Here is a 245046-nt window from a genome sequence, read left to right as displayed (position 1 = left end):
GTTAAGATGATACAGGTCAATGAATTTTAACAATTTTAAATTTGCAAATAAAGGCCCAGAGTGTTCACAATAGCCAGTTTTAAAAATTACTCGAACTGCACGTTTCTGTAGAGTAAGCAGTTTGTTGCATTTAGGAGTTAGACTACCCCAGGTCAAAATTGAGCAATTTAAATACGGTAAAACAAATGAGTTGTACAAGGTTAGTAATATGCTACTAGGTAAAAAATATTTTAGACGGTTCATTATACCAATATTTTTTGATATCTTAGCTGTTATAACGTCTATATGATACTTCCAAGTTAAGTTCTCATCAATATGTATTCCCAAAAATTTGGTACCCTTAACCTGATCAAGATGAGTATCATTTAAAATTATAGAAACAGACTGAGTGTTCTTGTACTGGCTAGCACAAAATATTATATAATTTGATTTGAGAACATTTATACATAATTTATTGGCTAAAAGCCAAGTGGTAATTTTCCGGAGCTCAAGATTAAGATTCTGTACCGCTAAGTCTACATTTTTGTCAGTATATAATAAACTTGTGTCATCTGCAAATAAGCAAAATGTAATAATATCTGAAGTGTTGCAGATGTCATTAATGTACAAGATAAACAATAAGGGACCCAATACAGAGCCCTGTGGTACACCGCAAGTTATAGGCTGTTCTGTAGATTTTACAGAATTATACAAGACATACTGGGATCTGTCACATAAATAACTTTTAAACAAGTCTAAGGCTATTCCTCGGATACCATAAATGTTCTAATTTACGAATCAAGATATCATGGTTAACTGTATCAAATGCTTTCGATAAATCCAAAAAGATGCCAATAGAAAAATGTTTGTCATCGATATCATAACACAATTTGTTAACTACATAAGATGTCGCTAAATCAGTAGAGCGATTACGTCTAAAACCAAACTGTGATTCCGAGAGAATGTCATGTTTATATATAAAAGATATTAATCGTGTATATATTAACTTTTCAAATAGTTTCGAAATGTTGATAAAACAGAAATGGGTCTATAGTTTCCAATATCATGTTTCGAGCCTTTTTTATATATCGGTATAACCTGAGCTATTTTTAACCCATCAGGAAAAACTCCAGCTGTAAGGGATTTGTTGAAGACATAAGCCAGCGGTTTAGCCAATGAATACTTGGCCTGTTTAATAAAAAAAAAAGTTTAATTCATCAAATCCAGGGGCCTTTCCTGGAGGAATTTTGTTCAGAGTGTCCACAATCTCTTCTTGCGTAATGGGAGTCAAAAAGAGTGAATTCGAACACCTTTCACTCAGGAATGCCTCAATGGGAGTATTACACAATGGTAGCTCACTGGCAAGTTTGCTTCCTATGTCAACAAAAAACGTGTTAAAGGCATCAGCAATTTCTTTGCTATCAGTGATTTTGTTACTATCAGTACAGAAATACGTAGGGTTCATTTTTTGTTTACGCCTTTTGAGTAGTGAATCTATAAGTTTCCAAGTACCTTTAATGTTATTTTTTTGTTGATTAAATTTTTTGCTTAAATAATTTTTCTTTGATGATTTTATAACAGAGTTAAGTTTATTTTTATACAAAGTATAATTAGATTTGTTCTGTGAAGTACGGTTTTTAAGAAACTTCTTGTACAAGTGGTTTTTCCTCCTAATAGAGTTGTAGATACCCTCAGACATCCACGGTGACTTTGATTTATCATAACGATACTTAACTTCAACCACAGGAAAATGTCTGTCATAGAGTTGTTTAACGTGAGCCAAGAAGTTATTATACATACAATGGATATCATTCGATGACATTATACAATCCCAATCAGTCTCATTCAGATCATGAGTAAAATTTTCAATATTATCGTTACCAAAAACTCGCCTTTTATAATTTGTATTAGCCTGAGCACTTTCTCTAAAGTTATCAATAATTAAAAATACCGGAAGATGGTCACTGATGTCAGTTATAAGAACACCTGAAGTATGGTTCAAATAATCATTTGTTAGGATATTATCAATTAAAGTTGCACTATCAATAGTTATTCTAGTCGGTTTGTTTATGGTGGGATAGAATGGCTGAGAATCAAGAATATTCATAACATTTTGCACAGTATTATCGATATCACACTGCATTAAATTTATGTTGTAATCACCCATAATATAACATTTTTTGTTTTCAGTATTTAATCGACTTAATATTTCATCAAACTGATCTATAAAATTATTACATGATAAACACGGGGGTTTATAGACAACTCCAATGATAACATTTGGTTTATGGGAATTAACAAGCTCAATAAAACAGGATTCTGTTTCAGAGTAGTTTATACATTATTTAATATGCATTTCGAATCATTTCGAATTTTATACACAAGATCTTGTTTTATATAAAGTACAACTCCACCACCTCGTTTATTTTGTCTGCAGGAACCTTCCAATGTATAATTTGGAATCTGGACTAAGGGATCATTTATGTCCTTTAACCATGATTCTGAAACCCCTATGACTGAAAAGCTTGTTTGCAATAAGTTTACATATTGAACAATACTTGTTATATTTTTGGGCAAACTACGAGCATTAATATGCAGTAATTTAGTATTGGTGTTGAACTTAAAAACATTTAGGAACTCATCTTAGTCATAATATTGACACGGAATTTCCGGTACTTGAAGATTTAAATCTGGATCTATATTGTTATTCATACTAGAGTCATGAATTGCTTGACTCATTCAAATAATTAAGCATACAACAAACTACTGAATATCACAAAGGTATAGAATAGGAGTAAACATTTGGGATATGCCGTCTTACACCAGGACACATAGAACAACACAGAAACAACATACATGTATAACAGAGAACAACATTGCATTAAATACATTTGTATACAGAAAATCATGAAAACTGTGGTCGATCATGCAGCTCCCCCAAGACGATATGATTTGAACGGGCCATCTCGGACCTTATACCGGATCAAAGCTGGTACCGACCACGGTATATACGCGAAGTGGACCCGTTCGTCCTTCTGGATACGTCGCAGGTGATTTTCTCGCAACTCCTTACGCTCAGCTCTCTGATGACGTAAATGACGCTGATTGGCTATTCACAGCGTATTGCGCGTGCATTTCGAAGATTGCACGCCGCGGGCGCGCCCGTAATAGCTCTATGGTACGGTACGGTACGACCATTGATCACCATATATACACAGACATGGAGATCAATGGGTACGACTACAGTACACAACGCAGTCCAACCAGCTTCTTCTTGCGTGTGAAACCAAAACAAAGAAGTAGTTAAATCTCTGGGCAACCTCGTCCCCAGGGTGTCGAACAGTACGCGCCCATCACTACCTGCTCTCTCACCCTGGTATTGGATCATTTGCATGTGCAAGATTTTTGCACACGTATGCAAATGAGGAATAGTGTGGTGCATTGGATATGCTTTACATTAGCGTTTGTTTTTGTATGCGGTGTCTGGGGTAAAAACAGAGTCGATTCGTCGCAGCACGAGCACGGCGTGAGTTACGAAAACACGATTTTTTTTTTAAATTAAACTGTTACGATCTTATCGAGACAACATGCAGTATCACATTTCATATTAATATGAACAAACTGGAAAGGAAATTAGTATTTTCGAGAAGGCGTGGACGAATGATCGCGAAAACACGTACTGCACGTTGTGAATAATAACACCAAGTACACGATAAAAATCCATTACTGGCCAATTGCGGTATCCAATCAGGATACAGGAAGAAAGTTTCCTATCCAGGGTTTACTATTGGAAACGAGGTTGGAAATAAAGTAAGCACTGGGGACGAGGTTGATCTCTGGGTGCTTGCTGAGAAGCCACTCTCGAGTTGCTGCATCTGCATCAACATCGATCAGGCCATGGTACTCATTTGGGGGGCGATAGAGGGGGCACTCGGAGATGATGTGGTCAGCAGTCTGCTGCTCCGCTCCACATTCGCAAGCTGGGCTCTGGGATAGGCCCCATCTCCACATGTCAGTATTGAAACGCCCGACTCCGGTGCGGAGCCTGTTTAGTTTAACCCATGCCTGTCGTGGGAGATCAGATCCTGGGCAACTTCTGGATGGTACAGGAATGTATCTATGCAGATGGTTAGGGGATGACTGCCACTTCTGTGTCCACATCTTGGCCATCCAGTGGGCCTTTGACTCAGTGGGTTGGATAGTTGACAATAGATCCTTCCACTTGAGGCAAAGGGGCGCCGGGATTTGAGTCTGGGTTGTGTTTGTTCCCTGCTGATAGCTTAAGATACATCATACGATCATAATATATATACGAAGTCCAATTGTTTTTGTAAGATTTACAGGATTAGAATGTCCACTGACTCTTTAACTTTAAGCTTGATATCCAACCAGCTGAGCTAGCTACAAACAACTCAACCTCGTGCCCCGTGGGTACGATCTTGCAGCGCCATGTTGTTTCCCATCATGCCTTGCGCGATCGTAACCCCTGGAATTGTGTAATTTAAATGTGCCAAAATCACTGATCTCTTTATAAAGACTGGATAGCTAATAAAGAGCCGCACAATGAATGAATTTGACGTCATATTGGTGAGACCTGCTGGTGATCTACAAAGGACAAGTTGCTGTTTTTATAGACAACATGATTTCTTTTGTAACGTCGCGGTTCACTTGACTTATTTTGACCACCACCACTGACCAAGGTTTACTACAATTTTTGTAACGTCGTGGTTACTTTAAAATGCTGCAAATCACTTTTCGGCGTTTTTTGAAATAATAATCACTACGGAAATGTGTCCCTTTAAGAACATCATAATATGTGTACGTGACCAAAATGCGCGTCAACTGTTGATACAACGCGCGTGTATATACGCGTACAACGTTCGTATTATACGCGGCCATCTTCGTGAGACCGGGGGCGAATTGGTCAATATGCAAAGTCTACTGTGTGAATGTTGTATGCATATTCGCTATCCAGTCTTTATATAGAGATCAGTGACCAAAATACGGTACATTATAATTAGGGCTGCAGTTTATCCGTTTTACGTGCCGACGCCATCTTTAAAATGTTAAAAGTTGTGATTTTGAAGAATCAATCCTTTCAAACACAACGTTTGGACGTTGTGTTAATTAGCAAAGATTTGTATTAAATGTACGTACCCCTTTCGTGCCTTTACAACCACAGATACAGGGTGTTTTTTAGCGAAAAACGCTGCTGACATAATCCATATCGAACAGGCATCGCGACTTTTGAATCCTTTTTCGTACGTGACGTTACGTGCAAAAGCTAAGCACGCGAGCGCGAGCTCGAGTAGCGTGAGTACGATACTATTGTGGCGGTCTTGTGTCGACGATGCCTTGGATATTGCTCTCTGCCGACCCGACGAGCGGCTGTGGGGAAGGCCAGGGGAACAGGTCCGTTTTGGGGCAGTCTACCGCCAGACGCTCAGGGAACACACTCACTCGCGCTCTCACGCAAACCTCACGAACACACTCGGGGAAGGGTTAACGTCCAATGAATAGATCAGACACTCGGGTATTTAGGGCTTCACTGCTTTATTATAACCACTTGGAGACCCAATAAGATGCGTCCTACTTAGGTGCGTCCTACTTAGGTGCGTCCTACTTAGGTGTGTCCTACTTAGGTGTAAGAATTGGACCCTTTCCAATAATCGTCAAGAACTGGAATGCTTCCCGTACCAACCAGATTTCCTAATCCCTGCACTCACCGGAACTAAACCAGTGCTCTTCCTGAGTGAAAGACTGACCACAGCTGTACTACACACGCTTCAGCAACTCCAAGTCTCTGAGCGGGAACTGTGCTACGCTTCGCGCCACAATTAACAGCTAAAGCACACAACGTGAGCAGTGCAATGGGAGAGTGCAATCCATGGACGAGTGAAATTGAAGAGAGTGAGTGCGCGCGCGACACGCGCTTATATACCCGCGCTGGGTACCAACCAGCCACGCTACTCGCGCGCTGTACAACGGACAGAAGTCCGCGTACCAACCAACTAAACTACGGTGAACCTAGCGCGCCAATATTAACTGTTCCGCTACACAGCCGCGCCCCAGGTTTGGTCAGTCCCTTGACCTTAAAAACTGATAACAATAAGGAACAGTTATAAAAACTATAACTCCTAACAAGGTGCTCTGCCACCTTTGGCTAACTTAAATAAAGCTTAACTTAATAACAGTCAAAAAATGTCTCATCTGTAATCCTTGTACAAAATAATTTGCTGACCTACTCAGGTCCTAATACAAAATAATGGTTTGACCTACCTAGGTCCTTATACAAAACTCTCCTTTAGTTTACAAGAAAACAAAACTTTATCGAAACGAAACTTTATATAAAACAGTTCAAAATGCCTCTTCTATTACAAACTTGAACAAGTGCTTAACAAATGTTACCAAAAAAGATCCTCAACAGTTCAACAAACAGTTCAACAAAGCCTCTTTAGGTAGACGTTATCCTTATAGCTTCTAAGGATCCTGTGCAACTCCAGCCAGGAAATCCACGTCGTAGGTGCGCTGTAGTTTGTCCTTGGTCACTTTGTTGCCTTCATGGTACACCTGTCGTGTAGTAGTCTCCATCACGCGGTTGACTCTACCCATCATGGCACTGATGAGATCCTCATCCGAATAAGGTGTGCCGACTGAATCACCATCGGTCTTCATCAACCTGCATAGGCGACCTTCTCCCTGTGATGTTGGACTTGGTGACGTTTGTTGCTCTGTCGACTTCTTTGCCTTTAGGTGTCTCAAGTAAACGACATCATACTCACGTGTCGTCGAGCCTTGGAGTGTCTTGTCTCCATCTCTGTACAGGTAGGATTCCTTAACCTCCTTGATCCGGACTGCCTGTCCCGGTAGCAGCCTGTCTAGGTGCAGTGGTGTTGACATGACTGGGATGTTCTCTCCCCCCATAGCGGTGGTTTCCTGACCATCGCGTCGTTTGGCCTCATCCCTCATCAACTCTATCATCGCTCGCGGCTTCCCTCTCGGCGGCATGCCTGGCTCCTCATGGCTGTGGGGCTCCTCTAAATCCATCATCAGCGGAGGGGTAGGCGACAGTGTGATCTCTGGGAGCTCTCCACTCCCGCTGTCACCTAAGATTGCTGCTATTTCCAACTCCACAGCAACATCTGGTACTTCAACTACTTCCGGCCCCTTCGCTTCTCCTTTCGCCCCCATCTCTGGTGCTACGTTTAAAGCCGACGGCGTCTGAAGAGTAGAGCTCGGCCTTGGCTCATCGCGAACACTGGTACTGCTTCGTACCTCCTCCTCCTCAGGTGCACTTGAAACTGTCGATGGCGCCTTCTTCTCCTTTGGACGCTTCCTAGTCACTTCTTCCTCATCTTTCTTGTCCCGGCTACGCTTCTTTGTAGCGGCAGTAGGTCCACTCTCGCTCCGTCCAGCAGAACGCGACTTGACCTCTGGTTGGGAACCTGGTTCACCCCATTTACCTTTAGGTGACTTTTTGCCTCCTTGGCGATGTCTTTCTGCCTCGCTCCTGGTACGCGCCTCACGCTCCCTGTCCTCATAGGACTCAGCCTTGATCCCATTTACCTCAGCCAGGCAGGACGGATGACAATCTTTATAATGATTCAGCAAATTATCCCGCCGATTGTTCTTGTGTGAACACTGCTGGCACCAATAAAACACTCGTGGCCCATGCTCCACTGTCAGATGTCGGTCCAGACTCCTCCGATGTAGAAACACACTGTGGCATTTCGGACAGTCTATTGTCTTCGCCTCGTCTAGGTCCAGTGGAGTCCTCTTTGCTGGCGAGTCTCGACCCATGTTTATCTCCTGACAAATGATGAAAAGAAATGAATCTCGTTAGTGTCTCATGACTAGTTAAAGAAATGGCTCGGGCATTCTGTAGCACGCTCACACACGCATTCAGTTAAACGCATGGGTTCCCCTCACGGCCTGGCCTGTATAGGTTCATGCCCCCGGCTGTTCCCGCACAACCTTACAAATAGCGTTGTGGCCTTCGCCTGTGTCTAGGTGGGTTTCTTCTCCCCGCAGGCGTAGGTGTCCTGTCCTGGTCTCTATGTGTCGTTACTGTAACATCGTTAGTTTCCCTAGGTGTATCTTGCGTCTCTCCATCCATGTCTTGTGATTCTCCGACTAACTCCGCAGGTACATCAAATCGGATGTCTTCTTGATCTCGAGCTTCTGCAACGGTCTCTTCATCTTGTCTCGGCGGTTGACAGGGCGACTCTGCCGTCCATGGTTTTAGCGGCTGACCTTGGTAAGGTTTAAGTCGGTCAAAGTGGACGACCTTTTTCCTACCTCTTGGCTTTTGCTGAATTCTGTACGTGACATCTGATAGCTTTTGCAGTATCAGGTAGGGCCCTTCCCATCGTCGTTGTAACTTTGGCGATAGGCCCTTTGTCTTGCTTGGGTTGTGTAGCCACACGAATTCTCCTGTCTTCAGTTTGGCTCCTATCGTTTTCTGATCGTAGCACTTCTTCTGTCTCCTTGCACTACATTTGAGTACTTCCCTTGCCCGCTCGTGGGCTAACTGCATATCTTCTCTCAATTGAAGCGCATAGTCTGTTTCTTCGCTAACTTCACCATCCTTTGCAGTAACTCGAGTAGTCAAATCGAGCGGCAGGTACAATTCTCTGCCTAACATGAGCATGTTAGGTGTCTCACCGGTTGACTCATGAGGCGTTGAACGGTAGGCGAATGTAGCTAGCATCACCTTCTGGTCCCAATCACGTTGCCGTTTGTGAGGATCAATCATAAGGGAGACCATACTCAACAAAGTCCTGTTAAAACGTTCAATCATCCCGTCGGATTTCGGGTTATATGGGGTTGTTCTCGTCTTCCTAATACCTAGGATGCTACACATCTCGGTGAAGACATTCGATTCGAAATTCCGTCCCTGGTCCGAGTGTAACTCTATCGGAACGCCAAATCTGCTCACAAATTCCGATACAAACTTCTGGGCCACAGTCTCTGCTTTCTGATCCGGGATCGGGTATGCTTCGACCCATTTACTGAGGTAGTCTCCTACTACCAGCACGTATCGATTACCTCGCTCTGTCTCAGGGAGCGGTCCAAGTATGTCGAGTGCCACTCGCTGCATCGGGGCGCCTACAGCATACTGCTGCAACGGTGCTCTTCTTGTTCTTGCAGGTGACTTCTTTGTTGCGCACAGGTTGCATTGTCTCACGGAAGACCTTACATCAGCGCTCAACCCGACCCAATAAAACCTATGGCGCACCTTCGCCAATGTTTTCCTCTGTCCCAAGTGACCTCCAGTCTCACCACCATGGAGTTCCTGTACAATCTCTTCACGGTGTGGCTTGGGTATGATGACTTGATACTTGATTACGTGGCCTTCATCGGATTCCCATCTCCTACATAGGAGTCCGTCTCTAACTTCAAGTTGGTCCCAAAGCAACCAGTACGTCTTCACTGCAGGCGATGCTGGCGTCATTTCTGCCCATTCTGGCCTCTCACCAGAACCAAGTTTCGCCTTCAGAATCCAACCTAGTGTCTGATCCTCCTGCTGGGCCTTTCCCAATAACTCCTGTGTCACTGTAGGTTCCATAGCCACGATTCGCACCGTAGGTGAATTTCCTTCTTTTGAAGTCTTCATTGTCTCTTTCTCCTCATGCCCCTCGGCACCTGCTGCCAACTCTTTGCCCTCTCGGCCACATTGAGTACATGGTCGCCTCGAAAGCCCATCTGCGTTCCCGTGGGACCTTCCAGCACGATGAACTATGGTGAAATCATATTCGCTCACCACCTGCAACCAACGGGCGATCTGTCCCTGTGGGTCACGAAAGTTTAACAGCCATCGGAGTGCTCCATGGTCCGTCCGGATGGTGATTTTTCTCCCGTACACGTAGGAACGAAATTGTTTCAGGAATACAACTACGGCGAGAAGCTCCCTACGTGTTACACAATAATTTCTTTCTGGCTTGCTAAGGACTCTGCTACCGTATGCAATAACCCTTTCCTGACCATCGACGACCTGTGAAAGGACAGCGCCTATACCGACGTTGCTCGCGTCTGTGTCGAGTACATAATGTTCCTCTGGACTGGGATACGCTAAGATAGGTGCTTCCTGTAGAAGTTTCTTCAGCATTTGAAACGCATTCTCGGTCTGGTCATCCCATTCGAACTGTCTCCCCTTTTCTGTCAGGCGGTGCAGTGGCCGAGCTATGTCGGCGAACCCTTTCACAAAACGCCTGTAGTATGACGCTAGACCTAAAAAGCTCTGCACCTCAGTAACTGTTGTAGGTGTAGGCCACTCACGCACTGCCCTGATCTTCTCTGGATCTGTTGCTATGCCTTGACTAGACACAATGTGTCCAAGGTACAAGACCTGCCTCCGAAACAGTTCACACTTCTTCGGCTTTAACTTCAAACCAGCATCGCGTAGGCGTTGGAACACCACCTTCAAGCGTCTCAGTTCATCCTCCACTGTCTTGGCAAATATGATAATGTCGTCGAGGTACACCAGTAGAATGTCCCACTGTAGGCCTGCAAGCACTCGCTCCATCAGCCTCTCAAAGGTCGAGGGCGCATTGCAGAGGCCAAATGGCATAACTCGCCAACAGTAGAGACCTCCCCGTACGACAAATGCCGACTTCTGCCGCGCCTCGTCGTCCAACTCCACCTGCCAATATCCTGCAGCTAGGTCCAAAGTGGAGAACCACTTCGCGCCTTCCAAGGTATCCAATGAGTCGTCGATGCGCGGTATCGGATACGCATCCTTTATCGTCAGGGAATTTAGGCGGCGGTAATCTATACAAAACCTCCTCGTCCCGTCCTTTTTCTTTACAAGTACAACATTTGCGGCCCAAGGACTGTCACATGGCTCGATTCTTCCATCTTCAAGAAGACTTTTCACCTGTCGGGTTATTTCTTCTTGCTCCACGGTCGGATATCTTCTGGGCCTTTGCTTTACAGGCACTGCATCACCGGTATTGATGTGGTGCTTGACCCAGTCTGTACGGCCTATGTCCCGATCTCCCTTAGAGAAGACGTCTTGGTAGTCCCTCAATAACTTCGCGATATCACTATGGTGCTCCTGATCAACCTCCGTCTTACACCGATTAAACAGATCAACAAGGTGCTCGGGCACATCTAGTCGGGCCGCTTTTTGTGACTCCACATCTCGTGTGCTTTCAATCTCCTTCTCACCTACAGGTGTGAGGTAACCCGCCATAGTTCCCCTATGAACTACACATTCTCTCTTGCCTGGATTGAAAACTCTAACCGGTAACACCTCTTGATCAGCATCAACTACTGCTCGGGCAACGATCATCCCCTTGTTCGCAATCTCGCTGCGGTCGACTGGCTCTAGAATTCCAAGACCGTTATGCTTCGCTTTTCCACTAACATGTCCCTGCAAGATTGCCTCATGTCCAGGTGGCACTCTGGTCGTCCGTCCAACGACTATCCTCGCACAGAATGCTGCTCCATAATCATCGCTGCATTTCACCCTTTCTCCATTTACTGTGAGCTCAAGTGTCCTAAAGTTGAGTGACCCGCATGTTGGGTACAAAAAATCCATACCCAGGATTCCATCCATAGAGTGTAAATTTCCGAAGGTCGCGTACACTGGATGTGTCGTTCTTCCAACCTGTAACTCCACCCAGGCGCTACCTAACGTCACTATCCGCGAACCATCAGCATTTTTAATGCACGAACCCTCATTAGAAAGATGAGGCCTATTCTCAGGTGAGATCTTGTGGTAGAGAGTAGATGACAGAAACGTGTCTGTTGCCCCGGTGTCCACCAGAAGCTTCGCCTGCTGTCCCCTCACCACTGCTGGTACAAACATGCCCCTTTTCACTCTTTCTGCTGTTGCAATTGAATTGGTAATTACATGACCCTTGTCTATTGGTTTGTCTCGTGGACGACGGTCTTGTGGCCCTCTTCTCCTCCCAGCTTTCCCTCGGGCCCTGGGGTCAGCTGCGATCCGTTTCCCGACCCGTGTCTCTTTGCTGGCGGCCATTTACAGTCACGAGCGAAATGTCCTTTCCTCTCGCACCTGAAGCACACAATGTCCTCTCTAGGTCGTCTCCTGTAGGAGGTACTCGGAACGCCTTCTGTCATGTTTGGCTTGTCGTTCCCTGCACCTGTAGGTCTCCCTTGCACCAGGTTAGCCACCCACGCTTTTGTCTCTTCTTGAGCTCTTTGTATGGCCTCTGCCATCCGTTTCTGGCTATTTCTTACGAAATCTTCCAGCTTTTCCACCGAAGAGTCATTTTGTCCCTCTAGTACTCGTGCTTGCTTTGGGTTGCGACTGGGCCTCTGTTGTTCCACCTTGAGGAAACTCTCTGTCGCCATTGCTGCCCTTATAGCCTCATCGAGTGTCTTTGGCTGTGTCCTGAAGATTCCTTCACGGATGGCCTGGTCCTCTATCGCGTCCGAAAAGTGACCTCTCGCTAGGCGATCCTTCCCTTCGTCTGCTATCTCAGGATATGCCAGCGTGGCCAACTCCCTGATTGACTGACCTAGCTCCCTCAGTGTTTCCTTTGGTCCCTGTCGTCTGCAACGCAGCTCCATCAAGTGGTTTTCCGACAATTGGCCCGGTCCGAATCTCCTCTCCAGCCTGTCTTTTAATTCTTTATACGTCATCGTTTGACTACCATCCGGACTGTTTGATAGCACCTTCACCGCTATCCCCTGCAAGCTCGCAGCCAAGAAGACTTTAGCTTGTTCCTCCGTCCACCCGTTAGCGAGTTTGCACGCTTCAAAATGCTGCCAAAAATCCCTCCATACAGTCTTGCCGTTGTACCGATCTGGTACGATATTAGGTCGCTTCAACTCTGCAGGCGAACGGCCGTCTCTCTTCACTTCAACCACCGGCTCTCGCCTATCTAGGCTAGACCTGTCCTCGCCTGAAACTTGCTTTTCTGGCTCTGATGCTCTTCCGGCTGCACCTGCTGAGAAATTCCTCTCCATTGACCACCCTTTTTCTGTATCAGCATTACTCTTGATTTCTTGTTGGGACGCTTCTACCGAGGTCGAAGATGTGACTGGTGTATTTGTAGGTACCAGTAATGAAGACGATAGTGTAGGATACCTGGTTCTGGGTTTTGGCATAGGTCTGCACCTTGGCATAGGTGTTGACGATGATATCAGGCTACTTGATGCATCTCTAACAGTGTCAAGGTATCTGAAACTCGTTGTTGGTAACTCCACTTGGGCACCTGCCTCTGCATCCACCTGCCGACTTTCAAGTTGCACCCTTCTCGTCTCCAGTTTGTCTAGCTGTTCATGGAGTTGACCCAATTTTGCCCAGAGCTTCTCAGTCTCAACTTCTAGGCGTTGTTGCTCCTCCGCGTACTGGGAAGTTTCAGCCGCGTCCTCGGTCAGTTCCTCTATTAGTACCGGTCTAGGTTGGTTTGCTTGTTTCTTTTCCATGACGTACGCCTATCTGGGTGACTCTGTCCTAGGTAGGTGATTGTTTGCTCGTAGTTCGTGATGGGTTCTGTGTTGTGTAATCCTGGCGCCTATCCCACTTCTGACACCATTTGTGGCGGTCTTGTGTCGACGATGCCTTGGATATTGCTCTCTGCCGACCCGACGAGCGGCTGTGGGGAAGGCCAGGGGAACAGGTCCGTTTTGGGGCAGTCTACCGCCAGACGCTCAGGGAACACACTCACTCGCGCTCTCACGCAAACCTCACGAACACACTCGGGGAAGGGTTAACGTCCAATGAATAGATCAGACACTCGGGTATTTAGGGCTTCACTGCTTTATTATAACCACTTGGAGACCCAATAAGATGCGTCCTACTTAGGTGCGTCCTACTTAGGTGCGTCCTACTTAGGTGTGTCCTACTTAGGTGTAAGAATTGGACCCTTTCCAATAATCGTCAAGAACTGGAATGCTTCCCGTACCAACCAGATTTCCTAATCCCTGCACTCACCGGAACTAAACCAGTGCTCTTCCTGAGTGAAAGACTGACCACAGCTGTACTACACACGCTTCAGCAACTCCAAGTCTCTGAGCGGGAACTGTGCTACGCTTCGCGCCACAATTAACAGCTAAAGCACACAACGTGAGCAGTGCAATGGGAGAGTGCAATCCATGGACGAGTGAAATGGAAGAGAGTGAGTGCGCGCGCGACACGCGCTTATATACCCGCGCTGGGTACCAACCAGCCACGCTACTCGCGCGCTGTACAACGGACAGAAGTCCGCGTACCAACCAACTAAACTACGGTGAACCTAGCGCGCCAATATTAACTGTTCCGCTACACTATGCTATTTTTAGGATCATTTCGGGAGAGTGACCTGTCACGTGCGAGGGATTAACCAATAATAGGGAAAAAGGGGACCGATTTTCATAGAAGTCGGATTTTCATGTGACACCGGATCGATCGGCAGCAGGCTAGGCCCAACCTCGTCCCCAGGGTGTCGAGCAGTACGCGCCCACCACTACCTGCTCTCTCACCCTAGTATAGACCGCTTGCAGACGCGTTCGATAATTGACGCGCTAAGGTGAGCGACACCATGTTATGGGACAAAATGTGCGTGAATTGATATACGCCTGTCCCACAACATGGCGTCCGGCGCCTTCGCGCGTCGATTATCGAACGCGTCTGCAAGCGGTCTATTGGATCATTTGTATGTGCAAGATTTTTGCACACGTATGCAAATGAGGAACAGTCTGGTGCCTGGATATGCGTTACACATTAGCGTTTGTTTTTGTATGCGGTGTCTGGGGTAAAAACGGAGTCAATTCGAAGCAGCGCGAGCACGGCGTGAGTTACGAAAACACGATTTTTGAAATCAAACTGTTACGATCTTATCGAGACAAAATGCAGTATCATATTTCATATTAATATGAGCAAATTGGAAAGGAAATTAGTATTTTCGAGAAGGCGTGGACGAATGATCGCGAAAACACGTACTGCACGTTTTGAATAATAGCACCAAGAACGCGATAAAAATCCATTACTAGCCAATTGCGGTATCCAATCAGGATACAGGAAGAAAGTTTCCTATCCAGGGTTTACTATTGGAAACGCGGTTGGAAATAAAGTAAGCACTGGGGACGAGGTTGGGCTAAGCCGTACCGTGCACGTGCCGGTGTAGCATGAATTTAGGTTTTATGAAATACGGACTCTTTGATGGTATTGCGCATGCTCATGCATAGATAATTAGGAGAGGGACCGGTCACGTGTGAGGGTTTAACCAATAAAAGGGAAAAAGAGTCCGATTTTGATACGAGTCCAATTTTCATATGACACCGGGACGACAAATCGCATTATTTTTCGTCTGCATCCGGTCGGACATCCATATGGTATTAAACGTTTACATGTACAGAAAATGAGCCTCCTTCAGCAATATCAAGGTATCATTTGGCCTAATTTCATTCATTTCAATGTGATTTTAGACCACTCCTACACCAAACGCGTAGAGACTTCAGGGGCGGATTGCAATAACCGGTCTTAAAGCTGTCTATGCGCATTAGACGCTCTAAAACTAAGCTCTGGCTGTCAGTCAGTCTATAAGTAAGACCATTGCAATGACACGGTCTAAGTATTAAGTCTTAAAATAGTTAGCCTGGGTTGGGCTGGCTTAAAACGGTCTATTGTTTGGATTTTTGGAATTGACTGGTGTAATGAATTATTCTTTCCCAAAATATTTTTTCGCAGTTGATGAGTGTTTGATGATTAAATCTTAAAAAAGCAGAACACTGCTTGGAGAGAAAATTCTCTGGGATAGAAGGGATCTTCTGGAAAAATGTAATGACACTGAGTTGTACTGCAAATACAATTTTCTCAACATAAAATTTCGGAATTGACATTTGATTTCCCATGATATGAATCACACAAACCTAACAAAAAAAAATGTGCAGTCTCTCCAGTATTCGCCCGTAAACATGGAATGTTTGTTTGTGAATCATTACTCTAAGCGGGCTTAGTAAAGACCAGCTTATTGCAATGGGCTAAGTTTGGTGTCTTAACCAAGACCGTCTAAGAGCAATAGCAGGCTAAAATCGGACTGGTTTAGCCAGCCGACTTAGACCGCGTTATTGCAATCCGCCCCAGGTTCAAGGCTAAGACTAGACCCGTCATTGCCCGTGGACGTGGAGGACTTAAACTATTCTACTTAGCCCAGGCGGACTCCCTTTCCTCCCTACGTACAGTCGATCGTAATGCAATGAAGACTTCGTCCAACCTGGGCTAAGCCTAAGAGTCTACTCTTAGTGCAAACAGTGACTTGTCTTAATAGTAAGACAACTCACTGTTTACACCGAGCCAAGCGACGTTAGCACTGGTTATAGGCCTAACGTTAGGTTTAAAACAAAAAGCTAAGGCTTTGACTGAGCCTAGGCTAGGCCTATACGGTTGAAAGGCCATCATAACAAAGTTTATTACAAATGTAACCTTTCAAAGCTATGGCTGTGTTATGTGGCATGGTGGGCTAGGTCCTGACCTAGGCCGAACCTGTTTTATTTAGCCCGGTCTACTCTCAGTTCAATTATTTATACTTTAAATATATGCTTTCCTCCCCATTTGAGGCAAATATACTGGAGCAGGAAGGATACAGATGTTGCCCTAAAGCTATTTGCACAGCACAGCTTCATATCATGGTTACCTTAATTAAAGATGTTGTTTATTGCTGGAAGATACGCCAGGCTGTTGAACCTTTGTGAACAATGTCAGTTTCATGAAATTAAGGCCGAAATTCAAAAACGGCGGCCTCCGGATTTAGGGCACTAAATCGGCCGAGTGTTCCCTAACGTGGCACGCTTGAACTATCCATGCTTGAAAAAAATCTTGGAAAATCCCAAGTTAACGTAAAGAATTTCTTTACAGTTGACAAATTCTGATGAACCGTTATTATCTCAACTCATATATACCCAACTACAACTTCGTCAGAAAATATTTAAACAAAATGTTTTTGGGTGCATTTTAAAAGGATTTCATTATTTTAAAAGGATTCATATCGCACCAAAATAAAATGTCTCTGTTACCTTTGTAACAGCTAGGTAAATTCAGGATTTATGAACGGGAATTTTTAGAGCTTGATAAAATTTCACTTACTGTGAAATTTGACATAAAACTTTTGCTCTAGCGGCCATGTTGGGCATCATTGGACGCATAAAGGCACTGTTCAGTGCAGACTGGACTGGACACCATCCGACAATACATGGCACTTATTGTTGTTTCACCTACAACAAACAATATTCCTTACAAAAAAAAAACACCCAGTATCCTCCACTAGTGACACATGGAATTGCTTGGTATGGCATGGCATTTTTTTCAAAAGGGTAATACTGAATCAAACGTTTCTCCGTACCAAAACTTTTTTCCGCATTGTGCCCTTTTTGGACTCTAAAATGTATTTCTCACAAAATTATATTATTTAGAAAGATGGTCAAAACATACACTGTACTAATGATGTTTCTATTCTTTGTTTTCAATTCATGTTCTGCAAACCTTGCTACACTTTTTACATGGATATTCTACATGTAAATGTCCTCATTCAAAGAAGCAGCAACATGGTGAGCAGCCTAGTCGGCATTAGAAATAAATAAGAATTAATCACTCAGTACTTAAGATAGAATGCAACAATCTATGTTTGCTATTCAGGAAATTGTTTTCCTTTTATACTTAATCCAAAGGACAACATTCGAATCTCCCACCCCACAGAATGGACCGATCCAGTAAGCACCGCCCCATGGTATTCTGACCAATCACAGTCGTGATTTATGTCCGACATGCGTGCACAAAAGTCCGACATGCGTGCACGCGCGTATGATGCGCGCGGCAGGAAAATGCAGTGTGGCATTGGAGAGGAGCACGTGTTAATTTGTCACGTGCGCAGTGGGAGGGGCTTACTGGAATCGGTCCATTGTCAATGAGAGTTTTCATCCATAATGGTCATTATGTTCTTTGAAAGGCCTTGAACAAGGCAGAGCCCAAAATCCATGGTTCTGCTTGCCATCAGCAAATAGTCCTGATTACTTGGAAAATTCCACACTTACAGTTACTGCTATTGAATAGTGTTTTTAGATTTTGTGCTTACATTACAGGGTTAACACAGCAGAAAGATTGGATGTCATTGATATTAGCGAAGGATTTTGTGGTTAGCAGAGCTAAGACATTAGGCCCAGGTCAAATGATACCCTTTCAACCAAGAACCGTTTTCCATTCACGTTCACAACCATTTATAAATTACACCCTTTTACCATCTTAAATCTATCTCTGGGCCCCTCTGGCCCTGGCACATTAATTTGACTGTACTGATGATGGTAGTGCAAGAAATCTTAGAAAAAATATGCCATTTCTTCTGATTTGGTAAATCTTACTGCAAGGGTAAGTCTGTTTTGTCTCTTTGCCTGACTGAATTTCTGATGCATTTCTTACAAGGTTGGCATCTGCAGCCGAGGAGTGCCAGAAGACCAGTAATGTGGACTTGCAGCATCTTATCAGCAGCTGTGAGAACTGTAGACTGTTGGTAGGAAGAGCCAAGGAGATGGACACAAACACAGTTAGACAGGTCTGGATGCTGCGCTGATTTCTGTTGGTGTGCTACACAGAATTGTGTTTCAATGTGCTGTGTTGTTCTGTGTTGTGCTATATGCTGCACAATGATGTGTTATTTTTTTTGTTCTGCTTTTGTCCCCCCCCCCCCCCCCCCCATTTATATCTCAGTTTTAAAGTTTCCAATTTAAAAAAAGAAAGAATTGTTTTCAAAGATGCACAAAGAAATTGACTGGAGCAAGGTTTGAACCTACGACCTCCGATTACCATTCTGGATCTCAAGCTATCCATACATCCCTATGTTGGCAGTTCCCTAACACTAGCACCCTTTGAACAAAGACATTGACAATTTGGGGACTCACCAACATATATAGGGCTGGATAGCTCAGTTGGTAGAGCACCGAGGTCTCAGGTTCCAACAACAACCCAGTCAATTTCTTTGTTCAACTCAAATTTGACAACAGTATTGTAATACACCTAGTGAGTTTCCTCAGTGGTTTATTTGAAGAAAAAAAATTGATAAAGAAAATGCATTGTTCCCGTCAACTGTTGAACAGGCTGCCTTGCAGCAACTAGACATCACCTTGACTGACCATCTTGAGATACTGAGGGCTAAGAAGGCTCAAATAGATGCTGGAGGAGGAGCAACCAGCAACAAGAGGAAACAGCAGGCAAATGAAAAAGGTGACGACATCAAAAGCTGAGAATTTCTTGTAAATTATGTACAGAAGTATATGAACTAAGTGTACGTTTCAGTAATTCTCACAAAATTTGAGAGCCATGATTCTCTCTTACCTCCTACCATCAACACAGTCCATTTATCAATTATAGACTGAGCCAAAAAGTTGATTCAGTTTTAGAGGACAAAATCACCAAATGGACAAAAGCACTGTGTACAAAAACTCATCTGCAGGGCTGGGTAAGCTATGTGTTATTTTGCCATTTATGTCACAATCAGAATCGGGTTTGGGGGTTTTTTTTGGGGGGGGGACTCAAGGGAATCCTTTTTCTGTTGCAAGTCTTGATAAATTGGTGAAACACAAGTCTCCAAATTACCAAGACGTATAAATGCATAAATCTTAAATGTTTCAGAACCATTCGTAGCATTTATTTCTATTATTGTATCTGTAACCTATTAACCCATCCCATCAGTCCCTATACATCTCCAAACTGCCCAGCACTATAGGTTTTATGGATTAATAAGGGAATAAATACGAGTTCATACAATGTCAGTGCCCACTTCTGGGTCACTAGTGCAAAGGGGCTAAACAAAGGACTTTTTTTAAGAACTTTTTATGATTGCAAGTTCCATCTGGGATTTTGTTTTTCATTTGCTACAGATGCTAGAACCACCAGTTCAGACACCCATTCCCAGAGCCGGACACTTGCCATAGAGGATACCATCGTTAGGAAGGGAACAGTGAGCTTCAGTGATGTGGCTGGTCTAACACAAGCTAAACAGATCTTAAGAGAGGCTATTGTCATGCCTGTACAGTTCCCTCATTTGTTTACAGGTGAGATTAATGATCTACAGATTCAAAAACAGTATCTTTAATGTCATACATGTAAGCAGGCTGATGGGGGCAATGGGCATCAGTGATTTGGTTGATGGTAGGCCTACTGGCAAAAAAATCCTTAGGGAGGCTTTTGAAATTTTGTCATTAGTTTACCAGGTGTACTTAATTATATAACACCTCATCACCCACAGATTCTGTATCTTGATTGGCTTAGAGCGAGTCACATGGCATTCGTGTTTTTACTACCTTTTTGTGCACAGCCAAAAACGTATACAACAGCTGCCTTGGTTTGAAAAAGTACTATACGCATGATGACCAACTTAACAATAGGTCTGTGTGCACGGCATGCAGACATACATGTACATGTATATGAGTTGCGCATATTGTTCCTATACGCCATACAAAGTTGGGTTTTATGAATGGGTAGTTTGAAAAAGTACAAGTCAACTAATTTCATCATGAAATAGAAGTACATTTTAATTGGATTTTGGTTAAATTAATCAGTTATCTCTTACAATCATGCAGAATCTGTAAGTGAGGTGTTATAAAACAATTATTGACTGCTTTAACTCATTGTGTACTAAAATTAGCCTCCCTAGGTGATTCATTTCCCTCGGCTATGCCTTGGGAAGCAACGCTCCATGGATCACCTCGGTAGGCTAGTTTTACCACACCACTCAAAGCAGTCAATATTTGTATACTACGGAGGGGTGGGACCTATAGTGGATTATATATAGACCATGTCAACCATTGAGTTAACCAACAGGCAAAGCAAACACTAAAGCATATTTCTCATGTGTATATCATCAGAAATTCACAGTAAATGTCAAGTCTTGAAACCACCCATTTTTCAAGAGAAAATCATGCAGTGCAGAATAGTCTGATTAAAGTTCAAACTTTCCTGCAAACTTTCTTTAATTAAAGATTTTATCAAGCCATTTGGATAATAAGTAATCTTCCTTTATTTTTAAAGTTTGTGTGTGTGTGTGTGTACTTTTTAAGGTGCCAGGAAACCATGGAAACGCATTCTTCTCTACGGCCCACCCGGTACCGGCAAGTCACGTCTTGCTCAGGCTGTGTCAGCAGAAATCAACTCCACGTTTTATTGTGTGTCCAGCTCTGATCTTGTCTCAAGCTGGGTCGGGGAAAGTGAAAAGTATGCATGGGTTCCCTCATATTTGCAGCACATGAGATTGGAAGTTGAAGTTATCTTTGAAACAATTCTAGCTTGTTTAAACAATTGTGGGTTACAGATTCAAGCAATTACTTAGTAATATCATTCACCATCACCAATACTAAATTGGGAAGTATTTGGATATTCCTAATTTTTTGTCATTCAACCATAACTGTAACCTACTGTTTCAATATTTCAAGCTAACTCTTGATATTAGGCATGCAAGATTAATTTTTTCAAAGATCTTTCATGAAGGAATTGTACAATCAAAAGTTCAACTCATATCCAAACCAAAGAGACACATTTTCAAAGTTGATTATATTGTATTGCCAGTCATTTCAGGAGTTTGCATCTGTTTATGTGCTTTTAAAATTAGTTAGTTCCTTTTCTCTTTCAGATTGATCAAAGAGCTTTTTGTGCATGCTACTCAACAAGAGGGAAGATCTGTGAGTAACAGTTTCATTAATAAGGGAATAAATGTGTGCTTAGCCGGTTTTAACCACTATGTTTAAGACCGCTTGGAGTCTGGATGCTGATAATTACCCTCGCCTTTGGCTCGGGTCATTATCAGCATCCGGACTCCAACTGGTCTTAAATATAGTGTTTAATACCAGCCAAGCACAATTTTACTTCATGTTTTTCAAAACACCCCTCTAGCTATATTATGGTATGTCCCTCTCCTTATATGGAGATTGGCGCGCGTGTCGCGCATATTGCGCGATGTGGGGCATAATGCAAATGTGCCGGTGTAGTGTAAATTTAGGACTATGAAATACATGTACTGACTCACTGGTAGTATTGCGCATGCCTACATGAGGATTGTGAACGTTCAACCAATACAACGGTAAAAGGCTCCGGATTTCATATAGGCCCCCCTATTGGGGTCCAAATTTCATGTGACACTGGAAAGTGTTTAAGACCAGCCATGCCACTGCCGCCGGTCTTTATCAACCGTTTAAAACCAGCCAAGTGACGGGCTCACAAGTTTTAGAACACATTCAACCGGCAATGGATTCAGACATAGAATTTAGGTTGGTGCCGTATGCATTTGGAATAGTAGTTTTAAATTGTGTAAAAAAAAATTCCTAATGCTTTACAAACCTAGCTAACTTGAAATGGGATCTTGCAAGTGTTTTAAACTTAGGATGATCTTTGATCACTGATCTTTCAAAGGTGGTGCTTTTATTGCCCTGCAGGTCATTTTCATTGATGAGATTGACAGCATTTGTCGCATCCGTAGTTCCCGTGAGGAGGAGCACACGAGACGCATTAAGACGGAGCTTCTACGGCAGATGGAGAGTGCTGATAACGGCCAGGAATCAGAGCAGCTCTTCCTACTGTGTGCAACCAATAGACCATGGGAGCTGGATACAGCATTCCTACGACGCTTCCAGAAACGAGTCTATGTACCCCTACCAGACAGGTAGGTCAGATAACTGGATCACTGCTTTGCACAGTGCAACCTTCTGATGGATTGTCGCGTAAGATGACCTAAAAAGGGCAAGATTTTATATGGGAATATGTGACTTCAGGACACAATGCTTAGGAGCTTCAATGTGTGCGACATCCTATTTTTTCGATTTCGGCAGTTACAAGTTCTTTGAAAAACCAAAGAATTACACAATAGATACAGTTTGAAAATACAACATGTATTGCACATTGATGACTATAATAAAATGAAAACTTTCACCACAATTTCCAGGTAAATTGAATGTGCACATTACTATTACTACTGTAGACAAACATAGGAGGCTGTGACTAGACTAGTCCGCTTTGGTGCTAAAGTAGTTCACATAGTGAATGTGAATTGGAAAGAATTGAATGCTTCATATATTGCAATTATGGTCAGGGTTTGATTGACTGCAATATTTTGGGATTGTGAGGAATTAGGAATCCTTACAGGAGGGGACAAATGCTAAGTGGTCACCAATTTTCTCAATACATTGTACATGGTTGTCTACGCTAAAAAGACAAACTTTGTTTTTGTATTGATGAGTATTCCATAGTGAATATTATATAGAAGGCTATATTTAAACCAAAACAGATATTATAGTGGCTTTTACCATTATTGATTCATATTTTTGTTTCAGGGAGGCCCGTATTGCAATCCTGAAGATCCACACGTCTTGTAACCTGACTCTTACTGACTCGGACATACAGGCATTTGCTGATCATACTGAGGGATACTCTGGGAGTGACCTATCTAATGTCATCTTGACTGCCCTCTTTGAGCCTATCAGGGACATCCAGACTGCAACCCATTGGGATAAGGGAACTGGTAGGTCAACTGCAATGACATCACTTAAAACAATGGATGGCAGCTTACACACTTATGTAAACTAGTGCTGCAACTGATCCTCAAAGTTCAGTTCGGTTCGGTTGCGGTTCGATTTTTTTCTCTGAACTTCAGTTCGGTTCGGCTTTGGAAGTGCATACATTATATACATGTCCATACAATGTATTAGGTTAATGAAAAGCATACATAGGCCATTCCCCTGTTCGAACAAAAACGTGTGTACTACGCACGTCTGACAGAAATAGGCACCGCAATTTCCACATGCTATTCAACACAAGTTGAAGGATGAATCTTATTTTTGTTGTGTAAACAAAAGTCTGTTATAATTTGACTTGATGACGTTGAAAAATGAACATCGTAATCGCAACCTGAAAATAAAGATGGCGATCACCGCACGATGTACCGTGAGCACGCACAGCACGCTGAATCGCAAGGTACAAACTGCGCAGGAAAATCATGATTTCTACCTCAAGAAGCTTGTAGCCTTGCAAACGTCATTTGCTACACAAGTGTTTTTATTCGAAGTATTCGGTCCCTTTCTGAACGCACCCCGAGGCAGTAGTACTTTATTGCTGCTGTATTTGGTTCTTATGGTGGTGGTGGTGGTGGTTCACTGTAATTACACAAATTACAATACTTAACTTTAGTATTAACAATTACAGAAAAACATAATAAACCATTAGATTAATTAGTCAAATATATATGCGATTGAGCTTGAGCCTTCACTTGACATAGTGCGTACATTATCCCTGTACGTGTAAGTAAACACCCCCAAAACATATAAATCTTCACTTTGAAAAGCTACAAATAATCTTACTAAATCACTCAGAATACGATAAATTATAACCATGAATAAATCAACAAGGCTTACCGATTGTGTTGGATCCGAAACTACAACATTTGGGACTTAGAAAACCTGATAATTTTACATTTATTTGGGGAGATAAATTTGGTACACGTTCATTGTTTACGAATCATCGGAATCATGAAGAATTTACACTTTGACCTTACAAAATGCACCATATCACAAGAGGGCGCTATTACGAAAGTACGGGAACAATTAACGTACGCACAGTTTTACCGCAACAAACTTATTTCCAATCAAAGGTATGCGTGATCATAAATTAAAGTTTAGAAAACACTTTGAAATACCAACTATGATTAAACCCAAATTAAATTTCACAACTTGCCGCTACATCCCCAGCCCCATGAACTGACTCGATCTGTTCATTTTTCTACACCTTTAAGCGGCACACTTCAAAGCATCAGGGATTAATTAAATGCACTACAATTTCCAAATGATTGTGATTTCGAAAAACATGAATCACATTCAGAGTCAACTTCTTTGATCATTAACAAATCACGAATGTTCACTTGGCCAGAGTTCAATCACAAATGTTCATTGACTGATGAAACTTCACATGCTGTTAGCTCTTTCCAAGAAGCAAAGCTTGGCAATGGGGCGCCTGAGGTACTTAGTGCCTACTCTCACCTCGACCTGGCGAACTCGTCCCTCCCTATCTGGGTAGACTTGCATCACTCTGCCGAGAGGCCACTGTCCACGGGGCTCGTTGTCAGCAGCAACCAACACAAGGTCATTCACCTCCAGGTCTCGTCTTGGCTGGGTCCATTTCTGACGCTGCTGCAAAAGTGGTAGGTATTCCCTCTTCCATCGCCTCCAAAACTGGTCTGCCAAGAATTGCGCTTGACGCCATCTGCGCCGCCCATACCCATCTTCCTTCACAAATACCCCTGGTGGAGCATTGGAGCTTGGTCTCATCAGAAGTAGATGGTTTGGAGTCAATGGCTCATCGTCACGGGGGTCCAAGCTGAGCTGTGTGAGCGGTCTCGCGTTTAAGATAGCCTCCACTTCAGCCATCACGGTAAGTAGCACCTCATCACATACCACCTGTTCTTGAAGGAGATTCTTGAGGATTTTTCGAATAGAGCGTATCATCCGCTCCCAGACTCCTCCCATATGACTTGCCGTTGGTGGGTTGAATTGCCACTCAATTCCTCGTTGATGAAGATAGTCTCTAATCTTCTGCTCGTTCAGTGATGCAATACTCTCCCGCAACTCGCGCTCTCCACCCGTGAAGTTGGTACCATTGTCGCTCCTGATCTTTTCTGGTGTACCTCTCCTGCTGATGAACCGCCGCAAAGCGTTTATGAAGGCGTCTGTGTCGAGTGAGTGAGCAATTTCTATATGTATGGCCCTCATTGTAAGACACGTGAAGACACATCCGTATCTCTTGACATGGCTGCGTCCTTGTTTTACGTAAAGTGGACCGAAGTAATCCACGCCCACGTACGTAAAGGGGGGCTTCTCTGGAGTGACTCTATCTGCTGGCAGCTCACCCATCAGCTGTTGACAAAGGGGTGCATTTCTTTTCTTGCAACGGAAACACTTTCCAATCACTCGCCTCACTGTAGATCCTCCCTTCAGTATCCAAAATCTCTCTCTTAGTGACGTCCATGTCATACCTGCCCCTGAATGACCAACCTTGAGATGATGATGTTCGATCAGCAGCCTCGTCACCTGGTGATCGCTCGGCAGGATAATCGGATGCTTGATGTCATGTTGGATTGGTGCATTCTCAAGGCGTCCACCTACACGGAGAATTCCATCCACCAAAATGGGGCTCAATTTGTGGAGCGCATTTGGAACTTTCTTACTCTTCTTGGTGGTTATTCTGTCGTCATCTGCATGAGCCTCAAGTACAGCAATCTCCTTACGGAACGACTGACGCTGGGTGTATTTGACGACTTCTCTCTCTGCTCTCTGCAGCTCTGACAAAGACAGTCTCCTACAACAGAATTCGCTGGCATCCCGTCTTCCCTTGGCACGAGCATAGAGGTAGTCTCTATATCTCAGCAACCAGGCAACTCCACGCTTCATTTGACTCCAGGATGAGTATCTACTCAGGAACTCCTGTACACAATCCTTCTCAACTATGGAGTAAGACTGGACAACTTTCTTCACCTCGGGATCACTCGGCAGAGTATCGGGTAGTACATCTGGGTAGGGCCCCTTGATTACAACAGGTGGGAGTGGCCAGTGTTGTTCTTCCTTCAACAGGAAATCAGGTCCGTTCAGCCATCGTTGGTTCTTGATCATGGCGTCTGCAGTCAATCCTCGTGAGCCATCATCAGCCGGGTTACTGGCTGTGTCCACGTACCGCCATTGGGATGGGTCAGATCCACTCTGTATCCTTGAAACGCGATTCGCAACAAATGTGTGAAATCTGCGACTCTCATTCTGGATGTACTGAAGAACTGACGTGGAGTCTGTCCAATACACTGTCTCCATGATAGGCAGTCTAATCTCTCTTTGGATCAGCTGATTCAACCTCACCGCCAAAAATGCAGCTGACAACTCTAGTCGAGGAATGGTGACCTGTTTCACTGGACACAATCGGGCCTTTCCCATGACAAATGCGCAGTGGATCTTTCCATGCACATCAACAACACGCAAGTACGACACAGCGGCATAACCTCGCTCTGACGCGTCAGAAAAATGGTGAAGCTGAAAGGCAACTATGTCGCTGAATTCCCTTGGTTGGAGACATCTATCAATGGTAACGCACGTCAGCCTTGGTAGGTCATCCAGCCATCGCTTCCACCTCATCATCTCGCATTCCTCGACCTTTTCATCCCAGCCACGCCCCTGACGACAGAGATCCTGAAGAAGAATTTTAACTGGCAGGATAAATGGTGCGAGGAAACCCAAGGGGTCATACAATGAACTTACAGTTGACAAGATACCCCTCCTTGTTGCGGGCTTGCATTTCACAGCTGCTTCGAACCCAAACTTGTCAGCCTCAACATCCCATCTCACGCCTAAGGTACGCTCCACTGGCAGATGATCAAAATCCAACTTAACAACCGATGGAGCTCTCTCTTCAGCAGGAATGGTCACCAATACATCACGACTGTTACATACCCATTTGGTCAACCTGAATCCTCCTTTGGCTAATAACTGGATAAGCTGACTGGCTAATCTGATGGCTTCACTCTCTGTCTTCGTTGACACAAGACAATCATCTACATAGAAATTTTCCAGAACTGTGGTGACGGTTTCCTTGTCGAAGTTCTCTCGGTTGTCTTCAGCTGTCTTTCTGAGACAAAATCCGGCACAGCTGGGTGATGATGTCGCACCGAACAGGTGCACCAGCATCTTATGATCTGTCGGCTCCTTGGAATAATCTCCATTGGGCCACCAGAGAAATCTCAGGGCATCGCTGTCATTATCAGGCACCTTAACCTGGTGAAACATTGCTTCAACGTCAGCTACCAGTGCAACAGGCTCTTCTCTAAATCTCGTCAGTACTCCGACTAGATTATTTGCAAAATCAGGTCCCTGAAGCAGCTGGTCGTTCAACGATACACCCTTGTACTTGGCAGCACAGTCGTATACTACTCTAAGTTTGCCTGGCTTTTGTGGATGCAGCACTGGGTGGTGAGGTAAGTACCACACTGTCTGTCCTGTTATTGCGGTTTCTACACCTTTGGCAATCTGCTCATCAGTGGTAGTCTCAGGCCTGACACCCTGGGGGCTTGATGAAGATATCTCTCTGGCATAACCTTTCATGAAGTAGACATCAAGAGTCTTCTTATATTTCTCATACAAGCTGGGGTCTCTTTGAAATCGCCTCTTCAATGATTGTAATCTTGACTCTGCAAGAGGGCGATTGTCAGGCAAACATCGACTCTGGTAACGCCATGGCAAACCAACCTGGTAGTGACCGTCAACCTTTGTTACAGTTTCTGTCATGATGGTCCTAGCTCGTTTGTCTTCCACCGAGTCAGCAACTTCACCATCAGCCATCTTGCCGCCGAAGTCCGTTTCCCAGAATTTCTCAACTGTTCGTAGCAGCAAGTCATCTTCAAGCAAAACGTGATTTACGTTGAAACTGAACTGCTTCTCGGTAGTGGCTGTAGGTCCCAGCAAAGTCCATCCCAAGAGAGATCGTACAGCATATGGCTCCTTTCTCTTGCCACGTCGCTCTTCAAGGACCCAGAAGACTTCTGGAGTGTCTCCCCCGATCAGTAACATCACCTGACGCTCACTGATCATAGGAAAGTTTATTCCCTGTAAGTGTGGCCACTGGCTAACGTCTTCTTCTCTTGGGAAACTTCTGTCTGTGATCGGTAACTTGTCAACAGTCCACACCTTGGGAAGGTCAACACTCTGACGTCCCTCCAAGTCCTTTACTGTGAGGCTAACTTCAACTCCAGTTTTCTCACTGTGCTCGTCATTGACGGTAGCGAGGGTGATGTTCCTTTCTATGCCTTGAAGGCCTAGTTGATCTAGCAACCTTCTATCGCACAGTGACGTATCACTCCCTCCATCAAGCAGTGCCCATGTCTGAACTTCTTTGTCCTTTCCCTGCACTCTGACTGGGACAACTCTTAGGCACACTCTGTTCATGGAAGCTGCAGTTGCGTTTACACTTCCATGCTGTCTGCTCTCTGGCTTGCTTGTAGTGTGACTCTGATTCTTGTCCCCAGCCCCAGATGCAGAACTGGAACTTGGATAATTGGCACCTTCACCTTTTGAACCTCTATCATCTCTGTGCGGAGGATGTAACAGCGTATGATGCCTCCATGTACAGCTACTGACTTCACATGTTGATTTCAGCATACAACCTTTAGCCATGTGCCCAGGTCGGAAACAGTTGTCGCATAACTTGTTGCTTCGGACGAACTTCAGCCTATCGTCATAAGACCTTTGCTGGAATTCTCTGCATTCCTTCAACGTATGTGATTGGGAACAGCAGCGACATTTCGGCACATAGTTTCCTCGCTGAGGACGACCTCGTCCATTTGTTGTCTCTCCTACCGCATTAGAGCCTTGAGTAGCAAGCGTGGTAACCTTAGCTGGTTTACTCTTGAAGCTGGGATGTGATGTCTTGTCTGCTCGAATATTTGTCCCAATATTCTGGCCAAACATGTTACTTGCTATCTTCGCCTTTTGCTCGATGAAGTCAGTCAAGTGTGAGAAGTTAGGCTCCATGTTACCCTGGATCATGATCTGAGCTCGTTTAGCCCACTCGGATTGAAGATGTATCGGCAACAATCGTTGTACCTTGAGGAGACGGTCGGAGCTGTTCATGTCTGCTGAGTACCCAATCTGCGACAGAGTCACCTGGCATTTCCTCATCTGACGAGCAAGCTCCCACAGTCCAGCACCATCATTTGGACTGATCGGTTGTCTATCGGTGACTTTATTGATGAGAGATTGGGTGATGACGTGTGGCTGTCCAAACTGATCACGAAGAATTTCCTTCGCCAACTTATACCCGGCTTTCTCCTCCATCAGCACGCAATTCTCTATACTCTCTCGAGCCTTTCCTCTACAGAACTGAATAAGGTAAGTTAACTTTACCCTGTCTTCGGAAACCTTGCTGGCAATATTCACATCAAAATCGTGAACTTTTATGTAGCCTTGCAAACGTCATTTGCTACACAAGTGTTTTTATTCGAAGTATTCGGTCCCTTTCTGAACGCACCCCGAGGCAGTAGTACTTTATTGCTGCTGTATTTGGTTCTTATGGTGGTGGTGGTGGTGGTTCACTGTAATTACACAAATTACAATACTTAACTTTAGTATTAACAATTACAGAAAAACATAATAAACCATTAGATTAATTAGTCAAATATATATGCGATTGAGCTTGAGCCTTCACTTGACATAGTGCGTACATTATCCCTGTACGTGTAAGTAAACACCCCCAAAACATATAAATCTTCACTTTGAAAAGCTACAAATAATCTTACTAAATCACTCAGAATACGATAAATTATAACCATGAATAAATCAACAAGGCTTACCGATTGTGTTGGATCCGAAACTACAACATTTGGGACTTAGAAAACCTGATAATTTTACATTTATTTGGGGAGATAAATTTGGTACACGTTCATTGTTTACGAATCATCGGAATCATGAAGAATTTACACTTTGACCTTACAAAATGCACCATATCACAAGAGGGCGCTATTACGAAAGTACGGGAACAATTAACGTACGCACAGTTTTACCGCAACAAACTTATTTCCAATCAAAGGTATGCTTGATCATAAATTAAAGTTTAGAAAACACTTTGAAATACCAACTATGATTAAACCCAAATTAAATTTCACAACTTGCCGCTACAAAGCTGTTCAAAATTGCAAAACGGGTGTCATTAGAATGGAGAAGTCTGCTTTTGATTATAAAGGTGATTATTTTAGCAATAAAAAACATTTTTGACTCTAATTTGATCAAAACAAAACAGGGGCCCTACGCTACACGATCGCCATAAAATGTTCCCACATGTGCTGACGGCTTTTCCCAACGATATCCGTCCCGTCCGAGCATGCCCTGATGAGCACTAAAAACTTGTCTTGTGGCAATAATTGCTGAATAGTTTTGTTCCAAGAACAAACAGGTCCTTTTACTGTGCCAAACTTATGAAATTGTAATTATTTTAAGCAACAAGCTGACAAATGGCTACCGTAAAAATAATAACTTTTCGATTCGCGACTGCCATGAATATTCATATTGTGGACGGATCCATTAATTTTGGGAGTTTACATCGTTTTTCGTATTCATTCTTTACGAAAAAAAATATATTGCAAAAATTACGAACTTATTCCGAACATAAGAAATGTTTCAGACTCCATAAGAAGTATTTTTTTAAATTCTGATACGGTGAGAAAAACTGAAAATGCTGGTGAATTTTGCCGAGGAAAGCACACCCTTCACCGCCATTAGTTTGGTCCAAACATACTACGTCACGCTGGAACACGGCGCAGCAGGGCCAGAGATACTGACCACGCTGGATCAATGTAAAGAGCAGGCTTTTCATTGAGAAAATCGCAAGGCGCGTACGATTTTTTCAAAGCGTATTGGCCCGATATCCTTTTGTATGCCTTGCTAGAACACTGCAAATAATGAAGATGAATGCAATGACTTGTCAACACGGTAAATGCAATCATCCGTGCACTTTAATTTTGCCTTTTCATTGCAAGCATTAGCATTCCTAGCGCTATCAACAAATACTTGCCGAACTTTCTGAACCGACATTTGGGTAAAGTCCGAAGTTTGCCGTTTTCTAAAATCAAAATTCCGTTTTCTTAAAATTGGAAATTCCATTTTTTTCGGGTTTCTTAAAAACAAAAACCACGATCACACACAACACTCACTTGAAGTTTCGCTCTAGATGTCACTGCACGCAGCATGCACGAGGTAGCCCATTGGCCTCCTTTTCCATGTACCTCATGCTAAGGCAAGATCACATTGAAAGAGCGCCCTCAATGAAGTTGTGCCTAATATGCACTCTTAATCGCCTACTTTTGCCAGCTGTGCCACCCTGCGAAATTTATTTGCAAGCATGGTTTATCAGATTATCGAATGTTCAATTTGGTGAATTCAACATTCGCACACCATTCTTGAATGGCGTGACATACCTTACTTGTTAGAATTCCCATTGGCTTTGTATGTGTGATGTTACAAAGCCAGTGGGAACTCTTACAATATAATGTGCACGTCATTCTAGATAGCCTCCTTTTGCATCCACCAAGCATTGAGATGCTTCTTATGATACATGTGGCATCAAACAAGATCACCATTAGCCGGTCAAATAAGGATGCTTTCAATATAAACTCTGCTCAGGCTAGCCCCTATGTACCTCTCTCCAAGTAGGACTGTACTGGCATTCCATCTAAGGGCTTGTAAAAACATTCTCAACTATTTAATTGTAAAGAAGGCTGTGGGCAAACACACACTTGATGTGGTCCTACCAGCTTGAGGCAGACTTTTCTTATATATCACCTTTTTTTTAGATGGTTGACTCACAATCTCATAGTAGTTGTCCTCATTTGATACATAAAACAAATTCAATTGTGAAATTTTTGATAAAGCTTTGTTTGTAACGTATGGTATTTACTCCAAGCCACTTTGGAAAACCAGTATATTTCGATTAATCAAAGAGAACTATTTCCGAAACTCTCACAAAGAGTTGGAAGAACACAAAGATGGATGTACGCTGTGACATGAATGTCCAGACCAATAGTCTGGAAAAAAATTGAGTGAAGGCTTGCTTTTTGCCACTTCCATTGTCAAGACAAATGATATTAACCAGTCAACACAAAATTAAACCATCAGTTTGATTAGTCAATACTAGGGCCGTGTGTGCATTTATGGGTAGTATGGGAACCGGATACATGTACCTGATTGTAAAAAAAAATGGGTATCCGGGTACCTGTTAAGGAAACCCGACACCAAAATTCAAATCTTGGCATGTTCTGTTCATTTTGTTCATAAAGGTCTGCACAATAATACTTTCACGTCGATGTGTCAATGCAGCAATTCATGTGTGTACAGTCACTGTGAGCTTAATAGGGTGAAAACTGCAACTTTCGTGACATCTGTTTTGTTTTTCCACATAGCCTGGTTTTCAGTTTGAAAATTCCCCACAAATGACATTCAAAACCTTTCTTTGTCATTGTCTGAGAATTTACTGAGTAATTTAAGTTGGTTAATACGGGTACCCGATCCCCTACATCTGGAATCGGTTCCCGACATCAGCGGTCGGGTACCCGGGTCCCATGCACAGCTCTAGTCAATACTGTTATCAAAAAGGAATGATAAAGTGATACAAACAAATAATTGTATACTTCTGGGCCCACAAGGATTGTTCAGCTGGTTGATATATATCGCTTATTTACTGTATAATGAGAGATCTTACTGTAGTATCCCATGACAAAGAATATGACAATTCTTTTGATGAGATTGTAGTTGGATTGAAATGGGGTCGGCATAAGTACATCTCCCTTCATACACTGTGTGTGAAGTAATTGCAGAATGTTCTTTTTCAGATGGCAAGTACACACCATGTGACAAGGATACCCCAGGCTGCATCAAATCAACAATGAGTGAGCTGCCATCGGAGAGAGTCAAGCCCCGAGATGTCAGCCTAGGGGATTTCATCTTAGCATTACAGTCTTGTCACCGGACTGTCACAGCAGATGAACTCAAACACTTCAAAGACTTCACCAACAATTTTGGACAAACAGGCTGAGTCTACAGGGAGTTCCCAGACAGTGATTGTATGTATGCAGATAGGGGATTTCCCTATTTCTAATAGTGGAGCCTGTTTGTATGGATTTAAAAACTATAATTAGTAAAATGTTAAATATGTCCATGGACATGTTTCTTTTTTTATCATTTACAAATGTATATTTATCAAGGGCATCTTAAATAGATCTTTGTGCATAAAAATTATGACATTTTCAATATTTCAATATGTCCTATCATTTTCACTATTACAGTTAAATTTCAATTTATATCAATTTGCATTTGTGTTTTTTTATTTGTTCAATTATATGTTATGCCATGGATGTCTTGCAAGAGACTTGTAAAAACCATGTTGATGCAGAAACCTCAGCAAACTGTTAACAAGAGCGAAATTCAGGCTTCATTCAAGAGATTCAGGCTTCAGCAACACAAAGAAAGTTAAATAGTTTTACCTATTGTGTTCATGTGATTTCTGACTTACATGTTCTAAAAGAATTCACTTTTGAATAAAACATTGACCAAAAACATTGGCCCACGTTTAGTTGTGTAATAAGTACATTGTACTTTATTAATTTCAAATTATTTCCAGCCCAACAATAACTTGGTTTTCAAGTAGTTGATTGGTTTCATTAGTAATAGATTATGTGTTGACCAAGAACCGGTCTACTATCAGTGCAGATCTGTTCGCGTACAAAGACAACCCAGAATAAAAGCCCTTTTTCAGAGGGTTAGGGAACATCTCAAAAGTCGGAACGCTTGGAACGTTCCAACGGGGAACATCACCTGTTCCAATTGGAAACGTGTTGTTCCCACTGGAAACAGCCCGGGAACACCAGGTGATCCTGCGTGGGAACATTATACAATTGTTGGCTGTTGTGATGAGGTCCATGGTGTTTTGTACACCCGAGGGTGCAAATGGCCCCCGAGGCGAATCCGAGGGTGCCATTTGCACCCGAGGGTGTACAAAACCCATGGACCCCTATCACGGCAGGCAACTATTGTTTTGTTACACATGTACCACGGTAATAGCCTAGATTGCAACCATCTGAAATTGTGGGTTTCCTCCAGTTGCGGAAGTATTATTTTGAAAAGATACGCGATTATTGGACCATGAATATTCGCACATTTTTTTTTTTCATTGCACGGGAACGCAAATTAATTTACATTTTCCGAGAATAGACCAATCCTTTAATCCCTGCCCACCAATCACAGCTGCGACCATGGTCTGTGTGCGTCCATCTGACATAATGCGCGCGCGTTTATTCGACATGCGTGTGCGCGCTGTCTGAAGCCTCTTACCCGGGTTATTTCTATTATACAAGGCGGTGGAAACAACACGTTCAACAGTGGGGACAATCAAGGTAATGTACCCCGTGGGGTACAGCACTCATGTACCACGGGTATACGCCCCTGACACAGTACATGCGTGTTTGTGGCACATCACCTGCTCGGTTCTCAACCAATTAAAAATCACAAACTATTACCGTGGTATAACAATGGTCAATGAGCGTGCACGCTTACTTCGAGAAAGGCCTGTTCCAGTTGGGAACATGCTGGGAACACAGTGCATTCCTGATGGCTTATGGGAACGCACAGTGTTCCTAAAAGGAACGTTCCATTTGGAACGGGAACGTTCCGACTTTTGAGACGTTACATTACAAACACACAAATCAGACAAATGCAGTTTTTTCTTTAAAGTGAAACACTCAAAGATTAGAATTTGTTAGGAAAAAAAAATTAAACTTGATGAAGAGCACAAACGGTACATCTTTAACCCTAACTCCTGGGGCTCTTTTACTAGAAAGTATCCTGAATCCGCCGAAATCCACCAATTTTGTCACGCAAAAAATGCTGGTATCCTGAGTCCATCAGAATCCCCCAGTATTAAAAGATACTGGAGGTATCCTGAATCCGCCAAAGTCCACCAGCAAAACTCGCGCTGGATTCTGGCGGATTCAGGATACCATGGTGGCATAAAAAAAAAAACAGCATGTTTTTTGCATAGAGTCTTCAAAATCCATCACCTAAATTTCTGGTGGATTTTGACGGATTCAGGATACTATGCTTGCATGAAAACTGTGATGTGTGTTGTTGCATGGGATCCATCAAAATACACCAATGCATGGTTCAACTGCTGGTGGATATGATGTGGGTTGTTTTTCCTTTCAACTTGGGTTGTGGGTAATTGTGTATACTATGATGCTAAGACAAGATAAGTTTGCAGTAGCACCATGTGAATAAATCTCTCATTTTTTAGTATGTGTGGTTCTGAATATGTGTGGTTCTGAAAAGTATGTGTGGTTCTGAAAAGAACCGGATTTATTCACATGGTGCTACCGTAAACTTATCTTGTCTTAGTATCTTTCCACCATGCAAACTTTTAAATCCTATACTATGATGTTTGCATTGTCTGGAAGGGCTATTTCAATGAGCCATTGTCCGACCCCAGCATTGCTTTGTCTGGATGGGTTATGTACATAATCCATTGTTTACATGCTGAGGCCTAATAGTAATAAGCCGCAGTCACAAGCTCCCAACCGCCCGGTACATACATTTTTGTACAGCATGTGACAGACCTGGCAGGGCTACAAGCAGTATTTACTCGACCACAAACATAGCCAAAGAGTTATTCTGTGGAGATCCTGAATCCACCAAAGTCCCCCAACAGCTCAATATGGAGGTATCCTGAATCCATCAAAATCCTGCAGCTCCCCTAGGCTTACAATCCTGAATCCATCAAAATCCCCCAGTTTGTGCAATATGGAGGTATCCTGAATCCGCCGAAATCCCCCGAAACAGGGGGGTGGATTTTGATGGAATCAGGTACGTTAGGGTTAAACAGTAAATGATTTAGACATGCTACATCAATTCTCAGGTTATATCCCACATGTATTTTAATAAGATAAATCCCCTTTTTTTTGCAATGTTGGATTTAGGGTGGGTGTTTTTAAAGTATCCACGAAGCTATTAACTTGCTTTGTTTTGATACACCAATTTCACATTGTGGGCAATGCTACTCAACTGTGAAAGTCCATATAAGTACAATGTAACTTTAATTCTGATTACTAACCAACCTACAAGAGCACAAGTTTATTTCCGATCCTCTTTCAGACAAAAAAATTGTGCCTAAAATGATCCATCAGAGAACTGTGTTCTTGTTATAAAGTACATGTAGGCTTCCTAGTTGCAACATTTTCTATGATGGCAGCCTTTATGTCCTATCCCTATGAAAGTTATCCTAGGCAATGTGGATGTGTTCTCAGAGTTCATGGCTAAGTTAAAAACTGTGTGAAGTATGCCTGCAGAGGAAGGTATTAGACACAGACATGCTCAGACAAAATGCAACTACATGTATGTCATATTGTCCAAAATGTAAAATTCCTTGAATAATTTAGAATGTTCTCTAGTACACTGTACAAACTTTGAGAGAGCACTTTATTTTTCACTTGGACCAATCTAAATGGGTTTAAAATGTCCAATGTTGGACCATAGGGTTCACCTTCTGTACATGCAGGTGCTAATTGATACATCTCAGACTAGACATTTTATCAAATGTCATTTTCATGATGCAACAACAATTTGAAGCAACACTTTTATACATGTATGTGTACACATATTATAGCCCTCTGCTCATACAGTTGTGTGCTGAAGATCCCATGCATGATTACTTGATAGTTACTAGTTGAAATCCACTTACTTGAACCAACAATTTCATTTATCAGAAAAAAGTTTTAATAAAATAAAACCAGAAAAAAGAAAGAAACCTGATATATGAGTTGTAACAATGTCATCTCTTCTTGTTCTTCTTTTTCTTTCCTTTGTCTTGGCCAGCAGCTGCTGAGGATTCACCCCCGCCTCCTTGCTTCTGTTGTCTTGTCTTCAGTTTGGGGATCATCTCACTGACGTATAACAGCAGTGCTTTTCCTGAAAGATCAAATTGCAGATATCAAATATTCAAGAATTTCAGGCTTTACGAACATACAGCTGCCCAAAAAGGAAGCCAGTTATTCAGCTGAGCACAAGGAAAAAAATCTTACGGTGTAGTTCATTTGTGTAAATTTACTTCACTGAGAAACTTTTGTTTCTTTGTGAAGCTTTTTAAATTGCATTATGCAAATTACGTTTAGTTGTACCCATACTATTAAGAACATTTATGGCAATTTCAATGAAAATTTGTCAGAGCAGAAACTTTTGCTAAATATCTAGTTACAACTGGGCCCTCTTCTTTTTTTAGACACTTAAAAAAAAAAAAAACCATGCTTCTTATTGGCTCCATGCCCCAGCAAAGAGGGAACGTTTTTACCACTTTTGAGAGCCCCATGGACAGGACACACGAGCGTGTGCGTACTGTACTGTGCTGGTTCGCGCGCGAAGTACGCATGACTTCCTGAATGTGCCAAAGCTAGTATTAGCCACAGCGTCTTTGCATGAGCATCAGGCGTCGTTGGCGCACGAATACGTTCAAATTTAACTTGCGATGGTCTCAAAGACTAATCCCCACCCCCAATAACTTTGAATCATTCGAAATACGCACTGGATTGACCGGGAATCAGTCTAGCTCTCCCCCAACTCTCTTTTTCTGGGGGTACTTGTGCACGGAGCCCATATGGAGTATAGTCAGGCTGACGCAGCGGTACTTTCTTGACTTTTCACCGTTCCGATTGGAGTTTTATTACTTGAAAGAAAGAAACAATTGTGCTTGCAAAATGTCAAAGTTATGCATTAAACAGCATTATACATAGACTTGGTTCAATGTTTCTAAGTCTTTAATTCTTCACATTTAATAGGAAAGTTCATTTATCTGCAAAAATAAAAGAAAATGCGTCACTCAAAGGTTCTTTTTTTTTTTTGTACTTCACTAAAATGGGGACACTGGGCATAATGAGGAAAAAAACAACGCTGGGCATAATGAGGAAAAAAATAATGGCTTGGAAGTACTGCAGGGCGACACAACTGACCCCCTTCCTATTTGTGCTGGTCCTCGACTATGCACTGAGACAAGCGATTGACGGCAAGGAAGAGGAGGTGGGCTTCACACTCACACCTAGGAGAAGCCGACAGGTCGGCCCCAGTCGGGGGGGGGGGGGGGGGGGGGGGCTGAGGACCCTAATGCTGGATAGGGAAGGGTGGAGGGCGGCAACCAAGTCCTCAGATGGTGTAGCATAGGCTGCATCCTCGCATACCATCACATCCCATCACAATGCCTTGGCTCTGCAGTCCAAGCTCCATCAAAAGCTGGGTATGGCTTTTTATTGATTTTGATAGTAGGCGATAGTAGGCCCTTCAAAATATCTCTTCAATTTGCTGAAGTCGTGGGGCTGAATAGAACAGCGGGCAATTACTTCTTTTTTTCAACAGTGAACCACAGTATTAGGATGCAGCATTTTATTAAAGGTAAAGTCCATCATTTGTAATTTGTGCATTTTGTTCATTTGAAGCAACAAAAGTGCTCAAGATCTAAAGAAGGGTGCCGAACAACTAACCTGATGAAGTTTGAGCACAGCTGTAGCTGTATATTTCGAGAAAAACAACATTCTAGGATCTCGATTTCAAATCAAATGTTGCTGAATCATGTTTTGAATTGGGCCTGAATCCAGTGTCCGAGACACGTTCTCACTGAGCCGATTGCAGCTACGCGATGTCGCGTATAGCAACCGTATAGCAACCGAGTGCGCGTGTGCATCGTGCCAATGCTTGCGCGCGCTTCGCCAAATAACAAAACGAACTACTAATTTGAATTTCCTACAGTGCTTCTTAATCTTGAAGCACCATTGGAAAGGCCTTCTTTTGTGAATTTCTTCAAAATGACAGCTTGCCAGAAAGAATATTTTCACAGGGAGTTTAGTCCCCTTACTATCTTTCAACCAAGTATGTTTTTCAACAATAATTACACCAGTTACTTTTTGGATAGCTGCAAATGATGGACTCTGGCTTTAAACAGTGAACCACTGTAGTAGGCTTAACCCTAAATGAACCACAGACTGTAATTCAATAAACTGTTACTGCATGGACAAGATCTAAAGAGGGGAGAAAATCCATCCTCCTCCCCCCCTCCTCCCCCCCCCCCCCCCCCCCCCCCACTCTAACTGTGAGTGCGTTACAAAGGGTTCCTTCAGGAAAGGGATAATGAAATCATCATTGACTTACTGCTTGGAAATTCTTCTTTGAAGGGTGTGTTGTCTTCATTCTTGAGTTGAACTCTGACCCTTCCCCGGTATAGTGGATCTCTGTTAAGGTCTCGGGGGTAACATTTCCCTGCCTGTGAAGAAAATGTCAAAAACAACAAATAAACATTGCATTTAAGAGGTAGATTTCAATAAGTAATTCTAGGTTTTGCTGTAACCAGCCAATCAAATATCCCGTTCTCCCCAAATATCATCCCTTGGCTCTATCTTGGGTAGTTGACAGAGGGTACATTTTGGAGTCTGCACACCAAAATTAAGATCAGCCCAGTTTAAAACCCTGCAAGCTTCATTTTGGGCACAGATCTTGCAAAACCATGATGACCTGCAAATGAAACGCTGAAAACAATGACTTCACTGTGAAGCTTTTGAAGGAATACTAAAAAAGAATTGAGGATGCGACTTTGCATTTAATTTTGTAAACGTCCAGCAAATATTTTAAGAACCGTTCAAACAATTAATCGTTTAGCCATTTCACAAAGGCTGACACCTGCCCATTGTGTCTGCAGATCGGCGAAAATCAAGAGTGATTGACATAACAAATAGTGGGTAGTCCTTGAAAAGTAAAAACTCGACTATGTATATCACAAATGTAATCTAGTTCTGCGGTACTTCTAAATTATTGTAAATTAAATAAGTTACGAAATGTGCTATGAATGTTGAGCTCAAAGAAAGATATGTGACAATAGGTCCCTTTTTCATAATTCCAGTTTCGTTTAAACATTTTGGAAAATTTGTAAACAACGTAAGAAAACGCATTTTTTCTGTTTAAACGTTTAAAAACGCTTAAACTTTTAAAAACGTTTAAAGGGAATATACAACATTTGCAAACATCGAAAAATAAAACTACCAAGTTTTTGCGAAATACCTTAATAGGATGTTGGTAAATGACCGTCTAAAGCATCCTGTAAAATTATGGCACCTGGTATACTGTCATTTTCCAGAAAAGTGGTATTTTTGTATCAATTTCCAACGCTGATCGGCCGATCAGCGTTGGAAACAACTGGCTTTTTTTCAAATACTGGCCCCAATTGACCATTGCACTTGTTTGCAATCGATTACAAACCTATGAACGGGTTCGAGCCAGCTAGACTGGTTCCCTGACCTTACAATTCCCCAATTTATGTAAACTGCTCTGTTTCTTCTTATATGGAGTCAGGGAACCAGACTACAGGAAAATGATCGTTTTTCTTGGTTTTTATAGCATTTTCGAACCCAAAACCTCCAAAAAGTCAGTGTAACTATATTTGCTTTATATTTTCAACCCCCCAATTCCATCCATTTCTGAAAATTACAGCAAAAGCAAATGATGTATATTCCCTTTAAACATGTTAATGTCACATCCTTAAAAAGAATACAAAGCTTCAGGCATCGTCAGCCTGAGAGGGCTTTCTTCCACTTCCAATCTTCAAACAAATAAATACATGTACACTTGTAAGTCTACAGGCACTGAACATGTTACAATTACAAAGCAAAGAGTGCTAACAGTCAGAATGTCCATTCATGTTTCACTGGGTTGTTTAGCTGTTTATTACTACACAAAAATCTAGAAATCCTGATTATTATCATTAACTTTAACTCCCTAGCATGATTTACTAGGAACCATACCCATCCTGGCAAATTCCAACACCATATAGGAAACTGCACACACATAATTTCTAGGGCTGAGTCAATTCGAATAATTGAATATTCGAATATTCGACCTTCCAATCAATCGAATATTCGAATATTCGGTTATTTGGCCATTCCAAATTCCCTCAAAAGCAAAAATATGCCATACATGTACATGTAGTCAACGTACGTGCGCACGTCAGCATGCCATGCATGATTTCTTCACAGGTAAGTCAGGTATTTGTCAACATTCAGTTGTTCTTCAGTCGTCAGTAATTTAAAGATTAACAATAATCAGAGAAGCTAGAGTGAAGGATTCCTTGTTTGCATGGGGGACGTATTAAGCCGTGAACCCCAAACACGGCGGGTGGCGTCAGCTATTGTGACTCTCCGACCCTTAACTCGCAAACAGGAACCGAGCATATATATTACTGGAAGCTTCTTGAAGTCTACAAAACGGTGTACTTCCTAGTCACAGTATTGAGGATAAAAAAACACTTTTATAATAATAACTCGCACTTTTGTCACCAAGAATTGAGGAAATGATTTTATATCATTTTAAATAACTTATTCTCAACAACCAAAATCTCCAAGAAAAAAACCTATGATATTTAATGTCTTTATTCAATGAAATATGGGTCTTTGAATTGTAAATGCATATTTAAGTTTATGCAAATAATGGGCGTGGGCGCGGCATACACACGCCCCAGCTTGACACGTGCAAAGCAGTATTTCCTTGTTTGCCCACAGGGGATGTATTATAAGCTGTGTACCCAAAACACGAAGGGTGACATTTCAGCACAAAAAAAAAAAATCGCCGGCCGAGCTCCGGCGGGCGCATTGTTGGCGGGCTAATTAGGGCACAGGTGCGCTGACCCGGTTCTTTTGTCTGGCTAAGTGCGTGCTCTGGAGATAACTTTCTAACAAATAGGCCACTAAAAGGTTTGGATATTCCAACTTGCAACATTTTGATACATTTTGTCTAGCTGTGGTTTTCTATGCTGGGAATCAGGGGTACGGTGCGGTGAGTTGACCGCAAAGTCTGTCTGGCGAAATAAATGAGAGCTCTTTTGAGTTTGAAATCCTCTCTGTTGTCTGCCCTTTTTCTTGCGTTTTGCTCGACTTGGAGGACATAAGCCAGAGGTTCCCGCTATTATTACTGAAAGTATAATTGCTGAACTAGTTTTTGAAGTGTTTATGTATGTTTTATTTGTGCAAATATTGGGTGCAATTAGCAGACTAACCCAGCGAACAAAGCTGACGGACAGCGAACGAAAATGTGTTCGATAAAAGGGTGTTCTGATCAGTTGAGAGAACTAGATTATTTTGTACATGTACATGTATACGGAGGCATTGAGGCGAACATCGAACAGCCATAATAAATTTACCCCTAAAAGTAAACAAGAAATTCTTTTAGAAAAATCCCAGAGTCCGTAACGTAAATGAACCAAGGTTTTCAAAACGTTATAATGTAATGTTGGGGTTCATGACAAGTTTTCTACAACACCGCCACGTGCTGTGGGCAGCATACTGCATGCAAGGCAATTCCCTATAACCACGTGCATTCGATACGATTGAACAGGCGATGGAAAACTTTGGGGGGAATTGGCTTCGCTGTATCAGTGTAATGTACCGCTTCTTGTGCGACCCTGTGCGAGCAGTACGTCCTCAAAATAAGTACATGAAAACGGAAAATACAAAGGCCCACACAGAGAAAAGAAATCAAGTTCTTTGCATGAGATTGCAGAGGTCTTCTACATTGATGTTGGCATGCCATTTTCGCGATGTCAATAGCTGATCCAGTAAGCCCCTCCCACTGCGCACGTGGGCAAATTAACACGTGCTCCTCTCCAATGCCACGCTGCATTTTCCTATGCTGCACACATGTACATGTAACACCAACGCGCGGGGAAACTTGCCAGGATCGCATCGGGGAAAACAGCGGCGGTTTTCTTTTGAAAGTAGGGATTGTAAGTAGGACAACAACAAACAAAAATACGGACAACGGAAACGTTACTACTCATGCTAGAAGTTTGATATGAAAAGGTGTCAGGAAGTGTTTTGTGAAGACATGAAAGACAAAATGTCTTGTTTATCTTGTCGGAAGCATCAGCGATTGGTGTTGCAGTCCGGCGTTAAAAAAATGGGTTGCATGGCTTTACTGCAAGCACTCCCAAAGCAGAAGTAATATATGTATGGCATTATTGCTTGGCACATATACAAGCTACTTTTATGGGTTTTTTGGCAGCAACTTGAAACTTAACTTTGAGAATACACTTTTGTTGTTAAAAAAAAAAAAAATTCCACCTTTTTATTTCATTGCATATCACCACCGAATATTCTTATTCGAAAATAAATATTCGAATATTTGATTATCGATCGAATAACCGAATATTCGAATATTCGGCACAGCCCTAATAATTTCTGACTTTGATTCTGGAGGTGTACCAACCCAATGTGAAAGACTGTCAGTTTAGGGGTACTGTACCCATCCCTACAGATTCCAACAAAACATGCCGTTGGGTTTAATGGGTGGAGTTCTGTTAGGGTTAATAGTGTAATAAGTGTGTAGAAATCATGTTGATAACTCTCATACCTCCAAGGCAACTTGTAAGCCAGCAGCACTGCATATATCTTTGATTTCGTTGGCTGTGGGGTTGTCAATGGCTTTGCTCTTAGGAATTTTCCTTCCTTCTGGTAGAGTCTTTTTGCTGTTGATATACGCTGGGTAGATACAAATCCATCTGGTACATATGCAGAAATAAACAAATTAAAATCAATGTGCAACAAACTTCAGGATTGGATACAAAAAAGTCAAGTGACTGTCCACATCCAAATGGCTGTAAAGTTTTGTACGTCAATTTTGCAAAGTGGCAGAAAGCTTGGGGAAAAAATGGGTTAACAAACAAATTATCAACATTAGGGTATTTGGTCAAGTGATAATTATCGGGGACAAAACTCGCGCACAAAACAAAACTTGAACGCGAAGAGCAAAATTATTAATCTGTAGCTGATATACTAGCTAAGGAAAAAACACAAAACTAAGGTGTTGTTACAAGTAATATCTTACAATTATAATGTTAAAAAAATGAAATAAAAAGAGCATCTGGTTTTTCAGAAATAGTGAAAAATTCAACACCATCGCGGCGACCGCCCGTGCACTCACATTGGTTTTACGTGTACAAACGATGCGCCCTCCCACGCCCAAGTGGCGCAACCGTCAAATCGGAGCGCTTCGGCACTGCAACCGAAATTACTCGAGCATGCGTTAGCAACCATAGGATCACTTTCATTGGTGCAATCGAGACAGTTCTGACGTCATCGTAAATCGGAAACCTTCGGGGTACTCCCTTTGTTTGTCTGAGAAAAATCTATGTAGGTCTACGCATGCAGCTACACGAAAACGATTTTGGGCGATGAAATTCCCCTAGAAATAGCCGCCGTAATGAAACCCGGCAAAGTAGGTAAATGCCTACATTAATAAAGTATGTGTGAAGTTTTGGGGGAGTATAGAAAGTTATTGCTGACGATAGCGTGTACTATTGAATAGGGCTGCGCAAGTGGGTAACCGCACGTGGTATTCCCGCACGTACGCTGTGCACTGTTTAGCGCACGTAGCTGAATACCGGGGGCGTGATATTTAATTTTGTTATCCGTAACCCTTTCCCATATGGTATGTATAAAACTATGACCGTGAAGAAAATAAAGAAAAACACAAGAAAAACAGATTCTGAGGTGTCCCAAAAGTCTTGCCACTTGCGTTCACTAAATCTTCAATATCTCTAAAACCACAACAGCGATTTGAACAAAACCACATCATTCTCAACTAGATTATCTGCTCTGAATATTTAATGCATTTTTAGGGCTATGAGTCTATGGGGGAATTCTTAACTAAACACCCTATCAACATTTCCTCTTGAAATTACATAGACTTGCATCTATTCTGTGCACTTTTTGTTCATGTAGGCCTAGGCCTATTTATTTCACGCACTCAAACTCGGATTCGTAAAGTTTGAGCGGTGTGATTTTTCCAAATGCTACAAGTGGTCACTCACTCCTGTCATGCCAGTCAATGATCCACGATCCACAAACTACACGGCGCGACTCAGAACATGGATTGTGTTTCCGTTGTACGGGCACTTTGAGTTTGACTGAACTTACCCAATGTACATGTAGAGACAGGTGAGGTAGACCTATAAAGTATAACTATAATGTAGTCCGAGTAACTTGGACCCAACTTATCACCTTTTTTAACATTTGGACATGGTCTGGCGATAGTGGGGTCCAAGCTAATACCGCGACCTGGACAACATCAGCCTGTCACTGTCCCAAAAACCAACATTTTCCAACAAAAAACATCAGATTTCACCTTCAAAACGGCCTCCAAATTACTAGATATGCCACCTGAGGTACAAGTAGACCCATCGATAATTAAGATGGTTGTACTGAAGTTTACTTACGATCCGGAAAAAAAGTGAAATTTTCCGTTCATTTCGGAGAGCTCCCCTCGCGATCTTGAACACGTTAAATTTCTGATCGTGTTTAATGTTTGAACGACGCGATTTCTTCTACATGCCCAGCGTACATTCGATGGTCCCCGTATCCACATACATGTGCATTTCGAACTGTAAAAGGGAATCCGGAACCAGCTTGAACTGGTATCCGCCATAAAAGCTGCGCTAGTTCCCGACTCCCTACCCTATTATCGTTTGAAATGCACGTGTTTACAAACGTCTACTCATTATCATAATCGATGCATCGCGTACGCTCGGTAACGGAATCGCACTCGGGATACGGGGACCATCGAATGTACGCTGGGCATGTAGAAGAAATCGCGTCGTTCAAACATTAAACACGATCGGAAATTTAACGTGTTCAAGATTGCGAGGGGAGCTCTCCGAAATGAACGGAAAATTTCACTTTTTTTCCGGATCGTAAGTGAACTTCAGTACAACCATCTTAATTATCGATGGGTCTACTTGTACCTCAGGTGGCATATCTAGTAATTTGGAGGCCGTTTTGAAGGTGAAATGTTTTTTGTTGGAAAATGTTGGTTTTTGGGACAGTGACAGGATGATGTTGTCCGGGTCGCGGTATTAGCTTGGACCCCACTATCGCCAGACCATGTCCAAATGTTAAAAAAGGCGATAAGTTGGGTCCAAGTTACTCGGACTAAACTATAATGTACGTAAATTTCTTAGTCAGTAGTGAAAAAAGTTAAATTTGATATGTTGCAAGTTTTGCGTATACTATAGTATACAATATTTTGTTTTCACGAAATGGATGCAACATAAGTTAACATGGACGAAATGGATGCAACGTATTAAATGCTCATTCCATATGGATATTTCACGAGCATGACGAGCCTGCTTGATCATGTTGATCTTTGAACTCAAACTTGCAAACGGAAACTAGCAATACCTTCACTTTTTTTTATGAGTCAAGCCTATAAACAAGCAGCCTTTCAGAATAATAGTGTTCACTGTACGAAAAATATCACCTTTCTCTTTGAGCAGGATTCTGGTTTTCACTGAAGTGAGCCATGTTGCATGTTGTTGTCACTCGTCCTCATTTATTTACGTACTTACGCAAGTACGTACGGTATGGTACGGATACGGACTACGTACGGCACACGCTCTGAGCGCGGATCAGTAGTAGCGCCCTCTACAGGGCTAATAATGCTGTTTTTGTTTTCTTTCTTTTTTCGGAATTCAACGCCAAAGCATATAATTCAAGCGTTTCTTTTTTGAGCAACCAAAAAAGGAAGTGATGCCATGTTGACTCCTCAAGTTTACAAAAAAAATTGCAAATTTCCACCCAAATTCTTCCAGCGTCAAGCTAGCTATATGGCTCAAATCATGGATGTACCTTAGTATAGGCTACTGTTTGATCCAACTTTGAACGCACTTGTAAATCAAGTCATCAGACCCGTGCTTGGCCAAAAGAAGAAAACCGTTTGTGCGACTCAGTTGTACCATGGAGCTCGGAACAAGTGCTTTGCTAATAAGAGTAGGCCTACGCGTGGGCCCAGGCGCGGTTCTAGAGCAAATTTTTTTGGGGGGGGGGGGCTAGGAGGGTGGGCCATAATTTTTTTCAGGGCGTGCTGAAATGTAGGCTGGTTATTTTCTCCGGACACTTAGGCCTCCGAAAATGGGGGGGGGGGGGGGGGGGGGGGGCTCGTGCCATATTTTCTACGGGGAGCGCTGATAAAATCCTACAATCAGGCACACTATATTAACTAAAAGTGTACAAATTGACCCTTCTCACGACTATTTATTTAGGGGGAGACCGTTCGCATGTACGTCACATTCTTACATTTTGCTAGTGCAATTTTTTTTTGTGAAATTTTTCTTGGGGGGCTAGACATTTTTTTGGGGGGCGTGACCAATTATTACTTCCTCTCGCTTCGGATGCTCCGGACGGGAGAAGTTGGGCTGGGGCCGAAATCTAACGATGGCCTGGTGCTTAATTTTTCCCCGTTAACGTATAAGTGACTTCTCTAAAAATAGTTCTGTATATACTTACCGATGCATGACACTAAGTATCAGCATTAGGTTAGTGACTCTTAAGTGGTGATAGAGCTGCTGAAACGTTGATAATGTGTTAAATCTAAAGACCTTCGAGATGACTCAACCCCATGCTTCCCTTACCTCAAATCCTAAGAGACTTGTCACCGTCCCCAAGGAATATGCATGGTACGTTAGCACGCACCACACGTCTCAGGATCGGCAGTTTAGGCTGTGATGCAGATCGGATGCAGAGGGGGTTGTCGCTACACCGCTCACTGATTTAGCAACATGTCCACTCTATGGTCGACAAAATTGTGATGTCGCATAGACTACCATCAAATCTATGTTGGTGTTATTAATACCTTCGTATAGTCCAGGTGAGCTTTATTATTATTATTATTTTATATAAATGACATTTTGGAATATTAAAAAAAAAAAAATCAGCACAAGTTTTTAGCCGAAGGTATTGAGTTAGTCTTTGTGTCCTGGTCCTCGCTCATCTCCCATATCGAGAGATTAATGGGTTCCTCGAAGCATGTGGCACTAAACAAGAGTAATGGTCAGAGGATCATACAGCTGAAATCATGGTTGGATGAGCTTATCAAATAGAGTCAAGTACCTGTTGGTCTCTTGGAATTTATCCTGTTATATTTTGTTATCAATCTATTTTGCCGTTTATCCAGCACTGTTAAGATTCCAAAAGATCGTCCCAAGATGTTACCGAGCTACCTCACAATCTCAGCGGCATTGATAGCAATGGGCGTCGAGGTGGCGGCCTACTGGTCTCCCTTAAGAAAGGCTGTCCCACTGGCGCAACCTGGGGATCATGTTTGCCAACAAATCGCACCGTAAGTCCTCATGCGTGACGTGCTTGATATTGTACAGAAGTGTCCCCACGGAGGCGCCGGTCTCTTCCGAAAAGACCAAAACCCGTGTTTGAGGCTGATTTTTGTAAATTGAGGGCATTTCCCCCTAAATTTGAATGTTTAGACACGTCTGCTATATTTCATTATTAAGAGAAAGATTCGGATATTTGGTATTATATCATGTTGCAGCTGACGACCATTTCAGAGTGGCCTTCAAACACACTCTTGTATCTATTTTCCATTGACTAGTAAGACTCTGGAGGCGTTTCAAACAACTGTAAAAGTCGATCTTTCGACAAAGTCGCTTGTCATATTTGTTTCAAACTTCAAACATGATGTCATGCACACCATCATCTTCAGAACTGTATGCCCGCCCGGCGTGACTCTGGAAGGCAAGAGGATTAACACACGTCAATGGTGATTTCACTTCTAGTTTCAGGGAGCCAGTTATCATATCAACGACGGTTCTTGCTCATCACCGGATCTATTACGTAGCATGCGGCGACATCCTCAAATTGTTCACATGTACCGTTCGAAGGTAGGGGGGCATATACTTCTGCACTGCATGGTACCAATGCTTTAGTTTTGTTACAACTTTCAGGAACGTTTGGAGCAGTGGTTTGTTTCAACTTCATAATTTTTATCGCAGAAAATTTTCAGCTGGGAAAAAATATTCGGAAAGCAGGGGTACTTCGGGTTGGGGTACGGTAAGCGTGCTCGTTTCACTTCCACGCGAAGGGGCACATTAACGGAAATGCAACATTACCATCAAAAACCCAAATAAAACATTAACATTATATTTTTTTTAAAGAATGAGAAATTAAGAATATCTATCCAGGGTGACATTGAGCTCGCATGAAATTTTTCATTTTGACTCACACTAAATAAGCAAACATAGGCTACGAGGAAATGCATGTAGGGCGGGTAGATGATCAGTAGATCTCCATATAAGAAAGTAATCATCTTGTTTTTATTAATTGACATCAATGGAATAACATTTTGATAGCGGTGTTTGTAACTTATCCCCCGCTCCTCACAGACCCGTGTACCGAGCTGCGTATAAGACAGAAATCCGTTCCGGTTACAAAGTGCGTCGTGTATGCTGCCCAGGCCACACACTTAAAGGTACCATGTGCCATCGTAAGTTGACAATTTTCTTCTTTAACTTAAACAGTTCAACATGAAACTCACCATTAGCAATGATAAGAATAATTTCCAAACTGCTCAGTTATTTGGCAAACAAAGGAGAAAGTGTTCGGCTATGGTCTGAACCTCATAGTAGGCTTTATCGGGCGTGGTTCTACCGGGGGGGGGGGGTAGAACCGCTCCTGTAAGAGATGTGAAAAGGCTGCATCCTGTTAATACTAGTGTCACCTTTTGACAAGATCTATACTTTACAGTAAGAACTTATAGTTGATGTGTTTATTTGCCCATGCACTTGCAAACATCGACAATTTGTTCAGACAAAACGTTTAGCTCACTTGTTGAATGTCAACAGCTTGCTCAACGGGTTACTATGGTATCAACTGCGACTTCCGATGTCCACAGCTTTGCTTGCAAGGAGATCACGGCACCTGCAGACCTATGGATGGGCAATGCACCTGCATGCCTGGCTACCATGGCGTCACGTGTGATGAAGGTGAGTTGACATGTAGCCTGCGCGGTTGCAGTGAACGGTTTGTGTGAATGGCCTGGTTAATTCTTCACTTACGAACGTGACCAGAAGATTAGAACATTCAGTATTAGGCCTATTGTATATTCATTTAATAGATTTCCACTGAGTGGTGTGCAGACCAATTACCGAAACGCGCTTAATCGGCAGTTTACCCAAAACTAGATGTCGAGTGGCGCATAATCTCAAAGCATTACCCTGCGTTTATCTCTTTTTGGTTCTTCTTTTCCCCTCCAAACTTATCTTCAGAGTGTCCATCGGGACGATATGGACCTGGGTGTACCAGCTTCTGTCAGTGTCCGCAAGGGGCGACGTGCAACAGCATGACGGGGGCATGCCTCTGCAATCCCAGCTCACGAAATGTACATTGTCTACAGGCCACGCAGTTACCATGTAAGCCCTTGATCTATAGAAGGTCTCATAAGAGAAATGAGCGGATCCCTATAGGGAGGAGAGATGGGATGGATCCATACATCGGACGGGCCGGGGCTGACTTTTTCAATCATCCTATTTTTTTGCAATATTTGCACGTACATAGAGTTGAATGAAACAGCCGCATTTCTGGATTATCTGCAGACCAAGTCAGACTTTCTCAAATCATTACGATAGTGTTTGGGGTGCACTAAGGGGGAGGGGCTAATATGACCATAGGAGAAAATAACTTGTCCACCCTGGATCCATCGTTAAACAGGAGTATATCACTTGTAAAAGACACATAGGCCAAATTTCTTTTAATGGGAACGTTTAGGACGTCTTAAGTAAGACATTTTAGTGAAACTTACAGGAATTGCGCCCCCACGGTATTGCAAATATGATATTAAAATAATACTTTGGGGGGGGGGTAAAAAATCGCGAATATAGGTTGTGCCGTTACGCTTCGTAAGCCCATTTAAACTTAAACCTTTAATAACTTGAAGTTTGTGGTATCTTTCCCCTTACAGCTGGTGGCGCTGTCACCACATCTCACATGTCGGTGTTTTGTCTTCTGCTTCCATGCCTGCTGATCCGACTGCTCATCAATCTTGATGGCTGTTGTGGAGCTCTGTACGCGTTATGTCACTGGAATAAATAACGATAGAAGAACTGTGAATGTGTGGTGACCGATTTTTTTTGTTCCTTCAAAGGGCCATGTAATAATTAATTTCAATTAATCCTTGAACATCAATCAATCCTTGAGTAACCTATTTAACTTTCCGTTTTAAGGATATTTTGGTACCTCTTGGTTTTAATACTAATGCAAATTTTCTGATATTCTGAAACGAGAATCATGTCCCAAGTTTATGATATACAAAATGCAAAAGCGCTTTTTGGCTTCCATCGAAACTAAAATACGCAAGAAGCAAATTCATGTCGCGTATACCTACAGAAGAAAAATCCATTTTTTTTGCAGAGCACGTGGCATCATCTTACGTTTGATCTACTGCAGCAGTGCAGCGGCTAAACAAAACTAAATTCCTGTTCAGACAAGAAAACGAGCAGCAACTAAAAAGCCCAATTACTTTCAATAAAAGTCATTTTGATAACTTCATCAATACCAAATAAAGCCAAACCCATGAAAGAAACTATACAGTGTAGTTTCCAAGGATGCCCTTTTTCAAATGGCGTGAAAAGCGCCTGCTGGCTAAACCGCAAATTGGAGTCTGCAGGCCAAGTCGGTCGCCCTCTATTGTTGACTACTCGCGTGTGATCTACCGTAAAGCGGTGCGGCCAACCATCAAGGATATCAAAGAGGCCGCATGCACACCATGAAGGATATCACAGATGCCGCATGCACCTTTAATGTTGCCGCCAACGGTTTCTTCTTATTGTCTAAGTACCGACCTCATTCAAGATTTTCATGATAAAGTCTGGCCTGTTCGTCTGGTGGTCATCACTTTGGATTTCATCCATCAACCGGTAGCATCAGTTTCGTTCTCGAGTATACCTCAAGATGTCTACCAGCACTTTCAGTTCCCTGGTCTTTCAAGACAACGAGCCAGACTACGAGCTGCCTGTCCCAGAGCCTGGAGAGTTTGACCGCTTCCATGACTACCTGGGCCTAGCCCGTCTCATCACCAAGATCACCGTAACCTCTCCAAGGACCAGCTCTGTCTCGGAGTCATCGGAAGATCAGTTCCTCGGACTCCAGACGCCAGACATGGAGACGGACCAAGAGACCAGCAGTATCGACAGCGGGTCCAACACCGGTTTCCGTCCCTTCACCATGGACGAGCTGTCCCTTGAGACCGGGCCATCTCGACGTGGCAATCGGTGGTTGGTTCCCAAGCCAACCTGGTGTGTCTTTTGTAAGAACAACGGCGAGAGCGAAGCGGTCTACACCTCACACATCCTCAAGAACAGCCTTGACAAGGTGGTCTGTCCTAGGCTACGGGCTTACATCTGTCCGCTGTGTGGAACCAGCGGAGATGAGGCACATACCATCAAGTACTGTCCAACCAACCTGGGCAGCTTGCAGCCAGCTCCGTCCAAGTCAAGACCCAGCAATCTCGGCATGTTCATCAGCAGCAGACTTCTGCCGTCAGCAGAAAACAGAGTTTCCGTATGACCGTCGCAAGGAGAAACTCCAAACCAAAACGGCTCTTTTCAGAGCCAACACATTTTCCCAAGAGAGATTTGGTACAATGCTTGCCATATATTTTTTTATTATTATTTTTTTTAATGTACAGTCAATTTTGTTTTAACATTTACAATGGCTTTTTGGGGTACAATGTAGTTTATCTTTTATATTTGTCCCGAACGTTTTCCCCAAAATTGAAAGGTTTTAATAAATTAATTCTCCACCATTCAGTCTTATTATAAAAGTGTTGAAGATCAAAATAAAGTAGCTGGTGATCTACCATTATATTTATCCCGCCAATTGTTTCTAATTATCTCCATACAAACAATAATTGAAATAGTTAATTATGTTGATTATTTTGAATGAAATTATTTGTTCAGTGGGATAGCTTAAACTTCAAAAAGTTTGATACGTGATTGTGTTTTGCACAACTGTACAATTTTTTTTACCCTGGGTTGCATAACAGGATTTTATCGTCGCGAGGTTTTGAGAAGTGGTGTTTATTATAACATTCTCCCTTTTCTCTTCTTCCCTCGTCCTTCCTCTATTCTTCAGTTGCGAAAACCGACAGCACCATGATTTCGCCGACAAAACTGACTAATGGGGGTGTGGCGGAAGACGCCCGTTTCCCCCCCCCCTCTCTCTCTCCCCCCCCCCATATGTTAACGAGTTAACTCGTGCCCGAGTCGACTCACCCCGTACCCTATAAAATTGACACCCCAGTCACGGTCGTGCCCGAGTCAGGTCGTACTCGAGTCATCAACTCGTACTCGAGTCAACTCGTTCTCTAGTCAATTCGTTCCCTAGTCAATTCGTAACCGCAGCTCCAAATATTTGTCTATTTTCGAAAATAAAATCTGTAAAATGGAAGTCGAGGGATCTTGCCGGGCCTGCGCACGGTAACATCGTTTTTGCCGGGCCTGTCACACTCGACAGACTAGAAATAAACTCATATTTCTCGGCATCCCTGAACGGAATCGAGCCACATTTTTCCTTATCGTTTTACCTTGATGACATTGTGGATGCCTCAAAAGTGAACAAATAATTAAGAATCCTAAATTTGTGTGAGCATAATAATATTATTTTTAGTTGAAGTTATCGCAGAAACCTTATTGGAGCTGCAAAAGAATTATTATGTTACGACATAATATATATGTACACTGTACATGTATACCGAACTACATTTTTGTAATTGCATAGAAATTACATGTACATGATGTTTTGAGGGGGTAATACATGTAATAAAATATATTTGTTACCTACTATTTGTGGTACTGCGGCAAAATGAGGAAATAAAATATTTGTGTCTGTGTGACTCTTTTTCAGATTCGTGTAACTTATTTTCTCTTAAGATTTGATGTACATTAATTAGGTCTAAGCAAGTTTATGCTTCTGGTCAAGCAGTGTGCTTTGCAGGACGCCATTTTAAAAATGGCCTCCGCGCAGTACTCGCGAGGGAGCCCTCGCCGGAAAACGGCAAATTGCCCTTTTCATCCAGATTGTGAGGTAACATCAACCACCCACCTTAAAGGAAACATGCAGTGGAAATTCAGCTCATCTCGTGTTCATGCACATTGCTATGTGTTGCAACAATACACACAAGATCTTAGACCCCCTTTACACCATATAACTGGCCAAGCCGCCGTTGGGGGCTCAAACTAGGGGGCCGAATGGTTGCCTTGGTCGTTCAAAGGCGGTACACAGGATGTTCAGACATCGCCATGGACGCCATGGTCGCCATGGTCGCCGTAAATTTGTGAACATGTTCAAAACAGTAGCACAAAGGTCGCCGAGGAGGTTGGTTGCTCAGATCAGGCAGAAGGAAGGCACAAGCATTGCAGTGGTTGCAGAATGGATGCACAATGGTCGGCCAATGGTCGCCACGTGATAGATCCGTTCTGTTGCAAATTTTACCTTCAATCTGGGCGATGTTTCTGCCTCCCTTGTGCCTCAAGGGTCGCCTAGGAGGCAGAAGCATAGCCTTGGTCAAGGCGCTAGTTGTTATTCATCCGGCCGTAACGCGGTAAACGATATCTTCGCTAGCGCTATTCATAATGTCTATGCATGCAGTGCATTAAAAATACAGCGCGAACAGCGACCTCACTATTTTTATGCAAATCAGTTGGACCCAATCTAGCGCCTTGGTTCAATCGTCCATGTGAGGTTTTGGGGGTGGTGCTCATTATTGTTAATAGCCTTAGCTGACCTTAAAAGTCGTTTTCTTATTGGTCGATCGTTGCGTGGAAACTTGCAGAGTGAAACGTGGCACCGTACATAATCCACACACGTACACGTTGTGTGTCTCTGCACACGGCACCAATGCACAAAAACTGTGGTTCCTGTCACGTCCGCAAAAGGCGAATGGCTGCAAATAATTTGATGACGTCCGGATTTACCAAGGTGTGATTGGACACTCCACATATTAGCCCCGCCTACACTTATCTGTATTCGCATACGAGGTCGTGCGCTAGAACTCCAGCGCAAAATAAAGAAAAACATAAGCTTTGGCCGACGATTGAACCAAGGCGCTAGATTGGGTCCAACTGATTTGCATAGAAATGGTGGCCGCGTGAGGTCGCTGTTCGCGCTGTACTTAGCACCGCATGCATAGCGCTAGCGAGGATATCTTTTACCGCGCTACGGCCGGTGTGGCAGGTAATTCTGTCCCCCCTGGTAAATGTGTCCCCCCGGACAGATCTACCGGGTCGTGACCCGGTAAATCTGTCCGGGGGACACTTTTACCTAGGTAAACCTGCCCCCCTCTAGGTAAATCTGTCCCCCTGCACGACGTTAAATGTGTCCCCCCTGGTAAATGTGTCCCCGTGCAACGTCACAAGTCTAGCACCCAGACTGTATATAAGTGAAGTTATTAACTGTTTAAGCGCGGCGCCTTGCTGAATTCGGGAATGGTGCTTACGTCAAAGCACAACTCCCGTTTTGATGACGGCTTCGGGAGCGAACGATTTGCATGGTGGGCGTGCGCGCGATACCGCACCTACGGGCCGCGCCAGGGCCGCGGCCGGGGACGGGGACAACATTGCACCAGCAGCAGGCCTGCGGCGCGGTGACCCGTGTCGCGTATAATTTTGTCAATTCTCCTCATTGAAGTCCGCCATGACAGTCACACGCGTATCGGCGGCTGATGCGCGCTAGCGATAGGTTGAGTATTACTACGCGTGCCTTCTGATCTTGCAGAAACATAGATCGGTTGATTAACATCTAAACGTTAATTTCATTTTGATAATTATTGATGAAGGGTGGAAAAATCTAAAAATGTATACCTGTGCGCTGAATTTATCATAATAACATCAAACAACTTATGCGTGCAAAACCAGGGGGGACAGAATTAACTGGAGGGGACAGAATTACCTGGAGGGGGACACAATTAACGGGACAGGGGGGACACTTTTACCTAGGTAATTCTGTCCCCCCGGACACTTTTACCGGGGGACAGAATTACCGTCCACACCGGGATTAATAACAACTAGCGCCTTGACCAAGGCTAGCAGAAGCATGGCTGAATGGTCGACCAGTGATCGCCGTTAGTTGCCGTTGGTCGCCGATGATGGCACAGAGGTATACAGAGGAGGCCATTGCTCGGGGGTCGCCTATGTTGCCTATAATCGCGTTGGTTGCCGACGGTCGGCACAGGGGAAGCACGGGGGAGGCAGGCAAGTGGCTCAGTGGACGCACAGGTCTCTCGTAGCTTGACATGAAAATGCCCCAAAAGTGCAGTTTTGGTGGTCAATTAAGTTAGGCACAAGGATCGCTGGAGCAGTTACATAGAAACAGGATTTTCTGGGTTTAGGCGACCATGCATTGAGCGTCCTGGCCATTTTTTTTTGGGTCGCTTATAGGTGGTACAAAGGTCGCAGCCCTGTGTAAAGGGGGCCTTAATACTTGTTTTCATTGGAAGTGACAAGAAAGTGGTTATTTTCAATTATTAGCAAATCCTTTCATCAATACACGCAAGAGGGCGCTACTTTAATTGCTTTTGTCACACAAGGTCAAAATTGCATGAACGGTACAAAAATTAGTCCTTCAAAATTACCCATAAAAAAATTGAAGAAACATTGACCACTTACTATTTTCCAAACAAACTGTTTAACATGATAAACTAGTACAGAGTGGAACTTACTCCAAATAAAGAATAGTTTGATATTGTACACACAGGCTGTTCTGCCTTCAATGACATCACGTTTTGGCTCATGAATATGGTAGTTTTCATTAGCATAAAAACAGAAATGTTGAAATTTCTTCCTGTTACTGCTACAAGTGCAAAGGAGGTGGAAAGTCACAGTAACATGGCAAGAAAGATTTTACATGTGTAAAGTCATAACAATCCTATTACATGTACAATGTACATGAACAAGTTTCCCTTAAACCTCGAACTTAATTTGTAACTACCATTTCTGTCGTCGTTTTGAGGGTAAAATCGGAACTTTTTGTTGGAACCATCCATTTATACTCCCCAAAAAGAGGGGAGTACGAGTTGACCGAAAAAAAACCCAAAACGTATACAGGCCTACCGGTGATCCGGTAATCCTGAACCGGTAAAATCGGAAAGGTGTGCACCTGGCTTTAATTTAAGAATAGGTTTATGCCCAAACGACTTTTTTTCCGGCTAAACAAGGATTTTCTGAGCGTTTCTTAGCAATGAAAACGTACAGCATGCACAACTACACGGCAAAATCAGCAAAATATATACATGTAGTATTTTTTTCGCGTTGCAGTCTCGTTGTCCCCTTCCATCATAGGACTATACGTATAAAAAAAGGTCTTTTTTAAGTTTGAGGTGTATTGAGTGCATTCATGCGGAGTGCCGGAAAGCTGACAATAACTGTTGCACTTAATAGTAAGGGGGTTTTGGGTTGACATTTTTCCGGGAATGACACATTTTTGCATTATCAGTGGAGCTTCAACTATTTTGCATGCTTTTGGGTGATGCAACCTTACAGTTGGTGTATACGTGCTTTTTGGGTGTGGCATCTTGACAAATAGATTTTCAAAATTGTATTGATAATTTTCTAGCATTCCATTATGAGCTTTCCAATGAGACATCGCACGAAAAAAATCGGCCCATGACAAGTAATCTACTCTCACCTAATTCGTTCTAAATAGTGTGCGCATTTTCTAAACTGGAGCGCGCCATTTAAAACCATTTTTAAAATACTGTATAAAGGCCTGCAAAAAACAAGCAAATTTATTTGTTACAGGACATTATATTCCTTTAAATTTAATTCGGAAAAGTAAATCGAAATTTTGTAAATTGTATCAATAAACTTTCATTTTGAATCGATATTTTGTTGTTAGTTTGTTTGTTTGTTTGTAGTGTTATACAAGTCATGACCATTCCATTGAGAAAATGCACATAAGTACAAGTACATCATTTTTCATGCCAATCAGTGAAATAACGGGGGAGACGAAACATTGTTTGAAACGACTTGGAGCCCCCCCCCCCTTCCCGAGACTGCAAGTGTCCCCTGCTAATGATCACTTTGGACCCCAAGATGCGCCATCATCTAGGCGCTTGCGTCAAGTAGATCTGACATCGCGCACTCTTAAAGTGTCCTCCACTTCTCCCTGTCGGATGATGCCACATGCCAGTGTCGATCTTTGATGTTGACCCCCGTGGTTGTCAGGTCCCTGTTCACTCTGGTTCGTTGCCCACCTCTTGGCAGCTTGTTCTTGCGGATCGCCTCTAGAAGCGCTTGCTTGGCAGGTGTTTCCTCGGGCAGTCTCAGGAGATGGCCTGTCCATCTCAGACGTCATCTGGTAATGGCAGTACTCCAAGGGATCTCGTTAGTTTTCTTGTAGAGTTCTTTAAAAAGTGTGATCTTCTTTTGGCCATTTAATACCAAGAATTGAACCCAAGAGCCTCTGTGAAACGCATCCATGTTCTCTTCTAGTGACTAAGTTACTGTCCATAAGATGCGCCAACGAGAGAAGGGTTGAAATTGATTTTTTTTTCTCTCGCCCCTAACTATCATAAATTTATCGATCTAGTTTATTGTGAAAGAACAGCCAAGGGCCAAGAAAAAAACACATGAGGTTCATGTTGCCAAAAGTTATCTTATGCGCTCCAGTTCCCCCTTATCATTCACAAAAGTACAGTTTGCCCAAATTTCAGGATTCTATATTTTGAAGGACGTTGCGGGAAGGGGGGGAGTAGCATTTTTCCAATACAGTCAGTACGTGTAGACTATACATGCTGTATACAAAACCATAATCAGTACGTGTAGACTATGTACATGCTGTATACATACAAAACCATAATCTTGCAACTGAAGAAACGACTGGTACAACTTTAGTTACAGCGACAAGTCTGCACCGACCTTTGACCTTCAGCAGGTCCCTGGCCGGCCCTCGACAAAGCTATTCGGGACAGACGATCGATTTGGCGACGGTTGTCCGCCCATTTTATCCCGATGTTCATGACGCTTTAAGGCGTAAATCGGTAGAAAATGGTGTTCGAATCGCTGGTTGTAGACTTGTTGAATCGTTTTCTTGGCCAGTATGTTGAGAATCTGGATGCGTCGCAGCTGAAGCTTGGCATTTGGGGTGGTAAGTAGTTTCTTGCTCTATGCCATGGCATGGTTACTGGTAGAAATAACACGTACATGTACAGTACATGTACAATCAGTGCACGCCATGAACTAGACCCGTGAACGTGGCGTTGTATACAATACAAGCCACGTTCACGGGTCTAGCCATGATAACCAGTTCAGTTCACGTGTACTACGTGTTTATCACTGATCAAAACAAGTGCATTCACTCCCCCAGCCCGGTTTGAAAGCCAGCACGCAGCAGGCAGCACCCTTTTTCAGCATATAACGTCGGTAATGGTCAGTCATTGCAAATAGGCCTACATGTAGGGCCTAGGCCTAAGTTACATTGAAATAATGAACAAATAAATGAATGTAACTGAGAAGAGCTTAAGAATAAGATTAAGAGTGAGATAATGTCCCATTTTAGAAATATTTCATTTTCAAGTCAAGAGTCAGCATGGTCAGATAGTCATTCTTGAATCTTCAACTTCAATAAGTTCAAGTTCAACTTTTAAGTTAGTGCACGTGCATAAACTGAGAGAGACTTTCCATAGACTTTGTATACAGCCACAAAAAAATTAGATAGTGGATATTTTGCCGGAGGTAATGACGGCAAACTAACGATTACTAAAGGTTTGCCGGCGGCAATCCATATCAACAGAGGGCGCTGTACTCTTTCAAATAGGGCTGAATTATAAGATGTATTAAATTCCCATCAAAAGTTGTGTAGCACGTTTGGTGTAATGGTTAAGCAAAGGCTTTAGTAAGCGGGATGACTTTTTTTCCTCATCCCCAAATAAATAAGAATATTGTTCTTTTATTATTTTAACATGTCTCAAACATTTTTTGCAGAGTATTACATTTTCTTTTTCAGATTTGTGGCTCTGGAGGATTTTTTTAAAAAGGGAAATAAAGTCCGAAATTATAAAATGGTCGGAATCCCATCTTGTGAATACGAGGTAACAACGATAATTTTGGCATGGAGCCAGACTAAAACTTTTTCACCGGAGAATGTTTAAGTACAAAAAAACAGTAACTGCGCATGTTCAGTGCATATCCGGCAAACTAACGTTTACTAAAGGTTTGCCGTCTCCGGCAAAATATACACTGCCAAAAAATTAACATCAGGATTTCCTAGATTTTTTTTTCCAAAACATATTTTGTGCAAATTTTAGGAAAATAATAAGGCAATAAAAATGCGTGGTTGCTGATAACTTGTGTCTCGTTTTGCCAGAACACCTCACATATAATAATTTGTTAAAATGATTTTGATTGATCATAGTGCTGGAACTGTTTTTGATGTTGCAGGCATCCAGCGTGTCAATCATCGGAATGAGCCTCTAAAGATTCATACTTCATAAACTTTAAATTACAGTTTTCTAAAACGAATGCCAGTCAGTTCCACAGCTCCAGCCCCATCAGTTGGGATGGTCAGAGATTACATGCGGATCTGTCATAAACAAGAAACTCATTAATTACCCCCAGTACTCTGAGTGAACACATCACAAATTGCTGCATAATCGCAGGGTACCCACATGTCTTTGCATGTGAATGTCACCACATGTACCACTTTCTGAAGCCACATTTCATTTTCTGATGTGACAAATTATAAAAATTAACCCTATTTGTTACTAATGATAAGGCTTTGCAGGTCACTTACTGGACACCAGCAGACCTTGAGTTTAAGTTAAGGTTTTACACGATGCAAACATGATCTACATGTACATGTACATGTATGGAAAGTATTGTAAATTAAAGGCAGACACTAGTCTTCCCTGCATCCCCTGTACATGTTAGTACATGTACTGTACTCATGCACTCACATGCAGTGTGCATTCTTGGTCAGCGGGTTTCACAGCTCCCCACCAATTCAAGAATGTTGATCTTCTATATATTGCCAAATAGGCCTAATTCTAATGATTCTCATTTTCCTGTTAGAAGCTAACTTTTTGGGCAGTTTAATCACAAGTGAACATTGTTATAAATAAGGGAATAAATGTGTGCTCCGGAGGTTTTTATCACTCTGTTTAATACCACTTAGAGTCTGGGTGCTGATAATTACCCGAGCCGGAGGCGAGGGTAATTATCAGCACCCAGACTCTAAGTGGTATTAAACAGAGTGATAAATACCGACGGAGTACATATTTATTCCCATTCATAAATACCTTTTCGGTAAAAAAAAATCATATAATTCGTTCAAAACATCCCGATTTTGTTCAACAAATTCACTTTATGCTTTTTGAATCATCCCTCCTGCAAAATAATGGAGTGTTCAGCTGGCGAGTAAGATGAAAACAACCCTTTTATGGAGATTGACGCGCGCGTATCATGTTCTATGCGATGTCGCGCAGAACGCACCTGGCGCGTTGCGTTTTGAATTTAGAACTATAACATTCTAACTCCCTGGTAGTGTTGCGCATGCCTACGTGAGGATTGTGAACGTTTAACCAATGAAACGATAAGAGGCACTGGATTTTTAGGAGTCCACATTTTATTGTGACACTGGAAAAGTGTTTAAGACCAGCTAGCCATGTCTTTATCATCCGTTTAATACCGGCCACGTGACGGGCTCTCGACCAACAGGAATGGCTAAACTGTCTGAGGTATTTATGAATATATATTCATAAATACCTCAGACAGTTTAGCCATTCCTATTGGTCGAGAGCCCGTCACGTGGCCGGTATTAAACGGATGATAAAGACATGGCTAGCTGGTCTTAAACACTTTTCCAGTGTCACAATAAAATATGGACTCCTAAAAATCCAGTGCCTCTTATCGTTTCATTGGTTGAACGTCCACAATCCTCACGTAGGCATGCGCAACACTACCAGGGAGTTAGAATTTTATAGTTCTAAATTCAAAACGCAACGTGCCAGGTGCGTTCTGCGCGACATCGCGTAGAACATGATACGCGCGCGTCAATCTCCATAAAAGGGTTGTTTTCATCTTACTCGCCAGCTGAACACTCCATTATTTTGCAGGAGGGATGTTTCAAAAAGCATAAAGTGAATTTGTTGAACAAAATCGGGATGTTTTGAACGAATTATATGATTTTTTTTTACCGAAAAGGTATTTATGAATGGGAATAAATATGTACTCCGTCGGTATTTATCACTCTGTTTAATACCACTTAGAGTCTGGGTGCTGATAATTACCCTCGCCTCCGGCTCGGGTAATTATCAGCACCCAGACTCTAAGTGGTATTAAACAGAGTGATAAAAACCTCCGGAGCACACATTTATTCCCTTAATAATATGGTGATTTTAAATTCTGATAAAAGGTATCAGTTACATCATGTAGTTTCTACAATGATTTAAAAAGAAATTGTTCATCCAACTTCTTAGCTGCTGTGAAAATTGGCTTAAAACATCACAGTGTCGCACATACTCTGACAAATTGATTTTTTGTTATAAATATCAAAAACTCTGTAATGTGTTTGGACTTACAGCAATTTTTTTTCCTACTATGTGTTCATCACCTACTACTGATAAATACACTTTATGGCAAAACATATTTTTGTTTGATTGTGACTTGCAGTTAACAACATTTATTGTGGTTGCCGGATGTACATTTATTGGTGCCGGACATACATGTCTGAAATTACATTACAAAATAGAAAATAATCAGTTAAAAATTATGCTTTTCCTTTACAAGAAATCTTTTGGCATAATAAATTAACCTTTCTCTCTGCATTTAAACGAGAACTCACAATAACACAAGCTTGCATTTCACATGTGAAAACAACATGCCAACATGACTACCTAAAATCCACAATTTTAGCCCCAAAACAATTTTTTTTTTACCAAAACAAAAACACTTTATCTATCCCATCACACTCGCACACCATTCAAAATGTCTTGTTGCCCCCTTTAATTGTATACCAGATTTGAGGTTGTGATGCTTGAATTTCTGAAAATTTCATAAAACTTCCAATTTTCTGCTGGTTTACTTTTGCCAGGAATTGCCATTTTGTGATTAGACTTGACTGTAATAAACTGACTTTTGGGGAGACGTTTTTTACTTGAAACACATGGATGCAGTAAACACAAATGTATTGTTTATTGTTTGTATGTTTTCTCATTGCAGGAGATGCTGTTCTTGAAAATTTGGATGTGAAGGAAGGGGCCCTGGTAAGTTGTGCTTTGTATTTTGTGTAGCCTACGAGTTTAGAAGGAGCTTGTTCACAATGTATATTAATTTATTTGCCTTTGCCCGAAAATGAGAGGTCAAGGAGATAAGGTCTGATATATTCCCCTTTAATTTTTTGTTAGTATTGTTAGGTTTTTAATCTAATACTGCTCGCAAAGCGGGCATTCTATTTAAAATAAAATATATGTCTACAACAATTTCATATAAGGTATGATACAAATGTACACGTATGGATTAAGAAAAAGACTCTTCTTTCCTCCTCCATTGTATACTGTACATGTGAGCACTGAAGATGGTCTACAGCAAAAGGTCTTCGTCCAGTACCTCTAAAACACTTATTATTTCGAACTAGCTAGCAGAATTGTGTTGTTCATATTGGGCAGCCTTTGTATACATTGTCTGCAGAGCTATGACCTTGATAAAGAGGCTGGGCTGGTAGCTATACAGATCTCCGTGTCCCAAGGGAAATTGAAAATAATGGCGTGTGATCTGTGTGCAGAGCACTCCTGTAAATTACCCAGTTACTCTACCAGATTGCATTGTCCATGGATTGGTGAATTGATCTCATGAATATGCATGCTGGTTGTCTGGCCAGCTGCAGTGTGTACATGTACCATACAGGCATGTACAATGTACATTGATCAAATGTCAACGTCATGTAGTGTTGGCCATTGCCATAGATGGTTCTTCAGTGATTATGCATGAAGGTCGTCTGGCCTGCTATAGTGCTGTGACTGAAGAACCCAAATGACACTAGTCAACACGTAGTAGATTGGTTGATGGCTCTGTACATGTAGCATTGTTGGAGCGATCCTCATGATTAAATGCATTAAGCTTGACCGGCTTGTTTTTTTTTTAATTCTGAATCAGGCCAAATAAAAAGTAAAGTAAAACACCAGTCGATCGTCTGTTTTTTTTTTTAAAAGAGGAGGATGAGGGCCTTTAAACTTTTTTAAAATTAAAAAATAGGCTTAAATAGCCATATTTAGCTTACACGATATGTGCCTTAAAAGGGAGGAAGCCCTTTTTATTTGATAGTTCTGGGTAGTTGTCTACTAGTTGATAATCACAAAACCTTCTTAAAGTGCTTATTGAACATTATATTAGTTACAAGGATCTGAACGTCTGAATCATAACAAAAAACATTTATGCCTGAAATTAGAAAAACAAAAATATAAAAACTTGTTGCAGCCTCAAAAAAGGAAGTGGGCGGGGACGATCTACTGGTATTTTTTGTACTTGGCCTTATACACGTTGAGCATAGACCTTGTGCATTAAGGTGGAGTTAGAGGGCAGTGGTTTGGTATTGCTGGATAGAATGAGTAAACCTATAATCACTGTTGATAAATTAAATTTATATAGAATAGTCTCTGACAAAGCCGGGTGCAGGTCTTAAAGTCAGAAAGCCAGTTGCTGTTTCCAGGCATCTAGATAGTACTTTTTACAGCAATGACACATGTTGCTCTACAGGCAGCAGCTTTAGAACAACAAGAAAACATGTCAGATACCTGTATCTAAGTAATCGTTACTTGTGTGTAACTTTTAATTAAAAAGATTACGCTGAAAATAATTGCTTGTAACTGACTAACTGTATATATGTATTGCAATTTTGCATTGCAACATGCCATTGCATTTTTATTCTTCTGAAACCCCAATTTTATGTTCAATATACCGGTATAGTAAAAGTGCCAGTACATGTATATACCGGTATGTACAAATGTATACGTGAATTTCAAATTAAAATCATATGAATTCCCAGAAATAAAAATTCACTTGCATTGTAAGCCACTTTGTTGAAGAGGGAACAACCTAACAGCGAAATTAACTCCATTGTCTAACAGGCTGGAAATTGGATACATCTTGGCAATGGCCTACGCCTGTTGTTGTACATGTTCATGAACATGCTGAACATGCAAATATCCTTACCAACATGCATGGATGTACATGTATGACTCAATGCTGGCAACTGACTTTATCTACAAAATGGAGGGGGCGGGGGAAAGTTAGGGTCAAAGAAAATGTTTGGGGGACAAAAAGGGAAAAATTGGCAAAAAATTGGGGTTGGGGAGAAATGTCCCCCCCCCCCCTTCCCCATTTAGCACTGCCACAAGTACTGTAGGAAATGTAAGGAACTACAACTGGGTAAGAGGCCTCGGTCAAGGTTATATGAAACAGATTCATGAATACTGAAAGAACTTATTGTTGGAACTGTACAAGTGTAGTACTAAATGCACCAAATTTGGGTTCAGAATTTATCAGAGTTGTTGCATTCCATAGATGATTGAAATCTTGGTACCGGTACACCATGAATGGCTCTCAATTGGAGCTTTGTTACAAGCTTAGGGAGGGTACATGGAATTTGCTTTGTCAATAAAATGTTTAGAATGCTGGACTTATTTTTATGGAACTACCTTGTAGAGATATAATGTAGGATATGGTCTACAAATTTAAATGTACATGTAGAGGTTTACTAGATATGCCAGAGAACAGCCACTCGTGCAGAGGGAAAAATGTTTTTACATTGCACATATTCAGTTGGACATTAAATAAAGTGGTAGAAATTGTCTGCTTTTGGTTCCACAGAAACAATTCAAATTTAAAACTGAGACAGCAGTACAGTTCTCTTATTCAATAATAGGACTGTTTTTTTTTTAAGTTGGTATAACATGCTTTTTGGGTGTGGCACCTTGAAAAATAGATTTTCAAATTGAACTGATAATTTTCTGGCATTACATTGGTTAATTATGAGCGTTCCAATAGGATATCAAATGAAAAAAAAAAATATTCCCTCAACAAGTAACAAGTGGGGGGGGGGGGGGTACTAGGAGAGCAAAGTTGAGTCCTACATCACCCTAGCAGAATACTAAATGTCAGCTTGTTAGTTGTAGCAATGATTTCATTACTGTCCAAATGACCCCAGCAACCCTGTTTTGTTCACAGATTTTTGATGGTCCAAAATGTACCGGTACATGATTGTGTGTCAAGATGGCCAGACTGCAGACGAAGCTCATAAAACTTAATACATGTTGTACAATTATCTCAGTTGACTTGATCCCTGCTGCAGCTTCTATACCTTTGGCACATCAATCCTCACGAAGGATTATGAGAATATAAATGAACCATGAAATGATCAATCCTTAATTGTTGGGAACTGAACATGTCATGTACACTGTAATGTGCAGGAGTTTAATGTAAAAAAACTGTTTTGCTGACTTAATTTCATGATGCGACACAGTTACGTTTGTTGAAAATTCAGCCCAGTTATTTAATTACAGAAAGATTTTGCATGGGATGCGTTGTAATTCCATTGGACCCAGTGTATAGGACATGTACACGTATGCATACACTGTACATTTCAACATGTTTTTCAGGTAAAACTTCATACATTACATTTACATATTGAGAGTTTGAGACATTCACAATGTATAGGCCTACATGTCAAGTTGTTAAAGATTTGTCAAATCATGGGCATCTTGGGGGCTAGGGGATGGTGTGTTTACTTACGGTACATGTAAGGGAATGTTACAAAATGTTATGAGGAATTTTTAACAAGTGCCAAAGTAAAATATATCAATGTTTTAAAGATATAGTCCATCATTTGTAATTTGTGCATTTTGTTCGTTTGAAGCAACAAAAGTGTTCAAAATCTAATGAAGGATACTGAACAAACTAACCTGATGAAGTTTCAGTTCAGCTTCAGCTGTATATTCCGAGAAAAACAGCATTCTAGGATCTCAATTTCAAATCAAAAGTTGCTGAATCTGTTTTGAATTGGGCCTGAATTCAGCGTCCGAGATGCGTTCTCACTGATCCGACGAATTATAGCAACCGCGCGCGCGTGTGCCTCGTGCCAATGCTTGCGCGCGCTTCGCCGAATAACAAAACAAACTACTAATTTAAATTTTCCTACGGTACGTCTTAAGACTTTTTCAAAATGACAGCTTGCCAGAAAGAATAATTTCACAGGGAGTTTAGTCCCCTTACTATCTTTCAACCAAGTATGTTTTTCAACAATAATTACGCCAGTTACTTTTCGGATGGCTGCAAATGATGGACTATAGCTTTAAAGTGATTAGACAAGCGTTCAAGAGAATGTAAATGTGTATCATATATGTTGTGTATCCCTCCACCTGTGTAAAAGGCATGTCAGGGGAAGAGGATTGATTTTTTGACGGTCTGTGACTGTTCTTATAGCAGGAGGGTTAGATACATCATATGTTTACGTATACATTGTATGTGGCTTTACACAAACATTGTACATACATGTGGCATTCTTTTGGTGTGCAATTATTTTCATTGATTCGTTGCCCACTTTTCTTTGCAGTGATTTAAACATACAGTGTATACGGTACATGTATTGATGTTGAAGTAAGGATTATACTTCATCAACATGCGATCTAAATTTTGAGGGCAAAACAGAACGTAATTGAAAAGACTTTTAAAAACACATTCCACACTGTTTTATACGTGTGTGCTGGTTGTGTGCATCCATGACATGGTGTGCTCTCCCTTGATAACACGGAGACTGCCTTGGACAAGTAGGCCAGGTTTATAATTTGTGGTTCACAAATTCTCTTCATGACACCGCACAGCCTCATAGCAAGGCCTTCAACCAATTGCTCATGAGAAGATGCGGGAGCCTTATTTATTTATTCATAACATTTTGTGAGTGCCACTGGTTAGTGCATCTGTTTCAGCTGACTGACAAGAGACAGGAAAGTGTTGGAAAGCTGTACATGTGCATGTACATGTTGTACATGTACATGTATGTAGGTTGAATACCGAAGCACATTCAAAATTACAAGTGCCTGTATGTGTTGCATCATCATTGTACTATAACTCCATTGAAATTGTCTTATTTTTTTCTTTTGTTTGCCCTAAGTTGAACAGGAAAAGTATTGCAATAATAACTTTCAAATTAAACATACAGTTTACATTTACAATATGATGAAATTATTATGTAACATGTTGATGTGCAGCACATGATTGGTTTTTAAAAAGAGAAACCCATCAGTGCAGATAACTGAGTTGGGTTGTTTTTTGATCGGGTGTGTTCTAAAAATCTATTTGTCAGTATCAAACTCATGAATCTGTAGCTTACACTGATCGTTTGCCGTCTTCTAACTGTAATGTACTCCATGGTGTTTTGTATGCGACAGATGTAAATGGCACCCGAGGTGAAACAGATGGGTGCCATTTGCCCCCTGAGGGTGTACATTGTACAAAGCCCATCACAACAGGCAACATTTGTTTTGTTGTACCATGGTACATGCATAAATGTTTTTTTTTTTTAGAAGTACATGTACATGTAATATATGATAGGATTCGAAAGGTTTGATACAAACTTGCATTTGGGATATATTCTTTCACTCCCCCCTCCCAAAATAAAGGAAAAAATAAAAAATCAACTATAAAAGGAAGAAGAAAGAAAATCCAACTGCCGACCCTATATGCACAACAGAAAAATGCCAGAAACACAGCATTTTTGATTTTAGTAAAAAAACTAGGATCTGTTTTTCTTTTTCACACCCCATACGTTTCCAATTCTTTTATAGAGCAATGCTTTTGTCTTTCATATACAGTATGCCCCTCTGTGGTACAGGCACATCACAGACTGAAGCACGCCCTGGGGTACATTACCTGCCGTATGCCCAGGGTCTAGCTATTCTAGCTGTGTAGTAAAGGGCAGCAGGGACAAAATATTCACAAGTGTTTTGGAGTGATCAAGATGATGTGCTTGGCTACATTATTGTGATGCACTCTGCGGAGTCCATTAGGATGCCATATATGTACATGTACAGTACATGTACATTAGTAGTCATGCATGACATTCTGAAATACGTCCTCAACCAGTGAATTTCCCAATCTAATATCATGGTTCAACAATTTGCCCCAAAACATAATGCGCACATGCACTAGCCTCCATGTTTATAAAACCAAAATACTTAAAGATACATGTATAGTCCATCATTTGTAATTTGTGCATTTTGTTCGTTTGAAGCAACAAAAGTGTTCAAAATCTAATGAAGGATACTGAACAACTAACCTGATGAAGTTTCAGCTCAGCTTCAGCTGTATATTCCGAGAAAAACAGCATTCTAGGATCTCAATTTCAAATCAAAAGTTGCTGAATCATGTTTTGAATTGTTTTGAATTGCAGCTATACGCGATGTCGCACACTGATCCGACGAATTATAGCAACCTCGCGCGCCTGTGCGTCGTGCCAATGCTTGCGCGCGCTGCGCCGAATAACAAAACGAACTACTAATTTAAATTTTCCTACGGTGGAAAGGCCTTCTTTCGTTGATTACTTCAAAATGATAGCTTGTCAGAAAGATTAATTTCACACGGAGTTTAGTCCACTTACTATCTTTCAACCAAGTATGTTTTTCAACAATAATACGCCAGTTACTTTTTCGGATGGCTGCAAATGATGGACTATAGCTTTAAACCTTGGCATCAGAACTGTGTATAAAGTCTGTGGATTCTCATCATAAGATGACCCTAAATCATTCCTTGTATAAAGGGTTTGCAATTTGATTCAAAATACCTGACAAAACAGCTTGATTGAGCTGAAACCTTCTGTTTGAATTAGCTGAAAAATACACCTGTTCACATAAATATCGACCAGGGGAAACAGACCACGTTTTGAAATGACCAGGTATGTGATGTACATTGTATGACTTGAAGGTTCTAGCATGGAGAAATTTATCTTATTTCTCCATGTTGTATCTTATTTCTCCATGTTGTATCTTATTTCTCCATGTTGGAACCTTCAACATGAAAACTATCATACAAGTGGTGGCATAAACTACTATCAAGTCCACATGTACATGTATGTAAATGGGATACTTAGCATTTTCACTTGCCTCTATTAACACTGACATATCAAGTCAGGATGAAGGCCATTTTGGGATCGATACACAGTCACTAGTCACCTGAGTGTAATTATGTGCTTGCTAATTGATAGGAGGCTAAATTACAAAGAGATAGCATTTTGTTAAATCCAGTGGTGGCAACAATAGAACAGTAGGGGGTCTACAGGTATTGGGTACGAAAATGTATTAATGAAATGAATGGAGGTCGAGGCATAAAGCTCAACCTCTGTCATGTTGCTGTTGACATGATTGACAGTTATATTGAAGGAATGTAAAAATTTGTGGTTCTGATTAAGGCTTTTTGCTGTTCATTTGGTCATGAACTGCATTTGTACCAGCAAAAACGCAAGTTAATTTACGTGCTTGACAAATATCCATGCACATGTGTGCTTTCTAATTAAGGCAAGGGTTAGCTTCTCATTTGAATGAATGAATGAATGGTCTTGTCTTATCTGTCAACAGGATGAGCTAGACCTACCTGTCAAGATCAAGTCAGGCCATCTGGGCAAGCTTACCCTCAAGATCCCATGGAAGAACCTGTATTCTGCCCCTGTAGAGGCATCTATTGAGGGCCTGTATGTCCTGGTTGCACCCAACACAGGTAGGAAGATACAAATACTTGAGATACTGCATTTATGAATAATGGTTAACAAGAGTGAGACCATTGCATTTTCTCCTGTTAGTTTTGGACTAGTCCAGTTAACTTTCTGCAGTCAGTATATGAGCTTGTTTTAAAGAGCTGTTCATCCATATTGCAATATGCTGCAATTAAAAAGCTGTAACGTATTTATGGATAAGTGATTATACATGTCGATTGACTTATGTTCCAGTTTCCTGTTTTTTGTGTGTGTGCAAGGTACATGTATACATGTATGTATGTCATTACATGTATGTAATCGCAATAAACTTCTACTTTTTGATGAAATTGCTTCCTTCTGGGCCATATACATGTAAAATAACCAAGTGTTAAATGTATACATGTCAGAAAAGAAACTGAATATTACAGGTTTCTTCCTCTACAAGGACTATCTTTCTTGAAGAAGCTGAGGAATGATCAGCTGGAACTCAAGTGTTTTCATTTTTTAACTAATGAGAATATGACCTAAGTCACTGCATAAAAGCAGAGAAAATATGGCTCCCTTACATGTTTACCTTAGCTACAATTTTTAACAAGCAAACCATTAAAGTTCATTGTAGATCGAAGCCAAGTGAGAAACTTTTTTTTTTTATTAAGCCGCCCTCAGGTTGACCTTGCGACAACAGTCGGTGTCTGACTTCTAAGGATCAAGCTGCACCTGAGCTATGCCCGTCGTCGGGAACATATCAGTTGCTGATTTTTGCGACCTGAGTGTAACTGCAAATATATTAAGACAATCAATCGGCATCAATCGGCGCTAAAAAAAAAATCAACAGTCGCAAAAGAGTAGAAAAATACGGTGAAGTTATGACGTCGTGTACCCAATTTCATTGTGTAGCCAATCAGTATGTGGCAAAAAATGGCTGAATGAACAAGTGTGACCGTGAAAGATCGTTTATTATTAGCAACACGTGCACCGCCATTTTGAAACACTCACATGATCACAGTCCATGTCGAGGAAACGTCGCATCATGGGTGATGTGACCATGGTTGCGATTATTTTGTGTTGTGATGCCGCATGTTCACACGAGAATCACACAATTTCTCTGTTTTGTGACCTGAGCATTACTTTTTAGCTTGAGACGGTTCTGTCACGGCGTGAGGAAATTCCAGGTCCACCTGAGAGCGGCTTTTATGGTAAACTTTCATTTGATGACTTTATAATTATTTGTTAATTTTGACCCAATCTATCTCTACCCAGACATCAAGTATGATGCAGAAAAGGATGCTAAGCAGAAGTTTGAAGTTAAGCAGAGAACCCTGCAGCGTGTGGAAGACACTAAGCAGAAGGAGAAAGAAAGAGAGGAGGGCAAAGGTCAGAGTTCATAACCCAAAGTTTTCTTTCTTTTACATTAAGATTTGATTTCAATAAAAAGATATTTGTTTGTAAAGTGCAAGACATTGTTAAAAGATTTCCTGCTATGATCGAATTTTCTATGGTGTCACTGACAGGACATGTAATATCAAAAAAGTCTTGCAAATGTTTCTAATGATCAGCATTGTATCACTCATGTCTTTGCAAATATTTGTGTAGAACAGTTTAGTTAGTATCTGTTGATTTAATTTACAAGCTTAATTTTGCACCTACAGCCAGGTGGGCAACCTTTAAAGATTTCTTAAAAATGGAAATAAAATATACGAAATAATGAACTGATGAGTTGATTGAACCCTTATTTAACTGCAGAGAAAGACCCAAAAGCTGACTCCTTCGTGGAGAAGATGGCCACCCAGGTGATTAAGAATCTGCAAGTCAAGGTTGCAGACATCCATCTGCGCTATGAGGATAAGACAACCAATCCTGATGCTCCGTTCTCTATCGGTGCAACCCTACACAACATCTCACTCAAGGTCAGCGTTCAAGCCACAATTTTAATTCCACCCAATGTGTTAAGTTGAGAACCTCTTCAGGACAAGATCAAAACAGAATTTACATCTTCTTGTCATCTACCTTTTCAAATTTGAGTAATGCTGGAGGCAATGTGACAGGTATTGTACAAAACAATGCCCCATGGTAGTAGTTGGCACAGTGCTTTTGTCATTTCTTGAGACCACCGAGAGTGTGGTGACTCTGTCTTTAATAGCAAACCAGGCTTTTAACTCAACAGAAACTCACAAACATATCATTATATCAATTTCATTGAATTTTTTTTCAGACTACAGATACCAACTGGAAGGAATGCTTGGCTGATGCCTCTACAAAACTCATTTACAAGGTAGGTTTTAGAATAAAGCTGTAAATTCAGAGCAATGTACATGTAAGAGGAACAACTGAAATTTGAAAAGCATTGACTGAGGGCATTTCTTTCTTAGCTTAGACCACTGTATTTAAATTGAAATATAAGAACTGATTGTATAATGTGCTGCATCAATGCTCGATACAAATGTTTGTCTGATAAGAGGTGCATGTACATGTATGCCATTTCATTTTCCAGTTTTACCCCTCAGCCGAGAGGCATGAGGGGTATTGTCATCGCCTATGGCGTCCGTCCGTCCGTCCGGGCGTTTCCAGATGATAATTTAAGTTACAAATGTTGTTTGGGATTGAATCTCTGGTGTGGGGTTGCCCTTGGGAACAGGCAAGACATCTGCACTAGAAAGCAGGAGGTCGTGGGTTCAAGTCCCACCCGAGTGATTTTTCCAACTTTCTCTCGGGAGGTAACACACTGAGTATACAGTGTTTATATGTCGGTGAAGGGCAAAACCTAATTTGATTGAGTTAGAAATGAGATTTCGGTTTCTAACTTCGGTAGGAGGTTGCCCTTGGATACAGGCAAGTTGGGATTGGTTTGGGGTGAAATGGTCAAAGGTCAAGGTCACAGTGGTGAGTTAAAGGTTAATGGTTTCCGGATGATAACTTGACTCTGGCAGAGGGGTTTCAACAGCAACACTGTTATTTTTTATAAGCGTTAGTATTTTTTTCTGGTAATGAAAGCAAGGAATCCTCTACAAGTCTACATGTAACACGTTCACAGTGCCTATGTTTCCAAGCCTGAATAAACCTGTCAAGGGATGTCGGTGAAGAAATGCACAGTTTTAGAGGTAGAAGAAAAGCTTCAGATATATTTTGCATGGGAAAAATCCCTGGATTCTGGTACAGACGGATAAATGATAACCCCAATTCACATTTTGTCCTGGGAATGATTCAAACCAGGGTCAGTGAGGTAGAAGATGAAGATGCATACTCTTAATCAACCTCTTTGCCCTACTGTTTTGGTACACACTGTTTTTAGTATTTGCTTTACAATCAGTGGTTGGTTTGTTCACAGATGCTCCGTCTGGATTGCCTATCTGTGTACTGGAATTGTAACAGTGAGCTGTACTCTGGATTGGACAGACCTCAACAACAGGTGATATGTCATACCAAGCTCAGCAATGTGCTTGGCACTGATAAGTCTGTTTTGTTTTACGTATCAATAGGCATGTCAAGAGTGTCAAAATCATGAGATATTCTCATTGTAGTTTCCCTAACTTAATTATGCAACATTAAAACCACACGCTGCATTTGAAGGGTTACAATGATTCTTTGGGATTAAACCATTCCATTGATATCTACATGTATATGTACTTGAAATCAAAATATTTTCTGATTTCATTTATTAGTAAGATATGAAATTACTAAACGTGTGATGATGTACATTTTGGACATCTGTTGAATGTTTGTACATGGTTGGAGGAATACATAGCATGATTACAAGAATCCTGACATGCCCATCTGTTTGTAATAATGCATATGTTTTATGTCCAACCTTCAATGCCCTTTTCATGTAATGATTGAGTCCTATAAATATTAATTAAAGAAATCTTTAAATTCAGCATATTTTTAATCTAGTAGAAGTCACGAATCATGTCAAATGCAACTTCTTTGTAAAAAAAGTGTCAAGCACTTGAAATGAAAAATGCAATATTTCAACATACCTTTTGTGTGAAAACATTAACGTTAGCACGGAGCAAATATGTGAGAAGAAACATTTAATTATGTCATCCACAATCCCCAAATTAGTTTTACAGCTAGCTTTAAAATTAGTTTTACAGCTAACTTTAGCGACAGAAATGCTCCATAGCCTATGTGACTGCCACAATTAATGTAATGTTGTTTATCCCATTTATCTGAATCAAACGATTGTTGGGTTTAATTTAAACATGTCGATTGCCAGCATTTCATTATAGTGTCCCCAGTTACCAAAAAAAAAAAAAACCTTGTAGTTTGGAAGGGTGGAACTAAACTTGAGTATTATAATGCTTGTCTGCATTTTCAGTGTGACTTTACAATGGCATTGTATTAGCTATAGCTGTGAATGATCAGCTCACCTGTGAGTTTTAATTGAATTCAATGGTGAACAAGCTGTCAGTTATGTTTGGAAATCCATCGTAAACGCACAGGTGTTTACCAGTGTTTTCATATCATTCACTCAGGCCAAGATGAAGAGCACCATCACTGCTGACCCCAAGAACACCCCTGGTGACTTCCAATATTGTAAGTATCTCTCTCTCTATCTATGGTATTATGTTGACAATAGTAATATTCGTCTGACACATGCCAAATAGCAGTGCACCTTGTGTGGATCTTGTAGACAGTATAAGTGAATTCACTTGCCATGCTACTCTCAATATTGTTGAGGAATGATTTCATCCTACCAAAAAAAAAAATGCTGTCAGTTTTTTATTCATAGTTAACATCTTTCAAACACTGACGGCTTCCATCGTAAGAATCTCTTCAAACTCTTCCATCTCAAATAAGATGCGTCTACTTTCCATTAGCTTTGTACACAATAAACATACTTCAAGTTTTGTAAGGTTAGGTTATCTACACGTTATAATGTTGTAAAGTTTTTGCTTTGTGTGTGCGACATTGCAAGTAAGTACTGATTTCTAGAATGTGTGTGTACAGTTCCTTTAGACACCATCAAATGCCAGTTTAAGTGCATAGTAATGTGATTTAGTTTCAGTACTAATAGAATACATACAAGTACACATCAGAGTTTGGCAATGCAATTTTGAATGCTTTGCAATAATAAAATACTATTTGCTTTCCATGAAGTAATCCATACACTCCGAAGATAAGTTGGTTACCATTTTTTGGCCATCTGTTGTGATCTCAACAGTGGTAGAGCCCATCTCCCTGAAAGCTGAGCTGAAACTGAACACCAAACCAGAGAATGATCTATCCAACCCCAAAGCCTGGCTGAATCTAGTCATCGATAGCATTGGGCTGGCCATCCGTCAGAAACAGGTGATTGATTGATTAACGTCTTTCAGCTACTCAGTCTTAACTGACGATATAAAGTGAGCTTAACTGAGGATATAAAGGAAATCTAACTACAGCACAAACCCTAATTTAGATTAAAAAAAAAAAACAAGTTGAAGAAAGGATTGGCATGTTCATGTTCTCTAAACTTGATTTCATGGTGATACTCATTAACAAAATGGAGAAGAATTTTCCTTATTTTACTACTTACCCTTTATCTAATTTAGATAATATCAATTTGAAGTGTACAAGGCTATTTTCCAAACAAAGATTGATTATCACACCATTACCTGCCAAAATTTAACCCCATGTTCAATTAATGAAAGTGGTGGATAAAAAGCAGCCAGCAGTCATGATAATCTCTCCTTTAGGTTAGAACTGAAAATATTTCATTATTTCATTTGTATAATTATTTAATGTATTTGACTATTCTCAGTTCCGCGATGTCATGCAAATGCTGGACTCGTTTGAGCGTATGATCCGCAATGAGCCATTCAGGAAATATCGGCCAACCTGCCCCTTAAAAGGCAACGCCAAAGCCTGGTAGGTACACAGGCGCAGCAGACTAGTTTCCATGTAAAAAATACTTATCCAAACAAAAAATATGACACTTCTATAAAACATTGTTGGGTTCTTTATATTTAGTTGTAGTTTGTATCAGTAAACAAATACTTTACTTCTTCTGAAAATTTCACACCTTCAACTGGTATGTAATTTTGTATTCAAATTGAAAAGGATTATTAGGAAGTTGTGATTTTTTTTGGTGATGTGTATTCAAACCCACATCATATCACTCCAAAAATCTGAAGTGTACATTCTGTTGTCACTATTTGAACAAGATTTAGTTGTAACGTTGACACTTTCGATTTGACAGGGCGGCTCTGTTTGTGTGCAAAAGCAACCGCAAATAAAAATCTTTATACAGAGGGTTGCCGATGACAAAAAAAAGAACACTGTTTGGGATTAAAAAATAAAACACTCATTGGCCCATATTCATAAGGAGAACAACGTAGGATGGGTCCTGCTGTTAAAAAGTACATCAACCTGATTATTTGACCTTAAGTTTGCAATAATGTGAAACAAGAAATTGCTGGTGGTTTTCTGCACATTTGCATATTTAAATTTTATAAATAAACCATAACAGAATATGCAAATCTTCTTTTCTTACAATCAGGTGGCACTATGCCATGAACAGTGTTCTAGAGGAGACGGTACGAAGACGGCACAAGATGTGGTCATGGAAACACATCAAGGAACATCGCAACATGCTGAAGGAATACAAACAGCTCTATGTCAAGAAACTAGACACTAGTAAACCAGGAAAGGACTTGATTGCCAGTCTAGAGGTGGGTGACCTTTGAAAATGCTTAACAAATCCAAATTGAAATGAGCGCATGAGGGCAGTTTAACAATGTAATGGGGTATAAAATAGCAAGGTTATTGATGAGGTTTACATAAGGGAATCAATGTGTGCATGGCCGGTTTGAAACACTCTGTTTAAGACCGGTGGGAGTCTGGTGCACCATCTGTCAGCGCACGCATCCCTCAGCGCACTCATCCGTCAGCGCACGCATCCTTCAAAACAATACCAGCGCTATGAGGTGTCTTAAGGCCAATCTCTCTAATTACCGTACATTTACATAAATTTACATTAAGTTTGGCCCATGACTTGATCATCGTAATGGTACATCTTTCGACATCTTCCATGTGTAGTAACTCCCTAATTGTCTCAAATGCCAAGTTGCAGTTTACACCGAAAAGCTATAAAGCCCTTTAGACAACTTCTAGGATTTGAATTTTGGGGATAAGTTTCTTTTACGGATATCCGAGTACGGATATCCGAGGCTTTACTTCAATGGGGTACCTGGTTCCCATACTATCCGCAAATGCACACCACTACTGGAGACTTGTACATATACATGTATTTATTCTTTGTATTTTGACTCTGAGTGTCAGCAGCATATGATGCTGTGTGGACACTCACCAACAAAGCTCAAAAGAGGGTATGCACGACAAATTTTCCTAAGAAATAAAAAAACAGGTCACTCTTTTCACAAAATCATCTTAAAAATTTGCCTTGTCAGGTATAATTCTGAAGCTTTCAAACCACTTCTTACATGGCTTGAGCAGAAAAATGACACATAATTACCCCTAGCTGTGACAAGGCCTCACTTTTTGTTGCTTCATCTCTGATATCATGGATTTTTTTCCCTGCAGAATATTGAGAAGCGGTTGAGTGTAATGAACATCACCATGTGCCGTCAGCAGGCTGAGGTAGAGTTCCAACGACTGGGCAAGAAGCGGGCCAAGGAGAAGGCAGAGAAAGGGTGGTTTGGGGGATGGTTTGGAGGAGGCAAGAAGGCAGAAGCTAAGAAGGACGAAGGTGATTTGGGCGACGTTGCAGGTAAGATGATATCAACAATCAAGTGCTGGTTAGCCTACATTTACTCAGGAACTGCCTACAATCCCGGCCAAAATGGTCGGGACACTTCTTGAGCCTGCCACGGTCATCCACCCCCCTGCTCCCCCGGTCAATGTTGTTCTCTCCAGCCGATGGAGCACACACTGCGCAATGAGAGACAACATTGAGTGGAGCCACGGGGTTGGGGGCCCAGCGAGATTGTAGCTCATTTACCCTGAATCTTGCATTGCCAGTGATAGATGGTGTTCCAGTGGTACAGTTGTTGCTGGAATGTACTCTATGTTAAATCGTTATTGTGAAGTGCTGTGGCCTCATGGTCTAGAGCATCAAATTCTAGATGTGTAAATAGTTCTTCAGATTATTGGGGTGTGTATCCTTGGGCAAGACACTTTGCGACTGATTGCTTCTCCCAGATGGGTACCTGTTTGGACAGAGGTCGTAATTATGTTTAAAATGATATGTTTGCACTTGAAAAAAATGGCTGCATCGAGCTGTATAGGTCTCTCTCAAAGACGGCCATCTCTGTAGGAGAACTGCAACTGCGTATTTTACGCAATCAAGCAAGCATTGCGCAGTGTTGAAAATTTTTCTTAACACGCATGCTTGTTGCTCAAAATGTGTTCGAAATATGACGCAGCCGATGCGCGTTATGCAAGTTGACGCTAAAAATGCCGATGCACGTGGCTGGTCTGTAGGAAATGACGTCATTTGAGAGAGGCCTATTCTCCAAGGAGTTGAGATGGTCTTTGGAATGTGTTAGGGGCCCAGTGAGCAGGGGTAATGATAGTGTATAGCACTTTGATCTTTGTTAAAGTGCTGTATAAATACCATTTGATATTAAATATCCATGATTATATCCAGTAAACTACCAAACCATATATTGCCCTGTGCACACTGCTCTTAGTACAAGATTGTTGTTTGTTGTTGGCAGATGGTGGAAAGGTACTTTATTAAAATTAGTCATTGATCTGTTTGATTTGTATTATTCTATGTCTGCACAGGCCGCTTCCAAGAGGCCATGTCTGCTGAGGAGAAGGCCAAACTATACGATGCCATTGGCTATAGTGACAACAGTGTCGACCCCACCTTCCCCAAAGATGTAAGTATTTTTCTTCTGTCTGTTCTTGCATGGATGAAGTCAGTGATGAATGTGTTATGCTACATTCTTCATGATTGTTGAGGCTTTGTGTACATTTGTGTCTTTTTGTGGGGACAAAATATAAAGAACCTTAGACCATGCTGGCATTAAGAAGGGAGCTTGAATTTAGGCCTTTTTTTCTGGCCAGTAATAATGAGGTAGTGGCAATATCACATCTGACAATACAGTGTGTTTCACTAGGGGTCAATTTACGAAGCACTATGATCCACTCTACAAAAACTTATCATGGATGATGTATCGTAACCTAAGATGCCTGATATAAATGATTTCACAAAACTTACAATGGGTAATCATAACTTTCATGGCAACACGTCTTGAGGCTGGTTCACACATGGCTGAAAGAAAATGGAGCAGCAAATGTTTGCAGTCACAAGAAGTATTTGCACAGTGAATATATAATAAATGCACACATTTCAGCTTGGCAAATTTCATTGTGAAAGTTTTTTTATGATGTCAAGCTCACTTTGTGTACATTTTTCACATGAAATATGAACCACCCTTTAATTTAGATGAATCATTGGATTTTTGTAACATAAATGTGAAAAAAATTCGGAGCCAGTTTTATTATACTTGAAACCAGACCAAAGTTCAAGGGAGCATATGAATAAAATTATAAACTCCAAGCTACATAACCTAAAAAGAGAAGAAATATATCTTAAAACAATATCAAGTTCTTATTACAAACTCAATAAATGCCCGATGTAAACTGAGTTTCTTATAAAAGTACAATTCACTGGATTTTTCAGTTTTTTTTGTGATTTTGAAAATTTTGAGAGAAATAATTACCACCAAATACAGAGTATCTCTCAACTTTTTATTGCTCACAGGATAAAAACAAAGCAAAGAGAATGAAAAGGATAAAAAAAAATTGTGGGCGGCTATATTCTTACTGAAAATGTTTTTCAAGGTTGCAGCTATTTTGTATTAAAAAACTCTTTCAGCTCTTTTAAAGCATCAATTGTTTCTTTTGTTGTTGGTTACTTTCTCTCTCAGTATGTGGGCATCCAAGCTCATCTGAACCTGAAGAGCACCAGCGTCAAGATCCTGGATGAGGAACGCAAGATGCCTCAAATCCTGAACCTATCCGTGACTGAGCTGACAGCAAATTTCAGCCAGAGACCGGCTGCCGAAGCCATCAAGTAAGGGAACAATCCAATCTCTCAATAATCCCACAGTTATCATTACCTCTGATAACCCAGAATGAATGGCCAAGCTTGCATACAGGGTCTGGTAGGAGTGATCACATACTCTTGTGAATGAAAATCCAGATTTAAATTGCCTTTTGTCCACTTATTTCTCCATTCTTTTTGGAGTTACATCTAAATATTGTTGACTGCTGTGATGTGAGACATGCTGTTTTTGTTTACGCTTGAGGGACGCATTGCACCTAAGGTGAAGCCAAGGGCACTATGCGTCCTCCAGAAGTTAACACCTGTCACACATCACAGCAGTCAAGAATTGTTTTGTTACAATGTATATCGTGCCATTGCGTCAAACAGATAAAGGTTTTTACGCACTTTGCAAGAAATACATAAAATTACTGCAGTGTAACTGTTTGATTGCTGTGAGTTTTCTCAGGTCTGTTCCACAAATCCCTTTCTTGGGAAATTGAAAGCACTGTCGATAAAGTAGCTTGCTTAAGAACAAATATAAAATTCTGGGAACCTGTACCCCAACCATTGCTTTGTGCATGTAGGAGCTGCATTTCTACAACTTATGCGAGATTTGATGATGATTTGTTATTTCACAGACTAGAAGCCAAGCTTGATGATTTCAGTGTCTTTGGCACACCCCTGGATGATGGGACCACCCCTCAGATGGTAGAATCTCAAAAGTTGGAGGCAGATAAGAAGTACGCCCTACTCAGCTTGTTGGTAGAGACCAACCCTATGGATGGCAAGGCAGATCAGAGGGTTAAACTCTATACCAGGCCACTCAAGATCGCTTATGATGCGGTGAGTCTTTAAGAGTTTGGACATTTGTACTAAGAAGATTGAAATTGTACATTAAATAAGGCACTACACGAATCGGATACAAACTATTTCCCTGACTAGCTGTGAAAAAGAACTTGCTAAATTTGGTATAAATTTGCCACTCAAGGGATTAAGGCCCATCTCAGCTCAAGGGGGTTAGGGCCCATCTCAATTCATATCCAGGATGAGTTCCAGAAAAGTTGTGGGTAGAATCATTCACTTTGTCTGGAAGAAGCTCTGCACTTGTCCTTGAACTATTTCCGGATGTGAATGGAGACAGGCCCTTACACAGTCAGTAGTTTTTAAATTGTTTGCTTCTTTGAAAGTCAGGAATTTCAACATTCACTTTGAATAATTGCTGTGATTGAAATAATAGTCGTCATCAAGGTGAATGTTGCTTGATGCTGTTACTCTGCTTTGCTGTTTTTTTCTCCTAGAATACTATCAATCAGTTTGTGAAGTTCTTTGAGCCTCCAAAGGATGTCCATCTGGATGAGTGAGTAATTAATGACTCGCACTGAGTGTCTGAGTAACAAGTTGATTCTAAACATATAGATGTATGCCTACACAGCACTTGCAAATAGGCTGATACAAGAGCATACAATCTAGTAATCAACACCAGCGTATCACCCATTGTCCAACGAAGCCCTCTCCATATCCAACGTCTGATATATGTGAGCAATGCAAATTTTATGCGACCCCGTGCGCCAGCCAATTGGAGTGGACTTTAGAAATTGTGATATCGTTTCGATCAGAAATATGGACTTGAACAACAACGGGTTACGGAAGACCCAATAGAAGGCGCCCGCTGAATGGTCAGAATCTTGAGGTCAACAACGCAGTCTTGTTTTGCATAATTTAGCGCCAAATCTGCTCGCATATCATAGACCCTTGCTGTGCAAGAGGATATTCCATAGACTACGTTTTAGATAAAACTGCCAAAATTCTAAATTTATATAAATTAAAGGCCAATTGCATATTCACTAGGATGTTGCTTTCAATTCTTTTCAGTGTTTTTAATTCTGTGTAAATACAGATGCTGTTATTTATTTTTATCTTGTAAAGGGTACAAATTCACATTTTCCCCCTCATTTTTTCTGTGTTCTGTATTTGAAATCATCAATAACCAGTCAGCCATTTTCCAAATTAAATTTTCAACATGCAATTCCTGCATATGTCTTTAATAATGACAGCATGACAGATGGAAAGCTTCTTAAACCTACATGTATTCAGTTCAAATAACCTGTAGTTGAGAGAAGTGTGGCTTGTGAGTGACTTGCCCTACAGAAAGTATGGTACATGTATCTGAAATGAGTTGTACATGTGGATGACTCCACGCAAACTCTGCGGCACAGTAAAATAAATCTCTTCGTAAATTGGTCTTATTCCCTGTATGTGGCCATTCTGCATATTCCTCATTATCCTGTAGAATTGTCATGCATTGGTATTGTTTGCTTTCTTCTAGTTTGTCGGCAGCTGCTGTGTCTTCATTGGGTGATTTCACTGTACAGTCCTCCACCGGCCTGCAGTTCATGGTTGATAACAAGAACATTCTGGATGTCAACATAGACGTCAAGTCATCCTACATTATCATTCCAGAGAATGGAGTCAATGACGGGTAGGTCCTTATCAGGACAGACTGCAACATTTGGAAAATGAAAATTCGTCTTTAATCTACATTTGATCATGTTGTGCTGGAATAAAGTAATGATGAATACATTTTCAGAACAAGGATGGCATAATAAACAAAGTGGGTGCACAAATCCTGTAATGATCCACAGTTGATTGCATGTAGTCACAAAATTGAGTAACGATATGACACTTCTTGTGTGTTAAATGACTTTTAAAATACTTTTGCAATAACCATCAAGGATGCATGGTCTTTGTATGCATATGGTAACAGGATTTTTGGCTAACTTATTCTCAGGATTGTATTGCAAATTTGTTTGCGAAGTAACAAACAGTAACAAAACATTTAGTACCTTAAATGGATACAGTTATGAAAAATAGCGCAATTTTTATTAATTTTTGTTTATTTCATCTTGTAGCCGGGGCAGTTCACTGATTGTAGACCTAGGGAATTTCAAGATGTCAACAGTGAATGAGGAGAGGCCAAAGGGTCCCAGACTGGAGGTATGAATATTAATGTGGTAATTTGACCTTCAAGGTACCAGACCATATATTTTCTCCAATTACACATATCACTGTTATGATGGCGTCATAAACAGTGGGAAAAACCTTAATGTGGACATGGCTCAAACAGTTTGCCTGCATGGATACTTTTTGCACACAATTTGAATAAACTGGGTGTTGGGGCTATTTTCAGACTTCTGACTAAATTCATATTTATTGAAAAGTTGAACAAAGAAATTGACTGGAGCGGGGTTTGAACCTGCAACCTCTAGATTACCGTTCCAGTGCTCTACCAACTGAGCTATCCAGCCCTATGTTGGCGATTCCCCAATTCGTGAATATCTTTGTTCAAGGGGTGCTAGTCAGAAGCCATAAACCTGTAATTGCCATGCAGCCAGGGATCACGCCCAAAGTCATGATACAGAGATAGGAAATCACTCAGAGAGGATACGGCTTTTTAATTCAAATATTCATATGAACCACAAAGGGAAACTGACTAGGTGAATTATAACAATTTATTGAAAAGTTGAACAAAGAAATGACTGGAGGGGGGCTTGAACCTGCGACCTATTAATTATATATGTGTGATGTTAAAAATGTAAATCTCAAAAGTGGGCTCATTATCCATATGCAGTCTTCTTTGGTACTAATTTTTGAAAATGAATGATAATCTGAAAAATGGTGTAGCCTTGCTTGATATCGTTAAATTTGTAAATTTTGATATTTGAATTTTGAAAAAGGATCCAAAGTATTGATTTTTTTGTAAAGAGCATCTGCCGTTTAGACAGTGAGAGTTGTGGAATCCTTTCTCCCAATGTGATGCTATTTCACAAATCAGTGCTGATGACCCCAAAAAAAATTTGTGCCTCGAGACTCAAGCTCATAAGCCTTATGACAGATCACATCATGCATTTTGAGACTAAATTCAAGTTGGTCATATTACACTTTGTTTCTCAATCAGAATGAATCTCTAGAAGAGTTGATGAAGAAGGCCTATGATAGGTTCAACATTGAGCTGCAGACTGTACAGGTTATCCTGGCAGCTGAAGGTAGGTCAAACCACCCAACGGTCATGTAGTAACAGTAGGCCTGTCTTGCACACATCCAGATTTCACAAGTCTTCTCTTTGGGAAGAACAATCTGCCATAGGCAAGCAAAATTATAGTGGCTACCAGCAAAACTCAAGAAGAGTTCCTTGTTCTACATTACATAAAAGAAATTACAAAACTTTGTGTGGGTATTATTTCCATGTCCCTTTTGATTGCACGAAAAAAATCAGATGAAATTGTACCATTGCCCTATTAAGTTATTTATTTATCCCGAAGTCATATTAAAAACATGTTGATATGTGTGTGCAGTTGGAACCCTTAACTGGCTTATTGATTGTCATTGAATTATCAAAGTACAAAGAGGAAAAATGAGGATTTATAGTGACTTTATTATAAGGCTTCTGGTCATTAATATCAGCTGTATTTTCTAAACAAGAGGGAAAGAATGTAGCATCCATACGCCACTTCAGCCGTTGTGTACAAACTCTATGGAGAGTCAAGGACATGGGAAATGTTTCTCAGTCCCAGATTTATGTCTTTTCAAAATTGTTGCAATGACTGACCTTCATTGAGACGATATACGATGAAAAAAGTGGCGTCAGGATGCAACATTCTTTCCAACACGAGCATCAGATAGACTTGATATGTCTTGTTAACACTAATCTAAGGTAAATATTGTCACTACTTCAATGCAGCCAGGAATCGTTTAAGAAGACAACAGAGAAAAAGTCTGTTTTGTAGGTGTTGGAGGATAATCCCAGAGAGTTAGTTGTGAGGAAAACTCAGATGATGAAGTAGAGATGACTGCAAATAAATTTCATATTTTGAAAATTAGGAACCTTACAGAATCCTGCGTAATCAACCACTATACAGAAATCCAAGGGCACATCCTTCAACTTTCAAGGGGCATGCAGTTGATTTAGATTTCCTTCGTTGATTGTATTTGTTGTAGGTGATGATTGGCAGGCAGCCAGGGAACTCAAGGGATCCCCTCTACATCTCCTGCAGCCGTTGGACTTGAATGTGGGACTCAATAAATGTATGGTGGAAGACTCCAGGCTGGCCAAGTGAGTTAGATTGAGTCTTTCTTGTTTGTCGTCTGTCTCTGCGTGGCTTGTCATCTCTTTCTTTGTTTTGGCTTCTTGCTGTACTTTTATGTGGGGTGTTGCAAGTGTATGTATGTCAGTTTTCCTAGTGTCGTGTACGTACTTTCTTTATCTGGAACCACTTTCATGAAGTTATGAAGAGTACAAATTGGCTTACCACAATAAGGTTAAATTGTGTACCAACATCAGGTAACCAGTTGAAATGTCATGTGATGTATACAGCTTTTGACTGGTTCCCAGCTTTGGCTAAGCAAGAAAAAGTACTATGCACATTTTAGTCATATAGGCAGCATGGAATTGAAGCAAGGTCTTTTATGTTCCCTGTCTTTCCATTTGTGTTTCTTATTAATCTCTATGTGTCCATCCCTGTCTTCTTTAGTCTTGTCTTATCAATTGGGGGAGATATTTGTCGGGACTGTTCCTTTTTCAGGACTAAAGAAAAAAAAAATCTGGAATTCAGGAGGTCTTGCCATAGAGATGTCATTAGCTATAGGACAAGGGATGGAATGGAACAAAAGAAAATGGAGATTTTAAGGGATACCTTTTGACAGATACAAACATACACGTATATCATGGACTCTTCATTGCTCTTGGGCCCTCAGCGGCCCTCCAAACCCTCTGCAGATTATTTCATGGATTTTTCATGTTCCCTCAATCTCACCCCTAATCCATTCCTGTCTTTTTATTTGGCAGGGTCATTACTTGCATGCACAGCTCAAATTTGAAATGTTAGTGGCACATCAGTACATCAAAGGGCCTTTGGCAAATTGAAATGATTAGTTTATTCTTCATTTGTCGAAAACAATAAATTTGGGATCATCTTGTTTTGTTTTGAGGTTATCAGTTCCCCTTTTGGCTCACCCTTATAGAACTTGACAATGGAATCTCCCCAGAATGGGTAATGTTTGAATGGTAATGGTTTATACTCCCCGTGATGAGAACATATTTTTCAGTACATGCTTATCCTCAAATAACATCTTTAGATGTTGACCTCAATTCAGGATCAAGATAACAGGAGAACTCCCTGACGTCACAGTGGATGTGTCTGATTTCAAGCTCCAGGAACTGCTGAAACTTGCACTAAGCATTCCGGTTCCAGAGACGAGCAAAGAACCGGAACCCAAGTTTGCTCGGGTAAGTCGATCAACTTAGTCTTTGGCTCTTTTGAACTATCATGGGGATGGACATGTAATAAGCGGACTGTTAACACAGAGCAAGAGAACATCTTTTAAACTTGCCATGCTTGAAACATACCACTGGAAATATTATGCGTTTGCATTTGGAACAGCCTGAGAGCACCAGGTGTTTCTCTATGAAAATGTTTTGTGTTTGGGTGGATTCTAACACCGGAGCAGCTCTTTCTTGCAGGGGAGGTGCTGGAACATTGCTTTTTCTTCCTGGGACTTTGCCAGGAATAGAAATATTTTGCAGTGGTGAAATGATGGAAAGCTGTTGGTTTTCACATTTAAAATGGCCATTGAAAACAGAAGGTGAATCTTGAAGGCATTAAAATATCTATGAAACAATTTGTGGAAAATTTTTTGTTTTTTAAATATTTTTTATTGATGATACTGGCATAATGCATTCTATATTCAGGGGCAACACTTTGCAGTTTGAAGCTTTTCAAATTGTCAATATTGTGAAAGGCTTGCAAGTGCACCATGGTTACTGTACCGATCTACCATGCAATGCTTCAAAACACATTAACCACAATGTTGACCACGGGTTAGCGAGGAATTATGGCTTCTGCGCACATGTACATCCCGTAACTAAAGATTCTGTGCTTACAGGTTAGCGCAGAATTTTTCTGCTTGCACTGTTAGCGCAGAATGGTGATCGTAAGCGGGGAATTCTGTGGTTAGCAGAGCCGAGAAATTGGGCCCTGCACCTTAACAAGACTAATTATATAATTGACTTTCCTGGTATGTTAGCAGATCAATATCATGTATTAACAGGTTAGCTTTTTCCTTAATTTTGGTTGAGAATTTTGTAATCTTTAACGTTCAAGCCGTCCAAGCTTCAGTGACACTGACAACTGGCTCAATTATGACAAGTACTGATCATTGAGAGATAACAGCCTGTGTGTCTACAATGCTGCTTGCTTTTCATGCTGATGCGTATTTTTTTTTTTGTTCAGTCAAAATACTGTTTGCTGGGTGTAGATTGTGATGCATTCATGTGATCTTTATGTGATCTGTTAAGGTGCTGCTATGTGACCTCAATGCCCTACAGTGTGTTGCAGTGCAATGGAGCAACCTCTTTCTCATAGTCATACAAATTTGTGATTCACAGAGTAATGAGAAATATGGTGCATCACTTTCATAAATTGATGTTATTTCATTGCTGTACCATAAAGTGCAGAGGGTGTGTATGTGTGTGTTCATGAGTTGTTTGTTTACAAGTTCACACGAAGTGGGTGATGGCCCGCTTTGTGGGCGACTCGAGGCGAAGCCTTGCATGATATTTAGACAAGGTGAATTCATTGGAGCACGAAAAAAATTATAGTTCCATGCACTCACCGAATTGAATTATTGACAAGTTGAAGTGGAATAGAATATGTGAACGAAATTTAATGCACAAATCAAAAGATACTTGTACTTCCTTAGATAATTATTTAATAGCAACAGAAAGGTTACTGGAACCAGTTGCAAATAAATAAGGATATCAAAAGTGACTTTAAGAATATTCTATGTCAGATGTGACAGCAGGTACAAAACCTCGCATATTTGAAATAAACAATGTCTAAAGCTATACTCACATTGTGGAAGGAATCAATGCTATTCTTCTAAACAGTTAAAATCATATCTTAAGGAAATCTGGTTGTCAACTTGCTTTACCCCAAAACTTAGGTACCTCTCATTTGTTGTTACATATCTGTTGCCTGCTGTATCTAATGTGTGCTATAAGTGCCTTAGCTTGACCCCGTCTGATCCCCCACCCCTACTCTGTACAGGACCAGTTACCTGTCTCTCCTAGACTGTCCCCTCTCCTTGCTTCAGTGGCTGACTCACCCGATGGTCCTGTCCGTGTAAGTGTGGATGCTCATACTGATAGCTCCGACTCAGAGGAATATTACACAGCCAGCGACAGGTTTCTTGACCAGGCAAGAGTCAGAGCTCACCCGAGTGGACCATTTCTGTTTGATTGGCTTTGTTTGTCCACATCTTTTTTTTTAGCTTGTTTGTTTTTTCCCCCCACAGTTATTCCTTGTTGGCATTTTGGCACTGTGACATGCACGTCGCATTTAGATGCCTTGTTTGTAGTCGCCATCATCATCATCAGCAGGCTTCATTGCTTTCAGCATTGGGTTGTGTTGCTGTGTACCGCAATTGACTTGTAAAGGTTTTGCTCACATTCTTGCTTTCTTTTTCCAAACTGATGCTGTACTAACCATAAATCTTTGATTTAACAGACTAAAACCACTTGATATTTTAATCACGACAGCAAAACGACTGCAGCAATTCCAATGCAGGAATGCACAGAAAATCTGCAAGAAATAACATAATAGGGAATCATTGAAGTACATGCATGGCACATGTGTCTCTCTGTTACAAATACAACTGTTTTCATTCGGGTTTATAGTCTGAAATAAAGAGGACCTTATAGTGTTCTTACATGTAAATCAAAGTTTCTGTCATAGCCCTAACCCTGCTAAATGCAACAGAATGCACCGGTGGTAAAAAGTTGTTGCAAGTTGTTGCACCTCCTGATCTGATGCATTCCACCCCTGCATTCCGTTGCATTGAGCAGGGTAGGTACTTGGTACCAAGGCTGGCATGTATTAGTGCACTGCATGCTGTTGCATTTGGCAGGGTGCCTAGAAAATATCCTTTGGGGGTTAGGGTTAAGACAATTATAAGAATTCTAGTTTTAACAGGTTTACAATATAAGGATAGCTAATCGCTGAAAAACACTGTTTACAAATATACTAACCCTAAACAGCACTTTTTGACTCTTGCCTGGGAAGCCACAGTAAAATACTTTACGTCCTTTGTTGTCAATTATAATTTTAAACTAATCATTTACTTGATTGTTTATGAGGTTACTAACTACTAATCAATAGGCATCATTCGACTGCTATTTAAAGGGTCCATAAAAGGATTTTTTTTAGGAACACATTTTGTGCAACTTTCTACTCTTAAATGTATGAAAACTATTTAACATCCCTATTTTGTAAATTTATTGAAAAGTGCACTTCTTAACAACACTTTCACTTAAACATTAAAAAGTGTCCATGCTTTTCTGGACAACTGAGGGCGCTGTTGCTGTGATGTCATTTCAGGAAGACACTGTTCAGTTTTAGGGTTTTCTGTTCAAATTGTGAACCCAAAAATGTCCTCATTGAAAACATTTGTGAGAAATGTTTGCTCATTGGCTTACTGCCATCTACTGACACTACAACAAATCACCAAAGAAAAGAAATTTCACGACAGCAAAATGTTCCAAATTCTGGCAAGTTTTGATGCTGAAGTAGCTGTAGCACACAGGTTTCTGGCTGAAATGACATCACACTTTTGCTCATGAGCATGGAATTTTGCATTGGCATAAAAACAAAAAATGCACCAAAATACCCTTGAAAATGGCAAAACGAAAATTGAAAATAAGGATAAATGGGACACACAGGTGCATTTTCAAGGATTGCATTAAAAAATTACATTGCATGGGCCCTTTAAGTTTCAACAAAGTTGAAATTGTATCTGCTGATTATTATTCATAATTTGCTCAGTTTTCATTAGTTCTTGGGGATACCTTTAATTTGTGTCCCAATATCCCAGCAAGGATCCTTCTCAGTTGATATTGGACAGGCTTGTGATGAGATAGTCTGAGAGCACAATGCAAGGGTTTGCGATGTTATGTCAGCAAGCAGCAGGTTTATCTGACTTGAGATCAAGTCCTTTGTCCATATTGTGCTCATACATACATACATGACAGCAACAACAGACTGCAGTTAAATTTTAATTATATAATGTGATCAATCATGTTGCTATATCCAGCGTTAAAGTGAGTTAGCTACATGTACATGCTGTGTTGAATGGCAAAGAGAAGTATAGTTCAGCGTTCACAGAATAAGACCAACTGATGCATGGGGCCAGGGCACAATGTTGCAAAGCATGAAACCTGCCAGTGGACGAATTACTGAGCTAAGGATAGCAGTCTCAAAGATTTTCAGTCAGTGATTTGGGAAATTCAAAATAGAGCTTTTAGACGTAATAAAGGGTACGGTGGTGGCCCTTTCCTGTATGAAGTGGGGAAGATAGATGCACTATTTGCTGTGCAGTAAGCAGTGCTGTGCAGTATGCAGTGTTGCTTAGTTTAAGTGTAGCACTGCTCATTTGAATCATGATACATACTTTTCGTGTTTTCATATTTTTTGGGGGGGGCATTTTCTATTTTTGTCAGTGTGGTTGGGTCACAGGCCTTAGATAAGACGACTGGTAAAGGACTTGATCTCATGTCAACTGGTTCATTAGAGTACAGTCAACTGGTTGGGTTTGGTTCAGTGTTGATTGCATGGGTAGTGGTGGTTTCATACGCCCATGACATGATCATCAATTAGATGGCTGAAAAACAGGGTTCCATTGTTACTATTTACACCAGTTTTATACAACACGAACCCCGGAATTTCATGCAGTTTTTTTGTTTGTTGTGCCTTGAAATGAATATTAATGGAAAAAAACAAACAGTAACACATTTTGTTCAATGTCATCTTAGAGGTTTATGCGAACAAAACTATTTGCTAAAGAAGAGTGCCTAAGGAGTCATCTCAAGAATGAGTCCGGAAAAGATGCAGGGAAATGTTCTGATTTCATCCCAGTCGGCAAATAATGGGTGTTCTGTTGGGCAAACAGTTGTGCTCAGTTTTTTGATAAAGTTTTTTTCATAAGATTTCATTTAATTATTTCGACAAAAGGAACCCTATCAAGGATATATTCTCTGCAATACTTGCAAGATTCCTACTGAGATGACTCCTAAGAAAAGTGCACATCCTGTAGCTTAGAAACGGGCAAACTGTAGTTCTGCTCTCAAACATTCCCACAAAATAAAGCCAACAGATTAGTCTACATGAGCTCTGAACAACCAGCAGAATCTGCAATTGGGTTTTGAAGAACTCAAGGCTTGTAAGTTACAGTAAGCCTGTCTTGAAAATTTGTCCAATTCTCAATATTAACATGCTAATTTTTCTTGCCTTTTTTCCATGTTAAAGAGAGACCCCATTGTTCCATCGGACCGCCCAGTCAAAACCAGCCTTGGTGTTAATGCAGGGGCGGAGCCTGTGACAACCGGCAAAGGCGGGACAGCCAGGCCGGCCGTCCAGAAACATGACAGTATGGCTGACATGCAGAGAACCAATCTTGAGCTCAATTTTGAACTCAAGAAGGTAAGGTTTTGTCTGTAATACGGAGCAGTGGGGCACCAGCGAATGTAGTCCTGAGTCAAGACGTTAGTGTTGTATAATGGATACACTATCACCTGCAGAAAAAGGGTGCTATCCATTGAACCATTATCGCATCAACGTTTTAGGAAACTTGTAGCTGTTGTGTCGTGTGCCCACACCTGTTTTGCCTAACTATGCTGCACGCATTTAGCACCTTGCATTATTAGCTCTGATCCAAAGTCAGTGGCATACAAGATGCTACCAAACTGTTATGCAACTTCATGTTAGGTCTTTTGTCATGTGTGGTATGCGTGTAAATGAGAATTGGACCGTTTTAGCCTGCAGAAGTAGCCCATGGGGCCTAGTTTCCCCAAGACGCTATATAGCCATTCATGGGTGATAGCTGTTTGTTTTGATGACGCCCTCTTTCGTTTGGTGATCGCGTATCCAATATACAACATTGTCTTGACCCAAGACTACAAATAATGTGACCTCTGATTTCACTATTAAGGTCAGTCAAGAAGTTTGGTTTAACCATAGTGTGACAGACTTGCAGCAAACTCATACATGTACATGCCAGTTGACAATGGTTGAGCTTGTCTGGCTGACTATTCAAGTGAACTTCATTAACATTGTTACATACCAATTGAGAACTGTGATTCTGTGGGGTTCATTTTATTTTTGAAATCTTTAAATTTGCGTTTTCGTACATCAATGGCAACGGGGGAAAAATCTGAGACGTAACCAAAAGGTTCTGCCTATAGAAATGAGTCTCAGAATGTAAAGTATGTGCTCAGGCAATTAACAATAATAATAAAAGAAATGAAAACAAAATATAGCACTCATGACTCGTTGTTGTGAGTAACTATAGTTTTATTTTATATTTAGTAGTTTCCTGGTCTGTAACCAATCTTTTCTGTAAAACAATAGAATATGCAACTGATGGTTAAATAGAACATAAACAATAAAGAGAATAGACTTGTAAACAAGAATCATGTTTGTGTAATATAAGTACATGTATTACTGAATGGGAACAAGAAGCAAGTAGAGCATCTTCATGGAGAACGATAAGGCCTGCTTGACTGTTACAATTAAACTCTTTTTGTGTTTTTTGTGTAGTATCATAACTTTGATGCTGTACCTGCTAATTATAATGGCAATGAGCAAAGTAGCAATGAACACTAACCAAGCAAGTATTCATTATATTTAACCTCCACTACCATATTGTATATGTGGTTTTGTTTTACTGCAGGTTGGGTTGAACCTATACCAGCGTTTGTCTGGAGAAGACAAGCCTCTGATCTCAGTAGCCATTCATTCCCTGGGAGCCGAGGTCCGTATGAAGCCATGGGATATGAACGCTAGCGTCTCACTGGGTAGTGTGTCAGTACAGCATAGGCAGTTCCAAGGTAAGATGTAGAGAAATCCTGATGATTGCAAGTTTTTTGCAACAGAAGAAGTCCAGATGCTTCTTTGAATTCTGAGCTAAAAGTGTACTATGTTTTGATTATGGCCAGAAATCTGAGTATTTGGACCAAACGGTCCTAGTCAAAGTGCTTTTTGTCTGTTTTTTGTAAACGTGCATCAGACCATGCATATATTCGTATTGCTACGCCTTCAAAGTACTCGGATACCATAGTATTGGTATGCAGTTTTGGGACTGAAAAAGGACTGAAATACAACACTAGTGCACGCGGTTAGCGTTAAATTTTGAGGTTGTTGGGGATTGCATTGTCCTGTCATGTTCCCTCAGTAGAATTTCCTATATTGAGTATGGTCAAGCAGAGACTTAGGCTATGGAATATCCCCTTGCACAGCAAGGGTCTATGATATGCGAGCAGATTCGGGATTAGTTATGCAAAACAAGAATGCGTCTTGACCTCGAGATTTTGACCATTCAGCGGGCGCCTTCTATCGGGTCTTCGGTAACCCATTATTGTATTATCAAAATGTGGCATTCAGATTGACCAAATCACAGCTTAGTCTACATTTCTGATCGAAATTATGTCACTGTCTCTAAAGACCACTCGGATTGGCTGGCGCGTGGGGTCGCATAAAATTTACATTCTGCGATAAATCAGACGTTCAACCGTGGCTCTGCCCACGTGAATGTCTGATCCTCAAACTAGCAGAGAGTGACTTGTGGGGCATCATCGTGACTTTGGTTGTAAATACAATGTCATTTGTGATGGGAGGTTTGACACACATATGATGACTGCCTGTCATTCTTTTCCCTAATCATATTACTTATAACAACATTTGTAATTATTCTACAGCTTTGGATGGTGGGGACCTGTACCTAGTCAGGACACCAGCTTACGAGAAAGGCACTGACAGACTGCTGTCCATTAATTATCAAAAGGTAAGAAAAACCAGCCTGAGTATATATTGACAGGTTGATCTCCCTGACCACAAGCTTGACTTCGTGAACTTAAATTGCTTGTTAAAACTTTTAAGATTCCTTTATTTCATCTGAGCTTGTCCAAAAGAAAAAGAAAAGAAAGAACAAAGACAAAAAAGAACCAGTGAAAAAATTAAAGAAAAAATTCATTGAAAACTTGACTTGGTACATCATAAAATGTCACACAGTACTTTGTTATTTCTTCTTTCTCAAAGGCTGAGAAGAATAACCCCGAGTTCTCCACCACCTACCAATCGACCGAGCAGAATATCACCGTCAAGTTCACAACCTTGGAGGTTGTTGCCCACTCGGATGCTATCTTGAACATCACAGATTTTGCTGACACCCTGGTAGCAAGTCTAGACACGGGCAAGAAAGAAGAGACTGGTGAGACCAGCGAGACTGAGGACGAAGGCTATCTGAGTGAGGATGAAAAGAAGCCCAAAGGTGAGGGGTCAGAGGGCAAGGGTGCAAATTTAGTACAGAATCCTGATTGATTAGACTGTTTCCCAGCCCCCTAATGATATGGGGACTGGTAACTAGCTCCCATTTAATCCTTTGATGTGATCACCTCTGTGCGGGCAGATTGCTTATTTTTGAATCGCTGTTCAACTTTTGTGCGTGGGCGCCGGTGATTGAACTCACGATTATCAAGAAACTCGCACTTGTCTTACCACAAAAAGTACACACAATCACCAGTGTCTACATGACAGCAACTTTCAAACATTTCAACTGCATTGGTTATAAATATTGAACAGCAAAATTTCTCTCTTTATTGATATTTGCCAGAGATACTTTCAAATTCAGCAACAGGCTGGTTGCGCGCAAACATTACTATTGTGATTTAGAATGCACAAGGCGGGTTTCAGACCTACGCACATCACACAGTGGTTTAAGACCCAGACATTTAAAAAAAAAAATTCCCCTAATATTATGCCATAATTTAGTTTAGTTGTATCTAATAAGTTAATTTATAGCAGATAAAAAAAAAAATTTCCATCATCTTTACCGTTTATATCACTCAAGTACATAACTACACAAAACTAAGAGGGTTAGTCTTATTAAAGTAGGCACATTAGTGCAACAATAAAAAAACCCTGTTTTTCTATACCAAAATTATATCTTCAGATAGAAAACTGTGCATCATCTTGAAGCTTGTAATATAATCAACCGGAAAAGTCGCGCAATACATCGTTGTGCCGAAGAATATCAACTTTGTAAGCAGTCCTCAGCTTGGATTTAACGTAAAACGCTGTCGCTGGCGACAAAGTGAACAGCGCCCTCTATTGTTGAGATTTGTCTAGCGTGATCGCTGTGTTGGGCTCGGTGTCGTCGCTTGCACTTCGGAAATCTGTGTAAGGAGGTTCAAATCTCGGGGCTCGTGTGGGATTTACAGTAAACCATTATTGAAGAAATTGAGCTGTTAATGGTTTTCTTTTTTATGGAAAATGTAGATAGAATTAGAGATGAAAGATTTTATTTTTTGCACAACGTTTTGGTGTAGGCCCACACCGGGCGCGGTCAGCCTAACGACAACATCATGTTCCTGGTGTTTGTGATTGTAATAAAATGTCTTAGGCCTGGCAAGGCCAGGAAAACCATTAAACACCATTTCAGCCAACCAAACGTGTTTTCCCCACGGAAGCCAGATACTTTCAAAGACTGATTTGTTGATTATAATGTCCAGCCACAACTCCTGACCAGAGCTGTCATTGTGATATAAAGCATCGACAATGACTTAAATGTAAACACTGAGATCATAATATTTTCTGATAATTTTATTTTTATTTTTCTGTAAGACTTTTCTAAAACCAAGCCCTTACGTCCCCCAATTTCTTCTTATGACAAGGACTCCTCCACTCCATCTGTTCCATTAATTTGGCAACGGGCAAGAAGATCGGACGATCAAATACGCCACCCTCCAAATGAGATGTGGAATAGATATCTAAAGAGAGGGATCGGCCGGAACAAGAGGCCGGATTATATAACAACTAATAATAGACTACAACCGACACATGAGAAGGTTACATATTTAACTTACCATTTCTAAGCGATTAAGAAAATGTAGGGAGAATTAGATATGAGCCGAATTTAATAGATCACCGCCGCAGCTACTCTCTCAAAAACCAACCACATTTTCTTTTATGAACATTTTGTAAGTATTGAAAAAGAGCCGTCCGTCAAAAACAAATGCTCGACACTTAATCAATTACTGTTGCGGAGGCGATGGATTTCACAATTACATATATGTCAGAAGGGGATGAAGCTGATGTTCCCAAAGCTGAGCTTGATCGCCCGAGAATTAATCCTCTAGATGAAGTGGAACCACGCCAGCAGCAACAGAACGGGTGCGATATTAGATGAATTGAGGACAGCCATTTTTGTAAGAGCAGTGGCCCAATATATGATTTTATCTGTTTTCACAAATAAGTCTCAATAATTACAGGTTTTTCTCTTAGCTAGAAGGAACAAATACCGGCTGCACCACTTAAGAGCACCATTTTCGGATTTCCACGGTAAAATACAACAGGAAATAATAGTAAGATTAATGATAACATTTTGCATATAAATGGCCTTATCACAGGGAATACATTATTAAAAATAATAACAAAGTAATCACCTTGAAAACTTGCATCTACAAGCTGGTTTAATCTTTATTTAACATAGTAAATCCAAAATTAACAACAACAAAATGTGTGGCTTCCGTGCCGGTACGGTGATGAGAAGCGATATGGACGTGTAATAAACATTAATGCAAAAATCGTCACAGTAGGGCGCCATTGATAAATAGTGCCCTCTTTTGAAATTTAGCTCCAGTTTTTGACAATTTCGGTGAGTTACGTTTTTAGATAATAGCCAACCTAGTTTTCTATACCCAGAGATGGTACTTAAACATGCTTGATGTATTTTATAGGACATTTGACTGTTTAAAATCCTGGAATATACTGATGTCTGGGTCACATCTGGTTTTAAACCACTGTGCAACATGCATATAGTTAACATACATTACCTAGAATTCCGGGCAATGTATGCCAGATTCACCGCTAGTTACCGGACCCCATTTTTGAACTCCAAAGGACAGTGGGGTCAGGGAACCAGACTAATTGATTGATGTAACTAAGGCTGCATCAGGTTTGCGTCCCACTCATGGCAACCTAAGCGTTAGTGCTAGCTGGGCCCTGCAAATATGGAACAACAGTGCCATCGAAAACTGTTGTCAAAATGGTTGCGCCCAGTGCTACAAAGGGCACTGTGTAGATAGCAGCTTTTCAAAGCCTTGAAAATTAATTGCGACTAGATGTAAACTTTGGCCAGTGATAAACGAAGTTACTAGAGATTTTTGATGCAGAAATACAGCACATTTCAGCAGTGAAAGCTCAAGAGTGTGACACAGATAGCAAATGGCTCAGGAAGACTGTTCTCACACGGTCTGTCCTACTTGTGCTATTATTGCAAAAGTTGGCAGATGTTCAAATGAGATGCTTAAAGCTTAACTTACCTCACTTCTTTCTAACATTCAATGAGGTACTATTCTTGGAAACTTTGTATTGATAACCCCTTTATATGAGGTTTGTTACATCTGAGTTGTATATCCCAGTGACTATTTTACATGTCTTGCACCTGGGTATGCTATGGCTGGTAACTTGAGAGATGTTACAGTCTCTCCACACAACTCATGTCCTTGAGGCCGGGATTGCTCGTCTTTGGACGCTTCAATTTCCATGATGTGTTAATTGAAAGTATTTTGGTTTTCATATGTCAATTTGGGGTCTAACCAAAGCTTTCAAGTTTAGGAGGTTTTTGACTTTATCCAGGTACTCATTTGTCAATTGTATACGCCCATTCCTGAGTTAGCTTTCTCCTTGGCAACGTTGATTAAGGTTTGAAATCAGATACACACAGCATCTCTGAAATAAGTACTTATGTTTAGTATCTGCATTAACTCAAAATGATGCATTCTTCCCTTGGAATATAAGCACATTTTGTCTGTTTTTTTTCAGGCAAGAGGGTCAAGAAAGTGAAGCCTAGTGATGTGATTGATGTCAAAGTGACTGCTAATCTAGATGTCATCTCTCTGGTCCTGTGCACAAAAGATACCTGCCTCACAGAGGTATACATCAAAGGTAATTATATTTGTTTAAACATCACTTCATATTATCATGTGATAGTGACCAGTGTAATGTTGGATTTGCCCTTCTTGACCTAACTGTGTGCTCAGTGCTGTCGTAAGGTTACTTGGGTGGGACTCGAACCCATGACCTCTTCCTGTGATGACCACGTAACTACTGAGCTTGCTGAGTCTGCTGGCTGGTTTTAAACTGATATAGCAACAGGCAGCATTAAGAACAATTTTTGTTATGGGAAAAAATAGTATTAATAAATACCTTGGAGAGTTGATGGTTTCTGATTGGTCGAGACTCGATCACGTGGCCGGGCATTAACGGTGATAATGGACCGGCTTCAAAGATCAAGCGAATAAATGGCCCCTGAACCAGCATTGATCCAGCCCCGTTCAGCCCCATGCAAGCCAATGATTGGTCAAAATATAGTAACAGTCCTGCGGTAGCTTGTAACAATAGAGCACTGCACATGCGCTCAACCCCCATCGCGTGAGACTGACTCGCGTACGCAACACAGTTGCTAGGGATGCGTGCGTGCGCGCGCGTAAGGAAGTTTTGAAACGACATCGTACAGCAGTGCAGTATATACTGAGGATGTTTACGACGAAAGCGTAGATCTACGATTTATTTTCTTTTAACACTTCACCCACCGACATATTTACCTTTCCTAAACCATGCATCTTTGTAATTCCGGACACAAGGAATGTGTAAACGAGATTTCAGCTTCCTCCATCAGGTAAAGATATGAAAACATTGTTGTAATTTGTTTCGCTACGGCAGCAGTTTCTGTTGAGTTTACGTCGTTATAGCTGTTAGGCTAAAATATGGCCCATGAACATGAACACAAAAAAGTCTGGAAATATCGCCGAAAGAAAGTCACAAAATTGGAGCATTTTAACTGTTTATTTCGTTAAAAAGGTATTTATTAATGGGAATAACAGTGTGAGGATCCGGTCTTCACTGCGTGATAATGACCGGGTGTGGGGGTGACCGCTGTTAATGGACCTCGACTTCGTCTCGGTCCATTAACAGCGGTCACCCCCACACCCGGTCATTATCACGCAGTGAAGACCGGCTCCTCACACTGTTATTCCCTTATTAACACGCACACATCATTGAATTAAGTGGTTAAATCAACAATCCTCCTCTTAAGTCTGAAATATTCCCAGGGAGTTATACTATTGAAAGTATAGAGACCACATGTCATTGGACCCCTTGCCAACAAGACACCATTTTCAAAGTGTGCAAAACGGTTTGTTTTTTTCCTTTTATTCATTTGTCTTTCTCAGTTATTGACTATTTTATAAAATTACGAACATGTTCCAAACATGCAAAAAGGAACACCAACTATGAATTTGCAAGTAATGTGCTCTCTGTGAGCACATGTATTTATTTCACGATTGTCATGCCGTCTTAGGAAGTGGTTACCAGTGGACTAGGTGATACATCTACATAAAGCCAGCACACACACACTCAGGTTTTTAAAATGTTACTTTTGATTACCCTTCATCTAGGATTGGAAGCTGGTGTTCTGCTTCAGAAACACTTGACAACAGTGACTGCCTCCTTGCATGACATCACTGTCACTGACCCTACACCAGGAGCTCTACATCCCAAGGTCAGTTGCCAGACGCCAGGAGGTCACTTTATGTTGGTTTTGTTATTTCTAGGTACTTCTGGAGTCTTAGAAGGCATTGCTGTGATTAAGGGAACTCAATTTTGTTCCCAATGTATCATCCATATTTACACATGGAGCCTAACCAAGACTTAATGGCATTGGGACTGACCGGAAAAAAAATGCTTTTATCAAAAAGTGCACAACCACGAGGATGAAGCAGCAATCTTCTTTTGAGTCAAAGGCCCTCGAGCACATCTTGCACAATGGAAATCTAAGGAACAGTCAATGTTTTCACCCACACGTTGTGCTCATGAGAATTTGTAATTGAGTCATGAGCTGTGCATACTCATTGTAATACATATTCAAAAAGCACAGTGGAAAACGTCCTTAAGACTTGTTCTGTTGGATCTGGTCATTGGAATTTGAAACGAAAACCAAAACTGTACCCAATATCTGTGGGCTTGCAGTAAAATGTGACAAAGAAATGGCAACAGGAACACACAGGAATGTAACTCAACTTAAAATTTAATAATGCAATGCACTTCTACTTTGAAGTACTGATGATGAACTTGGTCCCTATTGGGCTGGTAGTTAGCAGAATGTAACTGACAAGTGACTACCTTCAGTAGAGTCTGACTGACTTAAAAATAGGTGAAACAATGAGGGGACAATTACAGATTTGGTACCCATGTTAAGCAACTATGGCGATGTGTTTGCTTTCATAGATTGTTTCCATCGTTGACGATGAAGTATTCAAAGTCAAGGCAGAGCTGTTTAACGGAGCTACTGCAGCCGATGGCTACTCTGATATGAGCTGTGTCGACATCCGTGTGGGGCTGAGCATGGGAAGAATGAGAGCTATATTCCTCAATAAGTTTGTCATGAGGCTGTTGGTGAGTCGCACGTCCACATGAACTCATATTATTATTATTATTATTATTATTATTATATTACAGCACTGTGTTAATGACCACAGTTAGCCCGAGGTGCATTTGAATATGTCTGCAATCCTCAACTTATATTGGTGCCTGCTATGTCAGTTTTATGTGAACAGTCTTATTAGATTGTTGCAAGGTTTCATGCAGAAGTGTAGGCAAGTTATTCACTAGTAAGATCACATGTAACAGGGGGTAATGTGAATGAAAGGATTACCTTTGTTTCAAGTTGCAATTTTAAATCAAGAAATAACCAGACATCTTGATGACTTGTAAAAAAATGAGTATGTGGAAAGGACCCAAAAAAGTGTACAAATTTCTGAATAAGCCATTTGAAATTGTTGCAGGATACTTTTATTCCCTTTAACCCTTCTGCTGTTTGAACAGTCACAGACAGTCAAAAAATCTATCCTCTTCCCCTGCCATACCTTTTACACAGGTTACTCCCCAGCAGTCAGATCATATTTTACTAGCACTGTGACTAGTAAACTTCAGTCAACAGACAAATGCAGGCAAGAAGTAGGCACAGCTGGCTTATCAATCACCTGCAGTCAAACGTAGCTGTATCAAGTTACATAAACAGTCACAGCCAGTCTATCCTGCTTTATGTAGGCTGTGAGCTCTTAGTTGTTGAAAACAGTCTCTTGATTGATTGTGACCGAAAGAACAAAAGGAGGGTTAAATTCGGAAATTCTCCCATTACATTTCTAGTGATATCAGTAAATCGAAGGTGACAAGGATGAACCCGAGAAGCTTGTGGAAGTTATATGATTTGGATGTCCAATTTTTATTTTATTGGAAATAGCAAAGGAAACTGAATTTGTTGTTGTTTTTTCCTCAGTCTTTTGTTGATCAGTTCTCTCGTGCCAAGGCAGCAGCAGCCGAAGCCAGCGCCAATGCTGCAGCCGCTGCTAAGAAGACCGCTGAGAATCTGCAGGAGCGCTGTGTGCGCATCGCCCTGGACATTGTCATCAAGGCCCCACTGATCATCATCCCTAAGGGGTATAACTCAGACAAGGCTCTAGTGGCTGACTTGGGCCAGTTACTGGTACAGAACTCCTTCAGTATTGCAGCAGGCACTGAGAGCAGAGAGCTGCCTGCTGTGCTGGATAAGATGGAGGTTGCCTTGCAGTCAATCCAACTCTCTAGGTTAGTTGCTCCCAGTATGAGGAATATTGCCACATGTGACAATGGTTAACTAGCGGTAGAATCATGATGTACATGTACACATCAGTGTACTTATAAAAGACCCTTTGTGAAGTACAGTGATGTAGGAAAAGAAGTACATTCATTACAAAATGTACACTTTAACCCTAACTCCCTGCTTAGTTTTACTAAGTAGAGGGCCAAGTCCGTCAAAATCCATCACTCCCTCTGCTTCACATAATGCTTCAGGACCAAATCCATGGAAATCCACCACTGGTGCTGGTGGATTTTAATGGACTTGGTACACATGGCTTATCTGCCAAAATCCCCCAAAATGGGGGATGGATTTTGATGGAGTTGGGAAGGTTAGGGTTAATACATGCAGCTGTGTAGGATAAGCAATACAACCAACCTTTGTCCAACCATTATAGGCTGTGTTTCTCAATTGTACATGTGCATATCCAAGCATATTGAACAGACAATTCACAACATTTTATGAGGATTTATGCACATTTGGTGTAAAGTATTTTGAGTGCACTGTACAGTATACCAGGCCTCACAGGGCCTGTGTTAAGTCAAGAATAGATGTTCGATTCTGCAGTAAATAGAAGTTACACTGCACAGTCACACTATTGCTGACGCGACACGGCTCTGATGTTGTACATTATTCACACAAAATGGCAGATGGTTTCCAGGATTTATTTAGGCGTTGGATAAAACGAATAATGAATGTTTCGCATCCGTGCAATGAAAAGAATACTTTTATTGAAAACATGAAATGTTCCATTCCACTCGGCTTTGCCTTGTGGAATGGAAAAGTCCATTTGTCACCTCATGAAATTATACTTACTATTGAACTCATGAACATTTATTTTTTGTTCATTAGAAGCTGGGTTTAAAAAAAATGAAATTCAGGCTTATTCCCCTAGTAAGTGTAGTTTTTTATGGGATTACACTATGATGAAATGGTTATGTTGCCTTTTTTGCAGAGCCATCATGGAGGGAGGTCGTATCAAGTCAGAAGTATTGATGCTAGAACCCATGGGCTTGAATGTTGACTTGACTCGTAATCTAGCAGCTAGCTGGTACCATAATGCCCCGGCAGTAGCCCTGTCTGGAAAACTACAGACTATCAAGGTTTGGAAACAGTTATCTCTATAAAAAAAAAGTTAAAATAAAACAAAATATGAATACAGATCTAACTAACACCCTTGAACAGGGGTATTGACAAATCGGGGAATCGCCAACACAGGGCTGGATAGCTCAGTTGGTAGAGCACCGGAACGGTAATCTAGAGGTCGCAGGCTCAGACCCTGCTCCAGTCAATTTCTTTGTTCAACTTGAGAAAAAATATAATTGAAATAGACTGTTCCTGTTCAAATCATTTGGACACATCAATCCAGGTAATGTCAATGAAGAAATGTTTGTGTGTAGCCTTAGAATTATTTTTGCAAAGAAATATTTTTGAAGGATCTGGGTTTTGAAAAAATATTGTCTGGAATCTTGGTGTATTATATAAAGCTTGTGGGAAAAGTTTTGCCTTACTTGAATGACTTCTCAAGAAAGAGTCTTTAGTATAAAGAAAGTTTGCCCCAGAAACGTTAAGTTCTCATTTGATCAAAAAGCTAAAGCGAGACACTTTTCATTTAGAAGTTAATAGCAGCAGTTTTCATTGCCAATTTTACGTTTTGGTCGATCAAAATAAAAACAAATATGTTCATTTGGCCTCTTGTCTCCATTGTAATTGCAAGAGTGGGGGAATTTGAGAATTAAGTGTAATATAGGCTGCATAGTTGTGTCTTTACTGTCAATGCACTTGTATTACATTGTACTTACGCTTTGATGAATTCATCAAAATCATACCGTGTTGGGATGGTTTGGGGCAGTTTAACTTTTGGAAAAATACTACAAGCTGCATGAGGTATTTTGTTAATTTCAGCAATGTCACTATTACTGTAGGTTTGCATAGGTCCTGATGACTTTGCCCTGATGATGGGCATACTGAATGAGAACATAGCTGAAGGGCAGCCCGACACACCTAGTGAGGACTCCCCTGCCGCATCGGGTGGGGAAACCAAGGCAGAAGGAGGGACTGCAACCACTGCGGCAAAAATGGGTAAGTAGAGTTTTAGAGTTTCAATATTTGCCTGATGGACCCAATTTGATGACTTGTAGTGACAAAAACATAAATTGGAAATCAAAGTCTTTAAAGACAAATTTCAGGGAAAAATGGAACTTTTTTGCCATGGACAGGTTTCTCAGACCTATATCATTTGTGACTGGCTTCCAACATTGCCCCCTTAGAATTCCTCACCTGACGATTAAGTATACAATATCTTAACCAGTTCGTGCCGGGATTATTTTGACATTGACTGGACCCAGGCGCGGGATTGTTTTCACGAACCTTGATGCCGGATGAATTCAGGCCGTAATCTGCGGGTAGCACACCCTGATATTTCCGGCTTGCTTGCTGCGAGCGGGTCGCTGACAGATATTTCCGGCCTCGCCCGTTGCATGTTTATCCGTCATCCGTTCCAAATACTGCAAAACTTTTGCGTGTATACATGTACACGTCATCCAACGTGAACTGCTTAAGTCTGTTTCCCACACTTGAAACATCCTTTTCTCTCCTACACTCATGTTATTTAAACTGATGCCTGTGAAGGTTTTAAAGATGAAATGCACTTAGTAAGTGCTGCTTCGCTGTTAATATTTTATTTTTGAAGGGAAGACCCACAAAAGTCTGGAAAATATGTATAAAGTCTTCTAAATATCAAGTAAAATAGGTAGGTTGTGAATTGGGTAATAAATGTGCTTGGCCGGATTTAAACTAGTACATTTAGAACTGCCTAGGGGCCTGGACGCAGATAAGGGCCAAAGCTTCTAGCCAGTTTTAAATGACTTGTTTAATACCGGTCAAGCACATAATTTATTCCCATTCATCAATACCTTTCAGTCAAAAAAGTCAAAAGAAGCCCAAAAGTCACAGATTTCCAACGATTTTGCTCAACAGTTTTACTTCAGGTTTTGTGAAACACCCCTCCAGCCATGTCTGTGGTATGTGCCTCGTGCACATTGCACTTAATATCTCCTTATTTGGAAATTGGCGGGCAAGCAGAGTGGCGCAGAATGCAGCAGTGTTTTTATTGGTGGTTTAAAACCACACACATGACAGGCTCTCGACCAACAGGAATGGGTAAACTGTCTCGGGTATTTCTGACTTGTTATTTTCCCCTGCGTGTGTGTTTGACTCACACAGAGAAGACAAAGGAGTCCCAGTCAGAACCCCCACCATCAGAGACAACTGAGGAGCCATGGGAACAGATCTGTGTTGACTTTGAACTGGAAGGGATCTGTGCCTCCCTGTATACCGGGAAACTAGACCTGGTAGGTTGAATCATAACCAGTTTCACCAGGCATATCTAAGGGTGGTGCTCTCACCATGCTGACTGAAGTAAAATTAAGAATCCCCCACAATGAAAAAATGACACACCACGTTGGAACTCACATGTGCGATACACAGTGAGTAAAATGAAAGTGCCATGCTTAAAATAAGCAGTTGCATGCTGCAGTGTAATGCATTTTGCCCAGCACGGTGCAAAACGAATCATTTTCACTTTTCCTCGGCCTTACGGGAAAGTTTGTCCAACCTTAACTTTGTCTTAAGCTGACATTGTTTTAAAGTTCCTCGTAATTCCCCAATGTGTGAATGAAAGTTCTGTAGTAACTCATTGATGGACAAAGTCGGTGAAGCTATTTAGAAGTGTGGGATGTAAAGCAAAATTTGGTTTTCATGTGCAGGGGGAAGAATAGAATTGTTTTTTCTGTTTCTAAGTGGTCAGTGTTCTTCAAGGGAACATTTGTGTGAAGAAAACCAACAAAAAACAGTGTCTGTAGTATTCAGTTCAGTGTTTTGAGTGATTGCATTTGCATTGCCAAACTTCTTTTTAATTTTACTTGTTTTCACATAATATACTTCTTTGAACGCTGAGTAATAAGCAACTGAAGAAAAACCATTGCACATGCACTCCTTCAAACCTTAAGTCATGTAAGTGTGACAAAATATCTCCATTTTTATGCCATTATAACATTGACCTATTGTAGCGTGCAAACGAGGGACGTCAGGAGCGGGTAGCCCATGAAGCATTGGGCTGTTTTGCCATCTGTCAGCTTGGAGTCAAGGCCAGCATTCAGTCCAACCAGGCTATCACGGCCGCTGCTAAACTGGCTAAGATACTCCTGGATGACATCAGGCCTGGTAGAGGCGATGGTATCACAAGGTGGGTGCAAGAAAATGTTACCAAGAGTTAAAAACAAAACTAGTACATGTATGTAATACTTGGACTTTTGATGATGGGTAGAAATCTCAATAGGTCTGCTGAAAAGATTTCTTGAAAATGTACAAGTATTTGATACAAAAAGACTCAGATACATTTTTGAGTTCTTTTGCAAATATTTGTACATTTCTTGTCTACCTGTGTCGGGTATATATCCAAACACTCATATGCCCAATCAACATGGTGTAAATACTTAGTAAGGATGTGACTTTGTGTTTTAATTTTGCAAACATAAAACAATTTTAATAACTGTTTAAACGTTGGCCGTTTCACAAAGGCTGACCCCTGCTCATTATGTCTGCAGTTGTAGACTGGAGTGATTGACACAATAAATCTGCAATGATTGACATAATAGGGGGCAGTCATTGAAAACGTAAAAACTTAACTACGTATACCCCGAATGTAATCAAGTGCTGCTGTGCTTCTAAGGTTTCGTAAATTAAAAAGGTTTGAAAAATCGATAAATATTTGTGCTATATATGTTGAGCTCAAACGAAGGTCGCATGAACGAAGCCTGTCCCTTTTGTGTAATTCAGGTTTCCTTTAAATGTTTTGGAAAATTTGTAATTAATCCACAATTTAGGACCAGATTGTGGAAATGATAAAACAATTGTTTGCTTGTTTGTTTCCCTTCCACAGGATGCTTGGTTCCCATGGCGATGATTCTGATGACATGGAAACAATCTCGGTCAAGTTTGAGCAGAAAGCCAACCAGGACAAAAACAGTGAGTAGATGAATGCTTATGTATGTTCCCTGTCATCCGGGCAGGTAGACTAGGACTAGATATATTATAAGAGGAAATTTGCAGGTGAACAGATATGCTTGGCGCACCGGAGAGGTCATCAGTTTGCGTGATCTTGTGAGTTATTCACAACTCGCTATCCACTACACTGCACAGATTGTCTTGCACAACGTGTCACTGTGAAACGCATAGTAAATTGTCGATTTTTATCCTCTCTTTTGATGTTATTTAATAATTTATGATTTGATTGAAAGAGGATGAATTGCTGAACATACATGCGCCATTTGTCTGTGTCTCAAAGCAAAATTAACCGCAGATACAAAACTTTCATTGGAGGCTGCCGTTTTGGATTACAGCTTTTATTTATATTGGTAACGATAACTAACCATATGTGTATGCATACATGATGTGAAAGGTATTGTGGGCCCCACAAAGTCGTGAGGCATTTGCTAAACGGAAAGTATGTATCAGCATATGGAGGGCTAGTTCAGGATGTGGGGACTTGGCCTTGTACGCACACTTCAACAGTGCCAACCATTCTTCAGAGAACGACAATGTCCTATTGGACAAAAAGAATTAGTTTGAAATGAGTTCAATGAGGCAGTCAAATCAAGCTCGTAGGAGAGAAGCTCTGGCATTCATCCAAACAGTCAACTCACCTTGCTTAAATGATATTCGAGACAACAGCCATTTGTTTATCATCCAATTATCCCAATTGTGCCTTACAAGTTTTGTATTTGTGTTGTTGGAATAGTTGAGGCATCAGTCAGGAACTTCCATGCCTGTGTCTGTGCCGAGTTCTTGATGACTGTAGCCGAGATCTTCACCAAAGGCTTGGAAGAGAGTGCAGTGGCCAAGACGGAGGAGAAAAAGAAACCCATCAAGACGGCGACACAAACCCCCACAAACACCCCGACAGGTACCCCAGAGGACCCGGATGCTCCCCAGCAAGGGGTGATCACCATCAAGGCCCTGCTGGATAACCCTGAGATTGTGCTAGTAGCAGACTCTTCCAAGAAGGACACTAATGCTTTGGTTCTGAAGGTAGGTCTGTTGCGGTCGTCAAGAAATCCTATGTCTTCCCTCCACAAGTACGTCCTCCCCTTTCACATTTGAAAAAGAAAGGGAGAGGAAGGACACGTGAGTGCCATGGTAGACCCACACTCAGGTGCATATTAAAATGAGAATGCTACAGGATTGTGTACATTGACGATAAGGTTTCATAGTGAGTTACGGTGAAGCCATTCATGTACATACATGTACGTGTAGATGACATGACTGTAGAAAAATTAAGAACTTTGCTTAACTCAAACTCAGGATACCTCCAATTTTTTATCAATTCCTTAAAGAGTTGACTTAATGAGAGTTTACTGTTCATCTCTTATTGCAGTGGTTCAAGTGGATTTGATTTCATGTCATTGTCATCGTTTTCATTTCAATCATCTTTATATAGAACTGCAATAATCATATCAGATATCTTAATTCAAATTTGCATGTGATATCTCTTTATTCCAATTTCAATCTCACCTGTTGAGTGAATCTATAACATTGCCATTCAGACTTCACCTCTGAATTTAGCTAGATTTAGCATCAGTTTCCCTCAGAAGAATCAACATCAAAGTAAAAATTGTGTCTTATACTTTACAGACTCTGGGAGAGGTGAACATGACAATATCAGGAAAGACCATGTCCATCAAAGGAGGATTGCAACAGTTGCGTATCAATGCTTGCCCTTACCTGGAAGACCAACGCAAAGGCAAAATGACCAAGGTAAAGTAACCAGTGCACAAATAGGCAATACAACACATGCAGAGAGACTGAGGTACAACTTAACAACCAAGCAAATTCATGAACATAGACAATTTAATATATCCCTTCTGTAAATACACACCATCAACAATATAATGTACACAAACTCTTAAAAGGAATTAAACATCCGGGTAATGCTTGGAAGTGACAAACTCATTTTTTTCAATTATTTTTTTATGGATTTGATTTTGTTAAGTTTTATTTATTCTGAAACTGGAAAAATCAGTGCCTCCAATGTTTGTTTTCACACTGACTTTGCCAACTGTCTTGGATCGTATCTTGATACATGAAGGTCTTATTTTTATTTGTCAGTGACTGCTGCCAGGATTCAAACCACAGGATGGGCAAAGCAGTCAGTTGTTGGGCCTTCTACACTGTATAATCTAATGACAGGTTTCGGATTTGGATGTTAAAGCCAACAGTCTAAATTAATTAGTAAATGTCCCATATGGCCTACTGAAAAAAACCTACATTTGAAGCAATCAGAGTGGAAAAGCGGAAAGTTTAAGAGTACCAAGTTCAAAGCTAATCTTCTATGTATAGTCTCCGTCAATTAATTCATTGATACTATTCCTGAGCAGGTGCTGGTTCCATGTAACGTTGACTTCAACCTGAACACCCCAGACGGCAAAGGTCAACATATCAGCCTGCTGATTGAACAGCTGGCTCTGAACATCAGTCCCGAGGTCATCAAAGTCTTGAGCTCCGTCAGTCAGACGCTCACTCCTCCAAAGGTACCGTTTTATCTAGGCCATTCCTGGAATAATTAAAAATAAGGGTGTTTTAAAAGGTATTTGTGAAACCGGTTACTTGTCGCCTGTGGCCGGGTACCTGCAGAAAACTAACAACAAATGCATTTGAGGTGATCTGTGGACTAATTTGGCAACCAGCCGTTACTTAGGTGGATCCACTGATCTTTATATTCTGACATGTTCGGGTGCAGGTGGTACACACGCACTTGACCAATAGGGTTACCAAGAGGTGCACACGTCTCGACTTAAAGAACTTGTGAAACATGCGTACATATGTGGTTCCACCTCAGTAATGCTTTCTAATTTCTTTCGCCGCATTAGTCTATAACAAAACACTTAGTAAATGATACATAGTCAAGTCCACATTGGGTGTCAGGGATTGTATATAATTAGGATCAAAGAAAAGGATGTAACTACTTTCAGCCATAATCTGAAATGGTTGCCAACTTGACTTGAAACAAAGAATCCTTTTGTGTGGAAGCATTTTATAAATGCAGCAAAGACGTTTTGGGTAACTGAAGAAATGGAACCAGGTGCCCACCATTTTTGGTTGTGTATCGGATATCTTGTTATCCGTCCCATCCCTAATTGGAAGAAACCATAAAATGCAAATGGCCCGCTTACAGCTAGGTTTTCCTTTTTGAAAATGTCTGTTTTAGAAAACACTAAATCAAATATTAGAATGCTGCTGTCAAAACAGTGACTTTTTCGTGTTTCATAATGTATTCATGTTTTCAGTTTGAAATGGCTGACTAATTTCATCAGAAAATACGTGACCAACCTCCATTAAATGTTCATTATGCTTCCATTAAAGTGGAAAATTTTAATTGTATGTCTCTATTGTACACACACTATATGATTCTCCTCCAAAGCTGAACTTCATTTATATAAGGGAATCCCATATCATCTGTTGCTTTTGCATACATATAATGTTTTAGAATTGAAAATTTAAAAAAATTCAAAAGAGAATATCACAGTGATTAATCACCAATTCTTAGTTTCTGAATTGTTGAATTCTTACACTCAGACGGAAACAGCTGAGGAGAAACGTAGTAAAGCCATTGTTCCGGCTGACTTGTGGGATGCCAAGAAGATCGCAGACTGTAATTTCTGGTTCCTGAAAGAAGAAAGTAAGAGTAACACTGATGGCTATCAGTTATCATGGTTTCGTCCGTGAAACAGGAGTCAGTATGAGTTGAACCGTAGTCGTCCTTTTAAAACTGTGCCTTACAAAACAGGCTGGACTTATGTCTTGGTCCATAAGTTTTGGCAGGACTTCCTACTATCTGTTGTAAATCACATTTTGTGTGAAAAATCCCACTTTCTTGGTGCTGATGCTTGTCTTCATATAATGCTCCAGAAAATGTTGCTAGTGCCATCAGTTTGAACGGTGGCATGAGTGGGATCATTGGCATTTGTAGCTTTGTGTTTATTGGCCTAGTTTTGCTACTTGTATTGACAGAAGTTTGTTCACATTCAATGTATCTTCTACAATTCCATATGAACTCCATGCACAATTACCCCTCTCAATGGTCACAAACAGAGATCAAGGTAGGCCTTTGGAATGCATTGCTGCCATACGCCCACACATTCACCTTTATCAATGCAGGCACGCAATGTTCCTGCACACGGAGCTTGCATGAGTGGTAACAAACACCATCATGTTTATGCAAGGGGTCCATACCACATAGCTAAAGTTATAGTTTTATGGTATGGATTGATTTTTGTGGCTAGTAATTTATAGCCGATGCCTTTCCTCTGACCTGTTTAATGGTTTGTACCCATAAGTGCCAGAAAACGAGACAAAATAAAACTGAAGTGCAGCTCTTAAATTTGTCTTGCATAAAACCCATATAGGTGACGGGTCGTACCTGAGTCCTGGATGTGTCATGCTGGAAAAGTCATTTGCATGTACAAATGTACCTTCATAATGTGCACCCATGAGGGTTTGGGCTCGATGTAGTATTTAAAAAGGTGTTTCCAACTATCACTGGGCTGGTTTATTGTTGCAAAATTCCTCCAGGATATCCTGAGTTCAAGACTGAAAGAGTTCTTACCATGAGTAAACTCAAAGGTTGACACTCCTACAGTGGTGGTAAAAATTGAAGATTTCAAAATCTGGTTATCCTAATTTTTTTCAAACTGAATGATGATTGTTTGATTTCGCCGGAAGATCCCATTCAGCTCACAGTCATGCCAACAAAAGGTTACGGTATAGTTTGCGGGATCCAATGACCACTGGGCCTTTACAAAAACAATAGGTTGGAATTCGCTGATCAGTCAAGGGGCAGGCTATTCATAAACAAAAAAGACTGCTAGCGAGTGGATTTGATTCCAGTCAGAGACCATGGAGGCAGTTAATGGATGTTCCGCAGTTGATTTCATTTTATCTTGTGTCACAAAAAGGGTAGTTTTGAATATACGGTTACCAAAATCCAAACCAAATAGTGGAAGTCAAACAGAATTTTAAAATGTCCTGATTTGAATGCCACCACTACTCCTATATTTGCTCATGAATCCACAGAGGGAGTAGATGTGACCACGTTGCTTGAGGAGGCAGTAGTGGGTGCAGTAGAGCAGCCTAAGGGAGAAGAACTGGTTGCAACTATCAATAGTATCATCATCAAGCTTGAAGCTAGCGTAGGCAGACGTACAGTACCCATGCTGACAGTGGATGCTAGCATGGAGGCAGTGGTGAAGGATTGGTCATCTAAGGTGGGTTTATTAACTTGCTTTGTCTAAACCACAGTTTCAGATATTTTGTTTGAAGAGTAGACCCTCAATCACGTCAGATTCCAAGGAAAAGTTCAATGTGAAAGATTTCTTCGGAAAGCATATGTGTTTTATTTGACATCATTCGTGTACCCTTTCTGTTCTTTTTGCAGTTACATGTTGAGACCCGTATGACTGCTGAGATAGCCTGCTACAATGAGAAGGCTTCAGCCTGGGAACCTCTCCTGGAACCCTTGGAAGCAGAGCCTGGCCAGCATAAAGCATGGGACATCAATCTGGATGTAGGTTGCCCCTTGTTTCTCTCTCTCGCCCCTTCCTCCGTTATGAAAGACTTTATGTATTGACCTTCCTTTTTTTTTTTTACACATTATGAGAGCATTTTTCAATGGCCGGCCAGTTCTTTACATAAATGTTAAATGTGGTTGATAACAGATTTTGCTAAAAATTGAAAAATATTCCCTTAGTATTTTGAACGATGGCAGTCCAAACTGTGAATGTGATGTGGCAAAAGCAAAGTTTGAATGAGGGGTAAGAACAACCTTGATCTCAATAATGAGCAGCACCCATCTCTGCACTTGCTTGCCATTATGATCTGAGGAATAACAAATCTAATTGAATAACAAATCCAACCGATACAGGAATAATGATGTCACATTAAAAAGTTGTTGACATAAAAATAGTTACTCACCCTCAACTGTAATAATGTCATCATGTTTAGTAAGAAATGTTACAGGTAAAACACATGTATGCAAGTAAAGAGCCCTTGAAACTTATACTGTTGTTTTTTTTTTTAAAAATATTACAAAGAGAAGAAATTCCTGATATCATAATGTTGCTACGTATGCACTTGGGGACCAAATAATGTGAGGGATTGATTTTCTGATTGGAAAAAAACATTGCGTTGGGTGAAAATGTGCAAATGTTATGGGAAAATTTTCAATAAGCATCACATTAAGGGATTGCTTTTTACGTTTGTTTACGTTTACATTAATTTAAATTATAGATAATCCTAACCCCTGTGAGTGATGTACTAGAATCCTTCCTCACTCTTGCAAAATCCAACACCCATATGGCATCTCTACACCCAAACTGTTGGACTCTGATTATTGGTGGTATGCCTGACCCCATGTAAAGCATGATCAGTTTACTAGTGCAGTCCTCACTCCAACCATGTTCCAACAGATTCCTACAAAACATGCAGTTGGATTTTGAAGGGTTGGAGAGGGTTAAGGTTGAATAATGAATGTATGATTTACAAAATTGACAAGGATTTTAATTCATTGTTGCCCCATTAGCAAGGTGTTGGAAAAGGTCCAAAACAGCCCCGTCGCCAGCTCCTGGCATTGGGGGGGGGGGGAGGCACAGTACAAACTAGGGGGGCACACTACAAGTAAAAAACACACTTATATATAATTTTGACGCTTATGGTTTTTGCCGATGGGGGGGGGGGGCAGTTGCTTGTCAGGGGGCCCCCGCCCCCCCCCCCCCCCCCCCCCCCCCCCCCCCCCCCCCCCCCCCCCCCCCCCCCCCCCCTTGGCGATGGGCCTGGTCCAAAGTCTGAGATTGTTCCTGTCCCTGTTACTTTGGTGCTTTGTTATTTGCCATTCAAGTATTAGAAACAACTTCAAACATATTTTCTTTAATTTTAAGATAGGTGATTTGCAATTCATAATCGCTCTTGGAGGATGACTGCATTAAAGAGTGCATCAGAATAAGAAAATGCCACATTTAACAGGGACAGAAATAAAGGTGGACTCCAAATTATAAAACGATCCAGTTTTAATTTTTGGAAAAGCTATTCGTAACTGATTATGGGTGTTACTGTAGTCTCACCCTAAAATTGACTTGCGAGGTGTCATATTGATGTACAAGTTTTGTAAAGATAATCTGTCATTGCTTCTTTCTTCAGGTTGTCAAGAATGATGATCTGTTAGACGTCTCATCTGTAGCAGCCTCCGGTGAGGCAGAAGAGGAAGAAGACAATATCCACCTTGCCCCTCCTGTCATGACTGTCACCTTATCCTCCAGCAGTATGCTTCAATTGACCCTGACCAAGACATGTCTGGAGATGCTGACCAACTTGGGCAAGGTGAACACTTAGTCTGCTATTTGAAAGGAAATAGAAATAAGTCTTAAAATAAGGCAAAATGTAAAAAAAAAAATGATTCAAAGCCAACTTGTCATCCAAGAATATTTTGAGTTTTGTGTCAGATAGATTTTCGTAAAATTATAAACATAATATAGATTACGAGAAATTGTCTCTTTGGGAGACATTCCCATAGACTTTTGCACAAACAAATCTGAACTTTAATGACACTTAACCCTTACCTAAACTAAACCTACTCTCACCAAGCTTTAGAACTTTGGGTTTTGCATAACGAGTAATTGATTTAGGCTATTCGCACTATTTGAGACGGTAAAATGATGCCTAGAAATAGGACTTGAAACACTAGGGAGACATTCATATGTTAGTACCTAATCTACCTTGTCTCCCTGAGTATAATTTTTTAGCAAAAAATGTCTCCCTTACAGGTCATTTGCGAGAATTTAATAATCTTTAAATGTCATTTCTTTGATTTGGACAGTAAATATGAGTTTTCAGGCACAAACGTATTTGGCGTCCAAAATCTTTTTTTAATTAATGTGGCATCAACTGACACTTATTTTACCAAAACTCGCTGAGCCCCCATCCCCCGGCCCCCGGCCAATGTTTCTCATTGCGGGAGCGGGGGACCGAGGGAGCGGGGGAGCGGGGGACCGGGAGACCGGGGAGGGTATGCTTATTGTGTGGACATGACCTAACCATTTTGGCCAGGATTGTAGATACCTATTTACCAAGTTGTGTAGTTGCACTAGAAGTTGTCATTCTGTTGTTCAATATATAAACCTTTTTGTTTGTGTTATTATGGTTTTATCATCAGGCATTTGGTGAGGCTATGTCAGATCCTAACACAACCATCAAAGATGATGTAGTCGTGCCTGCATGTACAGTGATCAACCGCACCGGCCTGCCGCTGGTTGTACAAGCTGGAAGTTACTACGCTGTAAGTACTTCAATTCAGCGTTTCAAAATGCAACATTTTCCTGGACAATGGTCTACTTTTCTTTCCTTCCTTCTCAGTTTGGCAGTGGGGAGCCTTTTGGGCTGACAGTAGTCCTTTTGGGATGCACAGAACAAGCTATGAAAAGAACCCATAATTGATGAAAGTGATCGTGTTATGAACTATCTATAATAACTGTCTTTGCAAACTTAAATATCTCAGCCAAATTTTGACATTCTCTGAAAAATCCTTTGAGAGTAGGTTTAATGAAGTGCTACTTTCCAGGCATCATTGCTGAAGATGTTGAGAAATGGAAATGGTCATAATGAATCATACATTTTTTATTGTATTTGAGAGAGTTTATAGTGTAAATGTGATATTTAGGATATTTGTATTATATCCAATGGTAGTTCATATTCAGAGAATGAGAAATGTAAGTGGTTACTTAGGCAGTGGTGATTCATGTGACATTTATCCCCTCTTAAAACCTTAAACTTTTGAAATCCTCTGAGCCAGGCAATGCCATACTAGTTCAGATCCTTAAACATCAACATGTGCATGTACATGTACCTGTGTACGCTAATAAATATTAGGCTGCCTTCAATAATTTCCTTTTCAGTAGTCCCCAATTTGACATGAGCTATGTTCAAGTCACACTTGATATTTAACAATTGTTGACTGCTGTGATATGGGATACGGTGTTTTTAGCAACCGAGGGGCGCATTGCACCATAGACGAAGCCAACGGTGCCGTTCAAACTCTTACACACACTTGCAATGCAGAGGTAATTTATATTCAACGCAGAGTGTATAAGGTAAATTGTATGCAACGCAGTGTATATGAGGTAATCTATATTCAACGCCGTGTATATGAAGTAAAGAGTTATATTTATGGACTGTACACGTGGCCGTTCTAGACCAATGAAATTACAGTATCAAAAATACGATCAAATAAATAATAAATGTATATCTTTTCGAGCCAAGCCTGTGATTATTGGAAGGAGATGGGGCAGGCCGATGCCAAAAACAAAAAGAGTAAAACATTGGGTAATGAGAACAAATGATTTGATTTCTCCCTTCAGATGCCGACTGGCGTCACACCTGAGGGCAAGTACAGCCTGAAGAACAACGCCCAAGTGGGTCTGTCCTTAGCAACTGCTGTCATGGCATCCACGAGGCAGAAATCTATCCTGAAATCAGGAGAAACAGATCTCCATAGAGAAATATCCATCCAGGTAAACAACTTGTTTGTTTACAGCTTTGTTTATAGTTGATTTCTTAACATAATTAGTTGCATCCTTATCCTCATCTATGACAAAAAATTCGTCCTGTCTGTAGCAAATATGTTATTCTGTGAAAATGGTTTTCCAGTATGTGATATCGGTGTTATGTTCATACTTCCATCCTTTGCGGGTCGCTTTAGGCAAGTCAACTATACTCATGCAAATGCTCTAAAATGACATTGTTCAAATCAAGTTCCCCAAAAAGTGGTCATTTTACTGCATCTGAGCTACAGTCTTAAGAGCTCAATTATGCTTGAAGCCTCGAGACGATTTTGTGGCAACAACTCCATTTCTTTGTAAAGTTTTGGAATCAGTCTTACTAATGCAAGACCTAATATGCCGTTGTTGAAGAGGCAGTTTCATGCTTCCTTATAAAATAGATCTCTCATTTACAAAACAAAATCAGAGTGTTTGGAATGGAATAGGCTTAATTTAACTTCTAAGCTTACAAGCCATTGGCATAAATTCCATATTGTAACTGTTTGTTGCTTTTCATCCCATAGATTGAAGGATATCAAGAAGTAGCACATATTGCTGTATACCGTGCTGGTAAGGTCTTGTATAACCTGACTCCATCTAAGAAGACCCCCTCGGCTACCGTCATCTCAGTGGTATTGGATATTGAGGCTCAGCTAGACTCCAGAACAGTCACTATCAGATCACCGCTTCAAGTAAGGCAGTCTGCTCATAATTTCATTTCATTCATTTATTATTTTGCAGGATTTGAAAATTACTTTCTACAGTGAAACAGTTAAAATCGCAAAACAAAAACAAAATAACGTAAATTATAATACACTCTAAAGCAGTATATATAAAAAATAAATAAACCATAATAAGACCCATTTGTAAGTATATTTTCATTTATAATTGCAAAAACATATAAAGTTCACTACAATTTTTTTCGATAATCCTGATGTCAAACATATATTACCTTCCCCAAAACGTATAACTCCATAATGTTTGGTTAAAACAATATCTATTGAAGAACTTTAATGATATTTTCCAGCGACTCATGACTGACATTTATACATTCGTTTACATAATTGGAGCTTTGCAATTGTTGTTGTAAAGATTAATCAGAGTGTTGTCCTTCATATTTTATGACACTTTAAAGTGTCGGTGCATGTTACAATGGTTGCACATTCACAGAAGGAGTCGGTTGGTGTGTCAGGAAATGTCATTAAACACCAAACCAGTACTTAACTATTTCCTTTGCATTTGTGAGTAATATTTCACCTCGGATCCAAATTTCTTTTCTTTTTCCTCAAGTTCTACAACCACTTTGAGTCAGATGTGGAAATCTACACCCGTGTGTCCAACTGGACTGAGAAACTTGGTACAATCAAAGGGTCAGAGAAGTTTGTAGTGCCACTCAATGTGGCCCACAATGACCAGCTGCTGGTCAAACCACTGGACAAAAGGTAAGATCACAAGCTTTGTCTGTTTCTTGTTATGTTTGTCTTCCAAAATTCAATAAGATGTGAGCTACTTCATCTTATAGACTAAATTTACCTCTGCTATGTTTAAGGTTTGTTTTTGTCATTCTTTTGTTATGAAGTAAAGGAAGATAAAAAAGTAACTCTATCGAGAATGATTATGAAAATATTTACATAAAAAAAACAATTTTTAAATTGTTTTTTAACAATCAGTTGCAAGAGTTATCAGAAATAAGAACAGTTTTCAGAATAGTTCACAAGATTTTTTCTTCAGTGTTTTCGTAATGTTTTTTTTATTCATGTTTATTTTGCACATAAATATGTTGAATTGCTTATCCTGGTAGTAACTTTGTGGAAGTGTGCAGTTTCATTGGACATTTAATAGTGATTTGGCTTATTATGTTATTTTCCCTTTTATGCAAACCTTAAGTTACTGTGGAAAAGACAACTAGAGTTTCTTATTGCAGAGCGTTATTGCAGCACTGCCATAGCCAATTGCACAGCAGATTACTGCATTGTTGCATAAATAGAGAGAGGGCTAGCTTTTTCTGTCATTTAGAGTATTTGACTGATTGTGTGTGCTGTTCTTTTTTTTGTATCCGGATGGACATCACCATTTCTCTAGCCTTGACGTTGAGTAAGTGAATACTGTGATGATTATAGCATGGTTCCCCCGTTGTATCTCACAATGACATCTTACGCTAACCCAATGCCTACATTGCTCACATTGCGTTAATATGAGTTCAACATGTGTACTAATACAGATTGCCATTTTGTCTGCTTTGATGTGGTCTGTGCTGTTTTGTATGCCCAAGGGCACAAATGGCACATGCAAAGCCAGGGGTGCAATTTGCCCTTAAGGGTGTATACAACCCATGGAACATATCGGAATAGACAAGTGTTTTGTTATACTATGGTATTAGTTTTATGAAATGTTGGGAATCCTAAAGAAGTAGATGGCTTGATTAAAAAAATCAGAAAAACAGGATTATTACATTTTTTTTTTTATCACATTGACATGCCTGCGTGTTTTGATTTTAATTGGATTTGAAAAAACTCACTGTGAAAATTCAATTCAAAATATTCCAATTTAAAGTACAATGCTTCAGGCATTGTCATATATTTTAATTGTGTTTTCTAAAGTAGAAGCGACATTAATATTCAAAACCCTTGAGGACAATCAAGATCATAGTACCATAGTATGACAATGTAAGTTTATGCACAATGCTATGCATGTTTATTACCAACATACATAACATGCATATATTAATGCTTTGCCAAATTTAGTGTTCCATACACCAGTTACAACATGTATATCATAAATGATGTCTTACAAATCATTCACGATCATATAACCCATTCCCATTTATCATGAGAAGAGACCATGTTCACCATACACAACTTCAGATGGATTTGTTCAATGTACATGTGAAAGTAGTGTGATGTCAACTTTTAATCTAGGAAAAAATGCAGAAAAACTTTCCAGTGGTAAAGTGTGGTAAGATCCAGCACAAGATGTATTCTCTGAATATAACCAATGTGAAAGTCCCAAGCAGATTGGCCTGAACAAACAAATTGCCAAAAAGTTAAAGTATGCTTAATTTGGTTGCAATTTTGTTTAACTTTGAAAGTACTGCCATTGTTTTACATGGCCCAATTTCTTAGCACTGCTTAACAGTAAGCAGAAAAGTTGTGCTTACTATAGCAGAAAATCATGCTGCTGCTTAAGCACTATTTCATGCTAACGGTTGCGCGCGCATGGAGAGTTCTATTGTTACGTCACTGATTTAAGCAAAGTTTTCTTCTGGGGTTAAGCTTGCTTTTGCTATGCTTACTGCTTAATGGTCCCTATGAAATAGATTGGAGGCTTGGTAAGCACAAAGTCGGCTGTTAAGCAGTACTATGAAATTGGGCCCAGACCTGACCCTCTTCAAACCTGATAAACTAAATGATGAAGTTAAAGAGTATTTTGCTTTAAAATCACTACAATTAATGGTTTGCAGCAGTTGGTTCTGTTAAAAGTTATTTGCATATCTCCATTCGTTACTCTTCATTCTCTAAGAAAAGAAATTGTTTTCATGCCAGTTGGTCTACTTATATTTTCTGTATCTTCCTCCTGTGGCTGCCATCATGCAGTGTTAATTAAGGGGCAAAAGAGGATGTAAAACCAACTTTATCATTCATGCAAACATGCTTTATTACTACTTAACTTACAATTAATTTGTACATTTTGTTCCAATTGTTTTGCGTAATTTGCCATGGTGAAAAAAACAAGCTGAAATAATTTGCATTTAATATGAGATGCCCCGTGGTGAAACCAGGCTGTTTCTAGAATCAATATCATAGCATCCAACTAACCTCCCTGAATTCAAAGAACTCGGTCTTGTAATGAAATGTCTGATTTTGCTCCATTATCCTTTCTCCATTATCCTTTTTTTTCCTCAAAATTTTAATACTGAAAGCTGAAGTTAGACCTGTTTTTCTCAGCTGGGAGGCACCTGCTTTGGCCTGGGGTGTTACATTTTAAATGCTTGAGTTTTAACAAGTGCATACTAAGAATGTGAAATATGATCCCCAAAAGGTGCATGAAAAAAATGTTCATGTTATGAAATGTGTTTGAAATGTGCAAAATCTTGCTGTTAGCAGCAAACCCCTAACTTTTTAGCTTAACATCAACAGCTTAACCATCCCAGCATGCATTATAATGGTAAATACATAGTTTTCTGTGTCTGATTTACATGACCTTCAAACCCTACTCTGAGAAAATATGGCCTGTTGATCAATTGTCATACCCTACCATCGTGCCATATTTTCAATGTGGAGCGCTGATAAAATCCTACAATCATGCACACTATATAACCTAATAGTATACAAATGCCTCCTTCTCACGATTATTTGTAGGAGGGGGGAGACTGTTCGCATGTGACGACACCCTCTAACATTTGCTACTGCCATTTTTTTATGGAATTCTTTTTGTTTTCTAGTCAAATTTGGAAGGTGTGTACACAGATTTCTTTCGATTCATTTTCTGCAATATCCTGAAGAAAAAAATGAATCCTGGAAACTAAAGATTAAATAAAGTTTAGCAGCTTAACCCTTTGCCAAAAGTAAGTTAACATCAACTAAACATACATTGCGCATTGTTTTTGATTGAAGGCAATTCATTCCATAGTCAGAGTTCTTTTTGAGTGTTACTCCAGATTGCTGAATACATCCAATCAACTACTAGCACAAACACAAACACATAATATCAGCCATCCATTTCTTGTACCAATGCTTTTCTCATACCCATTGCCTATCCAATACCATAGTGAATGCAAAGTTCTTTCACATTTTATGAAGGAAGTGGAAAGCAACTTACTACTGTATACACTGCACATTATGTAATCCCCATGCAGAATTTTGAGCTAAAAAGGTCAAAGGGTAATACCCAGTTTGGTATGTCAACTGCGCATGCACACAATGATATGGGTCACGGGTCATTCGGGATAATCAAACGCTCATGGAAGGCGCATGAATGCGCAGGGAGATGGGCGCACGACGCCCTCGCTGTTAGTTACAAGCAGAATGGTACAGGCGTCCGCGTAACATCGCATTTCATCACGTCAGCGATTTTATCCCAAATGACCTTTGACATGGACTACTTCATCGAGATACCGAACTGGCTTATGAAACACAATCTATCCAGTTTGAGCTGACAAGAAATCAGTGATGATTAGTACTACCGCTGGATAGGGCAGTGGTCAAGAGTGTATTCCAATGGGTTTTGTTATGGTCTCCTGTATAGGTACTCTTTGAGTAAAGAATTATCCCTTAACCTGATGCCACGTGTAAACTGATTGATATACCTCAAAGTATAGTGACGAATCCAGTCTGCGTGTAGCCACAATTTCGTTTTCTTGTTGCTAGGACGCTGAGCACAGGCACACACAGGAAAAAGCGTGCTTAGTGTCCACTCATATCTGCAGTGTTCTCATTCCTCAATGCTTACTTAACATAGATTTTCACAGAGCCCTCATCCTACTCATGCTATGACCTTAATAGGTTCTAGTCCAGAAGGTTTAATCTGAGCTAATCCTGATTATGTGATAAATCCCACAGGTACAGTCTGTGTGATGCCCCTGTCATGTGGCAGAAGTTGTGGGAGGAGCTACAGAAAGGTCAGGGGAGTGTGACCTTCAGGTGTCCCTGTAAAACAGAAGGCTACACGCCTTTCTTCATCAACGTAAGTTGTTTGATTAAGTTGGATTTTAACAAGACTTGTGATAGATATATTCCAGCCCATAATGTTGAACATGTATCATTGGGGGGATGCAGGCTTTCTCCCATTCATTTACAATAGGTTCCTTAAAAAAATAAACCAATTGTTGGGTCTTAGATTATTTTCGGAAGGCACCAATTTTTGGACATTATGAGTTTCCAAAAGACTTGTGAAACATGAAAATAATCACAAAATTTGACAACTTTTCTGGAAATAATCACCAATGTTTGAAGGCTTCATCAGATCCACAACCCATGTAAGTTTCCCAATTTTCCAACCATTACCAATCCTTTCTTACATGTAACCTTTTTGATGATTTTGCTTTGGGGAAGTAGAAGGGAACTGCCTTGCAAACAGTTATACTCTCTGTAATGTTTGGACATTTTAGTATTATTTGTTTGCTTTGGATTTTTTCCCTCCTAGATTGTGACTGAGCCTGATGTGATGCGGTTTGTGCACGGCAACTCACTGACAGCACCCAAGTTTACTCTTCATCTCTACCCTGTTGTGATTCTACGCAATCTCATGCCAATCCCGATCGCATATACCTTGGCAGTCAGTATTGACTTTAATCATTTTTTTATCATGTCTATGAGAAGCGATTCAAGCATTACATGATGTTCATCCTCGCTAGCCAGGGTAGTCTTTCTCACCTGATGAACTCTTCCAAATATGGATTGATTTAATTTCTGACCAATCCGATTGCTCCTTAAAAAAGCCAACCCAGAATTGACATCCGACTAATATGGCTGCACTATGTGCTATCCAGGTAGAGGCGAGAAGGTGTTTGGTTTGCACAAAGAAAGGCTCTCCCATTCGCTACCAAACAACCCGTGTCCTTCACTGTTTTCCTGAAAGTTGACCCTGAAGTTCCAGAATCATGATCATTAATGGTTTCCAGACTTCATGCAGAAAGTCTGATTGGCTGATGATATGTGTCAATATAGTGAAGATTTGGACTATGTTTGCCAGGAGTTTTGTACAAAGCAAATGAGTAAGACTAAGACTAATGAGTAAGACTTGGTTAGTGAGGATGATGATGTTTGGAAGAAGGGTTGATTTGAACTCTCCATATTTCCCGTCTTTATCATTTGCAGGAAAATTACTATTCTACTTCCTACTTTTATCAAGAACTGAAATAATCATAATAATAATAACAGGTTCTTATTTAGCACTTTGAACTAAGATCAAAGTGCTTAACATTATTATTACCCTGCTCATTGGGCCAATGAAACATTCCAAATATCATCTAAGCTCCCTGGGGAGTATACAGCTTGATGCTGCCATTTCGGCGCAAGGCAGTTAGAATCAATCACAATAACCATCTCTGCCCTCACAGGTACCCATTTACTCGTGGGTGGGGAGAAGCAATGAGTGACAAAATACCTTGCCCAAGGGTACACACGCACCATAGCCGCAGGCTGGACTTGAACCCACAACCCGCAGAATTACCCGCAGACCACGAATTCAATGCATGCTCCAGACCATGAGGTCATTGTAGAAAAATGTTATATTGACCATTTTGCCTTTAGACAAAACAGCCACATAAGGATCTCTCTAATGGTATTTTTCAACAATGTACAATAAACGGCAATACATTTTATTACTGCCCATTTTTCAAGTGATATGAAGTATGCATTGCAGAATAGACTAGTTTGCGAAAATCTATATCACATAACCGAAATGTCAAAATGGTCTGTAGGAGTTTTCTTGTGTTTTATATACATGTGGGTCGTGTTGTCATTTTGTTCACATTTGTTGTACCTGTTTTTTAAAAAATGCTTGCAATATCTGTATTACTACTGTTTCAGACTGGTGTTCTAGAGTCGTACTGAACCAAAAAGGATTTAGAGAAATGCAGATCAACCCAAACAGAATTGGGTTTTAGATTCTCAAACGTTTGCATTCATTTTCCATTTGCTAGGCTCTTCCAATTATTCTGAACAACTGCAGCAGTCGATCTTTTGACAGCCTGCATCAAATTTAATTCAAATCTTTGGGATAATTTAGTTTGGTGTTTCCTTTTTTTGGAATGTAGGGCTCAGGTTTGGAGGTCAAAGTCGATCCTGCTGCGCAGTCTCAGTTATCCAACGTTGACATGGGCAAGACCATGATCATGCTATCGGTGAGTATCTCAAGAAAACGGTCACAAGTTGCCATGGTAATATATACAAACCCAAGGGGAGAAACGAACAAGGTTTATATTGTGATTGAACAAAGAAACTTGGAGTAGGAGTTGCAAATGTCTCCTGGAGGGACAACGGTAACGTGTTATCATTAGTATTATGCGATAAACAGGAAACAGTGTTCAGGTGAATTTTATACTGTATTTTTACTCGTTCAAATTTTATCAAAACATATAAAACATTTGACTTTTTAATTGGAGAACCGAAATGTTATTTATATCAGTTGAGCAACTACCGAAATCATATCATTGTCTTTAAAATTCTGCCAATTATTTGATACTTTTAGGAATGTTTTTGTTTTAGTTTTAAATTGTTCCTGTTCCAATTCAGTATTATGATCACACTCAGAGAAAGGATCCGTTACAGCCACAGGTAACTGAATAACAATGGAATCTATTCTATGGCATCCATTCTATACATTCAGCTTTTGTACCATTATTAACAAAAATCCATCAGCCCTTTTTTAAATCATTTACCAACCTACATTTCTTAATGCCATGAATTAAACAAGTTAATTTACCTCATTATTTTACTATCGGATACAACACTGCTGGAGAAATAAGGGATTTGAACGATTTAGATTACATGAATTGAATCTTTAGAAATGACTGAATTATACGGGGATTGTGTGAGAAGGTTTCATTCATTTGTACAGTTCTTTTTACTTTTCGTTTTTATTTTGTTGCAGATCATTCAAACCACGAAACCTAATTTGATTTTTTGTTTTTATTGAAATTTGAATACCACATGAAAAGCGTGTCTGTTTGAACACATTTTTAAAGCATTATATCAGATCTCATAATTGGGAATAAGCCATATCGATATGGCTGTCTGCCTGATAACAACGCAGGTAACTGCGAATGGTTTTCACCACTTAACTTGGATTTCTTCAAGTTTTATGGTGTAAATTGGCAATTTTGTGGATACACATGATAAGGAAATGATATATACTACCCGGGTACTGAACTATATTCCTGAATCCTATAAAAAAATAATGATGCCGGTATAAAGGTGTGAAATTTGCGGTAAAATGTCCAAATTTTGACCAGCGTACCTGATCATGTACCAGTACGTGTGCACTGGTACGTGTTTTCACAGCTTTAAAAAACCCGCAAGTATCGATATTTGGAGAGAATTTTCCTTAGCTTGTCAACAACAAAGAAATCTTTCCAATCGGGTAAATATTTATTGAGTTATGGCCTATTGAAAACAAGTTCTTTTACTATGCACAACACTTGTGGGTTTTGTTATCCAATTTCTATCCCACAAGACGTGCGCACGAGACTTTGATAAGGCTTATGACGTTGAATAGAGACATAGGGTGTTTAAACATAAAGAGATCACGTATTACAACTACTCCAAAGTGCACTAAATGGCAGTTCATTGAACATTAAGCAAGTTTGAGTGGGACTATGGTTAACCATACATTGTAGTTGGAATGCAGGATGGTTGGACTACTCTAGTCAACTATTTGGAACCGGGGTAATATAAGGTTCCACCTCTTGTTATCAATAGTCACGTGGTCCATCTCTTGTTATCAATAGTCACGTGGTCCATCACTAGTTACCAATAGTCGCACACATCATAATGCATGGCAGGGAGCCAGGATCAAGACATGATGACTTTTGAACAGCAATTAACTGGAGACGTTCGCATGTTGGAATTAGCATGCAGGTGTCCAGTTACATCACATACCAAACACTAGTCAACTAATGGTCCTTGTCTAAACCTGCTCATTGCTGTCATAGAAATGATCAATATCCCCTGCCATGCAATGATCCATCAATAGTGCATCATCAAGAATGATTTGAACAGTACTGAGCTACATGTACATGCCCTAGAAGGGCCAGGAGGGGCCAAACCTCAATATTTAATACAGCTATTTCAGTACAAAAAATTGCTAAAATATTGGATATTTTGCTGTCATCAATTTTCTTTTCTTTGGGGATTTGTTGTTGTGTAAGTACATGGCAGTGTAAGCCACTCGCGTCTCACCACTATGGCCCTGGTTCGATTCCCGACTGTGGACCACATGTGAGTAGAGTTGTGCGTTGGTTCTCTCCTGTGCCACCAGGGTTTTTCTCCGGGCCCTCTGGTTTTCCTTCTGCCGGAAAATTCAAACACTTTCGATCTCTGGCTGTGCTCTGTGGTCATATATGGGTCGATGTGGCCGGCAGCCATAGGCACCTTTACGTGCCAGCGGCCCGACCATGTTGTAGCCGCGTCCTTCGCAATTCAACATACCAGCTTCCAGTAAGGATGATTAGCCTCCCAAATTATTGTTATTAATTATTATAAGCCAGTGAGCAACCCTGTCTCACATAAAGTTTTCAATGAGCAAATTTTGGGTGCACAATTTGAACAGAAAACCCCTAAACTGAACTGTGTCTTCCTGAAATGATATCACAGCAATAGCGCTGTCAGTTGTCTGGAAAAGCATGGATTCAATTTTTTTTTTTTAGGGAAGTGCAGAAACATACATTGCATGGGCCCTTTAAAGACATACATGTACACGGAATCAAATTCAACAAAATTTATGTTCTTTTATTTGGGAATGTGATTTTGGAGAGTTGAGTTTGAAGGTTTAAGACTAGTTTGAAGGTTTTTTTTGTGTAATTTTCTATAATACATCATATATGACTAAAAGACTACTAAAAGTTGTCTAAAAAAGTTAAAGCTATAGTCCATCATTTGTAATTAGTGCATTTTGTTCGTTTGAAGCAACGAAAGTGTTCAAAATCTAATGAAGGATACTGAACAACTTACTTGATGAAGTTTCAGCTCAGCTTCAGCTGTATATTCCGAGAAAAACAGCATTCTAAGATCTCAATTTCAAATAAAAAGTTTCATGTTTTGAATTGTTTTGAATTGCAGCTATACGCGACGTCGCGCACTGATCCGACGAATTATAACAACCGCGCGCGCGTGTGCGTCGTTCCAATACTTGTGCGCGCTGCGCTGAATAACAAAACGAACTACTAATTTAAATTTTCCTACGGTGCTTCTTAAGAATCACCGTTGGAAATGCCTTCTTTCGTTGATTACTTCAAAATGACAACTTCCCAGAAAGAATAATTTCACAGGGAGTTTAGTCCCCTTAATATCTTTCAACCAAGTTTGTTTTTCAACAATAATTACGCCAGTTACTTTTCAGATGGCTGCAAATGATGGACTATAGCTTTAAGGATGAAATTTTTGAATCAGTCGTATTAAACATAAGTAGTTTCTATAGCAAGCTCTGAATGTAGCATGTGTGTTTGCTGCAAAGTTTGTGACCAACCATTGGAAGGTGGGAACTTTTAGAACTATAAACTGGTCTGTCTGATGAGTACATTGAAAAATCTGCCCAACGAGCAAAAGGTCTGAAATCTTAATACCATCAGGATAACCATAAACAGTAACCTCATGAACCTTGAGAGTTAATCTATCCTTTGTCATGCTTTGCCCAGCTGCTAGGCTATGCCGGTACTGATTGGCGCGGTGAGATCACCATCAGACCAGGTCTGAAGGAATTCTTCCAGCTAGGCTTCAAGGGTGGAGCATCCAATGAACTCTGGTTAGAGCTGGGTGTGATGGCTGACTACAGCGGAGGCTACCTAGAAATGGCCATCTTTGCTCCCTATTGGCTGGTCAACAAGACGGGACTGCCTCTGACCTACAAGGTACATGTACTTCGATCATAGTTTGCCTTTGTTGCAAGAATTTGAGGCACACAATGCAAGTATGGTATTCCAGCTGTGCATTTCTACATAAAACTTTGATGTTTTACTTGGGATAAGCACAGCATTTAATTTGTTCACCAGTTGCTCACCAGGGGCATGCTCACATAATCAGCAACCTGCAGTTGTTCATGAAATCCAAAAGATGATTGCAATAAACATGTAGTCCGCACTTAAAGGGAATATACAACATTTGCCTTTGCCGTAAGTTTCAGAAATGGATGGTTTGGGGGTTTAGTATTTTATAGCAAACAAGCTGATTTACCCGATCATAGATCGGGTAGGGGGTTTGTGTTGGGGTTGAAAATGTGGGGAGTTAAATGTAAATGGCGGATTTAGTTAAGAAGACATGCAGTTATAGAAAAGCAATTTCTGTGGTGCGATCTGAGGCAATTTCTGACCACTATTATTAAAACCAATTGTTTCAAGCAAAAGATCATCTTTCAAACATCATTTTCGAGTTTGGAGTCATTGAATCAGCTATATTCTGAGCAATAGAATCATAATAGTAGGCTACAATTTTTATTCGGGGAAGAAAAAGTGAGGGGGGAGACCAAACGATATGGTTTTTCCCCGGCCGGGTTGGGGTGGGGTCCCCCGTTCCCCACCCGTTGCCGCCCAATTATGTACCATGGCATGTATAACTGTCTGTAAATTTTCCCGTTGGTCTGAAATTGGCATTTTGTGAGGCAGTCGCATTTGTGGGAAAACGTAGTTTACTGTAGTATACACAGGCGAATTAGGCTGATTGTACAGTTTTGACAATAAATCATAATGCAATAAAACGTGAAGGTGTCATTTGCAATGGAAATGTTTAGTGTTACCATAAAATTACAAAGTCTGAATCATGGAGGAAGATCATAATTAAGTTACAGTATTGGACTCTTCAACAAACGTTAATTTGAACTTCTTACAATTTGTGAGACCTGCGAGGAACAAGTCGATTCAACTTTTATTCAAGTTGGTTCAACCATTATATAAGCAAGGCCAAACAGCCAACAACCGCCAATGGATATTATTCTTTATGCACTCTTCGTTATTCCAACCCAACGTAGTTCAAAGATTGTGATATTTGAAGCATTGCATCGATCCTTCGTTGATTCCAAAACAGGCCCCCGAAATTATAACGCGACACTGAATTATACGTGGCGGGCAGCGAACTCACAACTGCAGGCTGCAGTACGCGTTGCCATCGACGGTTTTACGCAGACTTCGGAAGCACTAACTTCTGTTAGTTTTGTGTTCGTAGATGCTGGAATAACCAAGAAAAACGATCATATTCCTGTAGTCTGGTTCCCTGACCCCACTTACAATGAAATGGAGCAATTTAAAGACGTTGGGGAATTGTAAGGTCAGGGAACCAGTCTAGCTGGCTTGTACCCGTTCACGGACGTGATACCAATTGCAAACAAAATGTGGACTGAATAAATTTGGTAAATTGGAGACAGTAGTTGAAAAAAGCAGGTTTTTCCAATGCTGGTCGGCCGACCAGCGTTGGAAATTGATATAAAATACCACTTTTCTTGAAAATTACAACACACCAGGTGCCATGATTTTACAGGATGCTTTAGACTGTCATTCACTAACAGTCCAGTGAGGTATTTCATAATAATTTGGTAGTTTTGTTTTGTGATGTTTGCAAATGTTGTATATCCCTTTAAGTTGGACCAGTAAGATACTTTAAACATGCTGAAGTCCCAGTCCAAAGTTTCTGGAATTTTGAACATGCTTCAAAACAAAACTTTTCTTCTACTTGGTTGATACTATCTATGATTTTATATGCATATGGCAGATTACTCTGAAACGAAAAGCCTCAAAACTTGATTCGTATTTGGAACACCAAACTAGCATAATTAAGACCGCTTTATGAGTTGGAAATACAAAGTTTAATTGGCATATTTTTCCAAAATACGAATCTACTCATAGTTCTGTGTATAAATCATTTTTGGTAATATAGTACATCATCGTTCAGACCAATATTTCAGAGAATATATACTTAGTTATATGGACCAGATGCACTTATTCAATTATTGAACTGTGCTTTCCGAAGCTTTTTTTTTTAAATACCTTTTTTTTAAAAATAACACGGAGAAGAGAAATGGATGAACAGAATGTATGTGGTTAACTCCATCTAGAGCTACAAAATTATTTGTTGCAAAAATAACAAATAAAGGAATAGATTCCTTGTCCAGACAACTTTCACGGACCACTTGTAGAAAAATTGCATTCACATTAGTATCAAAAATTGTTAAACATTTTGTGTGTCATCTTTCTAAATGTGGGAGGAGAGGTTACTGTTGTTTCATTTTCTTTATTTGTTGCTATTTGCAGGCAGGGAATGACATGATTGAGCATCCACCAGATAAGAAGGAGCCCATCTTGTTTTCTTATCCAACAAACAAAGGTTTCATCCCTGGCAAAAATAAGGTGAGCTTTATATGCCACTTGCTTAGATATAGTTGTGATTTTACAGTTCTCCGCATCTTATTTCCTGGATTTTCAAGACATTGAAACTCAACTACGGTTGTTTGTACAATCTATCAAGTGGTATTTTTTCTTTGTTTAATACTAATTTGAGCAATTCACAATAAAGAGGGGCAGTCATTTTTAAATATTTTGCCAAGCTCGTCATGGGAAAAAGTCAACGTTCTTAATACACATTGACAAATGGTATCAATATGGCACTAGGCGAAAGAACTGGGAGTTGTGTAGTTTTTAGCTGCGGAAAGCAGCTCTACAAGTACTCGTGTCTCTCCGTTAGTCCATAGGTTAGTTAGTTAGTAACAAACGTTGGAATGCGCACACCTGTCCCATTAACTCACCTTAGCCAGGTCCTGCTTGAGGTCCTGTGTAGGTTTTATGGCCCTCAAGGGAGGGCAGACAGACTTGCATTATCGAGGTCAAGTTTGCATTGTGACGTTCGACAAATGGGAAATCCTTTATCTCAATGCCAGAGACATGTACATGCAAGAGCTCCATCTGTCTCATACAGACTAGGCAGAAGGTCATGAAGGTACACATGTACAAACACAAACTCAATTCCCCGCAGCTTCTGAGATCATTTCGAGCTTGTTATTATCTGTTACTTCTGAATGCACTTGTGTTTGTGTTTGTGCTGCATACAAAATATGAAGGGTGTATGAATTACTGCAGCATAACAAATGTTTGCAAGTGAACTGTGCAATACAAGTAAATCCTTCTAGAGGTATGTATGCCTGGTGGCAGTTGCTACAACAGTTGCTCCAACAGTTGCTCCCAATGACCATGGTTGTTCTTTCTTGACAGATCTCAATGAAGGTTGGTGAATCCAACTGGTCAGACAAGTTCTCCCTGGATGCTGTGGGTAGCACTGGCTTCATCTCTTGTAAGACTGATGAAAAAAACACTGAGGTAAGATCTGCTTGGATGTGGAGTTGAACAAAATTACGTAACAAATAAATGAGCTTTTTGGAATTTTAATCAGCTTGAAAAAGAAACGATAGATTCTGTTGCATATGATAGAATCTGTGGTCAACGAAGATATTAAAAGACTGTTTTTCAATAATCAGGTTTTTGCTGGCATTACCAACTTCACACACGAGTTTTGTATGTGTTTACAGTTTTGTTAATTCCAGTAGATATCTGATATTTATTCAGTTTTCATGATATCTTACAGCTGTTCCTATTATGTTTATGAGAGGTTATTTTATAGATTTTCAGTCTTCCCGCAAACACATCAAAACGGTCAAAGTCCAGTTCAATTTAAGTTGGTTCTTCCCTAAATTGCATTGAAAAATGTGGCTGGTAATCAGTGACATATAAACTGAAGAAAAAAAGCATCAGCAGTGAGTTTCTGATTGTTCGACATCCAAAGTTGTGATTTAAGTGATTTACATTTCATTCAAATTTGAAAATGTTAAAACAGAGTGTATAAATGCATAAGTACTATGCTCGTAATATAGCAGTTGTGAATATTTGATAGGAATGCTTAGTCTATGTTTCACAAGTCACTGTTTGTGTTCATGCCTATCCTTCAGTTTCAGTTCAAATTCATTTTGAGCAGGCAAACTCAGCTATGCTCACCTGTCCTGAAAAGTTGGCTCATTTTTCACTTCATAATTCATAATCATCAAAACTCATATTCAGTTATGAAGAGTGGATGTTAATTGTTGGCAAAGTTGGCTGACGTGAGTATAATATTCCGCATGTGATGACAGTCAGGATGTGTATTGCCATAATAGATTGAGTTATTATGGTAATTTTTCAAAAAGGTATTTTTAGTGAGAGAATGTAAAATTGGCAATGTCATTATCAAGATCAGGTTTTGAACTTGGAGTTGATGAGAGGGACTTGTGTTTTAATTTTTCAATACTCAAAATGTGTTTACATCGTAGAGGTATATTACATTGTTAATAACGATTGGGCTACGTCACTGTACACAATGTAGCCTGTTGAGTGCATCCATGTTTGTGTACCAACATACATGACCTACGGAAAGCTCAAAATTGTGTATGGTTTTTGTACGGCTATACGCATATCTGCCTTTATATTCGAAACCGATGCATAAATGAAGACAATTTGACAAATGCTGAAATGCGCAGTCAGTAAATGCACATGGGCACGTTTGTGCGTCCAACGTTTTTTTCATACTTACGAAACCATGATTTTGAAGCACGTTTGTTGTACATTTATGCGGGGCCCTATCATTAGTCCGACGCCTCATAGGCGAATAGAATTGATGTCATTCTTCATCAGTATTCATCATCATTACCATTATCAAGTCTGTTGCATTTTCACACCATGATCATTTTTCCAGGCCGAAGGAGCTGGTTCTTCGAAACCCAAGAAATACAGCGTAAGACTGTCATCAGGGAACCCATGCATTCCCATGTTCACTTCTTGTGACCGTTTTTTATTCTTTTCCAGTGGCATTGTTTTGGAATGTGTAGTATTTTAGTGATTGCTTGTGTTTCTGTTGTCTCGTGATGTGTTCCATTACTGTATATAACCACAAGCAATGAGCGAGTTATTGTCAGCTCCCATTGTGACCCACTCAATGAAAAAAAAGTCAAATGTCATACACTGTGTTCTCATTTTGTCAGCCATACTGGTACATGGCGGAGAGGTCGATTTGTAAAAATTGTAAAGTGTGATTTGATTTTACCATGTCTTTAGAATTGTAATTTGTTTTCTATTGGAAATATCAGTTTTTAAAACAGAGGAAACTATAACTGCCTAACCTCCAGTGGATGACAATGGAGTATTCAGATCAAAGTGTGTGACATGTGACTCCTCACATTAGATCACTGAACACATGTAGGGCTCTCTCACTGACCCATGAGACCCAGCCTACATCCAGGTACCAGAAAGTCAGCGTCGCCATTGTAGTAGGCAAAGATCCTATAGCGCCTCACGCAGTGCGTAGTAGGCAAGCCTTTAAGGCTGTGATGGATGGCAGAAACACGAAGCCCACACCCAATACTGGGTAGGCACGATAATGACAAGCGAACACAACGCAAATAGTGACCTTTATGGCAGTTGAAACAGAATTTGTGGGTATTTTATGTGCAAATAAGCCCTATTGTTTAGTTTACAATGGACAACGTGGTTGCTATAACCAAACGCTTGCCTACTGCAATGGTGGCTGATCACACGGAAACCGGAGGACACAGGGTGCTTTGATGTCATACAACACAGCCTCATTAGCTGTGCCTCACCCTAGCTTTTTAACAGTGTGTGTGTGTATTAGAAACTAACTGTAGTTGATCATAATAACCACACAACTGCACTGTCAACTGGTGTTTTTATAATCACAGATCATTGTAAAGTGGTTAGAATAAATGGGTGTTAACAAACCCCCCCCCCCTTTAATAAAGGACACAATTTTGATTAACTCAAACCTGGGTGACCGTTTGACACAGATGTCTAAACTCAGAGTTCCTTTCAAACTGGCCTAACTTCTGCATATTGCTGTTACTCCACAAACATTCTGTTGATTTGAATTAAAATGGTTGAAAAATAATCAAGTTACTAATTCTGTTTAACTGGTTTGTGTTTGATCAAGTTGTTCGTGTTCTGCTTGGTTTCACTCCATCTTTGCATGTATTGGACAGTGGAACCAGACGTGATTTCATGTTGTTAATGTATGCAGTTTTAAATGGTGTGATATCATACCTGCATTTATTGGGCATCTTAACCGTGTATGTAAAAATCCTGAAACAAAGTTCATAACAGGTAATTAAAGGTATCAACGGCAAAATTAGCCTTGCAGTTTGATATCATTAGAGGAAAATAAAGACTGTTTAATAGGTTTTGCATGCCTTAACATAAACCTAATTACAAAACAAACCTTAAATTACAAATAGCGTAATGTTAAAAATGCTGGTGGAAAAATGTACCAATAACGCACATGTACTTTCTCCACAATTATGTAATGTTAAAATGCCTTTTTTATATTGAAATCCTCAATGGGTTGTGTTGCAGCATCATCGTATAATCAAGGTTTGTGTGATTAGTATGATTGACACATTGGTGTGGATTTCAGCAGTATTCCTGATGCTGTGACTGTCACATTAAAATGGTAACAGGTTCTGCACTACTCTTTTTCTTTATTTCAAGAGCACACCGAGGTTAGCAAATACGTTTTCATTTACTGCTGTTTACAGTGCAGATTATAACAACAGGAATTGCCCTTTATTGCATTTCACTTGATGTGATTATTGTTGCACACTTATTACATGCTCATGATAAGCCACCTGAACAGACAGTGTTTTGCCCTATTCACTAGCAAACGTACTAATAGAGATTTGAACCTCAATTCAAAGCTTTTTAAACTCACGTTTTCCTTCCTCCATGGTTTCCTTTTTTTCAGTTAATATTTTGTACAGTTTAATGCCAGTTCGGAACTTATCACTGCTGATGATCCAAACCAAAGATGAAACTGTCATCTACTTGCTTGTATTAAAAGAATTAGCTGATATATATATATATAACCTTCTAGTATTTGGTAAACCAAGTAAATTGATGAATACAATTGTATTAGTTTGACAAACTTTTTGAGATTATTTTGGTGAATTTTGGAGAACTGATAAATCTCTGCTCTAGAATGTTACTAAATGTCTACACATTGGTCATGTAATCATGATGGAAGTTGCTTAAACATATATTAGTCATAATGAAAAAATAGCTGACTCCAGATTGCAAGGGCACTGTAGCTGGAAAGCTTGAAGAAACCTAGTGAGAGAAAGAGAAGGTTTAACAAACCTCAGTGATATTCTTGGGAAAACCTACAATCAGGCAGGGACTGAAAACCACATTCACACAGGCAGGCTGAGAGTAAATCCAACCCAAGTCTCAAAGGTAGAAAACAGAAGATAACTTCCAGATTTATCATATTCATATGTTAAGCTTGTTCAATAACAACTTTGAAATTATTTATCATTTTCATCACATAACTTATTGCGTAGCATGCCAGCCTATGTTGGCCACCATGGAAAATGTTGCTGATTGAATCAGAGACCAGCGTGTCCAGATTTGTGTTGTACACAGTGTAGTGTACCACTTATTTTTGCACTGATAGTTAAGTCTATCAGTAACTCAAAATTGTCAACCTTAGCAACAATATAATACTTCAACTGTTCCTGACACATGACCAAATGTATGTGTGGCGGAAACACACTTTGGATCAGATGACCCCACATCGAGACAGTCCACAATTTTCTAAATTATTTCATATGAAGGATTTATCTTTACAATGATAACAAATATGGAATGGATATAGTTTCACAGGTTTTGTTTGCTAAAAATAGATTCAATATTTATCCCAGTGGCTACTTTAATTTTTAAAAATTAATTTAATATTTTTTTTATGTAAATCTAATAAAGATTTATTCAACATTTGATATCTTCTAAAAGATTAACACATTCACCTTTGACTATGAGCTTGCCCATAATACATATACCAGAATCCATATATCACACAAAAGTTACATTTTGAGAACATTTGAGAAATTTGTTCATCATCACAAGATTAACTTAAAGTTGTTATTGCCCTGTCTAAATTATCTTAGGTGTAGCTACCTAAACACTTTGTCAGATACACATGTTAGCTGCCAGGCAGTGTTTAACTGGTTCTTCTTTTTGAAACATCTTCACCAATTTGGTTTATGTACTGACTGTTGTTTCCTTATGTGTTGTTAATTTGACAAGTGCATTGACTTGTTAATAATTGCACATGTCTTAATATGAACTAACAGTTATGAAATAGATGTTTTTAGATTGCATGTTTATAATAGACCATTCCATTTTGCCCCACCCCCTGGGTATGTTGGCAATGACACTTGTGTCTCTCCAGTGTGTAATAACTGCACATTTATTTCACAATTGTTGACTGCTGTGGTGTGGGATATGACGTTATGAGCATTCGTGTTGGGCACATAGCATCCAAAGCGAATGCTATGTGCCCCGAGGGGGTTCAAAATGTCATATCCTTCATCACAGCAGTCAACAATTGTTTGTTGTATCGTACTCAAAAAGATAAATGGTTGTAACTTACTGTCTGAGAAATTAATTAAATCACTGCGATGTAACCTTTGATAACTGACGGTTTTGATGTCCTGCTGGACATGAGACTGAGCGTTTGACATTGCAGTAATCGTTGTGCAAATCCAGCGCGCTGGCAGGTTCCACACGCACGCGCAACGCATGCAACGAACGCACTGCGATATCACTGTCAGTGTGTGACATGCATGTTTATTGTCCAGACACGTGGCCGTCCTAGACCAATGAAATTACAGTATCCAAGCACACGATATAACAATTACTTTGGTTGAACTTTCTCCAGTACAATCATGGATATTATTAGTCAAAACAACACTTAGGTGTGACTTATTGGCTTGATCTATTAAGACTGTTTGTTCAGTACTTACTTGCACAGCGTAGTATGCCTCATCACCCTGGGACATTTCTGAATATTTTGCATTTTCTTTATAGGTTAGAGTACAGATTCAGCTGAGTAACTTTGGGATGACCAAGATTGTAGTCTTCAACCCTCGCTACCTCCTGGTCAATCAGACCGAGTTCCCTGTGCGTTGTGCAGAACTTTATCAAGACCAACTGATTGAGGTTCCACCAAAGGAGGTAAGCATAGCCTCTGCCAACCGCCAACATTTGTCATCCCAAAGACTAGGAATCTGTCATGCAGTTTAGTAGGATCAGGCCAATTTAAACTGGCATTATAGTTGATTGTGAGCTTTTCTCCTGATGTTCACATACTAAATACAATTTTACAACCTTTATCACTGTCAGATGATCAGTCTTTGTTATAAATGGACATAAAAATGACATGCATATAATTCCTGCATCTCAATTGCTATGCAAAAATTAATGGCAGTGCAGTGAGCTTAAGAAATGTACTTGTATAAAGCTGCTTTCTATATGTGTATTTTTCTTATCCATTTTGCATGTGTTGCGTATGCGTTTCACTTTTACGGACACCAAAAAATCAGTTTGTAATGTAGCACACATCAATTTTCATATGTACATGTACTCTGCGTGTCCGTTTTGATTGATCCTCACAATTTTGATGGATACATAATGCATACACAACATATGCGTAATGATAAAAAACACACGCATTTTGAAAGACGGCTTAAATTTGGTGTATGAGCGTGGGCTGAATACTACTCTAAAAGTGAAATTCTATCAATATGGACGTCCTTCGCTAGCACCCCCTCAGGGAGGGACTCTTGAGAACATTGCTGATGGCACTTGACACATTTCTGGTTGGTTCACATTCAGAATGGCATAAGTCATGCCTGCTTGGCACCATAACTGCCCAAAACAGTGTGTCTCTCCCACTGGAACTCACTTGAGTGGAGATGAAGTTTTACAGGGTGAGTCAAAAAAGCGGAACCCAAACCCCAAAAATTATATTTCATATTTAAACAAATATGTAGCACCCAAACAAATAATGACTGGAAAGCCGATTTCTAAGCTACTTTTAGATGAAAAAAAGTTTACTGTAATTGCTCAATCCATTCAAAGAATATCACCATTTAACACAATGACCCTAAAACCTGTCTCGTCCAAAAATGCGATTTTTAAGAATCGTTGTCACAATTGTCTTCAAACATCACCAGCGATAAAACCTTAGTTTAAAAATTAAAAATTTTCAACAAAGTCCTTTTGAAGGCCCGTCTTTAATAAAAAGTCGATTTTATAAATCATATTGTTTGTCTAATCAGGGTTGTTAATAAAGATATTGTGTACTACGTTGTTGAAACAAGTATTCTGTGTCATTTTCTTTGTTGTTCCAAACAGTCAAAACACACAATAAATTGCTTTGTTTTGGACGAGACAGGTTTTAGGGTTATTGCATTTAAATGGTGATATTCTTTGAACGGATTAAGCAATTTCAGTATTTTTTTCATCTAAAAGTAGCTTATGAAATTGGCTTTCCAGTCATTATTATTTTTGGTGCTACATATTTGTTTAAATATGAAATATATTTTGGGGGTTTGGGTTCCGCTTTTTTGACTCACCCTGTAGTTTGGGCATTAGTAATAATACTGAATAATAAATAGAAGTATTGGCAAAATGAGAGTAATTGTGAGAGTTGTTTGTTTCAGTGTATCGCCTTTTGGCCCATTGACAAGAAGAAAAATCCCAAGATGGTAGTGATGGCAGAGGATTCCACAGAGAAGTCTCTTCCTTTCCTCTTCACTGACCCACACACCACGGTTCTCAAGCTGGACTCCAAGGTACACAAACCATTCACTAGATGAGGTCAAAAGCATTCCTGAATAGTAAACTTGATTAAAGCCAACTTACTTGTATTGGTGGGTTTTTTTACTGTACATACTATAAACGAAAAATATCCCTGTACGTAATAAATTGCAAATGTTATGAACAGCTTTAGAGGGATGTTTTTCTTAATAGTGCAGTTAGAATAAGTGATCTATTTTATGAACAAAGAATTAGAGAAAAAAAGACAACTAATTGTTTCAAAAATTCATGCAGTTACAATTTTGAATCAGTTTGTAAAGGGTAAATACTTAGTAGGCTTTTGTATACTTTCCAAAACACAAGTAAACCTGATCTCATATGAAATAAATGGTTGACAACTAGTGTCTATATACATACACTGGTACATATGCACATAATAGTTGCAAATCAATACACTAGTTAATTTGTATGCATTTACCACTTAATGATTATCCCTAATCTCCCTGGAATTCCCGAGTCTATTAATGTCTTTGTCTTTTTTCTGTTTTATAGGTTGGTGGTATCATAGTTGATACATCAGTCACAGAGACTGCCACTGTTGTTAGTTTTGAGTCCTTCAGCAAAGGCAATTTCACTGTACAGCTGATCAACCACACGGACGGCATGCCTGTCAAGTACCATCAGGCGTAAGTATGGGCTCCGTGCACAAGTACAGTGTTGTAGTCGAGTATTTTTTTCCGAGTACTGAGTACTGCCAAGTACTTAGGTTACCGAGTATGTGTACGAGTACTTGTACTTCCAAGTACAAGGACAGGTCTCCGAGTACGAGTACTAGTACTTCCGAGTACGGGTACGAGTACGAGTACTTGTATTACGAGTACAAGTACAAGTACTTCTCTTTCCAAATACAGCCATACGGCAAATGGTTCATTGTGCGTAATTGGCCCAGGCCCAGTCAGACCAATATACAGACTCACTCACGGCCAGCTGTTAAATGTGTTTGCCCAGACGTGCACAGAGGAACATCAGGAAACTTTTATTTCTTCGCAAGCAAATCAACCATTTCAAACTGAAAGAATCAATAAAATAAGGCCGTGGTAAGTCAAGCTATGCCAATGTGTTTTTCAAGTACTGCTATTCGAGTACGAGTATGATGATTGAGTACAATTTTGACATATCGAGTACGAGTACTTTGCTACCCAAGTACGAGTACAGTCATTTCAAGTACGAGTACTTTGACATTTGAGTACGAGTATGAGTACTCTAAAAAGTACTCAAGAAGTATTCGAGTACGAGTTCTACAACACTGTATAAGTACCGGTACCCCCTCAGCGGTTACAAAGGGAGAGTTAGAGGGACCTCTGGGAGGGACATTCCAATGTACTATGGGATTGTGAACATTCAGAATAAAACAAGTCACGCGTACTTCGCGCCGTACACGCACAATCCAGCACACGTTCCCGTTGTGTCCTGTCTACTGGGGCTAAGTGGTCACAATGCATCATCTACTGCATATGCACCGAGTCCATAGTCTATGCAAGACATATCAGGCAAAATTTACTAAACAAACGAAAAGTATAAAGCATCAGTTTGTTCGTGAAATGGAAAATGTAAAAACTTGCAAATCTGTTAGTATAAGTAAAAGTGTAATTGAACAAGAAATTTGGATGACAGCTTTTGCTGACAATTTAAGAAAGACTCTGATTAGCACAAATGTGAGTTGTTTCATCAATTTCTTTTTAAAGTTTGAGTGAGTGAGTGAAACAACCATTGGACATCTGAACAACCAAACAAAATTGTTCACCTTGGACATGTTGGAGTTAATTCCTGTATCTTCTGTTGCCTCTGATTTCCTTATCAGTAATGTAAAAGAGGAGCAGACATTGCAACCAGGAGAGGCTGTCCTGTACACCTGGCAGAACCCCACAGAGATCCGCCAACTTGTCTGGAATGTGGGCGAGAAAGACCACAAGAATGACCTCATCAAGGTAAACTGCCATTGGTCCATTCATTCCACTTTGAAATCACATTCTGGTGAAGGTTACATTTCTAGATGTGATGTTGTATAACTTTTGTGCATTTCCATGCGATTACATTGCTTTTTCAAAGTCAGCAGACATAGTTTGAAGAAGACATATCAAGCTTTACCACTACCACTCAAAGGTCTTTTTTCAAGGAAAGTTCTGGTCTGTCTTTATCGAAGAAACACCTGTACTTCAAGAAGTGAAATGTAATGTTCACTCACTCACCAGATTTATGTTACTGGAGTTGTTCGAAAAAGAATAAATGCAAAGTTTGTTAGACACCAATGTCCTGTCTGTAGATTCATGACAGTAGGTGGATGTTTCCATCCTACCGGGGGTATATTCCCCTCAAATGCTTCATTGACATGGGAAGAAGTAAATACTTTTCAATAGGTAACCAGCAGCAGTGTCCTGTGCTTTGTATTGCCTATGACTAGTCTCCGTCTGGTAATTGGTTAGCATGGTCATTTGCTAAGCTATGTTGTCCACTTGGCAGCTCCAGTGATTGGGGCTCAGTCCTTCTACATTAAAATTTGATGGACTTCATTTGATTTTGACAGGATGGTATTGGTGATTTCAAACACGATGGTCGACAAATGTACTGGGTGTCTTTCCTGGATGGTACCCAACGCATGCTATGCTTCACAGAAGATCTTGCTTTAGCAACAAACGCATCACAGGTAAATAACAATAGTTTCATAGATAGTTATCCTTAGTTATCCTTATGTCCTTTTTACACATGAAAACAAGACACTTGCCAAGTAAAATCCTAATTTGTATGATTATACCAGGCAGCAGAGTTGGAGCAGTCAGATCTGGAGCTGGTCTTGTCACTACCTGGTATCGGTCTGTCGCTTGTCAACAACCTGACTAGAACTGAAGTGGCGTACATTGGTATTATCAGGTATGGTACCCGGACTTCTTCATATGTGACCTGTTACCATGAAATGAGCATAAAGTCGGCAATTGCCAATTTACAGTAGGCAGTGTGGCAAAGCCAAAGTTCAAAGGGGTGATAGATTTTTGTTTTCAGGTGAACTTCATGCTCAATTTGTGATGACAGGTCACATACAAGTCAAATACCCTGTCTTTGCAATTGCGTGTGAATTTTGGTGTGATATTATTTAATTGTCTTTTGAAAAGTATTTTTTCCAACTGCAACATGCTGTTAATTATAATTGACTCCACAATCTGAACAATTTTTGTGTGAACCCTATGGCAAGGTTCTATTGTTGATGTTAAACCATTATCCCTAGGACCTACATGTAGGATTTTATTACTGTTTTGTTACTACAACTTATAATTTTGGGCTTCTAGTGTTATCGTTCCTTCCTGTAAAATAGATTTATAAATGACAAGGTCTGGACTTCCCCACAGCATTTTTTTAAAACTTGCAAACCTGCGGCAAAATGCCTTTTCCCCATCTGTGAGCTTATCAAGGGAAAGAGCTAATGCCAACTCTGTCCGAAGTTTTGATGAGAGGTCATTAATATTTATTCTCCCAAAAAATGATGTCACTTGTTCAAAAACTAAAGGCATCCTTTATAATTGTATAAAATTTTAACATTTGGACCAAAACATTTGGTTGCTCTTCGTTACAGCTCCGGCATCATCTGGCAGAACAAGATTCGTCGACGTTGGCGTGACATGAACGGTAAACAGATGAAACTCTTGGAGGATGGATACCAGAAGGCACAGGGTGAACTGACGGCAGAGAAGGATGCCCCGCCCAAAATCACCAAGCTGGAAAAAGACTTTGAGGTAAAGCTTCTCACTGTCATGAAAATCCGACTTCCAGAGTCAGGGTTGGAATCCAAATTTGTGTGTCAAATTTCATACAAAAAAATGTCATATCTCTAAATGTTTTCAATTGAATTATTTGCCGTCTCCAGGTGCTCTCTAGTTAAAATAGAAAATCAGATCTCATCATTCAGGATGGAACAAAGAAGCATTTCCATTTCCAGTGTTTTTGTCTGTGTTTAGTCATTGTGTGTCTTTTGTGTTTCTTATATTTTGTTGTTTGTCTTTGCTAACTGATGTTTGGCTTGTTGACTACCATCCCTGAACCAAGTCATGAAAAATTGGTAGAACACCATGCAGTACCATGTTCAGAGTGTCAAACGTTCAAATCCATATCAAATTTGATATTTTTCAACCTTATATTGATGAAATATGCGGGAACAGTAAAATTCTGATGTGCATATCAAACCACAGGTTGATTTCCGCACCATGAGTATGATGCTACCCCAACGTCGCGCCATTCGTCGCACCTATCACACAGGGATGTGGGCTCAGGTCCGTACTGCTAAACACCAGTTGCAGGTTCATCTGATGATCCATCGTATCCAGATAGATAATCAGATGCCAGCTGCCATCTTCCCAACAGTCTTGGCCCCGATACCACCACCTAAGAGTGTCTCTGCTGAGAGTGGTATGTGTCAGTCATGCTTTTAGACTTTTTTTAACCCTTTAGTACTTGTATTAAATTGTAGTACATTGTATGTTCTCCTCAATAAAATCAATAAAACCATAGAGTGCGTGGGCGGTTTGAGGCGGTATGAGGAGTAACAGGCAGGGTGGTGGATTTATAATTGGAGGCCCGATGACAATGCTGTATATATTAGCCCTAGTGGAATTTGTCTGGGTGATCATTAGTTTCAACACGTAAATTTGGACGTAAATAACTGATGATTTTGAATCGACTTGCCTTTCTCTGATGTAATGATAGAAGTGTCAAAATGTGTCCAATTTTAGAACCAAATTTTAACTGTGATATGCACAAACCCCAAAATGTCCTTCATAATCGGGGCTCTTTGTCATTTTCGGTGTTGAGGGGCTACTTGTGTAAGGAATCTATGGTTGGATATTGATCTTTTTGAAAGCGATTGGACTTGAACAAATAAATGTTGAGATCTAGCCTACCATAGTTGCATCACTTCTTGTTATTAGTCATAAAAAAACATACAGCAGGAGGGAATACATGAAAGATTCTGTGATAATGGTTCAATCAGAGTTTAATCTAGCTAACTCAGAGGTTTTAGTACGTCATTCACCAACTGATGTTTGACTTTTGCATCAAACACTTCTAGTTTCAAGAGATAACGGTTGATATTAAAAAATAAGAAGACATCCTACAGCCACTTTGTGCTTATTTGCATTGTTCTGTACTGCAGTTCCCAAGCCCATGATTGAGTTCAGTCTGATGATGCGCTACTCAGAGCACAGTAAAGTCAACCAGATCAAGTACCTCAAGTTGCTGATTCAAGAGATGGCAGTCAAGGTGGATATTGGGTTCATAAGCAGCCTGGCTGCTGTGTTTATCAGTGGGCAGGACACTACTGGCATGGAGGTAGGTTGTTTAGGATTAGAAATTCACTGTGTTCCTAGTAAGATCTTATGTCATATATGTGCATTAGGGTTATTCAACATTATGTCCAATGGCATAACATTTCACATAGATTCTATGAAAACCTTTAGGATGTCGTACTTTGTCCATTACATTCCATTTTCGCTGACATCTTGGTTTCAATCATATGAACCCCTTGAATAAATCAGGGTTTCCACCATAGTTAAAATGAAGTTTTATTAAGTTTGTAGGTCATTGGTTATGCTTGAACGGAATCCAATTCTGAGCCCCAACTCTAAACTTGCTTGTATTGTTTTGGGACACACTCACATTTGTGACAACTTGTTTTCATTAAATTTATACTTAAAGTCATTTTCGTCATGGAGGAGTCAATCGTTCGGAGAGAAACCAATTAGTAATCAATCAATCCATCAATCAATTTACAAGTATATCAAGTTATGAATACATTGATTTATAGTTAAAAATTACAGTCGATCGGTCAGTCAAAGCTTCAACAAGTATATCAATCGATTAAAGAAGGAAATTGTAATTTGGGGGATTGGATTGACAAAAGAGGTACAGATGCTAGCAATTAGTTTCCCATAGGACAATACCTTGATAGCCAGATTAATGAACTAATCTTTCTACCTTGTATTGTACATCGATGTTAATTCCATATTCAGGCTCTCGGTCCCGATCGCTCATTGTGTGTAAGTGCTTCATTTCATTTGTGTCTTAACTTTTCTTCTTGACGTAAAAACATCCTTGCACTGGATGTTGTGAAAAGTGCTGATAATCCCTTGATGTTGAGTGATTTTGTATTGAGTTGATTGTTTTTCTTCTTTTTTGCCTGCATTGTTCAATTGTTTTTATTGCTTTTATTTTTTTCATCTGCTACTCAAGATTTGTGATTTTTTTTTGATTTTTTGAAATAATTGTTATTTTATGATTCTTCATGAGTTGTTTACTCTTTTTTTTTCAATGGTAATATTTGTGAGAGTGTATGCTGCTCTATATGTTAATTATTAGCAGTGTTGTTTTATAATTATCAGTATGGTGTATTTTAACATTTGAGATACAGATACAGTACAAAATAAGAGCTCATCTTTTGGTTTTAAATTATTTTAATTTAATGTTTAATTCTTAATTCAAGAGTTCTGTCAACATTCCACATTGCCTAAAACTTGCATGTTGATATCAATTGGCTAAAATTAAACTTCATTCCTGGGTTTTTGCCAACATTGAAAAAACAAAAGTTCAATAGTAAATAATCCTAAAAAAAACCCTTCACACTGAGATGACAAATCATGTTTTCATTACTTAAACATGGCTGTGCTATGCTTGCCGTCTACATTATACTGAGATCATCCACATTTAAACAGTGGTATTCCCAGCTTGAAGATCAGGGAAAGACAAGTTACATCGTTGCAAATTTCTTTTACAGCTAAGCATTTGTTTTTGTTTTTTACAACATTACGAAAAACTATTGAAGATATTGGTTGCAGGAAATTCTAAAGAGAAACATTATTTACTGGGTTTTGTCCATGAGACTTTATAAGTATAAAGTGGCTCTTCGTTGGGCATGTACATGTACCAGTGAAGAATCGCACTCAACATCACATTTTTTTGTAGATGTTTTTGTTTGATGTTAACATTTGACATGAGTTTTCCAGGTGGTGAGAGAGATAAAGAGAAACCATTACTTCTTGAAGCAGGAGTAATTTGCACCAGAAAATACTGCAAACTCTAACATGCTATCCACAATCATCTTTGGTTAAATTTAATTTCTTTGGGTTTTTTTACCCAGCATTTACTGTTGAGACAATCTTAACTGAAGTCATTTGTCAAGTAAATTAATAACGCAAGCGCTGCTTATATCCAACAAAATCCAACAGCAAATATATTCTTTTGTATTTTGTTGATCTAACCTGTAAACAACACATCCTCTGTTGAAATTGATGGGTATTGTTAGATTTAGCCGGGCCTTACAAATTATGCAGGGGGGGGGGGTAGTATTATTGGAACAACATTATAGGATCTGACTCTAGTTGGGACTGCCCTTCATAACGTAGTGCATAAGTTTCGACTTTTTTCTGTTTCTTTTTACTGTGATGTGATTGTTTGTCAGCTCTGTAGTAGGCTTGGGCGACTCCAGCTCAGAATCAATGACAATCGATTCCATACCTGGAATCGGACTACTGATTCCACTTTTTTTTAGGATTTGACTCCATTTCCCAAAGAATAGATTCAAAGTACTACAAAACGAAATTTATGCATTAAATGATCATTTTTGAGAGAGGGACTGAACCTTCTAACGACATTGCATTGTGATTTAGCAGTATAGTTCATTAGTAATATTACTGAGGTTGTTCCGTCAATTTTTATTTGATGGATAAACTCGAAATTGATTTTGAATTGAATCATGACTCCTGATATAATCAGAATCAATTTTGAAACTGTTGGAGTCATTCAAGCCTATTCTATATATATATAGCCTAGTCTATATTCAAGCCTACTCTACATAACCGAATGATGTGTATTGACTGCTGTATTGGAATCTGTTAGATGTTATCCCTAAAACTGGATTAATTTTCGAGTTTGTTTTACCGAAATAAGGTAGATGGAGTTGTATGGAACCTTATTTCTTGTTTATCCTTTTTTGCCATGTAGTTGAAGTGGATGGAAGAAGACTTGCAGGTGTGTACCACCACCTACTTGGATGAAGAGGCTGTTAAGGTTGCCTTAGCTGGAAGCGTCAACTTCTTTGATAACTTCCATCTCTCACCCCTCAAGGTATGTATGAATACCAAGAATAACATCATACATTGTGAAGATATAGCTTGAGTTATTGGAAAGTGACTTCAAGTAAGTTGTATGGTGAAGTTGACAAATGGCGGACATTGACAAACTGGGCAACCGCCAACACAGGGCTGGATAGTAGAGCACTGGTTGGTAGAATGCCAGAGGTTGCAGGTTCAAACTCCGCTCCAGTCAATTTCTTTCAATTTTACAATTATGGTAATTGCTCCTAGCTTAGTCATTGTCCCCTTGCGTAATTCTTCTTCATTTTCATTTTTGTCTGACAGACTCATGTCAGCTTCTCTCTATCGGACACCGGCGGTGAAAACGATTTATCAGCAGTCACCAAGAAGGCTTCAGTCCAGCAGAATGCTATACGGCTTATCCTGCAGAGTGTGGGCGTCACACTCACAAATGTGGACGATGTCGTTTTCAAGTAAGATTGACTTTTGCTGGCAATCTTGTCCGTATAATATGAAATTTTGCATCCAGTGGGATTGAAAGTGTTTAACCAGTGAGGTTTCTAAAAGTGTTAGGGAAAATATTCAGCAGAATTTCTTGTTCTAGTGATGGTGTGTAGTTGAGTCAATCACAATTCATCCTGTCCCAAGTCGACTCAAAAGCTATCCAAATGAACTGTGATAAACGCAACTCTTTTGAAATTGTTTGTTACACTGACTGGACTTGTAAATTGACTTTTGATTTCATTGTGACTTGAATTTGTCTGATTCATGATTGCACAGTTTTAGTCAAACAATTTATGTCATCATTATTTCCTAGATTTGAATCCACTGCTCCTACCTATCTCTTTTTTGGAGACATTGGTAGTGCCCTTAATCAATAGAAAATGACTGCAAATCACAAAATCTTCACACAATAATCTCAATTATAATAATTTCTACCTGTAGACTGGGTTTCTTTGAGCGTGAGCACCAGTTCTACAGCCAGCAGCAGCTGACATCAGAGATAGTCGGCCACTACACCAATCAAGCCATCAAACAGCTGTATGTACTGGTACTCGGCTTAGATGTCATTGGTAACCCATTTGGCTTTGTGCGTGGTGTACAGACTGGCGTGGTGGATTTCTTCTATGAACCTTACCAGGTAAAGTGTCGGCTTGTAAACAGTTACTTCAGTCAATTCATATTAGGTTAACCAGTTCGCGCTGGGATTATGTTGACATTGACTGGACCCACGTGCGAATTGTTTTTCACGAACCTCGATGCCAGATGGGTTCAGGCCATCATCTGCGGGTAGCACACCCTGATATTTCCAGCCTCGCTCGCTGCAAGCGGGTCGCTGACAGATATTTCCCGCCTCGCTAGTTGCATGTTTATCCATCATCCGTTCCGAATACTGCAAAACCTTTGCATGCATACATGTCATCTGACGTGAAATGGTTAAAGAGTGTTACATGTGAGATTTACATTCATGGCTTTATGCAGGTGTACATCAATTTGTTAGTTTTGTCAGATAAACAACAGATACAAGCCTATTGTATTGGCTTTGATATTGATTTGTAAAAAATGCACATTACAGTGCTACTTTGGACTGTACATGATAAAATACTTGCAGGGGAACATGTTGCTGATATTTTTGTTGGTAATTTGTGTCGCTGTTGCTGAAAATAGGAAAAGGGCCAATTAAGTTAAGAAGAAGATGACTCTATAGTATGATAGTGTTATGATAAAAGTAGAAAGTAAGGGGAACACAAAGTATTTTGCACCATGTGATCAGTGCCACCTTGCGACATTATCAAATAACATTTGGAATAGCGCATGTAGTTCAGTAAGTGAAATTTGATGATAGGCAATGTTGTGATTGACTGCAGGGTATCGTTCAAGGGCCTGAGGAGTTTGCTGAGGGTGTGGCCCTGGGTATGCGCAGCCTGTTTGGTCATGCAGTGGGTGGTGCAGCCGGTGCAGTGTCTCGTATCACAGGGACTCTAGGCAAAGGCCTAGCAGCACTGACCATGGATGAGGAGTATAAGAGAAAGAGACAACAGGCTATCAACCAGAAACCGGCTACATTCCAAGAGGGATTAGCTAGGGGTGGCAAGGGACTAGTCATGGTAAGAACCAGTGCCACATAACATGTGGCTACTTGTCAGATGGTGCAGGAGCCATTCAAAAAGCTAACAGTGACTTTTAATGCATTGTGGAGTTTAGACCCGCAAGATTATTGCATACTAATTATTAAACAAAATGTTCATCCTACTGTACATTTAATGGGAAAAAAATATAAAAAAATATCTGCTAGCAATTATTCTTAAGTACGAGAAGCTTGAGTTTTATTCAACTGGTTTAAGCAAACATGTACACAGCATTGTTGTAGAAGTACGAAAAGCGCACCTAAAGCTACAAAATACTACTGAGTAGTAATCTGTAGTATGCATTTTTTTCCATACAAGTGTGCACAACACATGTAGTATTCTGTGGTTTTCGATACTTGACCCCGAAAGAGCCCTTAGGACTTTAGGGTTAAGTTACCATCTCTGTCTTTTTATAACTTTTCCTTCAGGGTTTTGTGGATGGCGTGACGGGCGTGGTCAAGAACCCCTTCCAGGGGGCTAAGAAGGAGGGTGCCAAGGGGTTCTTCAAGGGCGTCGGCAAAGGTTTGGCAGGCGTGGTAGCCAAACCCACAGGAGGTGTCATTGACTTTGCTAGCAGCACCTTTGAAGGCATTCGCAGGTCTGAATCAAAGAATTCCTCTCCATTTGTGGCAAGCGTTTTTTTTTACAATAAAGTGTGTTCTGTGCTGAGATATTGTCTCTTCTTAGTCAGGCAGCTCAACATTTTTGGTATTTTTTTTTTGTATACATTTTTATTGCTTCTTGAGGATACAATGTAAATTTTCTTTTTCATAATTAACAGTCTGCAAACAAATGTTACTTTGGTAAAAAGTCATGTATTCTTTCCCTTTTTTATTTTAATTGTAAAAACATTTCATTATTTTTTTTCAAATTCTGGTGAAAAAACACTGAACAAACATGCTTGGCCAAATACTAATCCACGTGGCTAAAGTCTGTTTTTATTTTTTGTTCATTACTTGGTACATACATCGGCAGAAGGAATGATAATTGAGACATGTAGAAATTAAATTTTGTTTGAATCATGCACAATTAAGGATCTTTTAGGGACTGCCGGTAGTTGGAAATGGTGGATGCATACAAGCTCCCATTGTCAATATTCCATGATGAGGCTTATCTATTCAACACTTTATCTTAGTGATATAGGCTAATCCACCGGTCAGGTGGGTGATTCTCTCCTGCGCCACAAGGTTTTTTCCCCATGCTCTCTGGTTTTCCTCCCTCCACAAAACTCAACTTTTTTGGTCTCTGGCTGTGCTCCGTGGTCAGACATGGGTCGTATGGTGGCAGCTGGCCTAAGGCCCCTTTAGATGCCTTCGGCTCAACCACGTTATGGCTACGTCCTTCGCAATTCAGCTTCTCAGCTGCGTGTAAGGATAGTTAGCCCCAAATTTATTATTATTATAATAAATTGGGGAAGTACACGAATTGATGGGTTAAATTGTTTGAAACTTGCCACTCGTTCACTCTTACCTCATATTTAAGATAGCTTGGACATGTACTTGTTTCTGGTGCTACCACAGGAATGGGCTTGAAATGTGTCAACAAAATGTGGGGTTCTATCACTGGCAGTCCAAATTAAGTAATCCCTATCACCTATTGATCTGCAGATATTCAAGTGGTTTTTTTTTTTAGTTTTGATTTATTTGCCTTCCATACCAGGGTAACTGACATGAGTGAGGATGTATCCAGGCTGCGTCACCCACGTTACCTTCACCTAGATGGCATAGTCCGTCCCTATGAGAAACACGAGGCAGAAGGCTTGAATCTCTTCCATCAGATTGATAAGGGCAGATACTCCCAGACAGAGGACTATGTAGCACATATGCAACTGACTGCAGACAAGAAGCATTATCTGGTTGCCACTGATCAGTGAGTATTTGCAGAGATGTAATTGAGTCACTACAACTCGGTCAAAAATCAGTAACGAGTTCAATGCTGGTAGGAATATTGGTATTTACGTAGTAAGGGGCCTATGGATTTAATGAGAAAACCCTTGCTCAATGTGAAGAACGGGAAATATCATGTGATATTATTGCAACTGAAATTGTATTGGTAGGGAGAAAACAACTATTGAAGGTGGTTTTAAAAACACTTTGCCTGCATTTTGTTTTTTTAAGAGCGTTTGCAATGCAATCCAGGTATGAGACCCCAAACATTGTGCGTATGTTTTCTTTTTTTTTCTTAAAATTTTGAGTAACCTCTGAGCTAAAACTACATGTTAGTTGTTGTTCACAAAACATAAGATTTTGAGCAATTTGTTACTTTAAACAAAAATGCACAATAAGGGAAAGATCCTAGATACATTTAACAAAAAAATCAGTCACAAATTAACCACAATTCATTCCCAGGTAAATCACACATCAGCCACAGGTCATTTACAGGTCAGTCAAAAATCAATTACGTGCCAGTCACAGGGTCAATCACAGATCGATCACAAGTCAGTCACATGCCAGTCACAAGTCAATTGCAGATTGATCACAAGCCAATCACAGGTCAATCACAAGCCAATCACAGATCAATCATAAGTCAAATCAGAAGTTAAACCACAAATAAGGTTACAAGTAACAGAGGATGCAAGAAAATGAAGTGAATGGGGGAAAGTCACACATAAAGAAATCTTCATTTCTTGCATACGTTCTTACTTAAGATTTGTTTTACAATGATAGATAAAAGGCTGATTACATTGGCCCAGTGACTCTACGGCCCCATTTCATGGCTCTACTAACGGCAGAATTCCACGCTTACTGTTACCATTCTGTGCATACAGTGCTAGCGGAAAAATTCTGTGCTAACCAAGTAAGCACAGAATCCTCAGTTAAGCGATGTGCGCATGTGCACGAGCCAGAATTCCTTGCTAATCCATGAAATATGCTAACCCGTGAAATATGCTACCCATTAGCAAAGAATTTTCTGCTACAGTAAGCGGCTTTTTCCCTCTGTCGGTATGCAGAGCCATGAAATTGGGTCATGATTGGGTGGATTTAACCCTAACCCTGCAACAGGATCCAACTATTTGACATAACCCGTTGGAAGCTTTTGGATTGAGCAGTAAACCCCTTGTATATATTCCTGTTAAAATCTGTTGGATTCAGCAGGCAACTGAAAACATTCAGAGTCAGATTCTGTTGGGTACTGGTAAATGTGCCAAGTTGAACTCTGTTGGATCCAGCAGACACCTGAAAAATAAGGCACAGTTGGAATCTGTTGGATGAGCATGCCAGTCATTTTATATGTTCAGGTACCCAACAACTTGGCAAGCTGGGTGGTGTTGGATTGAGCAGGAAACTCATATGAGTAACCGTTGGACTCTGTTGGATTTAGAAGGGTAGTCCTGGGGAACTACTAGCGGGTTAGGGTTAATCATCCTTGAGCTCGCTAGGGTTAAAAGTCATGTAATAATGCCACAGCACCTAGATTCCTACCTCCATGACCCACTCATCTTTATTGACCTTTACATACATTTTCTCCCTGCAGGCGACTGATACTGACCAGCAAGGGTGAAGTCTTAGGCCATTGGAATGTAGAGTTCCAGTATCCTTACAAGGACCTAAAGGACCCTCCAGCACTGACGGAGAAAGGACTACAAATCATGCCCAAGGTTCATTCTAACTTTGAAAACACAATTCAAAACTTGTCTCTAATATGGGAAACTCTCAGGAGTTACCCATTTGCAAGCGGTTGAAATTGGCTGGTTAAACTGTAATTTGGTTTTACATGTATGTAAATTGCAATGGCGCCATGAAAAGGTCAAAGAACCATGGAGTTTCTGAATTTTACACTTTGATCTTTCACTAATTATAAAAGCAAATTTATAGTACTACTGCATCACCGTACATCAGAAGTAAGGCTTATTTGCCTCAGAAGAAAACTAGTTATAAGCTAAAATGTTATGAGGTATGTACAACTGTTTTTCTTAACAAGGGATTGTAATTAGCCATTTCTACTGTTTACAAGCTTTGAGAAGTGAGACACTAAAACCCTAAAACAAACGGTTGAATTGTATCAGCCCACCAGACAGGAACACATTTTCTTGATGGCAAAAAGCTTGTGAATGGCAAAGTTTTGCTTAATAGCAAAAACAGATTTACCATTCCAAATGTCAAGTAGAGTGCCTGTGGCTAGTTCTCAATTGCTTTTGCTTGAAATTTCTAAAGACTTTCAATAATGGGCCAACTAGCTATAGATAAGTGTAACGTCTGAGTTACGTACACTGTGAAACTTCAAATTTGTATTTAAAGAAAAGAAAAAAGATTACAATATCTTCAGTGTTGTAACTGTTGCGATTAATTTTTTAATTGCAAAAGTTTGATGGACTGGTACTTCAGCCATTGTAGAATCTTTCTCAAAGTTAAAACTGAGTGGACTTGTGCCTTTTTTGTTACTGTTATTTTTTGTTTTGTTTTAGGAGGATCCGGAAAAGAGCAAGAAGAAAGGATTTGGTCTGGGGTTACTGAAGGGCAAGTCAGGCCATGGGAAGATAGTTCATGTCTCGGATAGGAAAGAGGCTGAGGTTTGTATCATGTTCTACAGTAAAAAGCAATCAGTCAGAAGGGATGGAAACATAAGTTTTTTAATTTAACATAAGCTTAAGAGGACAGTTCCAATTAGTCTTGTTTAACACTGTATTACATTGTATTCCTCTTTGATAAAATTCCATAAAGCCATACAGTGCTTGAGCGGTTTGGGGTGATGTAGGGACTAACAGGCAGGGTGCGTGCGAGCATGGCATCACCTGAAAAATGGCTTGTTCGTGGTGATTGGTTCATATCCGCATACATGCATGATTCATATCACTCGCCACTCGCACTGGTCTTTTTTCGTGCCAGAATCTGGGGCGCCACGCATCCGGGTAGACACGCGCGCCTTGATTGAAGGCTATGGCTGGTCTGGGCAGTGGGCCAAATTTCATGGTGCTGAAAAGCACACACAGTAGTGAGCACAGCAGACAAAAGTATTTTCATAAATTAGTGATGCAGTGTTGGGAATATATAATAAATATTGCGTTAGTAAATACATGTAGTTCAGGGTGTGAAACGCGCTTACGGCTAGCATATTCTAAGTTACATTTTTATTTATGCCGACCATTTCAAAGCTCATTAAAATTCACCTTTGTGCGTCACTTTTCAGAGGTTTTCTGAAAATGCCAAAACTTGCTTTTTGTTAAACTCGTTAGGGTATTACCATTTTGTTCAGGAATGCAAGGGTTTGACTTTTCTGTTTTCAAGTAGTCATAATTTAAACTCTTAAAGGGAAAATACAACATTTGCAAACATCAAAAAATAAAATTACCAAATCATTTTGAAATACGTTGCTGGACTGTTAGTGAATGACAGTGTAAAGCATCCTGTAAAATCATGGCACCTGTTATACTGTCATTTTCAAGAAAAGTCGTATTTTTGTATCAATTTCCAATGCTGGTCGGCCAACCAGCGTCGGAAAAAAATGTTTTTTTTTCCAAATACTGGCCCCCATTGGCCATCGCACTTGTTTGCAATTGATTACACACCTATGAACGGGTACAAGCCAGCTAAACTGGTTCCCTGACCTTACAATTCCCAAATGTATGTTTCTTCTTAAATGGAGTCAGGGAACCAGACTACAGGAAAATGATTGTTTTTCTTGGTTTTTATAGCATTTTCGAACCCAAAACCTCAAAAAAGTCAGTGTAACTAATAGTTACACTGACTTTTTTATATTTGCTATATATTTCCAACCCCCCAATTCCATCCATTTCTGAAAATTACAGCAAAAGCAAATGATGTATATTCCCTTTAACCATGACTGAATTGTATTTTACCAATTTCATTTCTCATTCTATTTCTAGTATTTCATCGTCAAGGTAACCGACGCAATGGCAAAGGCTTTGAAACTCGTGGAGTAAAGTTGAGAGACAGCGTCAGTGAGTGCAAGACATTGAGCACGTACTTGCATGAATTGGTGAGGGAACATTGTCTGGATTGGACAACTTAGAAAATGAACTGTATGGTATTTTTGAAATGGTGTTCAACAAAACATGCCAACTGCTGTTTAGTCAATGTTATAGGCAGCAAGCTCTAAAGTATTTTAAAACGTGATATTTGTAAATTTACATGGATGTGTTTTCTATAGCGATCTGTTCAGGCGTGAGTGCCGAACAATTAACAGAAAGCAAGACAATCAAATTCTTATGTCTAGGAGAGACAATCGTTAGTCATTCAGTTCATAGAATTTTAGCACATAAACCTTGTTCATTAAGGCATAGATTCCCTTTGTGGGCAATAGTCTGTGAGAAACTCACTTCAGAGTTCTGTGTACAACTTTCTGTAGTTTACTTTGCCTTGATCTGTAGTTACTCTTGCTTTGGGTCATCAAGAGAAAGTATGCCACTTTTTAACGAGTTATGTTTACATTTCAAACTGTTATCATTTATATGATGAGGTGTCTGTTTGGTACAAGAAAACACAGCTACAGTGTTTTTTGATATTAAGAGGTTGGCTTGACTCCTGTCCAACAGTATTAACTGGTAGCCTGCTTCAGGAGGCTGTTTTGTCTCTTATGGGTTACCAGTGCAGGCGAGCCTCTATATTGAAGATATAGTTTACAATAAAAAAAATTTGACAGAATTTTATCATCAGATGAAATGATGAACTAAACCAGGAGATTGGTGTTGAAGATATTGAACAAAGTAATTGTGATTATCAACAAAATTTTGATTTTTTTTTTTCTTAAGAAGTTGTGAAAACTTGTTGTCAAGAAACAGTGTGACTTTGAAAAGGATGTATGTGTTCATCATAAAGATATTGTTATGAAACCATTCATAATGTGAAAGCTAAAATAATAAGTTTTAAACTACAAAGATCAAAAGCACAAAAACAATGTGTCTTTTTAAGAAACCCGCATTCATTTAAAACTTAAATGCCTAACTGCAACCTCAGGTAACTTGAAGTAAAATGTTGGTCACAGGGTACACATCAGCTGGATTCATGCTGTGAACTCATGTTCTTTTCACACAATGCTTTGGTTTGTGTACCTCAAAATGAACTGTGGCCATATGCTGTCTGTGCCTTAAGCAAGCATGAACCAACGGGTGCACAGTGTGTATTTCCTTTGGTTATTATGAGTAGGACTAACGGCATCATTTAGAGTTCCTGCTTCGAGCCGATACACTAATTTTTACTTTTTCTAGTTCGAAATATTTGTAGGGACATTATACAGATGGATACTATGGACACAGTGATATTCAAGCCTTTATTTGTGTATGATGATAAAGCTGAATTTTAATACAACTTTCTTGCAGTTGGGGGGGGGGAGAAAATAACGATTCTAGCATTGTGATATGAACAGCATTGTGTGGATATTAATATGGCAGTGTACTTGTACCTGAATTTATGTATATGAGGAACAACTGCCGTATGACATTGCCAATGTGTTTGGAATTAAGTCTAACAATACTGGGACTAAATGTTTGTTGCTACTGACTAGCGCCCCTTGAACAAAGATATTGACTAATTGGGGAACCACCAACATAGGGCTGGATAGCTCAGTTGGTAGAGCACCGGAACGGTAATCCGGAGGTCGCAGCTTCAAGCCCCGCTCCCCCAGTCAATTTCTTTGTTTAAACTTTTCAATACTGGGATTAGAATTTTGTTTTTCTTTTTAGATCATAATAAGCATTGTGCATACTAGTGATTAAAAGTTATCAGTAGGAACAGCTTGTTGCTGGGGTCTAAGTGTGACAGGTCGTAAAAATGACTTTGACAAGTGGAAATAAAAGACTTTGTTTTGAGGGAGGTCAGTCAAATGGTTGAAGGCTAAGTGACCCTTCTCTAAAAGAGTGGATAGTTTAATAATGTTAATTGTGGGGTGGCTACACTGCTGTATCAATATAATCTAGAACAAGAATATTTACCAAGTGTTATAGTAAATGATGTATCGTAAACAAATGATGTATAACCATGAAAAGATTGATATTGATATCTGTATGTAATTGGCTGTGGGTACTGTCCTAGGCTAGAGCTGTCTTCCCGCAAAATGTAATAATAATCATCATCATCATAATTGCTGAATACATTTAGTCACTTCAAATGTGCTACAAACACTATATGGGGTTTAAAAAGTACTGTACATGTCCATATTGGCTTTTGAGTTTTAAGCGATTAAGTATAGATTTAAGAATGAATGAACAGGCTAAATTTCTTGGGTGTACATTTTGGTCATGTGTCCTCAGTTGAAGAAATGTGTTGATGTTAAGTCAAACTAGCTCTTGAGTTAGGACGGAAGAATTTTCAGTTAAAGATGGTCAGTCATTTTATTGGTGTTGGCATTATTTAGTTTTAACGCAAGTGGTGTCTTAAACATTCCTCCTTTGTCTGGTGCAGTATTGGTCGTTTCTGTGCAATTGTTGCAAATGTTGGTGGTTTTACTTGTTCTAGATTTCCTTTCTTAAAAGATGAATTTATGTGAAATGTTTATTGACACACTAAATATGTGCTATACATGTACATGTACTTAGTGGAAACTCTTTAAACATGCAATGGCTGAACCATTTTCTTTAAACTTGCAAGTTGCGAATATTCTATTGTAAAGCCTTTTAAAAGTGTAATTTTTCTGCTCAAATTTTAATCAGTTTTGTTGCCCCTCCATAGAAACCTGAGAAATCATGGAGTACATGATGCATGAAATGTATCATTTTTTAAAAATTTTAATAGTAAAAAAATGGCTTATGTCTTCTGCAACTCCTATGTCAATTCAATGTGGTTGGCAGATTCATCACATTCATATTAATTGCTACGCACATTTTTATATAGCAATGTGTCTGAAACAAATTCATGTGATTTTTTTTTAACATTGAATAATTGATACGTTGCTAATTAGTTTTCGTTTTTAGTAATGCTTTGAATGTCTTGGAAACCTTTCTTGTTCCAGAGTTCAAGATTACATGACACTATCTTTATCTTTATAATCAATTTTATGCCTACTTTTGCCATTTTGAAAAGAAATAAATAGTTCTAGGAGAAAATTCAATCACTATTGGAACTTCAGTATCAGACTTGCCTAGTAGTTTGTCATATCAGTAGTTTGTTATATATGTTTAGCTAAGTTAGAGTTTGTTGTAATGCTATTTGGTGGCTATTTAGAAATACAAAGTCTAGACTTCTTTCCAAAAAAATCTCATTCAATGTTAGATTTGAAACTGCTGTGCAAAAATCTCTATGTAGAATGCTGGTTTGTGTGCTGTTTGTGCAATTAAGCTGTTGTGCCAATTGTTGTAAAAAAATTAGAGACAGAAACCTTGTGATGCTTATGTAGTAATAAAAGGGCGCAATTAAAACAATAAATGTATCAAAATATGAGTACAGTTTTCTGTTTTAGTGTGGTTCAGGCATGTATAGCATGTTGGGACAATCAGGATCCCATACAATGTCTTACAATGGGCAAAGTTCATTGTGAATTTTATCTGAATTTCTTTTTTTCTGGAATGTAACCCAAAATTGCAAATCTTGTTTCGGACTCCAAACTCCTGCAACCCCACTGTATTCTTTCCTGGGGAGTGGGGCCAAGTGGTTAGGGTTCATGACTCGTGATCAGAGGGTCAGGGGTTCAAATCCAGCTGCTGGTCATATGTTGCAGCCTTGGGCAAGCTACTTCGCCCCCACTTGCCTCTTTACCCAGGAGTTAGTCTAGGGGCTAGACCTTGTTATGGTTTGATACGCTATAACCCGCCATCGCGATAACCCGCCGCTGCAAGAGGGCGTTATCATGACCAACTTGTATCGCCCACGAACTTGTCAGTAGCAACGTCTGGGCCAATTCCTAAAATCTCCCCCCGAAAAATGGGGGAAACTGGTGCGCATGTGCTACTTTTGCAGGCAATTTCGGTAAATTTTCAGTCCCACACATACTACACACAACAAAAGAGCTGACCAGTGAAGTTGAACAAAAGTCTTGTGTCTTTTACAGTACTGGAAGAAATTTGAGAGTTTGCTTCGGAACTACTATGAATTTTTTAATTGCGCATTGCATATATTAGGCCAAATAGGTGCGCGCGCATTACACAACCAATAGGAATTGTCCTAGACGTTGTTCCGACGGGTTCGTGGGTGAAATTTGTTGTCTTGATAGCACCCTCTCGCGGCGGGGGTTATGGCGTATCAAACCATAACAACGTCCAACCCCTAGACTACACAGGAGTATAAATGGGTACTGGTATTAGCTGGGAAGTAACTTGCGATGGACTAGCATCCCATCCAGGAGGAGCAGAAATTATAACAGTAAACGAACAGAAACAATGAGAGACAGTTTATCTCAGTGTGTCACCCAGTATGCAAATTCTCATATTTAGTATATTTTATTAATTCCTCCACTTCTAAATTCCTCCAATCAAGGAGGAGAAAAAAAATACAATACTATTTACACAGCAAACTGCAATAATACGTCGTGATAGGATTCAGTGACGAGCCAACAGTTCCCTCTGAGTATAAAATTTTACAATTTGTACAGAATATCACATTTACTTATTCATTTTTCCTCCCACACATTCACAAATTGTTTTAAAAAAACAAGAGGGAGAAAAGATTGAGAGAAGCAGAATGGTCTGCTCTCCTTTAAAACTGGCCATGGAGTCTCTTTCCCACCATAGTTAGTAAAACATTGTTGATTATCTGCCGAGTTAAGACATGCCAATAAACACAAGATACAACTCTCTCCGAGGAATAAATACATACACAGCCTTGGATTATTAACTTTCCAATACCAATTGTTGTTTGAAGGCATGTTTATACTTCAAGCATGTTTTAAACACATTCTGCTTCTGAACTAAGTATGCTCTTTGCTACGTTCTACTGCTTACATTCTCCTTTAAATGGACAAAGGTTTCCGTTAACAGAAAATTGTGTGGTTAGCATGAGGGGTTTACTAAGAGACTTTCAGATAAGGTTTTTTTCCAGGTTGTTTATGAATTGAATACAGCGTCAAGGTTATGGCAACATTCATACTAACCATATAATGTCAGTATATTTGGCCACTGCAATATATGTGCTTAAGTGGATTTTTTTTGTTGGATGTTTTTAAACCAAATAAAAATCCATAAGGCTGAAGTTAGTGACTTCTTGCATAAGTACCCTGGTGGAAAAAGTGAGGAGACAACAAAATGTTCTTGACTGAAGGCAAACAATTTTCTGAGATCACTGTATAAAATTCATGCAAATAAAGTGCCCTTGAACAAAGATATTGACAAATTGGGAATGGCCAGCTGGATGGCTCAGTGGGTAGAGTACCGGTATGGTATTCTGGAGGTCGTAGATTCAAACCCCGTACAAGTCAATTTCTTTATTCAACTTTATTAATTCTAATAATTGCACCTAGTCAGTTTCCATTTGGGGTTTGCATGATGAAAATAAAACCTTATTGACAAAGTAAGCATTACTTAGTGTAAATACATTTTAATGAATACTTTTCTCCACAAGAGCTGCTTCAGTTGCTACAAACTGGGTGTGGGACTCTAAATGCTTCACGGTACGCCCATGGTAAGATCAGTGCACTGTGTGAGGCTAAACTCACAAAGACCACTAGACTTGCCACCAGGTTAATCACAGGACCAGCGATATCACTAGGTGGCTCACTCCAGAGGATTTCTCTTATTGGAGCCCCGATTCACTACACTGCTCAATGTGACTAGTGATCAATGACATGGACTGAGATGAACTTCATCTATACACTATACCAACCAAACTACACTGCATGGTAAAAAAAAAAAACCATTAGACCATCAGCCCACCACACTGACACTTGCAGTGTTTTATTGAACTGCATCTGGAACCCCTACCATGAACACTCATCCACATTCCATTTTATTTGACACTACCTCAAGATAATTAAAGACCAAAGATAAAAGAAAGAGCAATACCAGACTGTGGAGGGAGAGAGAAACCGGCCTTACACACTATGTATACATAGTGACTTACATTAAATATGCATGTCTGCCACCAGTTAAAAAATGCCTATAATTTTTAATTTAGTACAAACCCGCTTTAAGTATGGTTTTCATTATACCAACAATACACAACGCTTTAACGACAAGACAGCTAGCTCTTAACTTTTTAACCGATCCAATCCAATGTCCATTCTTATTTTTAATTTTTTTTGAGAAACTTTTGTTCAAGTGCACCTTTCTTCTGACTAAATACCTTGCTCCAATCATTCCAAGACAAGATAAATTGTTCTACTCAATAGTTTCGTAATATTAAAAGGCTTTTTGCCATTCTAAATGAATGGCACAGTCAGACCACATCTTTCTCAGATTACAACCATGTTTTCTTAATATAAAATTCAAGCCTAAAATGGAATTTATAAATAATAAGTTGGTGCCAATCAATGTTGGGAAAATTGCAGAAGTTCAGTCTTCAGGATACTAGATCAAGATGGCTGCACTCGGTGCTGTGACAGCCAATACCTCAATTATGGTAACCAATCAGGCTACAGAATTGTGTGCATTAAAATACATTCCTATAGCTCTTTATGACAGAATTTGTCCTGAAGCTGCCAATAAGAGACTTGGAATAATTAAGTGTTTCTTTTCCATTAATCTATTTGAATAAATATAACATGTACAATTGCACACAGTACAGGCGGGTAAATGTGCGCTGCACAGAATCTTGGTGTGAAGGATCACTTGGGACTTTAGTAAGCCTCTCTTGGTTCAAGAGGTCACCACTGATTGACTGTCCAGCCTTCTGGAAAACCCAAGTAGGATTTGTCCCTGATTATTCAACGCCTGTCTGAATAGTTGTGAAGGCCCTGAAGTTATATTTTCTGTTAGTTAGGTCAAGATAACTTCAGGAAACTTCAGGAAACTAGACCAAAACAGTACACATTTCCACTTTATTTGTTGGCTATGTTTATAACTTGGTTTGATAGAACAGCCAAATTGCCTGTTCCATTGATAGCGGAATCCTCCCTTTTGTGGGGTTGGGGAATCCCCCCAAGGTGATCTTGCAACTAATGCCAGCCCTGCATAATAACTCAAGAAGGCACTGAATATATTTTAAATGCTGACCACAATGGATCAAATTTGCAATTCTCTACATACATACCCTGCTTGTGATATACATTTTTTCCCTCCATTTTAATAAATGTCAATTCCAATTGTGCCAATTCATACCACATTTATACCAGACACTTTAAAGTCAAAACGACAATCTTACAGCTAATTGGAGGGTTCCACTTTTTTTTATAATTTTTTTTTAAGATCCAAAACACTTTTCATGACACTTGTAGATTTTTATTTTTTAAATTTTTTTTTGTCATTAATCCTTATTTTCACAGCATTTTGCACATAATTTTGCTAGAAACCATCCTCAATCTTCAGAAATTCTACCGCTGTGCAAGAATGCAAACGGCAAGTTTTTTTGTACACAAGTGACCATTAACTTTCCATTGGCATCAAACACCATGAAAAGTAATAGTGACTGGCCTTAACTTCCGTAAATCCAACAATATCCTTTAAACCTCCATGTGAAATTTGAAGGCTTTTGTGAATGATAATAGAGATGGTATTTTACCAAGAAAATGCTACCTTAGACATGAATGAGCTTCTCTTAAATCAGGTTCCCTACATTCACAACACAGTTGATAAGGGCAACAAAGTCTGAGGTACCAGTCTTTTCTGCCTCTTATAAACCATACACAGAATAGTAGAAATTATATAGATTGAGATTTAGCTCACAGAAAAAAAAATTTTCATCGCAAATTGATGAGATTTTTAAAGCAAATTTTCTGAAGATAAAATGGCTAAATTCTGGTAGCGTAAAACTCACGATCCGAAGTCCAACCAATATTAAAGATATGCATGTTTATGCAATTTGTACAACAGGTAAAATAATGTCTCTTGGAAAAAGACTTTGTGCATTTTGACAAATGATCCCAAACTAACCCCCTCCCATCCATAGGATCAATAAAAACCATCTTTAAATTTCCTTCACAGTCAGAGTACATTTCACCTAGATGCTTATCTTTGTACGCACCAAACAAATTGATACATATATTTTCGGAACTATTGTTTCTGATACATTTGGTGTAAAGACTTGCCAAGAATTACTGCAAAGCAGCGATCAAGTATTAAAGATCTTGAGTGAATGATTAAGAATAGACATTGGATGAGGACAGATAATGCGTAGCTGTGGTTCTCTGATGTCCGGTCTTCGTATATTTTCTTATTACCTTCACACCTCTACACTGCAATTACTGAACACATTGCCTGCTGCGGATGGCACGTCATCTCCAGGTTAGCATCAAGCCAGAGGGAACCACGTGGGTCACGTGACCTCCATAACGACAGACTTGTTGTTGGGTATACAGGCCCCGCCATCTAGTGAATGATTGGCGTCTTCATGCTTGTCTCTGTTCAAAGTATCAATTCAAGATGCAAGTCAGATTAGTTGCATGGATCAACATATTAAAAAAAAGAGTCAGATGACACAAAACTTGAGTTTTGGGTGATAAGACAAAAAAGAGAACATTGAGGCCTTTAAGAGCTATTCCAACAGGAGAAGAAATTAAGCTTCTTAGTGTTAGTAATATTTATTGTTTACTTTAAAAGACATATCTGGGGTGGTTTTTTTTTTGGCACTGGCAATGTGGACATCAGCAATAAGTGATCATATTTGGTGACATCAAGTGAAAGCAAATCTCTAATATAGGTCTGTGTGGTTCTAAGAAGAACCAGTGGTAACTCAACATTTTGGACAGTATGCTCTCAGCAGACTTGCCAGGGTTTTCATTCTGGGTGGGGAAATATTAAATGGTGGCTTTGTCATCAGTATAATGACAAACAACATGGGCAAAGCATACTATCTGTAACGGTAACCCTTACCCCTCCTGCATCCTCCAAAATCAATAAGTGCTTCTTTTTTTAAGGATTGAGATTGTATACTTTTGAAAGATGAAAAAAAGTAAGACTGCTGCAAACTGCTTACTGACTGGATGGACCTGAAATATATAAATCTAAAAATTAATGTGGCCTGACGTTGCGAACTTAGCAAGTTCTTCTTCAGAGGCTAAAACAGAAATGACAGAGGTACATACATTAACATGGGGGTGCACACAAACATGCAGGGATGAAAGAAGAAACACAAAAGGAGGATTAGGTGGGAAAGGTGTGGAAACTGGAAGGATGCAGGGGAGGGTGGATGAGAGAACAAAGAAACAAAGGGACATGGCAAACCACAAGGGGTCTGGTATGAACAGGGGAGGGACCAGAAAGGGGAAGGATCAAAGGTCACAGGGAGTGTTAACGGACAAAAGAGTGTGGGAGTGAAGGGGGATTATGCGGGGGGGGGGGGGGGGGGGACAGTATGGAGGTGGAAAGGGATGAAAGATGGGGGAAGATGGGTAAACACAAACAGAGAAGACCAGGTGGATTATCTGTAACAGAAGACAACGGAGGAAGAAAACGATTAATCATTTCCAAGTTGGATGTTGAGACCATGTGGTTGAATAGTTCGAAGACGATTCATCCACACTTTCTCTCTGCTGAGGCGAACTGAGTCCTTGCGATGCCCAAGAGATTCAATGCCCTGCAAAATCATATCAGAAATGGAGTGGTTAGGCAGGTTGAAGTGATGACCAACAGGGGTGTCTAGTTTCTTGGTGTTGACCGTTGACCGGTGGGCATAGAAACGCTTCTTGAGCGTATTCTTAGTTTCACCTACATACTGCACTCCACAGACCCTGCAAGAAATGAGATATATGACATTAGGGGTGTTACAGGTGATGTTACCAATGGTTCTGTGGGTAGTGACAGAAGAGAGGCCAGAAAAGGAGTCAGACTCCTGGATATGAATCTGGCAGACAACACATCTGGAACTACATTTGAAAGTACCATGCTGGGTGGGAGGGGATGCATCTAAGGATGGAACTTCAGCTCGAACAATCAAGTCCCGTAGATTTCGAGGACGCCTGTAAGCCAATGTGGGGCCGTTGGGGATGGCGCGGGCAAGGCGATCTGAAGTATGGAGGATGTGATGATTGTCATTAGTGATTTTGCGAAGGGGAGGGAGATTGGGGTGAAACGTGGTAACCAAGGGAATCATGGGTTTGGCCATGGCATCAGGGGCCTTTCCCATGAGAGCTGGATTTCTGGGGATAGCTTTAGCTCTGGCAATGGCACGATGAACTTGGCGAGAGCTGTGACCCCTGGCCACCAATTTGTTCCTCAGTATCTGTGTATGGCGGGAGAAATCGGAATCATTAGAACAAATTCTTCTGAGTCTGAGTGCCTGGCTAAACGCTATGCCAGTTTTGCAGTGCCTGGGGTGACAGCTGGAGGAGTGGAGGTACTGGTGGGTGTCTGTGGGTTTGGAATACAGGTCAGTGGTTAGTGAGTTGCCTTGCTTGCGGATGGTGACATCCAGAAAGTGGGTTTGGTGAGCCGAGAACTCCGATGTGAATTTGATGGTTCTGTGGAAGGAATTGATGTGGTTAGTGAAGGTCAAGAGACTGTCCTCATCGCTGGTCCAGATGAAAAAAACATCATCAATATATCTCCACCAGATCCAAGGGCGACATGGGGCCGAGGCAAGAATGCGTTCTTCGAGGTCACCCATGAAGAGGCAAGCCATGGACTTTTGAAAGATGTTAAAGTTTTAACTTGATGTCATTAGCACTGCCTCTGACTATCATCGACACTTCTTCAAAAGTGAGTTTGAGGATTTCTTAGGATTGAGGCAGTGGTCACCCCTCCATTGAACAAATTCAAGAAATAATGGAGGATTTGCAGTATTGAGGATGGATCCTAGCCAAAAGGACTAAGGGGTTAGGGTTACGTTTAAACCATTTTTTTCTTCTCTCAGAACACCATAGGACATACAAAAATGATATTCCTTCGCAGTCAACACCAATAATTTGATAACTTCACCATAAAAACCTTCAAATTTTATCAATACAGTATTGGTGTTAATTGGTAAACTCAGCTACACAATAGATTCAGCACCAAATTTGAAATAACGTCAATGCCGACAAGATAAGTACAAACCTGGCTTCACATCTGAAGCTTTGAAAGTTAAGTTTTCTGATAAATGTCAATATATTAAAATATGTGTGACTTCAATTTTAATTTCATTTTCATGTTTTTTCCCCTTCTTTATGACATGCCATGCAGAATAATTTCATAATAAGTATTTTTATACTTTACGTAAGGCTCTTGTGAATGAATTGCTGAGAAAGTTTTCAAGTAATAGACAAATCTGGCAGCAGCCATTTTCTGCGGTGGCGCAAGGCTCGCGCGAGGCGTGCTCAGGTAAACACACATGCACCCTGGGCTCCTTCGACCAATAGGAATACTAAAATGCGCGTGCAGCTCGTCTTTCAGAATGCTTGCAGCATGTGCGTGAGCATGACACCACCACAGTAAAAGCTTCTAATTCTGGTCGCCGGATTCCACCATAGGAAATGAAATTATGGGCAACTGTAAAGGACGGATGCTTTCCAGATTGCACATATGAACATCTGTAACAACCCCACGAGAAACCAACACCTGTAAATCCATTGGTAAATCGTGGATCAAATGAGAGTCCTGTGACTTTCATTACCTTGATATAACGTCGATATTGTTTGCTTGGGAAATCCGCTTGACAGCATTAGCAAGTGATACACTCTGTGCTGTGGACGGCACTACATTGGTGCCATCCAAGTTCAATCTAGTCCTCTGCCTATCTAGACTGCCTTTTCTCAAGGCCTCACTGCCGGTGCCACCATCTGACAAAGACTGCGATACAACGTCCAGAGAGTTTGTCATCGCCAACCCATCCACGGCATTCACATTGCTGGGTGTGGTCATACTAGGCGTGGTTGTAACAGGTGTGGTTGTAGAGGGAGTGGTGGTCTTGGTGGCTCCTAGGGGATAGTTTAGCTGTAGTACTGTAGCGGCTGGTGCCGTGGAATGACCAGTGGGAACTAGGACAAAGAAAGAGTTAAGAGTCTTGTTATTAACCCATTAGCACCTGGACCTCATTGGATTACATTGTATTTTTTCACTGAAAAATTAATAAAACCATAGAGTGCTTGGCGGTTTCGCGAGTAATTGGTAGGGTGGTTTCAGGCACTACAGTGACTATATAAAAAGAACCAAGACACAAACCAGTGGATGAACTTCACTTTTTAAATACATTCACAATAAACACACCACATGACAGCAATGATTGCTTTCAAGCACTTACTCTTTAAAATAATGACCCAAATCCTAAATTGCAAGTTTATATTTTAATGGCAGAGCAGCAGAAAGGATTAATGTCAACAAACCTTTGGTAGAAGCTTCTATGACAGCCTTGTGGTTCAACAAGGTGTTTGCTGCAGAATTGTTATGATTCTCCTTGACTCCGACAATGCTCGATGGTGACACTAAAACAGGCAATGGGTCTACGATAGCTGACTTGGGCTTGCTTAACTCTCGGCTAGGCTCCAGGGTGAATCGAGATGTTGGCAGCGAGCCAAAGGACGTGTTCAAGTCTGAGGAGCTGTCAGAGTTCACAACATCCACCTCAAGGGTTTGCAAATCCTGAGACTCAAGCAATGGGCTGATGGTGTCGGTCTCGGCAGCCGAGGCCAATGAGGGCAGTGTTTGTTGGGAGGAGGAGGGGCCTGCTGTATCACTGTCTGCTGTACTATCACTCTCCATCAGCATCTGCTGGGGTAGCTTGCTAGGGGTCTCAATGGCAGCGAAGGTACGGCTGTGTTGCAGGAGGGAGTTGATGCTTTCCTCCATGGGAGCTTGCGACTTGGACAGCGGGGGTGTCAGTGAGGTGGTAGGAGCTTGCTGGGGTGCTGGTGGGGGTGTCTTTGGTCTGTAGTGCAGCCTGTACCAAACAAGACATCAATAACAATTCCGGATAGATAAGAGTCAAAACAAAAACCATTTCATACAATACATGCCCTTGAAAATCTTTTTCATTGAACTTTTATGCTAGAAAATGTAAACAAACAGAATTACCCATTGAAGACATGGGTCAAACATCCTAAGGCATCCGAGCATTTTCCCTTTCCAGGAATCCAGATCAAACCCAACCTTTTGGAATGAAAAGAGACTTTGACAGCCAACCTTGGGTCTTTATCTGTCCCTTCTGTCTACTAAAACAAGCCAGAACCGGAAATGTTGACTTACATTCTTTTGGCCCTGATCTCTTCAAGAAGAAAACTTAGTGGAAGACTTGTTTGTGATGAGCTTGCGGATGGCGACCGAAGCGGCGATACCGGCAGGTCAGAGGTGTTTGACAAGGCATCATCTAGCTGTTTGTAATTCTCGAAAGGTGTCCATGCTCTGTCAAGCAGGATCCTTATAGAGATGACAAAACAAGAGAATGGAGAATACAACGGTTAACTTTGGTAACTCTGTGTAAATCACTTGGCAAACATGCCTAGGTGGCATAATCAATGGCTCATTATTAATCAATGCTTCAAGTATGACAAGTACAAGACACTTCAGGCCAGCATGCACTTGAGGCCAGTTTGTGGAGTTACTTCGCCATTTAAATACACAACTACTTGCCTACAGCAAAAGTAACAAAAGTATATCAAATAGCATATCAATTGTCTTTGTAATGGTATAAAGAATACCTTATAAAACCTATTACGGAGAAAACCTCAAAGAAGTAGTATAAAACCAATTAGGAGGTCATGTCAGGAAAGGTCAGAGGGCACAGATGGTTCGAGTGAAATTGAGTGTGAATTGACCGATCCAGAGGTGTCGGCTGATTTTCATTGGACTATCTCCTGACGTAAAAGGTGTCACAAAACATTTTAAATTGAACACTCCTGACTTTGTACAGTGTTTTTCTATTTTAGATGGGAAGTAGAAAAGAGGAAATCAGCTGATTCGAGGAAAAGTTGAATGCCTGAACTTAACAGCCTGGTCGACTGCATACTTCAGGCCTGTTTGAGGCTTACCTTCCTCCCCTACCGACCCTCCTCCTAGCCAGCCCCACACATCGCCTAGGCTCTTTCAGTGATGTACAGCTGTAGCGATACCTGTGGTCTGTTGTACCTTTAGGTGGATCCAATGACCACGGCCACCCTTGCACTAGGTCTGAATGAGGCTGTGGCACCAAAGTACAGTCAGAACAAAAAAACAATTCAGGAATGATTTAAGCACTAGAACGACTTTCAGCTGGAAGTGACTTGGTGTACAATTTTACTACTTTGAGTTTTTGCTGGCTTTGTGAGCAGATTTTCAAGACTGTCTCATTACATATTCAATTGAACAGTTGAACAAAGAAATTGAATGGAGCGGGGCTTGAACTTGTGACCTCCGGACCACTGTTCTGGTGCTCTACCAACTGAGCTATCCAGGCCTATGTTGGTGGTTCCCCAATTAGTCAATATCTTTGTTCAAGGGGCGCTAGTCAGAAGCCATAAACCAGTATGCCATATAGCCAGGGATAAAAAACATGTTACAGACTTGGGAAATAGCAAACGGGGATCACGTATTCTTAATTGTTCACTGTATATGGCCTGTTTTATCACAACCTCACCATAATTTGTGATGTTATGAGCAATAGAGTAGCATTATTAAGAGGGTCACTATCCCATGTTGTTTTCATTCCACAATGTAAAATTACAGAGGGACAGAATACTATTTTCTCAATTCGATCCCATCTCATGTCATTTAACATACAAGTGAAAAATCTCAACCGTAGCAATGCTGATGTAATAATTGATGTACAACTTACAGCCAAATAATGGCAGCCTTTCTTGCGACGGAAGGCAAAGATACCATCAGGATCAGCCTCCTCTTCATGGTCTGACGTTGATTGCACCTGCTGAGTAGTACAAATCAAAGGAGGTGGTGTCAAGTCTTAATTGATTTATTTACTTCCAAGTTTACTTTCTCATAAATGAAACAAGGTGTTTGTCAAAAGTACACAGGCACTGTGGCTGTGAAGAGTGATGACTTGAAAGAGGTATTAAAGACATGTTCATTTTGAGACGCAGAAAGAAATCCTCAGAATGACACTCCATGGAGATTCTGTACAATCAGGCACGGATTAAAAGACCTATCTGGGCACTAAAAAATAAAAGGCACAACCATAGGTTGAGATCTCGATCATACTATATATCCGGGACGAGTTCCGGACAAGTTGTGGGTAGAATCATTCACTTTGTCTGGAACAAGCTCTGCATTTGTCCTGGAGATTTTCCAGAGAAATTATGATTAGCAACTGCTTGACTCACCAATACTGATAACTTCATTGCGGGAAGATTGCAGGGAAGTTGTTCAGAATCCTGCAACATATACCCGATACAATGTCCACAACTGGATTTGAATTGCGACAGGCCCTTACTGAAACAGGATTCCGCTTCAAACTCGGAAAGCTTGAAACAATCGATATGAAATATCAGTTGTGGGGAGTGTAAACACTTGCTGTCCCCCCCCCCCCCCTGCAAAAGCCTTGGAACAAAAGGTGTTCTTTTATGGAAAGAGTTGCTAAATGTGACTTCATGGTAACACAAAAGCACTGCCTACCAGATGGGAAAACTGTTCCTAAAATAAGAAATTGTAGTTTTGGAATTAAATAAATGGCGGGGTATGTTTTGCAGGAACTTACTGGGGAAAGCTCTTCCTCTGAGCTTCTGATATCAGGAAAGCGAGGTGGCTCTATCTCTCCCATGGAGGAGACAGATGCCTGGCGTAGTTTCTTTTCCTCCTTGTGTTTCCTCTTCTTGTATTCTCGCTTCTTCTTCAGACCATCCTCCTAAAAGATTTTGAAAAAAAAGGAAGGGGGGGATTTAAGAATACAACTAATCTGAGTTATGTTCATAGTTCATATTAAGATAATTTTGGCAATTCTTTAGAAACTGTAAAAGCCAGTTATTTTATGAAAGCCTAGTTTATAATGAACTCTCAAGCCTTAGATGTCAAAAAATGTACACCTTGGTTGACCTGATCAAACAATTTTCCCAACCTTATGTCTACCAATGTAAGGGAGCATATCAAACTCACAACCCTTCAAGTGTTCCACCGGGAATTTACTACTTTAGAGCTAGGCACTGTTTCCGCTGTAAAAGTTGTTGATTACTATTTGTTCTGACATGGCAACCTAGATTTGTTCTTCCTGGATAAGCCATTATTGCAGCAGGAGCCTTCTGAACAGAACAGGTTTGTTTGGCATTTTGAGATGCTTCCTATTCAGTGACTTTTGGAGAATGACAAGACTCCCCATGGACACAGCTGACAATGATAAGCACCTTACCGTTTTCATGGACCATGGGCCATACTGGCTGCCGTTGGGTATTGCAGGGATAGTGAATGATGGCTGCCGTTTGCTCAGCTCTTCACACTCTGCTAGAATGGTGCCACTTAAGTCGTCCATTTGATATCTGACAAAGGTATGGCCAAAACACATTGAGACATCATCAATGTCGCTAAAACACCTGGTATGACGACACAAACCCAATGAATCATGCTGCTTCTATGAGTCAATTGCAAGTTGAATGTGTATACTGCTATCCTTTGTCTATATTTAAGGCTCCAATCTTCAAATGTGAATTCTCCAGACTAGATGCACCCATTACTATATCACACCATGAACTTGCAGCTCTGTAATGGTCTGGTGTCTTTGTGCCATTCTCACCCACTGTACTTGCAGTGTGTTCAGGCTTCTCATATGTTACTACATGCCCCCAACCTCCCTCCTGCAATTACATGAAACAGAATCAGTGTCCCTAGTCTCGAGAATTCAAAAGTAAAAATGAGTCAAACTTTTTAGCATTTCCAAAGTTTCTCATAAAGGGCATGGGGTGACTAGAGAAATGCTCAATTTCTCAACGTGCAAAACTCCATATTTTGCACATTGTAAAAATCTTGAACTAGTTTCGAAGGCATTTGTTGGAATGTTTCACTAATAACGTACCTCTTTTCAAATATCTCCAATGTTAAGTGGACGGCTTCTTTTTTGCTCTTTTCTCTTCTTTTCACCATCTCCAGTAACGTTCTGTTCATAGAATACAAGTGAGCATTAGCAACATACTTCACTTAGCTACACTGTTACAGCTCAAGTGGTTAAATATGGGCTTCATGCAGGAATAATAGACAGGAACATATAATGATGGCTTTGGCATGACCCCTTAACCAATTAGCACTCGCATTACATTGTATCACATTGCATTACATTGTCTTCACTCTTTGATGAATCCATACAACTATAGAGTGCTCAGTTGTTTGGGACGGTATAAGGAGTAATTGGCAGGGCGCTTAGGGGCGGTACAGAGACTAATGGGTTAATTAATATGCATAGCATATACACCTGATAGCAACGCATGATGGAAATTTCTTATGCCAGAAATTATGCCCTCAAGAAAGAGTATAAGTTTGGCATGCCTACGGTCAAGTTAAGATGAGATGGTAAAGGGTAACATAGTTGAGTACAAGGGACGGATGGGAGGCAAGGATACTCACACAGCCCGATTCAGGTCTCTCCTCAGTTTGAGCATCTTCTCATAAGATGCTTCATCATTCTTTCTGTTCTTCCTTGTCTGCATCTTCTCTGTTCTCCTGCGGAAGGCAACGTAGGGATTGTTGCTGGTTGAACCATCCCGTTTCTCTTGCCTCACATTGGGCATCAATCCGCAGCCCTGTCAAAGATACACACAAATATTTACTATGCCAAAGCCCTCTTACATCATCAATCATAAACTATTACTTCGCAAAGATGCCCCTCCTCTTATAAGGGATGTGATGAGGATGTGCCTCCTTTGAGGGAGAGGTTAAAGTTTTGTGTGAAATGCATAGCTGCCAACTTTTCAAAATCCCAATTAGTAATCAACCCGCGCGGTCATTTTCAACTGCTCGTTTTATCAAAATCTTTACCAACATCGAGTACAGGTACATGGTCATACATGTGCATACTCTTCTTGTTGTGAATACTAATGTACTGTAGGCCAAAAGATAATTTTAAAAAGAAATTTAATTTTGTTTCAATGTCTGTATTTGTTTGTTGAAGTAAAATGAATAATAACAATAATAACGTGCGCATATTTTTTTTGAGATGCATGCTATCGATGTGGAGTTTCGAGTTCGTATCAATGTTTTTACACACAATGATTTAGGGCCACCATATGCAATAGAAATTTCCCGCCAACATACCTTGCAAACGCATGCTGATTTATCTTTTCTGGACGTTGTGACAAACTCAAACTCTATTACCAATTATTCCAACCATACTCTTATTAAATTCCATGATTAAAATCTCGCACTGATGGGTCTCATCCCAGCAATAAGCGACCAAATGTGCTCACGATCGTCACTGAAAAGCACTCACATACAGTACACACAACCACACATCCACGAGATGCACACAAATGACACACCATTGAAAAATAGTTTTAGTCTGGTCCTCAAGTACTCCACTGCGCACACTGCATTGATGTCTATCAGGTGCTTGACTGCATTCTTATTAGACTTGTCACCAGTCCATCCATTATCGCGACATTTCGCCAGAAGTTTTCGGTCAAAAACGATACTTTACAAGTATTTTTTTTTCGTTAGGTAGAAAATGGGAAATTCGTAATGTTTAAGTGGCAAATCGTATTTTCGTAATTTAACAAACAATTTGTAATAATTACGAAAAATTCGTAACAGTTGGCAGCTATGGAAATGCACTGGAACTAACTGAAAGGATACAAGTGGGGGAGTGTGGTCAAGTGGTAAGGGTCCGTGACTCATGATCGGAGGGTCAGGGGTTCGAATCCAGCTGCTGGCCAGATGTTGTGTCCTCAGGCACGCCACTTCACCCCCACTTGCCAGGGTGGCAACATCAGGCCACCTTACTTCTTTTGATGTTTTCAGAACTGTTTAGTAATGTATGTCGATCCTGGTAAACATGCATGTGGCTCTACAACGTCAGCAGACAGCATCAGGGAAAGTAGACTGAGAGGCTGTGGCTAAATCGGTTATTTCTGTGGCTTCAGCTTCGGCTTTTGTAATTGCTGGCGAAAGCCACAGCCGTAGGACACAATGCCTGTTGCAGTCATATACTCACAGTCATTGACTTGAGACGTTTGTTGAGCCAGTAGTCATAGACTGCTATGATGAGGTCATCATCCTCCTTCAACAAAAGCTTAGCCTCTTTCAATGTCACCACCTAAAAAATAATGAAAAGAACAAACGTTACACAGGAGGCCACGTTATGGAGCTGCTTACAGAGAACATTGCAAAGCTGAAGCATATCCTCAGGATGTTTTCATCCTGATCCCATTTTGAGAGGCAGGGCTGTTGGAAGATTTTGAAGGATTGAGGCAGTGGGTATCCTTCATTTACACATAATGTAAGTGCACATTTTTGGAGGATTTTAGATGGTTTCTTTTCCTATTTCCAGCTGTTAAGTACTCAAATCAGAGCTTGCTTATGTGCTTCTACCCAGAGCTGCCAACCTCCAAATTCCAGAATCAGTAGTCCTAAAGCCAGAAATCCGTATTTTCATTCCAAAATCAGTATTTTTCAAAATTGATGAATAGAACTAATGCTTACAAAAAATGGCTTACCAGAAGAAGCCCACATATAAAACTGCCGGTACAACTTCAAAATAAATTGATGAACAGAAAAACATACACAGACCAAGAGAGATCAAGTTCTGTGAACTAACTTGCAGAAATCTTTTTTCTCCATCGATGTTTACTTTTATAACACTTTGCATTTTAAACAATGTCAAATTCAACCATTGATTGTACACTAATCACTATGGCATGCCGTGAACTTCCAACGAGTTCCAAACACGTGCAATGGTGTCTTCATATACGTACACATGGGGAAAAAACTACGGAACCAGACTACCGGTAATAGCCCAGAAAAGATACAGGGCCCTATAGCCACATGCTCATTTGGCCAGACGGTAGCTGACGGTAGGCCTATGTATGCTGGAGAATGCGTTTGAAGTCTGCGTCATGCACTTTTTTTAACACTATTATAACTATACAAAAGACGGAGCCAGGCAATGTTCTTCTTTGAATCTATACGCTAGCGATATCAGCCCAAGATTCTGCTGTGCCACGGCAGGAAACAAGATGGATGTGCCGTAAAATCACATTTTCACTCAAGACCGGAGTTTTAAAAATGCAAAGAAGTTGATGCCTGAAGATTATGATTGGATTTTACAAACTCTGTATTTATTTACTAACATCCGTACTTCCGTAATTTTTGTGAATTCCCGTATGAAATACGGAAAATCCGCACCAGATTGCAGCTCTGTCTACCATACAAACTGTGAAAAATGAAGACTGATTAAAGAAATTAATATTGCGCTCGCAATACAGAATGCCGTTTTCATCACATTCATTGAAATTCAAATTAAAAAATAAGATTTTGCAGGGAGAAGATCGTTTGAAAAATTGGAATTTTGGATAGAAATTTGAAAAAGTCGGAATTACAATTAAAAATTGCAGCTCTGTGATTTGTGATGTATATTGCGCCTTCACACGAATATGAGAGTGTGAATAGCTGGTTATACCTTGTGACGTTATAACCAGAGATGCCTATATAGAAAAAGCTAAAGAGAAGGCTAGCCGACTTAGGATTAACCACAGTTCTGCATCAGACTTGGTCCCATCTGTTAATATCACTGTCTAGTGAATATTCATACCTGTTGGCCACTCCCCTTTTCTAGTCTGTCCATCATCTCTTCAAACTGGAGCTTTGTGATTTCGAAGGTTTTGCTGTGTTTCCGCATCCACTCTTCGTCTTCAGCATCCATGTCATAGTCCGGAATGTCCTGCTCCATACTAAGGGCTGCATAGGGCAGGGAAAAAAACAAAGTTTTTACTTTAAGGCTTTGAACATCCCTAAAAGATTGGCTTATCCGGCAAATGTTGTGCACAGCAAGATGTAAAACAAAAACAATTTGAACATTTTGCTTCAAATTTTGCAATCGTAAACATCTTGACACAACTTAATATGAGCAATAGATTGATACCATTCTACAAATATGCATCTTTCAAACCCTAAAATGTGTTTGAGGGTCCATAGAGTTCATTATCATCTACTGTATAATAATGTATAAAAACAAATTGAAAGGTTTGGAGCGTTAAAGAGAGGGGGATAATCATTTTATCCTTACTCTGACTAGGCGTGTGACTAGTGAATCTCAATAGTTGACTAGTCGTGCGATAAAAGTTGTGACTTTTATCACATGACTTGTAGTAGTCGTGACTTTTTATCACACGACTAGTCGACTATTGAGATTCACTAGTCACATGCCTAGTCAGAGTAAGGATAAAATGATTATCCCCCTCTCTTTAACGATTCAAACCTTTCAATTTGTTTTTATACATAATTATACAAGTAGATGATAATGAACTCTATGGACCGTCAAACACATTTTAGGGTTTGAAAGTATACATATTTGCAGAATTTCTTGGGGTTTTTTTTCCCCCTTGGGTGAATGGGTTAATGGGTTAATGGGTTATAAGGCAGTTTGATCAAAAGTCTGTTTGCCCAACATATCTGTGAAATTATTAATTTAACACATGCTGTACATGTATGTTTATCATGAACATGCATGTACTGTACATGAACATGTACTCTTCATGACTATGAAGTCACTTCGGAATTACAGTGTGCAGCGTTGTACGACTTTTATTAAGTTGCGAGGCAAAGATCGGTAGTCACGGGGCAAAGATCAGTAGTAGTCGCGGTGCAACCGCTAGGCACAGCATTAGTAGTAAACGACTAGTTGCGGCACAACGACTAGTCGACTAACTCAAAAGTGAATGGCCATGACTACCAATACCTTTTTTTCATTGGCGACTAGTCGCACATGCCTAACTCTGACTGAACCTACCCATGGAGATGTACAAAATTTACTTCAATTGGCTTTAACCGTTAGTACCTGGACTTATTGTATTACATTGTATTTATTCACTGAAAAAAATCTTTAAAACCATAGAGTGCTCCGGCAGTTTCGGGTGCTACAGTGACTAAAGGGTTAAACCATTCAGGCAGGTTAACATGCAAACTACCGGGGTTAACTTACGCTGAACATGGACGTATTGTTTGGGCTGCTTGTAGGATGCATCATACAGGTCCTCATAATAATTGACTGAGGTCTCAAAGTCTGGTGTTGGAATGACCAGTTGGTTGGCTGAGCCATACACTTGCTGTGCTGAAATGGCTCTCTGTAGATGGTGCTCCTGATACACAAAATGACAGAAACACACATAATTTTAATCGAACATATTTTTTTTAAAGGCTATGCACTTGGTTAGTGTAATCAAACATCTCACAGGTGTCTTATTCACTTGATCTTAACCCTAACCACCCTGTATCTTTCAAAATCCTCTTTGCCCAAAGTGGAGGAATTTTGAGGATTTAGGTTACAGGGTAAAAGTGCGTTACTAATTTCGTAGGATGCACTTTGTCAAGATCTTTTGACCTTGTGTTGTTTTTGCTCAGCCATGCATAAATATAAGCCTGGATTATGCCTTTGTACTGCTCCAGGATGTCACTGGCCAAGCCTCAAAATATTGACAGTCACTGCCGCAGGATTTTGCAGGATTCAGGCAGTGGTCACCCCTCAATGGACCATATTCAAGAAATAATGGAGGAATTTGCAGGATTGAGGCTATTTTTCCATGAGGCCAATTGGAGGATTTTTGCAGGATTGAGGCTATATCCTAGCAAAATGGCCTAGGGAGTTGTGGTTAATTCATTAAAAAAAGAAAACGCTGTCTGTATAATCTGACCGACACCAGTATTCCATCTGTAGGATTTTCTGGAAGTGTTTTTCTCCAATAAAGGAGCCTACTTGCCGTAAAGTTATTTTGTGGGAGTGGCTCGACCATTTTGTAAAGATAAGGATTATCTTTTTTTTCAGCGTGCACGAGCCATATCGATATCCAGTGTTCTCCACAGACTTTTTTCTTGGGAGGGCGGCATGACGTCATCGGACGGGCGCCCGTCGGTATGACTTCATCGAGCGGTGAACTGGGTCAGTACATGGAGTACGAACGCAGACGGTTACGACGATTGCAAGGTGGTTTTGGGGAACTCCCTCTCCCCTCCGGCAAAATGGAAACGAAGTTCTTTAGATGCGATCACAGGCAACCATGTTTTGAAGGCTACCGTTTGTGAAGATACTGGTTTGACTCTGCATTAAACATTTCAACTCTTTACACCTTAACCTTTGGAAGCACGTTGTGGAAACATCTTCGGTTTCGTTTCCCGGTTCTTGAATAAACCTAGACCCGTGAACGTGGCGTTGTATACAACGCCATGCTGTTGTGTATTTTCGAACCTAGCGAAATCGATCCGCCTTACACAATTTCGTATGGATGTTGAGTACTCACCTAGAAATCTAAATTTGCCTGTCCGCGTGTTCAGGATGTGTCATTTCGACGAAATTGGCCATCAATGAAGACCCATACGAACATGTAGAAATTAGATTTTAACCCGAGTACCCAGGGTCATTTGCGTGTAAAATTATCGGAGCCCTCCGAGCTACCCGTCTGCTTCATGTGGCGCATATGATAGGCGGCGTCTGATTGGCCAATAACGAGACCACGTGATAAACGCAGCTAATAATTTGGAATCGCACTTATGATCCGGACATCAGGAGTGCCCGGAGCGTCAGTGCGATACCAAATTATCTGCAGCATTTATCACGTGGTAAATCACATGGATCAGGAGGAGGTTGCAGGATTTAGGCTCCACTGGCGTGACGTGTACATGTATTGTACGGTGTTCTTCCCAGTCGTGTACTACTAGTGTCGCACACGCACACTTAACCGTCAGCTGGCTGTGGCCGGCCACCGCAATGCTGTGTATGGCAGTCAGGCACAGCAGCTCGAGTTCTCGTTTGATCCAGAGCGCCGGGCGGAAAATAATCTGTGTAGAAGGGAGCTTGCCTGTCCACGTGTTCAGGATGTGTCATTTCGACGAAAGTGTTGCGCCTTGGAATTAAAGTTGTTTTCATCCATGATTTGTAAAATATTTGGCAGGGCGGTCAATTTTCTTGGCAGGGCGGTCAATTTTCTTGGCAGGGCGGCCAATCCTTTGGCAGGGCGGCCTTAATTCTTAGGAGGGCAGCCCGCCCTCCCAAAACCTACATGTGGAGAACACTGGATATCAACATTGCGCACTGTGAATAAGGTAATCCCCTCTCTTTAGAAATGGTCCAGACGCTCAAAACAATAGCGTTACTGCATGTAGTCGATCACATCAAGTGGGTGTGCAACATTAGCAGTGTTGAAAAAAAAAAGGATGTTGCTGAGGGAAAACTCGGATTTATCGAAACAATCATGTCATAAACAGCTGTCTGGTAGGCCTATTTAGTATTTTGTAGTCTTCAAATTCATGTTTGTTGTGTCCTCTTCTAGGTTAAGTACCATATCGGACTTCAACCCCCCCCCCCCCCCCACATTGCCTTAGTTCAATTTGGGTGTAAAGAAGTGGAATTTATAGAATTTAAAATATAAATTCCCCTCCCCATGATCTGAGTGATGACAACCTATTAATTTTAGCTGGCCACAGTGGCCTAGGCCTAAGGCTAAAAAACATAGTGGGTCTTTGGTCAGACCAAAGTTCCAGAATTGATGCGGCGATGCAGTGTTTTTCTTCCTGTTTCACTCCAGTCAGTGGCCGTGTCACGCACACACAGCCCTGTTTGACCTCAGTTTCTTGTCCCAAGGTCGCGCACGCATGGCCCAAAAACGTACGCGAGGTTTTACGAGATTTATGCGAGACTACAGAAAAACACGAAGAGCCTGAATACATGTACTGTTTGGCCAAGATGGCTAAATATGTGAAAAGTTGAAATCGTGTGCTTTATTTTGATACCAAAAATAACTGCTAATATAAAGTGTTGTTACGGCCTGTCAACACCAAATCATATTTTTTATCAACAAAAGCGAGGGCTGATAGTTTTTGGGTGTTCATTCGATTCTTAAAAAAGGCCGAAAGACACAGCAAGATTCATTAGATAGAGGAAAGTATACGCTTCATTTTCATGTGAAACAAGTGCAGGAGACTTCTCATGTTTGATCCAAAATCGCCGGTTGAAAAAATGAAGACTTTTGAGAGATTTCATGATTTGCAATCACATGTACGCGTGTAAAAGTACGCCGATGTTGGCCTGAAAACATTGTGAATAGCACGTGCGAACGTGCAATGAATGACTTATGAATATTCAGCAGGCCATACTTGTACTACTCGAGCTCGACCAATCAGTGGGCGTATGGAGTCACAAGGTCACACTGTGTTTGGGTTCCATGCTCTATGCTTTACAATGGCGACGATCTTTTCGCGTTGTGAAAAATGGAATCTGTTGGAAACATAAGGTGTACACCAAATTCTTTAAATATTAACATCACGTTCACGAGATTTTTTGTAGATGAAGGTTCATTCTTTCCTTTGGGAGACTTTTATCGTCGTCGGAAAAAAAACGGAAATTGCATGACCTAAATTTTAGTAGATTTGTCCATGAAATAATATTGACAAAAGGCATCAAAATCCTTTATTAGAGAAAAAAATACCTTGATGGATGTATGAAGTAGGTTTTAACTACCTAAAACAACTTTGTTTGTTTGGATCGGTTGTGGTTTGCCATGAAAACTGCAAATTTTCTGAAGCCTTTTTTTACGGCCATCTTTTGCTGGCCTCGCGTTGCTGTCAGTTGTATGGACGAGAAAATAGAGCAGCTACTACTGTGCGTGCCACGGCAACTGACTGACTCCACAAACAGACACAGAAATATGTATCATATTTCATGTATCCTCGATCCTCCTATTTCTGCGCAGATAAGGCTTTGCAACCAAGTAGCTTAAAAATAGCAAAGCAACCACTCTTTTCCTCAACGAAACTTATATTGTTGGCTTACGATCAACCACCGTACCGATTAACAAAGAAAAATCTCTTTATTTGTGGCAGCAAGCGGGGAATTCCAAAGCGTGCAGTTTTGGCGTTGTAGAAAATAATCCTGCCTAATTCTGCGCAGGGGACGCTTCATGAAAAAATATGTGCTGTCCGGGCCATGTAACTCAATATAAACATTTTTTTTTAATAACTTAGACTTGTTGGCTTTAGGAAATTATATTTTCTGAGCTTTTCAAACAAATTTTCTTTCTTTTTCCTTTCTTTTGTCAATGCCAATACACTTTTCGTAATTTCAAGATTATTTTCAATATCCTATTTTCGAGATTTATACAAGGGCTTAAATTTACATATTTATATAAATACATTTTATACATATTTACCTATTAAATGTAGATCCCAACGATATTGTTATTCTGATCATTCCAATCAACGGAGACAGTTTTTAAGATGTCAGATTTTAAAACTTATGACCAAAAAATTCCCAAAAAATATAAGAATTGTGTCTTTTTAGTTGCACCGTAAGTTTTACATCCTCGTAGAAACTGCAAATTCTTATATATGACATCTTAACTATAATACTGACGATATTGGGAGACCAAGAAAGGTCACCGTTCGGTCATATTTTCGACTTCTGCAGGCCCGGAAGCATCTGCCTGCATTTGTACTTAGTAATTAGCTGTAAAAAGCAGATGTTTTTCATATTGTGCCTGAATTCCTGGTAAAGCCTTCAATTTCCAATTTTTTCGGCTGCTGGTTTAAGTTCATGCATCAAAGCATATGATCCCAGTGACTGTGAAAGTTTGTCATTTTTTAGGATGCATGCCTTGCAAAATATAACTTAAAGGCGAGTGTGCAGAAATAGGAGCGCGTAGTTTTAGGGGGTCTGACGATATTCAGACACATGATAAATTGCTCACATCACATGTCACCGTGTCGATGACGAGCTACCCACATTTGAGGCGGTGCGGCAATAGAGGGCGCTGTTGTAGCTCAGCGTGGAAAATTTTGAAAAAAAATTGATGCGTACTATTCCTTCCTCCATGGTACAATCAATGGCCAAGTTCGGGCAAGGACCATTAGTCGACTAGTGGTTGATTTGTGACGTACCTTACGCCTGCGCACTAATAGCAACGTGCGAATGTCTCTAGTCAAACGCTGGTCAAAATGTCATCGCAAAACTTCTGGATCCTGGCTCTCTGCTAGCGTTATGAATGCGCGCGGCTATTGGTTACCAGCGAAGCAACCAACCTCAGTAGGCTGGTTCCAAATAGTCGACTAGCGTAGTCAACCATCGTCGACTAGACAGAGTTCGGGCAAACTGGGTTAACCATTGGTCAACTATAGTCCTTGCGCGAACTTGGCCAAAATCGAAGCGCGCGCTGACCAGAGACTGAACATTTTTGTTTTTTTGGCCTAAGGCCCAATTTTGTTTTTAGACTTTAATAAAATGCAAAATTGCAAATTGTGAACAAAAACCTTTAGTTTTGAATTGTTACTAGGCTAGGCCTATGGAAGAAATATTATTATGCATAAAATCTTGGAGAAGCAATGGGGGGGGGGGTGCAATTTGCAAAAGAAACAGCCCAAAGTTGTCCAATACTGAATATTCATGTAATCACTGGAGAAGAGAATGAATGTGGGCAAACAAAATGGCCGACGAAAAGCCAGGTCACGTGATTAGATTTTTTGGTGGTAATTTCCGCCCTAAATTCAAGGAAATATATGTTTAACAATCAAATACTGTCATGAAATAATTAAACTCAAGTGATTCCACAAAAAAGTTTTCAAAAAACTAAAACAGTTGACGTGCTTTCCGCATTACACTTCCATGACTTCCGTGCGCGCCAAATTGGTCAAATCAAGATGGCCGCCAATAGACCTCATTAAATATTCAAAAATATTTTATGACTGCGCCGTCATCGTGGATCTTACCGATTCCTCCTCTTTCTCCATCCCCGTTGGCATTTGAGGCACTGCACGGTTGATGGCCGAAAAATCCGGCAAATCCGGCAGGTCCTCTGTCTTGAACACGGGCATGGGTTTCGAGGCATCGAGCGCCCGAGCACGAAAAGATAACTTGCTCATGCTGGCCGATTGCCCGCTGGTGACCCAGCGTGCGATCCCCTAAAATACTGCCCAAATAGGGATCGGTAGCACGAAATACCTATCCGACGTGCGATCGTGAATGTCGTTATGGGTTGACATGCGGTTTTTCAGATCTTAAAATCGGTAGAAACTATGAAATAAACAACATAATTCGTATTTTTCACCGTGTCGCCGCGACATCATGGCGGATTGAGTATCCGTCCCATGATGCTTTGCACGGGCTCCTCCTGTATGCGCGCGCATCCTTTTGTTTTCGTTCATTGATAGTGCACACTGTACATTGTACATGTTATGTATGCACCGTACTACTACGCTGGGTGGGTCAATACGGTTTACGATGATGCATGTGGCATCGACAGCATACGCTGGCGGTACGGATGACTGGAACGGAAAACAAATCTGGAAAAAATATTGAATTCTTGGAAACCAATGGAATAATCATGAGCATGAAATGCAGTTTAGTATAGAAGTCAAGTTGAACTGTGAGATATTAAGCAGGTTGACGTTTATAAACGTATTTCCAGAGCCATCATGAAGGAATTTCGTCATGAAGTTGTACGGGCGCAGCTCATTGGCATTTTATATCATTGAGCAGGCAGGGTTTTATTGTTCTCCATTGATTTTGTGATCGTTTTGTAAAACCTTGGATCGCAAACAGGCAATTAACTAACAAGTGCGTCATAATGACATGATATATCTCATCTAGTCTATAAGTAAGTTTGTGTAAACTTGGCGAATTTGATACGTACTGTCGAGTTTAAAAACTTTGTATACCTTCATATTTGTTTTCTTTTACAAACGAAATCCCGAGATACTTCCTTCTTCGTTAGCCTACTCAGTAATCCACGGTGCCGTCAGTTATAATGACTTACATGTATAAATATTATATTTGAATTTTTAATAATTTTTTTTGTTTTAATTTAACGTTTTGGTCTCGAGGCCTTCGATCAACAGCAATGCAGTTAACCTATGCACTTCCTTTCGCTGCTACACCGAAGGCGGTTTTTGTTTTTTGGGGGGGGGTGTATAATTTTATTTTACTTCAATTGCACAGCAAGGGAATGAATTGGTGGCGACACTGTGGAGATGTTGGAAAGATCCTGGCGTTAAGCGAGGATGTTGTGATGGTGGGCGTTGCTGAACACCGTTACACACTATTAAATTTAAGTCTTGCCCGTACATATATACATGAATACGTATGAACAAAATAGGACCATGGACGAAGGAACACAGTCTCCATGATAGGACTGGCTTGTATAATTTAACGAAAATATGCCCTTTTCTATTTTGGACGTCTGCATTGACCACTGAAAAGTTTGATTTTGGTTGCATTTGCGCACAAACAGATCCACCCTGCATGCGAGTAGAACCTATCTACCCTAATAATGTCGAGCCGAAAAAAATTCATTTTTAAAGTAATAATTATTCCATAACGAAACGAAACGTACCGCGATTTTTGTTTGCGTTCGGTGTCTCATCAATGAAAACTTTCGTATTGCTAGAAACTTGGCAATTTAAAAAAATTAATCCATTCTTTTCGGGATGAAACTCGAAAATAGCACGGACAGAACATCTTAAACAAGTGCATCATTGGGGTTTTTTTTACGGTTGAAACAACAATTCATTTTAAGGGGCCGATGATAGGCTAGCTGTATCTGCTAAAGTTGGTGTATACGTGCTTTTTGGGTGTAGCACCTTGAAAAATAGATTTTCAAATTTAATTGATAGTTTTCTAGCATTACATTAGTTAAGAGTTTTCCAATGAGACATCGCACGAACAAAACCGGCCCACGACAAGTAAAAAATCAATCAATTAAGTTCAACTTTTGAACTTGAGCGGCACGCTCCTTTATAAATTGTCCTGAATAGTATGCGAAATTTCTGAACTGGGGCGCGCCATTTAAAACCACTTTTTAAAAACTGTATAAAGGCCTACAAAAACAAACAAGCGAATGTTATTTGTTACAGAACATTATGTTTCTTTAAATTTCGTTCGGAAAGGAATATCGAAATTTCAAAAAGCACGTAGGCCTATAGACCAACTTTAACGCCATATCATATACGTAGCTCCAGGATTACAGCAAGCGCTTCATGCCAGCACGGAGATGAAACAAAACCGCTCAGAATTCTAGGGAATTGACTGAAATGGGACGAATAACAAACTAAAAATCTTCGAAACACGACAATTTTGTGGCGCCAATTTTGTGGCGCCATGCAACTACTCGTTCATTGGGACAGTAGGCGTGGCGCGAAGATTAACGTTTTAGTATGTGTGTCCCATCCCAGTGAATGAGAAAATAAGAGCCACGCAGCTTGTAAACATAATGAATGGTTATGATTGAAAAAAAAATAAAAAAAAAGTATGCAACAGTATCATCAAGGGCACGTATGGATAGTTCCGGTTACCCGGAAACGTACCTACCGATTCAACGAGAAAATCCTTGTTCAAAGTGAGAATCGGACTGGTACTAAATACCATGCGGAATTATTCCGCCTGAAATGGTATCATTCAGAAGAAAACAATAATACCGTTGAAGGTGGTTTTAGAAAATGCGCCAGCGGGCACATTTGTTTTTTTATGAGCGTTAGCAATGAATCCCGGTTACGAGACCCAAAGGAATTGTGCATTATTTGTCTCTGTTTTCTCGAAATGAAAGCCCTACAATTTCCATTGAGCTAAAACTTCAACAAGTTAGTTGTTATGCACCCTTCTCTAGATTTTGGGCAATCTTATTGCTTCAAGCGAAAAAAAGGGTACAAATAGCAAATGTTCACATTTACCTTTAACATAAACACTTGTCTCATTACTCGATGGCATTAATCACTGCTGGAAATACGTATTGGCAAGGCTAAAGTATATACCGCGTCATCAGATGTAAACAAACATGCCTTCTTCTAATCAGTAAAACGTTCTGTGGAATGTTTATGACCAAGGCATACACAATAAGGTTAAGAAACAATCAAAAGCATAAAGTCGCAACTTTTCCTCAACCTGAACAGAGAAGATCAAATGGCACATTCTTTAGTTTGTAATTGTACATAGCCTAATATAGGCCAAAACATCGGTTTCCATAATAAATTGTCCAGTGACAGTTTGCAATGCTCAGTTACGTGTTTGAAATCAAACGCAGAGGGAGGGAGGGGAAGGTGCGTGGCCATGTAAGGAAGAGAAGGAAAATAACCCGACAGGGTTTTTTTTTCCGACCGGAACGATTACAACGTGGATATTTCGTTGTCTTGATAGCTGTAATATTGTGACTCATTAGTCATTCCCCTGTACAGGGTGAGTAAAAAAAAATATGAAACCCAAATGTCGGGACCATTGTTTAAGTGAAGTTCTAAATGTAGCACTTTCAAAATCTAGGATACGAAAGCTCAATTCATAAGCTTTCTTTTAGTATAAAAATCATTCAAATCACTCATGTACTTTTCAAGTTACGGACTTTTAAACACAACCAACGTTTTAAAGTTCTGTCCACGGATCACAAAACGGAAAGTGTTCTTTCAGCAAAACGAAAACAAATCACATAGGGATGTTTTCGTTTTGCTGAAAGCGCACACCTTTTGTGTGATCCGTGGACAGAACTTTAAAACGGCGGTTGTGTATAAAATTCCATAACTTGAAAAGTACTTAAGCGATTTGAATGATTCTTGTACTAAAAGAAGGCTTATGAATTTGGCTTTTATCCTAGATTTTGAAAGTGCTACATGCAAAACTTCACTAACACAATTTTGGTTTCGTGTTTTTTTACTCACCCTGTATAGGGATTAAGTTTACATCTATGTGTTTTTTTGTAAGAAAACTATATTTCAGGAGCTACGTTATCACCCGATTTCTTATCAATGGCATTAGCATGTGCCAGTTGGTTACCGAAGTGACTTTCTTTTCTGGCCGTCTGGAATATCATAGTATACACTGATATTATTACCAGAGGATGGCAATACATTCTGAAGGATATACATGTATATATATTCAGAAACGACCTTGAAACGATTGCTCATTGATCAAAATATTTCAAAAGTAATTCACTTAATAGATTTTTTGCGCGGCCTTGACCAGGGTGGTGGGATCATTTTAAGAAGCTCTGGATAAAAACTAAGTCATTATTTATTCAAGTAATTAATAATAATCAAATATTTTTGAATGAATAATCAAATTATTTGGGGATTTACACGACACAGGCGCACCAATTACAAATAGACGGGCATTTTTGCATTTATATGTTTCATAATATTAATTTTTTTTATTGTTTTTTTTAAATAAAGGAACCAGAGGGAAAGGCTCTATGCTACAATAAACCTGTCAATAAGAAGAATGAAAAATCACAAAGTTGCAAGACAAAATATTTATAAATTTAAAAGTTGTTTAAAATTAAACAGTTTTCCCTCTTCACTGGTGTAAAAGCCAGTGCGACTCTATTTTAAACATTACACTTTTGTCTTACACCAGAGTACAAGTCTAGTGTACTATCGTCATTTTCTTAAACTTCAATCTTTTCGCACAAAATTTATCATGGTATACTATACAAGCTGTCTGAATACAATTTACATAAACGCTGTCTGTACATAACTCTGTACACTCTATATACATACAATACACAGACATTTATACCACTCAGCTGCGGGAGATCCACTCTACACGAGTTTAATAGTAGGGTATAATCAAGAATGCTTGAGGGACTTCACAGTGCTCCTCAAGGATACATGATTACAAATTTCGAACAAATTTCAGAATTGACAAACTAGTAAAATGTTGAGTGCATAATCTTGTCAATTCAAGTATAAGGAGGGGATGCATTGAACTAATGCCCATTTATTTACATTGTGCTATAAATTCACTGATTCTTATGATTCACTTTTCATGTTTGCATATTGGCCTAATGGTTTGAACTGAACACCCAAGGCTTGCCAAAATTAAATTTATGCTTTAAAATACAAATAAATGTTGAAACCAAAACAGTAGTAGATGTATACGTATTACATGCCAAAATTCACAACTAAAATAATTAAGACACTTTTGATGTATAGTTAGTGTGATATTCTTGAGTGAATTTTACCGACTGAACAAGAACCAGAAAAAGAACTTCCTAGGAACAAAAACTAACACATGAGCAGGTAGGGTTCGGGTCCTAGAAAAGTTCTGGTGGGCCAAGCAACAACCCGGATAAATTTAAATTAGTCCGTGAATCAAGTCTGCTAAAATAATGGTGCTGGATCATGATAAATATCTTTGGGAAATGGAAATAAACTATTAACTACTTCAACGTTTAAATAGATCATGCAACATATAAAGCTTTTACAAATTTATGGAAAAATAATAAAGATCAAAACAGAAAAAAGAGAAACATAAAACATAAAAGGGATATTTCTTTTGAATTGCAAAAACAGAAATTATGTTTGGTACAGCCGATGAAAGATTATTAGAATATTCACTTTCGGGAAAAAAACAACATATGACCATCGCAAATCACTAGCACCAAAAAGATAATTAAACATTTTGGAAAGCAACAACATAACAATTACAACAAACTTAGCACAAGCTTAATTCCTTAAGCAAAAGTACGGCTCATAAATCATGTAAAAACGTGTCAAGATTTAACTGATTATTGTTTTGAAAAAGTTTAAGAACTAGAACATTCATATCTAACATTTGGCAACTGTTTTATTTAAATACGAACGTAACTTGGACTGAAATCAATATACATGTACTAGCCTGGCATGATAAAAACATAGCATAAGCAATGCAGTTGTCCAGCATCACGGGCACACAGTCATTTGTCGCATTTTCCCTATGATTAAATTATTTGCCTCTTAAGATGCCTACAAAGAAGTGATCTGAAGTTCTTGTTCCAGTGAGCAATCCTTCCCTCAAAGCTTTGCAGTAAGACATCTACTTGATGTCACTCCTACTGGATAATATAAACTAATGAGAGTCCAATGGTATGGCAACCTTACTACAAGAATAGGCTATAATTACACGACCCTGGACTGTGCAATGTATATCCTTTCTTACAAAACATGATTCTACTCTTGTTTGAAGCAATTCCACACTGATTTAAACATACTTGTGTTTCTAAATTTGATATTCTATTGCACTGGGGAACTGAAAGTAAATAAAAACCAAAACCAAAAAAACAAACAAAAACCAAAAATTTAAAAACACTGCAACGAATTAACATTTTCAGAAATGTATCTTGCAAATAGCAAATAATTGAACAAAATCCCCACCACGATAACTTTTATTTACATACAAAATTATACACCATTTTGATGATGGTGCATGATTACTTATTCACAAAAATAAACTGCCAAAATTATGTGAATTTAAAAAAAAAGAGAGGAATAAATTAGATATATGAAAAGATTTTAAAACAAACTGAGCTGAAAAAGGATCCGGGCGGCAAATGCCCAGTTGGGCAATTCTGACTCAGCATAGACATGCTGTGTGTGCGCACTTGTTCATTTGTTTATGCACCTATTGTTTGAAGTACAGACGATTCATGTAATTTCACGCACATTCCTTGCCTACAGTGTTAATAGGAGTCGAGAGTCTGCCTGACTCTTTCTTTGTCGATGTTGAAGGCGTTATTGTGTGCAGAGTCAAATGTACTTATTATTTAGTCAACACATGTTAATGCGAACTCTGTCGGACCTACTCAAATGTTTGGTATATCCACATAAGCACCAGAGTTTTGTTGTAAGAGAGTTTGTATTAAAGGTAATGGACACAAAACATGGCATTCTAAGCTAACACCATTTGCAATACAATAAATCTGAAGTAGAATATTAAAAAACTGACCTGTAGATATTATACTCTTTGAAAAACTGTGAAAATGCATCTTCGTTTTTGCTCAACGCAAAGCATATAGTTTCCACTGAAAGCGTGATGGTTTGGTCCTTACCATCTCGAGCAAATGATGGTACATGTTATTCCTCTTTTCCCGAAAAATGACAGCATATTAGGCGCAACAATTTTACAGGATGCTTGATCCTATTATCTACTTACAATCAATCAGGATATTTTACAATATTTTGACAGTTTCCTTTTTAAATATTTGCATATAGTGTCCATTACCTTTAATAGGTAACTCTACATTGAATAACTTACAGTACAAGCAAAGATTGAGCAGATGATTATACATCATTACATTTGTATATTGACCATTTGTCAGATTGAGTATCTGACAAATTTGTTATCGTTTTGTTTGAGAGACTTTTCTGATTGCTTTAAAATGTTTCAAAGCGTTCGGACATTTTCAGAATATTTCCAGGAAAACTTGATTGAGAATGTAACATGGACACTATATCAATGGATTCAGGTTAAGATGTTTGAACATTGAAAAAACATATATATTTTAAGAGTCAAATAAAGTAAAAATCACTTGCAATAACCATTGCTTGTAAACCAGCAATAAGACTGTAATGAAAGGTAGTCCTCTTCTAATGTCAAAGGTCGAATTTTTCGTATTTGTTTTACCATCTTTTCTTGAAAACAAAGATTTATAAAATTGTCTATCATCGTTTACAAATGTCAAAACTACTGTTATTCTGATGTGAAAGTTATGGTACATTGTCAAAATATCAGTGCTATTTTGTAGCCTAAAAAGTTTTGAAAAGATATGTGCACTATTGATGCAAAGCTCTGTTTTTAAGATGCCTTAAATTTCCAAATATGCCTGTTCTATTATAACCAACTCTTTTGGGAACAAGGCATTTTTTTAAAATGAAAAACGGGCCATGTTCTTAACGCATTTTATATGCCAGAGACAGACCAGACTTTTAAGAGCACCAGGCTTCTGAATGCTCTTGTTCTCAGAGGAAACAGCGTGTTTCCAAGTTGGATAGGCGGTGTTCCAAGACATTACAAGTTTTGACACACCCCAGAAGCAAAAACTGCCGGTAATAGATTACCTTATTTTGCCCTTTCACATGTTTAATTAATATCCTTGTTATATAAATATATATACATGTACATATTCTTTGCTTTACTTGATCAAACTTAAGTTATTGAAGATATAACTAAATAACAATAAATATCATACACAGACAGGATCACCTTAATCTCTTGCATCTGGTTTTGGGTCGTGATGACTTAGGCACTGATTTGGACTTGGTTCCTTTTGCCTGCAAAAGTGAAATCAAACAGGAATATTGATTGATATGTTGGTTGAATGTAAAAGAACGTAAAGTAGTAACGAAGATTTTTGCATATTTACAGTATCTATATTAACAGGGCGAAGCATTCTGCAGAACACAATTGTGTTCGCTCAATATGGGAAAATTAGTGAAGAAAATACTTGGTTGATGCATAAGTTGGGTATTTTAGAGGGACAGAATTGTTGGGTTTATATTGACAAGTCTTTAAAGTGGACACTGAGTCCAACCATTGCAGCATCCCCCCAACCACCCCAGAGGGTCACAAGTGCCACATTGGGAATGCACTAAGTTACATGATTTTCTTATGATTTTTCTTAGGATTTGCTTATGAATGTTGAGAGAGACAATGCACTCAATGTGCACTGCATGCACATGACAATAATCTGGTGAGCAAACTGCAGAATTGACGTGCTGCTTTGCCATTATTTTCTGTCATCAACTCACACTGATACACATTCTGTCAAAGGACAAAGGACAACTGACAAACAGCACACAAAGTGCTCCAGTGAACAAATTTAATAGGAAATCACTTGCATCAACTGTGCTAATTTGGCTGTTAACTTTCTAAACCTCAGCAAGGACAGAAAGGTTTCAGTATTATCATGATTATCACTGTCCGTCTAAGAGAGACAGTGCCCTCATCATGTATGCATACAGTGATAGGAGTGGGCTGCAGCTTTGTTCTACTTATAAGTCAAGGTACATGTCCTTACTTGTTCCATTTTCTTGTCCAGTTCATTCATGGCCTCTTGGATGGCTGCCTCTAATGTGCTGTTCATCCTGCGCCCTCTGCTGAAAGGTAGTGGTAAGAATGGACAAATATTATCAACATTATCACTCGGAATAGACCTGAGACGTAACGTTATGCTTTGTTTACACATGTTTAATAATAATAATTTGGGAGGCTAAACACAGAGAGTCCACAATACGCAATAACTTTCAAGATGCTGGCCTGTGATAGCACTGTATTCCCTAGCCACAAAACTTGGTTTACTCTCACATTACCTTCTATAGCTCTGCCTGGCACTGTGGTGGGCCTCTAGCCCCTCGGACAGAGTTTTCAGTTTCTCAGGCTCGACTTGCGAGCAGCTGTGATCTCCAAACCAACGAACCCACATCTGAAAAGAGATGTGAAAAAGAGTCCAACTGCTTTATGACTTGAGTTAGCAGAATGACACTTACCACACTATCAACTTCAATGGCCTTGGTTTGACCCACAATATTCCTCTACTTTAATTGAGCACTATTTTTATTCTGAGCAGAAATTCAGAAAATATACAGCAGTAATTCTTTGGAAGCCAGTCTAGGCAAGTAATTAAAAACATCCCTTGAGACTTGCCATGTAACGAGTTATCGCTGTGAGAAATGCTGCAAGCCCTGCCCCATTCTCAATCCACAAGCACAATTTTGTTTGTTTCTGAAACTGAGGCAAATCAAAATAAACCATCAGTTAACCAAGTCTAAAACAAACTGATTGTTGTGTTTTTAGCGATGGTATGTTATGACAGCACATTGAGGCCATCATCAGACATACCTTTCCTTCTTCCCTCCTGGAGCGACCTCTGACCTCCGTTTCACTGACAAGCTTCCCCGGCCAGGATGGGTAACCCCTGATAGGTCCCCACACTAGGTCCCCAATCTCCAAATGACGCGGGAACATTGAAGCAGTCAAGTCTGTGGACGGGTCTAACAGGAAGAAACGTGAAATGTATCATGCCTTCTTGGGCGAGATTTCCAATTTTGTAAAGTTCTGTAGCAGATTAGCTTTGCTTTTTTTGATATTTATCGGTGTTGTAGCACTCAAGTCCAGGATTTAGACTCGACGTCTCGGGACGCAATTTCGGTGACTCAGCCTTGACTCGAGTCACATTGGCAAAACACTCGGACTCGGACTCCACCATCATAACTTGGCCTTGATGCTAATGACTCGTGATTCACGAGTCACACATTTTTTTAAACCAAAAATTACCTTTTAAAAACATAAATGACATTTTCCGAATGTAACATTTAAGCAATGCTTCACAAACCGTACTGCACCACCATCCAGGTGGTGTTGCCCAAAAAATAGAGGTTGTTATACATGTATATTTCCCACAATAGTGCATCACTTACATGTCACTTACTTACATGTGTATGTTCATGTGACTCAGACTTAAATGAAATGACTCATGACTCAGAACTTGAACCAAATGACACGAGATCAAACTCAGACTTAACCAAATAGACTTGGACTCGACTCAAGTGACTCGACAACAACAATGACACATGTATGTATAAATTCATATTCATTTCTTTTGTCCAAAACCAGTGTAATGACAATATGCTATTAGAATCAACAGTAAGATGAAACATAACATTCAGGCCAATAGTACTCACCGGCTCGAACATTCCCACGTAATACTCTAGTTGGAGCCTCCTGAACCAGTCTCTCCTTCTTTAATCCTGCTTCCTTTGCACTCAATACTGCCTTCTGAGTATCACTGACACCCCTTTTCAAGTTTGATTCCCTCTTAACGGTGCAGATCTCTTGAACAGGTGGCTCGTCTGTCAGAGGTTTGTTCTCCCTGTTTTCCCTTTCATCATCTGAAGTGGACTGCTTCTCTCCTTTAGAGGTGCCCTGATAGGTCAGTTTATCTGGCTGATTCTCAACCACTGCAGAATCCATGGGAATGTCATTCAAGTGCTCAGACTCTAGTACTCCATTAGGGGTGGGACTCTCTCTGTGCTGGGTTGAGCCCTGTGGGCTTGGAGACTCCTTTGGAGTTTCAGAAAGAGAATGTTGCCCAGAAGCTGCTGTCATTTCAGTTTGGCTTGTAGTTTCAGGAGCAGGTTCCTCGCCAGGAGGATCCACATTGACATATGGTGGTCCATTTACAATTACTGGTGAACTCTCAGATCTGGATTCGCTGGAGGCCAGGTTTTCCAAGGGAGCTTCAGATGAGATATTCGCCTGTACCAAAGTTGACTTCTCTGTTAATCTTTGTACACTGCTACAAACAGGCAGGTTGTGTTCCAGGCCCTCACTGGGACATTGTGTATCTGGTACAGTACTTTCTTCTGCCTCAGAGTCAGCAGCAGGGTGGTGTGAATCACCTTCAGGAGGCATGAAACATTCACTTTCTGGCACGTTTTGGATTCCTAAGAGTGCTCCAGATGGGATATGGTCCTGTTCAGGAGTCCTTTCTGAAGCCAGATCTGCATCTTGTGTTTCTAGTGACTGCGTTTCAACAGTATGCAACCCATCAAAAGGGTTATTTGAATATGACAAAGTGTTCTCCAGTTTGGCTAAAGACATATTGCTACTTGATTTATCAGGACTTTCTTCATCTTGGTCACTGGACAGAGTTTTGTTAATACAGGTAGTCACCTCTATTACTTGAGAGGGTCTCAAGTCTCTATCTTCCCTTGAAGAATCAGGCCTCATACAAACAAGACTTTTGTCCACATTATCCTCCTGCACTAGCTCAGTCTTATCTTCTTTCAGTGCTTCACCGTCAATCAGCTGATCTCCAAACACTGGTTCACAATCAACTGTTTGATTATGTGGGTCTTCACTTTGTTTTGATGTTTCAGCTTTTCCCGGGAGACTCTGTACCTTGAGCTCAGTGGTTTTCTGCGCATCTTGTCCCATTAGATTTATGTGAGCAAAACAATCTTTCTTCACTGGTTCACTCTTTTCTGTATCATCTGGCATATCTGTGTCCTGCTGTGTGAATTGTTCATTGCTACCTACGTGAACTTCATCAGTTGTCCCATGGTCCACTGAGGTCAACTTCTCTTGTTCATCTGACTCGTGTTTAACCACATGATCTTGCTTAAAAGATGAACTGGTCACGAGATCAACATACACTGCTTCGCTGATTTTTGAGCTGCCATTATCACAGATATCCACTACATGTTGTTTCACTGTTTTCCTGTCTGCAAATTTCTCCTCTATTTCAAGGTTTTCTAAATGATCTAACCTCAATGATTCACTGTTATCCGAATGACATTGCTTCACTGACTCTTCAGTGCTTGCCACTTCTTTCATTAGTTCACTTAACTGATCTTGTGTGACTGGTTCACTCTCCACTGAGGAATCCTGATCTTGTTTTACTTGATCAAAGTCCATTTGATGCATTTGTTCCACTGCTCCTTTGCTAACAGACAGATCGTGTTCTACCTCTTCATCAGCCACAGTGTGATCTTGTTCCAAAGGCTCATTATCCAAACATTGAAACTGTTTTACTGGTTGAATATCCATTGGCTGTGAGCCAAAGTCCATTGTGTTATCATCCATTTTGTTGTCTTGATTTACTGGTTTATCTTGTTGCACTTGTTCATTATCTACCACTGGATCTTGTGTCACTGGATGGTTCACATTCTCAAGGTCTTGCTGAACAGGCTCCGTGTCCATTTGCTGTTCACTGTCTAATGAGGTAGTGGGGTCCTGTTTCATTGGTTGGTGTTCTTCATTAGAATTTTTTCTCATTTGTTGGTGTTCTTTAATGGGATCCTGTTTCACTGGTTCGTCTTCTTCATTGGAATCCCGTTTCATTGGTTGGTCTTCTTCAGTAGGATCCTGTTTCATCGGTTGGTCGTCTTCATTAGAGCCATGTTTTATAGGCCAGTCATCTTCAGTAAGATTCAATTTCATTGGTTGACCTTCATTTGTATCCTGTTTCATTGGTAGGTCATTTTTATTAGAATCCTTTGACACTGATTGTTCATCTTCAATAGGATCTTTCTTTATTGGTTGGTCTTCTTCAGTAGGAACATGTTTTGTTGGTTGATCATCATTAGAGTCCTGTTTTATAGGGTGGTCATCTTCAGTAAGATCCTGTTTCATTGGTAGGTCTTCTTCATCAGTATCCTGCTTTATTGGTAGGTTATCTTCAGTTGGATCTAGTGTCATTGGTATTGGTAGGTCATCTTCATTTGAATCCTGTTTTATTGGTTGATCTGCATTAAGATTCTGTGTCATTAGTTGGTCATCTTCATCTGGATTCTGATTTATTGGTAGGTCATATTCACTAGAATCCTGTTCCATCGATATGTCTCCTTCAGTAGGATCCTGTTTCATCGATATGTCTCCTTCATTAGGATCCCGTTTCATTGGTTGGTCTTCTTCAGTAGGATCCTGTTTCATTGGTAGATCTTCTTCAGTAGGATCCTTTGTCATACATGTAGGTAGTTCATCTTCAGTAGAATCCTGTTTCATTGATAGCTCTCCTTCGATAGGATCCTGTTTCAGTGATAGCTCTCCTTCGATAGGATCCTGTTTCAGTGGTAGGTCTTCTTCATTAGTATCCTGTTTCATTGGTAGGTCTTTCTCAGTAGGAACCTGTTTCATTGGTAGGTCTTCTTCAGTAGGATCCTGTTTCATTGGTAGGTCTTCAGTAGAATCCGGTTTCATTGGTAGATCTCCATTAGGATCCTGTTTCATTGGTAGGTCTTCTTCAGTAAGATCCTGTTTCATTGGTAGGACTTGTTCAGAAGGATCCTGAATCATTGGTAGGCCATCTTCAGTAGGAAACTGTGTCACTGATAGGTCTTCTTCAGTAGAATCCTGTTTCATTGATAGGTCATCTTCATTAGGATCCTGATTCATTGATAGGTCTTCTGCAGTAAGATCCTGTTTCATTGGTAGGTCATCTTCATTAGGATCCTGTTTCATTGATAGGTCTTCTGCAGTAAGATCCTGTTTCATTGGTAGGTCATCTTCATTAGGATCCTGATTCATTGATAGGTCTTCTTCAGTAAGATCCTGTTTCATTGGTAGGTCTTCTTCAGTAGGATCCTGATTCATTGGTAGGCCATCTTCAGTAGGAACCTGTGTCATTGATAGGTCTTCTTCAGTAGAATCCTGTTTCCTTGGTAGGTCATCTTCATTAGGATCCTGTTTCATTGATTCACTGTCAATCGACTGGCCTTGTGTAACTACCTCACTATCTCTTGCAGCATCCTGTTGATCTGCCTGTATGACAGGTTCTGAACTCCCTGGTTTGCCTTCAACTTGTTGTTTCTGTGCAGATACTTTACTACCTAACATGGAATCCTGATCCACAAGTTGATTGTGATTAATGGCATCTTGTTCAATTGGTATGTTACCAGCTAGTGGATTATTTTGGATTACTTCACTATCCACTGTAGAATCCAATGGTTGATTGTCCATTACTACATGATGTTTTATGTTACTGTCTATTGGTTGAAAGTCTAATGCCTGTTCTTGTTGAACAATTTGACTGACAACAGGTGCATCTGTATCCATTTGTTCATGCTCCTGAACTGTGACAGGTTTCCCTTGTCTCTCCACTTCCGTGTCTGGTGATGAATTCAGCTCTTTGGACTCCATCACTTCACCTGTATAATCCATGTCAGAACCTGCCACCATGTCTCCAGAGACAAGTACTGTAATGTCATTGCCAGTGTCATTGCTATGTTGCACTGAGGTGATTTCTTGTGAAAACTTAACAGCAGTTTCATCCACCCTCTGGTCCTTGACTGAGCTTTTGGCTGTGTCAACCTGGGGATCTGATGGAGGTAAGCTACTTGAAGTATGTGGGCTTTTTTCTTCTTTTAGTAGATCCACAATAACATCACTGCTGTCTTTTCCCCCAGCTACTAAAGGTGGATGTGTACCTACATTGCCCTTTAATTCACAGGTATGGCTTTGACCACCTGTTGATTGTACCTCCTTGACTTGATCAACCACAGTTTCTCTTTGATCCGTCTGAGGAGGGTCAGTATTTTCTTCATCAAGTGAAGCCATGTCATAACTACCATCTGATATGTCTTCCATATCCATTTTTCCAATAGTGTCACTTGTAGGATTTTCCGGATAATTTGCATTTGGTTCTATTTCATGTACACTGCAGCCATGTTCATTTAAGACAGTTCTCACTTCCCCAGCATGTTCCAACAATTGATCCTGTGGTGGATCTTCTTCTCCATCTTTAACATCACTTTGCACCTTAGACTCATCTTCACTCAAATCAAATGAAAGAGATACGTGTTCCTGGAGCTCGTCATCATCACTTTTAGAATCTTTGATGTCAGTACTCTTCCTTTTGTGTTCACCAGAAAGTTTAGTACTTTGACAAATTGCTGGCTGTGGGCTATCTGGAAATTCTATTGGTTGGTCTGTTGATGTTATGGATTGGACTTGATCAGAGACTGTGCATGTGTCTTCCACTGGTGGAGACACCCACTCAGATATCTCATCACTGCCTAAACCATGACCTTCTGTGTACATCTTGTCACAAGTAATCACCTGCACATTGTCTTGGTGGGGCACTTTAGAAGAACCCTCTGGCTCTAATTCTGTTTCATCATGAATTGGACTTGCCATGTGATCCCCTTCAGACCGTGTAGGACATGGGATTTCATCCCCATCCAAAGACACTGATTCCAAATCTTGAGTCTTTAAGATAGCAGTGTCTGGGTTTGATTCCATCTGTGTTACTGAAAGTTCAGAAAGATTCTGTGCCTTTCTAAAATCATCTTGTGATGTAGGTATGTCTAGCTCTGATGTTTGATCCAAAGATTCTCCACATGGCCTCTCTACTGCATCAGCATTAAGTAAGTCATCTGAGGATTCATCTTGAACCTCAAAATCAGGTTCAACTGCATTTTGTTGTGCTGGAGAAGGGGAAACAGAGCTCTGTTCAGATACTTCACACATGGAATCTGATCTATCTGTAGATTCAATAGCAGCTTTTGGAGGGGCATCCGTTTCTTTCTCTTGATTATTGTCTGCACTCCCTGACTGCACTCCCTCCTGTGATCGAGTCCCCTCTTTGATGATTACTTTCATGCCACCACTTGCAGAATCCAAGACTGCCTGGAAGATTGCCTCAACCTGTCCTGCTTCACTGTTGTGCTTCTGCAAAGACCTTGTCATAGCCAGTATGTCTTTGACCTTCTTCACTCCCCCTGATTTGGATGCAGCCTTTACCCAATAGGCTGCATCCTTGGGTTCTTCATCATCTATGTCCACCGTACATGTCAGTGCAGTGCTTGTTGAAGTGCTTGCACCCCTGACTGGTTTGGCACCCTTCTTGTGCTGTGGCATTGCTCCTGGATTAGTGGTGTCTTGTCCATGAACATGAGCCTGAGGCAGACTTGGCACATCTGCTTGTGCTACCGGTATATGCTGAGAGGGGTCCAAATGATGGACAGGACTTATGTGATGTACGGGGTGTTGGAAATTGCCAGGTGGAAGCATGCCCAATTGCTGAAGCTGCTGCTGCTGTTGGAGCATTGACTGCAGGATGTTACTATTACACATACTTGGATTTTGAGCAATATTAGGATCTAATGGGTCCACAGGATGATCCATTCTAAAAGGCATCTGCATCCTGTGAATATGATGCATCATATTGGCCTGATGAGGGTTGAACTGTGGATTCGTAAAATGATTTGGAAATCTGTGCATATGGCCCACATGGGGGTGTTGCTGCATAGTTTGCATCCTGGGAGGAGGATTGCCTCCCATGGCAATATACTGGAGCTCCTGGAGACCTCTAGATCTTATTTGAGGAGGTCTCACCTGAGATCCTGGAGGGAAATGTTCAACAGGCATATTTCCAGACTCATGATGTTGTTTTACTCTGAGCATGTTGGCATACCACTCTTGCTGCTGCTGCTGCCATCTTGCCAATTCTGCATTTTCTGCAGTTGGATGCTTGCTGGAACTTGTTGCTTTTCCAGTGGAACAGACGACATTGTAGGAGCCTGTTACCTTGGTTGTATCATGATGGTGCATTGATAAGGGTTTGTCTGAGTTTATTGCAGGCACTTGGTGAGTTGACATTGCAGCTTCTGACTGTTTTGTCTGAGATCCAACAGAATCGCTACTCTGTAATCTCTGTCTTTTGACACTTTTTTCCATAGTTTCTTCAGCATCAGTGCTCAGCCTTTTTCTACAGGCAGAGCTATCCTGTGTGACCTCTGGAGAGAAAACATCTACAGCTGATACAGCTGGCTTCAATGTACTAGGATGATCTTTTAGGTTCTGTACAGCATTCTCCAGGCACTGGATTGGGGACTCGTCTGTCTGTTGGGGCGCTGATGCGGTGCCTTTGACATTCATTTCAGATGAATGAACAACATCTATATTTGTTGACTTTGCTACATGTTTTCTGCTTGCACTGAACTGTGAACCTTTATTACTGGGCAAAGCAGCCAACTCAAGTTTAGTGTCTTTGGATGTTAAGTTAGATGACATTTTATTGAATAGACCCATGCCAGACATGAGGTCACCAGCATGGTGGGGTGAGGGACTATCGGGTGATTGAGGCTGCTTTGCAAGCTGAGCTCTGGCTGCAGCTGACAGCAAACTACTCGCTGGAAAGGCACTTCCTTCTAGAGACTGTTTAAATATTTGTTGTAGCGTCATATTGCCTACTGTAGGTTTCTTATCCGGTTTTGTAGAATGCATAGTGACGGGTTTGTTGATTATTGGTGAAGGGGTGTTATCTTTCAAATTTCTGACGGGAGATTTACTTTCCAGTTTATTTGTGTCCTCTGCCTGACAAGTAGGGACTTCCACAGAATCATGAACAGTTCTGGAGGGGCCCTTCCTGGACCCATCTTGCATAAAGAAGACTTCGTCATTGTGGTTTGCAAACAAAGCTTGGCTATTACTTACATTGGCAGCATTTAAGGAAGCCCTGTTTTGAGCATGGTACATATTGCTGAGTAATGGTATTACACTAGGCGCACATGCATCGGGATGGATGGCAAGAGTTTGCCCATCTACGATGAGCTGGTGTGTCTCCCCATGAAAAGGGAGTGGCAGTAAACTGTGGCCATGAAGAGGTTGCCTTTCTTTTGAGCTCGGAGACGTAAGTTCACTACTTAACCTTGGACTTTTACTGCATCTTGGAGTGGTACTGTGGGGACTTGCAGAAGTGGGAGCACTCTGTGATCCTGCGCTGCCACTGTTGGAGGGAGGCCTCTTTGGGCATGATGATGGTGGGCTGGAATGAAGCCTTTTTCCTGACCTTTGTTCTAAAGAATACTGTTCAACGGGTGAATGTAATGACTCAACCTCTTGACTCCTTCTTTGCATGGGGGTCTGTCGATGCTGGTGGTGGAGCTGGTGCTGCATCTGCTGGTGCTGCTGCATGAGATCCTGGTGCTGCATCTGCAGGAGATGCATTTGGATTTGACGCTGTTGAGATTCAATGGAGTGCTGCTGCAACTGGTGTTCAAATGGAACAGACTTCAAAGATGGCATGAAGTTTGCAAAGCCCGGAATCTGATGCACGTGTCCACCTTGTAGTGCCAAGACCTGTGATGCTGACAGATTCTGTGGCTGGAAGTCAACAGCTCTCTCTGGCTTGGACTTTGATCTGGACCTCTTGGATCCTGTAACACATAAAAGTGTTAAATTTGTGAATACAAGTGGCTTGCTTAGAGTGTTAGCATCGAGTGTTAGGTGAGCCAAACATGTTCGTTACCATGGTACAAATGTACTAGGTTGTCGAATTTTGTGGGATGAGAATTGTTCACAAGACATATTTCAGATGTTCATGTTTGGCAACATCACCTCGTGTATGTTGGAACATCACGTTGATTGTTCTCAGAGACATTTTTATATTTTCACCTCTGCTTTTGTGTACAACACAGTTTGAACAGACCCCAGGGCATGCATGTGTTGATGCAGACCAACAGATCAACACTAGCAACATTGGACTTAAGAATTAAGAATGCTTAGGGTCCATGTCCCCCAAAAATATGTTTGTATAAAAAGTTATTACTTCTGAACAATAACTATGGTTTTTCCATTATGTACAAGAAAATAATTGTCTGTTGTGATCTAGTCCATAGGTTTTGTACAACCTCGGGGGGAAATGGCACCCTCAGATGGAAATGGCACCCTCTGATTCATTTCTGTTGCCAGTTTCATTACTTTGGGTGTACAAAAAAACATGTACAAATGCCATGGATTAGGCCTATATCACAGCAGACTTATATTATATTATTATTTATATCAGGCTTCCAGTGGTAAAAATAAATCAGCGTATTTTATGCTTTCGTAAAAAGTACCCGGACAACTGCAATAATGTCAACCGGATGACTGCAATATTTTTGATATTGCAGTCATCCAGGCATTTTCGCTGGTTTCCGCACAATCTAGAGCGTGGAAAGTCACAAATCAACCAGTCAACAGAGCGTAGCGCATGGCACGCTGATGCAGCGCGCAGCACTGTTGTCAACAGCCACAATGGCAGCTTTGAGCGGCCCGAAAATTAGACAACATTTTTTTGAAATAAAGGCAGTGTCTTGAAATGTATTTCTTGCGGATCAAGCTAGTCAGCCTAATATGAAGAGAATATGAATAATAATAATGTTGGACGTGGGTGTTTTTTTGAGGGGGGGGGGGATACAAGAATTGCACTCGCTATGACAATATTGCACTCGTCTTCGACTTGTACAATATTGTTAGGCCCTACAGCTCGTGTAATATATTCTGGTATTCCCCTTCAAAGCCATCCAACATTATATAAATGTTCACGTGTGTCTTTCCATGGAGTTGGGGAACATTTCGTGAACTTTGGAAAATTTGTAGAATAAGTATAAGGGGTTGGTCAGAGTAACCAAAATGTTATCAATAATTATTATTATTTATTCGGCCAACAAATGAACAAAAGTACAATGACAAAGCAAAGATATATGTTTGTTATGGACTCCTTGTTTAAGAAAGTTCGTGAGCATTGAGATGCTATTCAGCATATTTGAACCCTCCTACGTGTACAAAATGTAGTTATCTGCACTTCACAACCCCTCAAGTGTTGCACCCCCAATTTAAATTCTATTGAGGTAATCTTGTGTGGAGTATGGATAACACTTCAAATCCCTGCACAATTCTTTTGTGTGGTGAAGCTCAGGGCAAGCAGGCAGATTTGGTCATGCTTCACTGTTCTCCACAGTGCTTTTTTTTGTACAGTGACTGAAGAGTTTTAAAGGATTATCGGTTATACATACATTAAAAAGAACATTTAAAAGTAAAATATACATCCGCACTTGGCCGCTTTTGCGTTATTCTTGCCAGACCAAATTTCGGGGGTCAAAAGTTTGACTCTCAAAAATCCAGACCTGCGTTTGGGTGTTAATTGTGATTCCAGTCACACATGCTCCACCAGTGCATCGCATGCTGTGGACGTGCGGGAAACAACGTGTGTATTGGTGCTGTGTGTATTTACTTGTAGTACATGTATCATACGTACAACACACGACGTGTACCCGTACATTGAATCGACTGACATATGGACACAGAAGCTGGGGACAAACTTATATTTAAGGCTGGAAATACGTATGGAAATGTAAACGTAGGCCACAAAATGAAGCCACGTCAGAAGTAAGCAACCATTTTTCCCCGTCTTTTCTGAAGAACAGTGCGACATTAGGTTAGTTTCCTTTCAACCAAACCTTCAAAACAAACTAAAACATAAAAATATTGGCGATTTCAGGACGATATTTACCTTAACAATGTAGGCCTACAGTAACGTGGACTGCTGATGGACACCGCACCACTTTTACTGTATTTGTTAGTATTTGAAGGATTTATGCACACCTTCCCCCTCAAAAAAAATAAATAACTGAGAACATAAGACCATTCCAAACCTGTATTTTGGAGTGATAAATAAAAGTCTTAGTGCTATTCCAAGAAATCTGCAAGTTGATGCTAAATCATGTCACACTTTTTAAATTTTTGAAATTAACAGATTTCTCAGGACAGCAGACTTCACATTAAATTTCCCAGATATAGGTTTGGAATGGTCTGTGAATAGTGATGTTCTCAGCTAATAACACGGGGGAAACTGGTGCAAAAATAATATCAGAAAATTATACATAGGCAAAAATGTTGTGGTGTCCATGTTACATAAAACCGTTTTTCTTTAAAATACCACGCTAAAAACATCCAGATGCTCTGAAACTTTCTTAATCAACTTGAGTCACAATCAACTTGAGTCACAACCAAAATTAACAATAACAATTTTGTTTCACTGAGTGACCCCATACATGTACAATGTACATGTATACCTAATCTCAAAGATATGTTAACCCTAACCACCCTGAATCCATCAAAATCCATACCCCTGTTTTTGAGTAGGCCCTATTTCGCCAGATTCAGGATACCTCTTTATTGAAAACAGGGGGATTTTGATGGATTGAGGATTGTGAGCCTAGCAGTACTGCAGGATTTTGATGGATTCAGGATATCTCCATACTCAGCAGTCACCAACATCTATATTTTTGTGCATGGCACAACAAGTGGATTTTGGCGGATTCAGATACTTTCTAGTAAAGAAACCCAAAGGGTTAGGGTTTTAAAATCTTACAAGTGTATCCCAACTCCCAACGTGCGTATACATGTAACACCTCAGCACAAACTGCATTATAAATTATTCAATATTCACAAGGTACTTTTTTGTGATAAATGAAACAAACCATTTAAAGGGAATGTACAACATTTGCTTTTGCTGCAATTTTCAGAACTAAATGGATTTGGAGGATTAGTATGTTACATAGCAAATATTGTTACACTGACTTGTTTCACGTTTTAGGATTGTAGATGCTGGACAAACCAAGAAAACAATCATATTCTTGTAGTCTGGTTCCCTGACCCCACTTAAGATGAAACGGAGCAATTTATAGCCTTTTGGGAATTGTTAGATCAGATAATCAGTCTAGCAGGGTGGTAGTCTTCACAGGTGTGTAATCAATTGCAAAGAAAATGCAGACGAACTAAATATGAAAAATGAGGAGCACTTTTTGAAAAACAAGCCAGTTTTCTCCAACGCTGGTCGGCCGACCAGCGTTGGAAAAATACAGTTTTTCTTGAAAATGTCAGCACACCAGGAGCCACAACTTTACAGGATGCTTTAGACTGTCGTTCCCTAACAATCCAGTAAGACATTTCGTGATACATTGATCATTTCGTTTTTTGATGTTTGCATATATGTTGTATCTTCCCTTTAAATTCAGGCATGAAATTAATTTGTTTAATGATTTGCTACAAAGTTAATATTATTTTGTTTCAATTATTACAATGAAATTCAATATTTCATGTTTAATATGAAATGATATTTTCTGTAAGTTGCTTCATCTTGTGTGTGTTTTTTTAGTGGTTAAACATTTCTTTCGTAGTTTCGGGAGAAAAAAATAAGTGGAATAAAATATGTGGGAAACAAAATACATTGTAATTTAAATAATTGTGAAAACCACAATCTCTTCAACATCAACATTATCAATATAACCCACATGCAATATTCTATGGCTAGTCATGAAGCATGTTTTGTGTATTACACAGGTGTTTTTGCAGTGAATTTTTTCTCTGCTTATGCGATTTTCATGTCAATACTTTTTAATAGCTGCATTATGTTCAGACCTCCCTCCACATTAAAGCATCAGTACACTGTACAATGTATTCACACACTGATTCACAAATGCACTGGTACCATGTACTTGGTAATGTTTATGTCGTAAATTCACATGTTTATGCATCTTGTCTGGGATTTTGCTCCATATGTTGCTAATTATAGTAGTATGTAATGCAGAGGATGACATTAACAAAAGTACTTGGTCAAAAATGATCCAGTGCACTGTGTTGAGTGGTCACATGCACTTACAGATTGTCTAGACAAACATGGTACATTGTAATTGGTTGGTATGTAAATGTCCAATGTCTGACCATTATTTGACCCTCTACTGTTAAACTTAAAGTATGAATGTACATGAATCTATGTCAATGGCTCACACAATACAGTGTACTGAAGGGATAACTGATTTCATTAGCAAGTGCTTCCACTCTTTAACGCCAACATGTACAAGTGCACCCTTTTGAAAATATTAAAAGGTACATTCACAAATGTGATGTGAACTTAATTTACCGTCATTTTCAGAAATTATACAAAACTAAGTACATGTACGTATTTCAAAATGTCCATTTTTGTGTATTGTTTAGGCCCAAAAAAAGTTCTGCTTTCGGTTTTCCTACCTACCCTATTCTGACAGCCCCTACCCTATTTTTTTTATGGGGAAAATTAGAAAAAACACCCAAAACCATACATTTTTATCTTTTATCCTTGACTACACGCAGACGCCTCCGTATGATCGTACATACAAAAAATTGGCAAAAAAAAAATTCCCTACCGGTACTTACCTACATGTACCTACCCTACTTTTGAATGGCATGTAATCGGAAGCAGAACTTTGGGGGGGGGGGGCCTTATTAATGAAAACAACAAACTGTGCAACATTTGAAATTTCTTCAACCTCCAGAATCAACAAGGCCTGGAGGATTTTGGAGGATTGCGGCTGTATGCAAAGAAAATGTCGGTTGATTTTGAAAGTTGCATTGTGTCAAGGTCTTTAGCTGTCCCCTGCACTGGTTATGTTCAGCCTTTAATTGAGGTCTACATTATACTGGATATCATCAGCACCGCCTACGGATATCACCCGCATTGTACAGGGTGAGTAAAAAAGATGTAAAATTTGAATATAGGCTACAGCCTCAATCCTCTAAAATCATCTGCCTTTTCTTGATTTTGTTCAGTGGAGGGGTGACCACTGCCTCAATCCTTCAAAATACTCCAACAATCACTGTACAGGGTGAGTAAAAAAGAATGTCCCTTTGGATACGTTCTTGTCTCCCACAAAAACGGGAAAGGTTACCAAATTGTTCTCTTCGGCCGACATTTGGTCTGGGTATTGACCACAGTCTGTAAAAGTTTCACTGATATTCAGCCATGCATGAAAAAGATGCAGGCCTTTCTTTGTGACTACCCCAAAATACTACCAACACAATGTTAAGAATAGGCCTTTTGCTATCAACACAATGACAACAATGGGCCTCTGGACAATGAAGGAAATAAACAGAATAACAGAACAGGACATCAATTAAATGGAATTACATTTATTGAGCTTGAAACAGAATTTATAGATTAGGTTCACATTTTCAATGTCCTGTTCAGGTTCTTGCTTGTTTCAGTTTGTCCGTACATGTATTTTACAACGTTTCTGCGTCCTGTCAGAGCATTAGGCTGCCGTACCTCTGGAAGGTGTTCTCCAAATTGACCTATCATGTCTTGTACCCTAGACCTGTTTCATATAAACGTTCTGACCATCAAGGACCTTTTCGACAGCAACAAACTGTGTTTGAAATCTTATTTATTTTATTTATATATTTATTTATTCATTTATGTTCTGTCTTGCAGTGTGCTGGCCATTAAATAACATTAAATATCCCTCTAAAAATATTCAGAAACATTGTATTGATAGTGTTTTTGGGTAGTCCTAAGGAAAGGCCTGTATCCTTTTCATGCATGGCTGAATATCAGTGAAACTAAATACAGACTGTGGTCAATAGTATACCCAGACCGAATGTCGGCCGAAGAGAACAATTTGGTAACCTTTCCCGTTTTTGTGGGAGACAACTTGAACATATCCAAAGGGACATTCTTTTTTACTCACCCTGTACAGTGATTGTTGGGGTACTTTGAAGGATTGAGGCAGTGGTCACCCCTCCACTGAACAAATTCAAGAAAAGGCAGATTTTTGGAGGACTGACGCTGTATCCAAATTTTACATGGTGGTAGTTGAATAAGGATGGACCCTAGCAAAGAGGGCCTAGGTGGATAGGGTTTAATAATAGGACACTTGTCATAAAGTCGTGTGTGAACTACAAATATTATTTAAAAAGAAAAACAAGAAAAAAGACTGATTAAGCAAACAGCCTTTATTTTTATGGTGTTGCTGTCTGGATATGTCTTCTTTTTCAAATACCGGTAGTGATCCTTTTTTATCATTATTTGAAATACAATCAAGTCCCGTTTATTCAAATATCAAGGGAATGGATAAAAAAAAATGAGGTATCCGGAGTTCGAGTTGTGCAAGGAACCCAATTTTTCTACAGTCATGTCATCTACATGTACATGTACGTACATGAATGGTTTCTTCCGTTACTCGCTTGGAAATGGACATGTTACTGGTATTAAGCACACTTTTTCCTTTTTTTCTTTCTAATGCCGTATTTTAAAGCATCGTTTCACTCATTTCATATTGTTCTTACCTACAACATGACAGTGATTGGCAGAGTTGTAATGACTTTAGGCAATGACTCGACCCGAGTCCGAATCGAGTCACAATTTTTGGCGACTCGACCCAACTCAATTCCCAACGGGTAACCGACTCGACTCAACTTGAGTCACTTGGAGCAAAAGACTCGACTCAACTCGTGTCCCTCATCAGAAGACTCAACTCGACTTGAGTCGAAGGCTCCAACATGTCAAAGGTATTTATGTTCGCGTACTTCGCGTTACCGTCAAGTTGTTGCCGCTTATCGCGTACAAATATACGCCGTATCAAGGACTCTCACCTCGTGATTTTATAATATAGCACACAAACTACTATCCCAGAACCAAACTTTAAATGCATTTCCTTGCTTCATCACTGGCTTTGGGTGATTTCTTAAGCCCTTGATGGAACTCCGGCTAGATTTATGTCCTGCTTTCAAAAAATATTTAGATATGTTTCTACATAATCAAAAATAGTTCGTATTGCAATTTGGTTTTGAACTTGTCAGGGAAAAATTATTCTAGACCCGAAGCCAAACCAGAAATGAAACCGAAGTTTCACTTCTTGTTAGGCCAAAAAAAATAATAAGTCGGTCTCTGGTCAGCGCGCGCGTCGATTTTAATCATGCGCGTCAATCTTTTTTTTTTCAAAAATGTTCTGCGGTAGCTCCAACAGCGCCCTCTATTGCCGCACCTGCTCAATTTTTTTTTACCAAAGAGCACCAAGGAATGGGAAATTGCACCAAGGCAAATGATCGAGAGCACCAAGGCAAATTATGGAGGACACCAATGTACATGAGGACACCAAAAAAGCAAAATAGTACCCCATCTTGTCTATACAATCCAAGCTTGAAGAAAAAGAAAAAAAGCCGTGTCCCCGCGTCAATTCCGGAACTTTGGTCTGACCAGAGACCAAATATTTTTTTTTTTGGCCTGAACTGTTACATAGATCTTTGGTAGAAGCGCACAGCAGAAGCTGTCTATTGGGTACCATACTGCATATTTGAAGTCTTTGGATCTTCATAATAAACTGATGCTTTGTGTTCCTTTTTCCGTTTATTAGATGGCTGTTCAAATATCAGTGACTCCATATCAAGAACTATCACAATTGAAACTAAGCCCAACACCTACTGTAAAGCAGAGAATTTTCCAGCAAAGCTTTAATTGAATACTGATTTACTAGAATTGTTTTTCTTTCTTTTTTAAAATGTTTTCATCAAACAGTCATAAATAAGGAGGTATTATATAACCAAAATGAATCCTGTCAATTAATCTTATGCACAAAATGGACAGATTATAACTATATTCACCTTTGCTTCGGCCAAACACTGAGACCCCACCGGGAGGCCCAATATTTGCCAGTGTCTCCTCATTTCCTTGCAACCCGATCGCCATGGCCACCAGCTTGTTTCTATGCTTGCATAGCGCATTCAGTTGGCTTCCTACCAAGACATCGGATGGAAGTTTAGGTCGCGCTGGCACCCGTGGGTTAAAGTTGAAGACCCTGTCGATGATCAGTGGGCACTCCAGTCCACACTTGCAGGTACCCTCAGCGAGAAGGTAGCGCTGCAAGTCTTCTGCACAGTGCAGGAGGTGACCACTAGGGCTGTGTGTGGAAATGTGGGGAAAAAAGGTGGTTAATTGAAACATAATGTCTCATTCTTTTCTTAGAGTCACAATTTCTAAGTGAATCACAAGTCTATTCACAAGTCCTGTCATAAGTAACAGTGGCGAACAATTACAAAGGAATGCTTTTGCCACAATTGAAATTGGCTAGCATAAAAGTTGGCTTGGTAGCTTTTGATAGGCTTGTGATTCATCACAAGTAGTAACACGACTTCAATGTTCAATGCCTATCCACCAGGGATGCTAGTCGGAAGCAACAGGCATAGTGCTGACAAAATTCTCTACCAATACTGAACAACTTGAAAACAGCTCTGGGATAACAAATACAGTCGAACACCTTTATAAAAAGGTCCTTGGAACTTTACAAATTACCTTGTTATAACAGGTACCTTGTATTAACAGTAATGGAAAACAAAGGAAAACAAAGAAAAACAAAGACCTTAGACCTTGTTGTATTAACAGTGCTCTTCTTATGGTTCGACTGTACTACATGTACATCACAAAACATTCCAAACAAAATGTGTCACATTTGAAATTTCTTCAACGTTGCAATAAGTGTGTAAACTCGCCATGACATCAAAAAGTTGCAAACATGTACACTTTTGCACAGAGTCTGACAAACAAGACTTCACGTTGATAGAAACATACATGTAGCTCATACAAAACTCTCACCTGACATACACAACAGAGCCATCTCCCCAAATAGTACGATTCCATCCCATAGGCACAGTTGTGTAGCCCAAGCCTTGGTCACTGCCAGCCATTGCAGCATTCATGTAGATTTGCCTCTCAGGATTCATGCTTTCTGCATGCCTATGGGAGCATGACTAAGAGAAGTTTCAGTGTACCAATATATGGCACTAGTTGCTGAGATGTGTTGCAAAACACCTCTGGCGGATCACCGATGCTGCAGTTTTGATAAACCAGGCAATTCCAGTGGTGGCAACGATAGTTTTACATCAGGCAGGAATATGTACACATCGACAGCAGTAGCAGTGTTTAAGCGCAATATGGCCTCACATATCTGGAAAGGTGTGGAAAAGAGAAGGAATGATAACTTGACCATGAAATATAAATTGTCTAACATTGTGCTCTTGATGATATCAAGCATATTCTTTGTTGGAATTTCTTTCTGCATGTCTCTCCCCCCCCCTCCATCAGGCTCACCTGTACCACTAGTTAGTAAACATGAATATGTAAATAAATATGTGTAAAAGCATGCATACAATGTTGGTCTCTAGTACAGTTTGTTTACACTTCAAATGCCCCAAGAGACCTTTTCCTACATTTTTAAATATCAATTGTCTGCAAGTCTGTATCATGAGCAAAAGTATTGATATATTGGCCCTACTGTTTTAACACGAGAACCTGTACTGTTTAAATTGATGTCAGAAACTCTTAACAACTCCAACTCGGGAGAAATATTTTTTTTAATGTGAAAATGAAATCTAACAAGGCTGTACAGCCCAGTTACCATGAATTTATACCTAACTGCATGTTCTTAAAGCATAAAGGCCTAAAAAATAATTGTAGATTTACAATAACACCATTGGTTTATAATTTTGTAACTTTCTTATGTATATGACGTATGCTGTTCTTCATATACCATTTTTTTCTTCAGGTTGATATGTAGGTAGGAAAATACTTTTATTTTCTTATAAATGTTGTATTGTTAACTTCTTTATGTCATTTTGTTACTTTCTTATGACTGTTGTTCTTTTTATACCAATCATTTTTTTGGGATTCAAGAGGATTCAATTCAAAAACCACTGTAGTCATTACAATATACCCTGTACCTATTTTTAATTTTTGGCTGTACAAAAACGCATGAGGCAATTAAAAAGTTTGACGTAGGCAATTTGGCCACAAAATCAAGTTAGGTGTGGTTCTCGCAAACACACGATAAAGTAAAAAAAAAAACAATGAGAAAAAGGGTGATGCACAGTGTTGAATTTGGCTTGGGTTTAATTCATACATAATTTACATATGTACATGTACGTGTATGTATTTTTCCAAAAGATTTCTTTTTGTTCCTACAGAACATTAACCATGGATACAATAATGAACAAGTCTCTTAAATGAAAGCTCAGAACAAATATACGCCATTGAGTATTGCGATAGGCACAATGTTGAAAATGTGGAAAAATGCTGTTTTTGGCCTAGACTATTTCCAGCAGTTAATAAAGCCACAAGTTTTGAACTGAACTACATGTATCAACATAGGACTGGTGCCGCATAAAATGCATACATGTACATGTAGGTGAAATACTGTTTGATATCAGGGAAAAGAATGTAGTATCCAGACGCCACTTCTTTGGTGTGTACAAAGTCTATGGAGAGTCGAGTGCATTTCCAAAGTATTTTCTAACAAAATTGGAAATTTTTCTCAGTCCCAGATTCATGCATTTTTAACATTTTTGCAATTAATAACTGACCTTCATTGAGATAATATTTGTTGAAAAAAAGTGGCGTCAGGATGCAACATTCTTTCCGATATGAGGTCCCATGCTAGTTTCAGACACATACATAGAATACACATGTAATGCCAAACACACGTTTGGGAAAATCTTTTGAAAAGCTAGGCTGTAGCCTCAATCCTTCAAAATCCTCCAATTAGCCTCATGGAAAAATACCATATTTAAAAGTTATCTGTCTAACAGAAAACAATTTGTATCATTTAATTCAATAATGTCTAAAGAGCAATCAGTTTCTTGCGGAGTACCACAAGGTTCTGTCTTAGGTCCTCTTTTATTTCTTATTTATATGAACGACATATGTAATGCATCTGACATTATGTCATTTTCTTTATTTACAGACGACACAAGTCTAATGTACAGTCATAATAGTGTGGATACAGCTGTTAATATTCTTAATGGTGAACTTGTAAAGATAAGCACTTGGCTGCTAGCAAACAAACTGTGTATTAATGTTCTTAAATCACATTATATTGTATTTTGCCCAAGACAGAAGAAATACACTCAAACGATTCCTTTAGTCATAAATGGCATTAGCCTTGAAAAAGTAAACAAGACTAAATTCCTAGGTGTTATTATTGATGAAAATCTAACATGGAATAATCACGTTGATGACGTGGTCAGCAAAATATCTAAAACTATTGGCATAATGAATCGTCTGAGATTTTTCTTACTCCAAAATATCTTAAAAACTCTGTATAATTCACTTGTTCTGCCATACTTAAACTATTCCAATATCATCTGGGGTGGGTCGTCATCGTGTGATAAACTTCTTATCTTACAAAAACGAGCTGTTCGAGTAATTTCCAATGCTGGTTATCGAGATCATACCACACCATTATTTGCCAATCTTAAATTATTGCAATTTAATGATCTTTATTGTCTCAATCTCGGTAAATTCATGTACAAATATATGAATAATTTGCTCCCTTTGTGTTTTAGCTCATGTTTTACTTTAACTTCAAATGTTCATTGTTATAAAACCAGGAGTATCGCAAAGAAAAATCTTCATGTTGGCTTCAATAGAACGACAGTGTTCAAAAATGGAATAGTTCAACGTGGCACAAGTATCTGGAATAGTCTAAGTATCCCTCTTAAAACATCTTTAACTCTATCTACATTTACCAAAAAATTTAAAACACAACTTCTTACATTTTATTCGTAGTCTGTTGATACTTTGTAAACATACAACAATAGCTTAATGATACTCCTGTTTCTTTGTTTGTCATTGTCCTTAGTTCGTACTTAATTGTCCGTCAGTCTGTATAAGTGTCCAACGGGTCAGGGAACAAAAGCGATCGCTTCACCCTATCCCCGTGTTGTTATGTTGATTATGCATATATTTTCATTATGTTAATAACAATGTTGTGTAAAATTACGTCGTAGTATATTTTGTATGCTTAAATGTTAACATAACGATTTAATATTTCTAGTGACATAACAACGTTGAAATAAATGTTCAGCAATAATAATAATAATAATATACATGTATAGCCTCAATCCTGCAAATTCTTCCATTATTTCTTGAATATGGTCCGTGGAGGGGTGACCACTGTCTGAATCCTGCAAAATTCTGTGGCAGTGACTGTCAATATGTTGGGGCTTGGCCAGTGACATCCTGGAGCAGTACGGAGGATTTCAAGCATAATCCAGCCCTATATTTATGCATGGCTGAGCAAACACAACACACATGACACAAGGTCCAAGACCTTGACAAAGTGCATCCAACGAAATCAGTAGCGCACTTTTGCCATATACGGTAACCTCAATCCTCCAAATTCCTCCACTTTGGCAAAGAGGATTTTGAAGAATTCAGGGTGGTTAGGGTTAACTTGATTTTTGAGGACCAAAATTTTGTATCCGCAGATTCTTTAGCACATTAATTACACAAAAATGGTAAATTGTCAAGGTAAGATTGTGTGAACATTCATAATATTTGAACATTTTTAAACAATCTTTCCAACTACATGTACAAATGTATTATCATTTTGTGGTGAAGGCACAAAAGCCCAAAAGGGTGCTTTCTCTCAAAAGCGGTCCTGTAGGCAAAGAATCCACAAAATGAAGTCTGTAAACAGGGGCTGGCTTTAGCAAGGTATTATATCTTTCGATTCAAGACAAACAATAGGCCTATAAAATTATTATACTTGAAATTCAAGTTTCTGACACCAAATTTACCATCATTTAATGTTATTACATGTACCCGTTGTTAAACAAACAAAAGACAAACACAGTTGTCGAAATGGGGCAGATTATAGGGTTAAACAATGCTACCTCATAACATGTGCAATGCATGATTTATAAAACTGCATTTATTTAATGCAGCATTAATGCGGCACTAACTAAAAAATAGGTAAACGTTGTACTTTCCGTTAAATCACTGTTGAAAATCTTGAAACTAAGATTAGGCAAGTTTTTTTTTTAATATCCTTACCCTTCCCCTTTTTGGCTACGTACACACAAAATGAACGTTATCGAATTCACAAAATTTATTTGTATGGTCTTCTTAGAATAAGCCAGTTTGGTATTTCAACGGTACAAGCGAAATGATAGTATGCGCATGCGTACAAGTGCAAGTACCGTACCCCCCGTGGCGCGCTTCGAGCGAACCGAAAAAACATCGCTGGATCATATGCATGCACGTTTCAAGTGTCAGGTTGGCTCAGCGCGGAAAGGGCATATTTTTCATCATTTTAGCCAAAAAACCGACAAAATCCAGCGATGTTTGTTCTGCGCATATTACGTGAGTATGTCATGAGGTATAGAACGGAGTTTGGGGGCAAACGAATGTCAGACAAGTCGACCGTTGAAAAAACTCGACTTGGGACAAGTCGACCATTGAGACAACTTGACCGTTGAGACAGGTCGACCGTTGAGACAACTCGACTCAGACAACTCGACCGTTGAGACTGCTCGACTTAATGGAAATGAATACACGTGGAGCAGAAAAAGTTGCACAAATCTGTGGCAAGACCGATCACGGATGCGGCGCGGGCATACTCGATGTACAAAGGGCATCACGTCGGGCCGGTGCGCCCCGCCCGCCCGCGAGGACCGGGCCGGGCCCGGCACGCGGGCACGTCGTCCGGCGCGGCAAATGGGCGCACAGGGCTGGCAAAAACGATGCCACCGTGCACGGTACAGCCACGTTGACCGGGGATGCGCGCACGTGGCCTTGAAAAAAACGAACGATGTGCACGGACAATCACGCTGCGCTATATCGGCTCTTTTATATGCAACAAAAAAAATCATGAGTCATCACTCCCAAATGGCGATCAGCCGCCGTCAAAATCCCTGGTACTATCCCCGAAACTAGGCCCAAAACATGCGAGGCGACTTGTCTCAACGGTCGACTTGTCTTTCCATTTATCGCACATACAGTCGAGTAGTCTCAACGGTCGAGTTGTCTCAACGGTCGACTTGTCCGGAGTCGAGTTGTCTCAACGGTCGACTTGTCTGACCCCCGAGCAAACTGTGCAGTGGTTCTGTGGGAAATGTCTGCATTTTGATGGACGTTTTTGTACTTAATTAGTGTTTTGTGCTGAAAACAATTTTGCGGGGTTCTTCATCTATGAGGCTCCACTACATGGAGCCTCATAGTTCTAGGAGTAGTGACCTCCAACCTCCCCGGTCAAGGGCAAGAGACCAGCCCTCGATTGGTGACAGCTGCACAGCATCCGCAACAACGCATCAAGGGCAAGACGAGCAGGGGCAGGAGCTTGGAGGCGTCGAACATGACCCAAAAGGGTGTGTCGCCTCCCTGAGATCTCAGACAAAATGCTACCAAGCCCCATACACTGCAGGATGATTGCATTGGAAATTTGTCGAACCATCGGATTCCAAACTGCGACGCTGACACTGCATGTGGAAGCTTGAATGCGTTCTTGTTCTTTCTTGCGTATTATCACGTCAGCGATTTTATTGCGAATGACCTTTGACATGGACTGCTTCATCAAGATACCAGACTGGCTTATTTAAAATTAAGGAAGGAAAGAATGTTGCATCCGGACTCCATTTTATTTCATCACATATCATCTCAACGAAGGTCAGTCGTTGCAAAACTGTTGAAAAGACATGACTCTGGGACTGAAAAACATTTGCAATTTTATTAGGAAATATTTGAAAATGTTCTTGACTCTCCATAGACTTTGTACACAACCGCTGAAGTGGCGTCTGGATAAATTTCCTCAAAAGGAGGATAATAAGTCATTTTTGAAATAAAAAAAGAAGGATATCGTTAAATAATTCAAAACATGGCAGTCGATATTTGGCCACCACTGGTTTTCTTTTATTTTCACAGCTCGGATTCTGAGTGGTTCAATTTACGTCATAATCTGATAATGGCTGCATCACCTTTTTTTTTAAGTTTGCAAGAAAAAGAATGAAAGACAACCTGAGGCAATACCGGCAAAACTATCGTTTACTAAAAAAACGGCACAGCTGATATAAGTGATAAGTGATAGGCCCTATGCTAGTATGACGTTATTTTCTGAGCCAAGACAGCCTTAAATTTGTTGACTCGGCTGACACACTTGTGATTACTGTAGTCTGTTCTGTACAAAGAAAATGGAGGCTAGGTGGCCCGTTTATCTACCCATGGAGGAATACCAATGAGGCCAGCTATCACTACCAGCTTGAAATACAAGTGTGGTCTGTGCATATTGTTTTTATTTTAATTATAAAAAAAATGAATCCATTTCATTATGCAAACACATTCATCACATAATTTTATAAACAACCCTTACCGTGGTCTGTCTCTATGCTGAACCACCACCTTCCTGTAAGCTACAGGAAACCATTGAAGGCAAAATCTTCGAAAATGCGACTGTAAGTTCTGCAAAATTTGCTGTCATAAGCCTCCATTTTCGCCATCTCTTTTGCCCGAAGACATGTCAGCTTTCGCTGCAATAAAAAATATGTAAATTAGTTGAAATGATACAAATATGTTTAGCATAAATTCTGTAAAATAAAATTAGATTTTAATATAAGTGCAACAAAATAAATAAATAATTCCTGTCTATATTTACTTTTTGATTTTTATATGCAGATTTTGTACATTATTTATGATTAATTAGAAGTGATTGAAATAGTTTTAAATCCAATATGGCGTTCGCCTGTCAAAAGAATAGTTACTTGCAAGAGGTATTTATTTCACGTTTTCTGCAAAACGTAAAGGGATATTTCAAGGAAATGTTCTTTATGTTGAGGATGAAATTGTTTTCAACAAAACTGGTGTATCAGGGTTACGATTGGTCCTGTTGCAATTAAAATAAAAGGTTGTTCAGTTCACGTTACACCTGCAGACCTGCAAAGTGCAAGTGCAACGCGCACATGATTTATATGGGCATGATGGGCATGATGGGTAACTGAGGGCGCACTTTGGTTTTTACCGCTGTGAAATAAGGTCTAAAATATTACGTTTCACAAGGCCATCCCACCCGCAGCAAGTGAACACAAGAACTTACATCTAACATCCCTAACATGAAGTCACAGTAATGAGTAAATGTGAATAAAGTACTGGACTTCCTCTGGACTCCAGTCCTGGAGTTTCCACCTCGGCCCTATATTTTATCGTTGGGTAGACCCGTAAACGTGGCGATGTATACAACAAGCCACGTTCACGGTTGTTCTAATAATATTGAAATATTTTTTTACCCAATGATAAAGGCTCAGGTAACTCCAGTCATGCTCCAGCTAGACTTCCTCCATATTTAGCATGTTTATTGTTTTAGAGCCACACAGAAACAGTGTGACACAGCGACGCGTACGCGTGCGCGTGCTAAAATTTCTGGAGAGTAGTGTTATATAAACACTGATAAATGATAAAACCTAAAGCCCAGCAGTGGATATTTGACCATGAACTGGTCCCCGATTGTTACACTGGCACTGCAGTGAACACTTGCAGTGAGTGGTTTTTTTTGGACTGGTTCCATGCTTTCATTTATTGTCATGACTTTGTATTCACGAGATGGGAATCAGACCTATAGTGGAATCTGGCGACCAGAATTAAAAGCTTTTACTGCGGTGGTGTCACCCTCACGCGCATGCTGCACGCGTTCTGAAAGACGAGGCGCACACGCATTTTGGTATTCCTATTGGTCGAAGGAGCCCGGAGTGCGTGTGTTCTACCTGAGCGCGACTCGCTCGAGCCTTATCATACATGGACATCGTTAAATTTTCCCTGGAGCATGTGGAGTGACCTATCAGCCATCAGAGAGCGATAACATGTCCTAAAAAGTCAAACTAAAAAATTGAAGCATTTACTGAGAAAAACTTTGACTTTTTCAGACCAGTCTCATAGGGTTTGTGCACAGGGTGTGAAATGATGTCCAGGTATGGAATTCTTTCCAAAAAATCCTCCAAAGCCACGAATCAGGAAAAAGAGAAATATTCTGCAATTAAATGTAAGATTTGATTTAACACAATAAAAGAAGACAATTCTTACTTTTTGGGACACAAAAAATAAAGTTTCAAAAACAACGGCAAGGCTGGTACTGAAACTCGAGCGGCATGCTTGCAAGGCGGGCGCGCTATCCACTAGGCTACATGTTTGCTTGACGCGAGTCGGCAATTTAATATGTTACATATATGGTGTAGGCCTACCTGTATACACGTACATGAGGGCGCTATATGGTCTGCTGGCTTAATAACGGAAATTTTACCTAAGTTGGTTTATCCTTGCCCTTTTCACAGAACATCATGTTTGTTGTGAAATCTTCATCTCTTGCAGTTGACCACAAGGGTGGTGTCCTGCACACCAGCTGAGCTGAAGCAAGTAGTCAATGGCAAGAAACAAACTCTCCAAGGCTATGAGGTTATCACAGAAGACACGGTTCTCTTTCCGGAAGGTGGTGGCCAGGTATCGGAGTAGCTTTTCTGGTATTTTCAATTTTGCCAGAGGGAATTTTGAGGGCCACCCATTTCCCACTTCAAGTTCACATGAGCTCAGAATGGAATTTACAGAAATCATCTTTTCGATCAGAATTCAGGCCTTTGAAAATCCTACATGTATGCTCTAAAAGAGATGCAAAGCAGTAGAAAAGATTTCTTTGTGAACATTTTCAATTTCAAACATGATGTGCCACCTTGGGTAGATATGTTTATAAATTGAAATTAAATTCTGTTGCAAAATTGTTTGACAGAAAAGTTTGTTCAGTCATTTTAATGAACATCCACTACAAGGTACATGTGCACACGATGAAGTGGCAAACAGATTTTCTTGCACAAATATTATAGTTAAAATGGAATTTATGATTTCTTGTTGATTTCTTCTTGTAATGATACTAGTGATGATACTCATTAGCTTGTTTCATACAGTGTTTGAAAAAAATGTGGACAAAGAATGAAAAATAATGAAATTTTAAAGTATTTGAAAAAAACACTCAAAAATCTTTCATTTAACCCCATATATCACATTCTCAGCCATTTTCATGAGAAAAAAAGCTGATCATCAGCAGATTTATCAAATTAATACAATTTATCAAATTGTGACTTTGTTACAATGCTAAATAGATACATTCATGTCTTTCCTTGGTGACATTTTGAGTTTTCAGAAATTTTTTTTTTCTTCTTTATTTTAGCCAGATGACAGGGGAACGGTAAGTTCTTTTGTTTTTAAATTCTGATAATTTATTAATTGGGTTTAAGCAATCGCATGTTACTTTTTTTTCCTTTTTTTTTGATGTAAACAACATACACTCAGCGCAGTCTGAGTGTCGGTGAGAAAGGTACAAAATGTACGAGCTCACTTGAATGGGACTTGAAACCATGATCTGTTGCAAGTTGCAGACGTCTTTAACCAGTAAGCATCAGCCTTGCCAGGGTATGCTGGCCGGTTAGAATCTGATATAGCAGCTGATAGTGCAATCGTATCTTGAAGGGGAAAAAAAATCTGTTTTTACGCTGGACTTTTCTGGTAAAACTCACCAAGGTGAAAGTCACTTTATCCAAAGTTTGTGTGAACACACCAGGCAACTATCCTCTTGTTGACTTGGTCAAGCAATGAAGCAGAAATTGGTCATGGAAAAAGTAAAAAATTTCAATAAGTCGTCTTACTTCATTGACATCTTCTAACCCCTCATGGTAAGTAGTAGTCATGGGACTTATCCACTCTTTGTGACCCCCCCCCCCCCCCCCAGATGAACGGCATTGATGTCCTCAGGATAACCAGGAGAGGAGCTGATGCTGTCCTCTTTGTTGAGAAAGCCATAGAAGCAGGGACGGAGGTTGTACAGAAGGTGGATTGGACCAGGAGATTTGACCACATGCAGCAACACTCAGGTAGCTGGAGAGCTCTTTCTTATGCACGTTCTCATCTCGTTTGCTTCTCATAAGAAATAATTGCAATGAATCAAAATGTACACTAATATAGTTTGCTGAAACTTGACATGAGCACCCAATGGACCCATAACTTCCAATACATGTACCCTCTACAGTGATGATTTTAAATTCTTAGGTTTCAATTACTATTAAGGGAATGTGTTTGGTCAGTTTTAAACAAGTACGTTTAAAACCAGCTAGGGGCCTGGTCATGACGTGACAGGCTCTCGACCAATAGGAATGGGTAAACCAGGGTTCTCCCCACGTACAAACGTGCGTATCGGCCCGATACGCTGGAATTGCGGCCCGATACGCCGACAAAAATGCCGATCACATTTTCAGCCCCCGATACGCACAATATAATTATTATACAAGCCATTAAAATGCACAACATAATCGTTTCATACACCATTATTTCATCTTGACATGCAAAATCTTGACAAAAATCCCGCATTTCTGATGCATGCGTGATCAAAATGCACACGATGACGGGTCTTTCGCGTCAACCGCCAGCTATATATTAGCGCATACAGCACGGTACACTGGTTCCCTTCGCGTGCTAACAGTATCAATGCTATGATGAAGGACCGGAACCAGTGACTACTGCCTCGTGCGTGCATACATGATGATGATGTCGGCCGAAGTTGGATCGTAAAAACACCAAACAAACATCGATGCAGAAAGAGAATTTCTGCAAATTAATTCACAGAACGTGATCTTTATTTTCTGTGTATGTATTTTCCATTAAAATGACGAGATTGCAAAGCTCGAACTTGTGGCGAAACATCGTAGCGTGCTTCTTAGAAGCAGTAGGGCCGTACACAGTGCAGTAATGCACACTGATACTGCGCGATGTACGGCTGGCCAGACTGAATGTTGGCAGTGCCAGGGGCCGTGATCGATGTACGTTAAGCATAGTGGAATCAACCTCCTCAAATATATTTTTAATTAGGTGAGGCAAGTTTTAATCACTTCTGATGGTCAGTCTTGATAATTTTCGTGGTGCAAAGGAAAATAATCCAGGCACAAAACTACATGATTCCTTGTTCAATATGCTCCATTCAATCATGTGTTTTTATTCCTCCATGATTCAATCAGCAGCCCAAAAAAATGGCAAAATAATTTTTCCGACCTACCGACGCTACTTTGAAAGCCATGTAGTCGGAAGCAAAAGTGATTTTTTTCTTCACCTTAATTTCTTAATTTGAAACTTGCTTGTAAATATAATCCATACTTTCTAGATCAAGAAGGTTTAACACAGGTTTTGAAATGTTGATTTTTTTTTTTAAGTTAAAAACGTTGATATTTTTTTTCTCTAATTACAAAAAATATCACAAGATCTCCTCTAAATTTTAAGGAAAAATCTTCCTTAAAGACTCCCCAGATTTGCTCTAAAATGCACCAGAGAGCCTCTAAAGTTCAAAATTTTTCGGGGCCCTTAAGCGGGCCCCCGAACCCCACGCCGTGGCTTCGCAGGTTGGTGAATCACAACAAAACTTCCCCCACAGGTTTGAAAAAATCCTGGGGAGAACCCTGTAAACTGTCGCAGGTATTTATGATTAAGGAAATATAAGCATGGAGGAGCAATAATAAGCATTTGGTTTAGGATTGGTTAGGGGCCTGGCTGCCAATAATGACTAGATCATGTCATATTTTGTTTCTCTACGATCTAAAATAACTTGTATTTTCATATATCAAATTTTCCTGAATTTCCAAATGTATCAACTTTGAATACACTTTGCCACTTCTTTAGAAATAAAATACAAAAGCAGAAATTTGTTGTCCTGATTTAGGCGCCATGCTTAGTACAGGCCTGTCTGAAACACTTTTCAGTGATGTTGAAGTGATACTTTAAAACCACCCATGTGAATGGCTCCCGGCCAGGCCTAATGTCCTGATGCTGCGGGACATTAGAAATACTGCAAACCTGGGAAATGGCTCTGAAAGATCACTTAAAGGATGTGACTTTTATTATTACTTATTGTCCAATGTGTTGTTTTCAATTTTTGGGTTTTTTTGGGGGGGGGTCTCTTCGTGCTGTGAATGTCATCGTTGGCAAGATTCCAAAAGCAGCACCATGCTGATACTTTTAAAATTCTGAATACAATTTATTAAATTGTTCATGTTTATTAATGTCTCAAACCTAATGGTATTCTCCTCTTTCTTTGCTAGCCCAGCATCTGATAACAGCTGTAGCTGAGGCCAAGTATGGCTGGCCAACAACATCCTGGTAGGTGAAATACAATGCAAGTTCAGTCTTATCCTTATTTATGGAGCTAGCCAGTCGGCAAAGAACACGGGCACTTCCATGCAAACTGCATGTGTTCTTGTGAGAGTTTGTTTTTAAGGCAGAGACAAAGGTTCATATGTAATATTCCACAAGAGTTTTTTGTTTGAGTGTAAGTTCCTTATATGTGACCGGCTCCTCAAAAGGTTATTATGTCGCAAAAATGTGAAATTGAGTTCTTTACATGGTTGGAAAGCCTACAATGTAAGCTTTCATTTGGTATATAATAGGGTTCCATAATCCCTCCTGTTCTGGAGATATGACATATTTGCATATTAATTACTTCCTTGGAGTTCAAATTACACAACTGAGAAAACAGGCTTTGAAATAGCTGGCTTTGTTGTAGAACAACAGAAGGATGCACACAAAATGGTTGTTTTTTGCCACTTCGTTCATCAAAATTAACATTTCTGTGAATGAAACCTGAAACTGTAGGTATTAAAGGTGTCATTTGTGACAAAAAATGAAAATCACAGTTTGACAAAATTTTCACCCTCTCAATGTTGAGCGAGCCATTACACAATAATGCTCAGGACGACTTAATACCCTTTTTTTGTGGAGCCGGTCACATATGTTTTAAATTGTACCAAAGAGTGGTGCACAAATTGTAATGTGAGCAACCAGCCTTTTTTTTCATCTATACCTGAATTTGGTCTACAGTTTTTAGTGTCCACTTCAAACTTTAGTATGTTGGTTAACTTATGAAAATTGGTTATTGCTGTGTGACTGAGGAAACTACTGAATTGAAAAAAAGACAATTTTTGCATGTTCCTTTTGTGTAAATCGAGTAACCACATTTCCAAAGAGTACCATTCTCAAGTGAGAACATACAATTTGTTTTTGTCATCAGAGAAAAGCCTTGAATATCAGGTATGTTGATGCAAAAACATAAATATAAATGTAGATACTACTATGAAGACCACTGCACTCAGAATGTTAAATGATGCAAAAAAAAGTGTAATGCGAGTAACCATGGAATTGCCCAGAAAGATTTTTGAAGTGTTTACATTTTACATGAAATGAACTTTGGTTCCATCATAGGCAAATATGGTATTGAGGCTTCCATGGAATTGGACTGTACTCAGGCTCAACTAAAAAAAAAAGTTGGACATTTATTTAATGGATTTCTGCCTACAGTTGTTATTTACATTGATCAGTTTCTGTGCTTGTGTTTCAGGGATTTGGGGAAGGAGAAGTCCTTCATTGAGATGGACACACCCAAGATCCAAGCAGAACATATGCAGGAACTGGAGAGAGAAGTCAATGAAGCAATCAGGAAGCAGCTGGCAATGACTCCAAGACTTGTAGACCTGGGATCTGCTGTGCTCAATTGTGTAAGAAAACACAGACATTCCTTTATGGGTTCTCTGTGGGAAAATTCATAGTTGAGACATTCATAGTTAAGGCAGTCACAGAGTGTGGTTGAGAGGAATATAGCTGGGTGCATAATGAAAATTGCGCTTAACCCCCCTAGCCTACCCTTCAAGTTTTGTAAAACCAGTTTTACCCACACAGTTAGCGCCCACTCTTCAAAATTCCACTAAGGTACTGTAATCTTCTGTGGAGTGCTTCAAATTCCAGCACAGATTCTTTTGTGTGGTTAGCTCATGAGGGCTAGCAGGCACACTCAGTCAGGCTTCACTGCTCTCTGCAGTGCTGTTTTTTTGTGTGCAGTGACTCTCGGGGAGTGCGTTCGATTACTTCCCCCGCGCTTACTTGGCAAGCGCGACAGCGTTTGATTTACCTCTCACGTGACTTCTCGCGCTTACTCAAGCCTGGCCCAAGTGACCGACTCGCCGAGCCGGTTAGTTGGGTAAGTATCCCACAAGGCCACGCAATAAACATGGTTGCCAACGTGACATCCGATGGGCGCCTCAGCTTCCAGAGCTACAGCTACATCTATTGTCAGCTCGTCCCCGCGTATTTTCAATGGGCGTGGACCAAGACCTAGCTCTAGACAGATGATTCAGATGCAGCCTCAGTGTCGTGTCAAAGTTCAACTTTCCAGCTCGTGCACGAAACACTACCAGAAACCGTTGGTTTATTTAGCTCCACTGCGCATGTCTGTCATCACGCGAGGAGGAGGCACGAGTAAGCTGGGGGAAATAATCGAACGCACTCAGTGTAACATAGTTATCCCTTCACCTGAAACTGACCTGCAGGGTTTTATGCATTGCTCTGAATATTGACTTCCCACTAGGAGGGTTAAGTGACCCTTGTTTAATAGCAGTTGTAATGTTTTGCATTATTGCTGCTATGGGTACATTTATGCACAGAGCCATATTGCCATTCATTGAAATAGGGCGTGTTCTTTGATTATCTGGTACTCCCCTGGCATTTCGACACACATGCTGCCTGCCTTTTGGACTGTGATACTTATTACAGTTGACTCTTGTTAAAGCTCAGCCAGACCCAGCTGAAATATTTGTTATCCAAATTTTATAAGCAGATTGCCAGTCCCATTTATTGTGCACATAAATGCACAAATAAGACCAAGGTTTTGTGTTCACTTTAATATATATTGATTTGAAATGCTCATTGCCCATAATGTGCCAGATAAAATAACCATGCAAAATGGTGATTTAACAAGGAACTTTTTCGCAAGCCATATATGTACTATCCCATAGATGCAACGTATTACTAATTGTCCCTTGTGTTTCCACACATACATGTACCTAGGTACGAACAAGAGGACTACCAGAGGATCATGTTGGTCAGGTCCGCATTGTAGAGATTGAGACTATAGAAGCCAACACCTGTTGTGGTACCCATGTGGCCAACCTTAGTCATCTACAGGTGAGCCTCGATAATACAGGGTGGGTCAGAATGATCTGGACCCAAAGTAAATTAAATATTAAAAATATGTAGCGATTATCAAAACAAGTGCAGATGAGATATGTTGTAGGCTGGTATGTTGGACATATTTGGTGAACGTTTCATGTATATCCATTGTTTTGAATTTTCTTCAGTGTTTAAAATGCAGCCACATCTGTACGCGATTTCAATAAATTTGTTTAGTGCTTTTCTTCAAAATGGTACAATGGATATACATGAAACTTTCACCAAATACATGTATGTCCAACATACCACCCTATATTACATATCTCATTTGCACTTGTTGTGATAATTGCTCCATATTTTTAATGTTTTCTTTAATTTGGGTCCAGATCATTCTGACTCCCCCTGTACTCAGATCTGGTGTAACAGACCCAACAGGATTGCTGAAGAATACATGTAGGTAATGAAAAATAATAATCAGTTAAGTGCAATTCAGTCAGTTAACCATGATATCAAATTAATGATTCAGAGAAATGATCCGAAACTCCTAGTCTGTAATCTCCTTGACCATTACTAGATGGTGGATGTATAAGATTTTTAAAAAAATCATTTTTAAGTTTATTCACTGAGGTCTTGACAGCTCTGTCACAGTCATTACCGTAATTTCCTGCGGATAAGGCGCGCGGCGGATAAGGCGCAGGTCCCTAAAATCACCCAAAAAAAATTCAAACGCCAACAGATAAGGCGCACTGCCGCATAAGACGCATGTTTGACCGCACACAGAAGAACACCAGGCGTCACCCGGTGTCGGTACATCGCCACAAAGGGGCCATTGTGTTGCCTTAGAACGATCACACTATTCGGAGGATGAATTAAACCGTAACCACATTGGCTGGTCACATGTAGAGCCATGAAGCACTTTTCCCGAGACGATAAGTCCAGTGCGGACAGTGCAAGTCGGTAAGAGCGGCTCAGGAAAGCGTACATCCGGCCCGAGCGCCCTGTTATGCATACAGAGACCGCACGAACCTGCACGTGCAGTGGCCGAACATTTTGTAGAAACACGCTGCGGTGTATCATCAAGTCTGAGCGGTAAAATCTCGTTAAAATATATATTTCAACGGACAAATACATACACAGAGAAGAGAGATCACGTTCTGAGAATTAATTTGCGGAAATTCTCTTTCTCCACCGATGTATGTTATTTTCTACGATCCAAATTCGTCCTGATACGCTACTGTAGTCATGCACGGAACATCATGGTCTGGTACCGTACGTAGGCCGTAGTCACTGGTTCCTGGCCCACATCATAGCTTCGATTCTGTAAGCATGCAATGGGAACCAACGAATACTGATGGCACTGCTGCCGCACGGAACATCGTACAGCGGCATGGCTTCGACGACATGCATCACAAATGCGTCAGAATTATCGGCCTTTTCGTCAAGATTTAGCGTGTCAAGATGAAATAATATCGTGTAAACGATTATGTTGTGCATGCAAATGGCGTGTGTAATATTACTGTGCGTATCGGCGGCTGAAAATGTGATCGGCAATTTGTTTTCTGTGTACGGTGAGTAATTATACTGACACTGTGACAGCTCGGTTACTTCTCCCACGCGGCCTGGGTAAATTTTCCCGTGTCGAAAGTCCAAGTGCAGACAGTGGTCACATTTGACCATTTCTCATTTTACCATCGTCTCGGTAAAACCTTCCAAAAAAAAAGTCCAGTGCGGACACGGCTAAAGTCTAAAGCAGACTTCGAAGATATCCTGTACAATAAACACCCTCAACGTTCACACAATAGAACTTGAGTGAATGCGATTTCCAAACATTTAAGTAAATCTGATTGCAGCATTTTCGGAATGAAAAAACGGCCACAAAGAAAAACGTTTGTATGACGGCATTGTTGGAACGAAAGCACGATCACTAAGGGGGATCAACGCATTGCGGCATTGTTGGAATGAAAGCACGATCATGGGGGATCAACACATCGCGGCATTGTTGGAATGAAAATACGGTCACAATGTCTGGAGAGTTGAGCCTTGGTTGACCGCATTATTGATTGCGGCATTGAAAGAATTCTTCACACAAAGAAAAAATGAACTCAAGCGACACCAGATAAGGCGCACCTGTAGATAAGGCGCAGCGATGTTTTTGTGGTCTAGAAAGTCAGATAAGACGCGTCTTATCCGCAGGAAATTACGGTACATAACACTGGAATTGCCCTTAGAGTATACATTTTTACGAACTGAACACTTTGACTAATACATTCCTTCCACCTATGCAGTCATGGATGACTGAGCACCATTGATTTTGATAGAAATGCTAAAAACTTTCAAAGTTAATGTAATGTGAGCAATCAAATACGCCATACGCCATAGTTTTAATGTGGTGGTGTATTAAATGTACAGCATACTGTTGTTTTATGAGAAATGTCAGAATTTTTGACATATCATTTGAAAGCTGTCAAGCTTTGCCAAATTTGCATACAAAACCTCAACCTTTCACCACACTGTCAGCATTTTTGGGGGTTCATTTGAACATTTTAAGGAAAATTGCAAAAATGGATGTTCCCTATTTTTCAAATTAAAATGTAAGTCTGTATTGGCTTTTGGTATATTTAAACAGACATCTTATAAATGTTGGGGAACCAATGGATAAACTGTTGCACAACAGAAATTGGTGCCTTTATTTTATGCTCGTTTTGAGACACATTCTGTGACAGTTTATTTTTGCTTGGTCAGTCAATCAAACTGCTGGGTGCCGAGAAAGGAAAGAAGAACAAGACCAACCTGTATTTTCTGGCTGGCGACAGGCTGCTCAATTACCTGGGCAAGTGCCTGGCCAATGAAAAACTCCTTACAGGGTTCCTCAAGTATGTATCTTTTTTATTTTTACTCTATACAATATTTGCTTTTGCTGTAATTTTCAGAAAATTGATGGATTTGGGGGTTAGTATTTTATAGCAAATATTGTTACACTGACCTGTTTAAAGTGTGTTCATTAGATGCTGCAAAAACAAAGAACGAATTGCTGTTCTTGTAGTCTGTTTCCCATACCCTAGAGGTGAGCGGATTATGGCCAAAAAGTGCTTTAAAAATTACAGAAGTGGCAACTAGCGTATACAGCTAATTTTGGTATTTTTTGAAAGTCGGGACCTTGACTAGTTCAGAAATAAAACTTACCCAGAAATAAATATTTTTCAGGACTGCATGTTGATGACAGAAAAACGTCTAATGGACACTGCTTAAGACTGCAAAGATGGCTTTAATTATTTTTCTTTTTGGCAAACTTAATTGATGGAGTGAATATGAATAGACGTACATGGAGGTTAAACACGTTGACTGCTGACTATAGATATAGTTGTAGTGATGGCATACCAGATTTTGCCACTACGAGTATACTCGTAGTAAAGTAAAGACTTTTGTATTGCAAACTGAAATAATGGCGTCGCTGAAAATGCAACAAATTAGCTGCTGCCAGTTTGAGAACAAAAATGTTTTGAATGGTTATATTCAAATTATCAAGTTTTTATTTAATAGCACTAACAGTCCTGAATCCTCCAAATTCAATACGATTTTGCACACCCCCTAGGGAGTTAGGGTTAAGTACCAAATAAATATACGCACATGCGTACATCACTTAATTGGCAAAGGGGGCACCCTGTAAAAGTTTTGTCTGCGGTCAACATGTTAAATGCTCATGCTGACAAAGGCAGTCCAGCATTTCATATTGTGTCATTTGTCTGGTTGATAAAGGTGTGGACCGGAGGGCCACCCACAAGCAGCAGAGAAGATCCAGAAATCATTGAAAGTAGCCAACAAGGTAAACATCAGGGTGGTTAGCAAGTCACTGTAAGTCAATCACAAGTCATTCAGTCTTATATGTGACAAGTGAAGTGACACGGTATTCAAACGAACTGTGACTATCAAAGGCCTTGTCACTGTTCCAGTGTTGTAATGACTTGAGTCAATGACTCGACTTGAGTCCATCTCGAGTCACAATTTTTGGCGACTCAACTCGTTTTGAGTCCTAACCGGTAATTGACTCGACTCGAATTGAGTCACTGCGAGCAAATGACTCAAGTCGAAGGCTAATAACACTTGAGTTCCAAAACTGTGCAAAATATAATTGTGATGACTTATGGTACAAAGTTATTTACATTTATGTTTGTGTACTTCGCGTTACCATCAAGTTGTGGCAGCTTATCTTATACTGATATACGCCGTATTGCCCACTCCCACCTCACGGTTTTATAATGTAATGCACAAACTACTATCCTGGAACCAAGGGATAAATGCATTTCAAAATTCTTGGTTTCATCATTGGCTTCGGGTGATTTTTTAAGCCCTTGATGGAACACCTGCTAAATTGATGTTCTGCTTTCAAAAAATTATTATATTTCTATATGATCAGGAACAGTTTCGTATGTTGCAATTTGGTTTTGACGTTAGCGTAAATTTTTCCAGACCCAAAGCCAAACCAGAGGTAAAACCCAAATTTTGCTTGTTATTAACTGTTTTACGTAGATCTTTGTTACAAACGTCTAGCAGAAGCTGTCTGTTAGGTACCGCGCAGCACATTTTTAGTCTTTGGATCTTCATAATAAACTGGTGCCTTGTGTTCCTTCTTCTATTCTGTTATTAATTAGATGGTATTCATTCAGTATGTCCAATTGACTCGACAGCACACTCTGACTCGACTCGACTCGACTTGACTCGGCCTTCTTTACCTAGTAACTTGACTCGACTTCATTCACTTTCTATAAAATGACTGGACTCCACACGAGTCACAAAATTCAGTGACTCGTTACAACTCTGCATTGTTCTCACCCCATTCACTTTGACCTGACTTGTGGTTTGTAGTCAAATTGTGATTGACTTGCGCTTGACATGATTATAACTATGGTAAATCTGACAGGAAAACTCACAATCAAAAGGTTACACTTCAGTGATTTAATTTATTTCTTGCATAGTGATTTACAAACCTTCATCTTTTTAACTTACTTGCACATTTTAACAAAACAATTGTCGACTGCCGTGATGTGGGTCATGTGTTTTTACCCCTTAAAAGACACAAAGCACCCTTGGCGTTTCCTCAGGTGCTATGTGTCCCTCAAGCGTAAAAAGTCCCACATCGGAGCAGTCACCGGCACTGTCACATTGTGCAATTGCCTACAACAACACATGGTTTGTGCACACTGTTTTCTTGCAGCACAGAGTACTGAATTTTGTTTACAATATTTTGTTTGCTTCTCAGAGCACTACCACGTTACTGAGGGACCTTGCAGCCCTAGAAGCCTATCGCTACAACAACCAGGCCAACAAAGATCCCGTCTTCGTCCTTCACCGGAAAGAGGGTGACTTGGAATTCCTGAATATGGTTGCAAATGAAATCAATTTGCAGGTAAGGAAAAAAACCACAAAATCGCCATTGGCACTTGTAGGGTTTTGTTGGTTTAATTCCTTCAACTCACCAGACTTGGTTTAACGAAACATATATTTTTGTAATCTGCGTTATTTAGAAATATCTATTTCACAACTGGACCCTCTTGAGGGTATTTTGGAATTCAAACTTAATAACAAAAACTGGCTTGAGTAAAGTCTTAGCAGTTGCGGATCGTAGTGGGGCCAACCGTGATGGAAAGAAAACATATCTCTGTCACAGTATGGTTGTCAGTTACTTACCACTGCCTTGAGCAGGGGTGGCGGAACTGTGGGGGGGGGGGGGGGACTTGCGCCCACCCCCCCCCCCCCCTGATTTTCCCAGGCCAACAAAAGTGCCCCTCTTGTGGTTATAAATGTACCCCCTCAAGATAAAAACAAAACTGCCCCTCAAACGCACACGTAGGAGAGCATATGATTGCGCTACAAATGAAATTGTCACCTCTCTTGTAATGCAAAACTGCCCCTCAAAATCACAAGAACCCCTCTCGCATTAACAAGATTGTGCATCTTCTTGAGATGGAAAACAACCCCTCGAAACCACAAATACCCCTCTCGCAAAGATTTGAATTGGCAGCGGAGGACTTGTGATGGACTCAACTACATCCCTGCACCCCTCAGAATGTTTATTGGTAGTTCTGCAGATTCTTTATTTTTCACCCTTCAAACAGAAAAAAACCACTAAAAATTGAAATATGAGACCAAAATGTTGACAATCCCATGCATTACCAATGCACTGCTTGCTCACTAAAGCACATGTACACGTCAATTTGAACGGGTCTATTGTCAACTTAATCATAACTACCAACTCACATAGTATCAACATAAAAGAGTGTGTGTGCTTTGTTCCGATGTGGGGATTCTGTGGAAGAGTGCATTTTACTTGTGTGAAAAAGGTTATTGCATGACGACTACCGGGGTATATGTATGTACTTTTATCCAGAAATGAAGAATACAGATGTTTCTTCACAAGGATTAATGAATAATTCATTGAACTTTTTTTCCGGAGCAATTTGAAAAGATAAAGATATAAAACGGGGGTGAGATTTGTCAGGATTTCTCCTGATTTCAGAAGTTTCCAAAAAATCCCTTTGAAATCTGGAATTCGTGAGATTTTACCGAAAGTCTCTGTATTAGGAAGGTACAGAACAAAAGAAATGAGTTTTAAAGGGGTGCCTTTAGGCAAATACACACATTGCTCTGGGGCCTTCACCTTACCCCTAAACCCTCTGTTGATTTTTTCGGATTTTTCATTCCCCCCCCCCCCAATCTCACTCTACTCCTAAATATCTTGTCAAAAATAAAGTCTTTTCCACTCAAAGCTGTATGGTGTTTTACCTATCAATTACAGGCACTTCTTTTCTGAAAAAGAAAACAAAATGAAATGTTCTTATTTTATTGGACTAACAGAATTGTCTAGCGCTCTTGACAGCTGGTGATGAGAAGGGTGTAGGACTGTTCCTAGTAGCAGGCCCAGATGACATCATCAAAGAAGTCGGACCACAGTGAGTAGCATCAAACATTCATTGATTACAAAGAGTTCCAACAACAAAAATTTACTGGTATACAATAACAAATATTGACATGGGTAAGGGTAGATTTATTTGGGGAAAAAAGTCGCCATGAAATCAGGCCGGTAGAGTGAAAATGTCCTTACCTTGTCCCTGTTGTACATGGGGTTTTGATCCAACTCGGACCCAAACCAACTCGAACCCATGCCAGGTTGGACCCATGCCAACTCAGACCCACTACCAACTCGGACCCACAACCAACTCGGGCCCACTACCAACTCGGACCCACGACCAACTCAAACCCATTACCAACTCGGACCCATTACCAACTCGGACCCATTACCAACTCGGAGCCATGACCCACTCGGACCCAACTCGGACCCATCTTGAGGACATGTGTTCAATCGTTCGATTGGAAAATGTTTGACAAAATCATTGACAATGACATAGCCCTATATTGATACAAGTATAGCTTCATTTGTTTTCATAAAAAAAAATTAATTGCAACATCGTTCACGCCATCTTTTCTTACTGTAACAACAAATTTAATCTCAGATTAATCCAAACTGTAGATAGGCCTAATAGAAAAATAAAATTGGAACTATGAGCACTGAAATATAAACACTTCCAAACACATTTAGGCCCCCTATTATTAATCTTACACATAGTAATGCATTCAAAAAAGTATTTTTTATACAAAATTGAAGTCAATAAATGTAGAGATAAATGAAGTCGTAAAAATGTTACGAGTAAAAAATAGGCAAGAAGAAAATATAAGTCACACCTTCTAATGTACGAAAAGTAAAATTGGGCATATTATGAAATAAAATAAATTAAATTAAATTAAATGTAAGGTACAGATCTAAACGTGTAATTTCCAAGCTTTAAATTACACTAACACATTTACAAAAAAAGATGTATAAATCATACATGACACATGTTTGTTTCTCATTTTGTTCCACTGTTACGTGCCTCTGACGAAGTCCTTACTACGTTACTAAGGATATTAGGCCGCTCTAATTTTTTGATAAAAAAATGTAAACTACCAAACAAAAATGATTCAGTCATTGTTTGGTCCAATTTGGTCATTGTTGGGTCCGAATTGGCATGGGTCAGAGTTAGCATGGGTCCGATTTGGTTTGGGTCCGAGTTGACCTGATACTGTACATGGTATGCATATCTCTGATGCCATTTTTCATTCCTTTTTTGGTAGTTAAGTATTTGGGTGTGTTCCATGGGTGTGTGCACAGTCACTGGTAATTTTATTTGCATTATTTTGTATTTGATTTTAGTGAGTTCTGTATGTCCCTTCCCCTTTTTGTTGGGGGGGGGGAGGCCTCAGATTGTTGTGTTTTTGGGGTTTGGTCTGTGTTTGATACGTCTGCAATGAATCCCTGTTCTTTTACTCTCTAATAGAAAGAAACGGCTTATAATTTGTAATTATTAATACTTGTGCAGCGACCCTACAAACAGCAACATTTTTTTAAAGAAGGTGAAAATGGGCAATGTACGTGTAGGCATTATGTAATGTTTGTGACCGAGCTTTTAAGAGCTCAGTGAATAAACCTCGGTATTTTTCAAATCTTATACATCCATCATCTGGTAATGATCAAGGAGATTGCAGACTAGGAGTTTTGGATCATTTCTCTGAATCATTAATTTGATATCATGATTTCACTCCCTTTCATAAAGCTGGAATTGCCCATAGTAGTAGTCTTCTACTGACTTCATTTTTGCCACTTTTCTTTGGAAGGATTGCTGAATGTTTGGAGGGGAGGGGAGCATGTAAGAATGGCCGTTACCAAGGCAAGGCTAACAAGCTGAGCAAGCGATCCACTGCAGAGGAGACATTACATCAATATATTCCGAGACTGCCAACCTGTTAATGTAAAGCCTCTGCCATAACATGAAGCTTATTGGTTGAGCCACCGCCCCTCATTGTTTGCCAACTTGAGAAAAGTCATGTATCAAAGATGCTCAGCATGTACAACAAAAGTTTGCAGGTTCTAATCAGTTCTAAAACCGAAACTGGATGAAGGAGAATTCTAAGTGTTCCGTTTCTGTTTCCCTTTAATTATTTTACGATTTGAAATGTGAAGCCTATCATCTCAAATGTTCACTGGGTGAAATGCCTTTGTTGCTAATTGTTGCAACTTTTATCGTGATTCTTGGCAATGTCATGTAGGCTAATGGCACCTGGGACTGATTTTGATAACAATATAATTATGGTTACAAATCCTTAGGCCAAAAAAAAGGCTCCGGTTTCTGGTCTGCACGCGCGTCGCCGTAGCTGTGCGTGTTTGCAAAATTTAAAAAAAAAATCAATATAAGAGGGTGTCTCAAAACCGCCAAACTCACTGGTTTGACTGGAATCCTGCTGCTGCACAATTATTACGTGTTTTTAGATGGTGTTCCGATTGAGTATAAGCTTTATGAGGCCTCTCTGGGCTCCCATATATTTTGCACTAAATTTAGTCGGGCACCATTTGCAGATGGTGTTGTCATTTTGGTATTGTGCGTCTGGAAGCCAGACTGATGGAGCGATGGTCGTGTATCTGGAACCTGTAAACGTTTTTCAATCAGCGCAATAGGTAAGGCAGCGGACTAATGACCAGCCTGGCAGCTCATGCACGATGTCGATGTGGCTATAATATGGTTTAACGTTACTACCGTTTTCTCTGATTTTTGTATTGACTATCTAAATTTCCTGAAGAATGTTCGTGTCGGTCGAGATCGTAAGTGGGTGCAGAATTCTCAAGCCTTATGGCCTTGCTGAGGTCACCTCAAGCTCCACTCTGAAGGATATTTTTGAGAGTTTTAAAGGGATCAAAACGTGATCTGCAACATCAGCCGACATTTGAAGAAAAAAAAAGTAGGGGGGAAAATCAACCTGCGTCGCCGCACCACTTTTGGGGCAAGCTCCATACCAGGAACCGGGATTTTGTTTTGGCCTTAGCCTACTTTTTTATGATTTTGGTTGATCTTTATTATGTGAAATACACTTATTTTATTGTTATTTTCATTATAATTAGTAAACCTGAATTTAAAGGATTATAATACAAATTTATTGATTTATCCTTGGAAAGACTGTGTTATTCATTCATGGAGGTATGGTTCATTTGATTACTAATATTCTCTAATCTTGATACTTGACAAAAATTCCAGTCGTACTATGATCATGTAATTTAAATTGTAAATGTACAAATCTTCAAATTCCCGCTGTTAATGAAATAAACAAGGAACATTGTATACCAGAACGTAATACGTGTACATTTTTTTTTGGCGCAACATGTTTAAATGTTAACTGTTTTTATCCTTATAGTGGAATTTGGTTTGTCTGAACGTCGAAGCAGAATAGTGAAACACACCATAGAAATCCCGCCTATTCTCTTGAATGCCCCTTTTACGAGTTGACTTCTCAGAAGTTCAAATCAATGGATCAAGGAAAACGGAACGCGTGTGTAACGTGTCGGGAGTGGTCAGGTTATCAACCCCGTAGCATTTTGGGGGATTTGTGAAGAGCTTTTTTGTGGTACGTGTAATATTCAGTGAACCCTTCCTTTGAAATTGGTTCAAGCATACATAAGCCAGCGTGGTGTCTGTACAAATCAGTATGATAACTTCACTGATAGATAAAGGAACCACATTTCATTGTGAAGAAATTAGTTGGCTTGGTGCCTTTTGATGTTCCGCGGCCAACGTAGCTAGAACGCCCTCTTCTAGCTAAACCGCAAATTGAAATTTTTTTTAGGGCGAGTCGTTTGCCCTCTATTGTTGACTACTCGCGTGTGATCGTACCGCCGTCAAGTGGTGCGGCCAACATCAAGGGTATCACAGATGCCGCTTTTACCTGTTATATTGCCGCCAACGGTTTCTTCTTATTGTCTAAGTACCGACCTCATTCAAGATTTTCAGGATAAAATCTGGCCAGTTCGTCTGGTGGTCATCACTTTGGATTTCATCCATCAACCAGTAACATCAGTTTCGTTCCCGAGTATACCTCAAGATGTCCACCAGCTTTTTCAGTTCTCTCGTCATGCAAGATAACAAGCCAGACCTCGAGATGCCTGTCACAGAGCCAAGAGACTTTGACCGCTTCCATGACTACCTTGGCCTAGCCCGTCTCATCACCAAGACCAGCATAGCTTCTCCAAGGCCTACCTCTGTCTCGGAGTCATCTGAAGATCAGTTCCTCGGACTCCAGACGCCAGAGCCGGGCCAAGAGACCAGCAGCATCGACAGTGGGTCCACCATGGGTTTTCGTCCCTTCACAATCGATGAGCTGTCCCGTGATGAGACCTGTCAACCATCTCGACGTGGCAATCGGTGGATGGTTCCCAAGCCAACCTGGTGTGTCTTCTGCAAGAACAACGGCGAGAGCGAAGCGGTCTACACCTCACACATCCTCAAGAACAGCCTGGACAAGGTTGTCTGTCCTAGGCTACGGGCTTACATCTGTCCACTGTGTGGAACCAGCGGAGATGAAGCTCATACCATCAAGTACTGTCCAACCAACCTGGGCAGCTTGCAGCCAGCTCCGTCCAAGTCAAGACCAAGCAATCTCGGCATGTTCATCAGCAGCAGACTTCTGCCGTCAGCAGAAACCAGAGTTTCCGTATGACCATTGCAAGGAAAAACTCTAAATCAAACGGCTCTTTTCAGAGCCAACACACATTCCAAAAAGAGATATGGTTCATATGGGCTGCGTTTACTGTTATGGTGTTTGATTGTATAAAAGCTATCCATGGAGGTAGGAATTTTATTCCTACATCCAAGAGGTATTCAACCTTGAACAAAATAGAAGTGCATAAAAATGTGTACCACTTGCATGAAAGCATGCAGATTAGAGTAGGACAACAGGAAGTTATCGATCCCAGTTCCTTCAGCATGTTAAGAGAGCGGTCTACTTATTATTATTTTTTCTTTAAATTTGGAAACGAGGGAAAGTCTATCTTTTTTGCCATACATGTATTTCATCTGCTTTACATAATAGCCCCATGTCTTTTGTGCTAATGTACAGTGTACATGTAATAATTTCCGAAATCGTGACAAGAGATAGCCACTGCTCGCTGCATGACCATAATTTTACAACAAATTATTTTCAACAGCAAATTTAAAAGGTACATGTATTGTAGTCATGTACAAGTACTTAGCAGCGGCGGATCTACGTGGAGGGTGGGGGCGGCAGTGGATTACTCTGTGCAAGACTGATTACATGTTTATGCTCATCAAAGTGACCAGTTTTTTAATTGTGTGATCATTTTGTAGAAATGTCACCTAAATAAAAAGGTAATAAAAAATAAATGCCTTTCAGGAAATTGAATTTTTTTTGGTCTCACCGTTATGATTGACGTTAAGGGAAGAGCTTAGCAAAGTACATGTAGTTCGGCCCGTCACTTTTTCCTTGAAAATTAATTCTTTTATTAAATTTGCCAGTATAAGGTACGCGAAATTGAAAACCAAGAAACCGTTAAAAACGAAATCAAATACATGTACTTTATAATGTGAGTTAGAAACCGTATTCGTACCCGACTCCTTGAAACATCATGAAATGGAATTGTACATTCTGTTGCAAAACCGAACGGGAAAAACAGATAAAATGAAAATGTACTGGAGGATCCGGGTATCGATCCCGGTATCTCTCGCATGCTAAGCGAGCGCTCTACCATTTGAGCTAATCCCCCAGTCTATTTACAAATTTGTAGCTTTGTCTATTTTAAAAAGAAGCACTTCCATCGCAGTTAGAACGATGCACAAGCCTCAATGTCATTCACATCACGTGCTTCTTATGCCCATCATTTCTGAACAGGCCAACGAAAGTTGACTGTAATTTCCATCATCTGAATTTCTCATCGTGTAAGAGCCTTCTAGGACGCAGCCAATTTCGCCCGCTAGGCTTTTTTGGGGGGAGCCTTGAATAAAGGCTAGAGGACAAAGCACTTTATAATTGAAGTAGACTTTTTTGTCTGATTCATGGCTCTGCCACTGAAAAATAATTGAGTGGTCGGGCACAACCACTCTCTGTTTTTGTTCTGATAAATCTATATTTACTCCCAAAAACTGTGACGTCATCAAACCGGAAGTTCGGTGTTACAAATACATACATGTACATTTATATTTCCCAAATTTTCATACGTTATTTAACTTCACAATGAACATCCACTGCGAAATAAATCAGTATTCACTTCCCGTTTTTGACTAATGACGTTATCAAGCCAGAAATAACTTGTATGTGTACATTGAATGTTTACTTAAATTTAATTGATTATCCTGGAAAGGATTTAATTTCCTGATACTCATTTTTTTCTTAGATAGAAATATTCATAACTTAACTGGACAGTGTTTCATAAAATAGTTGTCTACCCGACCACTCTGCGTTTGTAACAACAAACGCGAATTTTTGGTCTTGTATGACTAACAACTTTTGGTTGCATTGAACAGAAATTCTAACCCAAACAATAATTGGTTATAGAACAACCCAATGTTAGTTGCAGTTTTCACCCTTTCTTGGGTAAAATTAGCCTGGGCAATTTTTGGTGGATTTTTTAAAGGGAATTGAAGTCCGAGAACCGCCCAGCGTAATGAGGAGTCCTGCAGACTTAACCACGGTGTGGCCTACCGTACCTCGCTCGAGGAGTGCGAGATGAATTAGTCTCCACTCAAGAGCGGCGATAAGCCATGCTCCCATAAGAAAGTGTAGACGGTACACATGTACATGTATACGTATATGCCTATACCTATAGACTGCTGTGTAAAAAAAAAAATGGCATCACGGCTGCGCCCCGCCCGACCCCAATCACGGATCCTACACACAAGGATGTAACGACTCGGCCAAACTCCTGGTTAGACGCGTGATAACGGCCAGTACAGGTGGGAATATCGTGACTGCTCCATGTTCCGACACCCGTATGTTCCGACGCCCGTATGTTCCGACAACCCGCACAAGATTGTGTTACTCTCGGTTAGGGTCAGGTTAGGGTTAGGCCCAAAAAAAAAAAATAAGTCGGTCTCTGGTCAGCGCGCGCGTCGATTTTAATCATGCGCGTCGATCTTTTTTTTTTCCAAAATATTCCGCGGTAGCTCCAACAGCGCCCTCTATTTCCGCCCCTCCTCAATTTGTTTTACCAAAGAGCACCAAGGAATGGGAAATTGCATCAAGGCAAATGATCGAAAGCCCCAAGGCAAATTATGGAGGACACCAATGTACACGAGGACACCAAAAAAGCAAAATAGTACCCCACCTTGTCTGTACAATCCAAGCTTGAAGAGAAAAAAAAAAAAAAAAGCCGCGTCGCCGCGTCAATTCCGGAACTTTGGTCTGACCAGAGACCGAATATTTTTTTTTTTTTTTGGGGGGGGGGGGGGGGAGGGCCTTAGGGTGAGGATTAGGAATATGTGCAGTCAGAACATAGGGGTGTCGGAACCGTGTGTCGGAACAAAGGGGTGTCGGAACATTGAGGTGTAACCCGAATAATTGTCAACAAAGACCCTTTGGCGGCTTTCAGATTTGCAGGGCTCTGTGCCCGATCTGGTGTCGAAGTCTGTCAGGCCCGAGCTAATTATGTTTTTGAAAACATGTATTCATGATCCTACGTTTTTTGCCTTTATTATTGAATTATGATAAGTGATAAGTAACTACATAACCATGTTAACGCCCATAACCATGTTAACGCGCATTTGTTTCATCGGTTCGGGACCACATCTCTTCAAAACTGTTTAATGAAAGCCTAATTAAAAACCAGATTTGGGTAAACGGTGTTCTCCTCGGTAAAAGGTGTCACATTTGTCGTTTATTTCATCTTCATCTATGACGACAAAAACTGCACATTACACCGAAAACTGCACAATACCATCTGTTAGATCCTGAAGTATTTAATTTTTTTAACAATATTTCGGAACAAGTAGGGTCTATATCTTACATAAGGAGCGGTTTTGCTTACAGTTTTATGAATATTTCCGTTTAAGATGTCATGCAAAAAAAAACCCACCCCGACAAAATGGCACACCTGGAACATTTGCGATTAAAATGCCAACGGGTATGTTAATGCCCGTTATCATGCGTCCAACCAATTAAGGCAAGTCCGCTCAGTGCATTTGTACTAGAGTCAAGAACAGTCGTTCTTTATTTGTAGGATCCATGCTCCAATCAACAGAAGGAAGCATGCAGCCCGGTTGAAGAATCACTGCAGCAAAAATTACGCGTCTATAGCAGGGCGTTAGATCTCTTTAAACAATTGCTATGACGTCACACTGTTGTTAAAAATGTGGTTTCGGATCTACGAATCTCTTACACTGGTCACAAAGTGTGGATTTGGAACGACGAATCTTTAGTAAAGTGTGGATTCGGAATTACGAACCCACACTTTGAACACGTCGGACAATTCGTCACCGTTTTCACGAAGAGCCACATATTGTCAAAAATTACCTTTTCTCCGATTTTAATTTTTTTCAATATTTTGCTTTAAAGCTATAGTCCATCATTTGTAATTAGTGCATTTTGTTCGTTTGAAGCAACAAAAGTGTTTAAAATCTAATGAAGGATACTGAACAACTTACTTGATGAAGTTTCAGCTCAGCATCAGCTTTATATTCCGAGAAAAACAGCATTCTAGGATCTCAATTTCAAATCAAAAGTTGCTAAATCATGTTTCGAATTGTTTTGAATTGCAGCTTTACGCGATGTCGCGCACTGATCCGACGAGTTATAGCAACCGCGCGCGCCTGTGCGTCGTTCCAATGCTTGTGCGCGCTGCGCCGAATAACAAAACGAACTACTAATTTAAATTTTCCTACGGTGCTTCTTAAGACGCACCGTTGGAATTGCCTTCTTTCGTTGATTTCTTCAAAATGAGAGCTTGCCAGAAAGGATAATTTCACAGGGAGTTTAGTCTCCTTACTATCTTTCAACCAATATGTTTTTCAACAATAATTACGCCAGTTACTTTTTTGGATAGCTGCAAATAATGGACTCGGGCTTTAAAACAAAGGTACTTTACCATTTGGACATGTTTCTGTAAGCAAAACATCATTAATTTCCAAGTTACATTAATGTTGCAAGTGGCAGAAATCTCGATAAATGCATTTTGCGTTTTCACGAAGAGCCACATACATTTTGGCCCTTTGAACGCGTACAAAACCCATTGCACGGAAAAACGTAAAAGTAGAGATTCCCGTTTTCACGAAGAGCCACATATCTTTGTTACATTTTCAGCTGCGTGCGCGTGCTCACGCGCGGCCGGCTATGGAAATACACGTTGAACAGAAAGGGCCAAGATGTCGGAAACCTGTATTTGCGTTTTCACGAAGAGCCACGTAATTATCTTTGCTAACACCAATAAACTGCTATATTAAGTCTTATTACCGGGTTCATGTAAAAATTCAGCTCTCGTAGAATCGTGTGATGGTTTCCTTGCTGCACAAAGTTGGTGCAAAGTGGTATTTTTGGCTGGTTTAAAATATGAACAACTTCTTTTGCGATTAGCTCAAAAACGCTTGTTCTTCAAAATCCACATAATGTGGCTCTTCGTGAAAACGTTGACGAATTGTTCTCCATAATGAGCCTGAATAGGACCGTCTGCGTGAAAATTTGCTTTCCGAAAATTAACAGTGCATCTTCACTGTCAGATTCTCAGCCGTCACTGCAAAATCTACTTTTAATCCTAAAGAAATCGTCGTCTGAACTATCCATTTTGATGTAAGGAGCCTATACACACAAAATGACTTGGATGCACGGGTGTGGCGATACACATGCTAAACACGCCAGGAAAAAATGTTGCAACCTGCCGCCACCTCCGCGCTTGTGTACAAAGTCTATGGCGAGTCATTTCAAGTATTTCCTAACAAAATTGGAAACATTTCTCAGTCCCAGATTCATGTCTTATCGTCACTTTTGCAACGAATGACCTTCATTAAGATGATATATGAAGAAAAAAGTGGCGTCAGGTTGCAACATTCTTTCCAATTACTTCTATTGGCGCAATGGTTTTTCGAATAATACACTCGCAAGTGTGGATTCTTAATTTACGAATTCACTCGGCGCTTCGCGCCTCGTAAATTCTTAAATTACGAATCCACACTTTCTCGTGTATATTCTCCTTAACGTATCACACGAAGACCTGGGAATAAGCCGACATTAACCTCCACCAATTACTTCAGTATTCAGGCGTGGTTTTTAGATCAAGAAATTTCGGGCATAAACGTTTGGAGGAAAACGTATGACCCGATTTTAATCATTTAGAGAACGAACCATAGAAATTGCGCCATATTAGCCTTTATACCTCTCCCACTCGTGACGTTGTTGAGTCAGTTTTTGTAACCGAGCGTACGCTTGAGTTCATGGCTGTAATAAAGGATACAGTGGGGGGGGGGGGTTCTCAAGTGACTGTTAGGTCCAAACCGTCGTTAGTATTGATACAGTTTTTCTCTGTTCTTGAAAATGACTGCATACACTAGAAGCAACTATATTTAACAGTAAAATGCTTAATACTATTATAGAAGGCTATTTCATAATAATGCAGTTGCGTTTGTGAAAGTGTGGAATGTTGTATATTTATACCATTAAATATAACCTAATGTCAGATTGTGTAAGATCTTTCAATCCCTCACCAAATTTCGAAGTTTAACCGATCCCAATAGGCCTACATGTAGAATACGTCAGAATTTAACCATCATCATTCAACAGTCTTTGAAACTATTTTCATGCAATCATCGGCACAAAGGGCCAACTTAAGATGGGATTTTTATTTTAATGTTCTCCCGTTTCCCCAAGTATGTCACCTATAACAGCATTTGAATGAGATATTAAAAAATATTATTACAGGATTTACGAGTTATTACGAATAGTTTTTGCGTTCCTTAGTGGGTTTTATTTTTTAGTTTCTGAGTGTACGGGGCTGTACGAACCGCGCGCCGTCAAAACGATGCCGTCAAAAACGATGCCACCGTGCAAAGACGGCCAATGATCAAGGGCGGATCCAGAACACAATTTTTTTTGGGGGGGAGCCAAAAAAAATTTTGGCCCCCCAAAAAAGTGGGTCCAAAAATTACGGCGTGGGGTTCGGGGCCCGCTTAAGGGCCCCGAAAATTTTTTGGATTCTAGATGCTCTGTGGTGCGATCTGAGGCAATTTCTGACCACCTTCACCAATGTTTTTTGAGGAAAAGATGGTGGTGTACTCATTGCCTGCCTTTATTGCGATGTCACATAAACAAAACAAAATTGGTTTCGTTTTTTTTTGGGGGGGGGGGCCATGGCCCCCTTTGGCCCCCCCCCCCTGGATCCGCCCTTGCCAATGATGGGCCGTCCACTGGAGGTACCGGCCTGGCCTCCAGGAGGATGAGTTTAGAGAGATGGGTTTAGTCTGTCCGTAACTTGTGGAAATTATGTG

The 245046-nt window shown here is 40.1% G+C and overlaps 9 protein-coding genes and 2 non-coding genes across 23 annotated transcripts; 6 read left to right on the top strand and 5 right to left on the bottom strand.

Annotated features, from left to right (window-relative positions):
- Positions 1–15230: 15230 nt before the first annotated feature.
- On the top strand, positions 15231–34066 carry LOC119720138 (vacuolar protein sorting-associated protein 4-like). Its single transcript, XM_038189695.1, has 10 exons — positions 15231–15318; positions 17466–17478; positions 18347–18476; positions 19018–19144; positions 19801–19974; positions 20980–21133; positions 21549–21597; positions 22348–22574; positions 23242–23429; positions 33312–34066. The coding sequence occupies exons 1-10, from the start codon at positions 15294–15296 to the stop codon at positions 33512–33514; spliced, it is 1290 nt and encodes a 429-aa protein (XP_038045623.1). The 5' UTR covers positions 15231–15293; the 3' UTR covers positions 33515–34066.
- A 2312-nt stretch (positions 34067–36378) lies between these two features.
- On the bottom strand, positions 36379–46928 carry LOC119720139 (signal recognition particle 19 kDa protein-like). The gene is made up of 4 exons (XM_038189696.1): positions 46804–46928; positions 43900–44047; positions 39658–39769; positions 36379–37434 (listed from the first exon to the last, which is right to left on the bottom strand). The coding sequence occupies exons 1-4, from the start codon at positions 46845–46847 to the stop codon at positions 37298–37300; spliced, it is 441 nt and encodes a 146-aa protein (XP_038045624.1). The 5' UTR covers positions 46848–46928; the 3' UTR covers positions 36379–37297.
- Positions 46929–47959: 1031 nt separating this feature from the next.
- Positions 47960–51600, top strand: LOC119721086 (multiple epidermal growth factor-like domains protein 11). 2 transcript variants are annotated; one of them, XM_038190980.1, is made up of 7 exons: positions 47960–48189; positions 48496–48660; positions 49112–49216; positions 49718–49803; positions 50177–50317; positions 50600–50743; positions 51292–51600. In XM_038190980.1, exons 2-7 carry the CDS (start codon positions 48527–48529, stop codon positions 51420–51422), a joined length of 741 nt encoding a protein of 246 aa, XP_038046908.1. In that variant the 5' UTR covers positions 47960–48189; positions 48496–48526; the 3' UTR covers positions 51423–51600. The 2 variants fall into 2 exon arrangements, with proteins under 2 accessions (XP_038046908.1, XP_038046907.1); XM_038190979.1 differs by having other exon boundaries at positions 49718–49818.
- Positions 51601–51602: 2 nt separating this feature from the next.
- On the top strand, positions 51603–52923 carry LOC119721088 (nanos homolog 3-like). Its single transcript, XM_038190981.1, has one exon. It carries the CDS (start codon positions 52281–52283, stop codon positions 52893–52895), a length of 615 nt encoding a protein of 204 aa, XP_038046909.1. The 5' UTR covers positions 51603–52280; the 3' UTR covers positions 52896–52923.
- A 6353-nt stretch (positions 52924–59276) lies between these two features.
- LOC119721022 (vacuolar protein sorting-associated protein 13C-like) lies at positions 59277–157592 on the top strand. Of its 8 annotated transcripts, none has more exons than XM_038190892.1 (74): positions 59277–59471; positions 63542–63585; positions 70945–71083; positions 72321–72434; positions 72804–72967; positions 73273–73332; positions 74386–74466; positions 75533–75593; positions 76222–76349; positions 76801–76907; positions 77539–77710; positions 78582–78768; positions 79788–79885; positions 80939–81084; positions 81696–81900; positions 82356–82414; positions 83384–83536; positions 83967–84051; positions 85013–85100; positions 86053–86167; positions 87208–87340; positions 89160–89234; positions 92412–92585; positions 93835–93991; positions 94859–94944; positions 95199–95430; positions 98985–99107; positions 100619–100722; positions 101448–101615; positions 102499–102806; positions 103793–103940; positions 104763–104919; positions 106063–106190; positions 106908–107083; positions 107780–107865; positions 108638–108927; positions 109531–109653; positions 110274–110426; positions 111472–111574; positions 112969–113159; positions 113330–113458; positions 115087–115266; positions 116099–116221; positions 117300–117452; positions 118004–118171; positions 118770–118921; positions 119562–119573; positions 123038–123161; positions 123621–123752; positions 125236–125322; positions 128833–129045; positions 131434–131529; positions 132388–132492; positions 133898–133936; positions 135565–135582; positions 138073–138219; positions 139710–139841; positions 140359–140492; positions 141668–141794; positions 142391–142510; positions 142622–142734; positions 143432–143591; positions 144045–144261; positions 145004–145179; positions 145860–145886; positions 147847–147969; positions 148263–148411; positions 148884–149079; positions 149807–150046; positions 150496–150665; positions 151727–151936; positions 153542–153665; positions 154473–154577; positions 155892–157592. In XM_038190892.1, exons 1-74 carry the CDS (start codon positions 59372–59374, stop codon positions 155946–155948), a joined length of 9879 nt encoding a protein of 3292 aa, XP_038046820.1. In that variant the 5' UTR covers positions 59277–59371; the 3' UTR covers positions 155949–157592. The 8 variants fall into 8 exon arrangements, with proteins under 8 accessions (XP_038046820.1, XP_038046814.1, XP_038046821.1 ...); XM_038190886.1 differs by having other exon boundaries at positions 89160–89309; XM_038190893.1 differs by lacking the exon at positions 89160–89234.
- On the bottom strand, positions 84290–84362 carry Trnat-ggu. Its single transcript has one exon. It is a non-coding gene; the product is annotated as a tRNA-Thr (tRNA).
- A 2759-nt stretch (positions 157593–160351) lies between the features above and the next one.
- Positions 160352–184231, bottom strand: LOC119719965 (enhancer of polycomb homolog 1-like). The gene is made up of 14 exons (XM_038189449.1): positions 183825–184231; positions 178057–178213; positions 176668–176813; positions 175072–175173; positions 173490–173665; positions 172945–173025; positions 172285–172411; positions 171640–171786; positions 170764–170853; positions 169982–170130; positions 169200–169370; positions 168341–168894; positions 167632–167995; positions 160352–164443 (listed from the first exon to the last, which is right to left on the bottom strand). Exons 1-14 carry the CDS (start codon positions 183975–183977, stop codon positions 164359–164361), a joined length of 2502 nt encoding a protein of 833 aa, XP_038045377.1. The 5' UTR covers positions 183978–184231; the 3' UTR covers positions 160352–164358.
- Positions 184232–188218: 3987 nt separating this feature from the next.
- LOC119720713 lies at positions 188219–218228 on the bottom strand. Of its 4 annotated transcripts, none has more exons than XM_038190521.1 (8): positions 218067–218228; positions 211520–211871; positions 210532–210827; positions 194532–202508; positions 193690–193841; positions 193161–193273; positions 192869–192947; positions 188219–192122 (listed from the first exon to the last, which is right to left on the bottom strand). In XM_038190521.1, the coding sequence occupies exons 2-8, from the start codon at positions 211645–211647 to the stop codon at positions 192051–192053; spliced, it is 8817 nt and encodes a 2938-aa protein (XP_038046449.1). In that variant the 5' UTR covers positions 211648–211871; positions 218067–218228; the 3' UTR covers positions 188219–192050. The 4 variants fall into 4 exon arrangements, with proteins under 4 accessions (XP_038046449.1, XP_038046452.1, XP_038046450.1 ...); XM_038190524.1 differs by lacking the exon at positions 218067–218228 and having other exon boundaries at positions 194532–197274; positions 197512–202508; positions 211520–211647; XM_038190522.1 differs by lacking the exon at positions 218067–218228 and having other exon boundaries at positions 192869–192944; positions 211520–211647.
- A 151-nt stretch (positions 218229–218379) lies between these two features.
- Positions 218380–235996, top strand: LOC119720712 (alanyl-tRNA editing protein Aarsd1-B-like). Of its 2 annotated transcripts, none has more exons than XM_038190518.1 (12): positions 218380–218463; positions 220052–220180; positions 220902–220919; positions 221460–221601; positions 223813–223870; positions 225105–225261; positions 226607–226723; positions 229451–229581; positions 230465–230531; positions 231966–232112; positions 233561–233655; positions 235415–235996. In XM_038190518.1, the coding sequence occupies exons 1-12, from the start codon at positions 218425–218427 to the stop codon at positions 235545–235547; spliced, it is 1233 nt and encodes a 410-aa protein (XP_038046446.1). In that variant the 5' UTR covers positions 218380–218424; the 3' UTR covers positions 235548–235996. The 2 variants fall into 2 exon arrangements, with proteins under 2 accessions (XP_038046446.1, XP_038046447.1); XM_038190519.1 differs by having other exon boundaries at positions 218429–218463; positions 220015–220180.
- Positions 235997–236493: 497 nt separating this feature from the next.
- Positions 236494–238963, top strand: LOC119721081 (nanos homolog 3-like). The gene has a single exon (XM_038190971.1). The coding sequence runs from the start codon at positions 237668–237670 to the stop codon at positions 238280–238282; it is 615 nt and encodes a 204-aa protein (XP_038046899.1). The 5' UTR covers positions 236494–237667; the 3' UTR covers positions 238283–238963.
- A 309-nt stretch (positions 238964–239272) lies between these two features.
- Positions 239273–239345, bottom strand: Trnaa-agc. Its single transcript has one exon. It is a non-coding gene; the product is annotated as a tRNA-Ala (tRNA).
- Positions 239346–245046: the final 5701 nt, after the last annotated feature.

This window comes from Patiria miniata, unplaced genomic scaffold (assembly GCF_015706575.1).
Source record: "Patiria miniata isolate m_02_andy unplaced genomic scaffold, ASM1570657v1 HiC_scaffold_9, whole genome shotgun sequence".
Lineage (NCBI taxonomy): Eukaryota > Metazoa > Echinodermata > Asteroidea > Valvatida > Asterinidae > Patiria > Patiria miniata.
Note: the sequence above shows the minus strand (reverse complement) of the source record. Positions and strands in the feature narration are given on the sequence as shown.

What these genes read in the sequence shown, in the direction of transcription:
- LOC119720138 (XM_038189695.1), top strand. Translation starts at nt 15,294, where the DNA reads ATGAGCCTCCTTCAGCAATATCAAG. An exon ending in ACACAAACACAGTTAGACAG is followed by an intron (nt 18,477 to 19,017) that starts GTCTGGATGCTG and finishes ACTGTTGAACAG; the next exon opens with GCTGCCTTGCAGCAACTAGA. An exon ending in TATGTACCCCTACCAGACAG is followed by an intron (nt 22,575 to 23,241) that starts GTAGGTCAGATA and finishes TTTTTGTTTCAG; the next exon opens with GGAGGCCCGTATTGCAATCC.
- LOC119720139 (XM_038189696.1), bottom strand. Translation starts at nt 46,847, where the DNA reads ATGGCTCACTTCAGTGAAAACCAGAATCCTGCTCAAAGAGAAAG. An exon ending in AATCCTGCTCAAAGAGAAAG is followed by an intron (nt 44,048 to 46,803) that starts GTGATATTTTTC and finishes CATATGTACCAG; the next exon opens with ATGGATTTGTATCTACCCAG. An exon ending in CAAAGAAGAATTTCCAAGCA is followed by an intron (nt 37,435 to 39,657) that starts GTAAGTCAATGA and finishes TTGATCTTTCAG; the next exon opens with GAAAAGCACTGCTGTTATAC.
- LOC119721086 (XM_038190979.1), top strand. Translation starts at nt 48,527, where the DNA reads ATGTTACCGAGCTACCTCACAATCTCAGCGGCATTGATAGCAATGGGC. An exon ending in GTTTGCCAACAAATCGCACC is followed by an intron (nt 48,661 to 49,111) that starts GTAAGTCCTCAT and finishes TTTCACTTCTAG; the next exon opens with TTTCAGGGAGCCAGTTATCA. An exon ending in ACAGGCCACGCAGTTACCAT is followed by an intron (nt 50,744 to 51,291) that starts GTAAGCCCTTGA and finishes TTCCCCTTACAG; the next exon opens with CTGGTGGCGCTGTCACCACA.
- LOC119721088 (XM_038190981.1), top strand. Translation starts at nt 52,281, where the DNA reads ATGTCTACCAGCACTTTCAGTTCCCTGGTCTTTCAAGACAACGAGCCA.
- LOC119721022 (XM_038190886.1), top strand. Translation starts at nt 59,372, where the DNA reads ATGGTGTTCGAATCGCTGGTTGTAGACTTGTTGAATCGTTTTCTTGGC. An exon ending in TCAATTTTGAACTCAAGAAG is followed by an intron (nt 92,586 to 93,834) that starts GTAAGGTTTTGT and finishes GTTTTACTGCAG; the next exon opens with GTTGGGTTGAACCTATACCA. An exon ending in GACTGCCTCTGACCTACAAG is followed by an intron (nt 129,046 to 131,433) that starts GTACATGTACTT and finishes TGCTATTTGCAG; the next exon opens with GCAGGGAATGACATGATTGA.
- LOC119719965 (XM_038189449.1), bottom strand. Translation starts at nt 183,977, where the DNA reads ATGAGCAAGTTATCTTTTCGTGCTCGGGCGCTCGATGCCTCGAAACCC. An exon ending in TTGGAGATATTTGAAAAGAG is followed by an intron (nt 172,412 to 172,944) that starts GTACGTTATTAG and finishes TACCTTTGTCAG; the next exon opens with ATATCAAATGGACGACTTAA. An exon ending in CAGAGGAAGAGCTTTCCCCA is followed by an intron (nt 170,854 to 171,639) that starts GTAAGTTCCTGC and finishes TGTACTACTCAG; the next exon opens with CAGGTGCAATCAACGTCAGA.
- LOC119720713 (XM_038190521.1), bottom strand. Translation starts at nt 211,647, where the DNA reads ATGAATCCTGAGAGGCAAATCTACATGAATGCTGCAATGGCTGGCAGT. An exon ending in GCCAGGCAGAGCTATAGAAG is followed by an intron (nt 192,948 to 193,160) that starts GTAATGTGAGAG and finishes ACTACCTTTCAG; the next exon opens with CAGAGGGCGCAGGATGAACA. An exon ending in TGGACAAGAAAATGGAACAA is followed by an intron (nt 192,123 to 192,868) that starts GTAAGGACATGT and finishes TCACTTTTGCAG; the next exon opens with GCAAAAGGAACCAAGTCCAA.
- LOC119720712 (XM_038190518.1), top strand. Translation starts at nt 218,425, where the DNA reads ATGGCGTTCGCCTGTCAAAAGAATAGTTACTTGCAAGAG. An exon ending in CATTGAAAGTAGCCAACAAG is followed by an intron (nt 230,532 to 231,965) that starts GTAAACATCAGG and finishes TTTGCTTCTCAG; the next exon opens with AGCACTACCACGTTACTGAG. An exon ending in ATCAAAGAAGTCGGACCACA is followed by an intron (nt 233,656 to 235,414) that starts GTGAGTAGCATC and finishes TTTCTTTGGAAG; the next exon opens with GATTGCTGAATGTTTGGAGG.
- LOC119721081 (XM_038190971.1), top strand. Translation starts at nt 237,668, where the DNA reads ATGTCCACCAGCTTTTTCAGTTCTCTCGTCATGCAAGATAACAAGCCA.